We start from the raw sequence: 288,358 nt of genomic DNA on the forward strand, positions 1-288,358 counted from the left end.
TATGTTGCTTAATGCAAATGTTCAATAAGGCCAAATGAAGGTCGATTCTGTGAGACAGTTTACGTTAGAAGTCAAATTATAGTAAGAATCATATTGATGGTAGCTGACGCCTTTTTCTGTGTCGGCACTAAAAAGGAAAACGGCGAGGACATAGAATTAGCTTTTAAGAAGCTTAACTTCTACGGCTATTATTGAATTAAAGCCGGCTGATATCCGTTTTTTATACATGGTTTAAGAAGGGAACTGTTAAATCTGATAATACTTGTCAAAATGTCAACATGATAAGATCGTTCAAATATATATGCTTTATGGACATTGAACCTGTTTTTTTAAGAATGAAATTTACTTTACCTAAGCTGTTCAAATAAATTTAATTAATTCATCGTGTATTTTCAGTAATATAGAGTTAAAATGTATCCATACTATTTTCACCACTTTTAGGCGATCCTAACCCAGCCACCCCCTCTATCTACTCACCATGATCAACCAAGGCTGGTGGTTTATCTGGAAATGTTCTGTGGATCACTTCTTTTTTCTGCGAGTAAATCTCTATTTTTTAAGCAAGCAGATCTACCAACTCCTATGATAGATTTTTTTTTCTCTAGGCAAAAATCTTCTTCGTTATAGTAGATAAACACAATCATAGGAGAGAGCTAAACAGAAGCTGCTAGTCTCGCCTTGTAACACCCTGATCGCTTCCGGTCATTCATTACAGGGTAGGAATGACGCCAGCTCCTCTGAGAATTTCACGCCTCTCCTGGAACAGTCAAGAAGGAAAGTCTGCGTGATCCCCATGTAAACTGTAAGCAACCCGCTGCAGACAGTCGGTTGTTTTGAAAGGTAACATGAAAATTACGTAACAAGGGCAATTTTGAAAGCAAGTCCTATCATAGATTTCATGTTAAAACATCCAATTCCAGACGTATAGTAGGCTGCCTTTCAGCAGAAAGATCAACTCGTTTGGACAAGGTCATTTTATCCACAGTTTTAAATTTTAGCCAGGCAAAAATATCAGTACCTTTAGAAGTGCAATCAGTTTTATCTTTATATTTGAATGCTGTGTGTGGTATCAACGTGATTTAATGTTGTCTTGATTTGGGTTTCTGATTTCGTTTTTTCTTGTTAAATATGCCCTATACAGTACCTCTTTTTAAGTATGCACCTGAAATATCGAAGTAAGTTAATTACTGGACTTTGATGTACAGTACAAGTTTATCTTATTATTATTTTTGGAGCATTTACAGACAGCTGTGACCTACTATACAAGCAACAGTCGGTATATATTTCACAAATATTCTCATTTAACAATACATTATAAACAGTAGACATGACTAGATAGGTTGGAAAATGTTCCCTTCTTGTATTTTGTACTTTAACAATATCAGGGTTGGAGCATTACAGAGTTGGAGCAGTAGAAGAGTGTTTTGAACTCTGTAGTTAAAATGTGTAAAGAAAGACCTCTGAAACGAATTGTCCTACAATTGGGTTACTCTGTAGGTTATTATTGTAAATGCAAATTTGTTTTCAATTGTTTTATCTGGTTAAATGAATGGTTATTTTTAAAATATGAAACAGATGTATTGCTCACAATAAAAACAAAAACAGACAATATAGAGTAAGTATGATCTCAACAACAGTCCAAGAGTTTGCTTTTCAGGTTTATGTCTGTGGGTTCTTTGTCAGAATCAATGAATTTTTGAACATAATATAAATGTACACTACAACACTTTTCCAGACCAACCCCAACTTTTAATAGTTTTTTAATATGTAAAGCTTTCTTATAATTTTCAGTACTACGAAACAAAAGAGTACAACCTTAAGACTAAGGGAAAAATAGCATTTAAAATTCGTAGCAGCAAATTTTTCTTAATGTGTTTTATAAATAGTTATTACTTCAGGACTTTTTCCTTTTGATTTTCAGAATTGTATGAGTTATACAGTACCATGTAAGTGTTATACAGTACCATGTATCTAAAATATAAATAAAAGTGACACAACATTTTCTTTCATTTCACAGCGTCTTTCTAGTATAAAGGAATGCACACAAATGCAAACAAAGTTAATGTTTAAGGACAAATAATTTCAAAATAATACCTAAATGTATATAAATTATGGAAAAGACTTGTATGTTTTTACAAAAAGATTATTTTAAATTTAAGTTTTTAGAAAGTGTGTGGCAGTATTGTACCCTTGTAGCGGAGGATCTCTGGGACAAATTCCTGGGGTGCTATATGCGTGGTGTTTATGAGTTCTCTCTGTGTTTGTGTGGATTATCTCCTGGTGCTCCAGTTTCATTCCACAGTCCAAAGACATACAGGTACTGGTAGATTAGTTGGTTTCTGGTAAGATTGGCCCTGGTGTGAGTGTGTGTGTTAGTGTCTGCTTGTGCCCTGGGATGGACTGGTATCCCATCCAGGGTGTGTCCTGCCTTGTAGACGCTGCTAGTTCCCCCACAGCCCTGTATTGGATAAAGTGGTTAGAAAATGGATGGGTGGTTTTAAAAAGGCAGGGAATAAGGTGGGATGAGAAAGGGAGAATGAAGAGAACTAAAGGGACATTAAAACATTAGTGAACAGATGCCATCTAGTGACAGCTATTCAAATTACAATGTGTTTCTTTGTCTTATTTGAAGCTATTGGAATACTGCAGAACACATAAACTCTTTGCCAGATACTGTATAACTGTCTTTTATATCTTAAAATAATAACAAAAATGTTGTATATACAGTATTTCAATGTTTTCTTTTTTGTGGTTTTGATTATAAGAGATATTCTCCTGTTGATCTTTGAAGTTTGCGTTACAAGAGGTGATACAGTTAAGAATATACAGTACAGTACTGGTTTTGCTTCAAGTTCAAGTTCAAGTTTATTGTCATTATACTCATATACAGATATATGGTATAACGAAATGCTATTTAGCTAGCTCTCGGACATAAGTAGTACAAAGAAAAAAAACAACAACAACAATACAATTGTGTAACAAAAGAAAGACAGAGACAACAGGCAGTGTGCAAAGAACAACAACAGACGATGTGCAAAAACAGCAACAGGCAATGTGCAAAAAAACAACAACAGGCAATGTGCAAAAAACAACAACAGGCAATGTGCAAAACAACAAAAAGGTAACAGGTTATGTGCAAAAATATGCATCAACAGAATGAAATAAAGGGATAGAAATTATGGGGAGTGAGCCTTTGACATGTATGGTAGAGGTAGATTTTCAATGTGTGTTTGGGTTTTTGGTAAGAAAGAAAGAAAGAAGGCACTGTGAGGTTCAGATCATAGGTGAGAGGTGAGGTGAGAGTGAGAGAGGCTGGGAGTTTAACAGTTTGATAGTGCGGGGGTAAAAACTGTCTCTGAGTCTGGTAGTCCGGGCCCGAATGCTCCGGTACCATTTTCCAGATGGTAGCAGATCATAAAGTCTGTAGCTGGGGTGTGTGGGGTCTTTGATGATGCTTAGAGCTTTCCTCAAGCACTGTCTGTCATAAATGTCCTGGATAGATGGGAGGGTAACCCCAGTGATGGACTGGGCAGTTTTCACCACCCGCTGTAGGGCTTTGCGGTCAGCAGCACTGCAGTTGCCATACCACACTGTGATGCAGCCTGTCAGTGTGCTTTCTGTAGTGCATCTGTAAAAGTTAGTGAGGATCTGGGGACATATCTTAGCCTTCTTCAAACGTCTTAGGAAGTACAGGTGCTGTTGCGCTTTCTTGATCAGGCAGGTGGCATTGAGAGACCATGTGAGGTCCTCGGTGATATGGACGCCAAGGAATTTAAAGTTACTGACCCTTTCCACTTCAGTCCCATTGATGTGGATAGGGGCATGTCCGGTTTGCAGTTTCCTGAAATCAACGATCAGCTCCTTGGTTTTGCTGACATTGAGGGTGATGTTGTTGTCATCACACCACGTTGTAAGGAGATTGACCTCCTCCCTGTAGGCCCTCTCATCGTTGTTTGTGATCAGACCTACAACTGTGGTCTCATCGGCAAACTTGATGATGGTTGTGTACGATTAACCAAACAAGGAGACTGTTTTTTTTTAAAAAAAACTGCTGTTACCAGCCAGTAGGATTCTATTACAGGTATACTGTAATATATTATAGTACGAATAGTACAGCAGTGTAGCAAATGGTGCACATTGCCAAAAAGAGTAAACAGTAAGCATTACTGCTTTTCTCATCTCTAGATTTCAGGAAACAGCTGTTGTTTAAATAATGATAATATATTATTTCATTACAGATAGCACAACAAATAATTTAGGTCATTTTTGTTTCAAAATTAAATGAGATATGTCAGTTAGTGGAAGGCTACATGCTGTGTCTGTGTTAGTATAAGGTCTTGGATTTTAAAAAATGTACAATGTGTATCTTGAGTGGTATACTGTAATATATTATAGTAAGAATCAAAATATCGTATTGCAATACAAGAAATATAGCTGTATATTAAAGAAAACTGTATATTTTTTATTACAAACTGTTCTGTTATGTTGATTGGAATTCTGGACAATCTGTACACAGTATGTAACCAAGGATTTTTTGTATCTATTACTGACATCCTATGTTGCATTGTAAGATTTGCTTATCAGATTACACTCATTTCCGCACAACACAAAACAGAAGCCAAAATGAGCTCAATATTTCTTTCATTTATTCTGATTGCTTAACCTGCCATTTTAAAATTATTGTGTACAAACAATAACAGAATCCTACTGGCTGGTAACAGCAGTTTTTTTTAAAAAAAAAACAGTCTTCTTGTTTGGTTAATCGTGATTTTTGTAGGCACAATACTTTTGCTATAGAATGTGTGATGAAATACACAAGCGTGAATTTACTACGTTTTGTGCATTCACTTCGTAAGAGTTGAGGTTTTCTGTGGGACAGTTCAAAGAACACCATTGTGTTTCATGGTTAACAAAGTGAAGAACAACTTGATTTGCACTCTCAAGTTCTAGATACAAGTAAATATTAGCATTATATACAGTATTTAAATACAGCTCCTACTGGTACTGATAGTAATTCTTCTATATTAAGCATTCGTGTACTGTATAGACACAGAAAATGTGCATTGTAAATGTAAATGTACTGTAATACTAAATAAATTCTGATAAATGCCACTACTATCAGCACCCCACTAAATTCAGGCAGTACTTTTGTATACCAGACTATTAATGAGCACAATTCCAAGATCCTGAATCTAAACTTTTGTAGAATCCTTTTTAAAATATCATCTGAAGAAGCTCTAGTGCTCAGATGAGTTACATTAGTTACTGCATGTGTTCAATGAGTCAGAATTCAGAAATCTCCACGGAAACTTTTCCAGAGGGTATCCTAATATCAGAAGGCTGTTGCTTAGCAGCAAGTCTAGATTTGTGATGCCACTATGGAGGCTCATTATTTCCATTAAGCTTTTGTGGAGAAAGTAGTTGTTCTGTACACTGCCAAGAGCACACATGGATAGGTCAACAGCCATGATATTTAAAAGACTTTATTTTAATCGTGTGGTATGCCTAGAACTATGTAAGAGGTTCACCATGACAGATAGACTTTCTGTCATACATTTTGTGATGAAATATCCAGAATCTTCAGTTACAAAGGTCTGGCCTCTATAAAACCTCAAAATGGGCAGACTTCATGTATCTCCAGAACTAAATCAGTAGGTCTTAATTGAAAATATGCTGTATAAAATGCCATATGATGGCATTGGATGACTCATCTGAATTAAGAAGCTCAGGACATTTGTCAGAGAAATAAGGTGCTAATTCTGGTTTTAGTATCCAGTGCTGATTAGTAATGCAATTCTAAATATATCAATAAAAGAAATTAAAGCTAGTTAGTTGCCTGTGATCCATTTTCTTTAACATATGGTCTGCTCAAATGTGTATTGTGCTGGTGTACAGTAGCTGTTGCCTTAACATCCCATGGGCATCTCCCCTAGAAGTGCCTCAAAGGACGATTATTGTGAAGAGCTTACCATCATGGACAGTAATTGACATGTATTTTCTTACCTTTTTTACACTTTTATGAGAATGTATCCAATTAATTAAGTTAAAATCTATTTAATAAACAGAACGTTTATGGGTTTCAGATGAAACACCCTCATTATACTGTATATGTTACATCTATATTATGAGTCACACAAGCAGACTATAATACAGTATGTGGGATACACAGATGCTGGAGAAGGATCAATTGTATACAGTAGGTACCGCCATGTACACCAATGACATGGCAGAAACAGGTGTTTGCTATAGTGCACATCTGTTCAAATTATTTTGTACTATTTGTGTTCTTTCTTTTCAGCTTGATTCCTCATGCATATGCAGGCAAGAAGGCACTGCTGACCACCTAAATAATACCGAAAACCCTACTGAAACTGAAATGTTCAACACAATGTTATAGGATGCTCTTTTGGCAATCTATGGTCTGATATAATTTTATTGTTACAGTTTTTCCAAGAGAATACATTTTATTCCTGAAGGTCTTAGACTGGCACATCGTATACCAGTTATTGCCTGACATTTACAGAGCTTCTCATTAAAGACTTTCCCTACAGCTTTATTTATTTTCAGTTGAATTAGCCATTTGGCCAGTGTACAGGTTTCTTCACTGACCCAATTCTTTTATTCATTGCCCTATTCATTGCCATGCAAAGACATTTCCTTTAATTTTTAGGACAGGTCTTGACTATGTATTTCTGGACCAAGCTGACAGAAGTGTAAGCATGTTTATTAAGCCTTCTGATATGATCATGAAGTATATTGTGTAAAGTATGAGCTAAATGTTATATTTAATTTATGTCTTACAAGATTCCATAAATTTCACAGTTCAGAGAATTTGAATGTTTTTGGAAGGCATTCATGATCATGTAAAAGTCTTAATTTCGGGTATTTCTTTCACTGTTCTATTTTATTAAACTGAATATTTCTCATACTTGGAATATTGAGGAAATATATTCAAGCTGAATCCTGCTCAGCTGATACATAGTTCCTTGAATTTTAAGAAATGCAAAACAGAGGAGCTTTCATTTAAATTGGTATTCAATTACGTAACAGGGGCACGAGTGAACTTATTTTTATTTGATGTCTAAACAATGTTTTCATTTATAGGAGTTTAGTTTGTCTAGCTTCTAGGCTCAGGCTACTGTTTTACAATATTTTTAACATAAAGAACTAAACTGTTCTGGGATGATTCTATCTTATTATAAAAAACAGTATGATAATACATGGTAAATTTAGCAAAACAATGAGATTATCAAAAGCAGTGCCACTCGATTCTGATTTCTGTATATATTATTTTTAGAGAAAAATACTAAATGTAATTACTTCAAATACTTTAATGACTAAAAAATATTAACCCCACTATTTCCATCGACTTTTAACATCAAGTATAAATGAACAATCATGACCTGTACAGTATGTTAATAGAAAGAAGGAAATTCAACTGTTGCTTCCATTTATTATGGGAATATTAGAATCAGAAGACAGGGAAATCTTTATCTTGGAAATGTGCATCATGATTGAGTTAAAGAAAGTAAACATTTAAATAACATAATTTAGTCAGCGCTGACATTAGACAAAATATACAATTGTTTTTTTTTCAGGATGGAAATACAAGAAGCATAATCCTGAAGGATATAATGATAAATAAGAGTATGGAACAAAATACCCAGTAATAATGTTGAACCTGATATCCTCACTTTTTTCAGTAATTAGCTGGATTAATTGCTAACTACCAAGTGGGCGATAAATAGGAAATCTGTGAATTGCGTCTTCTCATTTGTAATCATACTGATGTTTTTATGTAATGTATATACTATGTTTTACTAGTTTTAACCTCACTTTATTTTTATTTATGTCCTTTTACACCTTCATCTAAGCTAATGTGGTCAGTTTTAAAAATAAGTTAGCTCTGATAGTTAACCTATAGCTGGTTTCACCGGTCTTCAACACAGCAGTGGTGTCACAGTTAATGAATAATGTTTCCTGAGATTATTAAAATGAGAGATTTTTAGCCCACTACTAGAAAGTAGGAATGTCTTGCCACTTTGCCCTGATAAAATGTATTTAGAAAGGGAACCATTAAAAGGAAGCTTTTTAATGGCAATTGGTTCCTGATTTGTTTTAGTTTTTTTCCTTTGTCCTTCCTGCTGAATAATACTCATAGCTAATTCCCTGAACAGTTCTCCCTGGGGACATTCAGTGCTCATCCACATCAACTGACTGGTCATACAGAAACAAATGTCAGTTTTCTATCATATGGTATAATTGACTGTATACAAGCTAACTTTTGTTGAATATACAATTCTGTCATTTAAAGAATTTTTCGAGCTGGTCATTTTAATTGATTGTTATTTAAATATGCATTGACTGGAATATTTAGTTCAAAACTGATTTTTCTGCATACACAGAGCTTTTATTAATTTAATCTGTGGTTTGGCTAGTTTCTTTCAATTATCAGGCAGCCCAATAATGACTCACAAGCTGGTGCAGTAATTTGTAAACTCCTAAATAATTTCCTAAAAGTGGCAATTCTGTGGGACTTGCTGTGCCACACAGGTTAAAGTGCACTTTTAAAACAATCAATCACTCAGTCTGCAAGTAATTCCTCCTGAGTGCAAAATTATCTTGTTGTTTGTCAATATACAGTACATCCACATTATACAGTATATTACGGCAAACATAATATATGAAAGTGCATTAATATTTTTATGATTACTTTGTTCAAATATCTGATATACCCTTTCCTTCATGGACATTTTCATTAAAGTTGTTTGTTGTACTGTACAAACAATGTCCCTCGTCTGTAAAATGATCTCCATCAGAAGCATAGCACCTGTATGATATTCCAGGAAAAGGAATAATAGCATAATGTACTGCCGGTGAGCATTATTTTTGAGGACTTCTATAGCTGGCATGAATGGACCATAATACATTATCCCTTTCCGTGAAGGATACTAATCCAAATTTATATTACAATAGGACTCTACAACGTAGCCCTAGAGAGCTTTAGTCCTACAGGTTTTGCTGGCTGATTTAGGTGAAAATGAATAGAGAACTGGAGAACCTGTTAACTACATTGTGAATAAGAAAATATTTATCCTTTCTGGTCATGCAGAGCTTCGCTGAATATAAATGCTGAAGGGTCTATGGCTTTTAAGGACAGGAATTGCCGATCTTTCCAACATGTCACATTTCTCCGCATTACTAATAGCAATGTACTGTAATAATAGCAATGGCCTGTTCTGTGTTTCAGACTCTCCCGTCTTCCTTTACCCCCCACTACATTCATACAGAAAACCCACAAATCAGTGCAATAATATTTCATGACTTCATAATATCATTAAGTCAGATTTCTGATTAAATGAATGGTTTTCTGACTATTTCAGATTTCAGATTTCTGACTAAATGAATGGATGGATTGATGAATGAATTGCACTCATTTTCTATCAAAGTGGGAAGGTCATCACACGTGGAAAACCAGCCCGGCAATATCTTGAGAAAAATAGGCGGGTTTGAGAAGGATTGTACTGTTCAACCCTACTACAATACGCTGTTGTAGCTGCCTCATTCAGTTCAAAGGCAGGAATGTACTGTAAGCCAAAGAACTTTCCAAAGCGTCTGCGTCTTGTAGTTTTGTAACTTTCTGAAAGTCAAAATGAATGAGAAAATGGACACAAATCAACTTTTACAGGACAGGCTTCAACCAGTAAGGCAACCTAACTTATTTTTTCTCACCTACTGTATATGCACCTGACATTTCTTCTTTTAGTTTTTAATAATACCTATACCTCATTATTATCATCACTTTTTTACTTTATTCTGTGTCAACAATTTTTATAATTTTTTTTGTCATGACTAAGTTTTGCTTTGTTTTATTACTTTCAGGTAGAAACCGACGATGGGAAAGCTTTGATTCCTTCTAAAAAACGTCAAGGGGAAGGTGGAACAAGCAGTTTTTCTTCAGCCAGCTTTAACTTTATAAATTCGATCATTGGATCTGGAATAATAGGTACTAATGTTTATGCGGGTGGTGACTAAGGATTAGAAATGTGTTTTTTTTAAGCTTTTTCTTTTCTGTACTGCTAGAGTTTCCCCTAGCAGATATCATGAGATTTGCTTAACCATGCATAAAAAAATTAAAATCATGCTACTGTTAACTGGTTGTTGTAAATTGGAATATTACTAAAATCAGCTTGTTTGATCTTTGATGTAACATCATGTTGCAAACTACTCCTGGTTGGCATACTGTATATTATGATGTATTTAACAATGCTTCCATATACAGTACATCATTTTTAGTTGACGTTTACTTCTGGTTGATTTTTGATGGATCTTATGAACTTAAAAAAGAACGAGATGTTGTAGACTAAGCCTTGAGCTAATTTAGAGGAGGAAAACTAAAAGTCTAAGAACAACAAGAACAATAGAGACTTGTTAATTTCTCAGAATGAGTGGAACTTTAAAAGGAACTGCCACTTAAGATCATCTGTAAGGTCTCTTTAGAAATTCCTTTAAATGTTGAAAAAAAAGTTATGTGGTATTTTATATAGTGTGTTGTTCTTCTCCAGGTCTGCCTTATTCCATGAAACAAGCTGGTTTTCCTCTGGGAATTCTGCTCCTCTTTGGAGTTGCATTTATAACTGGTAGGAGAAAAACAAATTAATAATATCTGCAATATGCATATACTGAAACATTTGAATCTGCTGATGTGAATTAAAAATCATATTCAACAAGCTTTACTGAAAATAACAAAAGTGCAATTGTAGTTTCTTAAAATATGACTTTATCTGCAGTGATCCTATTTACTCGGACTCTTTAAAAAAACAGGATGGTATTTAAAAATTGCTCTAATGGAAATCTGTTAACTTTGAAATTAGGCATCATACAGTACCTTTGCTTAACTGAATCTTGTTGCTGAATTGCCTTGCAGAGAAATACTAATGACAAAATCTCCATTAGGTACATTATTATTGTAAATTTTCATTATTATTCCTACTGCTGTTCGGTTATTAATTTGAAGTACCCATATAGCATTTGTTTATTGTATATAACACCCTCCCAAACAAAACACTGACATTAATAAGCTCTTCACTAGTTGATAGCAGTAGTAATGGAACACATGATCAGTATTATGAGTTTCCTGTGCATTTTAATTAGTCACTAATATTTGTCTGAGCAAAAGGGTAATACTTCATATCTTTTAGACTTACAGTAAATTCCAAATTGCCTCACAGTGTCCTAGTAAACATGGATTACTATGGAGTACTGAGTAGCTGAGTGATGAACATTACTGATTTGTTCAAAATAGTTATTACTTTGTAATGAATTTGAGGTGCATCTGCATTTATTTTTAACCTGTAAATACTTATCTTTTCTACAGATTATTCAATCATCTTGCTCATAAAAGGAGGAAATATATCAGGAACCTGGACATACCAGTCATTAGTTAATAGAGCATTTGGCTTGAATGGATATGTTATTTTATCTGTCCTGCAGTTTTTATATCCTTTTATTGGTAAGTATCTAAGAGTAAGTTAGAAGAGTTTACAGAATGGTAATATATGCCTCCCTGGAAGAAAGAAGATCCAAGACATAATGTTTTCTAACAAGCAAATTGAAGTGTGCTGTTGTAAATTGTATTTAATTTACAAATAGTTAGAAATTCTATTCATAAACTATTTACCAAGCGTTCAACATAAAATGGGACTGAGGTTCAAGGGAATCCAGCTGGAGACTGTAAGTCATGTGAGTACAAAAGAAATTGATGTACCTTTTATTTAGCTGCATCTCACAAAGATTAAGCATCCACTTCCAAGCCCATAGTCAAAATACTATGTGACCTCATTAAAGTCTGTCATAAAGAACACATTAAGCTTATTAAATGAAAAATGATACTTTCCCCTTTTTCCTAAAGAATAGCAAGTAAATTGTTAAGTATTATAATATTCAAATTATTATAATACTGATATTAAAACCAAGTCTTATTGTGTAACACTGAATACCAAAAGTTTTAGGACTAGTTGCAAACTGAAATATTTCTTTCTGTTTACAGTGAACATTGAATTTCCATTGCTATATCTGCATTACATGGGGTAGTTTAGTGATTGAATTAATATAGGCTTCTGTGGTGAGCATGCTACTGTACATCTTACATGTCAATCAATTCACTAGCATCTTTTCTAACTGCTTGGTTTCCGTTTTTTAATTGTTGTTTATTATTAGTGGGACTGTAAATGTCTCTACGTCAATTCATATGAAATATACTTTGAAAAAAATACAATAAACAAATACTGTAACAATTTACAATATTTTGTCCTCTAGGACCTACCTGTACTGTACATGGTGACATTGAAATATAACCAAGCCTCTGCTTATCAGAACAGATGTTTTTTCATTGAGCTAAGTTTGCTTATAGCTAGTTTTGCTGTGAAAATATTGTGGTATAATTTTATTTAGGTTTCTCATATGTAGACAGTTGGGTGGCATGGTGGTGCAGTGGTTAGCATTGCTGCCTTGCAGTGCTGGGGCCCTGGGTTTAATTCCTGGGGTGCTGTCTATGAGGAGTTTGGATGTTCTCCTCGTGTTTGCATAGGTTTCCTCTGGCTATTCCAGTTTCCTCCCAAAGTTAAAAACCATAGTGGATTATTTGGCTTCTTGGAAAAGTGTGTACGGTATGTGTCTATGCATGTGTGTGTGTGTCTGCCATGTGATGGACTGGTGTCCTGTCCCGTCCTGCCCTGTTCCTGTTGCTGATTCTCATGCAACCCTTAATTGGAAGAAGTGGTAAGGAAATGAATGAATGGATTTATGGGTGGATAGATATGAATACAATAGTCACTATAGAAATTACCAGTACTAGGTCAACTACTGGGGTTATTGGTTTATTTTTTGTTCAGGTCATTGCCTTTGATCTAATATAAATTTAGCCCTCAAGACTGTGTGCTTCTGGGAAAGTATGTGAGGGCAAGATGTGATGATCCTTGATGTGTGAATTTTCTTTCATGCCTGAAAAATAACAGCTTGTTTCTTTTGGCAAGGGACATTCAGCTTCTGAAAAGATTTAGATAAAAGAAACTACTTCTGTTGTTACATCTTGTAATAATCGTGAGTCTTGTTAAAAACTGTTAACGGTTCTGTAAAATCACAGATGGTTTCATGCAAGCGAATTATTTTTACCTACAATAATTTATTTGGCTGAATATTCTTAAAGGGAACAACAGTATCTAAAGAATTTATGTGGTTTGTGCTTGCCATATATTTGTTAATAAAATTAAATGTTATCTGTTGTGCTGACCGTTTTTTTCCCTGTTATTTCTTGTTTGTGATTTTTTTACATCCAAATAGGTCTTGCAGATGATTGGAGGAGGATAAATTTAATATTTATAGAACAATTAATTTTTGGATAATTAGAGTCAGAGAGAATTTATATATGCAGCATTTTAATAATCAGTATTTGATTAAATCAACAATATATTTGGTATCTTTCCTGTGAAACCATATCTTACACTCATTTGTCATGCAGAAACTTGGTTTATCTTATTCAACACAGAAGTTTCTGCAGCACGGTATTCTTTCTTATTGTCATGTACATTTTTTTAGAAAAGTATGGAAAGCAGAGAAGCATATGCCTGTTCCATTAAAAGTTGAGATCTATTTTAAATAGATTATGTATTAGTTCATGACAGACAGTTTTGATCCTGTAAACATGTTTAGTAAACATGGATTAAAAACAAGACAAGTAATAGGTTTATTCCATGCTGAAAAGAGAAGAGAGGAAAAAACAACGTTTCGGCTGTGAAGCCTTCTTCAGGTGTTTTAAAAACAAGACTATGAACATAGTGGATATAGGTGGATATAGGGTTATATATATAAAAAATAAAAGACAAGAGATAACTGTAAAGGTGCATTATGAAGGATCTGTGACATTTTTGTCCCAGTCTGTTACTTGTTTCAAGATCCATTAAAATTTTGGTGGAGCTTTCTGGAGCCTGTCTCATGCCAGTTTGCTGTACTGGGTAATGTGGTGCTCAAAAGGTCTTATATATTTCATTGTCAATTATTCATGTGATCTCCCTAAGCAAGACCGGTGCCGTGAATCACATTTTACTCTTGCTTACCCATGTTTTAGATATTGTCAGTGATTTGTTTTTGCTCATACATTGTATCTGGTAGACAGGTAGAAGGATTTCAAGTGCAAAGGTTAGTTGTGGGTATGAGTAAGACTTCTGGTAATTATTTGGTTAAGAAATCGATTTAAAAACAAACATGAGAAAAGAGACAATGAAAAATGCAGAAACATGCTTGCAACATGATTATACAGACAGAAGAATTTCAATTGCAAAGGTTAGTTGTGGGTATGAGTCAGATTGTTTGTTACTAATGGGTTAAGAAATCAATTTAAAAACTAAAATGAGAAGGGAGACAAAACATTTAAAAAATGCTTGCAACATGATTATATAGCTGTTATGCATTTTTACATTTCTGGTCACAGTCCTTTCTATTTTTTCTACTAAACTGATACAATCTCCCCTCTACTCTTTAGTGTCAATACCTTATTTAAATATCAAATTGTTTTGATGTACAGTGTAAACACTATTCCTTGCAATGAAATTAACAGATTTATATGAAAGCACTTTTGTTTCAATTTTTTGTATTCCACTCAGCTTAAAAGCAGATGCAGTACAATAATGCCTGTCCTACACAGCACTGATTGCTTGTGATAATGATGTTGTGAGTGCTGCTTATATTCAGCTTACCATTTCTCTCTTCAGCTATGATTAGTTACAACATCGTCGCCGGTGATACCCTTACAAAAGTGTTTTTGAGAATACCTGGAGGTAAGTTGTTGGACAAATTTATATTCGTACAGAACCTGTGAAATGACTTTAATCTGTTTTTCCAATTATTATTTATTTACATTTTTGTAGAGAAAAAATATATTTTCTTTGGAGTGTGAAATGTTGTGACCTTGATTTTTTAAAATGATCACAGCACCCTCTACTGCTTAATAGGGGATCATGCATTTGGAGTGTTCTGGAAATGGTCAGTAGTATTCCTCGCAGAGAAAGTAAGACAGAAGAACACTATTGTTATAAATGGTCTTCATTAATTTGAGTCTAGCTCCCGCTAGAGTGTAGTGTGGGGAATTGCAGCTTGTCTCCATATACCGAACCTTCCTCCTTTGTTCAACTTTATGTCCTTGTGTGTAAGTTTTCCTCAGTGCCTGGGAGTTTCAATCTGATTCATTTTAAGGGGATTAGACAGTTATATTAAATAATATAATTCTGTGATTTTGATTAGCATTTGCATTATATGCAAATTAGTGTAAATTCTGCACATACGGTATAGTACCAAGGTGTGCTATGTTATGTGGAACACAAGTATATTATCTGGTCCTAACAAGGCACTGCCAGTTTTATGTAATGGAAACAGAAAACTTATAATTAATCTAAGCACACAGACATCTACAATTCTTTAAAACTGAAAATCTCCAAAAATGCTCCGGTACATGCAAAGAGAAACTCCTTAAAAATGAAGTCATTTGCAGTCCAATGTTAGTTAGGAACAGTAAGGTTCTTGATCATGGGTAACATTTAATTTCTGTTAAATTGATTTTAAAATACTTGTATAATTGTGTTAACCAAGTCGTGAATAGTTTCCTGACTCACATTAGAATAAAGTCCCGTAAAGTTAATTATCCTGTCTTTTTTAGTCAAAATAGGCAATATGAGCTGTTTATGTAATGTTTTTTTCTGTCAAATGCTTGTCTTTTCTAGAAGTCATTCTTTGTCAATTTTACTTTTCTCATTACAAAACGTGTGTTATGAGTCACTCTAAATATGGCTTAGAATATTGAGAATATAATAAAACGATATTACAATATTTAAATAAATATAATTATGATACTAGAATAATATACTTGTAAAATGTTTACAAAACTTTAATATTTTTTGTAGTTGGTCCAGACAGCCTATTAGCAGAACGTCACTTTGTCATCCTACTAACAAGTATTCTGTTCACTCTACCTCTGTCTCTATATCGTGACATATCCAAACTGGGAAAGGTAATTATTTACTATTTGTTTAATCAATTTCTCACTTTGACATCTTTTGACCGCTTACAGTTGACCATTATTCTAAGTGAAATAAACATCTTTTTTTAAAGGTTTCATTACTCTCTCTGGTGTTAACTCTTGTAATTCTTGTGATTGTTATTATAAGAACAGCAACACTTGGGCCACAAATGTAAGTATGTTTTATAATCCTTCCCCTTGACAAAAATAAGATGCCTAAATTTTAGAGTAGCAAAAAGGGCATTAAAAAGGAAAATACAAAACCTGTTTTGAATATAGTTCACAGACCATGATAAACATCTTTATGGAATAAACTGTAAATTGACAGAAGCTGTTTGGTTGAATATTAACTCTCAGAAAACAACAAAGCTGTGATCATGTGCCGCACTGGATAGTATGTAGATAGAAATCAGATATTGCAAAATATTGCATGTTGTACAGCATGTCTATACATTCTAATGCCTTTCTTTACTTATTTTTTTTATTTGAGCACATATTATATTATTCGCTCTTGTATTTCCAATCTTAAAACATGAAACAGCTATCAAAAAGGAAATGGTTCAAACCTTAGGTTCAAATTGTTGCCAAGCTAAATATTTTCTGGAAGGATTTTTTTTTGCTCTGCTTTAATAGTCAAAGGATTCTACACATCTAGTTTTTTGCGCCTTTTTGGCTGTACTTTCTTTTTAGCATGAATGAAGTTTTGTAATTCATTGAAGACTTGGGCTAAGTCTTGGCAAGTCTAACATTTTTACAAGGAATTTATTGTGTTTGGCATTGGTTCAGACTCTCACCATACCTCAGTATGATAACTACCTCAGTTCTCCAGTAATCCAGAGCAGTAATTTGTTACTTGGTTTATTGTGCTGTAACCTTTAATTAAATTATAGATTTTATTTCCTCTTCTACAGCCCTGCAACAGAAGATGCATGGACATTTGCTCAGCCTAATGCAATTCAGGCTATTGGGGTCATGTCATTTGGTGAGTATTGGTGTCAGCTTAACGCACCATAAGTGCTATTTAATATTGAAGAAAACTGATCCTTTGCTGCATGTCTTCAGGATTTTGTTTTCCATACTGTATAAACAGAGTTTAGAATAGAAGTTGCAGAGGTAGGCTAGATCCTAATCTTGTAGTTCAAGTCAGCATACGTAGACTGCAAAGGAACAAGTAAAGGTTTATTCCATGCTGAAAAGAAACACAACATTTCTTGTCTTCACACCTGAAGAAGGCTCCACAGCCGAGACATTGTGTTTCTTTTCTTCTCTTTTCAGCATGCAATAAACCTTTACTTGTTCCTTTAGAACCTAATCTTGCCCAAGTCCACTCTCTTATGGATAAACAGTATCCATACCAGGGCTTCCCTTCGCACATCTCTTTGGCACCCCTCCCACCACCCCATCTGCATCCTTGCAGCAGCTCCCTAGCTCAGTCCTTGTAATAGTGAGGGGGAGTCAGGCAGCCTCATCCTTGCGGCTAGGCAGCCATTCCCTCATTTACTGTAGGTGAGCCTCGCCAAGCACCCTCCATATTGTACATTCCATCTGCCTTTTGAGTTCATTAAGATCTAACTGAACTACTGAAATGTGTATTGGGACATTTGTGAGTTTTTTTTTTAAATTGATGGCTATTTAAGAAAAATTCTGTGTGTTTCAGCATTTGTGTGCCATCACAATACCTTTATGATTTATGGCTCTCTTGAAAATCGCACGCTTGGTAACTGGTCCTGCGTCACTCACACGTCAGTCCTCTCTGCAGTAGTTGTCAGCTTGCTTTTTGCAGTATCCGGATATTCAACATTTACGGGATACACACAAGGTAAGCATTAGTACAGGACACAACACCTGAAAAAGTATTTAGTGTTGTACCATATGAATGTTACTTATACACTGTACATCACGGATATTCTTCCTGCATGAATGCTCTCCACAGGAACAGTTTGCTGTTGCTTAACAACAGCTTTGCTTTTGTATTTTAGTACTACAGCTATTCATTTATGTTTCAGGTGACATTTTTGAAAACTACTGTAAAAATGATAACCTGGCAACGGCGGGGCGATTTTGCTATGGGATCAGTATATTTCTCACATTCCCTATTGAATGTTTTGTGACACGGGAGGTATGCTTTTCCCTTTTTCCTTTGAAAGCATAATTAAGAATAACATTAGATCAATGAAGGGCTTTAAACTGGAGTTTACATTTTAGATTTTAGTATTAGTATCAATGGATTGCTTTGTATACAAAATATTTTCTATCCTTTCATGTACATTGCCATCAAGAATTATTCATTCCCTTAATAAAATGGACAAAAAAAACATTGTCTAGCAGAAATATTTATATCACTTGGTAGAAAGTTATGTGATATTATCGAAGGACAAAATACTATGTGTTTTACGGGGCACTGAGGTATTAATTTTCATCTATCTCTACAGCATGAAGTGTTAAGAGACTGAATGTTATCAGATTAAATAAAAATATGTGTACCAACTGTGTTTCCATCTTTATTATATTGACCAAGCTGTACAATTAGCTAGGGTGCTAAATAATGTTATTTGATAAAATATGATTTTGTTTTGGACATGAAAGTATTTGATTCACACAGGTGATATCCAATATGTTTTTTAATGGGACCCTTACAACAGTTGCCCATGTTCTCCTGACCGTGGCTATAATGGCAGTTTCTACAGTCATATCCTTGGCTTTTGACTGTCTTGGGGTTGTTTTAGAGCTAAATGTAAGTTTTGATTTCACTTTTTATTCCAGTACTTTCACTTTACCATGACTTCATTTGTTTGTACTTTTTATGATCTTAACTTGGAAAATCCCTCAGGAATAATTAAAAATAATTTCCAGGCATACTGTATACTGTACAACCGAGGAAACAAAAAAGAAAGTCCAGTAAACTTATGGCTGATGAGAAGCCTTCAACTTACAGAACACCTGGAGTTTTCAATAATTTACAATGCATGAATTTAGCTTGGCAGACTCGCTGATAATTGTAATGGAGAAACTATTAAATCTATTAAAATAATAGCAGAGTAAAGAAAGTGAAAGAGGATAGGGATAGGGTGAGGAACGATTAGGGAAAGCTGTATTTGTAGAGTCGCAAAAAACTGCTGTGAATTTCCTGATAGATTCAAGGACAGTGTCTCATTGGGCTTTTTACAATATATTTTTTTTTAGTTTTTAATAATATATCAATTTTAATGTACCATATAATGATGCATAAATTATTATGGACATGCTTTGCAGAAATTAATTAATTAATCTGGCATTTTTCTCTCCCCAGGGAGTTCTGAGTGCCACCCCCCTTGTTTTTATCATCCCAACAGCATGCTATCTTAAGCTGTCTGATGAGCGCTGGTATCGTGGAGATAGTCTGATCTCATGTTTGATTCTCATTGCTGGTGTATTTGTTATGATAGCTGGTCTAGTCATGACTATCTTGTATCCCCAAGAATGCTCACATGGAAAAGAAATGTTTTACTGCATGTCCTCCAATTCCTCTGCCACCAATATCACAGTTCCCTCTAATTTGATAGAAACCCCAAACTGGAATGCTAGCATTGTTTAGAAAAAAATAAATCAAGAAATGCTTTTGTGTTTTCCTCAAAAAATCTTTTGCTGTTCTGTTCTTTGGGCTGTCTGAGTTGAGTTTCAATGGGAATCCCTTTTCATTACTGGCCTTTAAAAGTTGTTAAAGTGTACCACTTAGTACATTTTATTACAATGATCAATTTATAATTTCCTGCTAAAAATGTAAAATGCTGCTTATGATGTGAACACTATTTCTACTGAATCTTCTAATGAGAAATATTCAGTTTAAGATCTTCCCATAATTTATAATATGCTAATGAACACTGTATACAAATACTCCAATACTGCCTTGTTTGATACTCCATTGTCATACAAAGCATTTAAAAGGAAAAAATTATACAGTAGTGTCACATTTCATGACAAATCAGAAGAGCCTTGCATTCTTAATTGATCACCTTTATTATTATTATTGAATGACAATGCACAACATCTTGTTATGAGAAAACTGGAAATGAGTCTTTAAAATGAATTTCAGGTTTTGTATTTCTATGTTTGTCATTTTTATCATCCATGTATTATCAGAAAGCTGCTTGTCCTAGGGAGCTGTGTGTCAGCCTGGAGCCTTGTAGGCAAGGATGCAAACAGGACGCAAGGCAGGAGGAAGAATAAGAACACACAACTACTTAGCTTGTCTTTGGAAGAGCATCTCGAGAGTCAAACCCAGGACCCAAGAACTCTAAGGCAGTGGTACTAACTGCCACACCACCATGCCTCCTATTTTGGAATAACGTTTTTATGTTCCTACTACCATGTTTTATACAAATTCAAACTGTACTCATACATAATGACAGAATGAATAAGTAGATACAGAATCTCCTAGAAAATGACACAACTTTTACTATTTGTTTTATGTTACTAGTTCTGTATTTGCAGGGAATTAATGAGTTGAAAAGAGGAAGTAGTTTACCTCTTATGCTTAAAAAAGAATATTTACATGTTCTCCAACAAGGTATTTAATTTGACCTTTGGTCTTGTTTTATTGAACTATCTATTAAACCAATTATTAAACCATATAATTATTGTAAGTTAATTGTTAAATGACTTTTATGAAGCTCTTTAATGCCTTTTAATGCACTTATTTTATTTTGAGGTTGTCAAATATCCCTTTTATTTTATCATTTGTGGCTTGGTCCTTTCTAGCATATTCTGTAACTTTAAAGGCATCATATTTTAATATTGATATTGTGCTATTTCATTCCTATGGTAAGTTTGTATGTGGTTTGTAATACAACCTTTGTCAATAGCTAAGCAACAACAAGCCCTGCTGATGATACTTGTCATTAGATTCTTTACTCATGAGCTACATATGACCATTTTGGGATTTGGAATGACTTAAACTACTCCAAATGCTATTAAACTTGGCTGGCTATGGCAACAGCATACAGATTTGTCGCATTTTTTCATAAGTGAAATTTGGAACATATTGTTTGATCTTTCTATTTTAAACGTCCCTGTGGTATTTTTGTGCTGACACTACATTTATGTTTGAAGGTGTGGTATTATGTATTTGACCTACTGTACACCAATTGCATATTCTATAATCTGCCACATTTGAGCTATTTTGGGTTTACTAAAGGAATATTGATCATTTAACATTGTCTTTAACACTGTTAACATGAAACAAAGTTTCTCAGGTGGTGTTTTATACAGTATGTCTAGTGTATTTTTGTAAACGTGGCAAAAAAAGTATCAGACTTTGTTTTATTTTAGACTAAAATAAATTTCCAGTTTATATCATTAAAATGTCTTCACATCATTCTGTTAATAGAATCATGATGCCTGCATTTTGGAAAACTTGTACAACACAGTCTTTCCTAACCTTTTTTTTGAAAGATGCCATTTTTGTACTGCATGTTACAGTATACCACATCCCTGACACACCCTATTACTGGCATATACCAGTGTGGTTAAGCTTACCTCATTCATCATTTTATTTCACAAGAAAAAGCTTTTTAAGTTTCTGCAGTTTACATACATAAACATTAATTTCTTTGGAAATATGCTTAGAATTGTCATCAGAATCAAAATTGGTCACACATTCAAACAATTACACAGAGGAAATAAAAGACTAAAGTCATGCACTAAATGGAACACAATCACTATTTTTGGGAGGCCTTTTATGTTACGTGTAAACATAATAAGATGGGAACTGTATGCAGAAGTTATTTTCATCTTAGCCTTAGCCCTTTAAATTAAGCTTAAGTCCCACCTCATTAGTGCACAATACAGTATATTATAGCCTTGGATAACTTTGAGACCTCATATGCCCCTAGATTTTTTCTTTTGTTTTTGCATTTTACATTTTTATCCGACTTATTGGTGTGTTTTTAATTTCAAATTTAATCTGCATTTGTTGATTTTGTGTTCGGTAATCGCTATGGGCATCCAATAACCATTCTTTACTACTGCATGGGTTTACAATAAGTCAATGCAAACATTTTAAGGATTTGCTGTTCATAATGAATTAGTCTGATCTTGTTTATTCTGCCATTTTATTGTGATATTGCGTGTGCCAGGATGTTATTAATAGCCTTGCACCTTTGCCTAGAGCTGCTACTGTATATTTCCTTTTTTTGTCATGACTAATGTAATAGAATACATTTTCTCATGGTGAATATCTTCCTCTCTTTGTACAGTAGTGTGGACATTGACTGAAATGACTTGAAGATTATCAGATACAGATAAAGAAAGTATTAAACACAAAGAGGGCCATCTGAAGAAGACTTAGCACTGCAGACAAGCATTTTGAGAAGCCATCATGCTATTGAAGATGGTGTTACTTTGGTTCACTGTAATAGAAGATTTGTTTTTTAAAGATGTAAGGACAAAGGCTTCAAATAGTTTGTGCATACAGATCACTGACTGATTCTCACTGTGAATAAAGATAAAAACAGGATTTCAGGGGTGTCATGAGTATTATATAATTCAAATCTTAATATAAAACAGTTTAAGAATAGTGAGCTATTTAAAAGATTTGAAACTAGTGTCAAAAGAGGCGCTGCAGTAAATTTTCTCCACATTAAAAGACCCTTTTACATATCTCTGCCACATGAGGGCGTGTAAAGATCAAAGCCAAAGTACGACTGCAAATCACTCTTATTTGGTCTGTATTTATGACTAATAACTGCAAGATACCACTGTTTTCTTTTCTCACTCGATTTAAGGCTTTATACTGTACAATTAGACCATCACTGGAAAGAAATTTCACTCGTAGATATTGCTGCGTTGCTGAAAAAAAGGAAATTACATTTTAGTAGTGAATTATATTATGTAAGTAAATTTTAGCATTTTCATTTAGTAACCTTTTCTGTAACCCCCGTGTGCTTAGTTTATTTTAATGCTTACATCTACTACTGAGAATATTTTGTTACTGTGGAACGAGCAACTCCTTTTAAATATCCTTACCTGTCTTGAAAGGCGTTTTTGATAGACGTGTAAGCTATTGCGTCCCTAGTGGTGAGAAAGAAAAGGCGTCTCGTGAAACTTTAAAAGGACAAAGTCAGATTTTACTTGTTCAAAGTTCTGTATAACTCTACAGCTTACGCTGCTTATGCTGTCTTCGCGTAAGGCGTAAGGGGGTTGTGAATTTAATTAGGTAGTTCGCACTGTGTGCCAAAGTGCTTGAAATGCCTGACTTGTTGTGCCAGTGCTGAACCCAGAATGCGTTGGAAAATTAACTGCTTGCTGTGAAATGGAAAAAGCTTTTTGGCTTTGCCACGCATCATCATGTCATGACTTGAAAATGTAGTAGGCTCTGCTGGTTTAGTGAAAACAGACCGAGTTAGACTGGTGGCGGCTTGAAACAAGGAAGCGACTGGAAGCAAAGCGTCGTCAAGAAAGGTGGGATTTTTCATTGTATTGTAATAGTTGGCACGGAAGTTGGAGACAGATTTAAGATCTCGAACTGTCAAGAAAGCAAATTTGCCACGTACTGTAAGTCAGTTCATTAAGGCTTACATTTTTCGCTACGTAAACTTGGGTTCTGTGCACAGAAAACACACTTTCATTTTCATAATATACGTTTTATAGAAAAGCGGTCATCCAGGATTTTGTTTGACAGTAATTACAGAGGTCCGAGTTAAGTAATGTATTATACCACACCTAAGGAAGGTTCCACAGCCGAAACGTTGTGTCTCTTTTCTTTTCAGCATAAAATAAACCTTTACTTTTTCCTAATTTTGTATTTTTCGAGACTAGACTCAAGCAGTGATCAGTTATATGAATACCACCATTGTTGTACCAAAGGACCTCTTAGTTGCTGAAGAAAATGTTGTTTCAATGTCAGTTTGCTTATGGACTTTAAAATCTAATTCAGAGTGTACTGTATGAATGTAATAAAACACAGATTCATTATTCTTCAATGGCTACAGTACAAAGCGCTCACGGACAAACTCTGAAGACTAGATCGTGTAGAGACGGGTACCTGTTTCGACATTTTATGTGTAATTTTGTTATTGTTTGCTTCTCTGTTCCTAGCTTGAAAAAATAATAGAATTAGTTACAAGAATGGATAAACTGCCATCTCAGGACAACCCATTTTTTCTACCTCCTGTCAGGTAGGCTGTCAGTTTTTGAACTTTTCACACAAGCACAATGATACATTTCTCAACTGAACAATCACAGACTAACTTAATCCAATTACTTTTTACCACGAACAATACTGTACCGTACTGCGATGATGTAAAAAACAGCTTTGTTAAATTTACTTTAATACAGCCTTTTTATTTCAATGTCAGTTTTCACATTGAAAGTCAGTACATTGTAAAATAGTGTACATGGAACCTGTAGCCGTTCTCAGCTTAAACACTTGTACTGAAGTCATAAGGTTGCAGTTGCTATGTTGTGGATGCATCGTGTTGATCTTTCTTGATAAATAGATTTGTATCAACTGTCATATTAACAGTACAGAAGAGTGTCACTGATGATTTGTACAGTATTATGACACATGTTTAATTTTTAAGACACCTAAAATGGCACAGCACTGTATGCAGTATGGATGGAACAGGTCTTGTTCAGATATGTGGTGATAGCAGTGATTGCTGTGGCCAGGTGACAATTATTGAAAAACTACTGTCAGAATTTTGAAATAGAGATTTTTTCTTCTATGTTCAAATCAAGAGGTAAACCCAAAAATCCAACTAGAAAATCCAGAGGGGAATGAAGTTTCAGAAGAGGATTAGTATGGTAAAATATTGGCTGACTTCATTCACTATGAGCTAAAACACAAAAATATGTTTGAAGAAGTATGGGCAGATACATACAAATGTGGTATTAATACAAAATATTGAACTATAAATAGTTTTAATGATGCTTTTAGGAACAAAAAAAAATTATGCTTAACAGGATTTGAAAATTTTGACAACTGGCTGCATCCTGCATTGTGACTTTGATCACATTTTGTTTTTTTTGCCCAAAAAGTGTGTTTTGGTGTCTATGTTTTCGAACTTTCTTCTAGAAATTTTAAGACTTCACATCTGTTGTAAGGAAATAACAATGTGATGACATAACCTCTGGTCTACAAAAAAGGGTGTAACTGATTGAGAAGAATTCACAGCAACAGGATACTGTATTTAAATGTATTAAATTATTCAATGTTAAGGTGCCGTTGTTTAGTTAATGCATAAAAGACAAAATGTGTTTCAGAGTAAAATATGTACAGTACTGTAAATTTAGCTGAAGATATGTTCATACTGTATACTGTATATTACGATATATAAGTACATCCTATTTATGTTTAAATTGTATTGATTTTTTAAGACTTCATTGCTTTACTGTTTAGCACCGTCAATCTCAGCAAATCTACTAAAGTAAATCTTAACTACAGTATACTTGCATTTACCGGTTTTGTTAAATTATCATCATGTGTCTCATAAAAAGTTCATATTTCAAATTTTAATCTGACAAGATAATGTATCCGCTTGAACCCTTAAACTAGAGTAAGTATTCAATCAATATGACCAATTTATTTGTCTTGTAAGTAAGGGTAACTGATCCAAGGACCTATCCATCTCTTGAAAGAAACCAAGGTATTGGCTTCAACACCATAGCTTGGTACAGTAGCTTGTTCCATGCTCCCATAGTCCTTTGGGTGAAGAATTGCCTTCTGTTCTTGATTTCAGTTGCACTTCCATGTAGTTTCCAGTTCTGTCGTCTGGTTTGTGTTTCACTGTTCATTCTGAAGATGTCTGCTTGGTTTACATTGTCAGTGCCTTTGAGGATTTTGAATACTTGTATCAGGTCCTCTCATTGTGTTCACTGTTCAAGACTAAAAGTTTCAATTCCTTCAGCTTGTCATTGTAGGGCAGTCTCTTAAGGCCAGGAATGTACTGTATCTAGTTGCTCTTCTTTGGACCGATTCCAAAATATAAATATCTTTTCTATAATGTGGTGACCTAAATTGTACACAAAATTCTAAATGATGCCTTACTAGTGCATTGTATAATCTTAAATATTGCCTGATTTAAATTGTACGCTTTTAATTGTATAGTATTTCCTGACATTGTTAAGCCTTTTAATGTGTCAATGTTAACACCCAAGTCTTTTACATAAATACATTCTTTTCAATCTCAGCATTTCCACTTTTGATTTTATATTTATAGTTATATAGAATTTAGAGTAGTGTATTTACCTGCAAGTCTTGAATTTTTCTAAATCATTTACATTTGTTGCAGTTTTTACTAGTCCTTCTTTTGTATCATCTGCAAACTTGACTAGTTTACGAACTACACCAGAATCTACATTATTGATTTAAATTAACAAGAGCTGTGTCCTAGGACAGATCCCCCTGATACTTCACTAATTACATCACTCCAGTTTGAATCTACTCTCCTTATCAGTACTCTGTGATTAAGCAATTCTCATCATAAATCATTCAGCATTTCACTGAATGCACACTGCTTGCAATTTTCTATTTAATCTTTTATGAGGAGCTTTATCAAAAGCCTTCTGAAAATCTAAATACTCTGTATCAAAAGCTCTGTGTGTATCTATTATCATTGTTGCAACTCTAACAAGTCGGTTAGGCAAGACCTACCTTTTTAAAAATTCATTTGACTATATCCTTGGACCTGTATTTCCATGTAGATTATCCTCTGGTTTAGTTATTTTTTCTGTTACCTTAACTGTAGTGGAAGTCATACTTAATGTATTGGTCCATGGAGTAATTACTTGATTTCTTTTTTCCAGTCTTTCAGATGGAGACTACATTAGTAATTCTGCAGTTCCTGGGTACTACAGTACATGTACTGTACTTTCTGAATAACATTTCTTTTTTCTTGAGTACAGCTGGAACAATTCGATCAAACCCTAATCAGGTTGTATTAATCTTGAGTCATTCTGCAGCCCCAAACTTGTCTCCCTCTTTTATGCTGATATTTATACACTATTTATACAAACTTTTGTCTTTCCTGTCCCAGAAGCTTGTTGTTGACTTCTTCTTAGTGAATACCTGAGTGAAATAATCTTTCTTTTAGTAAATCAACCATTTACTTCTCTTAGACATTCCTTAAAATCTGCTTTCCTTTCTTGGAAGTTGTAAATGTTTGCTTTGAACTCAACCCATACAGTTTCAAAATATACTTCAAAGCATACCATATTATGAACAGAGTTCCCTAATGGTTTTCTCACCTACAGTATGTTTGTCTCACTGTGTATTGATTGAGAAGACAAGATCTGTACAGTACAAGCATGTATTCTCCAGGTGTTCTGACAAACTAGGTAACAAAGCAGTCATTAATCATGACTACCATTTCAGTGTCTGCTGCTGACTTTTTAGAGGTCTTTTCCAATCTACTGTATATGGGGAAAGTTGAAGTCTCCTGTAAAAACTGCTTCTTATTTTGCACAGTAATTCTCAATTTAATTATACATTGTTGTTTTATCATCAACATCTGCCTTTAGTGGTCTGTAGCATACTCCTAACAATATAGCTCTGAAATGTTTTATTCTGACTGACTCATACAGATTCAGAGGCTCTTGATTACTCTAGCTTTATTAAATATATTTTCTGGTATAGAGTGCTACACGTCACTATCTTCTGTCTTTCCTGTCAGAAATTAATAGTATATATCCACTAATATGACACACATCTCCAGTATTTTCAGTTAGCCACGATTTTGTGATAGCGATAACATCTTAATTGCTGGTTAATGTAGTATAGTTCTATCTAATTTAATTTATTTCTAATACTCCTAACATTTAGGTATAAACATTTAGTTACCTCATCATTTGTTTTGGTTTTTTCCCTTGGTCTTTGTTCCCCATCGAATCTCCTTTTAGATTTTCTTGGGATCCTCCTTCCTTCCTTTCTAGTTCCTGGATTTATTTGTTAATTCTTGTACCAAGACTATACTGTAAGTGCCCATCTCACTAATGTGTAATCTGTGACATCTGTACAGACGGCCTTTACCAAGGAGAGGTTTCCCATTGCCAAGAAAATTGAAGTAATCTTCTACACCCTGTGTTGTATCATCCTGTCCATGTGTTGTGGTGACAGATTAAATGAGAACTGCAGTCCCAATTTCTCAGACCAGTTATTAAATCTCAGTAACATGGCAAATTAATTAACGTTAAAGAGCATTTTTACAATTTACACATTAAATACAAAATCGGGAACTTTGTAAAAATACTCTAAGTCTCCATGTTGTTGCAAACTCATATTTGAGTTCCCATGATTTGTGAGGTCCCAGGTTTTTGCTCCTAGGTTATAGAATAGCATTCCCCTGTTGATATGAAATTTTTGAGCTGGGGATGCCTTCTCATCTAGCACTTCATACCTTATTGTGAAATTAATTAGAAAAGAGGTGGAGAATTCCAAGAAGTGATCATTATTTAACTGTTACAACTGTTTGATGTTCAAGGACAGTCCTGTCAATGTGTTATCTTCATTAAATTTACTGTATGTACAGCCTTCTTTTGGGTCACACACCTGAAGAAGGCCTCACAGCTGAAACGTTGTTTCTTTTTTTCTCTTTTCAGGATGGAATAAGCTTTTACTTGTTCCAGTATGTACAGTATGCCTGTTTGCTATTCCTCATGACATGTGGTCCAATTATGTGCAGGATACTAAAAGCTGGCATTAAACTGTTTGCTGTTCAATTGCATTGTGTTGTTTACTGCATTAAGTTATATCTTTTTGCATGGAAATAAAAGCAATATTCAGCCTCATGTGAAGAAAGGAAATTCTGCTATGCAGAAGTGGAATCAATCACCCATTGCATGATTTACAGTGCATCACACAACCAAATCCCTTTGTGGTTTAACGGCAACATTTTAAAAATAAATTACCTCCATGGATTGTTGTATTACAGTATAGTGAAGGCACAAGACAAGAGTTTCTCATTAGTAGAAGTGTCTGAGACTCTAAAGGGGAGTGGGGGATGTGAAGACTGAAAAGCTGCCTCGTCCCTGAGTGATATGATACTAGGAGATTCATTGTTCTGTGCTCCTTTTCTAATTGCAGACAAGACTAATTAATTTAATTGATCACCCTCAAATACTGTAATTAAATTGTGCCCACTCAGTGATTCATACTTGTAACAGTCTAAACAGCTGGATGAGATCCTTGGATCAATTAGCTACTAGCAACCAAATGAGCTAGAAAGGCCAAGTGGCCTCTCAGTTTTATGCTTTATTATGCTCTTTTGTTGTTAATGTAAATCAAGATTGAATAAAAATAATTTCACATTTTAAGAATAAAAAAATCAAGAAGTAATAGTGTTACATTTTTGCCAATTGTGCATAAAGTGTAGCCAGACTGTGTATAGTAGTTCTTCTGAAAGCAAAACAAAACCCAGAGCAGTTAAAGAAAATGTCAAAAGAAACACCCTTAAGAATGCAACAGCTCTGAAGGACATAAAACAACAAGTGCAGTTGTAAAATTAGAGCTAATTCAACAAGACTTGGCCTTCTTTTTTCATTGTGAAGTTGTTTTTTAGAAATTTACCCTACTGCTGTCCTGTAGAAAAACTTCATCTTGTCTCCTTCTAAATAGCATTCCATGCTTATTCTTGTGTAACTCTGTGCTGTTAAATGAATGAATGTTAAACAGCTTTATTTGTCATGTTTTGCTGCTCTACAGGAGGCTTTACTTGATGAGGTAAGCAAGGTAAACCAATCCCATTCAGGCTTTAATGACAATTCCATGACAGACTAGAGAGAGATGTGTGTGAAAGCTTTAACCACCGCCCAGTTGATTACAGTATATGACTCATCTTTTTGTTAAGCAGCAGGTCCACCTAGGGTAATGAGGTAGAATTCAGATAATGATACTGTGTTCTGCTTCTGTGCATAGGCAGGCATGGAATCCCAAAATAACAGCTCACTGAAAAAGTCCTTAGTTTACCTTTATTACTGTAAGACTGTGAAGAAACAAAAATAATAAAGTGTATGAACCAAAAATATACTGTACGTGACAAAATGTTGGAAATCCTGTAGTACTTTGAATGGGAATTTTAGTATGGTTTTACAAAAAATGTTAAAGGGAAGTTCCAGTCTTATACCCATTGAGTATAGTGAAGTAAGATTCTCTCATAGGTAACAGAAAACTAGTGTGCCTATGTTCATTTAGCTGGATCTAATAATTCTAAAAGTAAAAGAGGCACTCTGTTCTTTGAGAGAAAAAAATGATTTAAGCCAGAGGTGGGCTAAATAACCTGGAATCGTGCATTTAAATAGCTGTTTTATTCAGTGGTGTCACTGGGGAAATGATATATTTGTAGCTCTTTCACAGGTTAGAGGGAGAGAGAAATTTTCAGCTGTGTGGGCTGGCTGTTTTTAAAGCCTTTTAAGAACTTTTTCAAACAGTATCACTTTCTCTTTAATCATTTTTACATAATATATAATGGATGAATAAAAAAAAATGTTATTATATTTTAACATTAATTTCACATTACTACAGAACATGCGTTACTACAGAAAGACCTACAGTGTCAGAAGGCAGGAAGATGAGTATGACAGAATGCTTTGTAACAAAATCTGGATTTTAGGTCAATGTATAGTTTCAGTGAGTTATAGTGAGTTTTCTAGCGACCTAGGAGCAGTTGTAGGCTTCATACTGCAGTCCCGGTACTGGAAGAACCCTCTTCTAACGATACCTTTTAGTGCAGAGGCAACTCCAGTCCCCAAGACGGCATTTGTTTCTGGTTTTCATTCTACTAGTGAAATTAATTAAGTTAATTAATCTAATTAAGTGGATAAGACGTTAAATCAGGTGCTAATTGAAAGGCTCCTCTAAAACCTGCAATAACACAGCACTGGGCCCAGCTCTGAAGCTGACTGCCTACAGTATGCTCAAGTGCTCTTCTCCTCTTGGATAGCATAGATGTACAGTATCTCCAGTCCCTCCCAGCAGAGGCCACTGTAACAGCATCGCCAGCACCTGTGGTCTGTGTCCCTCTGTCCCATACTGTTTAAATTTTTATTATGTGGATTCATTTCTGTTGGTGCACTGGCTATGTGTACAGATCACTAACACTAAAAGAACATAATGAAAATACTTTATTGATCTCGGCCTTACACTGCTATAAGTCAACCATACTGATTACTTCAAGATAAAGAAAATAAGAAATATTTTGAGATCTGTGTTTTAATTTACAAAAACAAAATCTTGAACAACAGTTAATTAAAACTTCAGAAAAAAGCCTTATCAATTTCCATTCCTGGTCCGCATACAGACCGTTTTTAGGTTTGATGTACTGTACCAGCATAGCTAATTGAAATGGCTATTTATAGGATGTTTTTGTTCACAAGGTCTGCTTTTGTTAACCTGTTTGGAAAATTATTTTTTTTGCCTTGAGGTTACTGTGGACGTGCAATAGCCACATTATTTTCCATGAACACACCGATGTGTAAATCTTCAAACAACATTGTGGCACAATGTGTACATTAATTATGCATAGAGATATAATGTTTAAATCTCAATACACATCTTAAGCACATTTCATTTTCTTTGTTTTTCTGTGGTACAAGATATCTTCTAATATAGAAAGTAAATATTTTCTATGTCCCACTTTAAGGAAGTGAATCCAAACTTTACAGTGTTGTCATTTAGGCAGAACATATTACTTTAATATAATATAAGACAAACTTAAAAGGTGCTGGAATGAACTACAATTTGATGCACTGTGTAAGAGATTCTTCTGTTCTCAAAATGTCATTCACATTTTGTTTTCTCCCCATGTTACATTTTACTGTTTTGACATATGTAGTACAAGGTTTCAACTGATCTCTATTGAGTTGCGTTCTGTAAATGATCTAAAGTGTCAAAGCTTGTAAAGGAAGATTAATAAATGAGGTCGAGAACAAAACCGGGTCATTAGAACAAAAATATCTTTCAAATGCAGTATGTATTTATGTTTGTAAAGCTGTCTTGTCTAGGGAATACTAGGCCTTTTATGTTTTGTGGAAAATATGCTTTATGTCCCAGAAGGGAAAAACAGACGTTGTGGACATCCTCCAGAAAAATCTGAATAATGGTTCGTCTTTGTTATGATGTAAAACACAGTACAATGACCTTAAATGCCAGAAGATGCTAATTACTGCAGTAGTTCCAACCTTAGAAACAAACACGCCTAGTACAATTTGGTAGGCAGATCTAAAAAAGCAGGACAATTCCTTCAACAGTTTTATTTTCTAGGAGCAGTTTTGTAAGTTATTCTTTTGGCACATTTACTTGACAAAAAGGTCAAACATTTTGTACAATTATTTCATATTTCTGAGTGTTATAGTAAGTGATTTTGACAGTTTTAAAAGATAGATCCAGATTAGTGAAATGCGCTGACCAGATTATTTACTTCATCGTTCTGTGTGTCATTGTTAACACTGCTTGTAAAACATAATGTGTTTCATATTAATGCTTTTTGAACTTAGAAGTGATTCTATACTGTACATAATAAAAACGCATTTGAACTGCTTGGGAAATTGTCTCCTCAGTGTAGGATACAAAACTAACCAAGGATTCAAATGTCTTCAGTTTTTCCAGGGAATAGATTAATGTGATGAAAGTTGGTTTTTGAATATTATTAAACTTCTTAGGAGAGACTTGCAAACTAGTGAGACATACAGTATTGTTATCTACAATATAGAATTGGACCTGAACTAAGAGTGCCCCCATTACAAGCATTGATATTGTCATTATTTAGTGTACACCCAGAACCTGTCCTGTATTTAGGTATGTACTGTATGTAGACATACGGTATCATTTCAAAACTGGTGTTACAGGTATTGCCTGCTCCATGTTAATCTTCTAAACATTACAATGGACAGTGGGTAAAAAACAATAAACATATTTGGGAGTGTCCTTGGAGAAATGATTGTCATTTCTGTCCTAGTCTCTATAGTGAATTTCTGCTCAGAGGCTTCTGGAGTTCTCCTATTCTTTTCCGTGTGTTGAACGTGTAGAATTTTCTTACTGTGCTGCTCTGAAATTCTGCATGTTGGTCCACCAGACATTTTCCTTTAGTCTAAACTGAGATTTTCACAATGAACTGTTCATAATGATGATAATAGTCACTTTTCTTGACACACCATGACGTCTCCTAAGTATTTTATTTTTAATAATGGAAATTCAGTTTTTGCCATCTTGGTAATGAAACAAATTGCAAGTTGTAAACCTTTCATCAGCACTGCATATTCTCTAAAGAGCACCACCTTATATATGAAGCAGAATGGAGGTCATTTCATGCCCTTTGCACTTTTGTATTGATAATATAACTATATGCTCCTACTGATTGTAGTATGAGTTGAGTCTGAAGAATGGGTTTTGCAGTTTACAGAATGATTTTGTCTGCTTTTGTAGAAGAAAATGCTTTCATACTTATAAAATGGTACCCCAACATGGATCATGATAATGTCCCAAAACATGTGGGCATTCAACCAGGGAGTAGACAAATTTCAACCCAATTAAGCATACGTTTCACATGCTCAAGAAAAAAACATCCCGAGAATAGGTGATAAGTTGAAGTGACTTGAGAAAAGGCTTGTCAAAGAATCTCAAATGATCACACAAAGAGTTTGGTGAGCTCACTGGGTCACAGACATCATGCAACTATTAATTCACAGGGTTATGCAACTAAATACTTTGAAAATTAGTCATTGTGTGATCACTTGAAATCACTAAATTGAACACAAAGTATGTTTATGTTTTAGTATAATCAAATGTATGCATGGAATTACTTGAAAGTAAAATGCATTTTGGTAACTACAAACTATTAACTATTATTTTTTGTATTGTTCATATTTATCTCATGGTGACAATTACACATTGCTTGAATATAAAGCAAAAGTAACAGTTTTGGCTTCAATGTTTCAGTATTTTAATGTAAGTTAAAATAAGAAAGATTACTCTGCATATTGTTAATTTAATAAATACATTAGAATTCACTATTGTGTTGAAAAGAGGGTTTCAGAAGTCTTTGTAACAGTCATGAAGCCAAGTGTGTGATATTGTTGTCAGGCAAATTATGTTGATTACTTTTTAAATTAAAACTTAATTTTAAAAAAAGTTTTGATGCCCACTTTATAGGAAGATATATTTATCATGGTTTAAAGAAAGCTTGTTCTTCTAAAAAATAAAATACTATTTGGTTGACAGTGTATAAGGATACTGGATGGAATATCAAGAATTTAGTTTTATAATATGATACTTTTTTCAGCTTTATTTGAAGTAATTAGTATTGATACTTGCATTAAAGCTATTTATTATACTTTCTTTAAAATTCTTCTGTGTTTCTACGTGCTTACAAACAGTATTTGTTAAAACAGCTGTGGGGAATGCATTATGCTGTTTGTATAAAGATATACTCTATACTATCTGCTCTGACAAAAGGCTTTTTCGGCCTTGTCATTTGTTTTACCTGAATTCTGATTTGGTTATGGAAAGCTGCCTGGATTAGGTATGTACCAGGTGACACACAGTACTATACAGTGCAAGAACCCAAAATGAATTTGTAACAGGATCCTGAGAACCACTTGTCTTTTAAGAGACAGGCCAATACTCCTGCTGAGTTAAACCCAAACACCACCTGTCCTCTAAATTACAGAAGCCTTCCTTCCTAGTATTAGCAGTACTTAAGGACCAGTCTGCCCATGAAAGGAGCACCTGCAAATCTGTTCAACATTCTCCCTGTCAGACTGACTGTTACATGAAGATGCTTATATATACCATGCAGTCTGAGAAAGCACAGTGAAAGCTCATGGGTCAATTTTCCTGAAGCAATTTTTTTTTAAATTTAAAGCATGTTTTATAGAAACAAGAAACATATTCGTTTTATGAATCTTAAGTCTCAACTATAAATGTAAACCTTTTGAGTCTTACTGTGAATGTCTGTGAAGACAAAGATGAGTTATACAGTATTGAGAATTACCTGAAAAACATTTCTTTATTATGCGTCTTGAAATGTTCAGGTACTTTGCATTTGGTGAGCGGGGCAGTTTAACACAGATGGCAGTGATTTTTCTGAAGGGATTTACATGTAATGCTGGGTGGCAGGCCCAAGTCGTCTGTAATTCCAACTGCATATGCACAAAGAGAAACACAACCCAAACAAAGCATTATATGCCAAGATCTACCAGCGTCCTGCAAGGTAAAATACATTCTATCTTATTGATCAGATTGATAGAATTGCTATTGTAATTTCTTATGAAATATATGTTGAACATGTCGTACAGTACTTGTGTAAGCATTAGTTATCAGCTCAGCTAAGAGCAGAACTAGTGTAGGACTTAGATTTGTAATGGACTGAGATTTATAATCTTTTTGTTTGTGTCTGAATAGTAGGGTATTACTGATATCAAAAATAAAACAGAGATGGGTTTTCATCCAGTTAGAGAATGTAGAGACTGAGAGTTAATGGAAATTCTTGCTATAAGCTCTCTATTTGTATTTTGTTCTTTATATTAACTGTGTTGTCCTGTTAAGAATAAATAAAATCTGTTACTGGAAACTAGCATTGTTTTGGATCTAATCAGTAGTAGGTATTGCCTTCTACATAACATTTAATTTCATTTGGTTGCATGAAATGAGTTACATTACTCACTGCCAAAAGTGTAATGTACAGTAAAGGCTGCCTTATGTTCAAATTGCATTACAAAAGACTTTAAGTTCATTCACCTCAAATTACGGATCTAGGAAGGCATTGGAATTAATAAAAATATTAAACTGAAACAAGAAATAAGTGGTGAATAAGAATAAGTACAGTACTGTAAAATCTGTTTACTATAGAGGCACTGATATTTCCACAAGAGCAAGGAAATAAACTGTAAAACTTCTGAGCTTCTGAGCTGCTTTGTTTAGAACTCCATCTCTGTACAGCTCAAGTCACTCTTAAACAGAAGTAGAAGAATAAAGTCGTATGTTACTCTAATCACCTTGATATAATACACATTCCTGTCATTTCACGCAGCTTTCCTAAAAATCCCATTTTTTTTACTGAGATACAGTATACAAACACAAATTAAATGAGTAATAGCTGTTCTACTGCATGTGAAGTAATCTTGTATTTAAAATGCTAAGTAAAAACAAAAAAATCTGTAGAATTCTAATCACATTCCATTGTTAATGCCCAGATCAGCTGATAAAATCTGACATTTTGGAAGCTGTATCGCATGTGATGACTGTATAACTCAGGAAACTATATCCCGATTTTATTTTGGCAAAAATTCTGTGTACAATGTGGCTTTGTCTGAAAATAATGAGCTCAGTGTTATAAATGTAGATATGACTGGAGCAAACAGTCTGTTTAGCTCAGTTATTTGAAGTAAATGTTTGTTTCACCAGTTAAAAGATGTACAATCATCTACATACATGGCAAATTCCAATGAGCTGCAAACTGTTGTTTCGTTTTTTAACCAGCTGTCTCATTTAAAATTTGCATACAGTACAGAATTTGACATTTTTTAGACATTTCTTTGTATATTGAAAGCATAAAAAAATTACTCTCTCTCTCTCTCTCAAAGACTCTCTCTCTCTAAAAAATCATAATACAACATCAGGGCATAGTAATATCACAACACTGTAGCTGACTTATGATAATAAAAGCCAGCATTTTGGAAGTACAGCAGTATATTTTGTTATTCTTAAATGTACTAATTTGCTGACATACAGTACTGTATTGTACAGTATGTACTGTACATCATGCAATGCTAATAACTCACACGTATAATGTTCAGGTTGGTATATAGAATTTTAAGTGATTTTTTTTCTAGTGTGGAATTTGCTTGACATAAGTCCCAAGAGCCCAAAGACCTACAGTAGATATGGCGTGTGTGATCCAATGGATAAATGAGAGAGAAATGCCAAGGGTTAACCTAAGATGTCCACTGGGTGTTAGTACTCGTACAGTATTTTAATAAATGTGCGATGGATGCACTTAAATATTTATTAGAAGATTAAATTGTTTGAAAATGCATGATAGCATAAACTTAGCAGATTGGTTATTTCTATTTTGTTTCTGTTGTTGATTGCCACAGATTTTATTTAATTATTGTTAGAGGTTCATGTGTTTCTGAATTTATGCTCTGCTTCTGTTTCTGGGCATCAATTTGATGTTTACTGGATGGTGATTATTACTAAAAAGCTAAACCACCTTTCTATATATTATGTGCTTTTTTTGTAGTATGAGATAAAAAATGTATGTAATGGTAAATTGTGGGAACAAATATTATGTGTTAATGAAAGTATTTTTTTTTCCAAATAATACAATCAGGATGTTCTCAGGAAGAGAGAAGTAAAAAATATTTTTTTCAGAAATTTTTCCCATACCACATTGTTCAACAAGTAATAGCATTTCCAGACCCTTTCCAAACAAACGTTTGTTTATTGTTAGTGACCCTTTTCTCAAATTCCCAGCTGTGTCTATGACTTTCTGTTTTGTCTTCCCCCATGGGACTGAACCGCCCCCTCCACACTTTGGTAAGAACATACAGTAGCCAGCTATATTATGTTTAACTATGGTAAATGGCAACCAAGAGAAATATACAATTATTTATTAGTATTGATGTGAGCAGCATTTGGGTTTCTGAGGAAATATTCTCATAGATGTATCCAAACATAAAGTAAGGTGTTTGTGTTCATTAGAAATTACAGCTGACTGAAATGCTTAACACACTGAGCGTTGCACTGATATTGCACAGCGCTTGACACCACTCTCTCCCCCTCCCTGCTTTCATGTAGGCAACAATGCAGAAATGTGTGCAGAGAGAAGCCGCAACTGCAGAGCCCTAAAATAACTGTAGTGTGCAAATAAATAGATTGTACAGTATATAAAAACCTTCATCACACAACCAAACATAAAAAGCACTTGTCACAGCACTCATTGTATAGTATATTTTTGCTATCATAAAAAAACAGTTTCTGTTCCTTGTCATATCTCTTGCATACCATCGTGTCATTCAACTAAAAAACACAGTGGCTTCTGACATTCTATTATTCATGGTGGCACATTGACATTTCAGACACATATGGCCATACTGTATGTAAAAATATTTAACCTCCAGTTAGCTTAATCAAGTGGAACTGGACTTTTTAAAAATAAAAATAGGTGCTGTATACCTGTTCACATATGAGGAAAATGAGGTTTTTCTTATGCACACACTAGGATATTGTCACGTCCTGTACAGTACGTCTAGAGGGCGCTCCTACTCTGTCCTGTTCCTAGTTTCCCTGTGCTTTGCTTGTCCTTCTGGTGTGTCTTTGTATGGGGCTACTGTATATATTTCTGGGTCACCCTTTCCTCCTCGCTCAGCATTGAGGGTTCGGATGTCTTGAGACCTGCTTAGCACCAGGTCATCTCCTCCGCGGCCTGAGGGCATAGGTTACTACCCGACATTGTCTGGCCTCCTGAGCCCGGGCTAACCTCAGTGTTGCCCCTTTTACCGCTACGCATAGGGTCTCTACTGCTCTCCTGGCCATTCCACGGCATGCCCTTTCCGACATCCATGACAGATATTTGGTATGTTGTTCAAACATAGTCTGAACACTAAAAAAGGGTTTACAAAAGACTATCCCCAAGAATCTGATTGAGGATTCCAAGGACACTGTGATAAAAATGAAGACCATTATTGGAAACATTTTTATTCCACAGTTACTATAGTAGGGCTACAGGGTGGTGCAGTGGTCAACATTGTTGTCTTGCAACAGTGGGCCCTGGGTTCAGTTTTGGACAAGGGGGAACAACTACAGTACATGCATTTTCCTGTGTTCTCATGGGTTGACTCCAGTTGCTCTGGTTTCTTTCACAGTCAAAAGACATACTGGTAAGTTAAATGACTTTTGGAAAAATTGGACCTGGTGTGTGTGTGTGTGTGTGTGTGTGTGTGTGTGTGTGTCTTTGTCTGTGTGTGCCATCCAGGGTGAGACAGACTCCGGCTCCCCTTGCAACCCTGAATTAGAAGAAGCAGTTAGAAAATGGATGGATGGATTTATTGTAGTATTACATAAGTACTTCATAAAATAGATGCCTGTATCTATAATAATTCAGTGTACATTCCAGATATACAATATTTATAGTTTTACATTTTTTTTCAATTAGTGATTAAGAAAGAAGTGCACATATGTTGACAAAGTCATTTTTGCTAGAACCACTTGCTCATACCCTTTTTTTTTAACGTGCATTTCAGGACAGTTTCTGCTCTGGTGGTCAACCCCACTGTTGATGATATAAAAAAGACACAACTTCTCATTTTCTGCTAAAAATAAAATGGTCAAGCCTTTATCAGTTAAGCCACTCAGGAGACCCAAATTGTTCTTATTTTGTGCTTTGGTGAGCAATCCTCTGCAATAATGTAAAAGGGGTGCATAAGGCATGCCACTATAAAAACACAATTTTAGAGGTACTGAATGAATTTCAGAAAACTGAATGGATTTCTTCGAATAATAGTGACATCGTTTTCAACCCTTTTCTAATCAGTCCTGAATTTCTCCTGTTTTATTCAAAATGTAATAGCTCTGACATTTCACATGATAGTGATAAATGTAATCCTTTTTGGTTTTTATAAGGCCTTCAGAGACTGTGTCTCTGGAAGGTTTTATTTTTGTTAAAATAGGTACTTCGTACCTGTCACATCACCTGGGTTTGATGACTGGATTCAGCTGGGATCTTATCCACTTGAGATGATGGAAACAGTTATGGGGAGGGCAGTATTCTTTTATTATTACTTATAAAAGGCCCATTCTATATGTGCTGGCTGTAGATCCTTGTACAGTACAAAATTAATTACAGCATCTAAACTATATACCGGAGTTGCCTCACATAAAGTAAAGACTTGCACCTAGTGACATAATTTTTGTTGCCTCCTTCATGTTTTGCATTCTACCATTGATTTCAGTACTCCTAAATGCTGAACAGGCCTCTGATCCTGGAATGGGACAATCTCTGAATAATGTATTATGGCGACTGAGGTCACTTAACAGAGGTATCTTCTCTTCTTGCTGATGTTGGCCTTTTTTTTCCAGGTATTTTAACATTCTGATACAAAACTGTGATATATATAAAGTTAACTGTTTAAGTCCAGCCTGCTGCCTTTGAATACTTCACCATGGAATATGATTTTATCTTGAATTGTACCAATTTTCAAGCCTTTTAAATGCTTAAGATAAACTCTACCTGTCGATAAAAAAAACCTGTAAGAATAATTTACTTTATTCAATACATAAAAATAAATTAATTAAATACATCTTAAACTAATGTATTTAGATTTTTTAAATCTTAAACAAAACAATATACTCTGAAGCATCATTTTTTTATTTCACTGATTCCATTTCCTTCTTCTCCTACAGTATGTACTGGACTAAATTGCACTCAGTTATCTACAGAATAAATTTGTGTGGAAGGGGAAATGTCTGGGTGAAAGATCTCTACCAAGATCCAGATTTCTATCTCCAGTCTGACTAGACATTTGTAACTGTTCTTTTTTTGGTTATTTGTGTTGTTGTTGGACACAATCTGGTTGGATGCTGGGGTTCTTGTTTTGTGATGAAAGGTTGAAAAAAAGTGAATAGACTTTCTTTCAGATTACAATATAGATTATTTACTACTGATTTTCCCTTAAACAATATGAACTAGGATCTACTCCTGTTTTTTTTTTTCTTATCTGATTACAGTATTGTGCTTGGAGGAAAAGCACAGTTCAATTTTTTTTTCCAGCCCATTCAATTTGTCATGCTGCCCTTTCATCTGGCAGTTGTTGCTCCACTTTTCCCCAGTGGCCTGATCTGGGAATTGACATCCTGGCAGATACCACACAAGACAACTGGCTTTGCACATTCCAGCATCACCAATTGCACTATAATTTACCAAGGACTTTTTTTTTTAATTCTAATTATATCTTCATTCTGCAATGTGTGTTTTTTTTTTTTTATTCCTGACAAACAGTAAAATGGGCAGAAGATTGGGACTGATTTCCTTGTGGTATTAATCCCCTGTTGATTTATAGAGACCCTCATATAAACTAAAGGAGATCAGCACTATAGATTGAATTGGATACTGTAGTTCAGGTGGGTAGCTGCGTCAACATGCGTAGGCTGCAAAGGCTTTACACCTGAAGAAGGCTCCACAGTCGAAACGTTGTGTTTTCTTTCTTCTCTTTTCAGCATGGAATAAACCTATTACTTGTTCCTTAATTGGAGACTGTCTGGAATGATTTAAAATATACATCTGACCTTCAGCCAAGCCATTGCAATTTTACCATAGAACTTATTTGAGTACTTGGACACATTTCGTCATGGGACTCAATGACACCAAGGAGAGACCGGCACCTTTTTTCATATGAAGTGTGGGAGTGTTCAGATGTGGCTGAGGTCTGGTGGTGGATCTCTTCATAGTTTATCTTCTATTCTGTGGAAAGGATTCCTTGTTCTCTTGTGGGTTTTTTTCATTGAAAGACTGCTTGATTTGTATGTGAAGCAGAGGCAGACTTGGCTGCCTGGCATTGTTGCTACTCAGGCGTGTTGGAAGCCCCCAGTACCCTGGCAAATCCATGACGACAAAGGTGCATTTGCAAAGAAGAGATAAAAACCTAAAGAAACATAAGCTCATTAAGCCTAATTTATTAATGACAATATGCAGACAATATTTTTTTTCAACCCAAAAAGTCTTGTTTTACACTTCTCCACGATGTCATCCTGACTGCATGGATTCAGTCATTACAAAAGGGTTATCAATTAGGTAGAAGTTTTAGGGCTAAAAATATCTGGACGATGTACGCAGTTTCAGAAGCACTGCCCTGCAGTAGCTTTCAAAAGAATGAGTCCTCAAACAGTGATTGAAATCCTCATGTCTGAAAAGTGAGTTTTTGTCCTGCATGCTTTCTTCAAGTCACCAGTAGTGCAAACCCTGTTTTATCTTCCCTGGAGCCAGTGAGGCCTTTACGTCTCTGAATGTTGTGCATGGAGCACAGATGGAGCTGTAGGACCAGCAAGGGGACTTCTTAAGGTTCTGGAGCAGTGGTGGCCACCATTAAACATTCTAGAGCCTGCACGCTCTGTGGGTTGGGGATGGAGTGGGTTCCTTGGCAGGGAGGGGGTACACAAGGGGGTTATGGGGGTGTGGAGGGTTGGGCATGGTAGAACATGAGTTTGCTTTTTTCATAGGAACAAAAATAGGTTAATTCCAGGTTGAAAAGTAGAAAGAAAATCTAAAACAACAAGGTGGTGTAGCCTTTGTGAGCTATTTTTTTTTCTTAATTATGTGATGATAGCATGTTGTGAGTTTCCCACAAAAAATAGAAAAATTTCATCACCAAAAACGTCATCACCCTCAGTAGTTTATTTTAAACCCCTTATTTGACGAGATGCTTGTGCTATTCCTTGCTTGGAAAATAACACAGTTTAATACAAAGCAGGCAGGGGAGGGAACAAAAGTGATCTGATCTCTTTATCTGGTGCATGTTTTCTGTAATAATAAAAGCTGCATAGGAAGCTCGTGTGAGTCATTGTGCTATGACAAGTCAAGGTCAGGGCTTCCTGTATTTAAGTCACCTCAATACAGTGGATCTATTTTATAAACATTGTGGTGTAAGTGAAGCAATTCAGGAGATTTATTTTATAAACATGGTGGTGTAAATGGAGCAGAAAAAGTTTAAAAAAAACAACAACAAATGCCTAAATATGGTACAAGCTACAAATTGGTTCTCATAAAAGTGCATATTGTACAAGTGTCAGTATAATATGTATTATGGTACAGTACAGTGTGTAATACGGGACACTATAATACAGTATAGTATAATAATACTGGGCAGAGTGGTGGCACTGTGGCTAAGGATCTGCGCCTGTGGCTGGATGTTGCCGGTTCATTTATACGGCTACTCCATTGGACCCCTGAGCAAGGCCCTTAACCCCAGCTGCTCCAGGGGTGCTGTATAAATGGCTGACCCTGCGCTCTGACCCTTAGCTTCTCTCTCCCTGTCTGTGTGTCTCATGGAGAGCAAGCTGGGATATTTGAAAAGACAAATTCCTCATGCAAGAAATTGTATATGGCTAATAAAGTGATCTTACCTGATCTTATCATATTACACACAATAAGTAAATAAGTCTTGTGCCCCATTTTGGTGAATAATAATTATAAAATAATCACAACAAATCTGTATGAATATGAAATACTCCACTGGGCAGCTGCATCAGCATGCGTAGGCTGCAAAGGAACGAGTAACAGGTTTATTCTATGCTGAAAAGATAGATAAAGCTGAAAATCGTGTTGTGTTTTCTTTCTTCTCTTTTCAGCATTGTTAATATATGGCAATCCAGATTGATTTTGCTTTGTTTTGGAAATATCTCTGTTGGAATATTCATGTTAACAGGAGCCTGTTAAACCTGATCTACAGTACAAAACAAGCTGTTTGCATTTGACTATAATTCAACATCACCCTTTCGATAAAACTGACGTATTTCAAGTTGATGTTCATTGCACCAGTTGAATAGAAATTAGATGACTAAGCAAATCAAGATAATTTCAAAATGGGCAATGTTACGTACCTTGTTTTTAAAGCATTCAGAAGCAAAAACAACCCTGAACAAGAGAATATGAGTTCACTTTCAGTATATCATCTTGCACTGGGACTAACTTACTCAAACAGATGTATAATACTGTATGTGTTAGAAATCAGCAAGCAATTATCTGCTAAATGTGTTAAAGTGGAAATTTACAGGAAAAATCTATGTTCTTTGATTTGTTAAAGCTTTGAAATCAGTGGTGAATCAGCTATAGTCTACAGAGAACAAAATTGTTGAATTCAGTCTCTGTAAACAGCTTTGAAAATGGTAAGTTATTAGTTTTGGTAACTGGAGTTTGAAAATGATCTTTAGTGAAGCTCCATGTTAAAAGCATATCCAGCAATGTTTAATGTAACCCAACTCTTTCAGAGGAGCAAATTAAATTAGTTTTAAGTGTATAATTGACTCAACTGGTAAGAATCAATTGACTGCTTTTTACAATGCTATACCATCAAGTGCCTTATGTATTGTAAAACTCATTTAATTTGCCCCTCTGTAACACAATGGCAGAGTTGGTTTACATCAAACTTTGCTGGAACTTCTAACCCTAACCCTTGCTGCAGCATATTATTGTTGTTAAGTCCACCAATCTATATGCTGTTAACATGGAACTTCACTAAAGATCATTTTCAAATTCCACTTACTAAACCTAATAACTTACCATTTCCTAAGCTGTTAAAGAGCACTCTTTTCCATTTTAAGACTGAATTCAACATTTTTTTTCTCAGTCCCATGCATATAGACTGTAGCAGATTCACCACTGATTTCAAAGCTTTAAAATGTATGGAACTAGGGTTAGGGTTAAAGAATCATACAAAGGAGATGTTCATAAACATTATGGATGTGATTTAGGTACTACTAGAAATACAAATTTGATGGTATTTCCCTGCTTCAAGACATTTTTATTTCTGAGGTTTTTTACGGTTTATTATATAGTACATAAGGCGTTTGACAGTATACCACTGTAAAAAGCGGTCAATCAAAACTTACCAGTTGCGTCAATTCTACACTTAAAACTCATTTAATTTGCCCCTCTCTAACACAATGGCAGAGTTGGTTTACTGTACATCAAACTTTGCTAGAACTTCTAACCCTAACCCTTGCTGCAGCATATTTTTATTGTTCAGTCCACCAGTCCATATGCTGTTAACATGGAGCTACATTAAAGATCATTTTCAAACTCCAGTTACCAAAACTAATAACTTACCATTTATTAAGCTTTTTAAAAAGCACTCATTTCCATTTTAAGACTGAATTCAACAATTTCTTTCTCAGTCCCATGCAGTCATATAGTCATATAGATTTCAAAGCTTCAAAATGTATGGAGCTAGGGTTAGGGTTAAAGAATCATACAAAGATTACGGATGTGATTTAAAAACTACTAGAAATACAATTTTTTTAATACATTTTTATTCCTGAGGTTTTTTTTAACATTTATTATACTTAAATAAATAAAAATTAGGGTTATAAGCTCCAGGAAAGTATGATTGAAGCAGTTCTGCCATTGTGTTTCAGAGGGGCAAATCATATGAGTTTTAAGTATAGAATTGACTCATCTGATATGTTTTGACCGCTTTTTATAGTGGCATAACGTAAAACGCCTTATGTAAAGTATAATAAATGCTGAAAAACAACAATGAAAATATCATAAAGCAGATAAATACCATTAAATATGTATTTCTAGTTGTGCCTAATTCACATCCATAATATTTCCTTTAAAAGCAATGATACTACTTTATTTTAATTTTAAAACTTTGTTACGTGTACAGTACTTCACAACATCATTCTTATTACATCTAAATCATCTCAAAGTTATACATTTGAGCATCTTTAGAATTGCTGCCTTTTTTCAGAGTTTTAAATGAATAGTAATTAATCAAGCAGGTGTGAGCCTGGTCAGTACCTGGATGGGAGACCTCCTGGGAAAAACTAAGGTTGCTGCTGGAAGAGGTGTTAGTGGGGCCAGCAGGGGGCGCTCACCCTGCGGTCCATGTGGGTCCTAATGCCCCAGTATAGTGACGGGGACACTATACTGTAAACAGGCGCCGTCCTTCGAATGAGACGTAAAACCGAGGTCCTGACTCTCTGTGGTCATTAAAAATCCCAGGGTGTTTCTCGAAAAGAGTAGGGGTATAACCCTGGCGTCCTGGCCAAATTTCCCATTGGCCCTTACCAATCATGGCCTCCTAATAATCCCCATCAATGAATTGGCTACATTACTCTGCTCTCCTCCTCACTGATAGCTGATGTGTGGTGAGCGTTCTGGCGCACTATGGCTGCCGTTGCATCATCCAGGTGGATGCTGCACATTGGTGGTGGTGGAGGGGAGTCCCCATTACCTGTAAAGCGCTTTGAGTGGAGTGTCTATATAAGTGCTATATAAGTGTAAGCAATTATTATTATTATTATTATTAACTAGCTTTTCAGACACTTTTTACATGGCTCTCTTTTCACACTTTGTTCTTGGAGGTCCTAGAAACTATTTGCAGAATATTCAGAATGTGAGACCATTCAGATTCTCAAGCTGGATAAGACATCCACTGCCTTTTTCCTTTTTCAAAGGGTAATCATTTTATGGGTATCATTTAAAGGTATCCCGCATTATGCAGTAGATGTTTTTAAAATGGATGATTATAAGCCAGAAGTTTTTGTTCCTTCGTGGGATGTGATTCTCTAGATTTTCAAAATATGTCAGACATGACATACTGACTATTCTGATACTGTATCTATTTCAAATCTAAGGAAGACAATCATATTTGAAGGCAAAGGCTATGACTTACCCATTGAGCTGACCCCTGGAATGAAAAGGAATTTATTCTTTGATTATAGCCCCAACAGAAGCTTCAACCAGTTCACTGTTGTACTCAGAGTAATCCACTAGACTGAGTAATACAAATGGGTTTTAAAGGAGTAAATATGGAAATTTGATGGATCTACTGTTTTTTTCTAGGATATGGTAAGAAATTATAAATTGGAGTATTCTGGAATATTGTCTTTATTTGCATTTTGTTTTGGAAAAGTGCAGTTGTACATTGACTCACTCTCCAATGCATAACAATAATAATAAGGAAATGATTGCTAATATTTTTGTTTCACAACTAAAGAGAAGGTACAGTATGTTACAAAATGTTTTAAAGCTGTTTAAACAGTAGAAAAATTACTGGTACATTTGATGCTTACTAATAGAAACGGATGAAATGGTTTATATTCCATTTATATATCGTATACTGTGTATTCAATTCATTAAAAAACTCTTAGTACAGTACATACTGTACTATACTGAGAACGTTTTATACTGCATTTACCAAATATAGCCAGTAGTTCATTTGAATCATACAATACTATATCATTTACTTAATTCAAGTACTATTTAAAATCCCTAAATATAGACCTAGATAAACAAGCTCCATGTGAAATAGACAACCATCAAACCAACACAGAAATAAGTATTGTTGTCTCAATGAAAATAATCTGCAAAAGGCTTTACCCAGTTAAATATGAAAGGTTCTGTCAAACATGGCATCACATATTGTTATGATTTTTTTCCCCTGCAATTCAGAAGTATTTCAAAGGTTTGTTGAAAAGTGTGTCTTTTGTTGTCACTGCTGCACAAAGTATTGACGGGGAGTTTGCCATACGATTTACTCTTTACGATCTGTGATAACCAAAATACTGTAAGTCGGATGTAAGGTATCAGCTAAATATTATTAATAATAATATTGCTGTACGTACACACTACAGTCCTGCAACGCTCGTAAAACAATTATAAACACAATGCCACATTTCAGTTTGTTGTGTCTGTTACATTTTGTCTACATAGGTGAGCTAAATGGTATTTCCATTATAGTGGTATATTTCCATTATTACTGTTTAATAAGAAGAAGCAAATACAGCATATTGTAAAGGCACCTACAATTTTCTGCTGTGCTTATGACCATTTGCCTAGAATGTATGGTACTGTTTAGTACTAAATGACAATTTCGAAAGTTGGGATTTCATCACCCCATTCCCAGGACCTAATGAAAAACAGATTGCCTGGCAAACCAAAATTTAAAGTAAATCAAAAGCCACACAGCCAACAGCACCAGATTCTCTGGGTAACTGATGGAATTTTGTACCTACAGGTTGCAATGCATAGTATTGTATGCGATGTGTTCTACTGTAGCTAATTAAGTTGGGGACATAACTGGTAAGGACAAAAAACATAACATTTAAAATCCTGTTTGTTTGCCTGACAATTAGGTTTACTTATTATCTTACCCTCTAAAATAATCACATACAGTATTGAATTCTTGCACAAAGACCTAAAATTCTTTAAATGGTTTTTGTTGGAAACATCTGTTTCATAATACGTATTTTACTTTTAACTGCTTCAAACTTTGCTTGAAATCAATCAGACATGCCAAGATGTAATGTTAATTGCTCTTTGAGTGAAATAATATTTCTCAGAAAGTTTTCAGAAACAGTTGTGCACCATTTGCTTAATAAATGTAAAGCCATTGGGTTTCTCCAAACTACTGCACATGTAAATTATTAAACCCTTTAGCATTGTGCTGCTGTTTTCAGTTTGAAAGAGTCACTTTGATATATACAGTAACTTGAAAATGATTATTTTATCTCTAATATCTGGCCTTTGATTGAGATTTTATCTAGTTTTACCTATTGGACTTGAAAGGAGTGATGAGATTACAATCCTTAGCAACTCTGGGGGGTTTTGTCTTTTTTAAAAAAATGTTTAAGCTAAATAAACAGCCACTCTGTGCTTCTGAAAAGCCTCGGTTTCAGTTTTACCAGAGAGGTTTTGTGCTGTCAGAGCCATCTAGAATACAGTAAGTCTGTCTTAAATTCCATTTTAAAGATGTCATGTGGCATATGCACAAACCAAGTTAACCATTCAGCATTAAACTGCCCTCTCTAAATGCAGGTTAATTAAAAATCTTTGTTGTATCATTTAAGACCTTCAGCCCAAAGGGCAATTTGAGAAATGAACAGAGTAAATAGCAGTGAGCTGCTGCTCCCTAGCCATATTTTTAAAGCCATACCTGAACAGTTTTCTTACAGGGATTAAAAGGTAGTGTTGAGTCTTGTCTCATTTCATTAAAAACAACCTCACAAAAGTGTTCATACTACCATGTTCTAACAAGCCAAAACAAAATAAGGTGGGATTACTAAAAGAACACATGTACCTGTATCTGTTGATGAATCACTGTTCTGAATTATGTAGGTGTGTTTATCATCTGAGGTCAAATACCTTAACTTTTGATAGGTTGAATGAAAAATATGAAATGCCACAGTGTACAGTATCGCAAAACAAACTGTGGACACAGATTCTAAAATAAGGAAAAGCTGCAAACAGGAATGAAACAGTATTAAAGCTAACTGTTCAATTGTCTGGTAATCTACAATACGAGCTTTGAAGAACAAAGCTGATTACTAGACTTTCCACAATTGGCTGTAAAAGGTAATATCTGCAGTGATAGTAACACAACACTAAAGAGCTTTTTCAAGTAAGGCCATGGGGCCAGTTTACAGGGATATAAATACGGGAGACAGATTTACTGATGTCACAGGCTAGGTGGAGCACACGAGGCATACAGTATATTGCTAGTTCTTTCTTTGAATTAAAGGGAAAAGTCAGATACTTAAAAGGTAATATTGCTTAAAGGTGGAGAAAGGTAAGGTAAGTGCACTTCTTCACTTGTCTGTGATAAGTGTAGAATGTATTGATGTCTTATTTTTATTCTCTAGAATATCTAGAGAATCAAGCCCTCATTGGCAGTAATAATAACATTTCTCAGTTTAAAATGTTGTATATGATTTTTTTAACTTGAATGTAAAAGGCTTACTGATATAGTACATAATCAGTACAGTACATTATGTCATTCTGTCCTTTGCAAATGTACAAGAAAGAGACTCCCCAATATCTTCTTTACTTCAGGCTACAGTATTTGTGATCGGTTCAGAAACTAGCCTTCTGAGACATACCGAAACTTAATTCAAAAATGAAAATCTAATTTGTGTAGCTTTGTGAGAAAAATGAAGTACATTTTCAGAATAAGTATGACATTATTGATTTGTATTAGGTTTTTGATGGACTTAAGCAGTACGTGAACAGTTTTCTATCAGAAGGAAGTTATCACACCACTTGAGTACTATCAAAACATTAAAGGAGATCTTCAGGCAAACCTTGCAGAGTTTCTCAATTACAAGATTTGCACACTAGTCCACTCAATCATCCCAAGACAGAAACTAGTTTGAATGGAACTATCAGGAACACCGAGTGTTACAGTATATTTTTATTAAGCTGATTAATCTAAATGTTGTGCAGGGATTACGAAAGTGTCAGTTATTTAAAAAAAATCCATGCAGTTTTTTTGCATGTACAGTATGAAACAGGTGTTCGCTAATGCCAAAAGCCTAAATGTGCATTAATAAAGACCCGTCGAACATGTACAGTATTTCTATCATCCTCTATAGCCACTCAAACGGAAATGTGCAGCTGTTATTGCTGCATGTATTGTTGATCTCAATTCTTAAAATACTCTGGGTGTTGTCCAGTTGTGTGCAGGAAGGTGCTTTGCATATTGTTGCCTTTTGTATTATGAACCCACCTTTTCCCAGAGGACTTGTCCCCGCGAACAGCTAAGCCTCTTTAGACCGGACTGGTATATTTAGAACTATTTGTACAAAAAGTACTTTCAGGAATTTATCATTGGACGCCGTTCGTCAATCAGGGCTGCATGAGGAGAGCAAGCAAGTCGGGTTTTACCTTTGAATACAGTAGTTCTATTTCACGCTATCTTGTTTTTGCTGCGTAGGACTACAGTACCTGGCAGGTTTGGACACTAGTGAATTACTGTGCATGTAAGTACCTGTGCCATAATAGTATACAGGGTAGATGGTTTCTCCAAAGATACGTTAAAATGTAACAAAGAGTTTGGTTATTAAAAATGAATTAATTACTTCGTTAATGCTTTGCAATTATCTTCATATACTAAGAATTACGAGTGTCTTGCTTCGCCGTTATAAACTGCCTCCCTTTTGTGTCGTGTGCTTCCGTGAACATGTGATATAAATGTCTTGAGTGAAAAGAAAACAAGTACAGTAGCTGTGGTCTCAGAGTAAAATCCTGCATAGGAATGTGTGAATTTTCATGGCTCCTTAATTAAATTCTGTGGGTTTTGCTTATGTCAAATGTTTGGCGTTTTCTTAGAATAGTTCATCTTTAAATACACGCCTGATTAAGTTGCTACAGTGAGAGTGCTTAGAGGGGGGTTTATTTTGCATTTACTACATTTTGTTTTGAAGTGAGCTTCCTGGAATTTTAAGCAGATGTTGGGTGAAAAATAACGTTTTTAGTTTGAAATGTTAATTACTTGCTTGCTTAACACGACCAGATATTTTTTTTTAAAATATGAATTCGCTCACTGCTCCAGATCTGAACTAATCTGTGGGGCACCTTGTACCTTGACGAGAGCCTGTGATACGGAAAAATAAAAAGGGCGTTGCGTTGATTATATCCTCTTGATTGGTACGAGTTCACACAGGAATTCCCGGGACCGTGTCAAAGCATGCTCAGTTTTAAGTTAAGGAAGTAAACTGTAAAGGTAAGGGGATCCTTTATTTTTTATTTTTTAGACACGATTACAGAATTGTAATTGGATTGTAAACCTGAAGTAGCGTTTCTTTTAGGACAGGAAAAGCTGGTCTAGGTTGAGAAACAGAAGTATCATACAGCAATTCGAATGCTCTGTCGGACTTTAAATTTACCTCTTATCTCAACATAGACCTTACGAAATTTGTGAATCCGTTACAAATGTTAAAAAGGTTATAATATTTTTACAATAAGGATAAATAAATTAGGCATACTGTAGCTTTTGGTGATGTCATAACATCCCGGAGGAACAATTCCAGAGATTTGTAATGTCGCCGGAAATTAGTTATATTATTAGTTACAAAAGTATTATTATAGGAGCACAAAGCTTTGAATGTGATGAAAGTATGGTGTTTTAACTATCAAAATGGAAAATGGGGTTAAGAACTCGGAAGAACACGTTAAACCCGTCTTGTAAAAAAAACATATGGCATCCAAGAACATACTAAATTCCCAAGTACAGGAACCGTGCTTCGGTGAGCAGTTCAGTAACGTACAGTATTACCTTTGCAGAGTAATTCGTAGTGCTGAGAAAAAGTAAAGGGGCTTCTGTGACAGACGTTTAGAGAAATAGTCACTCTTGTATTGGGTGCAGTCTGAAAGGTGTGTACTCACATTGAAAACTGCCCTGCTGTATCATTTTCATTTTCACCTGGAGGTTGTAGTACTGTAGATGGCACTAAGTGTGAAGTCTGGTATTCTGTACACCCCTGGTTTGGTTTTCACTATTGATTTAAAATTTGCCTGAGGCAAAACCTTGAAATGTTTATTTTTTTTCTGCTAAACATCCTCCAGCTCTGTTTGTCTTATCTTCTGATAGTCCACTGCAGGGAGTGGCATTTTTCTGAGCATGAATCTAAACCTTTTTTCAAAGCTAGTGTTAATATATTTTAAATTGTATCACTGACAACAGAAACATTTTTAACCTCTGGTAATACAAGATAGATCTTTTCTTGACTTATTAAAATAATGTTTTAAAACACATTTACAGAAAAAATATCCTCATTTTTTACTTTTTTCCTCAACATAATTTTTACTTTCAGAAAGTGCTGCAAAACGGAGATTGTTGATTAGATGGCTGAGTTAAGTGTCAGAAGGCTTTTGTTAAAGAAACAAAAGGGGTGGAAATGTGTCCATTTGCAGTGAATGGTGTTTTTTCCTGTGTGGCTTTTCTTAGTTGAAATGTTTTCAGTTTCAGTGACTCAGCTTCAACTAAATAAAACGCAGTACTTACTGTACTCTTCTTTAGCAAGTACAATATTTTTAAAGAGTTCATCTTACAAATCAGAAACTTCAGACTGTGAAAAAGCCTACAGTATGTTGAAATATAGCTGCACAGTGTAATAAGAAATGTACTGTATGTGCCTGTCCTGTCTTGCTGTTCTTGGTCTTTTTGAGACACTGAAGACAAACTCAGAATAGTAAAGGTGGCAGTAATGAAAACGGTGCTGTATTTCACAATGTCAGTTGTTAAGAATATTTGTTGGATTGCTTGGGACCTCTAAAAACAAACATTTCCTCAACATATTGAGTTTTCTAATCTGCATTTTATACTTTTAAACTTTTCTCAGGGCTGCTCGTAGCATCAGTGGCAGGGGTGGATATGAACTATAGTGTGTTGGATTTGCCTAAGCTGTTTTGTAATGGGGCACATTAAGTTAAGAGTCATGAGAATTCAAGAGAATTTAATTCTTGTCAGATGGTGTTTACAGTGGGACTTGTCTGTGTTATGTTTGTTTCAAAACTAGTACAAACTGCTTTCATTTTTACATTGGTCGAAAGTAGTGTAGGCTATATGAATTTGTTTTCCAAAGGCAATGAAGGAAGCAAAGTGGGCTGTTCATAGATTACAGGCCTCCTGTCGCAACAATGATCCCTTGTTCTGTCCTGTAGGCTTTTGAGCTGAAACTTGTTGTCTCTGGATAAGGCTCCAGCTCAAATTCATGCTCTTGACACCTTGGAAAATCACACAGCAGTTTGGAAAGATGCATTTGAAGGCTTTTTCTCTGTCATGTGCATGCAGCTCTGCGGTGATCTTCTGCAATAGCTATAAAAACATTTCTTTACAAAACATAATGGGTTACATCATTTAAAAAAAAACGATCATATTGCACATCTGCAGTGCTTGATTCCTCTGTGCCTTGAAGCATACTAGAAAGGCAAATGATAGAAAGATTTGGGGCCTCCACCTACAGGTTGCAAATATTTGTGCCTCACACAGAAGAGCTACAGTATAGCTATCTCTGCTCGTCTGATCATCATGAAGTAATGAGAATTAAAATACTGTTACAAAATATGAAAACAGTATTGTTTGTAGTTTTCTCTTTTACCAAATAGATGATGCGGGGTCAAAACAACAGATATTTTCAAAGTAAATATTTACCCATCTATTGTCAGAATGCCGCTCAAATAGAATATTATAAATGTAATATTCAGTACCTTTAAAGGTATATGTTCTATAATTTAAACACAGAGGTAAAAGTTTTTAAAATCCTGGGTAATGCCTTACGAAACTGCTTGGATAAGATCATTCTAAATAAAAGCCAATATTTGGCTGACCATTATTTAAACTACAATCAGTTTTAAAGACCTTGAAAACTGGACTTTATACAGTACCAGCGCTCCAGTGTGTCCACAGCATGTTTCTTCTGTTTCTGTTCTGGATAGTTTCCAGATTAAGCTGTTCCAGTATTCAAGTATTTCTAGCTGCAGACCAGTTTAAGTGGCTTGAATGCAATTGTTTATGTAACTGACTTGTAAGTACTACTGGGTCTGTTTCAAAGTCAAGTGTTATATCCTGCTATTAATGTGGTAGGAGGATGTTTTCAGTGTGAATGCTGTAAAAGGGAACAAGAAAACTTTTTTAGTCTCGTTCTTCACTTATTTTGAATTTCTGTTAAGGAGTCGGGTGAGTTTTCAGAAAATTCCTACCATATTAGTAGAAGATGTCATTTATTTCTCAGTAGGCCTAATTCTGCACAGAGTGTCATCTGGATTCATATTTCAATTGATATTTTTTTTCAAAGGGTTCGAGGGAACTGTTCCATTTTGCTTTCAGTGTTGTGTTTACATACAATACAATGCTCAAATGAGAAGATGACTTCTTGAAAACGGCTTCCTGATATATACATATACTTATTGTAGTCAAACAGTCAAATCAACAATGTGTGTTTTGTAAGGACTGCATCCAGTATCAGCTGATATGCCAGAAAGAAACTGCCTTACATTTTATGGTCTAAATGGTATAGTCATGTGAATTTATCACACTTTAGGGTTTTTCTTGTGAACTCCAGTCAACTGTGTCTGAGTTTCAACAGCTGCTGCTGTTGAGCAGTATGCTGTATAATTACAACAGTATTCTGTAACGAGATACATTCTAATTTCAGCAAATCAATACATGCTCATGACTAGATGTGACGTATGTGTCTTACTTGGATTATTTTACATTGGTTTGGCTAAAACTAAAATTGAATGACAGTTTATTTGGAACTAGGAAACCTTTAAATTATTGAACCACTTGTACTGTACTTGTAAAGTGTATGGAAGTAGTTGGAACATTTCTGAAATTCCAACTAGATGAAATGCTATCAGTGAGTGCACAACAAATTTCACACTGGAATTCCACAAGCAGTGGGTCATATATGCCTTGTATTTAGGATTTTTGTCTGTTTGTTCCACTGTATTTTAGAAATGTGACTTTATATGCAGTTTTAACAAAAAAAACAGACACACTTTATAATACTTTCTACAAGGTCAAAGTATGTTCTCTTGTGAAATTATGCATCTCAATAATAAACATGCAGGTGTTTACTTTGGCTGAAAAAATCAATGTTATTTCCCGGTCAGGTTAAAAACAATGTGAGACGCAGGGCTAGCAGTGTATAATGTATGATGAAGTCTGATGCAGTGACATCGTTCCCCATATGTCTATATACTGTATGCATGATTCTGCTTATATGGGTGATGTTTTTTTACCACAAGAGGAAATCTTAAAGTTTATATGGAGAGTATTAAAGTGGATAACGAAGATACAGAGGTCAGGACTGAACAAAACAGTGATCACCAAACAAAGGCATAGTAAAATTTATAGTTTGGTAGAGCTACAGTAGGTCCCCAACAAATCTCTGGCCCTGGAATAGATTTTTTTAGTTTGCACTTGCTTCTCATCGCACCTAAAATTGCAAATATGGGTGTGTAGTCAATAATTTTATAATAATCATTTCTAATACCCGAAAGACCTAGAAAGGAGAACCATAGAACTGAAACAGTTGAAATATGAAGGTATGTTAGTTTTTTTATGGAGATGTGAACTCGAAGAGATTTGGGAAAATGAATCAGTGACTTCAAGTCAGTTTCTGCCTTTGTGAAAAAGTATTCAAGTATTTTATACTATATTTATAGTGATGTTAGATAAGGAAGACAAAGTATCTTTATCAAAGTATTTAAAGTGTTTGAACAGCAGCAGTTTAATATAGAAATAAATAGTTTAAGTAATTTTAGAGTCACATTAGAACTTTAATTTTGAATTCAAGCTGCCAACCAACTCCTAATATACTGTAAGGTATCCTATCCTTTTGGTGTTGCTGTGAGGTTTATATATATATTTCTATTTTGGTAACCATAATTATTCCCATGTTTTAAAAATGCAGGGCAGAATTCTTGGGAAAAGCTTGCAAAACAATAGTCTGTTTAGCCTCTTACACAAATTTGTTTTAAGATGCAAATTAACTCCTTCAAGTCATAGCAAACATTGTTATGTGAAATCTGGAACTGCTGATCGTTGAGAGATTGGTCACAACATCCAATTCTGAAATGTCCTGTCCATGAGCTATATATACATATTCATCTGCAAGTTTTAGTGCTATTTAAACTTTGTTTCCCCTTGAGTGTTATGGACTACTTTCCTTCCATGTTAGGCAGACATAATCTCCTTATTAAAGTCTGTTTTTCTGACCCTTTTGTGTTTGAATGAGTGCACAGAATGGATATTTGTTTGGAGTAAAAAACTTTTTGCTGTGTAATCAGTGGAACAGAATACAAAAGATTTTTTTTATTCTGTGAAAAGCTACACCAGCCAACCAAGTTAAAAAAACTTAACCAGAGCAAAGGCAAAGAGAAATAAGAAGAAAAGAGCTAGGCAAAAAGGAAATAGTAGGTTAATGGCAAATATTACAGTAACCAAAAAGTGAGGAGCAAGGGGCAGTTACTGTAATATTTTACAGAATAGAATAATCAAGTTAGGTAAAGTAGTGTGGACAGAATAGAATGTATGTTACCTTCAAGGACAATAGCAAATGATAAAACTCAAGTTAACTTTATCTGTAGTGTTTGTATTGTGCTTTTGCAGATAACCACTTCACCAAAATTCGAGTTTTGATATAGTAGAATTTGTTATGTAACTGTGTACTGTGATACCTTTCCTGTCATGCATCAATGGTAAACATGATGGTTTAGACAATACAGTTTTGGAATTTCCAGTTTTGGAGATTGCTGCTTTCAGTTGCCTTTATGTTTTAAGATTCCTCATGCCAGTGTTACATATTGCATTAACTTGTCCCCACTGGCAGCTCTGTCTCTCCTGTGTTACTTCACTGCACTTCTAAACTGCTGCTGACAAAGCTGGTTCTATACTTATGTGATTAGGATGATCTGTATTAAATCTATAACATAGCAGTCAAGGTGAGGGTAACTTTCTCAAATATCAGTTATTTTTTAAGTAGTAAAAACTGACCTCCTTATCTACCTCCTCGAACTTTATAAATGCTTTTACCAGCATTGCTCATCACATTACACTTTATCAATCACTTCATTGTTATACACAAGCTCCTCTTTGAGAGGGAGTCCAGTTTCAATTTTTTTTTTACTAAAGAGAGCTTTAGTTATTGCAAGCACAAAGAATTTGAATGCCATTCTTATCTTAAATGTGTACAGTGACACTGTAAATATGTGTAAAAACTGGCTGCACTGCAGTCTTCCTTAACAGGAAACAAAGCAGTCCTGAAGGTTTTAATTAAAAAAAATATTGCAGCATGTTACTGGCAGACTTTCTTAAGGTGTTGTTTTTCCTTTGACAGAAAATCAACCAAAGGGAAAGCTCCACCTCCGCCTCCCCTAGCAAAGGGCTTTGATGGTGCAAACTTTACACAGAACATGGAAAATCCAAATGCAGCCATGGATCAGAAAGAAAATTTGATGGACAAGGATATCACTCTGACAGTGGTGCTTCCAGGAGGTACAGAGAAGACAGCTACTGTGCATGGAAGGTAAGAGCACATCACATGAGGTGCATAGGGGAAGGGATTCATACAGTAGACATGTGTTGACACCTTTGTAATTGAAGCAGCACACTGTGGGACAGAAACAGCCCTGCTCAAGAGGGACAGACTCAAGGTCATTACAAGAGTTGTGCATAATGTGCTGTACTTCCGTCAGCTGTGCATTGCATGGAACTTGTTAGGCTAATTGTTTTCAACACATGTGCTAAGGTCATTGTGGGGGCAGGTCTATAACTGCTGGCTTCTTGTATTTGCTGTTTCCTTGCAAAGCATACAAGTTGGTATCATTCACAGCACAAAAGTATTATTACAGTAGTGCAGCTGTGTTCCATATTAAAGGCATGCAAAGCAGTCATATGGTTTGTACAGTATAAAACATATGCTTAAGGAAGACCCCAATTTTCCATGATTTATGTAATAGAAATTAAATTCATGGTTGATACACTGGGCCACAAGATAAGTTGAAACCTGCTTAACCTATAAATTACAGTCTGTTGCTTTGGAGACAGGAGGCTAATTGAGGCTTTTTGCAAAAGTGCTTTTAGTCATGATGAGATATGTCTAGAATTCCGTCTTATCTGTCCTGTGAGTTTTTTTTTCTATACTTGTTTCGAAATGTCTACATTTAAGATGCAGATAAAATTCTGAGTACAAGGAAACAGCTGTGTAAGTCGGCCTAGTGATGTTAAAGTTTTCCATTGGAGACTTCACCTGTTTTATGATTACCGTGATTTAATGGATAGACCTGTTTCTTAAATTTTGCGTTTTGTCTGGCCTCCACATGTTTTGTCAACCCAACACTTCAGTGTTGAACCTGAAGCTTCATGAACTTCCAAGTACTGTATTTGTTTCCTAATCTGTATACTGTATTTTTTAAATTTGTGTGCCAGCACATATTTGCAGGAGTCATGAAAAGTGAAATATTTTTTGGGGTGTGTCACAATAAAGCATTTTTTATATTTTACTGTAGGTGATGCTTTACATTGAGCTTTTTATGTAAATTATATTTTATTAATCATCATTTTATATAGATAATGTGGTTCTGTAAAATGTTTAAAAATCCATAGAATATGGATGCTTTAGTACTATTTTACAAAGCCTCAGCTTTCCGTAATTTGATAATGAACAAAATATAAATTTCCTTCTTTTGTATAAATACTATACATCTTAATATGTTACAACAGTGCATTCACTAGTGGACTGGATCATTATGGAAAAAATATAATTAATCACTTGTGTTTATTCTTTGATGTGAATAGTTATGCCATAAGTGGGTACAGTATGTGAACTTTTGTCACTTTATGTAATCCAAATCTTGTACCCTGTATATTTGTATTGTTCAGAGAGCAGGCTGATTTTACCAGAAATTCTAAAATGGATAATCTTTATTGTACACCAAGGCTTGAAGTCTGACCATTGTTATGACTGAGAAATTAGAAAAGGAACCTTATCTTTAAAATCAGTCAGTGAGTGTACTGAGGCAGATTGTGATCATTGATGCCCTTGATTTATAGCTATGATGAAATGCAGACTTTGTTGTTCTGTCATTAGAGTTTATTGCAGTGGCAATAGTAATTCTATGTCCCATATCTTTGGTAAACAGTTTGGTTGTCCCAGTATATTAAGTGCCCTGGCCTGAAAGTACGTTTAATAAGGACTCAACTTCAGTCCTTCAAATTCTTTAGCCTCTGTATTAATTCCAAGTGTGTCCTGAGCATTACAGGAGTACAGTGTGTTCATTATGTTAAGGATTAAGTTGCTGGGATTAAATTTATAAAGGTTTTCTTAATTCCAGAAATAAGGAGACTCCGTTGAGTAACATTGTGCACATGCTATTTCTAATAGGTTTTCTACAATTTGGAAATGTTAGATCTTACAGGCATGTAAGAGGTTTTGTTTAATATGAACTAAGTATTAATGATTTGTGCAAAAAAGGAGATGGGATTCTACTTTGTTCCTCTTCTTATGCCATAGAAACATTGCATTTTACTGATATATCTAAAAGAGGTGACTGACAATGTATCATTATAATTCATAATACACCTTTATCCGTCTCCTTATTACTATTCTTGTGAGTCAAATTGAGGAAGGCAGCTGAGTAACTTGGATGTCATTGCAGTGTAATCTGTTGAATAAGCTTTTCTGAACCAAGATGATCATAGTTTACTTTAGACAGCCACAGAAGGGCCTCTTTCTCACGTTAAACTTATTCAAATCCTGCAAGTAATAAAAGGATTATTACTGCTAGTCTACAAATTATCAGTGCATCATAAAAAAATTACCCTGGGGAAACCTGTTTGAACATGCAGCACTGATGTCACAGGAAATGTTTCAGTTCAGCATAGTTATCCCCCAAATTAAAAGAACATAAGAGAAGTTACAAGGGGGGACCACTCAGCACATCAATCCTGTTTGGTTGCTACTATCTAAATCCAAGGATTTCATCCAGCTGTTTGTTGGGGAAAAAAAAGCCTGGGTATCACCTTTATTTGTTCAGTAGCATGCCTGGATAGCTTGGTCAATTTTGCAACAACCCTTTGAGTAAAAAATGTCCTCTTGGTTTAAATGCATTTTCACATAGTTTCCACTCATATATTCTGGTGTATGTTCAGGCTAAAAGGTTCACTTCTTTTAGCCTCTCACTGGAGGACAATCATTAGAGGCCAGGAATGTATCTGGTTGCTCGTCTCTGGATTGATTCCAGAGTTGCAATATCTCTTTGCAGAGTGGTGATCAGTGTTGTACACGGTATTCTAGATAAGGCCTTAATAGTGCATTGTTACAGTTTTAGCATAACATGCTTTGTTTTATATTCTGTTTTATGTATCTTAGCATTGTCTTCTTATTGTTTCCATGGACTGTTCAAAAATATATATTCGTGATCCGTATGGTTGTCTTTTTATACATTAAAGTATAAAAGAACAACTTCTACAAGTTTAATAAGGAGCTTAAGGAGCTCCTGGAGCCTTCTACATTCCAGGAAAGATAATCCTTACGGGTCAGTAATTGAGGAATCTGCTGTTAACTTTCCTGAACCCCATGTTTTGCACAATGCATTTAGTTGGTTCCTTTTTAAATCCAGAACACGTATCCAGTTCATGACCATTTGTTTTGTCTAATGAGCTGTGTGCTGTAACTTTCCAAAATCTATCCATAAGCAAAGGATGAGACTAAATTATCTGTAATTCCGCATCCTGGGTCATACATCCTATACACGATATGTATACAGTAACACTTTAACACAAACATATATAAAATATGCAATTTAGCTTGGGGCTTAAAGTTCAATAGACTATTTTCTAGGGAATTCACCACAATGTATTTTAAAATCCAGGCTTTTAGTGTTTAATTTAGATTTTTCCAGATTAAATAACCATTAAAATGTCAATTAAGGAGCTACAGGACAGTGTAGGATTTCAAGTGGTCTTTCCATTATGATAATGTAATAGCATTCAGTATGAACTTGAAAGATTTTAATATCGGGCAACTATCCCTTTTATCTTTCTTTTTCTACAATGTAGTTTACATTCTGTAAATACATTTTAAAGACTAACCTCTAGTATTTTAAAGGCTAGTTCATTAATAAGGAATGTACAACTCGCAAGTGAACCTTTATAGACCTTATTGGGCCATTTCCTCTTTCATCTGTAAGTAAATTTGCTTTTCGTTGTAGTTTATTCAGTCTCTATTAATTCATGCTGAAATTAAAATGCAAATTAGAAACACTGGCAGTGCATGTAAAAATATTTTGTCATAATCTTATTCCCTGACATGTTAAAGTTGCTCTTTTTGTGTATTTCTTCATATTGCCTATAACAGAAGAGGGGAAGATCACATAGCATTTTGGTGCTATTATTGCATGAGTAATATCTACTCATGGGTGTTTTTGACCTACAGTACTACACCCTTGAATATAAACTTAAACTCAGCAGGTCCTTGCTAATTTGACTTGGCACATGGCCACTGGTGCTTCCTTTAGATTGAAGAAACAAAGAAATGCACCCCACTTTGTGTCCCCTCCGAACTAGTAGAAGAACAAGTACTAGCAAATACAGTACCTATGATCAGTGAGTTGATGTCATGATAATCTGCATTAGACAGATTCCAATTCATTTGCAAATCAAATGGACGGCTTTGGCTTTTCTGAAGGTAGTGCTTTTTATCTGGGGCCAGGAAGATGACTGTGACTCTGGAGCACATGTATCCTGTAGACTTTTTTTTTTTGCAGACCCATACCTGAGGTTAAGTGCCAAATCTCTGTGTTTTCTAAGAGAGTCCTGCCTGACTATTCACTATTCCACATTACCCTCGGCAGTGTTCACTATTTGTGTTCACTAATCTTAGCCGAAACAGGCTGTAATGCGACGCAGGCTCAGACCGATGATGCCTGGATCATATTGCTCAAACAAGCTCCTTTTCCAGTTAAGCCGCTTGGAGAGCCCCAGGAACAGCCTGTTTTGCATGTTAAATGACAAGGAATAAAATTTGTGAAGCAAACATGCTGAATTATATTGAAAGTGCCGACATAAGTAATTTTTTGACTTCTTAAAAATGAAAACCCTGCTGGGCAGTAGATTAAGAATTGGCCAACACCGCTTGATATATCCATTGTGCAAGTGTCGGGACAGAATGGAAGTTCAAATTGTAATATATTTCACTGCTGTGCAAGATTTACACCATAGTGTGAGCGTAACCTTCTATGTATAGCTGAAGTTTTACTACAAAGTGCATAGATAATTTAAGAAACTCCTTGTGCAGGTGAACTTAAAATTTTTAAATAGTGTAAAAATTAAAATTTCATTGCTGCAGCAGAAATCTATTTGTATCTAAGTAGTACCTCACACAGCTACACATACTTGATATTATTTGTCAGCATTGCCATTTTGAAAATGAGTTAAGTACTTTTGGCATGGGTGTGTCTGGGTGTAATTTGCTTCATTTAATTAAAAAAAAAACCTTATGTATTCTGTTCTTCTGTGATTCTCTGTCTTATTCTGAAATAATTGTATCTTAATTCATTTTTCTTTCACTTTTACAGCAAACCGATGATGGACTTTTTGGTTGCTCTTTGCAGTAAATATCATCTGAACCCATCAAGCCACACTATTGAGCTCATCTCAACCAACAGAAACCAAATCAAGTTTAAGCCAAACGCTTTAATAGGGACACTAAATGCAGAAAGGATTATTCTAAAACCTAAAGGCACTGATGAAAAGAACAAAAAAGCTGCTCCTCAAATGCCTGAGGTAAAGACAAATCTGAATATATAACCAGCAAAATTGACAAATCCATTGTTTAACAAATGCTGCGATGCAGTGGTGTCCTGTCCAGGGTGTATCCAGCCCTGAGCCTGTTGCTTGTCCGGTTAGGCTCCAGCTTCCTCGTGACCCTATTTAGAAAATGGATGGATGATTTAAAAAAATAGGACTGAGATTTGTAGTATATTTATGGACTTAAATTTAAGTAATAGTTATTTAATTTACAAGGACAAGTAAGTGCGATAGTTGCAGGAACAACGATGAGCAACTGAGGAAGAAGAGCTGTGCTATAAATTCCTTATTTGCCATTTGTTGTTTTTCTACTAACATATTGAACTTATTAAACTTGTTACTGTTTAGGAGAAGAAAAATTTTACTAGCACCTGAAGTCCTTGGTTCTGAAGTCCTCACAAAGAAAATGTATTTAAAAAAAATATTTGGAAAAACCCAAAGTTTAAATTTTTTTTTCAATTAAAAACATGTATTTTGCCTTGCCTTTTAGACAAACATATCTAATTTTCAGAGTTTAAAAAGCTGTGGCCTTAAAGTAGATCTGTAGTTCAGAACTAACAAGGACCAACTGTAAAGAAGCTTCATTGCTTATTTGGTAGAATGTACGAGACTGTCAGGCAGAATTTCTAGCATGCAATTAAACACCACTAGTAATGTAATAAAAGTAGAAGAAATGAACCCCACTGCCTGGTAATTTTGATCAGTAGTAATAGTGGAAGGAAATATTGGTGATAGATGCATTTTGATACTTTTGAAAGATGATAACCGTGAGCACAGCATGGACAGCACATACTGTTTTGTGTTCAAGAACAGCCCTATTGTTTTAGATATGTCACTTGCTGTGTAAGATGCCAATTAAAATAACATATAGTTAATGTTGAATCACAGTATAGCATCTTATATGCCAGTTCAATAGGGAGGTTAACAGCTAAAGATTCTAAATTTAGAATATACTGGGGAAAACAGTGTATTTTGAAGACAATAGGAGCTGTATGATTTATTGTCTTCTGTTTATTCTGCTGTGCAATGAATATATACAAGAAAAACCCCAGCAAAATTAATGTTACAAAGCTTGTGCATCTGTTTTATTGTTTATCTGCAGGCTACTGTTCGTCTTGTAATAAACTATAAAAAGACTCAGAAAACTGTTTTGAGAGTTAACCCAAAAGTACCTCTTGAAGAGTTGATTTCTGCAGTTAGTGAAAAATGTGAATTTGATCCAAAGAGTACGGTATTACTGAAAGATGTCCACTCACAAGAGCCCCTGGACTTGTCAAAATCCCTCAATGATCTTGGTATAAGAGAAGTTTATGCAAAGGATGGTAAAGGTAAGAGATGGTACAAGTATGAGATATTTTTGCTGTGTTTTATCAGGGAAGAACAATTTTATTGCTTTTTGATCATCATTTTATTTTTTTTTTCTGTTGCTTTGACTTTGATCAGTTATTTTATTTTTTGGAGAATGAACCCATGTTATTATGTCCCACCTGTCCTCCACTATTCTTGACCAAATGACAGTTGTCTTTGACCTTTCATCACATGTTGAGATTGGTACAGTATTTTAAAAGTTAAGTGACTACGAACCTTTCAGAAAAAAGGGAAGCTGAAAATAATTATTTTAATTTTAAAAATTCAGTGTTGGCAGGCTTTTTAAACTGGACATTGTGAAAAATATTGTGGCATTAAGCAGTCTGAATAGGTTGCTGTAATGTATTAGTTTTTATCATTCTGAGTAAACAATTGAATTACACATTTGAGGGTGCTGTTCTGAATTGATTTATAACTTTATAAACAGAGAAATAAAATGGCAGTAAGGGAAGAAATAAGTACAATTTACCTCTTTACCTTGTCCTGCCCCTGTCGTCTCTGTTATTGGTAATTCAGTTTAAAATACAAAATATTGTAGACTAAAATTGCACTTTGCAACCCTGTTATTAACAGCTGTACCTTTTTGAAGGTAATCATGTTAAGATTTAACCCTATAAAAAATTTAATAAGTCACTGATAAAGGTTTTTCATGAAAAGTACAGACCAAAACAGAATGTTGACTACATTCATTATACTGTAATGACTTGATCTTTCCTTAACAGGTGTTGGTTCAACAGATTTACAGGTCTCTTCAGTACATCAAGGTAACATCTACATTTTTATTATTTAATGAAAAATATGTAAAGTGCAAATTATATGACACTATAGAAATAATAACCGTCCAATTCTTAACTTGTGTTTGAAAAACTGATACTCTAGCACTGATGAATTGTTAATTCTAACGTTTTACTCAGATCTATCACCTTGCATAACATATCTGCAGTTGTTAACAGTATCCTACAATGAAAACAGTTACTGAAAATTTTCATTTGCATTTTTAGAGAACATAAGCCAACCAAACAAGGACAAAATTTTGAAGGAGAAAGAAAAAGGATTTTTCAGTATATTTAGAAAAAGTAAGAAGAAACCTGATCAGGTATGTTTTTTTTCCCTTTCCTTTCAAAGAGCCTTGCCTCTTAGTAAAGATGATGTGCTTAAAAGAGATGGAATGTGAATACTGTATTTTTGTCATTGTTGTGTTGAAGTCTGCCACTGCAAGTGCTCCAGCATCACCAACTTTAAACCAGCAGAGGCCTGGCAGCATGAGCTCACTGAGCACCCATGCCTCTACGTACAATTCCAATACACTGCCATCTGAAATGCCAAAGAAACGACGGGCCCCATTGCCGCCCATGATGGTTTCGCAGAGCTTCCCAACAAACCTGAGTGAATGTCAAACTAACGCACAGCCTGAGGCTTCTCCTACAAGTGATCAGGTGAGTAAGTAAATTGAGATTCTTGAATAAGGTTTCTTGAACTGCGTTTGTGAAAGGGAATCTTTTTTTGCCACTGATAATGGAATTTGCAAACCATCCATTACTAGGAAGCTGTTTCTTCCCAGTATTCCTAGTAAGAGTTGTGGATACTCGGAATTTTATTTATACTGGGAGCATAGAGGACAAGGTGGGACAGTACCGTCTATAGAAATCCAGTCTATCGCAGCTTCCACAGGGATGGATATTTTACTTCTCTTCTGAATAATTATTTTATTTTGTCCCTGGTAGTTGTGAAAAGACTCATATCTGTAAAAAAAACATTGCTTCTGAATCTCTTGTCACTTCTAATCTGGATTTTAATAGTTTTTGAGCTGTGTGCTCTTAGCTTCTTTCCTAGTGCTGGCAGATGCAGATTATCAAAAAATCTAAAAAGTTCACAATATACCGCCTATATTTGTATGTAGGTTTTACAAATATGTACAATCTATAGACAAATATAGGCAGTATTACATCTGGACATTTTTTCTCTCCTAAGACATTTTTTTCTGATTTCAGACATTTGGCTCCCTTTGTTCTCAATAGACGTATGATATCATTATCTGGTATAGTTCTTAAACTTCATTGTGAGAAGAATAGAAGACTGCCCCATTTTCCGAGCGTTCTCAATCTGATTTATTTACAGAGTCATTTTAAGGCTTAATGCTGCACCAGTGTAGAATTTATTTATTTACTTTTTAAAAGATTATCTAGAGACCTTAAGAGACAATATTTTAGTCTATCCAAGTCCAGTAAGTCTGAGAGAATTAGGTATTTGCTGGCAAAAGTCCCAGATCAGTGCAGTTCTTTTTAGAAGAGGTTGTTTGGTTCACTTGTGCAATGATACACCTTTCTTTCTGCAGGCATTTTTTTCTTTGAGGAAATCTTATGGTACATTGTTTTCTAACCACAATCTAGAATTTCAGCATCTGAAATGCATCTAAAAACTCCACACATGATTTGATTATATTTTTACCCAGTAAAATGATAACATACTGTATGAAAGTACATCTTTATGCATTTAAGATAAACTGTAGATTCCTTACTACAGAGCCAGTAAATTCCATTTTAACTCTCGATTTCACAGTTGTTAATCATTGAAACGCAGCAAAAGTCTCATTGATCATAAGCAATCTAAGCTTATTTGGGGAAAACTGTAGAAAACTTAGGAGTATTTTGCTATGTGATTTTTTTATATCTCTATATAGACACATTTGCAACACAGGTATGGTTGTATTTCTGATGATGCCGTACAAAAAGGTGGAATATTTTAAATACTTTTGTTGTGGTTTTAGACTTGTAGTGTATCTGGTGCACCAGAAGAGGGCTCCTTGTGATTGTATGCAACCAAAATGAACATTTACTGATATATTAAATATTAAAGACAGAATTGTTACCAAAACTGAATTTAATCTGACAGAACGTTGAATTTTTAAGCAGTCATCCCAGAACTGGAAACATTGCAAAATGACAATACACATAGGCTGTTGTCAAACACTATCCACTTCATAGTAAATAAAAAATCCTATCAGGTATGTGTTGATGGGGGGGGGGGAAAGGTCAGCATTGCTTAAGCCAGATACTTTGTGTCATGGATTGAATAGTCCAATGCATGACAGGAGTCTTTACATTGATTTCTGCTCTTTGTTTTCCCTGGATTTTCAGCAGTGTTTTTTTGTAAACTGTAAATAAAAGAAAGATTTCAACACAAGTTTGAGAGCTGCTATCTTAAAGCTCATCTTGACATATTTGAAACAGTGCCAGGTTCCTGTTAATCAGCATTTGTGTGGAGTGTTTTTTTTCTGTGAAAATTCATTGGAAAAGGTTCAGATTAAATTGCATGTACTGTATTAGATTTGTTAAAACAAAAACGAAATTGTGGCAGAGCTTCTCCACAAGACAAATCTCCGCAAAATATATCTTGGAAAAAAAACATTATGTTCACAGTGCATCAAATGCACAAGTAAGCAGGAAGGTTCTGAAACAGTACACAATAATTATCTCCGTCTATTACTTTTAAAGTAATGTTTTATTTACTGTTTAGTTTCAATGCTCTTTTAATTTCAGGTAGGTTTAGCCTGCTGTATATACAGTAGTTTGCTTACAAACTAGAGTAGAACAGTTACAGCTTATATTATTTTCTCCTAAACATACATGTAATTGTGAATTTTACAGTCATACAACCGTTTTTAATTTAACAGCTCTATATACTCCTTCGTCTCTGAATCGCATGTGCTTTTCCCTCCCCAGTTCTATCACTGTGAGTAATGAAGTGGTTGTTGTTATTTTAACATGTTTTTTTTGGCTCTCTTCAGGATTTGCCAGGACTTAGCAGAGGCTCATCTTCAGAGTCATCTTTGAAGAGAACCAAGAGAAAAGCACCCCCACCTCCATCACCTCCAAGCAAAATTGCACAAGATGAAGATCTGCAGGACAGGAATATTAAAGGTATTTCTGGACCCCTTGATTTATTTTTACATATGTCAATGCTAATTAAAACATATTGTCCGTGTTGAATAATCAGTATGTGCGATATTCCCAAAACTGTTTTTTTTTCCTCTTTTCCATAGTTTTACATGTAGATGTGTACAGTCACACGACTTGGCCAGATTGTATAAAAGGAAATTATTTTTGACTGCAGTTTAAATCTGTATCACAAACCTTTAATGCATTTTGAAAGCAGGATGGTCACTATAGCTATTGAATAAAACTCATTATCAAGTTGTGGATTTATATTTTATGTATAATTGTTCATTATACTGTATGTGGTGTGGTTCAAACCATCTGTGACATACAAAATGCAAATAGGTGCTAGTCACCCAGATATGACATGTGGAAGCTGCACCTGGACACCTTATGCCATATATTTACTTTTTTAATTTTCAGTACTGTAAATGTTTAAATGCTTCCTTTTTGCTCAAACAATTGTTTTTTCCAAGCGCAATATCTACTGTATTCCTGCAAAATCAGGTTCTAAACAGACTTGATTGATGTAACAAGCTTTGCAAAAAGCACACCAAAGGCCTTAAAATGTTTGTTGAATCATTTCAAACCTTTCCTCTCAATCTTTAAAAAGCTGTACTTCGTGAAATGCCAAGTAATAATCTGAACTGAACCAACCAGACAATCTTCCTGCTATAGAATATTTTAAGAGCAGTGCTTCTACTGTAACTTGTAGCCTGAACTCATGAAATCTTAGAAGCTACTATAAGCAAGGCTAAGGCTGGTCAGTAGACTTCCCCTAGCCTTGCTTAGATGGGATACATGTACTCTTAAGTGAAACCAAATTCTACAAATGTTTGCTGTTGTAAGTGCAGTAGGTCAGTAGGGCATTCTTCTCTCCATGCCAAAATTTTCAAAATGAGTGCCTCAGTAGGGTAACCATGCTGTGGTGTAGGAGACGCCTTTCTTTAGATGAGACGCTATCCTGAGGTCTTGATTATTTGATTTTGATAAATCCTTTGGTACTGTTCATAACGGCAAGGGAGTTAAACCCAGCTTCCTGGCTAAATCCCAGGACTTACTCTGTCTGGGTTACCTAAATTTCTCACTTAGTTCAACTGGTGAAGCAATTTCTGACTTTTCCACCTGAGTTTCTGTGTAATGAAGCTGCTGGTGCACAAGGGCTGTAGTGTTGGTTGTATTGGGTATCCTCCTGTATGTGAATACTGTGAGATCCTTTGGGATGGAAAATGCTAAGTAAAAGGCAATTATAATAATTGTGTACATCAAAGCAGGTGAAAACAAGCTGACTGTATTTTTACTTTTCAAAGTCAATAAATGAAATTAACTGATATTGTAAGTAGTTCTCCTTTTGAATTTCTCTTACCATTCAGCAATAGCTTCCATGTTTTACCACTTTCTGTATTCTTGAAACGCAAGAGTAGAGAGGCTGTATTAAGAATTTAGTTTGATAAAAAAATCCTTACAATTTCATGTTTCTATAAGAGCTTTCATACTATTGCTCTTATTTTCTGTTTGTCCTGATTGTGATGTTAGTAATAAAAAATGAAGAATCCAATCGCTAGTAACATTTATCACCTAGAACTGAAACTAACATTCAACATTTCAGAACTGATATTTTGATAAATAGCTGGCTTTCAGCCCATAAACTGGTTGTACTTGCTCACAGCAAATGATGGAATTTAGTTCCAAATATATTTTAAGGTAACAGGTATTTTCAAACCATAGAAAACAATCAGAAAACATGTTAGAAACTAAGTGGAAGGATGAGCAGAAATACATCTCATTAAAAGTGCATTATCCAGTGTCAACATTTAGTAAGAATTGCAAATAATGCGAAAAAGACTAAATGCTAGCAAACTTAATTAACTGTATCAGCTATACTACTGTATACTATGATACTTTTGCTTAGGTAAACCGATGTGGGTGAAACTTAATGTGTTAGACATTCCTTTGTGCATATACAGTATTTGTACTGCAGCCTAATGCTGATAACTTTTTTGTTGACTATTCCACATAATGGTTACAGTTGCTATCGAATCAGCAGTTAAAAAAATTGGTTTTTATTCACTTTCTTAAACTGTGAAGGTTCCTGTCATAAATAGGCCTTTTGGCCTTTTAGCTGTTTAAACTTGAAAGTTAGTGATGGACATTAGCAAAAGCAGAAGGTGTTGTAGTACCGCTGATCTTTGTTGTCTAGAGAACAGAGAAATCCAGTACATTTTGGAATTAGAAACATACAGTACAGTACATGTTTAAAGTTCTTCCTGTATTGTGAATACTGAGGCAGTGCTGGTATTCTGTCTTCGTATACTTCAGTAGCCCTCTGGTGGCTGAACATTGCCTTACAGTGTCAATTTCAGTGGCTTTGTTCCTTTGCAAATTATCCTCCACATTTGTACTCTTAGAAGTTAATGTGAAGCAGAACCACCCTGTGCATATACAAAACTGGACCTTGCAATTGTTCAATAGGGATGCCAGTTTTTAGCAGCACATTAGAATTTATGCTCTTTCTTTCCCTTGTTGTAAATGGCAATGTGTGGCTTATTTGGGTAAAAATCATCATATTTTTCTTCCAATCTGCAGAGCCGTGAGTTGCAAGAAGGAGGTGCATGTCTGAACTGTCCCAAGCTTCCTCTCCTCTGTACCTGCTCCAAGCTTCTGCTTTCAGCTCTGCAGTCATCTTTTCCCTTATGTGGTGGCTCCTTATTTCTCACATACTTGTTGTCTTTTCAGAGACTTTTGTCCTTATTTTTTCTGTTTTTTTCTAAATGTATTTTCTCCCTTTATCTTGTGCTACCTAATATTTACTTAAGTGACATTTTGTCTGTGTAGTCCATTAAAGTGTTCTTGATGTACATAAGATTTAGTTGAATAGAACAGTTTACTCCTATTAATCATATCAATCTTTGTTCCATTGATTGCATTATCCATTGTTATTTGTAAACCATTTATGAGATTAATTCAATTCAACCTTAAAAACTCTTGATGATTACAAAGCTAATATTTATACACTAAAAAAATCAATGTCTTCCATATGTCAGCCACAACCTATGAGTGACGGTATATTAAAGTGCTTTTTCTTTTTTTAAACTCCTAGGAATTATCTAGACATACTTGTAGAATGCAATGTTTTTTACGTGCATCTTTGCATGAGAACAGAAGGTGTAAAAAAGATATTTAATTGTAAATATTTAAAGTTTAATAAAAACCCACATAAATTCTAAGAATTAGGTTTTGAAGAGCAAAGGGTCTTTCCTACTTCACTCCATTTTACACTTCAAAAATGTTTTTTTAATGAGTTAAAAAAATACTTTTATCTTGACACAGAAGGTGCATGTTTGTATTTAGAATTTCACAAAAGTGTTGAAGTCAGCATAAAAAAACTGAATGGAAGAAACAACATAAGCAAAGCACCTATTGGCACAATTAGATGTTTTACATAGCAGGCATGATAGCAATTGGACAGGATATTGTGAGGGAGATAAAACTGTTTGCTCTTTCACTGTAAGGCATGTGCTTTACTTGTAATTTCTAATCGTGCCTTACCCCAAGAAAAAGGTGTACAATATCCCATGACTGACTGTAGTAATTATCAAAGGCAGTCTCGTACCTTTTTAAGATTTTGTGATGATTTCAAGAATATGTTCATCACTTTCACACAGTCATTTAGCCAACAGTATATTGCAACACAGACATCTGAGGCAAGGCATGCCAGTTACATGACTACAGTAGTCTCCCATCTTCAGAAAATGTGTTCGGCAGCAGTTTCAGTAGAAATGTAGTATTTCTTTTTCTTGTAGGGTCTCCGCATTATATACAGAATATACACACTCTTTTTATAAGTAACAGGTCTTTATTTGTAAATATATGAAAATGACTTTGTAATTTCAGTGTTGTGGCCCATAGCAATTTTACTGTGATTATTGTAACACAGAAGTGTTGAAATTATTTTTCGTCATTTGATTTTAAATGGATTGTGTCTTAAATGAGCATGGCAAAGTGCTGTATTTCTCATGCTTTATGTCTTGTGTTGTTTGTTGGTCTTTTATACATGTTGACTTGCTCATTCCACCCTCAGTGGTTATTTCATCCTGGTAACAAAGGAAAAATCCTGGAAAGATAATTTTTTTTAATGTCAGTTTTGCTGTGTGTTTTCATTTACCATCTAACTTAAACATGTTGAGTACTAGCTTTTTTAATTTCATGTTAATGTATTTTAGCTTGAATATTTCTATACTGTAGATTTAAATAAACAGTCCTGACCTAAGTACTTTTTTTGTGATTCAATTATACTGTAGTTCCTGTTTTTCACGGAATCTTCCTACTGTAATTGCATTTATGTTTACATAGAAATGTTATTTCTTTATTTTTTTCTTCATTTGTAATCCTGTAACTATATTTATGATAGCCCCACCTAAATATTTTGGTTTTTAGCTTGCTTTATCGTATACTTATTTATAAAAAATGAAACACCATGCAATACAGTAAATGCAAGTCAGACAAGACACCACAGTTGGCTGACCTAAATCCCTATATCATTCTTTTGTGATATGCCTTGAAGTTAAGAATAAATACCTCAGCAGGATAGCTGCAAAATTAAAGTATGCGTTTAGAAACACCATAATTAACTGTGGTTCACTTGGGGTTGAGCATTCCTAGTGTTAAAACTGCTTATCTTCAGGTTTACTATAATATCCTATTCATGAGGTCAACTTTTAGCTAGCTTTTTTTTTTGTTCGTGTAATGTGTACTCTGGGGGGGAAAACAAATCTGTGTAGTGAAGGATTATACATTTACAGTAGTTTTAGAAGGTCAGTTTATTGAAAGAGAAATTCGATTCTACTACTGTACACACAGTTTTTAAGACCTTAAATATTTTGTCTTTCCCCTTTGTTTCTACATTAATGTTATCTTAAATGCGGTTCTTATAGTATGCATTGATTCTTTTATAATTGCTCATTTTAAAAGCATCAAAAGCTTTCTGGAAAATTAATTTTCTTTTCTTTTAAATGTGGAGCAGCTGGGGTAACCTCACCGTGTATTCTCGAAGAAATTAATGAGAAAGAAGAAATGGTTTGCACAGCTGCTCAGGATGCAGGTACTACTGCTGTCACTCAAGCTGGAGAGCACAGACCCCACACTTCTGCTGATGCACCGTCAGACACTGGGAAAATTAAGCTCACTTCACTGCCCGCCGATGTTGAGATGCAGAGCTCCTCAACATCTAAAAGCGAGGAGGAAGATAAAATGAATGACGTATCCACAGATGGCAAGTACGAACTCTCATAAAGGATACTTAATGGTCAACCACCTGATAGTATGCTTTCATAAATTTACAAATGTAAAAAAAAGCCAAGTTCTTTGCATCTCACTTTCAGACATACAGTAATCTTGCCGTATTAACAAAATGCAGCATGCTCAGACACCTTCTTGTTGTGAAGAGCAAACGCCTTTAAAACTTAATTTGAAAGTGAAGTTAAACATTGTACACATACAATAGAACCATTTTCTATTAGCTTATTCGATTGTAGGTTTCTTGGTGTTCAAATCAACATTCAGATTGCAGTTGTCATAGATTTGGCACAATCTTGTTTGTTTCAGATCTGTGAAAATGTATTTACAGGGGAAATGGAAGATTATAGAAATTGTGTTTCAATGTAGCTAATGAAAGACAGTGTGACATTTAGAACTATTACATTTCTTACCCGAGTCATATCGTTTTTATATGTTGTAATGTCTAGTGGGACTGTGTGGCTCTGGTGAGGTGATCAATAATTGAGCAATGCGCATTGTTGTAAGTGAACCAGAGTGAAAGTGTTTAACGGAGTATTTAATACAACATCGGTTTGTGTTACATGGCAAATTGTTTGCCACGTATCCTGAAGACAAGCAACTTTCTAAAATAGCCTCACAATGCTGAAGAAGACGCATATCAGTTATACCTTTTGGCACAGCATGATGTTTGCTTATTGCCCATGCACATTGTGATCTTTAATCATGGCTTTTATCTTAAAGAAGCCTTCTTAAAGGCTATTTTTTAAGAATAACTAGCTCTCATCACAAAGATCAGAGTGAAAAATAAAACACAGTATGTATATATCCCAGTATCTTATAGTGGAAACTTCCCTTTAAATGTCAAATTCACTACTTTTAAAAATGTTTTGTTGTTTCCTTAACTTTGCTTCTTTCTGTTGTAACATTTTTGTGCAAATTAAACTTCTGTTTTGACAGACAATCTATTGACCATGTAAGCAACAGGGAGTGTGACCAGCAGATATTAAAAGTCAGCGAGAATTCTGTTACTTCTGGTTTGAACCATGGAGGTGAGTTTCTATTTCAGATTACATTGGATTCAGTTCAAGCAATTTAGATTTATTTGCAGCCTGTAATCTTATTTCACTTTAACTTAAACAATTTCTCTGAAACAGATTTCTCTGCTTCTGTTGTTGGCTACACAATTTATCGATAAAACTGGAAGTTGTTTGCTGTGCCTTTTCGGGATATTGCTATCATATTGTTAGTTGAAATGTAACAATCCTGAGAATCAGCATTTTAAACAAATATAGGTGTATTTTAGTCATGGTAAAACCTCTTTGGTGTAAAACTCACATTTTGTGATGGGGTAAATAATGGAATATCTAATTTTAGTATTTGATTTTTTTATGTGAGTTTCCCTCAAAATGCACTCTTTTTGATTACTTTCAGAAGACAGTGAGTCAAGTCCCACTGCAAAAACAGAAGACCAGCAAAGTACGAACGATGAAAGCAAGATTGATAATAACACAGAAGTGTGTGTATCTCTTCAAAGTACACCTGCTGACTCCTCCAATTCTCAGAATAAAAACACAAAGCCTGTAATGCATGATGTAGCCATACAATCATCAGATTTCAGCAGCAATGGGAGACTTGTCAAAGAGCAGTCAGATAAAGACGAAACCGAAGGGATCTGCAACACAAGGTCTTCACAAGATAAAGATATTGAGGGCCAAAATGCAATTAAATCATATGCTACGTCTTCTGCTGGAGTTCAAGATAGTTCTACTTTAACTGAACTCTGTTCAGCTGAACAAGGGGGATTAAAAAAGGATATGGCAACCTCCACCGAGGAATTAAGCCCAAGAGAAAGTGTAACAACATTACCTCAGGTGACAGAAGGGACATCTGAATGCCAAATAGTGGCAGCACAAAGTCCTCCAATTTATAAAAAGGATTCAGAACCTAAGCCAAAGCCTTCTAATGAGGTCACAAGAGAATATATACCAAAGGTTGGATTGACTACTTACAAAATTGTGCCACAAAAATCATTGGAAAAACTAAAATTCTTTGAGGTCCAGTTGACTTTGGAGGTCCCAGATGAGACTAAGGATCAGGGGCTATCTGTTAATTTTCCAGAGCATTCAGACATTCACTTACCGACCAAAGTGCCACAGGATTCAGTGGATTACAAAGCCACTGACTCAAATGGAATCCACAATTTCAAACCCAGTAGTGTATCTGAAGTAAACAGTAACCACACAGCTAATAATAACATAGCTCCTTTCTCACCTTCTCATGCAGCTCATGTAATTTGCAAAGGTACTTCAAAAGACAGCAAACCTTTATCTCCCTCAGAAATGGGCAACCTGCTGCCTTCCACATCGGCAGTAAAAGAAAAGAAAATTCCACCTGCAACTAAACCAAAACCTGGCTCTTTCCGCTTATCACAACACAAAAGAACACCTGGGGATTATGTAACTTCAGCAGCTATTAAAAATGTGAGTGCATGTTCTGGCTCTGGTCATAATGAGACTCTGAGGAGCCCTGGAAAAGAGAAGGATACATTGCCTGAAAAGCCGCTTGAAGTAGAAGATGAAAACTATTTTCCTCCACCCCCTCCTCCAGTACAGTTTGAAGAAGTATCAAGAGAAAGCTTTCAGGAAGAGGCTAAGCCTGCTAATAAGACTGTAGACATTCCAGCTTCTAAGTTCACAAGGCAGTTCAGTCTTCCCTCTAAAGAGCCAGCAGAGTTAAGTTTAGAGAAACTTAGGAGTTTTGCTGCTCCAAAACCTTATACTCCTAGCACCCCATCGCCCTTCGCTCTTGCTGTGTCTTCAGCAGTCAGGCGGACACAGTCCCTAAGCCGAAGGCCTGTTCCTACTGTTCATACCTTTCGAGGTTTACCAAGCTCAGCCTATCTTGGGATGTCAGCAGCTAAAGAACCTGGAAAAGCTTTACTGGATTCTTCTCTGGTGAGTTTTAAATGTGTTGTGTGTCTTGATAAGTTGAGAAAGTAGAGAATAATCTTCTGAATTTCAATACCACATTCTGTGTGAATAAAACAAAATCATGACTTTGGACTGTTAATTTGTCTCCAGATTTGTTCCTTTTCTCACAGTAGGTGATATTTAACTATTCTGTGTTAGATTGACTGTTTGAGTTACCCTCCCTTCCCTTTTCTGTTTGCTTGCTGTAAAACAGCCTGGGAGCAGCAATTGACTCCTTTTCTTCTGACCCTTTATTGTTAATTTTTCACATCATCTATGTTGCACTCCTGAATCTTATTTCTATTGCATGGAATGGACGTTATCACTGAACCAATTAAAATAATTGCACCTGTAATGTTTCATGGTCCCCAATCTGTGGACTCCCATTCCTTATTGTTTCAGCCTCAAGCTACATACAATAAATAGTTTTTTTGGGAAACTAATCTGATTATTTAGTAACAAATCTTACTAACCAATGTTCGGAAAACCTATCCAACCCAAAGAAACAGTTTGATTGTTGGAAGGGCTCTAGTGAAAATGACCAAGGGGATAGTGGAGAATTTTTACTTGAATTTAAGCTAAAGTTATTGAATAGCTAAGCTAAAGCTATTTACTATTTTTCATTTGATGTCCTGCTGTCAGGTTTTTAAAACGTATTTGAAAAGAGATTTACAATCTGTTATGTAAAAAACATTCTTTGAATTTTTTGTGATCGCAATTTTGTTATGAGGAATTTTAGATGCCTGGAAACGTGTATAGAATGACCTTGAGAAGGTCAACATTTTTTATGATAATAGTCATTTGATTCTGTGGGGAGCAGAATGTCGGTTAGAATAGCTGCCTACCAGTGCTGGAGCCCTGGGTTCAAATTCCGGACCTGGGGTGCTATCTGCTTGGTGTTTGTGTGTTCTGCACGTTTTCCTGTGGGTTTCCTGCTGGTGCTCTGGATTTCTTCCCAATCCAAAGTCATTCTAGAAGCTTAATTGAAACTGTCCCTGGTGTGAGTGTGTGTGTGTCTGTGTCTGCCCTGTGATGGACTGGTATCCTCTCCAGAGTAGATTTTTCCTCACCTCCTTTAGGCTAAGCTCCAACTCACCCACAACCCCTTATTTGATAAAGCAGTTAGAAAATGGATAGATGATTCTGTGGGTGGATTGACGGTTGGTTCTGTACTGATGCTTTCTGCATATTTATTTGAGGCAGCAACTGTGGCTTCTCACTTGAGGGAGAAGGTGAAATGTGGCATACTGAAAGCAAAATATGCATTTTGTGTAGCTAGGCACTGGGACCACATATTTTACTAGGGTCTGGTATCTCTAGAAGAAAGATAGAAAAAGTCAAAACAGCAATAAATTGGACTTCTAGTTTAATAAATATGTCCTTGTGGTGCAAGTATCACTTTCCATTTTAAGTCGTATCCTGTTATAAATTATTGGTTGCCCTATATGGCCATGCTTTTATTTGTGAGAGTTGTACTGAGTTGTACTGTGTACTCCAGTGGTAATGGATCAGTACAGTTCATTAATATAAAGATCAGCTAGAACACTGGAGTACATTAGGCTTTCTCTTATCTTAAGAATGTTGTTTTGGTGTTTTATGTTCAGCAAGTGTGTTTTCAATTTTTGTCTGCTCTTGCATAGCAAGAATGATTGATTTTCTTTTTTGGGGTATGAAGGAACGTGACCACCAGGACCGTAAAGAAGGAAAAATGAAATTGCCCGTGGAAGAGCACATCTGTAGGAGCGAAGACAATGGCATTCCTGTTTTAGCTTCACACCCAAGTGGCCAAGGCATGATCCACAAGACTTCACTGGAAGCTGTGCAGTCTGGAGATGTAGCCGCCAAACAGAAAAATGTAAGTGCGCATACTTCAGCAGGGGGAAAGAGGTTGTTGCAAATGTAAAACTGTAGCTTATATGTCCAAAATACATATAAGTTTTTGGTCGTGGTGCCATCTGCATACTGGTAGTGGTCCTAAAAGTTTTTTAACGGCACAGTGGTGGCAGTATAATCATATTCTAGTATGATTAGATTATACTATAGAATTAGTATAATCTAATCTGTTCTTATCTATTCACATTCTAGCACTTGACATGCTGACACCTCACTGCAGCTTCTGAATGTATGTCAAAGCATCCTGTGAGCAGAAAAACAAATCTGTCATTTTATAACATCTTCTTCTGTGGTCAACCTTGTGCATTCTGTGGCAGGGAGCCCTGTGACAAAGGCTGTAGTGTCAGTGGGATTGCTACTACTGTAGAGGCCGTTTGGAAGCGTTAAATAACATGTATAAAAGGTTGAGTAACGGCAGTCAGCAGCAGAACAGTTGAGGGAGAGAAAGAAGAGACACAGGGAGGTAACCTCAGCACTTGAGCGATGTGAGTTTACAGATTCCATGTGAGAGTTAATTAATTTTGTGAAACAATTATTATGACTAAAGCTGTGAATGCTCTGAAACTCTTAACAGTCCAAAAGTACATCTGTGTTTGGAATGGGTCATGTGTGAAAGCCCTATTAGCCGCAGACAGGGAGTTTCCACACCTTGCATACATACAAAAAAGTACACATACAGTTCGCAGATGTCACGGGCTGATAGTCAAAACTGACAGGTGGAAAATGGATCTATTGCCAGAATTGCTTTTTCCAGATGGCTGAGAACACCATTATATTCTGAACTGCCAGTTGCTGTACCTTTTGAGCTAATATTGAATGCATGTGAAAAACCAGTTGTGCATAATTGAAGTTGGTCTATATGCAATGCATAACATACCTGTTTCATGTTTTTTTTTCTTTAGGTTCCCAGTGTTTCAGATGCAGTGGCTGTTAATGGAGGCACAACAGCAGGTCACCCTGCTACACAAGTAGAGTAACTGTGTGTAGAACTATTCAGCCATCTTAGTGACGCAGCATGCAGAGTGATCAGAAGACACTACGTAATAGTCGACAGTATGAAAGAAAATGAAAGGTTGGATATGAGGTCCTAGTGGTGTAACTGCTGATTTTTTTAGCCATTTCTTTCTACGATGAAAATGTTTGGTGATAAAAATTATTACTAATTAAGTCTAATATTTTGCAAGAGTGCTTATTCTTTAAATTTTAAGAATTTGGTTCATGGAGAATTTATGCTCCATTGGGTTTTCTGGTTTTATAAATATATATGTAAAATTCAAATTTCAGGTCTTGTCTTAATATGACTGAAAATGTCCCTCTGTTATGTTGCCTTAATGTATTTTTGTTTCATTTAAATTATTAGGGTTAAATGTAAGTTGTAATTTTCTTCCACAAAAATATGTAGATTTTGAGATGGTCTGTTGGAGTGACATGAAGATATGGTACTGATTTATTCAAGTTCTTCAATAAATTTATATCCTTGAATTTTATTATTTTTGTATTTGATTATAATAAACCTGAAACTGCATATCTCTGAATGTACTTCCCAATCAATAACTGGTTTGTGTTTATATAGAAATAACCTCCTCAAAACACAGTTGTAAATTTCGTAATCTCAGCATTGTCATATTTGCATTATTAATCTTTGTACACAGTCACTGCCATTGATTATTACTTGAATTTTAGGCATTAAGAGAAACAGAGCTGCTGTCTAACTACAAACAAACATAACTACTATTCATGTTACTGCTTTGGTAATGTTCTGCTTTCCTCCTGAAGTTCTCTCAGCACTGACTTTAATTACACAATTAATCCTTTTTTGGATCAAGGCTGTGTGTTACCCTACTGACTATGTGAATATCATTTGGCTGTCCCAAATCGTGAGCCAGTAGCGACCCTTGATGTTCCCTGGGTGACTATGAAGCAGCATTGTGTGCGTGCGTCCTCCAGTTTCTCCAATTTGCAAATTAGGTTCAAATTCTAATGGAAAAAATGAACCAATAAATACTGTAAAAAAGGATACTTAAGGCTTTGGCTTTAACTCACCTGGTTGAGGAAATGACAGTACCAGATAGAGATCAATGGTGTCACGTCCCTCCTCACTTATTAGGAATGAGCCAGAGAGAAAGCTCTGCAGTGGCAAAGCTGAGATGCAGAGAGGGGTGCTAGAAGAGATCCATACACTGCTGTGTGCAGCAATGGAGCTTCTATGCATTGGAAAGTGAGAGGTTAGAATTTGACCTAATTCCAAACTACTGTTTAACTAAACACAGTGGAGAAAACCAACAGATTACGTTCCACCTATGATTTGAGTGTAAGTGTGTAATCTCTTAGGTCAGTATATAGGTGCAACAGTTTGGTTAACTAGCAAGTTTAGATTCTAAGTTGGTGAGTAAAAAAAATGGCATTTTAAAGTGAAAATTCAAGGTGGACATACTGTATAAAAGGAAATTCGCAATTAAAATGAAATTTGCAAAGCAGCGCAGTGATGAATCATTAGAGACTGCAGGTTGAGTCCTGTAATTCTGACGTCGCTGGTTTACTGCAAGTCTGATTCATGTCACTGTCCACGTCACTTGTGCATAAAGGCCAGGGTTGGCTTTCTGTGCAGGTCATTGAGAGATGTGCCAATCCTCCAATCAGTGCTAATTTTTCTGTGAGTCACTATGGAGCATATTAAGCATATTGAAACATGTCTGAGGACTATGACTGGGTAACATTTTTCTACCAGTGCAGTAACCAAATTTAAACTTTAACAATTAGTCTGAATAGTTATTGGTTTCAAACAGGGTTGGTATGATAAAAAAAGTAACTCGATATTCCAAAACAACAACAAAATTTGGGTTTCATTGATCTTTTAAAAGAGATGAACAATAGTGGACAGTATCCATTAGTACAATCCTTATGTGAATAAATGTCTTCTATTTCCTGGGAGGTGCATTCAAACATGTATGTATTCATATATAGGTATATAAGAAAATCTGTGTAGTGGGCTACATTACATTAATTAAGTAAGGATAAATTGTTGAAATCATGGTTCATGAACAGAATGAAATGGTGATTTTGAGGTGCTATCAAAACATTGTCAGCAATACTATACATCTTATTTGCCATGTTTATGGCTTTTCTAAATATAATCAATTGTTATATTTCCAGGGTTTTGTTCCTTTTGTGATGCCCTTTCAATTTTACAAATTGTAATGTACTATCATACAATATGAAGGTGAATATGTATTTTTATGCTTTTAACAATTTTTAATTTTTACAGTGCACTAAACTGTAAAATATGAAAAATAATAGTAACCAAATTTTGATGCATGTGTGTTTCTTTGTTTGCATGTTTGTATGTACTGTATTTTTTCCAAACTTTTTAAATTCAGTTTAGAAAAGGTCACTGTCATCAAGACAGTTTCATTAAAACGATTTAAACATAATCAGATATTAAGTGCTAGTGTTTAGGATTCTTGTTGTTTAGACTTCATATAATACTTAGAAATTGTTCTCCGTTTTCTTAAGAGGTCATATAAAAATCAATTTGTGCATATTTTTCACAAATGTCTTGGAAATTACAGTATATTCTGTATTATGGTATACATAAGAAAAACGTGGTTTGCTTTAGAATGTGCTCAAATTAGCATGGGTTGTTCAGCATCTCTCTACAATCAATGAGTGCTATTGTTCAGTGAAATATAATTGAGACAGCTCAAGGGTCTTTTCTCTGTTCATGTTTTCAGAAATGGTAGAAACGTAATTAGTGTTTTACCATGATTCAGCTTAGTATTCAAAGCTTAGATTGTGTGGTTGCTTTGGCTACCACTGGTTTCAAGAAGATGATGGTTTTCAGTATTTCATGTGGTTCCCTTCCTTTCTATTGTTTTAGCAGATAATAGTGTTGCAGTAGAATACTGTGTGCATAATTTAAGAAAACAGCCAGAGAACTGCTGAAGTACTGTTTTATGACATACATACAGTAAGAATAAAACAGATCTTTTTTTTTGCTTAAGCATTTTTTTCTGGTGGTTTATAAGCAATTAAAAGAAAACTAAAATTATCTGATTTAAAATTTTGCTCTGATCCATCTTAACACAGGGATAACAGACACATCTAAAAGTTAAGAAGCACTACAACATCCAGTGTATGTCAGTCCGCTGTTATGTTACAATGTAAAATGCATAAGGACAGTTTTTCAAACAACGTTTTCTATCCAAATACAAATCATCATGTTCTAGGTTTTTGATATATTTCTGAAGTTTCCAGTAAACACAACAATTCCTTTAATATTGAGAACAAAAGGTATTTCTTCACACAAAGGGTTGTGGGAGTATAGAAAAACCTACCAAGCCATGTTGTTGATGCTGATAACCCTGGCTTCCTTCAAGTAACACCTGGATGAGATTCTTGGATCAATTAACTACTAACAAACTGGTTAAATGGACTCCTTGCATCTGTGACAAAACTTATTTTATTTTAAGCAGATTGTTTTAACATAACAAAAGATACATTTTAAAGATACTGTATTATACTGTCGTGACATTAACTTTGCTTCTGGAAAGGATCAAACAAAAGATGTTAGGTTACAAACCAGAGGGGGCTTTTAACCCATCTAGCTCATTGAGTTTCTAGTAGATAAATAGGTCAGAAGGATCTCATCCAGCTGTTTCATGAAGAAAGCCAGGGTGACAGTTGTATTTGTATCCTCTGGTTGGGGTTTCACTATTCATTCAATGTTTGTCTGGGTAGACTTTGTAATTGCCTTTTAGGATATTCATTACCTGAATCAGGTGCCCTTATTATCTTTAATTTTAAAAACGAATAGATTCGGTTCCTGTAGTGTCATTGCGGGATATTAATTTAAGCACCGATTGCTTTTGTGTTTTCCAGAGCAGCAATGTGTTTTTTAATGCTATATATACATGTATAGTATAATTATATACACTACAAATTAAGTAGAGCAGTGGTCCTAAGACCACTAAAGATTCCTGTGGTACCAAATACATGCATTACCTTGAACTTTATCAAATACAATACTTGATCATTTGTAAATGTACTGTGCCATGTATTCATAAAAAAGTTAAACAAGGCCTGTTTTCTAAATCCATGTTGAATATTCCAAAGAATCCTATTATATGTGGATGATCCTCTATTTTAGTTCCATCTATTTTTCCTTACCTTACCAGAAGTAAGATTTAGTGCATTATAATTACTTGGGTCAGTTGTGTTGCCTTTTTTAAGGATGGCTATCATATTAGCAGTTTTTCTGCTAATAGGTGTTACCACTGTCCTGAGCTGGAAGAGTTTTGTAAATGGGCTATGAGTAACATCTCTTGTTTCCATACATTAAAAGGATAGAATATTATCAGGCTATGTAGATTTGTTCATTCTGATTTCTTCAGCATTAGTCAGTGTAGATATACAATATTCTGTCCTGCTTGCAGGTCACAATTATCTATGAAAGGATTTAAGGGACAAACTAACTTGATACTGAAGAGTGAAGGAATAAGCCTTATTATCTGTGTTTGATCTGCTGTATTTTAAGTTATTTCAAAAGGCATCAAGGAAATTACAGGGCATTTGCTAATACTGAAAAGTAACACAGAGTATGCACAATTAAGAACAGAGGTTTCTATAAAAAATTAATTGTACGTTGACATACCAACCACTTTCTAACAGCATTCTTCTTGTTGTACAAGTGGTTATAAGGACTGTAGGACCTTGTGGTTAACAAACACTTGCCTAGGAAAAATACAAAGATTTGTATTATTACTGTACTTGGGTATCCTTTGATCTTTGAAATGTAGAGTACTGAGAACATAGGACAGTGTATTTCCATTTTAATTGCTTGTACTTTTCCTCTCTTTACTGACCATAAAGAGGCCTCTTGGTAATGAAGCAGAATTGTAGAAACTATGGCAAGGTGCTGCATTGGTTTGCACTGATGTCTTGCTGGGGTTCAAATCCAGGCCTGGGGTGCTATCTGTGTAGAGTTTGTGTATTTTCCCTGTGTTCATGTGGGTTTCCTCCAGGTGTTCTAGTTTCCCACATGTCCAAAAACATACTGGAGGGTTAATTGGCTCTGGTGTGATTGAGTGCATGTTTGTGTCTGTGTGTGCCCTGTGATGGACTGGTGTCCCATCGGGGATGTGTCCTGGCTTGCCGGGATAGGATCCAGCTCCCTATACTGGAGAGAAGAATTTAGAAGATGGATTGAACATATGTATACAGTACAGTAGGTGCTCATAGTTAATTGTACAGTAACTATCTTAATTTCCTATCAGATCTTTCAAAAATTAAACATATACACAATACTCTAAAAAGTGTTGAGGTACTGTAATGTTGCAAAACCAAATACAACACACAAATCTCTGCAAGTTTATTTTGCTAAACTATAGGAACGTTATTCCCGGCTTCTTTGTAAAACAAATTGGCTGGTCTGTTATTAGCATTAAGAGTGACTGTGCAGCAGAATCACTTAATGCATGAATCCATCTGAACTTGATAGATCTGGTGCCATTTATTTGGGAAATGTGTGCCCAGCTCCTATGGGGGGTCAAAGCTACACATGGCAGATGGCACTGAATATTTCAGTGGTAGAGACAAGTACAGGACATTGCTGACGAAGGTGGACTGGTGATACCCACTCATCTGAGAACAATTCACGTGAGCACTGGAGCACAAGCCATCGTCCACACGTGTGGCTGTGATTGTGAGATTTCTGGCATCAGATTCTCAGGGTTTGTGTCATGCGACTAGTCCTGATGGTGGTTAGGGTATTCTGGATGTTAACCATACTGTAGGTTTTAATCAGTGGCAATTCCAAGTTGCTGTAATAGGACCCATAAGCAGCCGATAGCTCTCGCACAGCTGTGAGGCTGTAGAATATCCCAACGAATCTCCCTTTTTCATGCTTGCTTTGTTCTGTGGTCTTGTTGAGTGACGTGACTGCTACCATTAAAAAGGGCAAATAATGAGATTCCATTCCAAAGAGTCACAATCCAGTCTGTCCTTTTCAAAACAGATTTGGAAACCACATATGAAGATTTCCTACATTCTATGTGTAGAATATATTAAAAATATAATGCAATTGGAATTGTCAGTGTGGAGTTTATTTGCACAAAGCACTTTCATTGGATGAGTATGAATACATTGTTATGAAATATGGTAAATATATTAAAATTGCATGCAATATTCAGTGCTTAATTGTAATTTTTGTTTTTACTAGTGTGATAATATGACTTTCTGGAGAATTAATACAATGTACAGTATTTAAAACGAAAACCATAATTAAATCTTCGAGATAATTAACCTGTCAGGGACTTGAACTAATGGCTCCCTTTCCCAGCCATGCTTTTATTTTAAATCCCAGGAAGGTTGCGCATGACGTCATAAATGTCTAGCCACAAACACCTGTTAATACGAGCTGTATGGGTGAATCGGTTACTCAAAAAGATCTACCGGGAGAGACGTCAGGAACGCTACTGTGAAGCACAACCTATTCCAAGGAATTGCAGGTAGTGTTTTCAGATGAGCACTGTACTACTCGTTGTATAACTGTAGACTTTTTACAGCTGAGATAATCGAAAGAAACGCGAAAGTGTGACGATTGTAGAATGATGGAAAAAAGTTACTGTTTTCTAAACGTAAAAATATTAGCAGCTACTGTAAATCTCTGGTCCCGAGTTGTTACACAAGTATCGCTTACTTGCTATAACAGGGTGAAGAATGTTTCAGATTACTTGATGTAACACAAAGGATGCCATTTAAGGAGGTTCTTTAGTTGGTTAGTTTTAGTCAAAACGAACCAGAGGAATGCTCTCCGTTTCTGTGAAGGTTTGTATTTTAGACCTTAGGCTGTAGGTCGTATCACACTAGCGTTAGCAAAGCCACTCTGATTCGAATTCACATACGATTTGTCAGTTTATTGATACTCCGAAACAGTTTTGGGGCATTAAGTGGATGCAGCGTAAGCTTAGATCGATTTGAAAGCTTTAAAACCATATGGAGTAATAAATATTGAATGTTCTATTAATCTATATCTTTGAAAAGTAAATATGTATACTGTGCAGATATTAATTTATATAAATGTATATTTATGTAATAATGTAAAAGTATGCCTGAATTTAAGTTAAACTGTTGTGCAGTTCCTTTACTCTTTAAATTATTTTACGATTACATAGTGTAACAGAAAACAAATCTTTTAGTCTATGTTTCGTCTTGTGTCCTTGTTACCCTTATTTCAAATGTCGTGGAATTGTACCGTATGTGCTGTTTTAGTTATTTGCGGCTTTTATCGCATCATCAAATTCATAATACTCAATTTTGAATAATACATATACTGTACAGTATATCACTGGTTATAACCATAGTCTATAACAATGAGAAGCAAAACCAAAATTATTATATTAATTATTTTACCAAAATTATAAAACGGGTTACTTGAATTAAAGCAGTGTAAAAACGAAGTTATAAAGAGAGGTTATACTGTATACTTGAAACAGACACTGTACCTATAGAGGTCATTAGTTGAATTTTATTTGCTTTAATACATATTGTATTAAATATTTTTACTGTCATTTAAAATATATATTTATATCATTCAGCGGGGATTGCGGAAAGAGCTATACGTTAATAATTAAGAGCCGAATGATTCAAACATTTTAAAGTTCCTATCTGAAATACTTGAACAAAGATTACCAATGAATTGATTTCCTTTTGTGAAAAATAGTAAATAGTTCTGTCATAATTATAAAAATATATATTCTATTTAAAGTATATATATTCTTTTAAATAGTTATGCTTTCGAGATTATAAAGTACATTAACGTACAGTACAGTATTTGAAGATATCTCCTGCAGTTGGATAGGTCACGTACAGTAAAATGTACTGTATAGCATTATGGTGCTCCTTAGTATAGAATAAAATCATGAAATATAATCTTTTTAAAATTGACAGTAATGAAAACGTATAGTATAAAAATCTACTTGTCTTTCATATGTGACATACGTTGTCAGACTTTAATCCCTACCTTTGTGCTGAAAACTGAATCCTATTGTTGCCATCTCTTTGCGTACCAGATTAACATTTACTTTAAGCATGTGTGCCTACTGAGTAGTTTGCAAAACTTAAGTAACATGAGAATGTGTGAAAGGTCATCCAGCCCAACTTGTTCAGTTGTTTTCAGCTTGTTGCTTCAAAGAGCTCAACCAGACATTGCTTGAAAAATCCCATGGACTATATATCACAAACAGGGCAAAGTTTTACAGACACTCACTACCCTTTGAGTAAAGCAGAACTTTACCTCTTAATTTTTTGCTTGTCACCCTGTGTCTTGTTTCAGTATTGATTCTGGATTCATCATTGCTTTATCTTTGTCAATATTTTTTATTTGTACCAGATTTATAAGCATCTTGTATTCAACAACTTACTTAATACGTTAAAACACAGACCTGCCAATTTCATTTAAAAAAAATATTTCCACTTTGGCTTAGGGATTTGATCCTTTCACCCCATAGTTCTCTGATAAAGAAACCTTTAGCACGTTTTTAGAAGGTCATTCATTCTGTTGCCATTATAAATGTAGTTATGCCTCACTGAAAAGATAAATAATTCTGAGGTTTATTAGTACAGTAAGTTAATAAATTGGAATGCAGGTACTGTACATATAACGCTTAGTTTTTGCATTATTGATGTTGTGGTAGGTTAATAAGGTCTGTTCTGTGTTTTGGGCCCTTTATTGAAAAGCGTAAATATTATGGGTGCTTTCATGTTTGCAGTAGGTTGATATTAAATCTAGTCAGTTGAAATATTAGACTTCATTAGACATGGGGCTGGCTTATAGCCAGTCCTATTATTATAGTATTGCCAGGGGAATGCTGGTGTCAGTTTTGGAATTATTGTGGGTGGTTGTTCTCAACCTTAATAGTTCAAATATTAACTGCAGAGGCAGCACTGAAAAATATTAGTAGGTTTTGGAATGAAGCCAGGATGCAGGCAGTTTCTTTGAGTAATCAAAATAGCTTTGCTGAAACAATGTATTAAGATGCATTGGGAAACAGGGTTTGAAACTGCAAATATATATGCATTGATATACATGTCTGTTTCATTCAGATGAACATAAATGATGTAAACTGTTCAGAGGAGTGTATAATCTAGAAATGACTTATTATTCCATCTTTATAAATTGGGTTTGTGGTAATCCTGCTGACTTAGATAAGCACACCTAGTTTACTTTTTAAACAAAAAATGCCTTCCATTTAACATTTTAGAAAGTATGAATGAAACATTTTAGATGAATGAATTAAGAATCTCTGGTATTTGGTAAAGGCCAGCTTTGTAGTTAACTCTGTATTGACCTTTGTTCCATTTAAATCTACAGAGCAGACTTGTAGACCTTCAGCCTTATTTATTTTTTTCTTGATTATGAGGTAAGATGTGTATTGCAGCAAGACAATTTTAGCCCCATTTCTTGTAATAAAGAAAAACTCTTTATTGTTTGTGCCAACCTCTTCTCAATCTTTGTTCCATAACAGACGATTATAATAGGTCTTGAAAGATGTTGATTTCACAATGCAGCCCAGAGAAAGAAAACTGAGTGAAAATTAGAGCTGTGTTCTCAAAAGTTGGTATTCCAGTAAAATATTTAGAAAAAACAACTACTAGAAAAAATACATAATTGGAATCTTATGTTAGCCCTGGCAATATGCCTGTTTCAGAACATACCTGAATTTGTAATGTGGGAAAATGGTTTACACTCTACTTTATATAAGCCTAATAATTTTAACAGCACTTTGTTTTCCAATTATGGCGACCGACTTATCACAGCATGAAGAGGATTAAACATTTAAATTGATTAAAATTAAATTAACAGCAAAATAAATCTAAATTGTGTCTGTAAGAACATTTACAAAGGAGACTAACTTGGCAGTCAGTAGCTAATTGATCTAAGGATCTTATCCAGTGATGGCTAGTTTGCTCTTAATTTCTTCCTTAGCTATGATTAAAACCAGTATATTAGTCAGAAAGGAAAAGAACTTGTTAAGGAAAGTTCAGAAGGTGAACAGACCCTAATCTTTCCCACTTTTGCATACCTACAGTACAGTACAGTGTGTATAAATATGACTCTAGCTTGTCCACGTCTGCATTTCCTTTCGGATGATACCAGTCTGGCTTACCTGTGCAAGGGGCTGACTTTATCATGCAACTTACATCATACACCTGCCTGTGTTCTGTTTTACACATTGTATTAAATACAGTTCAACACCAATTATTTGGGGGGAGGGATTCAAACAGCCTTGTCCTCCTGGACAGGCGAGTTAAGTCAAAAAAGCAAGCTAATTTACGTGGTGCCATTGCTTCTTCTTAATTAGGGTTTAACTCTAATTTACACAATAATCAAAAAGATCAAAAGTAGGAACATCATATCATATAGTTCTAAAACCCATTTTCTCTCATCTCTGCCTGAGCTGCTGTGTATGTGGGTCTGATGGCGCAGAATGGCTGCTGTGAGTACTGCTCTTCGGTGGTGGATGAAGTGGCTCCTCTTTTTGTAAATTTCTCTAATAATGCAAATAATTATTAACTGTTAAAGAACAGAAAAGGTATTATGAGATTTAAAAAATAACCATTGAAACTGGTGTATAATGTTTTGATGTCCTGTTTTATAAAATAATTTTAAAGGTATATTTTAAAGTATTAACTTTTTTCTTCTATGTTAGATCTACATTTTGGAAAGTCTGTAGCTCTAGACACTCAAATTGTATGATGGCTACATAAAAGCTACTTAATTGTATAAGTAGTGGATTTTATGTTTAAAATTCTGTTGATTGCAAAAACCAGGAGACAAATCTTTGAATACATTTCTATGCAATTTCTTTGTCATGTTCTTTTATTTAAGGTATAGTGTTGTACAATACATGCAGGATCTTTGAAATTCAAATTCAATTGCTTTTGCAGTAATAGTAAATCTGTGCATTTTAAGTTCTCTACACTTCAGTGAAACACTAGTTGTCTACTAGTTGCATTCTTTTATACAGAACCTTTGTGGTAAATTGTATACATTCCTTGACTAAAACATGCTAACAGTGCTGGCAAGTGTTTTCAAGAGCCAAGACAATAGTCACATGTATAATACAAATACTGTACAGTAGGGTCTAAATATACTACATTAGTTATCATAATACAACATAATATTCTGTTTTGTGAACACAAGACAAACGCCCTTAAAGTCTTAATGCAGTAAGCCTTTATTGGATGAGTACATTGACAGTAGTGTACTACAGGTAATGGATCCCCATTACCTGTAAAGTGCTTTGAGTGGAGTGTCCAGAAAAGCTCTATATAAGTGTAAGCAATTATTAATTATTATTATTATATACAATAAATATATACATTTATTAGAGGTTTGGGCATTTTTAGTATCATTAATGGTAGATTTGCTTAATGTAGCATTGGCAATTAAAGCTGTGCTTTCACCTTTTTAAGTCCTTGTTTCATGAAGAATTGTTAGCTGCCTAAACCTCTTAGACCTGATTAATTACTGCGAGACGCCCAGATTCCCACTTACTCCTAGCATTTGGTTTAACATTGTGTGGATTTTTCACAGTTTAACTTGGTGAATTACCTGCCCTTGGATAGTGCCTTTCACCCCAAAGGGTCACTAAAGCCCTTCACAACCTGTGAGCCTGTGTGGCAAGTCACTGCCCCACTTCACTGCAGGTCAGGTGGAGAAGTCAGAAATGACCTCTCCCTTAACATAAGGGGGAATTTCATGTAGGCCAGACTGTGCAGGCCCCAAAGTGAAATGTCTCCAGGTCACCATGGTTGGGGCCCTTACACTTTACTGTGAACAGTGCAATCCCATCTTTAGTGACAAAGTAGTAGAGACCTACAGTAAGTTCAGCATCTAAAAGACTACAGCACAGCATCCTCAGTCACAATATTTGGAAATGTGTTTGGAAATTCTGATCCAAAGGGAACAGTGCCATCTGCTGCTCCACCACAGCCGCTTAGAATCCTGCTTTTCATTAGAGGTCTCCCTGTCAAGATCAGGCTATAATATGATACAGTAGCTGTGTGGTCAGATTCAAATGCATTTAAGCATAAATGTAATGGTTGTTCGATGTTTACATTCCACTTTAATTGTCTGGTGTCCAGTATCCAGTGTTGCATTTTGTCTAGTCATACTGATGCGTTTGTTTACTCTGCATGTAAATATTTGCATCGTTAGTTTGGCTGTCAACATCAATTACTTGTGTACTGTACATGTGCAGAGTGAATATAACTATTAAGCCTTTCACATGCTGCTTTCTATTTATGGTTTTTCTTGACCAGTTTAAAAGATTATGTAAGACACCCAATATGCATTGCCAGTGCTTTTTTTTTCACTTATACTGTTTGTATTTTATACTGTATATTTTTCCCTTTAAGAGAGCAAGTTATAAATGACAAATGAGAATTTATTGTACAAACTGAGTTTGAGACATTTCATAGGTGTGCTTGGCATGATCGTCAATGACTAACTTCTGTTGATGTCCGCGAGAAAACATTATGTTTATACAGTGGTGAAGTGTGTAAATAAGCCAATGAAATATAGTACATATTACAGTTTCACTCATGTGTTTGTCGCAGATAATCATTTGGGATGTTCTTCACAATCAACTCCCATGTTTTTATAATCTTTCGTGAACAGAGTTAAAAATTAATTATCGTAGTTGTTTGTTATGCATTAAATATGTCTGCACAACGTCTATACAAAATAGCTTGTATGGTTTTGCTCTCTTCTCTAGAGATAATATTGTAACACTTTGGGGTTCACGTGGGTGCCCTCTCCGCTGGTGCATCAGGTCGGCCCCCCACCGTCGGGGACTCGAACCCGGGTCTCCGGCGTCACTCAACAGGGACCCAGCCTCTTGAGCCAAAGGGAAATCTGAGTTCTCAAATTCTCTTCTTAATGTTAATGCAGTGTTAACAAGCAGATGTCAAATGTAGACTCTAGTTTGATAGCGTGTCTTCAGTGTTTGGGGTAAGGTTTCTGATATTATTGTTGTGCAAAAAACATATTTCTACTCCAGAGAAACTGCATACTGTATGTAGATGTACAGTATATAAGTCATACTGTATATTCCACATGACCACTTTTCTTAGGCTGGCTCCTATGAGCTTATGTTACTGTATGTTGAACACAGAAAGTGGAGAAATATATTTTTACTTCCCGGTGAAAACTAAAGATTTGGATGATTTGGTAATTGGTATGACCCCAGTTTTACTGTAACAGGATTTTGTTCTCCAGTAAATGAGGCTTTAGAACAGTTGAGTCCAGACCTGGTCCTAGAGAGCTGTGTCTGCGAAAATCAAGGTGTCTTCAAAGAGCTGGGGGCTGTTAAATTGCTCCACATTAATCAGTTACCAGCTGGTTTAGCTCTTTAAGCTCTGAGCTGGAATGTGCAGATACAGTACGTTGGCACTTCATGTCCAGGACTGGACACCACTGGCTTATAAGAAAAGATCCCCAAACAACATACTCATGAATTTATTATTTGATTCTCTGAACTCTCAACTTTTTTTTTTAAATCAGTGATTGCAAGGATGAAGTTGGTCTCAATAGTATCCCAGCCCAAATCAAATTACTGTAAAACCTTGTAAGGCCGTGTAATACCTAATTAAGCACACAGATGGTTCACAGATCTCTATTAAGCTGTGGTATTAGAAACATTTACGAATATTGAATAAAGTGAATCAGTTAACTTAGGGAGATGGTAAACATTTAATAGGAGTTTAAACAAGACATTTATTGAATATACAGTAAGTCCCAAATATTCACTGATGCTCTACAGCCCATTCATTTTGACTGCACTTGCACAGCTTGCACAGAACATGTTGCATTTCTGATATATTTTGGGCATATTTAGGACTATGCAGACAAAACGGGACAAAGCTTGCTTTATTTGTGTAGTCAGGTCAAGAAATCTGCATTCAATGTTTTTTTTTTTCTGCTGCACGCCTCTCGTTTGCCAAAATGTGAGGAGCTGTGACTACGGCCCCCTCAGTATCAGCAGGGGCACGGACCCTATTGCAGAAATCTCCAACTTTAGAAAATTAATCTTATTCTACACCAGAATTGCACTCGTTGCAATGATTCCTGAAAGAAAGATGATAATAAAATGATGTAAATATGCGGTGTTATTGCCATGTCCTTAACCTCCACCAGCACAAGTGAAATGAAACAAATTGCAACACATGACATGTGCCGCATTACAATTAAGTCAACTAACGAAATAAGAACATGACAAAACGCTGAAGTGTGTCTGATTTTGTACCCTCAGAATGTAATAGAATGACTAATCTTTTTTTTTAATTACAACTATTGAATAAGTCTCCCAGTCTCATGGGAGAAATATTGTGTGCTTGTGTCCTGGAAGGCCACGAAAATAAATGCAAAAAATATGTGTTATGTTCTTTTTTTTCCGTAAGTCGCTGAGGACTGCAGGGAACATGAGATGGATGGAAACTGGAAGGCAGCAGATGAAAGAGGAGAGGTATGGTGGAATGAAAGGATTTTAAAGCCTGTAGCGATTTTTATAACCTCTTTATCCCAAGTTTTTTTTTCCCACATTGTCACATTCAACTGATACTGTCCATTATGGCTAAAAATGTTTATGGATTAATTTACTTGGCATTTGGTGCAGAAATCCATAGTAATCTAAGGTAGGATGACTAAAGCAAATGTAAGATCAAGCAACAATCTTATTACATTTTAATCTTGTGCTGTACTTGAGAAAAACTTAACCAATAGTACTTCCTTATGATGTTAGTTTCTAGATACACCTGTTGATTTCATACAGTATATTCTATCCGCAGAATATAAAATCTTGGACAGAGCATATGACTGAGAAAATGAAATGAGGGTCATTTCTATTATTGTCATTTTGGACCCATTATTGAATTAGTCAATGAAAACATTACTTTGAATAATATTACCAAATTTTAAAAACTAATGAATCCATGAATGAACACGGATGAAAAGTAGCAGAATTGAGAGTGTATAGTGCATACTGTAGATGTGAATCCAAAATTAAGCCTTTTTGTTAGACACAGGAACCTCCAGTATAAATATTCACTGTAGGAAAAGAAAGCTTGCAAGTGTACCAAAATTTCAGTATGCTCCACAGTTAAGTCTTTTAACCTATCTCACCAAATCATTCATCCCATGGCATATGGATATTAGAAGCTCCTGAGATCCCTGGTACTTGTTTAATACACAGAACTATAGGTCCTGTTAGACAAGCCAGCCACTCTCTGTAGCACCGTTGATTCTCACCATCTAAACTGTAGCATCATTAGTATTAATTTCCTTGTTCAGAGTCAAAGCACAACTGCAGCATATGCAATCAGACCCAAGACTAATGCTAATGCCAAATGTGTGCTCACCACAATGAACATCAAACTTACAGTGCCAAAAGTCTGGTCCCCTGGTGCATTCTTAGTTTTCTGAATAACCTACAGTAGTAGAGTAATGCAGGTTACAATATTAAAATAGCAGGTTATGCCAACATTTGTCACCACATATGCCATAAAGCATTGCCCAAAGTTATTTTTTTTCCTCCTATACACAGTATACACTAACAGATCTTTCAGTAATTGTCTGCTGAGACACCTAAGATCCATTCTAATGCTGCACTGTAGAAATGCCTAACGCTACATCCTGCCATACCAAAATCTGCAAACTCTTCAGGTGATGTTTAATCTGTTTTGCACGCTTAATCTGGCAACATACTGTGTACTGTGAATTGAGAGTTGCAAACAAAGCAGTGTATCTATTGAGCTTATAGTTATTGTTTATAACATGTAATCATGTAAACATAATTATACAGGGCATAGTATTCATAAATGTTCTTAGTGCCCCTCTAAGTGAAGCAATTTCCTTTAGTTCATTAACATTTCTAAGTGTTCCATGTAACTTAGTGGAGAACTTAGAAGCCCACTTTGTCTGTCGCTGTTTTACAGCAATGTTTGTGCCATAATTTGATGTGTTGCTAGGATACCAGGGAAGCTGGTGTCTCCTTGGGGAATGATACTTTCTTTGTTTGAAAGTGGAGCCTGAAAGAAACCCACATTTTCCCAGAAAAAAAAGCTAAATAAAATTGAGTATTCTGTTTAGACAAGCATTTTTTTTTAATTACTTTTGGTAAAACTGGAAGTTTAAAAGCTATGAATTTCAATGCGAGTTAAAAATGAAGAGACTCAGACATGGCCCTATCAACTGGGCCATCAGCTAGCCTTACAAAAAGTAATTTTGGGCTAAATACACTTTGCAAAAATAAAATGATACTATTTAACTGAAGTACCTGGATGTTTTTGTGTTTTGCAGTAAATAGTTTCACAGAAGCAATGAAATGAAACATGCTGCTTAATTATACATTATGCAGTATATCACCCAAAAGATGCTGGTCTAATTTACTGCAATAAGTTTAGAAAAGGGCAATATGGTAGTGCAGCGCTTAGCATTTCTGCCTCACAGCACCGGGGCCCTGGATTCAGTTCTGGACCTGGGATGTTATCTGCGTGGAGTTTGCATGTTCTTCCCCTGTGTCATAGGTTTCTTTCCAGAAGCCGGAAACATTACTAGTAGGTTAATTGGCTTCTTGGTAAATTAACCCTCGTGTGAGTGTGTGTGTATTGGTGTTTGTGTCTGTGTCTGTCCCGCAGTAGACTGGCATGTACCCTGCCTTGCACATGTTGCTCGCTGTTAAGCGATTAGAAAATAGATGGAGGGAGTTCAGAATAATAAAACATTATTATTACTTGCGTCTTACTGTATGCTGCTGTTGATTAATTTCTTAGCAGATAAGGCAAGGAAACCTTTGACCAATTATTGAAGAGAATATGCTATTTTGTACAGGAAATACAAATTAAAAACTACTATTGTTTTTGTGCGGTTACAGTAAGTCAGAGCCTATCCCCAATCATAAAGTTGCAGTATTTAACTATATTTAAGAGAAGTCTTGACATTAAGGTGAGAATTAACTAAGATTAAGATGTTATATGAATATACAATTAAGTGCCCCATTTAAGTGACAATTTTAAATAGAGACTCCATTTAATCACATAAGTACTTACAGTATATGAATACAGCCCCAGGACTGTGTTGGCAATGAGTACTTAACAGTTATATTCTCACTGGGAGGAGACCTGCTTTAGTAATAAGAAATACACGGGATACAAGCTCAATGGTAAGTAGCTGTCATAAAATGTAGTCATAAAATACTGTTATGAATTGACATAAACCTAGTACTTAATAAAATTGCCTTTGAAGTGTTCTTAGTCATTTATGAACTAAATCTGAATCCCTTTCACAAGACATGGACCAATCAATGATTGCTTTGTTGGACTGTCATGCGCTATAATGTCCTGTGTTGATGAAAGTTGTGGTATATTTGATTAACCATTTTGATTTAATTGAATATTGCATAAAACTGTGAATACTATGTTTTTGTTCTTTCTTTAGTTTCTAAAATACTAAATTCAAGTGGCACTATTATGCTTTTCATTTAACTTGGTTCCCAGTACATATTGTAGATTGTTCAATCACCTCTGGATCCATAAGGTTTTCTGTCTGTGCAATTTCAAAAGTAATTACTGTGCCACTGTGCCACAGTCTGTCCCACTTGAGCAAAATGTGTCTTTCAAACACACCTCAATGAAAATTCCAAAAGCCCAGGTGGGCACAGTGTCAAAAATTGTATACATGCGGTACATCTTATGTTTACTTTTCTTATGGAAGGAAGAGACATTGTAGCCCTTACAAGTGTTTTCATTGGTTTTGAGAAACAATTAAGTGAAATTCACTCAAAATCTTTTTATTGAAAAAGGATCTGCATTAGCACAGTAGATCCACCTTGTGGCTGTACACATAGATCAAGAAACACCCCACACTCTCAGGACAGTGTGTTGCAGGTCCCTCCTGAAGTCTGTAACACCCAAACAGGTCCAGGTTGAGGAGATAAATCTATGTCTATGGAAACAGAACAGGATAAGCATCAGGCTTGTATGCCAGGGGTGTCAAACATACTGTATAGACTTCAGACCAGGTCAGGTCCCCAAAGTCCTTTTATGCAGCCCATGTGGCAATAACTGTCCTAACCATTGGCCTAAATTCAGTTTTCTTCTTGTCTTTGCATATCCCACATACCAACCAGGCACACATAGCCCATCACAATGTCCCTGTATGATGATGTCATACATCTGGATCTAATATACATTCAAATAAATCTGCAGCTCAGGCTATAGTACGGCCACTTGTCTCAAGAAGCAGGTGATGATTTCATTGCCTCCACAAGACATTCAAATGTCCTTGTTGGACACCAGTGCTCATCCATGGTACTCCCCAAATGGCAGTGTGGACCAGTGTCCACTGCCCTTAGCACAGCACAGCCCATGCCTGTCCCTGGGTTATAGCCTTCTTTCTCTGATAGGAAAGCCACAGTACATTACGCTGTGGTAAAAGCAGCTATAGGGAGCCCTGTTTCCACCCCTGAGGCAAAAATGTTTCGGGAAACTCTGAACATGCTGAAGAATTTCCAGTTCTTAAACCTTCTGTGGGTCTCTAACATTGGGTTTGACTTTTCAGTGGGTAGCTCACCCAGCCCAGGTTCTTGCTCTTAACGCCCAGGTTCTGAGTGTATTTAAATCTGGACTCAAAACCTTTCTGTTCAGAAGAATTTAGTCTTTTATTTGATTAGTGCCAGTGTCTGCTCCATTTTCTAATATCCATGTATTATCTGCTGCACCTTTAACTGCTTGTTTACCCTTTATGCTTAGTTTGTAATTTGTTATACTTATAACTGTTTTGTTTTACACCTACTATACTGTAGAGTACTTGAGATGCTACTTCGAAAGGTGCTATATTGATAAAAAAAGGCGTATCTTTGACAGTTTAGTCCTACAAATAATACCTCATAATTAATCATACTTACATATTTTTGTAACCATCTCAGATTTAATAAAGAATAAAAGCATCTTAGTTTCTAGTTAGTAAATATCCACCGGTTTATTATTTGTGTTTCAGTTTTAACGGCACAAGTATTTTATCATCGGAGTTAACAACAATTATTGTATTACGTTAATTTTTTTTTTGCTTTGAGAATCACTAGAGCAGAAATACAGAGCAATAACACTACACATGTCCTCACACATGGTTCTTTTTGACATATAGCAATGTAACCCTTGTTGATTAATGGGTCATGTTCAGGGAAATTACCTTGCATTACAATTCTAATTTAAAGCTTTTTGTTGAATCGCAACATGTTCTCATGGGGGAGCTTATAAAAGTAAGAAACCTGTTTTTCACTTAAAATGAAAATTTTGTTCAGGTTCATGTTGACAGATTCTCTGCTACAGAACATGCATGTTTGTGCAGTCTACATACTGTAGTCTCACAAGATACCATGTAAAGTGGTGTGTATTTCTTTCTCATAGTATTAAAAAGGGAATTGGTCAACTATATTGTATAAACCTTAGCAAAGCAGTGTAGCAATCTTATTTGAGGATCTTTCTGACATTTTGTACAATTTAGGGGAAAAGAAAATTATGCAATTATATTGTTTAGCACAAGTGCTAATTAAAGTTGACGTAATGTCGGGGCAGTACCATAAATTGATTTAAATTGCAAGCATAAAGCATGACATACAGTAGATATTCAATGTATACGGTATGTGTAGTTGAGGAAATCCATGAGAAATCTGCAGTTTTGTACATACTGTATGATGATCTTGTCAAGTTAATTAAAGATGCATTAAGTGAATGATTGTTTGGTCTACAGATTATAATGTATTTGTAGCTCCTATAATTTACAAGGTGCGTAGGAAAAAGTGGTAATTGGCAAAATAGCAACAGGAAAAATGGAAACCACAAAATTACATACTGTACTGTAACTGAGAGATCTTTAAAGCATAGTGTCTTAATTACGAACTGTGATGAACTGTGCATGGACTCTTGAACTTGTTTTGGTTACACAAGACTTTTCACCTTTGAATGTATTTGAAGAGTACATCATGACATTTGAACAGTTAATACAGTGTATACATACAGCAGATCTTGCTGTGTTGCTGTTTGTAGAAATCCAAATCTAGATGCGTAGGGTTGAGGTGTTTGTATGTTTAATTTTATTACCAGTTTGCAGCATCAATTTCAATTAAAAGAAAGCATTAAAATCATTAAATACATGTTTAATACTAGTGTTAGAAATCATTTGCAGTTCTTATTGTTCATTTTAGTTTGCGTTTTATTGTTATGGATTTTGCTCATTTACCTTTGTATGATGTAAAAATAAAATCTGTGATCTCAATCTTTGCATGTACAGTACTAAGATACTTAGCAATTAAATAACCAGGAAATCTATTAAATCTCCAAATTGAAGATCCATTTTGTCCTATAGGCTCTGGGATAGACTCTGGGTAGTTGCGACTAGGAATATCAGGAATAAGAGGATTTCTGATAATAAAAGGAAGGATAATGAAGTATCAAGTGACTGTTATGCCTGCGTGGACTTAGATCTCATTTACAACTCAGACACTTTGCCTTTTTTTTAATCTCCCCTTATTTTTTTTGATGTTTGCGAAATTGTGGGGAAATTGAAAATAAACGATTCTAAAATAACTGAAATAGCTCTCTGCTGCAGCTCTCAATGGAACAGCAAGTAAAGCTTGTTAAAGCGGAGATGACAGTTCTGACCTCATGGACTGCAATGATATGTGTGGACTTAAATGCCCAGATGTCAAACATTCAGCAGTTGAATTTGAAACTGTACTCTTGGAAAAGAAAACAAAACAATGATGAATACTCACACTGCAAAACGTTTTCCTATTTTGAATTGTTTGTTGTTGTAATGCTTGTTACATTGAATGTGATCTGCAGGTGTTTGCCATTATTTAAATCTTTTTATATTAGAGTTTTGGGTTGTTAAGGATTCATTTTCATTTCAATTTAATTTCTGCTGTTACGTTGTTTTCATTATTGTTTAGCAGCTGCTGTGTATCCTTTATTCATTCAAGGATATTATTTATTCCTCTTTGACACTGTATTTACTTCTGTTACCAATGACCATGTTTCTATCAAGTCCTAGAATACTTGGTATGAAGGAAAAAATAGATGTTGCCATGCTACAGGAGTTTCATTTGATGTCAGACTTTTGTAAACTTGCTTATAATTAATGCTATATTTTACCATCCGTTTCTGCAGAGAACAAAACAACGTGTGCCTTAAATGTATTAATTGAGTGAGTTTTTGAATCATTATATTGGGGACAGTGTTTGAGATTTCATTTGTTTCTGGATACACCTGTATGATATTTGTTTTAATCTCCAGGCCAGATACCTTTTCGAACTCTCCGATTTAGATTTTTTTATCGGCACATTCTGGAAAAATGACGTAGAATTAATCAAATACTTCAAAAATCCCAAAAAGGTAAAAAAAAAAGACAATTGGCCAGTCTCTAATATCTAAAGCTTTGAAAAAGTATGCATCTAATCTGGGTCTGGTAGATAAAAGGAATTTATTTTCAGCTACAGTACTGTAGATACAGTATATATCGTACTGCTTAATTTATGCCAATACTGATAAATTCCTGTGTGAATTCTGTTATGTATGCAATTTCAAATAAAGAGAAGCTTCCTTATTTTAACTATGGTTCTGACTATGGTCTGAGCTAGAGGAGGTGGTTCAAGACATGACATACAGCACAGAAGGGTAAATCTCTTGGCATTGATGGCACTCCTCTGAAATTGTATCTGACCTTTTGACCACAGCTAAGCCCCTTTTGGCCTGAAATGCTGCATGCTGCCATTCACAGAGGTTCATTTCAGAGGGATGTTAATACTGCTATTATATCCCTATAATTGAAATGTGTATACAATGTAAACATTTCCACTCTTGTTGTTAGTTTATGTTCTGTTTGGAGATCTGTGTGACCAGATTAGTGCACTGCAATCAGACTGATTTAAGGTTTCAGGCCATACTGTATTGCATCTGTTAATATTCTCAGACTCCTCCACATTTAACACATGGCTACAGGTATTGCCAGCCCCTGTGCCATTCTTTTGCTAGACATTTTCGATGGTTAGTTACAATTGTTATTTGCCAACCCTTTAACTATGTTAACTATGTTTATATACATTCATTACAGCCTTTACATTTTGTATGGATACATGGAAAATAGTTTACCTCTGATAGTGCCACTAATGAAGCATTGCAGAAACATTAATTGACTCTTCTTTGCATGCCATTATAATTAACAACTTTAATAACATTTTAAACAGCTAGTCTGTGGTTTGAACATACAGAATAAATGCATTTTACTCATTCTCTGTAGCTTTGCTTCTATGTAATATAAGTGATTCTTGGCTAGAATTTCTTTAGTTCTGTTATCTTCACCTGTTCCAGGACTTGAACAATCTCAGCGCCAGCTCCCTGGTTTTTAGTTTTTACTTACATCCCTGTTCTGCTATGCATGCCTGTGGCATTGCCTGGAGGATGAGGTTGTCTACTTACCCAATGCATAATCTGCTGGATTTCAGGGGCCAGAAAGTCTTCCTCTGTTGTTTTCCCTTTTAGAGGCTTCATGCAAACCTTTTTCAGCTGTCACTATCAAAATAGCGGTATGAATGTTAGGGATGAGGAAAGTTTCCACATTGTGTTCCAGGACAATGTGAACATGGCTTTCAAAATCCTGTTGGTCGAATGAACCTCTTAATTTTTCTTATAAAGTCAGAAGACATTGATGCCACCTTCTAAGTTTTGAAGCTTGTTCCTAGTCCTGTATTTACTCTGTGTCTAAAGGGTAGGCCATGTTTTATCTATTTTGGGAGTGTCCAAATGTGTCCAAATTCGGGAAATTGGTTAGTTGTACATTCCTTGCTGTCACTCATTGTCTTTGTTAAATAATGATGCAGATATTGTCCTCTTGCAGCTATAGGAATATATCTGGTTGGCTGGTATCAGTAAAAAGATGTTGATGCTGCACTGAGAGCCTCTGCAGTCCCTTCTCTTGTACTGCTGGATCCTGTCCTGTCTTGTTATTGGTTACATGGAGCTCTCAACTGCTCTGATCCAAGATGCCAGAGTGGACAGTGAGGCTTGGAGCGGTAATACTTATGGCTCAGATCTTTATTGCACAGTACTTCAGCCACCCCTCATCCTTTAGTCCTACATTTTAGGGCTTTTAGGTTCTTTAGTGGAAAGCATGAAAGAAGATACCATTGAAGGTGTGTATGGGCAGGCGGAGAAGAAGTGTGCTGAGATGAGCTGTTTTGTTTTTATTTGTTTGGCTCTGGAAAAATTAAGAATAAAAATTGGTTCGGAAAAAAAAATTGATCAATGTAATGTCGTAGACCATAGTATGAGCTAGTCACTTCTGTCAAAGTTCACCTACTGACCACTGTATTTTTTATTTAAAACCCAGCAAATGCAATTGATAACTGACATTGTTTATCACTTCAAATGTTTTTGTCTTCTAATCTTGAGGAACAAATTTTTATATGCCTAGGAAAAAAGTACTGTTTGTATGATAAAAAAAGAAATTGGATATTCAGAACAGAAAAATAAAATATTTTAAAGTTTAGATAACGGTTGTATCTGCATTCCTGTATTAAGATGATTTCCTTTAAGAATAAATGTTTTTCAGTGTTAGTGGGTTCCCTAAGTAGTGTGTGACTACCCATGAAAATTTAGCATAGAAGAAATACTGAACCCATGTAAAGCAACAGATACTGCATTCTTTCTTAGTAAAATATGCACGTAAATGCAGATGTCATAATATGCTTTCCATAGTCTAACCAAAGAACCCTAAGTATTACAGATAACGAGAAGAGTCTTGGATATTCTTGTTGAGTTTCTTGATAAGGAGTCAATGCGGTGCAAGATTTTCATCACCTTTGGAATGATCATCCGTAGACAGTCTTACAAGGTGAGCATAGCTAGGAAAGGGAGAATTTGCAGTCACCTCCCCGAGAATAAAAACACAATGTGTCTTAAGGAGGGTGGTGACAGCTTTGAGAGGAGCGACCTCTTATGGTGAGGCATGATTAGTGCAGACGTGGTGGGCACTTGATCAGATTTATTTTCAGGTTGATAGTCTAAAAGAGGGGCGTGCATCTTCTGTATGCCATTTCTTTAGTTCAAAATATAATTTCAAAGTGTATATGCTAAAGCTTGAATTATTTCTTTTCTTCTGTACTTTAGCCAAAAATCCTGAAAAAAATATTTAATTAGTTCCAGAGGTCCAGAAAAACAAACTACCTGTCCTTCTGCTTTGTTGAAAGACCTAAAAACCTCAGGACCAAATGTGTAGAATCCTTCTTTTTGGATAGTTTGAGTGTTTAAAAATTGCACATTGTGTGTGACAGAATTATTTGTCTAAGTCATAAATATTTAGACTGAATGCCTGCATACTATATTAAATATCTAATTTTCAGTATTTTGATCTCACAAAATGATTTACAGAATTATCACCTTTATAACTATTTTAGGAATGTGTAGGATAACACATCAAAAAGGTGATTGAATTTACTGTGCACGATTGTGTACACTGAACTCCACTCATAATCTGACCTCCCTTTCTATAAAACCACTCCTGCATACCCATTCAGCTTTACACAGAATGTGCTGGTGGAGAACTGTGGTTTATTGTTCTATTGTCATTCCATATTGCTTGTCATAGTGGCTAAATGAGATGAGGTAGTACTGACACAGCTGTTACAAAAATAGCTTTGGCTCTCATCTTATACTAATGTAATTAGAAAGCATTTACTTTGACTGATACCAGAAGAATGCATTTCAGGCCAATCTATTTTTGGACAAGTCATGCTGTTCTAGCAGAATGTCCTTGTCCATCGTTTTAGTATGGTGGTTAGATTGAACAAAATGGTAGATTTGTTTTAAAAAAATAAATAAAACATTGCTTTTTAAAATAGGCTCATACATGACAATTTTACTCCCTCAAACAATTTTGGATGAATAATTTCTAACCACTTCCATTTTTTCTGTCCTAACACTTTTCTATTAGTAGTCTTGGCCAACTGCTAACAGTGTCTTTCATATAATGTTGTCCAAATGAATGGGTAATGTGAACTTCCTAGAATGGCATTATCTGGACTGTCTTCCTCTGCAAGCGCATGAATGGGGCAGACACCAACAGATAACACTGACGAGGCTGATTTCCATTCAATTATCAAGTGTAACTTTAAAAAAAGCTGTTTCATTGTTACAGTGAATCTGCGCACTGGGAATGATTTAGCTGCAGAGTTCTCCAGAAGGTCAAGTATTTTCTCATGGCTCATAGAAGCTGGTTACAACTTCTTCTCTCTTTGCTTGCTTCCCAACTATCATTCCTTTGACTTTGATTCTGTCAAACAATTAACTTCCTGCAAGAATGTCCCATAGCAGACATTGAGATATCTCATAGCTTCCATGCAGTCCAAGTCTATGGGCATATACTACATTTTTGCAGAAGAAGGGAATCAAATATACCTTCTAAAAGAATTCTGTGAAGCATAAGTATTAGAATGAAATGCTGTATGAAGTAGGTGTAGAATTGTCTGAATGGGGCTGGATATTTGCTTGATAATCATCTCTTGTAAATTCAACCAATAAAGTCAATTTTATTAGAAACCTGAAAAAGCCTTAGGGTATATTTCATTACTATTAGCACATGTTTGTTAGGAATTATGCAAATATCAACAATTATTGTTGTTATAAATCCACAGGGATGATTTATGAATATTCAGTGTACATGTATATGTTTTATGGGATGCCATTTCATCCCTAATAAATGAGTCCTGTGGAATAGTGCAACACGGAACACAATAAAGTGAAGGAAAGCACCATAAAACCGTGGTAATATCATTGTGAAGTCCTGTGTACAGGGAATGGTCATGCAACATTATATAAACTGTGATAAAGCTTGGCATAACATAGTAAAAGCACATCTTGGCAAAGCAAATGCAAAAATATTGGGCTGAGTGACAATGTCACAAATTTCAACATGGCTATTAGAGAGGTTCATTTCGCCTTCCTCTTTTCTTGTTCACTAATGATATCACATTGTGGTTGTAGGATCACTTCAGTCCCCATGTTCTATAAATCCAACACACTGATTTTAAATCCGATGTCCTATGCAGAATGCTCCAATTGGAGATATGTAATTAACAGAGTACCGCACTGTACTAGGACCACTGCTCTTCCTAGTTTATATGGATGATATACAGTAGATTCTTAGTAACTTAGTCAAATGTGCAGACAATACCAAATTATGAGGATTGGGAAACACTGTAGAAACAACAAAACACATTTCAAAAAGACTTGACAAACATGCAGCAGGTGACATTTAATATACTGTAGGCAAGTGCGGGCTTTTACATGTAGGTATCAAAAATATAAACATCAATCCAAAAGAAAAAACATAAATACAGAATAGGAAGTGCTAACACAAAAGAGGTTAATTTTGAAAATGACTTGGCTGTTAATATTGAGACATCATTTGCTTACAATTGCAGTGATTAAAAAGAAAAATCTTAAGATATATACCTAAAATAGCAGAATTTAAATGGATGTTAAAAGTGTATAAAACACTTGTAAGGATTTGTTTAGAACATTGTGTACAATTTCGGTCACCATGTTCTAGAAAATATATTGCCAATAGGGACTAAATCATTTCTTCTTGCATCTCACTGGCATTTCAAAATCCCCAGGGGCATTGATTAAGTCAATCCTGCAGCCTTCCTCAGCATGAACAGTGGAGCATGAATCATGAGGCACAAGTGGAAACTATGTGGAAGTGAATTTAAACCTGAGAACAGGAGGCACTTCTTTACTTGGAGGGCTGTGAGATTATGGAATACTTTACCCAGCTGTATTGTTGAAACCAATACCCAGGCTTCTCTCAAGAAATGGTTGGATGAGGTACTTGGATCAAATGGCCTTTCATTGTTTTAACTCTTCTTATGTTCTAATCTGATTTTGTCCTGAGAAATTAGAGCAATGTGTAGAAAAGACACATTTTGAAGTGATCAAGTTGAATGACAAGAGGGGATGTTTTTTTTTATTTAAAACACTGAGTCTATTTTTTTTGTAATTTTGGTATACCTGTATCAATAAGAGATAAATGAATATTCATAACTTAGGAATTCTAGAAAAACAGTTGCCTTCTGACACCACCAAAGTGCAACACTCTAAAATTTAATTCAAATTTCATATTCAGTACCTCTTTATAGTACAGATGTATGTATACATTTGATTAAAGTAAAGTGTGGATGAAATTAGGAAGAACATTTTGGTTATATTAATAGCACAACAGCTTTTTCTGAACAGGAAGAGTAAAGTCAAATTAGTTCATTTTTTATGTGATTAAGAAATCTATAATATACTCTTGTAATAAACTGGAATATAGTGTGTATATTTCATATTCTTTAAAAAAGAGTGGTCAAACCATGTTGTAAAATAAGGTGGATCATAACCTCACTGGACTGTTTAAACAACTGTAGTGAAAACGGCTTCAAGGAGCAGTGTAATTTCAAATACTGTACACCAAATGGGGAGAGCTTTCCTATGGTCCATGACAGTACACAGATGACACTATAGTGGCAAGTGTGCTAGCAATATTGTTCACCAGGAGCACACTGCACAACGCCTGAAGGATTTCAGTGATCTCACTGACCTGTGTTATGTATTGCTATTGTCCATGCATATCTCTGCGTATTTACATTTGTATGTAAAAAATCCACAAGTTTACATGGAGATCGATATAAAATAGCTTTGGAAGAATTACATTATCTTCAGAGTAATTTAGTAAATTATACCTAAATTATGATTTGTGTTTATTAACTAACATTGAAGACAGAGTTATCCATTATTGCACTGTTGCCAGAAGAACTTCAAGGCTTATTGAAATTTCTGCAGAACAGATAAATGTTTTAAAACCAGAAATTGAAAATCTCATCTGTATGCAATTTATGACAGTCTTTGACTTAATAGTCAAAAACTGGTTCAGTTCAGCCCTACTTGAAAAAAGCTGACTTCATCAGAATGCTTACTTTAATGTAAAAGCACATTTTCAAATACTGTATATATGCACACGTATGAAAAATAGCTGCATTTTAAACTCTGTGCTTGAATATAGTTTCGGAATAGTCCTGAGTTCAAAGTACAATTAGGAACTCAGTGCAAAGTCCATAACAAAGAAACAGTTGGTTTACAGTCTGGACGTGTGCCAGATCTCATTACAGGACTAAGTTGCATACCGGCAATGAAGAACCTTTTGTATAAGTTGCTTTGTGCAGCATTTACTTCCAGGTAGTGTTTGAAGAAGAAAAAAAAAAAAGAAGTCAGCCAAGACTGCATTGACAAAACAAATTTTTGGAATTTAATGAGCTACTGTGTAAATGCAACGAAGACCGACTTAGGAGTCATCACTTTAAAAATAACTTTATTGTGGTGGATCATGTTTTGGTAGGAGGGATCATTTATCGTGCTGTTGCAGGCTAGCAGCATATGAAGCGCTGAGGTTAAGCTGCATGCAGAGGGCAGAGGAGCCCAATGTGTTAACAGAGTGCTCTGTAGATACTTTGCGTCAATAGGAATTCTCCTCTTTCTCGTTTAAACGATGCCTTGGATATAGCCATCTCCATGAGTGATATGAGTAATACAGTAGAAGACTTACAAACTTCTGGAAACCTGGGAGAAAAAACAGCTATTTTTCAACATGACAGGAGTAATGCAAGTCGTTTTTCCAGCCCATCGTTGATACCTCTGCGTGCACCCTTACCACCATCAAATGCTCTACAAAATAAGGCAGCTCTTTTCAAGGGGATTAGGTATGACTGGTTTAATATGAATATATAATCATAGATATTTCTTTCTATATCGCTTGCATTGGTTTTGAATTGTGCTCTTGCGAATAAGATACATTTATACAGTTTTCAGTATGCAACCTTTTAAAAGGCAAGCTAATTTTTAACTTCTGTGATCAGTGAGTGCTTTTAATGTGCACTCTAATAGCAGGATACTAACTTCATTGTGTTCTCAGTAGAATAGGCAATAGAATTTGTACTTGTAAATACAAGTGGCAAATAATGTAGATTAAAGAATAAAGAGGTCAGTAAGTCCGTTTTGTACATTTTGACAGCATGAACAAAGAATCTTATTGAATTCTACCACCTGTTACTTTCCTGAATATAATTAGTTACTTAGTAACATTTGTATTTACGGAGCAGTGAAGTTATCTCATTGTGGCACTACTTTAGGCATGCTTAAAATATTGATAAACTTTAAAATATACAAGTTATGTTCAGCTTTTATGCATTTCTTTTCTTGCCAAAAATATCAAGTAGCTTTTATTAGGGCAGGTGTAACTTTCCCACATACAATGCTATTAAAAACATTCTTACTGTATTCTGTCAGTAATGCAGTTGTGCTCTGTCAATCCCAACTTCATTCTCATGGACACAGCTGTGTTCTCGTTGCTAACTGTAAATAAGGTGGTGTTTAAAACTACAATCCTCTCTAAAATGAAACTAATACAGGACTGATTAGCTAGACAGAATCTTATCAAGTTTTATTATCATTTTGTAATAAAAGCCTTATTATATGATCATATTATTTGTTCATGTCTGATTCTGCATCATTAATTACTCTGGGTAGAAGACAGGAAGGTCTGTTAACATACTGATGTGGCAGCAGAAATTAACCCTTTATTCTTTCAGATCCGCTGTTCTTAGACAGAGTACAGTACTTGCAGCTAACATGGATGACACTAAATATCCCATCATATAGAAGTTGTGCAAATCTTTGTATACATTAAGCAGTATCAACAACCCAACAGGCTTATACCATTTATCTAGGTAGCTTGAATTATTTCTAGCTTTGTCTGTTTGGTCTTTTTTTATTCATGTTTTATTTGAAAACTAAAGAAAGATACCACAAAGATTGCTTTTCAAAAGCTATTTGATTTAGGAGATTTTTTGTAAAAAGCATAGTGTGTTTTATTCAGTCAACTTTATCTAGTACAATGATTTATGAGTCAATTTCCAAAGGAAAGGTTCTTGAGATCTACTTTACGTTCTTACATTTGATTTTACAGTCAATATTTTCAGGAAAGGTTGATGGTGTTCCAAGGTAGAGTAATTATTGTTTTTTTTATTATATTATATTTATATTTTATTTTCTTTATATTTCAATTTATGAGGCAAAAAAGCCTCAGAACATATGTGTACAAGATAATGTACATCAGAAAAAATTCCAACTATAAACAAAAGGAATCAGAAAAGATAATTATACAATGGAACCTATGCATCATAAATTCTATAAGAATGCCACTTTGAACAAGAAAATCTTAAGACAGATTCAGAATTCCTGATTTCACAGAAAAGAGTATTCCACAGACTAGGTGTTTAGCAGGAGAAGGCACTATCACCTTTCTCTAATGGTACCAATATGAAACTAAGGGTTTATTTCTCAGGTCAGAAATATGAATGATTTTAAAGTACTTTTACTTTACTAAAATATTTTACCAGTAGTTGTAATATAAATGTGGGTTAACATTATTACATTACTGTATATACAGTACAGTGTGTCTAAAATTACAGAGATAACATTTTCCATCATATAACTTACTTACTAGTCATATGTTAGAAAGTGGGTTAAATCTTTTCTGAATATGCATTCTCCCTAAAGGATATAATGACATGTTAAGAAACAGTACCTTATCTTAAAACCACAGTGTGTAGAATATGAATTACATCTTAAATTTAATGTCTATGATAGATTTGCGGAAAAAGAGAGACATGCCCGACATGCCGTAAGGCTTTGGGAACTCAGCCAAACAGTTGTCAGTTGCGTTAAAAATGACAACGCTGACTTTTCTATCCTCTTTTTTCAACTTTTCTAAAATTAACAATGTACTGCTCGACTATTTATTAGTACTGCAAAACAAATTCAATGACATGATTTATGATACAGTTGTTTTCTTGAAACAGGAAAAGTAAGGAGGGTGAGGAAATGCTGGCTGCTTCAATTCCAAATCCTTTTCCAGAATTGTTTTCTTCTACAGTGTCATCTCTAGTCTCAGATTGCTTATTACCTTGGACCAAAAGGAATAAAACTCAGGTTGGTAACATTCTTTTATGTGTTGTTTTTTGTTTTCGATAAGTGTATTTTCATGTGCAAGGTGAAGTGTCAGGAGATACAGTACAGTATATTTCTCCTGACAATGTAAAAATCAGTATCAGTTTATGTATTATAGGCCTTTCTTTTCAAGCCACCTTCACACATCTTAGAATGCGTAATTCAAGCTGTACAGCTTGAGTATTAAATAATTGTTTACATATACATACTGTATTATTGTAGAACTGTCTTTGTCGATCAATGAGTAAGAGTAATTTAATGTCACAGGTTGGCATTTTGCTGTTGCTGTGTATTAATTTTCAATGAAACTGGCATTGATAATATCAGATGTGTTTGTCTATGGGAAAATGTGAAAAAAACGGTTGGAAATGTAGCCAATGCATCATGGGGCCAAACCATATGCTGGAAAAGTAACAGATGTATCTTAAGTTTCCTTCTGCATGAGGTAGCCTTTTTCCTGAAAGAAGATTTTAATCTTTCAGTCAATGATTGTTCATTCCTGGTTACATAAGAACAGAGATTGCTGACTAAGACACTTCATAGACCAACATTTTTAGTAATCATTGTCTTTGGTTCATGACATAAAATCAGCATAAAGATTAACATAAAAGATCACCATTTTCCATGTTATGCTTTCAACAGCTAAGTCAGCACATTGAACCAATACAATGTACTGTAATGTTTGTTCACTCTAAATCTTAGTCTACAAAGACTTTGTAGCTTGTATCAGAGTCCATTTGCAGTATGTTCAATTATTTGTACACTAGCTGAAGAAATTCGTATTGGAGTTATTTTATGTGTAATTAATACACTTCATTTCAAATTCAAAACACTATAGTGTCATTATCCTGTGTTTTCTATTTCTAAAATGTTATTTGAATATTCATGTAAATCCATTCTTCTCCTTACATTCTCTTAAGGGCCCTTTTTGTGCAGCTTGTTTACAATATACATGTATGTACCTGATCAGCAAATGTAAATTGAAGCTGTTGGCATTATATTCAGATAGACTGCTTCCCACTTTGTGATAAAATGTGATTGAACTTTCTTCCTGGGTATTTGTTGTCGTTGTTGCTTGTATACAACAGCATATTATAGAAGTGATAAGTAGATACAGAAAAATAAATTTCATTTGTGTACAGTGACTACAAATATATACAGTATAGCATATATAAATACATGTCATTAATAAACTTGGATAAGCCTGTCAGATATTTGTTGAGCTGGATTTATTATACTGTACAAACGTCCACTGAAGCTGAATATTTGTCAAATTGTCTTGATGGTTTAAATTGCTGGTTTCAGACAGTACATGAGGTTTGTCTAAAAAACCTATTTTTGTGGAATATGCCTTTTTCCAGTAGTATACTATCATTCATTTTATTTTAATACTTTCAGTATTGAAAACATTGTACTGTATCTGTGTACACAGGTTTGATTACAAAAAATTACAATATATACTGTATAAAATATATTGTAATTTTTATATATACTGTATATAAAATATTATATAAATATGAATATGAATGCCTTGAAGGGAAATAGATAGACATTATCATTGTCTCATTCTGTATAGTATTGCTAAATATCATGTGATCTAAGTAACAAAAGTAAATTTATTTTGTTCATTTATTCATTTATTTTGTCTTTCACCACAGGCACTGAATATCATATTCATGGTGTTTTTTTTACAATAAATGGGACAGTGAATACTAGGTTAAGCATTCCTATTAAAACAGTTCTTGCTACTAGACAGTTAGCATGCCTTATCACTTTTCCATTCATCAATCCATCATCAGAAATCTGTTTGTCCTGGTGAGGGTAACCTATCCCCAGAGCGTATCCCAGAACCATTAGCTACAAGGTGAGACTAAGGACATGACTGGGGTGCCAGATCATTGTAGGGCCATAGAGAAACTGACAATTTCTTTTTCTTAAACAGAATTGCCAATTATTTTTCTTATACCCTATAATTTAGAATCCCCAATTATGTGTTCTTCATGTCCTGGCTCATGGTTATGATCCCAGTGACTGTGCACAGGAGAATGAGGAAGTGTAGGCAGATGCATCAGAGGGTACACAGCCTTGTACCAGAGGTGCTGTGCCAGAGGCACAAGCTTGCAAGCACTAAGGAGGCTGCAGGTGTTGCTACTGTATGTTGCTATTAGCCAAGAGTCCTGGCTGACTAATGTTACACATGTCTCTGCAAAAGTCAGTTATACTGTACGTCATCATTTGAGAAAACCTGCAAACAGCCGATTAGTGACTTGACCCAGGCTCAAATACGTGACACCTGGTTCATAGAGATCAGTCTGTACTTGTGTGAGTGCCTTTTCTGGTTGTTCTTAGAGAAATTACACACTGAATACAAGACTGTGTTTTTTGTGTTTGACTTGTAACATTACCTCATATTACTGGCGGTTGGGTTAATATGTTGATTTAATCTGGGTAATGGTGTCTCAAAATGTTTTAAAATTGTCAGTTTATTAAATCATTTGTTAAATTTGTGCAGTCTCTGTCTCAACTCTTCTTATATATAATTTGAAGAAAACAACTTATTCTGATCATGCTTTAAAAATAAAGCAGCATTTATCGTACTAGGCATGATTGAAACTATTATTAAACTTAATAATTTTCCAGTTTGTCCCTGAAGTAATTATCAGAAACTAAAATAAAATGAGTAAAACAGCCTTGTTTAATATTTATCAGAAACGAATATTATGTGAAACATTCATTAAGAAAATGAAAAAAACATTTGGAAATAACGCTTGTTGTCTCAGAAATGTTGGTCTTGTTTTCCTCTGATCAGCAAGAGGGCAGTGTTTTACAGATTTTTAGAAAAGCTGAACATGTGGTTCTGTTTGAAAAAGCCCTGACCACTGCTTTTTATATGCGTAATGTACCTGGACATGTAACCTGACATATTTAGTGTTCCATCATTTATATAATAACAAATCATAATAACCAATTTCCATTTACTTTCCAATAACTTTCACCATTACTTTTTTTAAACTGTCTTTCGTAACCAAAGTGTCAGTTACAATTATTTGGATCTAAGTCAATCTGGTCTTTGTAGTCCTGTAGTAATTTACTAATGTACAGTAGTTTTGCATGAGCAAGAGCACACCTTTCAAAGTTAAAGGGATTATATTAATGATTTGGAAAGCAGCTGTTAATATCTGTTTTAAAGGTTTGCCAGAACAAACACATTGCTTACACATACTGTTCATTGTATAATATTCCCAAAATATCTCATTTGAGTAAAATTACATTTGTTGCCCAATATTAATTTACATATCATGGAACACAAAAAGGTGAGTAGGACAAAAGTGATTTCTATGTACAGTACGTAGAGTACATGTGCCTTCCGCTGTAACTCTAGTATAGCAAACCCACAGGATCTGGTTTTAGATTAAATACAAAATATCCTCTTACTACAGTATACAGTATAAGTGTTGAAGATTTTCTGTCCATCATACAGTATCTGTTTAGCACACATAGGGGAACATTTTGATAGCAAAGGCTATACATAGTGAAAAAGAATCTGCTTATGTTCATCATTTATTTCTTTACTAAAATCATTTTTGGTTTTATGTGAGTAAGACAGCAATTCTAACTTTTCCCAGCAAAGTCAGAATAATTCTTTACAAATATGACAACTATTAAAGTAAAGTACTTCTCCTAATTGCTTATTTCCGCTCACAGATTCCTACAGAATAATATAGTCCTTCTCAGTTACACATGATGTAGTTTATAAAACTATTATGGTTTTGTGTCTAAGTAAAAAATAGCCGAGTGCACTTTTCTACATTTTTTATGTGTGTGCAAGAATTTTCCTTTAAATATTTTTAGATGTTTTTTAATCTTACAGCTGCTGCCCTTGACTACTTTCCGTTTTACTTCCACATATCCCTAATTCTCAGAACATGGAATATCACAAGAGAAATAAAATTAGAACAATAAAGAAGCATTATTTTCAACATTTATAGCATATATTAAGCAGAACTGATCTATACAGAAAAATGCTAGATTCAAAACATTAAGGACAACAGTAAATATAAGGAAAGAGTAAAAGCTAACACAAAATCAGCACTTTCTGTTCTGTATTTCAAATATTACATAGGATTCCCATTATGTTTAATATATTGTATATATTAAATATATGTATATTATATATGTGCAATGGTTTTCTGTACATTTAATAATTATAACAAAACAGAGTGTAGAAGCTTGGCGACTACTTTGAATGCTATCCAGATAAAGTGGTAAATATAGAATTAATGGCTTGTTTATAATCATTTACAAATGAGGCAGAGAACAAAACAAGTTATGAGCCTAAATAAGCTCAACAGTGGCTATAAATTTATTTTTGGTGTTCTACAAATCAACTACATCACGTAGTTGAATAATATGTAATTGGTATATTTTTCTGTGGATCAGATGTTTCTTTAACATGGGAAGAAGCTTAAAACACTGTAAAATTGTTAACGTAATCAGGGGTAAATAAGAGCAAAATAAGCATAATTAAACCAGAAAGAGAGCCTAGAGTTGAATTCACATATTTGTCACTCAATATGTAATGTTAACCCTGCCAGGAGAATAGCTGACAACAAAATCTTTCAGAATGTTTGTAATTCAGTGAAAACCTAAAACAAGTATGTTTTATAGTATGAAACATGTTTTATGTATATAATATGTTTTCTTTTTAATTTCAGCCAACAAAAGGAGAATGTTGTTGTAAACATTTCCTTAAATTCCTTAAATGTAAACATTTCCTTAAATTAGGGATATCTGCTTTTTAATACAATGTTTTTAATACTGTACAATTTGGAATACACAGTTACTTGTAAAATTCTTAATACCAACACACAGGCTTCCCCACAGTTTAAGCACTGTCATGAGCTGCCCCAGCTGTCAGACTTTGAGGTCCGCAGTGACCACAGTATTGCCCACAGCAATTAAATTAGAATCGATTGGAAGAGAAAAGTGGTTTTACGATCTAATACTATAGGTAGTCCGTATGGTGCAGTGGTCACTGCTACATGGCAATCTATGAATATCATGGGCTACTCAAGTTTACCAGTGAATCGTGTCACTTGGAGAATCACAGTCAGTTAACGGTTAATGACACAGCCCAGATTCAGTCCTGTGATGTCTGTTCTGCAGGGCTCAAACTGCAGTTTGAACAGGCACTATTATAAGTTTAACTACTCAAGAGCCAAGTAGAGATGTTTTAATTAAAATGTTTTCAGATTACAGTAAGCGGCACTATACACAAGTTTTGCAATTGAAGAAAAAACATAATAGACAATAGCATTAAAGTGGCAGAGCATTAAAAGAGATAAGTTTTATACCCACATCTCTGTAAGAAAGTGACTGGGCTTTATTCTATGTTTTACAGACTATGTTGCAGTGTTCTAAGTTATATTTAGCTAACATTTTCATTGCACTATCCAATCATTTTCAGTGTACCAATGTACATTTTAAAACAGATGACTATTTGATCAGTTTATTTCACAGAATGTAATCGTTAAGGGTTTGTTTCAGTGTTTGAAATGTGTGCTTGTTGCTCTTTCTTGACAATGACAAACATATTTTGAGGAAAATAACTCATCTGTCTTGCAGCATTATAACTATTGTGGCAAGACATTTGTTCCTAAATTAAAAATTGTTTTTGTCTGGCAATAACAGGAATTCAAGTATTCTATTCAAGTATAACACGTATTCTGGAGCTTGTTGAAACACACGCAGTGATCATCTTACAGTACTTAAAGCTATAATGCCTTTGCATATTTCCATATTACAAGTGTACTGCTAATATTTGGATAATGCAGCTAAGACCAATAATTACAGGTCTGAAGGCATTTGTGGTTTAATATTTTTTTATTTTATGAGCAATTACTGGTATAAAAGTAAATGTATTGTTCAATGTTCATGTGGATATCGTGTGTAAAAGTTAATGTTGCATAAACTGAGATTCCTTTAACAGTTTTAATGTTGTCATAGTTCAAAAAAGAACACAGAGTTATAAATATTTCTGTGTTTCTCCAAGATAGTTCAAGGAAATGTCCTTTTTCCCTTGCTATGCACTTTGGCAAAACAAATGTTTCAAGGTAACAAATATGGTATTATTAGAGAAAATGTTATCTGGTTCTCCAGAGCTATTTGTCCTTCTTTTATTTGTTGAGTTTGCTATTTTTGCCCACTTAGACAAAATGTTGCTTAAGAAATACTAAAACACCACTAAGATTGCTTAGCACAGACCTTTTTTTTTACAGTTTCTGATCTGTGTACCCATCTTTTAGCATGCAGTTAATGGAAAATATCAGTCTTTCTTTGATTATTTGAACATTTTCTTGTAAAATTGTTTTTGTTTTAAATTATTTTGACAGAGTTGTAAATAACATGGTGATAGAGCCTGCTCTTTCAGAAGTATTAAGGCACTTATGTGTTCACCTTGTGAAACAGAATACAAGTGCACTTTGGAGCTTGACCTCAGTCATGTCTCTCTTGTGATGGTTTGCAAATGCTGCCAAGGAAGAAGTTACTCCAGTATGTTTTCAGCACTTCAAGCTTTAAAGTTTCCAATATGATTTTTTAGCTGTGATTTGTGTTACTAAGAGAACCTAATTTTTTTCAATCTAAAAAACAGGTCGTTGTTTTCAAAGATAAAACTTTCAGAAAAGGCCTTTTGTGTGGTATAGTTCTTTAGATCTGCCTTTGTGAGAAGAATATGGCTTTCATGGGTTCTTTGTTTATTTGTATAAGCTTTTAGTAGGGCCAAATCCTATAACGTATGTAGGGCAATGACTTCATAAAGACTATGTGACTTACAGAGTATTCCATTTTAATCTTTCTGATTTTGGTAGATAAAATTCTTTGTAGCCGGAAGAATCTGGATCCCCACACATGTGTTTGTACTCTATGTACACACAGAAACAGGATGGCAAATAGATGCCTACAATTTGCCGTAAAGGAGCATCTGTTTATTTAAAAGACTTTGCATTACCGCTGGAAATGACCAATAGCTCGTAGTGCATCCCTTTTGGCAGCAATATCCATTATGTGGACAAGATCAGGAATCCTGCAGTTTGTGATTACTGCCTATTCCTGTAACTGAATCCATGGTTCATCTCCAGTAATTTGCCAGTCCTTGGCTGGAGTGTGATGCCCTAGGTCTTGTTTGGTCACAGATGTTGGTCTCCAAAGAAACGGAAACAGCCATGTGTTCTATCAAGATCCTTCAAAAGAGACACCTGAGATAACTGTTTTTACCAGAGATTTGCAGGCTTTAGAGGAGTCATACTTTAATGTACAGTAAGATGGTGAAAATGGAAAGATACTGAGGGCATCACAGCTCTGCCATACATGGCGAATCACTAGACACAAACCCTATACAGTATGTGTGGGCCGTCTCTCAACAATGCCCGTGAAGTGTCTCAGAAAACTGATTTCCAAGATTGTCTCGTCCATATTTATGTTCTTTGGCCCGTTGTGGAAGTCATGGATGGCGACAAATACTGTACAACTGGAAACTAAAATGATCTAAAATCAGCTTCAGTGCACATGGGATAAATACAGTACGTCTGAGAAACTTGGATGTAACAAGAACAGGGGCCTTTGGCAATGTTGGATTCCACATGTTAGCTGTGATGATTAGAGAGACTGTACTGAAGAATGTTTAAATCATAAATAAATAGTCTGTAACATCCATCTGTGGGACCACATATACTGTATATTTGGCTTCAGATGAGACTGAAAAATTGCTTCCAGATAAACTGGCATAAGACTTGTGCTCATGACTCAGAGAATTGTTTGATGAGTCAAGCACTACCTGTACCTTATCTTTCAGACTATATAATGTGTACAAGCTTCTGTAAAGACTACATGTAAGGCAATAAACATGGTCTTCATGTTAAGGTCTGTTGTATATTAACTACTCAAAATTTGTCTTGCAGTTTATTTTCAAAGTTTTAAAGAAAGGTGGCACTGTACCTAATTGTAAAAATGATCACATCAGTAATTTATCATTTTTGAACAAACATTTTTTATGGCAAATGGAACAACAAACTCACTCAAATAAATTGAAGGTATTGTACTCATAATTATGTTTATTAATCATTTTATATGAATAATTATGTATATGTACTGTCACATTGAAAGTCTGTATAACATGAAAACCCTAGTTTAGACAACATGGCCAAACATCCATTTTGAATATTTCTAAAACTAGATGTGTAAAGGACTTTAAAACAAATTTAAAAAGGTAAGTAGTACTGGATGGATTGAATAACTGAAACGGATTTAAACAAAGCATTCAGGCAATTTGATTCGGCATTAAAATACTCCTGAATTGAGTATTATATGTTTTACTTTCATTTTACATTGAAGTTCCTAAACAGAGCCTCTCCGTTTCCGAGAATGTTATACAAAGGAATGTAAGCAACTTCAAAATCTGCTGTTGAAATCTTGACTTCAATTTTTTCCCTGTCTTGCAGGCTATACACCATGTAATTCTTACACTGATAGTGTTGTTTCTAATATGTGCAGTCATGTGATTTCTTTGAATATGGGACTCCCAGGATCCTTGCTATAAATAGGAGTGTATATGTGTTCTGTTTGGATCAAACTTTTTTTTTTCAAGGACTGATTGACTGTTTTGTTGTGAGAGTTAAGGAGACTTCTTTATCAATCTGACTCCATTAATTCAAATTAATTTTATTACAGTCTGATAATTTTCAGCGTCTAGTTGTCTGTGCTTTTCCATGAAGATGAGCTCTGAATGGAGATAAACTTAGTAGGTATAGTCTTAGACATCCCTTTTTCGCTAAATCATTTTTATGTAGTGCTTATTGTAGTTCTTACTGTATCTAATTTTTGACAATGATTCCTGATGTACAGTATTCACTATCCACATAGTAGATTTATATAATTTATATATATAATAAGATTTATATAATTTATACAGTACCTAATCAAAAATCTAAATTTTCTGTTTGAGTTGAACAATTCAATTACTTGGAAAGAATAATTTGTTGATTTTTTTTCTTTTGATGAGTCTGACAGAGAGGTACATCATGGAGTATTCAGAGCCATAGAAGCCAGTATATAGTGTCATGATCAATAGCATTGCAGGCAGGTGATAGTGATCAGTTGACAGTGACAGAGATAAGAATGAGGCTGATTAAAAGGAAAGAAGAACCTCAAAAGATATTATCAAGTGTTGATTTATGATCTTTGAATAACACAAAGGCATTCTTTTTTTATCTAAATAAATGAACAAATCTAAATGTATTGTCTGCTTAATAACTTTGTATTAGTTTTTTTAATGGTTTGCTTTCATTTTTTCCCCTCTCACTTTTCAGAATCATAGATTCTAAGGTTTCTTCAGCATTTTCAGTAAAGTTCAATTCCTCTATTAATTCTAAAAGTTGATTTCATTTTTTACGTCTTTACATCACATATAAACCTCATTACATATACTTATTTTTCATCTATGTCATTTTACAGTGGGATGAATTTTGGGTCAACCATACATTAAAACTGCTTTGGCGAGATTATTGTACTGTAGCATTAGTGAAGAAACACTGAATGCAGGGCTACCTATTGTGGAAAAAGTGTGTGTGGTCTGTATTAAGTTGTAAATTTCTGGGTCTATTTCAACTGTGACCTATTGTTGCCTTTAAATGCATCGTTGGGTTTTATGAAAGGAGATCTATCACACAGAAATTTTTCTAATCTCTATTATGCAGCAGCTTATTTTGTGTATGAGAATTGTCGCAGCTGTTTCTGAATAGGTTTTAAAGTGAAAACAGCTGGTTGCATGCAACAATAAAAAACTAAAATAATAAAACGCCATTTTCACATACATTTTTATCAGTGCCTTGGAATTTCCTATTTTGAAAAGTTTATGAAACAGCAGGATAAAGAGTTTTATCTATATGACTCCTCGTCACTTATCGTGTATCCTCATCATTTAGGTGGCTTTCCTGTCCTTGCCTTTAAAAAGAAAAGAAAAACTTTAGCAAGTAGAAGTTCATATAAGGGGTTAAAAGAATGAAAACAAGGCCAGATGCCTTTCTTCCCAGATGGATGATAATCACTTCCTTATTCAAGGAACTGCAGCTTAAAGATGAAGTGCTTCATAATACTTTAAAAATAGTTTATACATAACCCAGAAGGTCAGTACAGTGTGAGCTTAGCAATGATAGTGCAAGACATTCTCGTGGTAAAAGGCTGCTCCTGTTAAAGATAGGGATTGTGGAAAGGAAAAAAAATCCTCTGAGTACTATTATGGTCATTATTATTGTGTTATTATTGAGGAATAAGTGACAAAAATAAAGACAGTTACAGTACATACACTATCATTACAGAATCCCAAAGTCTGTTATGTAGCCATATTTTTATACCTACGATGTCTTAAACTTAATATTATTTTACACTTCTTTTTATCTTCATATAAAGACTTCTGTAAAATACTGAATAAGTAAATATAAATAATCACAAATGCTGCTTTACTTACCTATACTCCCAACTAGAACTATTATACTATAATATTACTTACAGTGCACTAAAAACATAAATAATGCTTTTAATATTAATATTAAAATATATTGTAACATTTTGGAAACTATGTACTATTAATTTCCAAATTTACTTTGTCATTAGTGTTTTGTAATTTAAAGAGATTTTTTGCTATTGTCTCTGTATCGGTAAATGAAGACAAATTAATATATGTACTTACAGTTTGTCATTTGAATATATAGATGTAAGGCCCAATATGCAAACCACATGGAAGAAATAACACACAAACATAGGAAGCAAAGGGGATTTAATTACTTAGATGTTTTGAATGGAGAGTCTTTTGACTTTACTTCCACTGTTTATTACACACTAACACAATTACACAATTAGTGATCTCTGTCTTTGCAAGTACAAGGCAATAAAGGTCCATTCCAGTGCTCAGCAGGCCAGAGCTCATCCTGCTTACTGTAGCGCTAACCAAACTGAAGAGCACATGACTTCTCCCCTGGAAAGCATGCCTATCCATCACAGGAATAACACCCCTTCAGTCATGCTGGTCCCCGCTTATGCAGGGGGATGAACTGGAGCAACTCAGTTAAAGTGCAGGTACCTCACTTGGGGGTACAACAGCAGTGTCTGCAGCAGGGACTTCCCCTGCCACAGTACATGGGGTAGCTCTCAGAAGACCCACGAACTGTGTGATATCAGCTATTGGCAGTGCAGACAATGTACTGCTGCCTGTCAGACCAAACATCAGTTTCTGAGAAGCATGTCCAAGTTCCTTCTGATAGCTTGCAGTCATGCGATCCTGTCAGGTCTACCTAGGCAAGCACAGTGGTACTCTATGTCACATTTACTGTGGCCACAGTAGGCAAAAAAAGAGCATCTGTTGTGCTTTTGGAAGAAATGTGGGTCTCGATAACACCGGAACAAAGGCTAGAAAAAATTTGACACATTCTCAAAACCCAGTGAAAGGCGTTCTGACAGTACAAAAAATAAAAGCTGACTTGCTTTAAGGTGGTAATATCAACAAATTTGTGACATTCTCTTCACGTTTAATAATAATAATAATAATACATACATTCATATAACGCATTTCATTACAGTGAATCTCAATGCACTTCGTGTAAAAAAGCTATAAGAGTAGTCAGGAAACTAACAGTTATTAGGAAAGAAAAAAGGAAATCAGACAATTTATAGCACTGGAAGTTGGCAAACATGCTGGTACTGTAGTTTTAAGAAGATTTATCATGTCACAATACAGTTGTAAGTTAATATACAAACATCTTTATAAACATCTTTATAAAAAGCCACTGCATGTACTGTACATGTATGTATAAACAGATCCACTCTTTTTTGCATTTGGAAGAGTTTTTTAATATATTTTTTCATTTTAATTTCCATTAGCAGAATAAACCATCAAAATGCACACGTACAATTAATTGGGGAAAAGGGTGGCAAAGTAACCATATTTGAATAATGAGGCAACATATCTGTTCATGCTGTCACAGTTCTTGCATTAGAAAATGTAATGTAGCTGTACTTCTTAAGAAATTAACCTTTGGTCTAAAATATCACACCAAAATAATTTTTGAATTTTTCTTATAAGCCTCTATAAGGTCATAAAAGCTCACAGTAAGTGGAGCAAACAATGCAAAAAGAAAAGTTGCCAAGTGTGAAAATACAACAGAAGTACAAATCTTACTGGTTTTATACGGTACTTCAATTTTCAATCAATTTTCATTCATTTTTTATGTTTTATGTGATTTTGATAACCATGTGGTATCTGAAATGTATCCTCTAGCCACTATGGAAAGTTTTAATTGCATTAAAGAGCTCACGATGTAATACTTAGAAATTAGTTTATTATCCTACTTCCTTTACACATTTGTGATAAATCCAATAGGTGTTGTATGAGATATCTGAAGAACATTAGAGCATTAGTGAACATCTGGAATTGCTGTCCTTACTGCAAGAACTAGTTTAGAGTTTTGCAGGATTGATTCCTCAGCATGAAACACTTGTACAGTCTTACAGTAGTTTAGTTATGGCAAGCATTTAATGCAAATCCAAAAGCTATGGTAGGATAACATGCAAAGCACTTCTGAAGGTCACCAGCGCACTCAAATTAGAAGCCAGAATACTGGCTTAGTGAGCTTGTGAAAGGCAGCATGAATAATATTCTCCAGTTGAATAATAATAAATATAATTATAATTATAATATAAATATTAATAAATTGAATAAGGGACGGGGTTGAGGGGAAACAGTTTGTGTTTTAGTAGTACCGAAGAGTGAGAGAAAAAAAGAAAGGCTTGTCTGTCTTCCTGAGTAAAAAGCCATGTACTACATTCACTGGTATTGTTATGATCGTGTTCTTACTATGAATTACACCAATTGATTTACCAAACTGATGTGCCAAACTGTTAAAAAAGGAATAAAGTGTAGCTTCTGACACTGAAACATACAGTAGCAAGGCAAAATGTTTACTTTTCATTTTAATTCCTAATGAATTATTCTTTTGTGTACTACAAAAGAATGTGCAGTGAAACGCACAAAACATACAATACTTCAGTTTGGGAACAAATCCATGAAAAACTTTCAACTTTATTTTTTAGTTGCAAAAACTTATCGCAAAATACTATTTAAACACAATGTGAATATTTCTAACTTTCCCCTATACAAAACGTATTTAAACACAAAACCAGTTAGCAGTGGAATTTACAGGTCACAAGTACTGTACGTTGGTTTCCAGGGTTCCCTGAGGCAAGAGTAGTGCTGATCAGCTTTTAATAGAATTGTTTTTAACTAGTGAACTGTTCCATCTTACTTTTGTAAAAAAAATGAGCAGGAATGTTTAAAATTGCAAGAATAATTTATATAGCATTTTGTCTGCAACAAAGGATTTCCTGAACTTCTTAAAAATCCATATTTATTATTGTCATCCCTATGGCTTAATTTCATTTGTCTTCATCAGCTTCATCTTTTTTACTGCCTGTACTGTAAAACATTTGGTCAATTCAAAGAGGGTGGACATGACCCTTTAGCACAGTTAAGTAAAGCAAAGTTTAGCAAAGGGGGCCGGAAAGCAATAATTAAAGTTTCTGCCTAAAATATTGAGAATCAGTGTCGTTTACTTGTTATTATTGGGCATCATTCTAAATAGCAGAACCTCTATATGTCACCCCTGAAATCTAGGAGAGCTTCTTTATCATAGTTCTTTGATTAAAATGAAGATATATATTTAATGAAAGTATTTTGAGTCTCCAAGGACAAAGGAGGAGTTTCTTTGCATCGTAATTGGCTGTTCTGTTTCCGTGCCCCACAGTTCCATCCTTTTGCTGTTTGCAGTTCTGCTGGAGATATATATGAGAACAAAAAGCACTTAGTGAGTTTAGTAAGTATGCTCATTGCGAAGAGGTTGGTGTGTTCAAAATTAAGAGGCCCTAATACGAACTCTATACTGTTCTTCCATTTATTTTTCATCAACTTACATGGATATTCTTTCACTTAGTCTGATGTTTTGAAGAGACAAATTATGAACTTCTGTGCAAGAAGAGTCACCTTGCCTGCGATTACTCCACTGTTTCTTCAAAAGCGGGTAGGATCTTTATATTTGCTATTTATACAATTTATCCTCACAGCAGCCCTCAATTCTACTACACACTCAAGTATTCAAAATAGGATTAAATATAATATACCAGTAACATAGAAAAAACAAAAACAAAATGTGCAGGAATAAATAAAAAATTAAAATAATAAATGTGAGTACATTGTGTTGGTACAGTACTTGTACTTGTTTTAAAAGATTAACAAATTAGTCTCTTCCTCAGCGTTATTTGTGTTTAAAATTCAGGCATGCATAAAAACCAGATGCTGTTTTTTTCCTACATTGAATATCGACGCAGAGTGAATATATTATATAACCTTAAAGAACACATTTAGAGCAGGGTACCAAGACACAACTGTATTACACTGCTTCAGTTTACTGTACATTGCTGAATAGTTATTTTGGTTTCTTTAGCAGGTTGAATAATTTTAAACTGAGTGTTGTAAACCTTGTAACATTCTATTGCAATTTACAGCCTTTTCCATATATTGTTTTAAGTCACCTTGGATATAGATGTCCTCTAAATAATATACTTGAAAGTATTTAAAATATTTTCACAGTTTAACAAGTAACAAGTAACAACAAAGTTGGTTTATTTAATTACACTGCAGTATAATGTTTTGGATACTTTTACCATTTAGGGTTTTTTTTGCCTTTGCTTGAAACTGTTATGTTTTTTAGCATGAAAGCCCACACATTTTGGTTGAAGTATACTGTATTTATTACTGAAGCTGGAATGTGACAGGCATTTTAACTGCTTTTAAAATATCTGAACTGAGTAATATAACATTAGGGCAGAATGGCGTTCTAGTGGTTAGCTTTGCTGCCTTGTACCTGTTCTAGACCTGGGGTGCTATCTGTGTGGAGTTTGTATATTCTCTAGGTGCTCTGTCCAAAGATATACTGGTAGCTTACAGTAATTGGTTTCTGAAAAATTGGCCCTGGTGCTAGTGTGTGCGCCCTTTGATAGACTGGTCCGGGTTGTATAGTCTCTGGCTCCTCCACGACCCTGAATTGGATGAAGTGGTTAGAAAAGTGACGGATGGAATATATGGTTAATTTCTGGACACAATAAGATGCATAGCTCTTGTGGTGCCGCTGGCAGAAAAAAAAGTAGGATATTTCATATTACCCACAAATCCCAGACAGAAATTTGCGAACAAATTTCTAGAGTTTTAAAATTCACTTTCTGTATTTCATTTACGTTTCATTGTTTTATGTCTGAATTTTATTTTTCATCGGAATATGTGGAAACAAATGTGCTTTTGAAAATGATTTATGTTTTGTTCCAAGTAATTTAACTTCATCTGTTGACTGTAAAATATAGAGTGGAACACACTGGCCTTCAAAAATTGTTATTATTCTTTTAAGGAAATGTGATCGCTTCATCTGCTGCAACAGTTCAGAGGATGGACTGTGAGTAGGTACTGTAGGTAAATAAAGGCCTGCTGAAGCATGTCACCTCATACCTCATTTGGTTCTCATTAAACATGGGAAAATAAACAACAGGCCAGAGAGATCAAATAATAAAGAAATTGGAATAGGTTCTCAAAATGTGACTCTCTGGATCTAAAGGCAGATTTAACTGATACTTTGTCACTCTGCAGAACATATTGATCTATCTATACTCTGCCTGCTACCAGACAAGACTGGACTGCCTGGCCAAATCCTATTGATTTTCCTTGGTTAGCCAAATGAGAGCAAACAAAGAAAGATATCATGCTCCAATAGCTTGAGGAACTATAACACCATTGCCAGGAGACTTTACAGTTGTTAAGACCTGTGTCAATTGTGCTGAAAGTTGAAAGAACAGCAATGAACCATAAAGATTTTTTCATATCGGTGGAATCTGTTTTAATTGCTTTTACTGTTGTTGTTTTAGTATGGCATTTTGTGCCAAGTTTACTAATTTACTACATAGCTAGTATAGAAGAATAAGTTTCCCAGATAAACACTTACTGTAAATACTTAAACCCTTAGTTCTGTTGCAATGAAAACAATATCCTGTACTGTGTATTCAGTAGAAATGTCTTGCCATTTTGACAGACTCAAAGAGGAAAGTCAGTAATTCACAACAGAAAACAGTCTAGCTGGTTTTCAATAAGTGTGTGCGTTTTTTCAAATACATTTTTATTTTATAATTTAATGAATTTTATGAAGGAGGTAACCATATATTTCTAAAAAAAATAAACAATCAGCTTGATGAATTCATGATTTGTGTTTTTCCAACTGAATTTCATGCAAGGGAAACACTCTCACATTATGTGTTAAGAGATACAGTATCTAAACAATGCAAATGCATTGTGAGAAAAGCATACTAGCCTGGAGGAAAGGAATGAAAATAGATCAGAGCCCAATTGCCCTTTATTCACAAATATGTACAAAGATGAGAAACTTTGAAAACTGAGTTTCTTTCTAGTTTTTGCCTCACTTCAAAGCTGTTATGTTCACAGGCTTTTAAAAAGTCTTTTTTAAAAGGATTGAAAAGTGGCGAGCCTGTGGGTTCTGTAGTGGAAAACAGATGTGTATGAAGTTTTTAATTCCTTTTTGAGTCTAAGCAGATTAGTTTTGCTTTTATTGAATTACACTAAGTACTAGAGGTGGGCTACATTAATGACTGGATCAGAAGGTAGTGACAAAGATGAGATTTGATTGCAATTTAGTCATAATGTGAAAATGAAGAAACAGCTTTAATGAACTGATGAGAAAATACTAAAATAAACTTTTCATTGGATAATAAATTGATTAGAAAATAAAAATATAGTAATTGTGTGAAACAATGCAATTTTTGGTAATTCATAATGTGAATGTGGGTACCAGCTTAATCTAAATAATTAAAATTTAAACAATATATAATCATTTTCATAGACTTTTATTTAAGACTGCTGTAATAACCACTTGTTACTACTGGTGTTTCAAATCTTAGAAAAACCTTCCTTCTGTGTTGATATATTATGATTAAATATATTTTTGTCATTTGCCTTGACTTTTATCTACAGTAAGTTACAGGACTATAAGGCAATTGTAACTATTTCTTCAAAGCTCTAACATTTTAGTTGTCAGCAGATTTGAATTTGTAATCTTTCTCCAACAGATGCCAAAACACACAATTTGAACTTAGAATAGGATACTGTAATGACATACAATTATAAGCCTTACAATAAATCAGCTGCAAAGCGTGGTTATTTATGTCCACTTTTCACAGTGCGAACAGTTTGACAAGAGGCAGTCAAAAATACAGACAATATGTGAGCCATAATGTAAGCCACTGTGAAAAAGAAGGTTTACTGGTGAGAATAAAAGTAAATCTTGTCTATAAATGGATGGTAAGCAAAACACGTAATTGTCACATTTAAAAAGAAAGTCTATGAAATGCACAGTTGACATCAGTGTTTTGTACATTGTCAGAATGGGTAAATAGAACCAGAACTTGTCTTTCATCATTTGAAGTTTTGGATATGTTTTTGCTAAGGTTCACATATTTCTTTTACCTCAGCTGAGAAAAGAATAATTAAAATGATTTTAACTAAGTGCAGGGGCAGTGTAGCGTGGTGGGTAAGTCTCTGGACTTTGGTGGGTACGTTACCCCAAATGCTCCAGTGCACCCAGCTGTATGAATGGGAACCAGCAATGCTGTGTGTAGGCCCCGTGTTGGAATGGTGCCCCATATCTGGGAAGCGGGGGGGGGGGGGTATTGGCTATTTGCTCTATGATCGCTTCATGTCTACAAACCTGGGTAAGCTCTGGTACGATGAGACTGGAATGGAATTACTTTCTTAAGGGCATAGAATAAGCCTACAACAGAGGTGCAGTTTGGAAACTGCAAAGCAAATCTCTAGCGACAAATTCTTTCAGCAAAATAGCTTTTCTGATTAACATTTTGATATACAATAAAAGAGAGTTTGAAATTCTTGTGAATCAAAGTATACACTAGTGGAAAAAAAATGTAACAAGCACAGATAAATTGTGTGCTCTGCAGCTGTGGGAGTGGAGTTCAAGGCAATACCAGCCCTGTGCTATTAGAAACTCTTATCCATTAGTTTGTCCTTCAGATACAGGGGCTTAAAGAATATAGTATTGTTAATGAGCTATGTGCATTTCTGTATAGACTAGAGTTTCAAAGCTACAGTAACTAAAATAGGTATATTGTTTTGTTCATGTTGTCTTGTAAATTTCCTTTCTTTCATGCCCTTTGTTTATAGGGCTTCGCTGACAGTCAACTTTGTGTATTGCTGGAATATTGTTGTGATAAGTATCATCATATGTTTCTGTCCAGCCATATTTAAAAAAAAATAATTGCAGAGATTTAAATAATAATTATATTATATTAATAAATTAATACATTTCTATACCCTCATTGGGAATCTTTTTGTGTCTGGAATGTTGTAGTGCCATCAACATGAACATCAAACATTTTATTGTGAATAAAATCCACATATCCACTCCTATATCCTGTTATCCAACAGTCCAGCATGTGGCCTTTTCCATGTAAAGTGTTCTGTATTTTACAAACTGTACTTTGTAATTACTTTATATTTTATATTACATTATATATATTATAACAATCATAATATAATTAATAAGTATATAATTATTACTAAACTATTTGTAATCTCTATCTAATCTCTCATAACATGAGTTTGCATTGCCAAACTAATTTGCATTGCATTGTCTAGGGAAACCATTCTTATTAAAAATAAGTATCCAGATTCATTAAAATACCTTGTCGAGAGTCCGGTTCAATAACTATACAGAGTTTTGTAAGGACATAAGATTACTTAATTACTAAATCAAGTAAAATCAAGGCACAGCTCATCTAACTGGATGATTGGCCCTTTGAGGGAGTGAAATTCCACAGGAGGGAGAAGACCTATTATGATAGTCTCTGACTGGAGCTTGCAACTGTATAAGAACAGCCAGAAAGACATACACACGTATTCTTTGTCCAGGGTCTAGAGAGTAAGGAAGAAGAGTGTGAGCTCTGAAGTGAGGACAGTGAGTTTAAATACTGTGGGTGGAGTCTTGTGTTCTCTGCTACAAACTCAGTAGATGGGTGTGCGGTCTCAGTGTGAGTGATGTGGGATATTGTCAAACCTGCTGCTGCTGCTGTGTCACAGCTGCAAATGGTTTTTAATGAAGTCAGAAAACTTTGTCACTGGTTAAACAGGATTGGTCAATATAGATATGAAAGATTAGTGAAGGATGTTTTTTGTATGGAACGTACTGAGTTACCATACAGAGTCTATCAAGCAGGATGCTTATAGCAAAGACTTAAAACCAGTCAGTCTTTCTATGTATAAAAGTGATAGTTAAGGGAATATTGTATGTAGGGGACTTGGAGTAATGGAGCTGAATGCACCCATGCCTATCAACTTAAGAATGATAAATATGTGAAGAGGTAAAGAGAAGCTACTGTGATTTTATGACTGGGAATCGTGAGTGAAGAATTACTTAACCATGGACCATTCTTCCCCAGAAGGGAGTCATTTGAACATCTGGGAGCCCAGATGGGTTCTGTCTGCAAAACATAAATGACAGTCTACTAAAACATGAAAATTAAGGTGACACGCTGACTAGGTCTGCAAATTTCCTTGATCCTGGAATGATGTCGTCACAAACCTACTAGGAAAATTTACTTGTGTTGTGACCTACCTACAATAAAAGCATAAACTTTTTAAATGTTTTGGTCCTTAGTATAATGGTGTAGCTGATAACCAAGATAATGCACGGATTTGTAGCAGCATTCAGAATTTGTAAAAGAATGTCAGTAGTGGCAAACTAGCCCTATGTGAATAAAGATCTTTGTATTCACTTCAGAACACTTTTCTCTCTTCCTTAGAAGACAAAATTAAAAAAGATAAAAAATATAAGTTTTTTTAGTTCATGTCTTAAGACTGTCATTATTTACTGGTATACAGTTATACCATTTTTAAGCAGTGCTCTATATTATCTTTTCACTTATCATGTTATGGTCGTCAAAATGTTCAGAAAGTTGTTTTAAAAAGGAAAAATTAATCTTTAAAGTGTTCGGACTATGTAAAATCACTTTCTAACTAAACCAGAAATCTGTTAAAGTGTCTTGGAGCAAAGTAAGAAATAGAGTCCACTCATAGGTAACCTTTGATTTAAATAAGATATAAATTGTTCACAAAAAATAACAGAAGATGTACTGTATACTCTTATTTGCATCCTGGATACTTATCATAGTATATCAATCTTCTTTTCACTGGGTAAACAAAACTAAGATTATTTATTATTGCCAAAAACACTTGGTTCTTGATTTAATAACTGGCAATCATGAGAAGAGAATAGAATTGCTCTTTGTTAATCTATGCTTTCCTGGTTACTTATTTCCAGGGGAATCAATAAAGTCTGAATGCCACTGCCACCTGAATTAATAATGTGTACATAACATCAAAGATTAGGTAACTATAATGATACTTCGTATATTCATAAGGTGTTCAAAGGAGGCCTGAGAAGTCCATGTCATGCATAAAAAGTTTGATTCCTGGATGTTTGTGGTAAAAACAACTGCATGAGTCCTGCCATATAGTGCAGCATATATATTAAACTCTATAGACAACAATTTAGCAAGGATTATGTCATTTACTTCTGTGCGCTTTATACTGTAGCAAAATATATTTATCAGAGTGCCAAAAGCCATTGCTTTTTAGATATTCATATGCCCTGTAAATGGTTCAGGGAAGAGAGAGATTGTAATACAGAGACACTGTAAACTTCATTGATAACCACGAAATATTGTTGCGAATAATCCCAAATGTTTATTTACTACACTATTTGCTAACATAAACATTGTTGGAATAAGGTAATTGCTTGTATGTTCATTTTAGACCTATGTTCAAAACAAAAAATATTAACAATGTTTAAATGCTGAAATACAATGTTTATATTTTTTTTAAATGACATGTAACAAATACTCAGACTCTAAAAAAATAATTCTCTCAAAACTGGCTGGAACTTTGCAATATGTTTGTTTTACTGCCCACTCCCTAAATATAAATTTTGGATATACAGTTGCAAAAAAGTGTCTGAGAAAAAAAAAACCTGTTCAAAACCACAAAGTGGTTGCACTAAATTCCATTTGTGCTATTGGAAGACAAAAAGTAAGGAATTAAGATTTATTGCAAAGCAAAACATTGCATAATGTATGTGAAATGAAAAAGAAATTTAAAAATAAAAAAGAAATTTTAAGTATTTGGCCAATTAAGTTTTTTTGTGTAAATTATTAATTGCTAATTATTAACAGAAATAATTTAAAACCATCACTTGAAGAATATTATGGTATAATAAATACATAATCATAAATTTATCAAGTATAAATTGAATAAAATCTGCAAAAAAATAATTGATTAGCACAGAAAGAATTTCAAAGTTGGAGTAATATAATTAAGTGAAGATGGCAGGACTACCAGAAAAAAACAGCAGAACACAGTATGGACTATTACCAAGAAACAATTGCATATACAGTAATTGTAAAGTAACATATGATCCCACATGGCACAATCCTAGGTTTACTTGAAAAATTATTAATATTGAAATTGCATTAATGAACTGTTGTTCTTCCAAAGGTATAACAAAATGCTTTACACATACTGTACAAGGCAATTCAATTCATCCTCCATTTAGGTGCAAAAGCCCATCTACACAGCACATTAGATGGAGAATTAAAGAGTTGCTTCAACAGTTCAATTAAGGGGGATGTTTAGGTCAGTCAGACTGGGAAGCTCAGAGTGGAATTTAGTCAGGACATGGGGGTTAACTCTTCTCTACTCTTTTAGACTGAACTATGGGAACTTTAATAACTTCAGTTTTATCTGAAAGACAGTGCTTCCTACACCACAGTGTCTCTGGTCACCATGTTGGGGGATGGAATTGGTAATACTGGTTCACCAACACCACCTACGTAATGCACACATTTGAGACACATTTATAATTCAAGTGGTACCTCAGGAATTAATGACCAAAAACCTTGAAGCAAACCATTGTTAAAACCAATACGCAGAAGAAAGTAATTGGGAGTTTCCTAATGAATGCTTGAAAAATCCTTAGGATTTTTACAACCAAGGTTATGGAAATGATCAGTTCAAATTAAGGCTTTCTTTTCCTAGATTCCATCCTAATTTGCAGCACGAGAGGCGAGGAATTTAAAGTTCTTCATGCCCATTAAGCCCGATGTTAAACATAAAAAGGTTTTTGTGATTGTGTAGTCTTTTTATTTCTTCTTTGGGAACTGGGGACCTTTGTATTGCTGAAGGATCAATGAACGATGTAAAATATCAAGAACTTTTGCACTCTCATATGTTTTCAAGAGCAAAAAGGCTTAATAGATGGAAGCTTGCATTCCCGTTGGATAATGACCTTATGCATTCTGCAAATTCTACAGGGAACGGAATTTCAGGAAGGAAGATTAGAGTTGTGGATTGGCTATTTCAGTTTCCCGGACATGAATCCAGTTGAGATACTGTATCAAAACCGAAAGCTGAAAATGTGTTGACAAATGAGAAAACGAAAACACATCTTTAGAAAGAGGAGAATTGTTTCAAATACCAAAAAAAAGGACTGAGAATTCCAAAGGATACAAAGTGTGGGCACATGAAAACCTGAAGTAAATGTTTCTCAAAGTGGGCAGACAAACATTAAATTAAAGTTCTGGCAAGGTACAGTATGACTTTTTTAGATTTGTCATTTTTTATGCATGTTATATAATATTTAATGTACAGTAATAATTTATTATTAACCTAAATCTCAGCTTTATATTTGTCAGTAGCACTGCTGAGATTTATAAAAATCACCATCTTTGTGGTTACTCTGATTTTTTTGTGAAAAAGCCTCAGTGCTTTTGTCTGACTGTGTGATTGTGAAATATTACTTTTAACATCATTATCCTATGGATTGTATTTATATATTTAATTTAAAAACGTACAGTAAGTGTTAGACATTAAGTATAACCACAGTAAGTTTGCTATAGACCATATACAGTACTACTGCTGTATGCCAAATTACAGCCATTAAGTAAATCGAGCCTGTGGTAGCACTGCATTCACAAGGCATTGTAAGAATCTTATTTTCAAGCCCTTGATTTTTTCTTAAATAATTGATAGCACTAATGCATATTCATAACTTAATATTAAAGGCCTATTAGCTGTGCAAAAAGGCTAAAATCAAAGAAGATACCTTAAGGGCAAAACAAAACATTTTTCCCCGTAGGATATATTCCACTTTGCGGCTTCAAATAACATGACACTCACAAGATCTGCAATAGAGGCAGTCCTGAAAAAAGTTTAAAAGCACAGAAATTTTACACACAAACCTCTTAGTGGTTGAGAAGAGGGATATCAACAATCTGTGAAGAAAGAGATTTATCGTCTGCATGACCGATTGGGTAAAAATATCTTAAGAGCTCTCTGGTGATTTGTTATGAAGCAAATGGAACCATTTTCTCAGCTCAAACAGAAGATGACTTCTAAATAGAATTAAGGAGGATTCAAAAGATTGGATGAAAGAAAGAAAGCATGGCTTTATGGAAACTGCAAAATAAGTCTGTGTAAGCAAAAGAGCTTTAATTCTTGGACCACTAAGGATTGTGCAAATGTGCTTTGGTCAGTATAAATACACCCATGCAGATGAGGAATAATGACATTACTATACCATAACAGATTTAAAATACTATTATACCAAGGAAAGTTGGGGTGGAGTTTAATGCTAACTTTATGGTTGTGCCTGTCAAATTAGGTGGGTGAAGCTTTGTGGCCTAGAGTTGTACAGTATATCATCAGCTTCAGTTTTGCAAAGAGGTCTTAATATAAGAGTGAAACTCTATTGGAAATATTTTGAAGGCTGCTATATATATTTTGTTTCTAATTCTGCACCTACTAAAGTTATAGTCTAGCCTCGTACTGTAGTATACAGTGCCATAAATCACACATACTGTAGCAGGGGATAATTTTCAAGAAACAGGGTTAGCATATTAAACTGGCACCCCCAGTCTCCAGACGTAAATATAATTGAATATCTGTGGGCAGTTTGAACTAAAGTAATACTTTGAAAATATTACTTCCAAAGACAGAGCTACAAACAACATTGATGGATAATTGAATGAGGAAGAAAGTGCCACCATCACACATTTTATGCCTAGAGGGTATTGAGTATTATTTTAAACTTTTATCTCAGTTTTAGGTCTGAAGCAGGTTTTCCTCTAAGATTTCCCATCTAGTTTCTCATAAGTCTAGAGAAAACTTCCATTCCCTGCTGAAGAGAAGCAGAACTATAACTTAATACTGGCACCACCATGCATGGTGTTGACTGAGTGATACACTACATTACATTTATCGCAGATGTAACACTTTTGCACTTAGACCAGAAAGTTATAACTTTATCTTGTCTGATCATAAAACCTTTTATCGCATGCAGTATATGTAGTATAAATGTTTTGTTGCAAACTTCATGCTGGACTTGGGATGGGTTATGTACTGTGCCATACAGGCTAACTTTGTGAAATTAATGGGATATGGATTGTTGACTCATGTACATTTTCTACCATCCCAGAGATTGAACTCTGTCGCTCTTGCAAAGTCACTGTTGATCTCACATCTGCATCCCCACCAGTTTCTTCAGCACCCAGCTGCTCAGTTATGATGGACAGCCAGATCTAGGCATGATCAGGGTGGTAAGACACCCATTACACTTCTTAAACATCAATTTCACAGTGGTCAAAAGGATATTAGGTTTCTTTACACTTTTCTCTAGCACTGTGTTTTTCTACAACATCTCAATCAGGACAATTACAATCTATATATTTTTTCCCTTCTTTTTCAATTTGAATGTGTGGAGTAGGTTGTGTTCATAACAAATATTAATTGGTTTTTCAGAGTTTCGTGATTGTAAAGCTTTAAAGCTGCAAAATCTGAAAAGTGTGGAAGGGTTTGAATGCTTTTTCAAGGCACTCTGCATGTGTTGCAAGGGACCTCTTTTAGAGTTATAGTGTTTAGAGAGCCTCACAGGAGAATGGGACCATGATCTTTTTCTGTTAGGACACTAGAATTTAATTAGTTGCCATATTATATTTATTAGAAAGAATAAGAAACATCTGCCTATCCCAGACATCTGAGTAGGTTTGTTATTGATCTATGAAACTGTAGCTAATAGGATATTTGGAATGTTTCTTTGTTAAACAATGCAGTAAAGATGGGCATTCTTTGTTGTCCTGTCCAGGAAATTTCAAGCAACATCTACTCAAAAGCTTTTTTTATGTGCTGGCAGTCTTTGTGAGTTAAGGAAATGTTAATGAAAACAACTCTCACCATGTCATAATACTGAAAACAGGACCTGTCTAAATAAATTTGAAATGTACCATATATGAACCAAAGGGTACAGGTAAAGGGAGAATGCTGAAATTGGTGTGATTTAATTAGTGGAGTACCTCAGGTATCTGTATTAGAACCAGTAATATCCCTATAATTTATATCGGTGATCTGTATTCAGTTAGTAAACTTGCAAAGGTACACATTTTTCCAAATTAGGAGAACTGGTTAATGCTGTATAAACTGCAAAAAGAAAATTCAAAAAGAGACTGAATTCAAAACTGCATAAACACCTTAAAGATTATATTTAAGTAGGCAAGTGCTGGGTGTTGTAAGCTGGTTGCAAAAATATAAATTATACATATAAACAGGGAAACACTGAGCTTAAAGATATTACGAATGAGAAAGACTTAGCTGTTCAATTTGATTTAACAGAGCTTAGTGGCACTGATTCTTTTAAGGAAGGTGATATTACTCTCTTGTAACAGTGTAGAATTCACTGAAAGCAGAGGTCTTTTGGTGTTTTCCATTGTCTAGGGAGTGGTACTTTTGATATGCTGTGAGTCTCTAAGCAACCATGATCAAATTCTTACAGGGGAAGAGCAGGGCTGCTCCCATTAATGGACACATTAGTAAAGCAATCGAAAATGCAGCCAATTTTCCGTTATTTACTGTATTTAATGTTCATGGAATACCATTCAAAACTGTACAATGCACTAGTAAAATCTCAGAATATTGTGTATAATTGTGGTATTTATGGTATGAAAAAGATATTGCTACTCTCGCAAACAGTCCACAGAATAGTGGGCATCTAAAAACCAAACAAGATGGGTAGACTAAATGGGCCCGTCTTGTTTGTTCTTATGTTCTTAATTCCACATATAAATTCCAAAACAGAAGTTATAGACAGCTGTTTCACCCTTATAAGTGATCAACAGTGGCAGATGACTATCTTTGACCATTGCAACAGCCACATATGTGTATCTTTGAAGGAACACCTTTCAGAGTTAGTGTATTATAAAGAAGGCAGTTGCTATTAATCATAGGGTACAAAGTATAACTCAGTATATATACAGTATAAAGGAGCCAATGGTGTCCATGTCCATGTCCCGGCAGACAATACTGAGCCATCTGCAAATATTTGATCTTTTAGGCAAAATGCTGGTATAGGCCACGTCTGTAAATCCTAACAAAACAGTGGTTTCAGCTGCAATTCACATTTTTGGGCATTGACTTGTTTTACTGATAAAATTGAACATTCATATGGAGGCGGCATGGGAAAGTATATACAGTACTAGCAACAATGTCCTGGAAAAGGAGAGGCACAGTGATGACTGTGTAATTACATGAAAGGTTTTCTGTGACCTTAATGCATCATATTGACATACAAGTCACAGTGTGGGACCAGTATTACCAGTACACATTGTAATAATACCTGACACCCGTCCATTCATCCATTGTCACTGGGAAGCTGGAGGCAGAGTACACCCTGGAAGGGACGCCAGTCCACTGCAGGGGAGACTAACTAATTAACTTACTCGTTCTGTTTATCTTTGGATTGTGGGAGGAAACCGGACCACCTTTAGGAAACCCTCGCAAATATGGGAAGACCATATAAACTCCACGCAGACAGCAACCTAGGTCCAGAATTGAAACCAGGTCCCCAGCTCTGTGAGGCAGCAAGGCTAACCACAGCACCACAGTGCCATCCTTGGACAGATACCCTCATCTGAATTTCCTCTTTATAGCCGATAGTGTGAGATCTCGTTGGACAAACTCTCTTGGATTGATTCAAAGCTGCAAGAGTACTTGGCTTTTCTTGTTAGTTTTTCGAGTTAAACTCCTAACCATAGTCAGATGGGGAGAAACTTCCCACAACTTACCAGCACACCATGTGATCTAGTAAGTCTCTCACAGAAGCAAAAAATACAATGACCCATGTTTGGGCACATACTATATGCTTGTGAATAGCATGGTCACACACAATTCTGGCTGAAGCATTTAAGGATCTGTTTTTGGGGGAGGGGGGTTTCATTATCTGTGGTCTGTATTTTTAAAATCACAGTTGAGATAAGGGACCTCTGAATAAGGGATACCGTTGATAAGATGTTAATTTTATATGATCGTGTACTCATGGTTTCATCTGTTTTTCAAAATACTTTGAGGAGTTTACAGTGTGTGTGTAGCCTGCCAGAGTGTGCACATCACATAAACACCAGGAAAACGTGGATATTAAAAAAAATTAGCTTTCTTAAATGAAAAGACAAGAGGATATGATTTGCTGACATTTTATTGCATAGTTTTCTGTCAAAATATTCTTCATTGCTAGCAGTTGCACAGCAACATACTCTTGGCATCCTATCACAAACATTTACCAGCATGCAGATGCCTATTTTTACTATTGACTCCTAATCCTCTCCCACAGCATATTTAAGTTGGTTGTTTTCTTACTTTTCACACCTCTGGCAAGGTGATCCTACAATATTTCAGATGGGTTGAAGTTGGCTACTGAGAAGGCCAATGCACTGATTTCAAAACCTTTCTTTCTCCTAGTTCCTTTATTTGTATACAAGCAAAATAACTGCAACCACTGTGTTACCATCTCCTTGTTTAATATAGACCCTACACAACATTGTTTTATTTATTACAGTTTTCTCTTGTACAGTATCTGATACATCCCCTTGTCCATGACACTCTTCTTGACTTGTGGTTTATCAATGGTTTACCAAAGGTTTTGAGCTCTAACTATTCATTATACTAGCTGCCCAAAAAAATCTATGTAATGTTTCATTTCATACAGTAGGGTGAGATTTGATGAAGAACTGGAGGGTCAAGTAATTTAAGGTGGCTAGTTGAAAATTAACCATGATTTCAGTATGTGTTTCTGCCAATCCCACTGCTTACTGTACATTTCTACCCTTGCACACGTCTGTTTAAAGTGCACAAACTACTGAAAGCTTTCTTGTCTCAATTGAAATACCAAAGGATATTTGTATTCTAGTAGCTTCCTAATGAGAAAAGAATGTACTAAATTTACTAGCTTCAAGGTGCTCATTAGTAAAATGACTGTGATGAGTAACTACTGTCATAATTACTTTGGATGTCATATTTCTTTCTCATATTAAGTTGGTCTGTGTGTAGTTTCGGTAATATTTGTAGGTTTCCCCAAATTTGATTAAACATATCCCTTATACATGTGATATTTTATTTATTTATTATTTCTTTTAACTGCTTTCCTTCCATTAATAGTTTTCTTCAGGAATAAACAATTAAATAATAAGTACACACATATCAGAATGAAGCTTAGGTCCTAGATTTAGATTTCTGCAGATTTTTGCAGCTGTACAAGTTCCTTGTATAACTTTTCTTAATCAGCAAACACAGAGCTTATTTGTAATTTTTCAGTTTGAAGGCTTTTGTAATTTCTTTAAACCACAAGTAAGTAAAATTATATAGTTGACGTTACGAGCAAAAATGCAGTGCACAAAACATGGAATTTAAACAAGGAACAAAGATTGTATACAGCTCAGTGCGGAATATATCAATTTATTTCGTATCCCTTAATCAAATGTTTGTCAGAACTCACAGAGTACTCAGAAGACATATGCAGAATGTTTCCATTATTTTGGTGGGTATCACGGCACAAATTCGCAAAAAACCATTGGGTTTAATTCCCAGTAGTATTAACTTCTGTACCTGTCAACCTCCTTAAGTTCAAGAAAAGTTTCTTTTTCATTTTCAGATGAAGGCAGCCTGCAAGGAAGCAATAGCTTAGCAACAGCCCTTAGTAACAGTCATTCATCCTAATGTTTTCTGACTGTTCTGACAAACCTTGTATAATGTGGTAAAATTATGTTTTATTGAGGAAAAGGTTTAAATGAGGAGAGAATTTTAACATTACTGTGCAGCACATTTTCTAGCCTTCTGCGAGGTTTGCTGAATATCTTTTCAGGCTTAATATTAGCTAGTTAACCATTGCACCATTACCAATGATTATTTTCTATTTTTTAGAGTTGTGGAAACATCCAGCACCACATATTTGTATCCCACATTTAAAAAATGATCAACTGACATCCAATTAATTGTTGTAGAGGAAAAAAATAATGACAAAAAATAGCTACAAATGGTTTGTGAGCTGTATATTTGATAAAATGCAATAGCAAACTCTAATAAAATATATTTCAAATGATATGAGTAGTATACATGTTCTTGTTAAATTAACAGTAATGCTTTTCTGAAATATCATTGAGTTATGACAATCTGCTACTTTTAATAGCCTTTTAGGCACAGAAGAAGCTCCTTTGAATATTAGTTATACATACACATTTTCTCTGTTTCAACAAATAAAAAATCAATAATTGTTAACCATTTTTAATTAATGAAAAATCAACCTAAGACAGCCTAGTGGTGCATTATAAGTTCTACACCTTGTTACAAACACGGCACTGTTCTTCATGAAATATGATAGCTCTGAGATTTGATTTGGCAATGTCTCAGGAAATGAAATGCACACAGGGACAAATTTGGAATTACGCCTAGATGCAATTCCCACATCTATCTTTTGTGGGAGTTCTTTTTTAAATAAACTAACATCTAACTGAAAATATGTTGACGGTATCGCAGAATTTTATATCAGGGATTGTTTTAGTCCTGACATCTTGCAGTCGTGTTATATCTTTCACTGTTGGAGTCCTTTGTAACAGCAATTAAGACATTATTACTCTCTTCCATTTTTTTTCTAGTAAGAACTGATAGATCATGCAAGCAAAACTGCCTGTGAAAGAGGTTTCAGTAAATCAGCCCTTGGCTTTTGTTAGGTGCCTGCAAATGGAGATCCTTAAGTTTTTTTGTCTTGTAAATCTCCACACTGACTGATTAAATAGCAGATCGTTTACCTCATTTAGGGATGATGTCATAGCTGAAGGTTTTCATTCGCTGGTAGCTCTTGAAGGGTACTAACCCTGCCCCAGCTGGAACACAGTGACCTCTTTTCTTGTACAAAAGCAGGCTGGCTTGTCCTGCCCTGCCGATCCGCCTTAAACCAAGAGTGAAGCACAAAGACCGTGGCAGCAAGTTGATCTATACTGAGACTCTTTCCCTCCCCCTTTCCCATCAACTTTGGACAGAGTTGACCCAACTAGCATTAGATTTAACTATTACCTTTGTAATTGCTTGAGGACTCATGCAGTGCTTTATGCGAAGAACTATACTTGTCAAGGGTATGCGAATAAGGAGGTGGAGCGAGCCTTGTGACTTTTTTCTGGTGTTGAGCAGGCTCATCCTGTGCTTTTTTTACTTGAAAAGGTAGCAGGTGATTGGGCAGAGACTCTGTGACATGTATCTGTGGAGTCAGGAAACCGTTCTGCTAAGAGGCAGCTTTTTATAATCACCTCATTTCAGCTTGCTGCAGTAAAGAGTAGGTTGCTTCACAGCTGACATAGTGGTGTCTGATGTATGTTTCTATGTTTAATGCACAAAGCCTTTTTTATAATGCTGTGCACTCAGACTTACATCAGCTGCAGAGCTAGCCAAAATTCACACGTCTTCTTGTCTCCAAATACACTGGTAAGTAAAATATATAGTTTTTACAAATATAGCCTCTAGTACTGTATACTGTATGAATCATTCAGTTGTGAATCTTTGAATGTTTATTTATTCCTGCATTTTAAATCATGATGTTACTGTAGATACAGACCTTTGGAAGGATGTTTGATTAACCACTAAGGAGAATGAAATATTTTATGTTGGTGCGGCATTTTTATTTTATTTTAGGTTGGTGCAGCACAGCTAGTGAAAATTCAGGTTTTACTATGCGATCGTGATACGCTGTTTTAATTTAAACTCTAAATGTGAAGTTTTTATTGCATTGGCAGGCTTGTGATGAACTGATAATACTAAAACTAAGTTGATATAGGCCTGAAAATCACATCAGGTAAGAAGGGGATAGAAAGTAAGCACATTCCCTTTGTAAGGAAGTGTATGTGTGTTCATGATATGAGGGGTTGCTCCTGTTCTCTTGTATGAGGTATTGATGTACTGTGTGCAAAGGTTACTAAAGATAAAACCTTCTAAGTATTAACTTTTAATATTTTTTTTTATATTTGTTTAGGATTTTATATAAGATGGCAAGAAACTTTAATTCCCAACATGTGGGTGAAGCTGATTATATGGACACGCACATATATAAATATAAATTAATGTTTTCATTTCAGGTAATCAAAGTGTATAATGAGGATAACACGAGTCGAGCATTAGAAGTACCCAGTGATTTTACTGCTCGGGACATATGCCAGTTGTTCATTCTAAAGAACCATTGCATCGATGACCATAGTTGGACACTCTTTGAGCACATCTCCCACTTAGGCATAGGTAAGACTTTGTTAATTAATTGCATTCTGGGTCTCTTTGTCTAATTATTAACAATGCTTCTTTGTATGCAAAAATGATTGTCGTCATAAGGTTTTATCACATTCGAATGTCCACAAGTTAGACATCAAAGCAGCAGTCATGTCTACAGTAACTTGCCATCTTAGGCCCAATTAAAAAAAGTCTTCATTTTCACAAAAAGACATTTGACATACTGGTAAATACACTTCCCTTATAATTTTACTGTTTTTACCCAAGTGTAACTTGTAATTAAAACTAGTCAAATCCATATTATTCCTTTGTGTTATAATAAAGCAGTTCTTCTAAAAAGTTACCTTTATGTGTGCAAAACTGTGGTTTGCAAAGTCTGAATTGTTTTAAAGTTTTATTAAAAATGTTAATGACTCAAATTGAAATGATGGATTACCTTTGTACTCTCTGGTCAGCACAGATTCTGTCAATCATATACGTTTACCAGCAGTTAGTTTTTCTAATATAAAATCTCCCGTAACATTAACATTATTCAAGCAGTATAAGAATTTACTCTAACACCAAAAGAAGCAACAGGCTTCAATCTTGTGCAGAAGAACACAAGGATATTCAGTCATGTTCCTGGATCCCAAGGATGTTTTTCTGATATAACATCTCCTTTTAACATTATTCAAGCATTATATAAATTAACTCTGATACCAAAAGATGCAACAGTCTTAAATCTTGTTCAGAAGAACATAAGGATGTTTACTCATATCCTTTTCTTACAATGAAAGGGGTTTTGCTTGTCCACAAGATCATTGTGAAAATAGGTCAATATGCAAATTGCAAAAATGAAATGAATCGCACATAAAAGAAAATTTTATTTCCAAGGGAATTTTAAGAAATAAAACTGAACAAAGTTTACAGCTATCAATCATTACAATATTTGCTAATACAGACTGCAGCCAAATTGCCTATAATCCAGATATGCATTTCGACTGCTATCATGTATCACTGAACTGTGTATAATTGATGTATGTTTTGCATATTGGTGCAATGGTGTTACAATTTTAATTATACTGTAAGTAACCCTTTCTAAGTAAAAGCAGAAAAATATTTTATTTTGCTGATGTTGCATTACTGTATGGTTTACATTTTAAAAAAATGCAAATGTTTGTGGTGGCGTTTTCCACATGATCAACGAGAGAAACATTTAGGTCTGTTGATCATATACTGTATTATATATGAACATACTTGTATATTGTATTGACATTTCTGTTCAGTCAACAGTCAATAGTAGTGCCATCACTACCTATTTTCTTGGAATTAGTATAGAAGACGTGGAACAGGGCATTAACTGTAACATACATGATGCACGGAAGAAACGATGAAAGAAGAAATTTCATAACTATCAAAAGTATTAAATTGTTCAGACTTTTCTGTTGGCAGCACTCTTTCTCCTGTAACCTTGTATGGGAAAAGGAATTTGATTATTTTTTTAACTTAAAACAATAATATATTCCTAAGCATGGAAAACATGCCTTATGTATAGGTTTTGTAATGGTACTTAGATCTTAAGCATCTAAAATAAATGTTTTTGCATACATGTGGGCAGTCACCAGTGGAGTATGGAAGTGCTACAATGCATTGGATGATGAGGCTAATAATGAAGGAACTCATTTTCTGGAGTGCAGCTTTACTGCATTGTAGCCTGATGTTGTCAGATCTCAGAAGCTTAGCAAGACCCGGTCAATACTGAGACAGGAGGCCTCTGAAGAAAACCAAAACCATGTTGCATAAGTGGTAGACCAGTAAGGTAGCATTTGTCCCTCTACACACAATTTTCAAAACCAGTGCTCCAGTATGGTGGCTGGGTGAACTGTGTTGTAGTGCCTTCCTTTAGATGAAACCTTATACTGAGGTCTTAACTACCTGGTCATTATACTGTATATTCAAGAGCACCCTTTGTAAGTACAGGGGTGTTAACCCCTGTTTCCAGGCTAAATTCTACTCTTGGTTTATTCAATGTGTCCTGGCTAATATTTTCTCTTATTTCAATTGGCAAAATACCATCTCACTTCTCCACCTGATCTTCTTTGTAGCAGTTCAGCTGGCATATAGTGTACTTCAGTAGTGAATGAAATGGGTCCTGTCCTAGTTGTAAAACACTTTTGCCATACAGTACCATGTGAGGTTAAGCACTATGCTGTATGATTGTAATTATTAGATTATTATTACTTGAATTGGATGATATGTACAGTACAACGCAAAGTAGCAAAGCAGATGGTTTTTAGACCATCACTTAAGTTTTATGAGGCCTAGTATTTAAACTGTTGGCCTGAAAGATGAACTCTTCTCTATAAGTGCCTTTGATTTAAAAGTCAAGTAAATTAAATCACTTTTTCAGTGACAAGCCAATCTTGAAAATCAGCTTGCTTGGCTTTTCCTATATTCAGTGGTTTTTACTGAAAAAAATATGAATTCTTTGTTGTTTGTGTTGTCCTTCATTTCTTTTGACAATAAGATCATTTTTGGCAAATTAAAATTGTTGGGCTTCTCACTGTGCCTTCAATACAGAGCCAAGCTTGGAACAATAAATATTACTTATGGTTTGAGTTATTTTATGCTTTATTTAAGTAGATGTGCTTCCAGTTTTCTCATTTTAAGTTATTATTTTTTGTAACAGGACTCCTCAGCTATGATTTTCAAGGCCCCTGGATATTATTCAGATGAGTTCACAATTGCTGAAACTTATAATTGAACTAATTACTTAATTAGACTTTTTGTGTTCTCTTAAATCATTGTCAAACAATTATGACAATGTGTAAATCACTGAATGTTTTTCTACAATGTATGATTTAATTAAACCAAGAATTTAATATAACCATAATTAAGCCATAATTAAATTATGAGCTCTGTTAATGGTTTAATTATGTACAGTATTGGAGAATGCAGCTAAATGTAAAAAAAGACCCATGATTGGAAAGCCTAAAGGTACCAACAGTGTTTCTTAATGTTTATTGAGAGATTGTTTTTAAAGGTACCCTTATTTAACGTAATAGGAAATTATAAATGAACTGTCTCTGGTGCTTTTACATACAGTATACAATGCATATACTGTATATTGTATGTTAAATGCATGCTATGTATGTACAACCAGCCTTTGTATCGCAGATTCGGGTATACTGTATCTACAGTAGGCAAGGGAAGTGAATGCATAGTTTGTTAGCTAATTCTCTATGTGTCTCCTTACCTTATTTTGATCAACGAGAGATTGAAGCTGCGTACAGTATATGGTGTTTAACTGGAACTATTGGGTGATTACATATTGCTCTATCAACATGTAAAAAATAAAGTATCACTAGAAAAAGAAACCTGGATGCTATTATCTACAGGCTAAACAGGAAGATGCTTCGTGATTTTATAAGTTGGCAAGTAAACCGGGGACGAAAACAAATCAGAGTACAGTACAGTATGTGTTCTTTAAAGCTGACAGTAAATACATTTTTCCATTTACGAAATCCAATACAAAATTACTGTCCTGTGACATTTTTGCGCTGCCTGTGACAAAATAAACTTTGAACAGTTTTTTTGTACATTGGAAAGCAACTCCTGGCACACCAAGCTATTTTAAATATGTCCACAGCAAAAAGGACAGTGTCACTCCGAAAAACTGTATCCGTGACGAAAAAATGCTCATCCTTTGATGAGTACGACAGCAACCAATAAATTGGTGATGGTAAAATATTTCGATATCCAAAGTTTTCAATAAGCTTGGAGAAAGTAGTATGGTTTCGTTTTGGTTTTAAAACTCTACGTTTTACATATTTTGTGTCATTGTACGTCTTGTACACGATTTCCGTCTTAGCGCAGTTCTCATATTTATACGTATTGTTTTAAAATGTTCAGTACAGTAACTAAGTTTTCCACTTCTACGCATGTGCTGTGAAGGTAGCGCTAACTGGAAAAGTATTATTGGTAGAAAATAAACTATGCGCTGCTCGCATTTACCCCCACTTATCAGTGACTGCCACGCGAAAAAACCTTGATACTTTTTGTCATTTATAAGAACTGTGAAAGTGACGCTGTCGGCCCTGATGTACAGTCCTGTAACTGGTAAAGCACATGCATTGCACTGTAGTACCCAGTGGATAATTGTGCCTTTAGCTGTACATTCACAATGAATGAAGTTGAAGTTGCTCTGCAACTGAAGGCAATAACCGACACACGTGTTAAAACTGAAAATCGCAACGACGCATCTTGCTAACAATCACTAAAAACCAAAACAAGCAATCATAATCAGCATCACTATTAATACTTGTTTTCCATTGATCTTTTCATCCCATGCTTTTTACATTTCTTATTCTTTAATAACATCGCCCGAGAATGATCGGATCTGTAACAGCTGATCAGTTAGAATTTGATCCGTTGGGTGAGTGCAGATTAGGGCTATGAATTAGTATTCAGCAGATAAAAAAGGAACATTTAAATGTTTGCGAATGTAACATAAAATACCCGGTTTAGTAATTTAATTTTGTCAAATTGAAAATGGCATGATTACACTTTATTAAAAGATAAACATTTCCAAATCTCAGTGTACTTGATTACTTTCCACTCTTTGCCAACTTGTTCTGACACAAGGTGTCCGGTTTTTCTGGAGCCTGACCATCGCCCAGAACACGACATACAGGATAGTAGTTTTCTTTATTTTACAAAAAACGATTGAAATGTATTTAAATGATTATTATTATTATTATTATTTTAGGCTTTTGGAAGTGAGAATCGGATTGCTTTTGTTTCGTTGTGTTGGTTATATTTATGATTTGTTTGCTGCCCAAGGACAGTATGTACAGTAGCTTGATCGGGGGGAAAAAAGTTTATACTTTAAAATATAAAAAGAAATACTCTGCCTAGTTATTAGTAATATAATTCTTAGTCTCCTTAGGTACTGTATATTTCATCCTTGGCAACTACTGTATGTACTGTAGCAGATTTAGTTTTGGATCTAGACAGAGGTGACTGCCTGGTACTACTACTGTACCATGTCACGATCCTCGATATACAGTACAGTATATAAGGACTGGACTCCAATATCCGCGATATAGGGGTGGTATGTCTGTGTACATGCGTAAACTGTACATCCCATAAACAACATCTCTTAGGTATATGGAATGTTTAAGAGCTTGCAGTAGTTATAAATTATGGAAATTACTTTTTGATCATGAAGAATATTTGAGTTAATTGTTGTTTCATAATTTCTAATGACTTCTTTTGTATGTCCATACAGTAGGCTGTGTGTATACAGTGTATAAAACATATGCTTGTGGACAGCAAAGACACTGGTTGGAATGGGAATCTGGTGCGATTCATGGAAGGTCTCTTCATCATTTAAACTGTAAAAGAAAAATCAGAGAATTGTGACTGGTCATGTTCTTGGATATACTGCAATCTATGGAGGACATCTGTTATGCACTGCCCTGCTCTAAGTCCCTGTTATCAGAAGTGACCATTTGCTTTTTTTCAAAATGCTTAAATAAACCTAGAGGAATTTGTTAAGATGACCAACTACCCTTAACTATGAACATATATTGGGAACTAATTACTTTAACTTCAAGAAACTGCAGAGTTCCACATGATAGGTTTCCATAAAATCATAAAATATTAATTTTTAGTTCTAAGAACAGAATAAACTTTAATAATGATGTGAAGGAAAGCCAGCATAACTAGCCGTCATTCCAATTATAAAATCAAATTTATTGTTTTTAAGGTTATTCATTTACTAAGAATAATTAAAAACAATGTTAATAATTAATCAGTGCAGCATAATGTGCTGTAGGGCACCAGTGCTGTTATGCTTGAAACACAACCAGGCATAAAATCATATACTAAATGGCTTGTGCAATAAAAATGGGCCATTTATTTGTAACATTCAAATATCATTGCTCAGTCTGTAAGTTTGTCAAGATCACCTGCTTTTTCATTTATTGTGAAATATTGGTCTTACAGTCTTAATATTTTCTGTCTCTGCAGCTTACAGACTTTTGACTCAGTTCATTTACAGCTGGATTAAGCCAACATTTGCACACTCTTCAATGTCCTTAATGCAAATTGTTTTAGTTATTGCAATTATTACCACTCTGGAAATGTACGTTTGTAGACTTTATATAATGCATCTATTAGCTCTTTCTGTCTTTTTACTTGTTTTCCTCATAGCATTTGTTTTTCTGTATGTTTTATATACTGTATAGGTAATCTTGTGTAGTGTCTTGCCCTACAGCACTCTGCTTTTAAAACCCAGTATTTTCTATGTGCTGTGTTCCATAATGTGGACGACAGTATGTTTCAGCTTAGGAGTGTGAGCTCTAGAAGCCCCACTTTCATCTGAAACTAGACCTGGTCACTTAAACCCACATTAATCAAAATTGCTTGACCATAATGCCATCAGCAGGATTTGAAAAAATCTCTCAATGTGAAAGAAGTGAAAAATCATTGAAGAAAACCTTGACTGAATGTGCTGAGATAGTAATTCCGCTGACGTTTTAAGAAACTGTTGCTTATGTAGATCATTATAGCCCCATACAGGAAAATTGTAGGTTATGTTTCTAAAAAGATTTTAAAGTGAATTCAAAATGCATAAACAGTCTCTAAATGAAACTGCAAAGCTCAGATTTTAAAGACTACACAAACACGGCAATAATGTGTTAGTGGCCTTTGCAATATTATTTCAAATGTTTATTGTAAGTAAAAATCTTTAATTACACATATCTAAATCTAAGTTTATTTTTGTATTGCACTTGCATGCCTCTACAAACGTTTATACTGTATGTGCAGATATACAGTATAGATAGGTATGCATACACAGCCATGCAACCAAATTTGACTTAAACATTGGATTGTAGATTCAAAAAAAATATTAGATTAAATATCATCAGCTAAGTACATTTTTTGTTATCAGGTTATCCTGTTTGTTATTTTTACTTTGTTGTACAGAAAGAACCATAGAAGACCATGAATCAGTTATTGAAGTGCAATCAAGCTGGGGAATGGAAGGAGACAGCCGTCTGTACTTCAGGAAAAATTATGCCAAATACGAATTCTTCAAAAAACCATTGGTAAGTGTTGCATGTCTGCTTTAAAGATAAACCGAGTAAAATATAATAACAGATTTGTCAATTTGTTATTGGTGCATAACTTGGGAAATACACTACAGTTTAAGAATCCAGCTTAGAATACATTAAAGTAAGGATGTAATGTACATTATATTAGCAAATATCAACAAGTGTATTTTTTATAATAATAAAAACACATTTTTGTAACTTGAGTTCCTTTCTGCTTCAGGCTTCTGGTTATTAAATAACATATATATAGTTGCATGAACAGTTACAATATCTTTTCATGTCAAAACTGCACGTTTACTTCACTTGACTCAAAGATATTGTATGCAGGTTTTTCATTTATACTGTGATCCTGTACACACAGAAAGTATTTGAGTTAATTTTAAATACAGTGTGAAAATTGGACTGATATTTACTTATTTACTTACTTAGAAAAGTGTGGAATGAATGAAACAAAACATCTGTTGCTTTGCTGTGTTTATGTCAGAGTTAACAAAAACAATGCATTGACATGTTTATGATTTTAACACCTTTGACTGAAATCTATGAATAAGGTGTATGTGAAATACTATACAAATCAATTTAATCAGAAAGTAACTTTATACAAAATTATGAAAGGAACAGTGAGCTGATTCTCAACCTTCATTAACCAACATTTATCTTCATTCAGGTGTGTAGAAATACTGTAAATAGGTAAGCTTTATAACCCAATAAGTGCAAAACCCTGGATGCAAGAATGCATATCTGAGATACAGTATCTGCAAAATCCCATATTAAAAAGTTGACATAAATTTAAACCACAACATGGAATGTTGTATGTTCCAGAATGTCTCAGGCAGTTCTTAAAAAAACAGCTATAGTTTTTCTCAATCAGAGGTTTTTCTTTGCTGTTGCCAAGTACAGTTCTGTGATTTGGGATAATGTTTTTTATACAGTATTTGTCAGTTGCAGTTAAGCACATAAAAATCAGTATGTAGCTAAGAAAGCTCAACACAACATTTAGCATATTATTCCTAAAATAATATTATTAATTAACTTTTCTGGTTAATTTCAGGATTTTTTTCCAGAACATATGGTGTCTATTTCAGGTGAAACAAATGGGATTATGAACCATTCACAGCTTTTACAGGTAATAAAAGTACATTTTGACAGCATTTACCTTCTGAGAAATCGAACATTTAACAGTACAGAGAGGAGTGATGATTTAGTTAACTATTTGAAAACTTCCCTAGCATAATTAAGTGTACTCTTCATTCATTCCATTAATAAAGCTACAGTAGCATACTCCTCACACAGGGAGAGGAGGATGTTTTCTTAAGATTTAGCTGTCTAGTACAAGATTCTGACTGCAGATGGCTGCAGAATGTAAGCTAGTTGTCAAAATTTAAAGAGCATACTGCAAGCTACTGTCTTTTTCAAGAGAAGTAATTGGTAAATTCCTGGTTGCTGGGAGACAAGTTGGCTCAGTGTTTTTCTGTGCTGTGCTGTTACCAAATAATTTTTCTGTTACTTACATTCATATATAAATTAGATTAGTTTACACAATAATGTGTGTTTTCATTCGAATTTGTAATGCTTTGTATTGAATTGATTTTATTTTTCATTGAATAATTAGTAATAATGTAACATTGTTGTTTCTTCTTATATAATCTGTCCATCATATCAGTATAATGTTTGATTGATACTGTAAATGCCATGTTTTATAAAGTGAATTGCAATAATTGCATATTTTTAAGATATGTGTATTTGGTAAATTGTGTCATATTTGGGTATGTTATTGTCTTCCACAGACATTTCTCAGCTCAAGTACTTGTCCTGAGATTCATGGCTATCTGCACGCTAAGGAGCAGGGAAAAAAGTCGTGGAAAAAGTTTTACTTTGTTTTGAGAAGGTCTGGACTGTACTTTTCAAACAAGGGAACATCAAAGGTCTGTAAATATTTTTTTATATCTGGTGATTCTATAAACAGTATAGGACCTATAAACGAGTTAATGAGCCATTTGTAGTTTCACTGTACGGGCCATATGTATGGCCTACGGAGCTTGTGTGATGCATATCTTAATCTTTGAGACTAGCATATTCTTCTGACAGGATCAACATAAACATACTGTATATGCATCAGAAATACTGAAACCCTTTGTCATAAATTGACTTCACTGTATTAGGTGGGGAGTGCACAGTGCCTTGCAAAAGTATTCAGACCCTTCCTATGGTGTTCCATTATATGAATTTACAAAACTGAGGCATACACATTTTTACACATAATATTTTATTTAAAACCTGAGTGCTCAAACTGAGCACATCTACAGTAGGATAAGTTACAGTAAGTGTTAGCAAAACCTTAAGAGAAAGAAACAGAAAAATGTGGATTGCATAAGTATTGAGACCCTTAAACTCAATATTTTGTTGGAAATACTTTTGGCAGTAATTACAGCTGCAAGGCCTTTTGGGTCACTTTCTACCAGCTAACATACTGGCTTGGTACAGTTCTTGCTCATTGTTCTTGGCAGCTTTGCTCAAGCTCTCTCAAGTTGCTTGAGTTACTTTTGCACAGCAGTTTTCAGGTCTTTCCATAGATGGTCAGTAGGAGTCAAGTCTGGGTCACTACAGGGCATTCATTTTAAAAAAAAATCTTAAGCCACTCCAATGTAACCTTGACTTTGCGCTTTGGATCTTTGTCCTGCTGAAAGATGAATTTTTCTAGGTCTGTAGCAGGTTCGCTTCTAAGATTTACCAGTACTTTGCTCTTTCAGTGTTCCCACCAGACTTCACAAGTATCTTAATCCATGCTGAAGAGAAACAGAACTACTATAAAACATAATTCAGCCACCACCATCCTTGAGAGTAAGGATGGTTTTGACTGAGTATTACACTATGTTGAGTCTGCATCACATGTAACCAAACCCCAAAAGATTCAATTTTGTCTTGTCTGACCACAAAGCCTTCCTCCACATGTTTGCAGTATGACTTAAATGCTTTGTTGAAAGCCCAAGCGGGATTTGATTTTTCTTTTCAAATTCTATTCAAGCTCCCTTTGTGGAGTGACTGAATGTCGCTGACTCATGGACATTTTCTCCCATCTCAGCCACTGAAATCTGTAACTCATTTCAAAGTTGCTGTTGGCCTCATGGTGGCCTCCATAACCAGTTCTCTCCTTGCCTGGCGGATTAGTCGAATGTAGGTATATTAAGAATGTCTTCCACCTTCCACTTCTTAATTTAATCAACTGCACCATGCTCACAGACATAGCTAAGAGTCTACAAAATGTTCACGACTACAATAATTCACTACCTGATTGAGGGATCTTACAGAGATACTGTAGATGTGTTTATTCTGATGTCATACTGTATTACCAGTATTGTATACAGGCCCCTAACCTAATTGAGAGATTTGTTAAGGTAATTATGTGTGCCAGTTAGGTTTACCAAAGCAAAGGGTTTGAACACTTGTGCAATAATGACTTTTTCAGCTTTCTTTCATAGTAATTATTTATTCCTTTTTGTTTGATGCTTTGAATGTGTGGTGTAGGTGGTGTGTATAACATATTAATTGCTACTTCAAAGTGTCATGGTGGCACGCATTAAAGCAACAAAATATGAATATGTGAATAATAATAGTACATGTGAATAAATATGCGTATTTTTGTAAGGCATTTTACAAGGATTAATGACTATTGAATACATCTTTAAGGAAAAATATGTCTCATACAGTAGTTCAACTAAGATCACCAGTGCTTTAATGTTGTTCTCATAAATCAGGTTTTGTGTTTTTGATATTCTGGGGGTTGTGGTGCTTCCCCTTTTATAATGAGGTCAGCAACAAAGAGATATACTCTATACTGAGCATCAAAAGAAAATTATCACCCATGACTTGCTGCAAATTCACAAAGTTATTTGGATAATGACAGTCTTTTTGAAGGTGTACTGACGACTCATTGAACAGACATGATATGTAAATTCAACACAGTTGACACAATAGAGAATCCACTGTTTAAGTCAAAGACTTGTAGGTTGTGTGGGCACTTTTGAAAACAATGGAAGTTGTGTATCTGTGACACCTGCTTTACGCCAGTTCACAAATGCTCACTGGTTGGATTCATTCCATATAAGGTAAAGCTTGGACAAGCATGTACTTGTTCACTGATGTCTGAGCCAGAGATGCCACACATCATTGCAACTCATCCCACAAATGTGCAATTAGGCTCAGTTCTGGCATGATGGAAATCCACAGCATACCTGTCAGATTGTCAGCTTGCAATAAAGTCATTTTTACATGATTAGCATAAGGATGTGTACCGATGGTGTAGCCAGGATTTTATATTTGGCATGGCAGAGGGGTGGCTGGGACATCTACTTTATGGGGGTGGCATTTTTAAAATATATTATTTGGACTATAAATAGGATGTACTGTACTACAAAAGGTGTATTACTATTCTCTGCACCAATGACAATGGTAACCTCTGTTTTAGACCATGGAACTAGCATGCAAGTAGAGTGAATTTGTGCAGAAAACCAGCTATTTCCTGTTAAATCAGACTAAAACATTACAACTACAATGATCGAAATTAAGTGCCTTAATATCAGTTTATATTTACCAATATCTGTTCATTCCTGAATTTAATCACCTTCTTCCTGTCTCTTACCAACTGAGCTGATATGCGCAGCCTTGGCTCGATCTGAGATGTCATCACATCCCCCAAAATCTCACCTTATCTTTCACTTATCTACATGCGAACGATCGACAGTGATCTGATCAAGATACTTTACTTGCTGACACCGATCATTTCCAATATAGGCTACATTTGTACTCTTAAAGACATTTAAAACACATTGTACTGTAATTGTTTCTTATGATTATATATATTTTTTGTTGATAAATTAATGACAATATGGGATTTTAGGTAATGCCTTAAATGGGTTGGCAGCTGGGGTGGCAAAGGCGTATTTAAGGATGGTAAGAGCCACTCCGTGCCACCCCTCTGGCTATGCCTGTAACGTTTGCTATCCAGCTAGAATGTGGTCAGGATAAGCCTGCAGAAAGAGTAGCAAGTGAGGTCCCAGGACATGATCAATGTAATGCAGTGTAATCAGGTTGTCATCAATCACTAAGAGCAGAGTTGTGTATTGATAGATGCTCTTGTCCAGACCATTACAAATGCCCTCCTCATTGATTGCTGTGTTAGCATATCATTATCCACTCCTGTATCACACTTACTGACATCCATCATAGTAGTCAACACTAAACCTGGATTCATTGCTAAAAACGACTTGGTTGTGGTGCCGGCATGTTCATCTCAGGTGTTTCTCCACTGTGACAATGGCACAAAGGTGTTATTTTGTTGATAGGTGGGTCATTTCTGTATTTCGTTTTTGTGTTTTTCCATCTTGATTTTCACCACGTTTAATATTCAAAAGGTTTAGTTGCATCATTACCTCTGCTCTGTCAACTCTCTCATTACTGAGGTTATTTAGTGCTTTTGTAACAGTCAAAGCCATTCAAGAGTCATGACCAGGCACAAATTATCAATTAATCTAAATGATTCCAAAGCATTTAATCAATATCCAAAATCTGTATGCTTCAATTGTTTCTTAAAACATACAGTATGTGCATAAATAGAGCACATACCTTACAAAATGGTTGTGAAAAACATGGTTTATATTTTTAAAAATATCCTTTAATTGAAAGCTAATGTTAATTTGATTAAAACTAAAAATAAGTTTTAAATGCTGTAGCCTTGTTTCCCTTCTTTTGTTTTAACTGTCTTTACCAGCAAGGATCCATCAATGTGTAGTTAACATGCTAAGCTTAATAAGAAAATGATGAGAATAATGTGTTTAATATGGTAAAGCTTAATAAATACATGGATGTGTAGTGTAATGTGTTTTTTCAGCAACAAAAATGACAGGTGAATCTCCAAACTGGCAGTCTTTGGTTGCAAGAGGTAGCATTCACTTTGCGTCACTTTGTGTTTTTATGTGTTCTGATAGTATCAAGGTATACTGTTCATTGATAGAGGCACATGAATAATACCAATAAAAAAGATAGTAAAAGTTAACTCAGTAATTAGCTATTTCTTGCTAATTATTATTATAAAATACAGTACAAATAAATACAGTATAAGGACAGCTCTGAAAACCCCTTTTGCAGCGCGCCTACGAGGTGTATACAGTGTTGCTGGAAAGTATGTACAGTAACTACTGTACTTGGTGCCCATTATTAACTTGTAAATGTTTAATCTTGTAAAGACTTGTCAAGCTTGTTTACTCTTCTGGGTCATTGATACGGTTTAGAAGATATTTTATTCTTTTGTTATTCTTCAAATGCCAATTCTGTCACAGAGCTTCAGTCACTCTAAAGGTTAAGACCAACATTGTGAACGTTAGAAGAAGCCCCTGTATGCTATACAGTAGAAGCAATTTTATAGCTCTTTTTTTTCTGACGAGTGCATTCAGTTCTCTAGGAACTATAAAACGCTACAGTACATGAACTTTGTTTTTCCAGTGGTATCAGCTCTAGCCTGAAAGTTATTTTTTTATTTCTGTATTTTAGTATGATCAACATGAGATTTTATCAGTGCAACACAGTACAGTAGAGTAAGGTATTTCCTTTTTGACTGCCTTTTTTAGTCAGACTCGTTTTGTTCTATTTGTGAAATGATTGTGCTCAGATTTATGTGGTACAGAAGGCAGGTTTGTACAGTATATATGCTATCACCTTCTCTAATTTTATGTTTTATTAATTTCAAGTTCAATAATAAATATGTTTTTAATGTGAAAGGAGGGTCTAGATTGGCGGAGCTGTGGCTCTGTGGCTAAGGATCTGCGCCTGTGACTGGAAAGTTGCCGGTTCAAATCCTGCGGCCAGCAGAGGAATCCTACTCTGTTGGGCCCCTGAGCAAGGCCCTTAACCCCGACTGCTCCAGGAGCGCTGTACAATGGCTGACCCTTTGCTCTGACCCCAAGCTTCTCTCCCTGTCTGTGTCTCATGGAGAGCAAGCTGGGGTATGCAAAAAGAAGATTTCCTAATGCAAGAAATCGTATAGGGCTAATAAAGTGATGTTATGTTATGTTATGCTTTTGTCTTTATATACAGTACAGCACTGTATAACTCTGTAAAGTTCTATCATATTCATTTTAAGTTTCTGCTGTTGAATATTCAGTAACCTCCTACTCAATTACCACACTACCTAATTTTTGTCACATTTCTCACCAATCATGGTACAGATGTGCACCTGTGCATAAAGTATACATTTGAGAAAAGAGTATACTCTGCTTTGGTTAGTAATGTATGGGGTGAAATCAAAGGTCTGACCTTGAAGTGCACTGTAATGGAGTTGTTTGTCTTCTTAATTTGGTGTTAATAATAATCTTATAATAAATGTAATACTGAATATACAGTAGTATATCATATTATTACATGTGTCAGTATAGCATTTTAATAATTTGTATAACCAAACATAGATACTGTACAGATATGTAGGGTTGTGGGAGACAACATTGGAAAAAAATACTTTTGTTATTGTTTCTGAATGAACTATAACCACTATGTAGAGCCCTGTTCTAAATTGATGTGAAATGATGGAAGTCATTTTGCTTAGTCAACACAATTCTTCCTTCTTACTAGGCAATAAAGACCCTTTCTGTTCAGCTACTTTTAAATCCCAATCTACTTTTGCGATTTTCACTAACATCAATGAGTCCTTTCATATCCTCCAGTTTATGGCTCAACTGATCCCAAGCACTTATAACCAATAAAGGCATTATGCCATATGTTAACATTCCTACAAAAGCTCAGTGTATAGTTTAGTGTCTATTAACAGGTGTTCACCTAGAGGTTTCTTTCAGGACAAGATGTGGTCATGATGTGGTCCATGCATGGAAAAGGAAGATGTAATAACCTAAGGTGGACAATATTAAGACTTTCTATCAAATCTCTTTACTGAAGTTTTACATGGGGAACAATAAGTCAGGATAAACAACTGAACCAACTTTCCAAGTTATTAATCCCCTAAGAAATATAAAAAAGATAATAAAAGTACAAGTAATCAACCAAAAACAAGGATAAAGCGGTAACAGAGATAAAAACTGAAGGATAGTTACAAACTAAAATTAAATAAGAACAGAAAAGTATAATGAAAAATAAAAAAGGCAACAGCAAAGCACTCGTTTGCTTATTGCTGTGAGGGTACATCCTCAGAGGCTCCATGACAACATTATGGAAAACAAGCTATGAAATTATCAATTGAAACCAACAAACACAAAATTGCTATTTTCATTTTCTAGGAGCCAAGGCATCTTCAATTCATTGCTGAATTCAGCGATAATGATGTGTATTCATTGTTGTCAGCCAGAAAGATGTATGGAGCTCCAACAGACTATGGATTCTGTATTAAGGTATTTTTATAATAGTTTATTTCCTATCGAGAAAGATAGATACAGAATATGAGTATGAGCATGCACTGTACATTATGAGTATGCTACTGTACATAGTTTGACATAATTTTATATTTAGCTACACTTAATACAGTATATGTGGGAGACACAAACTTTTTCTGGGCATTTTCCAGTTATTTGTTATACTGTACATGTATGTTTAATGTACTGTAGATCATAGATTGCTGAGAACAAAGCAATCTGTCTGGTACTTGCTTTACTCAGCTCTGTTGTTTTGAAGTTAAAAGTAGATTTGTCTTGTAAAAGAGAAGAGAAACCCAAATCGCTAACACTTTCAGGTAATTAATGAGGAGTTAAATACATTAAGTGGTGGCATGGTGGTGCAGTGATTAGCATCACTCCAGGGTGTATCCTGCCTTGTGCCTGTTGCTCACAAGGGTTAGGCTCTGGCTCCCCCTTGATCCAGTATTGGATAAAGCAGGTAGAAAATGCATAGAAGCAAACTGTATTCATAATTTTAATTTAAGGACCACAACTTCTATTTTATTTCCTGCAGAAATACTACATGATAATCATTCTACAAATATTTGCATCTTTTGCCTTGATAATAAGAGCAAAAACAAATATTTATATAAAAAGGAATGCGACATAAAACCTATCTAGTAGTTACGAGTCATTTAAAGTAAGACAATGTTAGAGGCTTTTATTCCTACAGATTTTGTCTTCAAGAAAACCTTAAATACGAATCCTAAACAATATGCTGTGGCTTTCTAGCCTACCAAATCTGGAGCAGCCAGAGACCTGAAACTGCTGTGTGCAGATGAGGAGCAGATTAAGACATGCTGGGTGACGGCCATTCGTCTCTTCAAAGTAAGTTCTTCAAATTTCAGGCTCCTTGTAATTTTAGAGTGATTAGTATTATAGATTTGGATTATAGGAGCTCTTGAAATGAAAAGTCTGTTTTCGTTTTGTATTAGTACAACAAATTAAATTCATATGCAGTTTTGTTCAACACAAAAGACTGAAGATGAATGAAGATGTTTTGCCTTTTATTTTTCTCTGATGTCTTTTTTTCTTCTTTTTACTATTTTGCTGAAATGTATGTTGATGAATTATACTGTTGTTTTGTATTTTTAGTATGGGATGCAGCTGTACCAAAATTTCATTCAGCCACATCAAAAGCAGAAAGCATCACCAATGGTATGTGCCTTATTTGCATTCAAGAATAAAAAAAACATTAAAAGGAAAAACTGACTTTTGGGCTATTCCCAAATTTAACGCAACTACTTACTCAGCATTTGTTATTATATTGCAAAGTAAGCTTTAGAAATAGGGTTTCGAGTAAGAGGAGGCCATCTTACACACTTTGTAATTCTTGCTCTTGAATCACTGAGAAAATGGTGGTATTATTTAGAAAATGTTAACAATGCTACTGCTTTGCTGATGATCTCTTACCCAGAAAAAGAAGAAAAACCAAACCATACTCCCCCTCTAACACTTTTAACATTTAGCACTCTTATCTTTTCCATCTTTTATAAATACCTCATTCTCTGCAGAAACATCTAACATCTAAAATCTAACATTTTTGTAGGACATTAAAGACTACCACGTTATTGTAAGCTATCACCTAATTTTAGTAGCCATTATTATAATATTAGGGAAAACAGTACATGAATCATTAAGAATGACCTTTTAGCAAATAACATAATGTACGCATTGATAACATAGTCGTGGGACAATAAACACATTTACTATTGTTTTGGTAATCTAGTGTGAATAATTTGCTCCAAGTGCTTGGTTCTGTCCCTGAAAACATGAAACCAGACAATTAGAATTCTAAATACGTGAACTGCTGTTCCATTCCAGTAACTATAACTGGGTAGAGGAGTGCTGTAGTCTCCCAAAAATAGATTCTTGATCAGCTGCTCTTAGATTAAGCAACTCATCACCTCTACTTCTGTATGAGAAAAATGCACAGTGTTTCCAGTGTGTCGTTTGGTTAGCTGTTCTAATGCTTTAGATATAGTCTTGTTGAGGAAGTAGGGGAAAGCTTTAAAACTATCCTTGTCTCAATCTCATTGTCATCGCTGTGCCATTAACCTTGTAATAAAAACTGGTGCTTTGTTAGAGGGGTATAAGATACTACTAATAATTTGTAGAAAAATTATTCATTAAAATGAAACAGTCCTAGTTTTTATTATTGGTGTAATAAGAGCGTACTGAAAATAGTTAGCAGACAAAACACACATTACTGAGCTGATGAGCTTGCTCATTAATTCTAATAAATGAGAAGTGTCTAAGCACATGTGGGGGAGCCTTGGGGAAGTTAGAAACTGTGACAACTTAATTCAAAGCTTCACACTTGCCTTTTCTGCGTTTGACAAATAGCTTTAAACCACTGCATTTTATTTGCAAAATGCTGTGTTTTTGCAGTTCTTCCAAGGTATGTAAAATTTAAGAGAAAAAAGAAAAGTGTAATTAGGGTGAAGCTGTTGGCTTTTGAGGGCTGCATTTTTCTGAGCGTCATTTAATTGTGTCCGCCACTAGATGGCATTAAAGTATCGCGATACAAAGGCTTTCTTGTATTCGTTTTTGCAGTGTGTCCAGCTTGTGTTAATAGAGGTAGCTGGGCCTCTGAGATGTTTCAACATGTTATTTTCACATTTCTCTCCAGAGAAGCATTTCTGAAAACTCCCTTGTGGCAATGGATTTCTCAGGGCACAAGAGCAGGGTGATAGAGAACCCTACAGAAGCACTGTCTGTTGCAGTTGAGGAAGGACTGTCTTGGCGGGTATGTCTTCTCTTGCTGTTGGCAGTGTTTTTTTCAAATTAGTGCTTTTTGGATCTTCCCATTGTTTTTTATTGATTGTGCTCCTTTTCTTTTCTTCCCAAAAAATCACTCTGTTTAAGGATCTACAGTATATGCTATTTCCCAGAGAATATTTTAAACTTATTAATAATGTTTCACTACCACTACCTTGCTCGATTTTATATTCTATGTCTGTGCGTGCTTTTTCCATTCTAAAACTCTGAAAAGTTGTGCATTTATAAATTTGTAGATGTGCTTCTTTATTTAATACTTCCTTGCTGCTTACAATACTGTCCACGCTGTAACTCCAGCATGTTTGCTAATTTAGCAGGTAATTGAAAGCTATACATAACTCTTCTTTTTTGAAAACTGCATCAACTATAAAAATCAGTTGCTGAGTTTGGGGTATTCTTATTTCTATAAACAAGATACTGTCCCTGAATGTATGCTTGGATAAATGACTTGAAGATGATGGGTTTCAGTCCAGACAAACATATGTTTTCAATAAATAAAACAATAAAAAACAACAGTACACAGAGTAGTGTATTCATCATTGTATACAATATTGTATTGTAATGAAGAACAGTGTTATCTATTATCTATAACAAGCCTTCAGCATGCATAAAGTATACAAAATAGAATCTTAAACATTATGTACTTTAAAGATACTTAAATGTTTCATGGAGTGGTAGTGTAGTATTGAGTCATGTAAGCACATCAAGAAAACAAGTCTCTTAGATTCAGTTTTTTCCTTTCGTGGCATAAAGGCTGTTTTCTCATTTTTCACTCAAATTAGACAAATTTCTAATTCACTTGACACAAGTAGCCCTTCTTCGCAGTAGATCCAACAGAGGTCTAGTGAGAATTAGACTCAGGTCTCATTTGAGAGTACGTTCTGGACTGCATGTCTTGTGATTTCTCACGTAGAGAAAAAGCTGCCATCGTTTGAGCTCACATGGAAGCCCATCTACTTCTCAGAGCCCAACTTCAAACTTAGGTGAGTGGGGAGAGTCCCTACTTTGTAACTCCTTATCTTAGAACCTCAAAATCTAGACTAGTTTTTATTTACCAAAAACTGAAAGAAGATATCAAGGAATTCATTTTCTCTTAACTCTATGACCATTATGTTTTTTATATTATCTGCACATAGACCTACTTGTTATAGTTAATGAAAAATTGTTGACATTTTTAAATTAATAATAATAAGATCTGCATTCAGAATCTTGAATGTGTTTTAACATACAGTATTTACTTGTTGTCTATCCAAATTTGGCACTTCTATTTTGAAATAGCATGGTACCTTTTTACTAGACAATACATTTCTCACTGTAACATCACAGAAGCATTTAATAGAAATCAGGTTCTTTCCATATCAGTATATTTTTTCAACCTTTAATGCAGACTCTTCCTTTTAGTGAAAAATTGAATTATTCAATATTTGATAGTTGTACAAGTTCCTCTTTCTTACATTTATTAATTTATTTATTCTTAATAGCTATCCACAAGTGTCAGCCTTGGTTTCACTGCAAAATATCACGAGATGAAGCTCAGCGCTTAATTACACAGCAAGGTCTTATTGATGGGTAAGAACACATTGGCATTATTATTAAATGGGTACATGTGCATCATTATCAGTTGAATTACTGGCATGGTAAGAAACAGTTTTATTTTGAAAATCGTGATCCTTATGTTTATTACAAGTTCCGACAATGGAGGAGGAGTATTCTAATGAATGTCATTCTTTTTCATTTTTAATGTAGGATTTTAGATATTAAAAATAATGGCAAAACTGAATCTACACCAATATGTTTTAACTGCAGGGTTTTTCTGTTACGGGACAGCCAAAGCAATCCCAAGACATATGTCTTGTCATTGTGTCACGCCCAGAAAATAAAACACTTTCAGATTGTACCAGTAAGTATACATTTAAGTTTTGAACATTTTCATAAAATAATTTCCATCTGTTCCTTGTTTTTCTTGTGTGTTTGTTGTGTGATGCCCCGTGTTTCAGTATTGTTTTATTTTGGTATTTACAGTATAATGGCTTCAGTAAGTGCTTGTAAACCTGGTTTACAAATGATTTCAGTTTCCATTGGATTGCAGGACAGCACTAGGGAGGCTGGAAGCCATTGAAAGAGCTGTTGCTAGGCAAATATCCGTGAGGATCTATGTTTCCCATGTCTTCTTTCTCTGTATATTCTCCTACTTCATATTATACCTTTAGTGCATGTTTCAGGAAAATGTACTTAAAGTCAATCAGATATTTAAACAAGAGCACTGAAAAAAGGTTTGAAGTAATTCACAATTTATGGTGTTTCACAGCATCAGTGAACATTTTCTTATCTATACAGTGTTATACATGTAAAAATATGCAAGGTACAACTGCAGACATATACTGTAGTAAGCATTATTACTTTACATCCTAAAATAGCGAAGGTAATGTGTATTTAGTGAATGTACTGTAGAAGACAATTACGAAACTATATATATTACTCTCAAGAAATCAGTGAACCAGTTTCAGATACAGGACACAAATGTGCTTGTCTGCAGTACGTGGGGTTTGTATAAGTTACAGCTAATCTCTACTTAACTCTTTAAGGAGAAATGTGAGGTGTAATCTATCTTAATAGCTTAAATTTTCTGTTGATGGTTGATTTATTTATACATTGAAAGAAAATGACAATGTGTCCTTATTGTGGTTCCTCTTTGTGACTTACACAGCTTGAGGAAGAGGGGGAGCTGTTTTTTAGCCTGGATGATGGTCACACAAGATTCACTGATCTGATCCAGCTTGTGGAGTTCTACCAGCTTAATAAGGGAGTGTTGCCCTGCAAGCTAAAACATCACTGTGCTCGAATTGCTCTTTAATCGGGGCATGCCATTTCTTACATTCATCAGATGTTCTGAAAGGAAGAGTCACAAAAAGCAAAAGGCATTGCGTGCTGAGTGCAGAACGCACCTTAATTGGATGGCTTTGAAGATAATTTCAAGCTACACGTGTGAATGCATATCGTGCCTTGGACAAGAAAAGCACTAATATTAATGTAGCCAAATTAGCCTGAAGCTATCGATTCAGCCAACCTGATTCATTTTCATGGAAACTTTGTGATTTATTTTTAATCTTTCTGGTAAGACAGTTAAAACAAAAACAGTAAATCATAATTTAAATGAATAAAATGCTTCTAAAACACAAAGTAGAATATTTAGTATCCCAGTGCAGGTTAAGAGCATGTACTAGGGTTTTGCCTTCTAATCTTGCGTATTTTTATGGTGAACTGGGTTGGCCTGGTTTGTAGGAAATAGAATGAATTGCAAAACCATGAGCATGGATTTGATTCATGAGGTGGTACTGATAAAGATGAGCTTTTGAGAATTTACTGTATATAATGTACAGTGTAAGCTATATACTTGTACAGTATATCAGCTCATGTGTGACAAAATAATCTTCATGTGCTTTTCAATGAAGAAATTATTATGGAGGGCAATTATCATCCGTCATTTTAGTAACTTTCATTTTTGTTCTTGTTGCGCTTACTCATAGAATCTTAAACTGAAGCTGTTGTTATTCTGGTTATCATCTAAGTACAGGGCTGATACACTAAATACTACTGTAGGACCTGATCACACTTCATGGCCCAGATAAGTGTAGTTAAGGCAAACTCTTTTCTTCAGAGGCTCACCAGATTTACAGCGTTAATTGATTAATTTCATGGGAAGGTATCTTAGTTTGAACAATGTAACTTATGTCTCCTTGCTTTGCAGAACTGTTAAATTTGGATATTTCAATATTTTGCACACACTTCAGAGTAAATATAGAGCTCCAGGACTAATTGTGAAAGTAAGGCTTGGCTTATTATTTTGTGTTCCTTTTCTTGTATTCAGGTATTTTCTACAAGTAATTGTTTTCAGTATAAATGATACCAGAATTTGGAACAAAATGGAAAAATGGAAGAAGGTGATCATGAATTCAAATTAACTACCAATACTGTGTATGATCATGATGAAGAATGTAGTGAAAAAGATAACTTAAATTAAATAAAAACCAAACCAAATACTTTCTTTTTCTTTTGGATAATGTGTTATTTTTATTCATTTGTTATTCTTTCAAAATGAAAAATCCTGGAATAGTAATGCACATCAAAGTGAGTGTAATATCTTTATTTTCCCTGAATTATTGTTAATGTTACAATTGTGTGATTTGTAGGCCTTGACCAATATTCAGCTAACGCCTTGTGCAACACTTGATGCTATTGAGTAATGTCAGCAAGTAAATTGAGAGGATTTCAAATGAATAAAAACTAAATTGAAACCATTTTTTGGGAAGTAAGTTACTTTTGAATAGGTTGGTTTGTGGGTTTTGTTGAATCATACTGCCTAATCTGATTCTGGATAGTGTAAAAAAATAATACTTCAGGACAGGCCAACCCAAATAAAGGAAAACCAAATCTTTTAAAACCTTGTCTTTTAAAAGAAATTAACTGACTTGCACTTCTAAAAAAATCTTGAAAGTGAAATGCACTTTTTAAAAAAAAAAATCAGGATGGTTATATGTTTTAGTTAACAAAGACCAGTGCATTAAAAACATTAAATATCAAGGACTGCAATGTATTTTGTATAAATCAATGTCAATTTCCACTGTGTGGGTTCGGTTTAGTAATTTGTGTGTATTCAGAATTGAGCAGTCACACAGGTTTATAAGATGTTTTACATTCATTGAAAGGGTTGCTTTTAAATCTTTCTAGATGACAATATTAATTGCACTGTAGTTGGAACACTGGCAACAATTATTTCTAATGCTAACTATTAATATTGACTATAAGGACTGTTGAAATACGTTAAGATGTTAAATGCTTGCATTTTTCATTCTTGTATGTGTGGTCAGTTATGCTTTTGCTTAATTTTTATATGGACCTAAATAGTCTAAAGTGTATGTAAATGACCATCTAGTATGTGAAATGTATATATAATTTAATGTCTTCATAAAAGCTTTTTACTCACATTTTTATTTCTGTCTGCATCCATCATTATCATGTTTACTGCCTTCTGTTATTTCAAAGTAAGTACAGTTTTTAGGCGTGCTGTTTTCTTCTAGATATTAATCCATCCATGTTGATTGGTCAAGATCACAAGTGGCCCAGATTGAAATATTTGATCACTTTAGCTACAGTGACCATTTTCTAGCAGCATGTTTTTACCGCTGCACATGAAATGTTTACAGGATTGTGAAGAATTCCCAGAAAAAAATAATAATTCTAATGAAAATGTTTACTTTTTGAAGTAAAAAAATTAGCAATATTGTGTTATAATATTCTTAAGTACTTTTCATCCTGTGTGTACCAAAATACTTAGGAATGTGCTGAATAGCCACTTGTATTAGGCATTTCATTATTCCAGTTTTCTTTAGAGGCTATTATTATACTGATATTAGTATTATGTGAAGTAAACTTGAAATAAAAAGAGAGAATATCCAATAAACTATTTTTTCCATCAATCAATGTTTCTTTCTCCTTTAAAAAAAAATAACTTAATGTCGCTATTTACAGAAAGGTAATGCACTGTACCAGGTACATTATTACTTTCCTTTTTAAAATAGCATGTAAAGCCAGGCAAAAGGAAAACTGATACATTAACAAACTATGGTGACACGACTTTAAAGCATTGTAATATCTATGTTCTTTTGTTTTTTCTACAACTCATAAGATCACAGAAATGATTATTTCCTTAAAATATGTTTATTTTGTCTCAGGTTCATTCTGGTAACAGTTTAGATACTTTAGTCCATTTGATCCACTGTTTACAACCATAAATGGGGGTCACTTCTCTCAAATGTGTGAGAGTTGGAAGAACTCGGAGAGGAATTTGGATTAGGTTTATTGTCTGTTAATTCTCAATGCAGAATTCCAATGCATTTTCCCTTCACAAAGCAGGTGGATGAGACAGTAAATCAAGACTGTACTGTATATTTAGTATGTCTGCAAAAGGAATTGTTGATTCTTAGTTCACCCTTTGGACTTAAATAAGAGGAAATAATCATTTTTATTTTTGAATTAACTTGAATAATGAAAATTGTGCACACTGAATATGAATGTCTAACAGGAAAATGGTGTCACATTTGTTTCTCTCTTACTGTATACTGTGTATGTGCTTGATGCAGCCACTACGCAGCTAGTCAAGCTGTTCTCAAAAGATTTTATCTCAAAATTCAGTAAATAAAAGGCATTCCAAAAGTGTCTCAGCAAAACCACTAGGCTTGTAAAAAAAAAAATGCCAAAAACCGGAAACCTTTTTGATTGCATTAAACAATTAAATTATAATAATCTTCTGTGTTTAGTTCTTTCAAGGCAATCCAATGCTTGCTTTGCAATTTTAAGAAGTCTCATTTCATCGGTTAATCAAATACGGGTTTGCGTCAGGAAGTTTCTTAAACCCATGAAATACAGGTCAAGAACACTTCAAATGATATTCTAGATGTATTTGGGTTCAGCTTACTGTAAGCATTACTACATTGTCAGCTGAGTAAGCAGAGAAGTAAGGGAGGCAGGATTCCTAAGCTACTGTGTGGAATGGGTTGTCCTCCTCTTCACCAGCTTACTCCTAATGTCTTCTTTGGAAGTACGAGTGTCATTTACAGAGTAATGTCTTCTCTTTGACTCTCTCTTTTTTCTCAGACATCAGCAGGGTATTTCCAAGGCATTATATTTGTTTTGCGTTAGCGAATAACTGTATAATGCTCGGTGCAACAATAACGTAATTGAAATTTAAGAATTGTGATTATATCCAAACAAATTTGAGGGGGCCTTTACAATTTAAATTATTCTTAACAATTTAAAACCTAACTTCATCTGCCAAAGTCAGACATTCTTCTTAGCATTGCAGAAAAAAACATTCTGAGCAACCCTTAAAATAAATTTGGATACCAAACTGACTACCTCTTGCATAGTGAAAATATTTTACATTTTAAAAAGTAATTGGAATAAAAGGACAATGATCATTTGGAGTGGGTTGTTTGTGCAGGTAAATTAGGCAATTCAGATGCAAATGTTTCACATTTACTGTCCTAGAGATAATTTGAGACCTGGACAATTGTGTCTATGCTTTACACAGTAGTGTGCATTAAAATTACAGTTATTAACAATCCTTTTCTAATGAAGGTTAAACCATTAATTCTATGTATACAGTATAATGTCCTTCTATTATTTACTGTAGTTCTTATTTGAACTAATGTATTTTTCAGAAGTCATTACCAGAACATATATTCTCATTTTTATACGATATTTATTCCTAACTTTAGTTGGTTACTAACAGGTTGCTTACTGTATCTCACTTAGTTAATTCTCACAGTCTTAGTCTTGGAGAATATCAACATGTATGGATGTTATCACATGAAAACCTATAACTACTGAATGTTGTCTTATTTTTTCAAGTTAAATATATATATATACTATTGTCACAATGGAGATGGCTTTGAGAAGATACTGTAAGTAGGATTTCTAACTAGTTTTTGATCAAAAGTTACAGTATCCTTAAAAGTCTATAGAAACATAAACTCCAAAATCATATCAAGTGTTTAAAATACAGATTACATGGATTTTGATCTTTACATCATTTTTGCTTGAAAACCTCACAGTGATCGCATTTTTGCTAGGTTTTCCCTTTAAAACCCCTTGATTTGGACTGTTTAGGTCTTCTACTGCCAGTGTCAAAATATTTTTAGATTTTTCAGTTCTACATTCATGTGAGACTCGCCTCACAATGCCTTTAAAATTACGTGCCATTCAACGCTTGCCTACAGCATCCTCAGTTTAAATGAACTATAAAAAGTTTAATTTCACTTAATACTATACATTGACAACTCATTTTAATAGGTACCTGGGTATATTCTTAATCTTCCTTTTATTGGGAAGCTTTTGAATTTAATTTGAATCTACCATTTAGAGTACAGTCCATATTGGAGCTCATTGAGGTGGCATGAAGGATATGAAGGCATTAAACAAATTTGCATTAGTTAAGAAATAAATATTGGAGCTGCAGTTTTAGTTTAAAGCACTGTGTGGCAGTGTTTGGTTATTAACCAAAAACCTATGTGCTATATAACCTGTGTGCTTATCTTCTTTTTTAGACATCTTCCAACTGTAATATGTGTTGACTTTTAGTCTCTCTACACATTCTGAACAAGCACCACTGTTTTCACATGCATAAATAATTCAAAGGTACTGTACCAATTAGTTGTGTGAATTGCTGGGTTTGTTATTATTAAGCAGCAAGAAAAGACCCTGAACTTGATAAGTGATTAAAATTTTATCAGCATAAATCATTAAGAATGTAAATCAATATTTTAAACTTGAAATATAAAAGTTCTCGCTTGTTAAATACTATTATAGTTTAGAATTTCCCCCAAAAAATCAAGTTCAGAAGGTATGAGCTCTAAAGGGAGGAAGAATTGCAAGAAAAAATAAGACCTCTTTGGAATATATGTATTTGATTATAATTTATATTATAGTTCAAGGAAGAATCAAATTTTCAGATTCAATTTAGTTCATTTGATACTTAAATATAAAATTATATTTATTCATTTTCCATTCATAAAGAAGGGTGTCTCTTTGATTTATTATGCTACATTTTCAATGTAAAATACATTTTCTTCCAATAAAACATTCAATTCAACAGATACATATATTCTTGTGTAAGCTATATTATGTAATATTTTGAAAGTTGTAAGTAATAGCTGGAATTTTTCATATATACTGTAAAGTATGTGTAAAATGTCCATGTTAGAATCTGGGGTTCTAAATATATGTTTGTATAATACATTTATGACCCCTTTAAAGAATCTTTAGAGAAAATAGTCCACACATAATACAGAAGCATAACAAAACAGAAGCAAAATGAAAAACACACTAAACTGTCAGTAAAACCAAGAGTAAAACAGATGAAGAATTCAGGTATACTCATGCAATAAGTCCTTAAGATAATGTGGATAATACCTTACGTGAGCAACAGAAACCTAATGTCCACTCTGAATATCACAGGGACTCAGATTAATTTACAAAGGTTGGAAATTACAGTCTGTACTGATAGGGAATATTTTTTGTTAGCACATTATAATTCTTGACATTCTGAAGTATATTTAATAAACTGGAAGATGCACTGCTAAATAGGCAATTACTTTACTGTTATCCTAAATAACATGTATTTAGGATATTTAGGCAAATGATAGGCAGAGCTTTAGTGATTTACACAAATCCTTCAATAATGTTTTCTAGTACTACAAAATGTCTAGTGGTTATTATATTAGGTAAGTTAGGGTGAGAATAATCCAAGCTTGTCATTTAGCAATCTTTAATTCACATTGTACTCTTGTCATGAATATTTTTTGTTCCTCTGTACATGTTCATAACGCTAAAATACTTCATATCATATATAACTATATCATACTACAAATCACAGGTCTATCAAAATTAACTTGTAACATAAAACAGCAGAAATTTCAGTTAAAAAGATCACTGTAAAATTATTTCTGTATTAAAAAGAAAAAACATTGAAAGGAATAGAACAATGCAAAATGCTAAGATGTTTTTACATACAGTAAGTACAGTACATGTATATAGTATGCTATTAATTATTGTTATATCAATAGTAGAATGAGGAAAAAAATGAGTTGAGCTGGATTTTGTACTTTGCTAATTTTTCAGCATCTGACATCTGTAGTACTAGGGCATTTTACTACCTGCCAGGCAATGAAACCTGAAGTGTTCACTTCTAATCTCTATAAAGATCAGACAAATTCAGCTCGCAGTCTGGGGAAATGTATAGAATGAAATATCTAAATGTGTTTATGGTTTGAGGTTATGTTGTTAAATACTCTCTCCGTTGTATTTTAGCCATTGATCCACCTTTGGCTGGAGGGAGGATGACTGCCGTGTGAGAGCTCCGTTAATTAATTCATTCAGCCAGACGGTGCTAAACAGCCTGTGGATACTCTTCCATTCCTCCTTGTTAGTCTGAGATGGTAGTTGTCTGGTCCTCCGCTGGCTTTCTCACAGCCAATGGTGGTTGAATAAAGCTCAGTTTGGGGCTTCAGAGAGGACAGTGGTCACTGATTATTTGCAAGCGTCTCATAGTGTGGGGTATATTCAGAAGCTGGCAGAAGGGACTGTGTAATGTTATTTCATTCGCTAGTAAGGTCCAAGTGACCCTTGTGTATTCCTGCAGGGACTCTTCCTGAGAGTTCAGGTTGGGTTGTGGGGTAAGATGGCAGATGTCACTGTCACATTAAATGTCACTATAGCCCCAAAGGTAAATGAATTGGAAAGAGGAACACAGTGCGGAAAAAAAAACAATACACACAAAAGAAAGGGCTCGTACCTGTTTTAAGCGGTGAAGTGAATTAAGATTGACAACTGATGGCCCATCGCTCCACCTCTTCAAGAACGCCTTAAGGATGTGGTTGTTGTGCTAAAGTAGGAAAAACAGATAATGAAGAGTTGGGTGGAATTATGCCAAGAAAATGAATGTGAAGTATAGCTCTTTGCTACCATCTAAAATCATGCCATTTACACTAAAGAAAGGAGAGTCATTTTGTACTATTTCATTTTCATTTTTCAACAATACCTAGGTCCTGAAGTTCGATGTAAGAACTTTCTTATATAATCTTTTATATAAAAAATACCAGAACAAATGAAGAGGCCATTCAACCTGTCTAGCTTGTTTTGGAGTATGGTAGCTAACTGATCCAAGAATCTCAAGCAGCCATTTCTTGACAGAAGCCGAAGTACTGTATCAGCTTCCACAACGGGGCAGCTTGTAACGGACTCCCACAACCCCTATGGGTGAAGAAGTGTTCTTGTTTTTAAAAGCTCTTCCACAAGGATCTAGAGGGGGACATCAAAATGCAAACTGTCAAAGGAACCAGCAGAGAAAAGTGAAAAAAAAGAAGAAAAACAAGATTTAGGCAATGGAGTCTTCTTCAGATGTGACACATTCAAAACGTAATGTTAGGTTATATACAGTATACTGTATATGTCATTGTATGAAAGCAACATTGGATATTAATAAAAGTATTGTACTAGTTGTTTGAATACAATAGTTGGGATAAAACACTTAAATGCAAACATTTACCTATAGATTTTCAATCTAGGGAAATTCAGGCCTACAACAATTACATAAAAATGTTTAAGAAGCAAGAATAATATTTCTCAACAGCCTGTTTAAAATGTAACAAAGTTCTATTTTTTGTCAAAGTATATATTGCAAAGAAAAACTTCACACATTAAGTGAAGGTTTTATGGGTATAATCAGTTGTGATGATAAGTAGAAGCACAGAACACAAACAGCATGAACTATAGCAGTTGTAATCTATTAAAAGGCAAAGCTTTGTAGGAGGGCTCATTAAAGCAGAAAGTTATTATAAAGTAATATATGCTTTTGGACATCCATACACATTAATTCTAACATTTAAGCTGCATAAAACACTAAAGGCATTTTAGTTCATACAGGGGTGTATAGAATTAGCTTTAAAAGCAATAATCCACATGATTGATGTGAGCTGTGAAGTATTGTAAAACAAATCTGGTTTGTCTACAAGAAATGGGGACATTTTTGGATTGAAAAATTTACGGTAACTAAAATAGATGAGATTCTGCAGTATTCCTCATTTACATTTATTTTTTTTTCTGTTTTATTTTTACCAGTATAAAACCTTGATACTGTACAAGTACACTATATTACATTTGTTTATCCATTTTCACATTTTCAGTGATCTACAATAATTCTGAAGTACAGTCTGAAATAGTATAGTTTACAATACAAAGAAAAACATTGGGATTAATTATTAAAGTTCAAAAGACCAGATTACGTTTTCTCTTTTATGTTTCAGGGCATGACAAAAATAAAGCATGACAAAAATCAATATTGTAACAATTCTGTTGTAAATAAGCAGTTGGATTTTAAATGCTTATAATAAATAGCAAAGAAGAAATCTAGGAGCAAAAAACATTAACTGTAGTACATTATTACATCATGTATCAAGATGATCACAAGTTCATTTTCTCTGCAGTCGCATCATACAAACTGTTTTAACTACAGTAAGTACAGCAGAATACAAATCTTAGGCTGATCTTGCAGACTTGTGGAACATTATGTATTGTATGTTAACCTCCTGAAAATTGCTAACTGCTAATGCAATGTAAAGATTCCAAAATATTTCTCTTTATGCAGTGGTTACAAATCTGATATCTTAATCAGAGGTGTTAGTTGATAATTGTCCTAAAACTGCTACTATAATCTGAAATGATTCTTGCTCCTCTCTGTTAGCTCAGAGAAGTCTGTGTATGGTCATGTCTTTGAGGCCTCTTCTTCGACAATTTTAAATTAATTAATTAATTTTTTTTAACATTTCTTATAATACTTGGACAGGCTTACACTGTATTACTGCTGCAATTCCCCCCCCACTTCACTGTTTTACTCTTTTATGTTCAATTAAATTTTATAATGTTTATAATATTATTAAATAGTATTCAATAACATTTTATAAATTTATAAAAGACATTATGTGCTGATGTACTGTGCTACTGTATATTACCGCATTTTTAAATTGTAATGTTTTGTTCTTATGAACTGAATTAAGCTGTCTTCAAAAAGTTATTTCCTATGAAAGAACCTTATTACATACAGTAGAAGTATATGTCTGCACTGTTTAGCCCTTTACAAATGTCAGTCTGAATATAATACATTTAATTTCTGATTAACTTTGCTTATGCAGAATAGTAAATAGCAGAAATCATTGTAATATAGTAGGTGTCATATAAAACTTTCATTTTAAAAAGTTTGTTAATGGAGATTATGATAACAAGTATTCTTCCTGAATTTTAAGTGCTTTGTTATATGTTTTATATGTACTATAAATATTTATATACTGTATGTTATACATTGTTAGATATCTTTATATTGATATTCCATTATTTATATTTATGTTTTTTTTGTCTGGTCTTCTTAACATGACTTTTACTGTTTCAAATGATCTACTTCATCTTGTCAGAAATCCTCAAAGACTGAAGAATGAATATATCTGTATGTCCTTAAAACATACTTTTAAATTGTTATGGTTTGTACATAACATATTGACCTATTGCTAGTAAATTTGAGATGGATTTCTTTTCAAATTGTTCTTTATATATTGTATTTAATCCTACTGCCCTGTTTCATCATAACATTTTTCATCTGCTCACTAAACGATTTGCTAAATGTGGCTTTAAGGTTTCTAGTCATTACAAATACTAGAGGACAGCAAGTCCCTAGCTTTGTTAATTACAAGGATAACATATTCACTCATCTAATAATGGATATGGTTTGCAATTTCAAGTTTTAATAATCAATTACTGGAAGTAATTCTCCATTAAATCACAAGAGAGTCATTAAGTCTCAAAAGACGAAACATGCGAAATGCAAAAGTGTCAAAAGCTCTATTTTTAACAACCATGAGGGAACTGATTCTGTTTCATTTCTATGCATTTTTTGCCACTTTATTCTTATGCAAACTATCTCATTTAGACCAGGAATATTAAAAGTGAGATTATTAAAAAAAAGACCTACAGCTTCTTTAATGAATGTGGCAAGGCCTCAACTGTCACATAACCACGTGACCATATATCATTACAAAGGTGAGAACTAAGACATTTAATTTCTTTTGAAACAGCTAAACTGGAGTATAACAGCCACCCTTACACTGTATATATATTTTTTACCTCTGTGAGTGACCCTTGCCACATAGTGATGCCATATTGCACTAAAGAACATTTCTAAAGGGAATACATTTTATTTTGTTAACTAACTGTGACTGGAATTCCCCAAGTGGGGATGCCCTGTCATGTGCTGGGTGGACTTGAGTTATCCAAAGTACCCTCAGTCTGCTGCGCAACAGTGCCTCCAACAGTGCCAACAGTATCTTGCCAGTTTGCGCTACAGCACGGGAGCCGGTTCTGACTCTCATGAAATGCGTAGTTAAAGACCTTATGTGAGACGATATAATCCGGAAGACATCAGGGAAGACACGGCAGGATCAGGTTGGCCAGAAACACAGGGGGTGGTGATGGCAGTGATCTGGTGCATGGGGGGAGCACAGGCGAACGAGTCCAAAAAGAAGTCCATTAGAGGAAATCAGAGCGCAGTCCAAGGTCCATGTGCCGGGAGATCCGTCCAAGACGAACACAGGGAATAGGGAACTAGGAATACGGATAGTTAAAACCTTGACTGCACAAGGCACTCCGAGCCCAGGACTCAGTAGGTCAGGACACTGTGATAATGCCTGTGTCCTCAGGCCACTCCTTTGCCCAGTGGTAGGTGGGTTTCCGGGCATCCGTCTTCCAGAACTACAGAGACGCTGGTCTTAAATGGGGAAAAGGGCTGGGACAAATAAAACTAGGAACACCAAGAAAAAGGTAGGAGCGCCCTCCAGAGGAGGGATGACGACCGTGAAACACCACTTCTTTAGTTATGCTAATAACTATTTGAACAGGCACTGTAGAACATCCAGTGTGAAAAACAGCAGCCGACTCTAACAAGAGTGTGGTCAGAGGAAAGTGGCCACTGTCTTCAACTCTTATGAGCACACCCATGAGCTAAGCCAAGTAGCAGTTGAGCAGGTAGTTCCTGCTTGAGGCGGGTATTACTGTAAATTAAAATGACAAGCTTTTCCATTCTTCTTATTTATTGAGGTTAAATGCCAATTTAGTTTTATGTATGTTAAAACAATTATGATAACCATATGTGTTCTTATGTTTGAAGGTGAAGATTAAAGACTAAAGAGTACAATCAATTGCCTGTAGTCAAAGCAAACCTGTCAGGTGAATACCATAATTCCCCATCTGAAATATTCACATGTTAGACAAGCCACACTAATGAAATTGATCTAAACAACATATTAATACATCATACAAATTATTATTTAATATTATGGGACAATTTTGACCGTTTTACAATTATGTCTAAATTGTGCATTACAAAGCGTTTTTTAAAAAACATCATTTTGTTTTTAATTGACAGCAAGAATGCTTCCATAATCTTTTCAGTGCAGCTTCAAAACACTTTGCAAGCTTTGTGGAAAAATGAAGATGGCTTAATAGATTTCTGCCTCAGTATTGGGGATACTGTACGTGATGGGGATCAAATTCAACTGTCACTTCCTGTTTGAAGATACAGAATTCTTTCTATTAATTGCTTAACAGCATTAGAAATAAGAAATACCTATATACTGTAAATAATTACAATTATTAGAAATTATTTATTGCATTTGCCCAAAGAGCTTGATATTATTTGCACAGATAAATATGAAGGCTAAATATATGTTATTATCTTGTTCTTCATTAATTTTCCTAATGGACTATTTTGTTTATTTCAATAGGGGATAATAAATCCCAAGCATCTTTACAGAACTTATTACACTATATAACTCATACACCTGTGAAATAATGATGCATTATTGCCTTATATTTTTAGAAAAACCACTTAATAAAGCAATAATGAAAAGCCACCTGCAAATTAACCTACAGTAAGTACAGATTGTCCTGACTCTGTCCCTGTCCCTGTTTCTACTGTATTGTGTAATTCATTCATCACAGATTACCTTAAGAGCAACAGTAGACAATGGAAAGTGAAGTTGTCGCATTATGTACATTGACGTTGAAATGAATATGTGCTCTTTTAAATTGAGGGGACAATTCCTTCAGATTAGCCCCATAAAAGTGACTTTAAGTACAGCTAGACTTTCTGTTCACCCTCCCTCAGGAGATGGACTGTTTATTGATCCTAGCCCTTCCTACAAATCATGCACAGGTTTTTGTTGAGTAAATGGTAACAGTAACTATGTGTTATATTTACCAGACAGTCTTAACTTTCCAAATGAAGTAAGCCATCCCAAACTCACTTAGACTCACTTAGAGTTAAGAAATGAACAAATAACTGCAGAATACTTTTGTGGGGTTTAGTACAAGGTAATGTATGGAGTTTATCAGCTACAGCTGCAGAAACAATCTCTTTTCCATTAATACAATAAAAGAGACACTTAGGTTTCTGAGTCAGGAGAATTATGTTTTATTGATTGCCCGTGTCTGTAAAATTCAAAGATAACCAGAATAGAAATCTTAAAATGATCTGCAATACACATCATGTGTATCAGCTGTAAAACCAAGGGACCAGCTTCAAGAACACTGAGCACTTGTCCTCATACCTGCCTGCCTCTGAGGAGTGAGGATTTGGAAGAGTAGAAACCCCCAGATTAAACAAAACAGACTCTAATTAACAGTTTCAGACTAAGATGTCTATATTACTGCTCTGTTTAATATGGTTAACTGGGACATTCAGATATTGTTTCTTTCAATTGGAAACGAGGTTATTTTGAAAGGGGCTTATCCATAGTCATTAGAATATTGCTCTGAATATATTTTTTTAATGGGACTGCCAATAAACAGCAAAAAAAATGTGAGGTGAAAGTTAGCATTATTTAAAGTTATGACGTCAACATGATCTATATCTTTTTGGCATGGGGAGAAACAACAAATATACTATATCTGATGCTTCTTGTGGAATGTGTTAATAAAAAAGATGATTGTAATCTTAATTCTGCATTTTTTGAAAGCAAATATTTCTTTCAAATGAGCCAACAAACCTGAATTGTCTGTTTCTAATTTAGTATGTGCAATTTATGCAAATCAAAGGAATTTCTAATTCCTTAGGATGAATGTATATCAATTAATGTGTTGCAAAAGGATTTTCACCTACTATACATTTACACTCTCAGAGATTGAACTCTTAATCACTTTATCATAATTTTCATACCTACAGCTGTTTCATACCAACAACTACTAACTATGCTGCAATGAATGAGCAGGGATATTTTTTAAAAAGTAAATATAACATTTTATGCAATTTAATGAAAATGTCCAAATAAAAATTCCCAATAACAATAACTTAGAGCTGCAAATATCATGCTTTATACAGTAATTAGATGATATCTAAGAATCTAATATTTTGTAAATGATATTTTACCCAAATGAATATAAACGTGAAATGCAACCTGACCTTTTTTTATGATTATTTCTTGCAAACTGTACTGTATTGTAAGCAGAACTCTGTTTAATTTGTAAATGTGAAAAAGAGAATCTAATGTGAGTGGCAAAAACTTTTTTTAAAATAAAGTAGCATTGTCATCTATCTATCACAGGGCAGTTCAAGTTCAGATACAGTATGTTAAACAAGGTAGCAGTGAGCACTGCTTGTAAATCCAATGGAGGGCAGACACTTGGATACAGTACACAGAGATCATGGTTTGAATTAATTGATGCAAGTAAGGCAAATACATAAATAAACACAGTAAATTGCAGCTGTTCTTAAGGCCTGCAGCCCCTTTCGTTTGACCTACAGTAGCACCTTTGTTAACTTCATGTGATAAACATGAATGCATGAATTCAAAAATTTTTACTTCATACCCTAATACAGAATATATCTTTTTCTCGAGGAATGCGTGAGACACTGGCACATGAAGTAGGAAGAAAATTTCTCGGAAAAGGTAAAGAAGTGGAACAATCCTATAACCAGAACTCAGAAGAACTGGTGCACCGCATGTTCCCATTTAAATACTCAATCGATGAATAACCTAGAGCTGTATTTCTCTGGACTCGATATCAGAATATTGTGGTGCACAGGGATGATGAGACATACCCACAGTGAGAAGCAGTGGTCAAAAATATTTGCAATGCCAGAAGGTATTGTGAAAATAGTCGAGAAATCCGATACAGCTTTGACCTTTCGCTGGGCAGACAATACCATTCACATTTGGTGTCTTACGCTTCCTTACAGCATGGAGAATCATAAAATCTTCCCCAGTTAACTGTTAGTGTGGTCGAAATCCGTACATTTTAAAATTTGGAGCCTTCCATTAATTAACTAAATTGTCAAGTTTGTCAGCTAGCCTTATCCGTTACTTAAAAGTTACAGTACAGCTTTCAATATTTTATATACACAGTACAACGTATATATCTAATATATACAGAAAGTAATAAATACTTGTTATATAATACATAAAGAGCTTGATTTAATAGATTTAAATATTATGAAGTTTTTAATTAGTTTAAAAGTTTGGTAAGAACAAATAACATGTCTGAGGTAACTGTAATATAGATCAAATATTTTGTGATCGCATATCTTGCTAAATAAACCTTTCCAGTTTTAGGAATTATTGTGAATACGCATTAATTCATTATTAAATGATCAATGAGAAGTTTAAGACAGTAATCACACTGCATTATCATGCATTTTGGAAGAAAATTGAAATTGTACTGTGGATTCTGCACAAAATGTGGCTTGTGTGATTTCCATTTTACAGCATTCAGTGTTTATACTGTAACTTGAAAAATCAATCAATTTTCAATACATACAGTATCAATACCAATCTAGATGTAACAGAGGGATTTGTGTGAATTGAGCTATGGCATAGATTTTGCTTTCTTGAGTATTGAATTGAGAGCAATATTTGGCCAGATCTTTCCTATATTCATTTATAAATAGATATTTTTATTCTAAGCCGAAGTGGATCATATTGATGACCTTTGTCCTGTTCCTTATGAAATGCTCCATAAATGTGACATTATTTCAGAACCAGACATTTCACACGTGCATATGCTGTGTCCATAGGTTATTTTTCATGGCATTTGAAGGTATGTATATGGAACATGCATGGCCTAATTCTGAAGAATATATTTTCCCTTTACACTGCTGCTTCATGAATTTAATAAAAAAAGATCACATGAAACCATACATATGTTCCAGTTTTATAAAAGTCATTTTAAACAGGAGTTGGCACAGAACAGTCTCACTGGGAAAGTTATATATTTGTAATGGTGGTAATATGCTTACTGCCATAAATGTTCCTTTAGAAATAAACATATATTTTGATTGGTGACCAAATCTGTCACTGCGGAACAGAGTATTCGGATAACCAGTTTTCTTTCCTCATTTTTCATCATTCTGGTATTTCAGTCTCTGAAACTGCATTTGTAACAAGCAGCATACATCAGTGTTATGCACTGTACTTGATATTTGTATGCACACAATTTATTCTATTGCACAAATACTTGCCATTTAAGTATTTAATGTCAAATGCATTTAGCTTTTCAGTATTAGATTACCAGCAAAATCTTATTTTTATGCTAAAATATGTAAAAATAAAACATTTTTCCATAAGAACATGTAACATTGCAATATCATATTATGTTTTTCTGTACCTAGAAGAAAGGTCAAAATATTTGTTTATAATTAATGAATAATTCTTTGAAGATCTGAAAATCAAATACTTAATGTTTCCTAAATCAGTCCTATAACCACTAGAGGGCACTACAAGCACTGCAACAGAGGTATTCCAATAAGGGTGGAAAACAATTTTATCTGGATTTAATAATTCGATATTAATAAATAATAAAAACCTTGACATTGTTAACACAACAAATAATTTTCTGTATTCACAGGTTAAGATATAAAATTAGAACATGATCGTTATTGGGAATGCATGGTGGTTATAAATCTTGAAATCTCATCAGTCTGAATTTGATTCCAGCTTTGAGATCTGTCTGTGTGGAGCTTGCATGTCTTCTCCATGTGAACATGCTTGGAGTCTCTAAATTGTGCTTCTTGTGTGTGTGTGTGTCTTGTAGTGGATTAGCATCCGTATCCAGAGTGTTGATCTACCTTGTGCCCCCTGATTCCTGAATAGACACTTAACAGAAATAACCAGCTTATTCTTGCTCAACACTACAACGAGTGTTTATTTAACATTAAAGTAATTAACCTAATTATTAGTTCAATGCTTTAAAAAAAAGTTTAGTAATATGGGAAGATTATGCACTATCTGCAAACACATCACATTATCCCAGAGTCTGTAAATTTAACAGTTTAAAGTTTGAATCTACTTCTCACAATAAACATTTTAGCTCAACATACCAGAGAACATAGAACATTACTAATTAAGGATGTTGTAATACCATTAAAAGTACAGTTGTTTCAATTTGTGTCTCGGCTGTACAGTATGCTTGCCATTATCAGTTTATATGGAAAACCAGGGGAATTCCAGAAGAAATTGCATCAGTTGTGAAGTCTCATGAGTTTGAGGAAGAAAGTTGATGTGTGCATCAAACAGTTGTGATATCATCTGCTGGATAATACTGATCAATCTAAAGGTGACAGGGGACGATATGTTGTAGGCGGTGCTATCCTTTGGATAAGAAGCACAACTGAGTTATAGCTACGTGATCACTGTTTTATGTTCTGGTCTTGCACAATCAGGTTTTCCTAAACTTCACCATTGATTCAACAGGTGAGTTACTGTAGTTGCTTACTTTTCTACCTCATCTGCGTTATACTGTATTGGGGCTCCTGGACATTATAATGGTTGCACATCTCCTAGGTGGAAGCTGCACTTCAGTGGTGGATGAAGTCAGTCCCCTCCTAAATGTAAAGCCATGTTCTGGAAGGTAAGTACAAGGAATTATTTTAATATGCATGGGGGCCAAATGCCTGATCTGTACTGCCCACCTTGTACTGTAAGTCCTTCCCAAGACTCTAAGAGAAATAAACTTTTCCTAACCAGAACAGAAGTCTTAAATTCCAGAATACGATTCAATATTTCTCCTGTGGGTCATGCCAGCAGGAGTACAATGTTTTTTAATAATTTGTTAAATTATAAAATCTACAAATGTACACAACCCTCTGGTTATGCTAGGAAAAAGAACAGTGCAGCCTTCAGTGTTGGTGTTATAAAGGAAACTTTAAAGAAAATATATTGTATGTAAAGCGAACATGACAGTCACCTCCTTTAAATAAGGTGGAACCAGGGAGCTGAAAACATAACCGCCCTCAAGGGAACAGTTCATGAAGCATAATTTTAGAGATCTTGCCAGTTATCCAACGTACAGTACAGTAATACTCCACCACAACCTCCTCGTGACTGGTATCAAATATCAGCCATCACTAACACTGTGAAATACTTCAATATACCCAAGTATTCCACTAAATAACCCCATGTAAGAATGCTGAATTAACTCCCACCAATAATCTAATTAAAAGCAATCATCCAGTATACTGTAACTATTTACGAATATAAAGGCCATTGCGTAGACTCCAGTGGCAGGTTAACTGGTATTACAATTCCCTTCAAAGACCAACCTGCCACAGTCAGAAAACCAGCAACTTGCCTTTTTTTCCTAAGAAAATCAGGGTGAGGGCACAGTAAATGCTATGAAATGAGTATGCTGAGTTCCACTCACCAAGGCTTCTTATAGGATCATTTGAGGTCTTGTTGTAATAGACCAGTTCCAATTGGAATTCAGGTAATCGAAAACCTGACCATATTGTTTTGATTTTGGATTATAGAAATCACTGCTGTGCTATATAAGCTTTTACCATCTCTCTGAAAATAGCAGTTACAGTAGTTCACAGTGTTATTCACAAATATTTATCCTTAAAGAATGTTCAGGGTATATTGGAGGTATCAGACATCAGCCCTTATGTTCACTGTTTACACAGGGAATGGAGAACATGTGGAACACCTACTGTGTATATTTGTAACTTTATCACTGAGTTAACCACAGGATTCAGAGTGGGAGAGACACCTGAGATTAGCAGAATACCTATATGAAAATTGGCGGGAAATTATAAACATGAGATTAAGAAGAAATATACCTGGGTACCTCCCAAAGGAGGAAAAAAAAACTAAATATGGCAGGGAACAGAGGCTGTTTTAACTTAATGCTGTGTTAGTCTGATCCCTCAGCATGCTTAACCCCAACAGGAAACTAAGCTACATGGCTATAGTTCCCAGGATCCCAAGGTCACACAGACCTTTCTACCATGATAATGTCGAAATTCATAGTGAAGTACTGAAGTAGTTAAACAGGAGAATAGTTGCACTTAAGACAATTGCAAACAGAAGTTACACAAGTAAGAACAACACATTATAACTGAATATAACTGAATTGTTGCACAGTGATAACATTAGTACAATAGCTACACAGAAAGGAACACTGAACACAGATGAAAACATGAGGTGTTTTGTGAGTATTAAAACAATAACACATACTGTACCTTATATGACATATGAATTCTGAAACTTCAAAAGCAAAACTGTAAATAGGTGAAGGAAGTTTGAAATTAACTGTTACAGTAAAGGAAAATTAGATGCTTCCAAATAAAAAAATATGTAAAAAAGTACAAAAAATTATTGTCTGTACAAAACTGTTGACTAGATCAAAGCTCAAAGTTTGGAAATACATGCAAAGCAATATCCATTTCAATGCCGCCTCTGGTGTCCTGATATTTAATTTATATTTCTTCTTCTCTGCAGATAACACCACCTTGTTTCAAGTTCTCCGTGATGATTGTATCCCCCATTAAAGCTAACACTACAGTTTGTTCTCGAAAGGCACGGCTGACAGTGCTCAGCCTGCGCTGAATGATCACTCTCAATAGCAATCGATTTCATGAGTAGTGAATACAAACCCCCAGGCAATTGAGGAAAATGGGATGATGAAGGGCTGCAAACTAATACATTACACTTCTTCATTGATTAACTATTATTTTTCTTAAATGACGAAAAGCTTGTGCAACAGTAACTGAGGCCTATGATTTATTTACTTACCACTGAGATATAAGATTGTTGCAGGTGACTTGATTCTGGATGAAAAGTAAACTGAAGAACACTAAATAAAATTTTGTACATTTGTCAGTTTAATAAAAAATGGCTATTACATGCTGCACAGAAAGCTTTAAATATTTTATTGGTTTGTATTATGCTCTGCATTGTAGCTTAACCACAGCAAACTCACTTCCCTTATTTCACACATATAATCTAGATCTTGTTTAGACTGTACACAAATTGTCCAGGATTGACAATTGACCACAATGAATTACTGTAAATATTTCCTGATCAAACTGTAATATGTATTCTTTAAATCAGTTTAAGAATTTATATCTTCATTTAGGCAAAAGTCATAGTCAAAGTCTAATCAAGATTTGATTCAAATTTGTGGCTCAAGAAAGGCCCTTGTTCATTGTAAAGATTGAACACTCTAGTCTGCTGTTACGTACAGTTGGTTTATTTACTCCCCTCCCGTGCAGGGTCCATTTTTGGACGTGGTTGTGTCCCTAAATTGGCTCTCTCTGTGGATTGGTTGAAGAGAGCAGTCTGGTTTAAAAATGCCGATACGAGATGTCCGGAGAGAGAGGTATTGTAGAAGAGAGGTGTGGAATAAACCACGGCAAATTTTTGTGAGACTGATGTTGGTTTGTGTTTTTGGTAAACGCGAGATCTACAGGGTTTGTTTATTTGGCTGTGGTGGGGATTGGGATTGTTGTGGCTCTTGTGTTTTTTTGTTTTCCGTTACAGCTTAGTTTCGTGCAATAAGTTAGCTTGCGGAAGACTTTTCTTTGGCTTTGCCACCCCCTTTTCTCGGGAGACAGGTTTAGAGGGCATTGGGTTGTAAGAAAGTGTAGTGTTTTTTTTGTTTGTTTGTATATTTCCGTCCGTTTAATCCCTGGCTCATATGTTAGTCCCTATTCGCCCCTGGACTGAGCATAATTGGGGACGTAACATCTGGCTAGTTGGATCCTAGCCAGATGGGGATTCTCCCGCTTTATCTGACGGGGATTACAAAAGCACACAATTGGCCAAATGTTACCTTGGGTGAAATGAGTTTGAGTTGGCAACTCAACAGTGACTCCTAGGTCCTGCTGGGAATCTGAGGGCTTGAAGCGCTTTCACTAAGAACTTCTGTTGTTCTTGCAATCAGCGGAAACTCACCTATAATTCACATTTGTGGGTCGCAACGTATTAAATGAAAAACTGGCTCAGGCAGTGGGCAGGTTGGAGAAGCATGTGCCCTCATTTTGCAATGTGGAGGTAGCGACAGTAAGAAAAGTTAATTGGTGATTTCAACAGCTAATTAACAGTGATTTCAAGTTTTTTGGGAAAACAATACTGTAAATAGAATCTACCATTTGTCACTGGTGATTCTGTCAGTATCGTTGTTAAAACATGCAAAATGGAACATACTGTATTCAAGAACTTAGAAAGGAAGAGAACTAAAGCAAAATCAGGAGAGATATAGACAATGGATAGTAAGAAGAGAGTGGTTATGTTCAGCAATGGCTAAACTTTAAAGTTTGAGTTTTATTTTCACAATAATTTTTCTAAAAAAATATTTTCTAAAAAATAATAATACATGGAATTTAATATTAATACATTGAATTTCAACATTGAACAGAGAATTCCAATGTGTTCCACATAAAAGAAAAAGCTAATAGAGGAGTCAATGAACAATTAGGATGGAAATTAGACAATTTATAGTACTGGAAGTTGATAGGCTTTCTGGTAGAAAAGGGCTTTAAGAGCTCCTTTAATGGTCTTATTTGAAACTGCTTGTCTGAGATAATCAGGGAGGCTATTCCAGAAGCGAGAAACTTAGATGGAGAAGTTACAGTCACCCATAGTATGTACAGTAGCTTGGTTCTGGAGACCTGAAACACATTAAATTAACCAGATCTGGGTAAAGTTTGGAAAAGAAGGATGTCAGTGAGGTAGACTGGACCTTTGCTATTTAGAGCTTTAACAAAACAGGAGCAATACTTTAGAATCCACTCTCTGGTTTACAGGAAGCCAGTGGAGCATTGCTAGAATAGGGGTAGTATGTACTGACTTCCTGGCTATGGTGAGTACCCCGGAAGAAACCTTTGGCAAAAATCCTGACAGTTTCAAGGATAGATGTCAATGCAGACATTCTCCAACATTAGAATAAATGTGATTCTAGAACTTTTCTGAGGTAGTCACTAAAACAAGAAACAAGTCACCTGCCATCATAGTCAGTAATCCCACTTCTTTGTTTAGAACATTTTTCTCATTTCCAGTACTAATTAGTTTTCCATTCATATCCATCTGTCAAGAGCTTTCATATTTATATTTACATAACAAATACAATTGTCATTAAAAACAAAACAAAAAATCAAACATTATATAAACACTGTGACTAAATTATCCAAGTATTAAAATCACTAAATTAAACAACAAAACATTCTCTAAAATGTGAAAAAATACCTTAATTATTTTCTTCCTGGATTAAAAAAACTCCGTTATGCAGTAATGCAGAATACTAAATTAACCTGAGTGGTAAAGAAGAGGAAGTCTTTATAATATTCAGAGCCCATACACTGCCAGAGTTTATATGAACAAGTCACTTTTGTTTCACAATATTCTGCTTGTCATTTTTAGAAAATGTGTTGATATGGAATTCTGTTTAAGGAGATCCGTGACAAAGCAAATTATTCAATTAATATTAATATGCCTGAGGGGATAGTTAAAAATATCTGTGACTGATATTAAGAATGACATTTTAAATTGTGAGTAGTGTTGTGATGAAAAATTAGTCATTTTCCACTTGTATTCCTAGTACAATTTTGTTTCTAGTTACACAGCACTTTTAGTGTAACACACATACAATATACCATATAGTTAAATGACAATTTAAGATTTTTTAATTGAGTGTATTCCCCCAGACCTCCTGTCATCCGTGCTAGGCTATTTATAAAAAAACAACTTCTACATACAATTCAATATATACTAAGTATCAAAAGAAATGTGGTATGAGGGGGTGAGAGCTGACTTTGTGAGAGTCATCTGTTAATGGAATAAACCTGTGGAATGAGGCACACCTGGTCTGACCGAGCAATTAGCATTCAGAGGGAGTGAAATTCCACATGAGGGAAAAGAGGTGATAGGAAAACCCCTGCTTGGAAAAAGCCTTTGGGATAATTAAGGGGCTTATAAGAACAGCTAGGAGAAAAGGCGCTTTATACTGTGTTCTGCTCACAAGCTATAAGAAGATGGGGAATGAGTGTTCCTCTGTTGTGGTGTGTCACAGTAGTAAGGACTCGAGCTGGCCAGTGAGGAAGAAGGGTGGGTTAGATGAACCAGGGCTAATGGGAATCATTAAAACCTGATGGTGTTGGGTATTACTTGTCAGCACAATAGATGTGAGTCTAGATGACCTAGATTATTCAGAATTCAACCTGCTGTGTCAGGGGCACAAGTTCTGTTTATAAAGCAGTGTCCCTGGCCAGACAGGATCAGCTGGATATGTTAGTAGTTGCTAGTGAAGATATGGTGCTTGGTGAATAAGACTTCATGGTGTGTTGAATGTTAAAACTGGGAAAACTAGGTCCCTGTGATCCTGACATGGAAGAAAAGGTGAGAAAGTGGGTGGGGGGAACTGAGCCTAAATAATTGAGTTGAATGTCTCCTGTTAAAGTGAAGATTTAAAACGTAAGGGTTTAATGTCAGCCTGTGCCTGTGTCTCCTTGAGTTAAAGGTTTTTAGGGAATGTTAAAGACATGGGTGACATGGAATTGATTAAATAACACAAAAAAGCATTAGATGGTGTAAGCAACACTTTAGGTGAACTTGATGGTAGTAAAGCAAAGTCCTCTTTAGCAATGAATCAAAGCTTTGTGTAGACTAAACAATTAATTGTAGTATTATACTGTCCAGTTGATAAAGAGGTCCAAGCATGGGCATCTGGATAGGAGTCTAGGTGCTACAGACTGCAAGGCACTGCTTTAATAAAGACCTGGTACCTCAGTTGCAGCTCTCCTGGCAGATTCATTCTGACTTTGTCCTGTTGGAATGTTACCAAGCACGTCTTTTTGCTAATTGTGCAACAGTGGCTTTCTGATGTGATGTGGATGTGAAGCACATGCTTATCCAGGTTTTGTGTGAGAATCCTGCAAGACAGTATCTGCAACTGGATACAAAACATGCATCACAGATGGAGCTTTTAGTTCCTTTAGCAAAGGTACATACTACTAGCTTGTGTCATTCAATCTTGACCCTCTCTTGATCAATCTGAAAATTAATCAGCTTAATTGCCATTTGTCATGTTTGTCAAATACAATTTCAGTACACTTCTACAAAAAGACTAATTTTTCTGATATCTTTGTGAATTAGCTCCTTGTTCAGTTTCAGTCTTAAGGCCAAGATGGGTCACTGAACGTTACAACAATTAAAATGCATTTGAATTTGAGAGGATTACTACAGCCTGTAATATTCTTGCAGTTCTCCACTTGATCTCCATTCCTCTGCCAGAGTACTCAGTACTGGATCTGAATTTTGTAAATGCTAATCAATTTCCTCCTGAGGAAAACTTTGTATTTTCAGGTAAAATAAGAGTTTATATTGTAAGGAATAGAGAAGGCCAATAAATTACTCAATATATTTGCTTTCACCTGGATTTACTTTATTTATGTTGTGATAAAGACTTTAGAACAAGCTACATGGCCATTCTTTGTTTAAAAACAGCAACATTTCCAAAAGCATTTTAACAAGGGGTTAAGATGAATCATTGATGCACATACTTTGACAGCATTTCATGTAATAGCAGAGCCACACCAAAATTTAATGTGGACAAGTGCAAAGTAGCAAAAGCATAAACTATAAATATAGAATGTAAAGTGCTGAGCTTGAAGAAGACTTAGGTGTTTACTGTATGTGGACACAGCATTTTCTTGTGGATGTTGTGGGGGAAGTAATAAAAAGACAGAAATGTTGGGACACAAAACAGAATTTTAATCATGGGATGTTAAAATCATACAGTGTATTAGTTTTGCCTTGTTTAGGACATTGTATACAATTTTGGTCAGTAAGAAAAAATATTACTATTCTAGAATCAATCCAGAGAAGAGCAGTCAGGTACAGTACATTCCTGGACTTGATTGACTGTTACTGCTCTAACTGAAAAGTAGAAATTGCAAATGGAAACAGGAGGCACTACTTTATGCAAGGTGGTATGGGAATCTAGAACAAGCCACCCAGCTACTGTATGTTGCCAAAGCCGATACTATAGATTCTTTCAAGAATGGCTGGATGAAATTGCCAGATCATTAAGGGACCTAAAAACCAAATGAATATTGTGGTCTGGATCACTTCCTCCTGATTACAAGCTGTCTTATGTTCTTAAATATTAAACACTTGGAGAAGCGCCCAATTACACAGAAAAGACTGGAGTGCAATAGGAATTCAAAACATCAATCAAAGTGAAGAATGACAGGTCCCAGATTGTATCTGACACTGTTTTATTTTGTAACAAGCAAATGGAAATTGATTTAAGCTGCTATAATCTATTCAAAAAACACAAAAGCATGTTGATTAATGTACAGGTAGAATAAGTCCAGAACAGAAGCAGAGAATGCTAAAAGTGATGTCTCCTTAAATGATGTTTTGTAGTGCCTTATAAATGAGAAAAGAACCAAGGCTGTGTGCGTATCTATATAACCAAATCCATTATATTTCACTGTTGGCTATTGACACTGCTCCTTTAGCCTTTATCCTCTCCATCTTTTAATAATTCTTTCCTTTTAGATTTTCTTCTGTATCAAGCCCACTGATTCCACGTGGAGGTTTGGCCTTCATACAGAAGATTTACTGCATAATGCACTGACTTATTCAATTCATGACAGAAGCACAAAACATGTCCATCTTTGTAGTGATCTGACAGTTTGTTGCTTCTTTGAAAGACGTAATTAATCACACTTGTTCTAGGGAAAAGTGGCACATAATGGATGCTTGTAAAGGAGTTTCCCTTTCCTTTCTTTCTAATTATATGCATCCTTTGTTCTTAAAAACATTATTTCCTGAAGAGAGTAAATGTCATTTTGTGGTTTTTCTGATACCTTTGACTGAATTAACGCTAAAGCTGTACACGACGGTTTCCAAATTTCATCCTGTATAGCCTATGTCTTCACAGCTCCCTTGTTATAAGATGAGTGAATTGAAATGGTGTTCATTCTGTCTTATGAGATGCTTTATGGGAAGGAAGTATAAAGGAATGGTACAAGTGTTACAGTAAAAAATGTTTTATTTGTATTGCAGATTAAGCTTCCTCTGGTCAGGAGGTTAGAATATTGGCATATCCAGCTTTGTAAATACATTAATTTCACCTCTGGATAATGTTCCTATCATCTTCCTTTCAAAAGATCACACATTGACCTATTCATATATTAATCTATTGACACTACTGAGGAAAGTCTCCATCTAATCCATTATCAGATTTTTCTTTGGCTCCTGTAGCCTTGGTGGAGTGTGTTCTAAGAATGCTTGTCATTCTGTGGTGTGTGCTTTAGGTGAAATGTCCATGACCTTAAAGTGACAACACCTTTTAGGAAGAAGCTAAGCTTTTTTTTTCCTGCAAAGTGGAAACTTTTGTGTATAAAGAAAATTGAAAATGCTTACATCCTAAATAAAAAGACCACCTTTGTCTTCATTTTGAAATGCAATTTTTCATATAAAATGTTTGCAACTTTATTTCAAGAATGAAACATTTCTTTAATATACACATATATTAGATGTTACAGATGTTTGGGGATAGTAACTTTTAGCAAAAGAATAATCCTTTCAAAACTGTAGCCAAGAAGCAGTTTAGAAGTTACATGTATCTATCATGGTGCTTTTTGCTCTAGAGTATTATTTTCTTATAATGCAATCTTTTCTTCTTTTTCATTCAGTCAACTTTATAATACTTATTTTAGAAAGTGTATTAACTTTTTAAAAAAATTCTTAGGATTCATGAGTCTTTCAACTTGATTACTGTAAAAATATAATGTTATATGGTTCCTCTGTATATGTAGTTAATTTACGTACTTGTAAATTGTCTTTCCATTCTTAATGTCCTGACACCATTTTTATAGTAACATGTAACATTTGAATACTGTCTCTTGCTGTTCCCAAAATATATTCTATCAAGCATGTTTTGGCAGAATGGGTGAGCCCTGCTACTCTGATGTGCCCTTTTTAGCCCTTCAAGAACAATTTTAAAAAGTGCAAGTGCTTTGGCTTTCTTTTCCCTGTGACACTGCAAGACATTATTGCTTTGTCACCAGGTCAGGGATGCAGGCTTTTACAACAAAAGTACATGCATGGGCTTTTCTAACTATTTTTTTCTGGATGAGGTCCTGTGGCACACATCATGCCCCCTGTATCTAAATTGCAGAGTATGAGAAGAAATGTCCTGTAGAGGTAGAAATTAATCCAACTTTTAAATAAAAAGACCATGGTTGGTGTGTCAATTTGGATGAAGAAAAAGTACAATCAAATTGTCTGTAGCACCACATTAAAAAATCTTATTTATCAAATTTAACTGTTTTCTATTTGTAAATTGAGCACTGAGAAATGTTTAGGACTTTGTCATTGTGGAAGTTGTTGTTGTTGTTCGTAGGGAGTCATGTTATTGAATTTGTATTATAAATGTTGTCAGAAAGCACTCAAATGTATATACTTTCCTGTGTGAGGGGAGTTTATTTTCTCACATTCTAATTAAAACACAATCGTCTCCAGATAGGATAAGTCTCCTTATGGGAAATAAATAGTGGAAGATGAGACCTATATTGTATATGCTTTACATGCATTAAGTTGACAGCATTTTGTTGTGACACTGGTCAGAAGACTTTACTTTAGCTAAAATAGAAATGTCATTGGGATTGGTGTACGCTGACGACAAACTCAAAGTTCTGCTGCAAACCATAGGTTACTACTGCAAGGTACTTACCTCTCCTAGATTTCTTCAGACGTCTGAGGGTCAAGAGTTTGGCAGAAGGCATTAAGGATAACAAGATTGTCTCTAATAATATTGCCTTTTGCCTGCTCTGTTTTTGAAGATTTCTCTCTATGTCCCCCAGCAGTCAGATGTTAAGAATACTATCAGGACTGTATAAAGAACAAGCTAAATAGGAAGGGAGAGCCTGTAAACTTCTTTCTAGACCAGCATATTTGAAATCATGAATAATTATCATTTTCAGAATTTGCTAGTATTTTAACCAATAAGTGTTTTTTTAAGGAATTTTAAGAATGTTTTTAATTGTCAGTTCTAGTCTTATAGCAGTTTAATAGCAGCAGTGTTCATAGATACAATGACATAGCTAATCTTGCTTTGATTTTTAAAAATAACCAGTAAGCAAAACCAACCGGTTTATGTTAAGCTGGACATTGCTAGCAGATTGTAAATGGCAGCAATAGAATTATGACTGTTTTTCCCATCGCTTTTTTTTCCTTTTTAAGTAAATTACAATCTGCCCATTTCCTGTTTTCTGTGTGTAATGTTACCATATTATATTTATACTGTAAACACACAATACTCTTTTCTTTAAATTGCTTAATGTTAATAGTAAAGAAAAAAGATTCACAATGAATTATGAAGGCAAAGTTGAAAAAAGGTGTCATGAATCGGAATTTCCCTATTGTAAAATAGTGCAAATTAAACGCAAAGTAGTTATTCTATCTTTATCTGGATTTAATCAAAACAAGGATTCTGTCAGTTATAACCATTAGGCTGCTTTGTATATCTTCTTCACCATCATAAACTTTTTCACATTGAGACTCCTGTTTTTATGGGGGGGGTTTTCCTGAAAATTACCTTCATTGCACCAAAGTAATCTATGATGTGGTTTCTGGACAATGAATGATCCATAGCTTCTGAGGCAAAAGGTTATATATATATATTGCAAGTCTATTTAACATCTGGTCTGAATTAGACTTTTTTAAATGGTGTTACAATCACCATGACTGAATCAAAATTTACCTTCATCAATTCTGTCTTTTAACACAATTTTTTGTAGGTGCACATCAGATTTTGGGCAGAATTTTTCAATTTGAAATGAGAAGCTGGGTGTCTCTAGGCTCTGGAAAACCAACAAAATAGTGTTAACTATCAAAAGAAACAGTAATGTATGCAGAGCTATTCAAGAAATGCTCATGCGTTGCCACAGAAAAGTCTTTAAGAAATGTTTAAACTTGATATGTTTTAACTTAAATGTTAAAACTTAATATGGATTCTCAATCATCGGATCTCATCGTCAACTGCAAAAAGAAAAGCGTACGATTAGTTAGCACACATTTCTTTGAGCATTAAATATCTGTATATACAGTATCTGTATAATAGAAATGACTGAATTTAAGAACATTAAAACTCATTTAGCATCTAATTCAGGTAAGTAGGTCTTTTGATAAGAAACACCTCACTTTATAATTAACCCAGCTCATATAATTTTTAAACATAACTTGAAACCTATCCATGAACCTTCATATGAATTACCTAGGGCACGTTTCTGCTAATCTCATTTCAGTCTCTGGAGGCCCCCATTTCCAACAGACTGCTCTAGAAGATTTACCATAAATGCCATTTTTCAAAATCATCCTTTTTTCTGATGGTTCTGTATTAGCCATCTTGGCCTTAATTTTAAACTTCTAAACTTTAAACTAAAGAAACCAGATATTTAGTAACATAAGCTGGAAGCCTTCACACCAATGTCGTGAGGCAGCTATTAAAACTAACAGTACTACCAATTACACTGTATTTCAGCATAAGTCCTTATTTTTCCTGTGCAAGCTGCCCACTCCATAGCAGATTTGTTTTTGTAGAAAGACAAGTGATCACCAGGGAAAATCAGGCCTATTAAAACATAAAAATCAGGCTTCAGATTGTTCATGCTAATTTTCCCCCCAAAAAGTACACATTACTCAGAATCATTACTCAGAATCTCAGAATTCAAATATGAAGGAAATGTAAATTCTATACTATCTAAATCCATCTTTTTAAATATTTCAAAATATTACTTTAGTTCAAAAAGTGTTTTACATTAAATTGGCTTATTCCTAGAGACAGATGAGAAGTTTCATAATGAGTACTAAACTTAATGGATTTTCCGGCCTGCAAAAGCCAAGATGATTTTATTGACCAATCTTTGATCCAAGAGATTAAAGAAAGTACTGTGTTAGCTGTGGAATGGATAACGCTCTGGGGGTCAATAGGCTTACTGCTACTAGGGAATGAAAGTGAGTCATTCCACTGGGAGAAACACAGGCCTGACATTCTTATTGGGATCTCCATGTCTATAGTTTTATTCTGTTGTCGAAGGAAAAAGAAAATGGGCCAGCTTTACAGTGGTTTTATACTGCTTACCTTATTCCATCTCTAACAAGACCATCTGAAGCATACAGGATATAATTATTAAGAATGATAATTTATTATAAAAAGAACAAGACTAACACACTTTTATTAGCATTCCTAAGTGTGTCCTCATCTGAAAAACATGCACCGTTTTTGCATTTGATTGCTTTAAATCTTGTAGTCACTATGCTTTGAAGCAGCAATTAATATGAATTATACACACAACCTACTCTACCAGTCCATAGCAAAAAAAAACACAAAAAAAATCTTGGCAGCATTTAAACCCTTTGCTTTGTCAAACGTAAATTATGTGCGCAAAATAATAAGTCACAATTAGTTGAGTGGCCTTTGTCTGTGTGCAATAAAAATGGTTCACATAATTTCAGAATAAATATCTCTGTAACTTACCTCAGTTAAGAAGTGAATTTCAAGGAGCTTTAAAAAAAAAGATGAAGTTGTATGAAGGTTTAGATCGGGAGAAGGGTATATAAACATTTCAAAGACCCTTAATATCTCTTGGAATGTGGTAAAGTTAATTATTAAGACGTAGAAGGCACCCAGACACTTCCTAGATCAGGCTGTCCTTCCAAACAGAGTAACTGGGCAAAAAGGAGACTGGTTAGTAATTCCACTGTGAGACCAACAGTGACTTTAAAACAGTTACAAAGTTCAGTGAGTACTGAGTTGAGAAGGAAGAAAATGTTCATGGGTCAACGATATTTGGGCCACCCCACAAAGGGGGCTTGTATGTTACCCAAAAGAAACATGTCAAATCCCACATGGGGTTTCCAATTACACATTTAAGTGATACTACAAACATGCAGCAGAAGGTTTTGTGGTCAGACAAGACCAAATTAAATAGTTTTGGTCTCAATGCAAATCATTGCATCTGATCCAAACCCAAAACAGCATCTCTCGGTCAGCACTGTCTCTGCTGTTAATGATGGTGATGGCAGCATTATGTTGAAAAACAAAGGGGGTAAATGCACTCATGTAATATTACAGATTTCAGAAGGCCACACTTACAGTGTGACCAGTCATTGACTGACTGTGACCAGGATCTGCCAAAAGACCACGCACCACTGGCCAAGTGCAGCTGCTTTAGGCCATGCTCGAAGCAACCAGGTAATAGTTATGCTGGTTTACCAACCAGCACCACTCCCTGTAACTGTCATCTTGGAGCATTGTCATTAAAAGCTGTATCATTCCTTCATCCCATCTCCCATTGTAGACTCTGTAGGATACAGACAGTGAATTATCCCTGATATTTGAATGTTTCAGGTACAAGCATGGATGGATACCATCACTCCAAAGTAGTGCACCTTCGCTTATAGTTATCAAGATAAGTTGGTTCTTAATTTTAATTTGGAGTGTAGCAAGTGAAAATCCATTTTTTGATGAAATGCATGCATTTGCATTCATTAATTCTTTATAACTTTTAGTTAGCTTTAAGTTTTGCAACACATTTTCCTTTGTTTTTTTTTTCACTGAACATTCTTTTTGACCCATGTTTTTAAATACTGTGGAGAGCCTTATTATTAGGAATGAAATTATAAAACATTAATATCAGCTCTGCAGAATTTGCCACTCCTCTGAGATGTGAAGCACTACTCCAGATAAGGATAGCATTTCAATGTTATTGACAGAAAACCATTAACTCTCCAAGTACATATGCACACTTCATTTGTCAATGACATTCTATATTTAACTGGCAAATTGATTCATAGCACTTCAGTAGCTTTTTACTTTGCTGATTTGTTTAAAGATTATTCATCATTTTACAGTGTTTAGAGAGGCTGATAATATTAGACAAAGACAGTGTTCCAGTGCTCAAACATAATATAAAAACTCTAAAGAGGTATTCAAAGACAACCTCAAGATTGAACTTGAAATGCTATGAAATATAGATGTTTTGTGTTCATGACTAATATTTTCTTTATCTTCACTCATCCAACGTTTTTTCTCCCTTCAAATTTAATAATACTGTCTCTTATTACAGCTATTGCTTTGTACCTTGATGTTTGATAAAGCTGTTCAGAAAGGTGTCCTGTAAAGCAATTAATATATGGAGGTATTTTACTGTATGTGTGCATACTGTAGAACTGCATAAACCAAAACAGACATTTTAATTATTTTTTTCTGTATTGGCTAACCTAAACAAATTGAGTTTACAATGTTTACATCTTATACTTTGAAGACTACTTATTTTATTTTAAAAAACATTGAAATTATGTTTTGTATTTCCTGTTTGCATTCATTAGCAGTTAATTATTTTCACTTTTTCAGACAGATATTACATTTCACAGATGGAATGATATCATATTTCAAACCTGCTGTCCTTTTTGTGTCTTTTCCATCATTTGTTTTCTGAAAGAATTCCTGCTCTATACAGCTATCAATATTATTGTTCCTGTTCTGATTTGCAATGATTTACAGTTTGTCCACAGACCTTGCTGGCGTGATCTAAAGTAATTTGCTAGTTGTTAAAACTGATTGCTTTTTGATTTGAGAGAGATGGGTATTGCTGAATATGATCATGCAAGGACAGTTTCTTAGGTTTTTGAATATGCTAAATTGCAATTGATTAACCATATCTGAGACTAATGCTGTCAGTTTTAAACATCCAAAAATTCAGATTGTTACCTTATTTAGTTTATTTATATGAAATACGTTTTATAATTTCAAACTGAATTCTTATTGTTTTAAACTGAATTCTAGCCAGGTGATTCGGGAGAATTGTTGTAATTTACTCCAAAACCAAGGAGTTCTCTTGGGTTTGTTGTGTGCCTCTGAATAGATATTGGTTGTGATCTCATGTACTGTAAATATGCTAATTCGGGCCACAATTCTGGGACACATTACATGTTACAGTATACCTTGTAATGATCTGTGCCGCTGGACTGTGATTTAGGCTTCATAGATTATTTGCAATGCAGTTCTGTATAAGAAAAAAAGTGTTTTGTCATTCTAAATAATGTTTAATGTTTCCATCTTGGTAGCCTGTTTAAGAGAAGCCACATAGAAGAGGAATACAGCATACTCACAGAGCTTGTATTTGTACTTTGCATGCCCTAGTGACCCTCTTTCAGACAGATTCAATTCCATTTTAAAATTAACTGGTTAGGGAGTTCAGGAGTAGAGGCAAATAAAAAGCTAATTTGAGGTAATCCAGCATATCCACATAAACTTAAAAATACAGTCCAGATTGACTGAATCTGTAGAATACAGTATTTCCCTCGGCTACCAGATTTTTAAAATTTCATTTAGAGATAACTGTATAAGTCTCAGCAACCAATCTTGTACACCAGTGTTATATATGTCTGGTGTTTTGCAGTATGCGGAATTCTGAATTAAACTTGGAATTGTTATTACACTATACAACATATACCAGTACACTCATTGACTTTACAGGACCTAAAAACAAGGAAGGAAAACCTGAAGTGTGTGGACCAGATGATTTTAATTCAGTGCCACTTCTGTAAGTGAATACTAACAATACTACTACTACTACTACTAATATTTTTTTATATCTGGTAAAACTTGGAATTCTTCCTTCATTAATTTTAATGTTACTCCCTGGGACTAGATAATGTACTTTAATAGTCTGTGGGGTTTCAGTCTAATCTGTAAAGCTAACATTGTTATTTCAGCTTTTTCGTGAAAATCTGTTTAAGGATAAGAAAAAGGCTTTGAAAGTGTACTGTTTCTGCCAATAGGGACTCAAATTCCACAGCGTAGTGGTGTCTACAAGACCTCAATAAGCAACTGCTCTTACCGCTTTTCTAAATTAAAGACGTTCTGCATAATAAGCTCACACATTATCTCTTATGATAATGTGGAAGCTTATTATACAACAAAATACATAGAACTGTTTCTTCTACATGTCAGCCTTAACCACAGCAGAATTCATAAAGCCACTGAGACAGAGGCAGCGAGTTTCTTAGATCCGAATCCTGCTTGATTCTTATGTTTGTTCATGTAGTATTCCACAAAGAGTTTTTGTCATGTCTTCTAGTTTAAACTGATTCTGTCTCCAAGCTCATAAGAAACTTTTAAGACTTTAAAATCAGTGTTAGTTTACAGAGATTAAATTGATGATTTTGAAAACTGTTCTGAGCACTTGATTAAACATCACAAATACATTTCCCAATGCTGAGTTCCAGACACACCTGGGAATAAAAAGAAAATCCTCCAATACTTCATACTTCTTTCCTCAATCTTTTTACACTCTATTAAAATCTAAAACAAATCCACAGCAACAAAATGTGTTAGTTATATAATTCAACAGTTCCTATTATCATTTATTTTTATCAGACAGGTAACAAACTGATTTCCAGATTTGCCATGAATTTTCCAAATTTGGCAAATGTTACAGAAACTTTGGAACAAAACCAAGAAATTAATCTTGACATTCTTAGTGCTGCAGATACTCTACTGTATATATGTAAACAGTGCACATTTTTTCTTAAATATTTTGTTGTCTGTTGAGTTAAATTACCATCCTTATATAATTGTTTTTATGTTTCTTAAGTACTGTTTTGATCCAAAAGTATTTTAAATTAACCTGAGAAAAGGCAAAGTAATTTAATTTGGAAAAGAAAGGACATTTTAGTGCACACTGTTACTATTTGGTGTTTTTGTCTGATTAAGTACTTTAAAGAGAACAGTACAACTTAAATCTAATGCATATTGTATTTTTTCAGTACATTTTATATAGTGGCATTTTTATAAACTGTTAGTTTTTGCCTTTTTGTTAAAAATTAATGTAAAATAGTCTTTGCATAATTTTTGGACAACCATTTTGCTATTTAGAATTATTTAAGGGCACATAACATTATAACTATAGTAATCTCATAATCAATCAAATAGCAAAATAAACCTACATATCTATAGACACTTTACACCTTCTGCAAGACTACATTTTATACAAAATAAAAGTACTGATGTGACTTTTTTGTTTATGCTTTTGTCTATGATTTATTTTTTTGTTTGAGCAGATGAGTTATATTTCTTTAAAAAATAAATATCTTGGCTGATAAGAGTCTTACATAGGATAATAAATTTCTGCTTCATATTTAAGAAATACTGTCTTGATCTGCCTTGAAGAGGAATATAAACTGTAAAACAACAGCTGATACATTTTCCTTATCGGTTTTCTGTGGACAGTGCAGCTTATCCAAGCAATGCTGTATCTTAATAAAAGTGACTCTTCTGAATGGATAACAAACTTTAGGTATTGAAATAGAACCATATTTACAAAACATAGACCAGAAAGGAAACAAAGAAAAGATGTAGAAACCTGGTGGATATTTATATTGAATAACACATCATCTCTAATCCCAAAAATTCAATCACTTTTTTATTGATAACTGTAGTTGCAATAAATGGTGGTATACTTCGTATACTCAGAGGAGAAAACCTATTGGTTTTTCATGTCCTTTAGATAGTGGGCTGTTCTCCAGATGGCAAGTTCCTGACTGATCAACTGTACCACCCGCTACTAAAGCTTTCCAATATTATTCTGTGGAATGGTTTCATTCTCATCTCACACCTCAGAGCTCTTGAGCTCAACCTTGAGCATCCCTTGTGTGTTTAAATCAGCTTAGCAGCTCATAGAGTGTGCTGATTTCCTTGTAGGCCTCTGCTTTCTCAAAAAGTGATCACCTTTTGCCAATGCCCTCAGGATTAAACAGGGCAGCTTGGTTTTCCCTCTCTGCATTGCCTATACCTTTGTAGTCAATAAAAGACTAACTAGAAAAGAATCAGGCGATGAGAGAATCAATCTGCTGGAAGCCTCCCTACAGTTTTCTCATCATTTTTTTGTGTCGTGTGTCATCTCGGATTGTAAAATGAAAACCAAAACTCAGTATGTGGGCAGGTTTTTAGCACTCTATGTTAAGAAAAACAAGAAAGGGAAGGGGTTTTGATCCTGTAAGAGAATGGATAAATAGTAATTTAGAAGGTATGCACCCCAACTGAGTTTTTCTCGATTTCTCTATGTGTAGAAGTGTATCATTTTCCAAAAGTAGTCTGACTTAAATAATTTAAAAACTTTTTCTTGTTGTTGCTGCTATGATTTAGGCTTTTATATTCTTTCCAGAGTAGACTATATATTTTTTTTCCTAAATGAAGGAGTAAAGATGTTTTCAAAAAATTATATGGTATAAAGAAGAGCTACATTATTTGCACAGCTTGTATTTTTGTATTATTGTTGAGATTACCATAGAGGGGTGTTCAATAAATGTCAAGCCTGACAGAGAAGGTATGTCATTCAGGTTATTTTTGCCTCAGCTTTACTTAGTTATTATGTGTGTCTGTACTCAATATCAGTCAGTTGATGTTTGTTCTTATGTTCTAATATGATGCTCCTTTTTTGCTGCACAAAAGTTCTCTAAAACACTAAAGCATTGGAGATCGGAATTACAGATGTTTGTACTCTCTCAGCTTGGTACCTCTGGAGTTTGATTTTTTTGTCAGGAAAGCTGTGAAAGTATTGTAAATTGTCAGACATTGGCAAGTAAAACATCCTAATGGCTTTTTTTAATCTCATTTATAAAGCCAAAGTGAGTTGACAACCATTTCGTAGAATTCACCTAAATTTACCCGAAAGTATTAAGCAACCAATAGAATTCTGTATTCAAATGAAAGTCTATAGGATGGACTATAGAGGTGATGGTAAATTGAGCTACTGTATGGTGATGGGCTTATGGAATTCAAGCGAATATGACTGAAAGCCAATGAAAGCCAACATCCTTCAGTTAAGAAATAATTATTAAATATATAAGTAAAGAAAAGACATACTGTATTATGCCCAATATCTGTAAAGGATAAAAAACATGTTTAACATGATGAATGCTGATATATAGCGTAATGTAGTCACAGTCATTTTCATGTTTTAAAAAATGTAAGTGAAATTGGTTTTAATACAGAGGCTCAATAATTATGCTATTTTGCTGTAGAGGCATTTAAGAAATTATTTACACATTATGCTTATGGCATGCAAAAGTAAAAAAAAAAACACACCACACTTAGCAGCACATACTACCTAATCCTGTCAGTTTCATAATACGGAAGCAGAGATGCTTTTCAGCATTATCATTATGCTGAAAAAATAATTTTTTGACCCTCCAACTTAAATTTCTGTTGTTTCATGGAAAAAAAGAAGTAAATTATCTTTGAATATTCAATGTTTCAGAAGGCCATTCATCCCATGCATCTGGTTTGGTTCCTAGTAGGTAATTGATGTGGGAATCTCTTCTAGCAGTTTCTTTGGAAGAAGCTATATCAGCATCCATAGCCTGGCTGGGTAGGGAGTTCACCCAACCCATGATTTAAGAAAGCACAACAAAATGTCTGAATACAAATGGAGATTTAAATGCAAGACCATACTTTTTTTCAGTTCCATTAAGACGTTGGAAAGCTTTAACCAATAAGAGCAACACAAACTACAGTTGCAGCTGTTGTGTAGAGAAAGTCTAGGCAGGGTTATTCAATCAAGTTAGGGTTTACACATTCACCTTGGGGATCAGTTCTGCAACTGAAATGGAAGCAACAGTAAAAGCAGGGCACGGAAATGAGTAACAGATCATCAAAATAGCAGTATTCTCATGTTATAATATAGGTTATAGTACTAAACCAATCGATATCATGGAATGGGGGCAAATATATTGATCTCCAAATCTATAATACATGGATAGACTATTAAGGCAAATACTATCATTGATAAAAAAGGAGGTGTGTATTTAAGATAGATAGATAGATACTTTATTGATCCCGTGAGGGAAATTGCAGAAACATTAAACATTGACAGCAGACTTGACCCAGGACGTACATGCACACTTACTGCAATGATCCAACATTTGAAAATGTGGGGCTCACTCAGGTCAGGCTCTGCTCTCTGTTTCTCTGTCCATCTTCTCATGTCAAAGATTTAAAGTTGTTCTGTCTGTTGAGCTGAAACCTGTCTTGTGTTGTGATCAAAAACTAAGAAATGATCCATTTGTAGTTTAAAGTCTGTGTAGTTGAACGGTTTGATAAACGCCCTTTCCCCTGACAACTATCTTACTGTAGTTACTTTGACATGTACTATATTTATGTTAATGTTGGAAGTTAAAATTAGATTTCACTACAAAGTTTTGTTGACACAACAACATATACATGTGATTAAAAAATGTAAAGAACCAGCTCATTACTCACTCAAAAATGGAATTAAATAACATTAAAATGTTCCCATTGACGAGTTGATGTTTCAACTGCCAGTAATTAAACAGTTGGTATCTCCCATGCTGGTAAAAATCATTTACCATAATCGTTTTTGTAAATGATTCTCAGTACATGCAAATGAGAAAAAAAGAGCCTTTTGATGTTATTAATCTCAATCATAATAATGTAACGATAATGTCAGTAAGCCCAGTCTTTACCACCATGGTAAAATACTGTAGAAGGTTTAATGCCTTTATACAAAAAGATATACTGTAACACTTGGCAAAAAGCGTCAGCCTATTCTGGATTCATGAGCAATGGGAGAAGTCTGTTGAATAGCCTGTGAATACACAGAGACTTAAAAATGAGTTTGATATTAACTTCAAAAGAAATTATTACCTTATATACACTTTCATTGAAAACACAGATCCTTAATGTACCTTATAGTGTTATTGAAGGAGTTCATACTGGTTTATCAGTCTTACTAAAATCAAATTGGTTTTGTAATGTTTACAAATTGATTCTTTAATGTGTAACATTTTATAAACTTAAGTACAGTGTACATGGTTTATGATTGATTCTATTTTAGTCTTGTCTTTAACACTTTTTCCATACTTAGTACAGTACTCTGTTGGAAAGATAGGGAAATTATGCATAGCCTCCTTTATCTTTTCTGTCCATCTAGAAACAAACTAATATCACCTCATCCTGAGTGAAGAAGTCATCACTCAAACAAACACAGCCCTGATGTTATGTTTATATGTCTTCCTTTCATTTCTTTGCAAATAGTTTGGCCTAGTGAATATTATTTATTGTTTGCTCTATTACTATTACTAATGCTCTCCTGCTTTCAGTTCTGAACAAGTAACACCTTCTGAAGAAGAATAAATAACCCCTGACATGCAAAGATTGGGTCTTATATAAAAAACAATTTCTCAAGCTACAAAATACATATTGCGACAAGTAATGTTTTTTTGAAACAGCACCCAAATTAACAAGGCAAAATTCAAGGTTAAGCTATTTTCACTTACTAATAGGATTCACTTATTTTCAAGACGTTTGGAAAAAAATTAGCCCTTTTAAAAAATCTATGCCCTTTCTTAAAATTCAGAATGTATCACAGCAGGTGTACACATTTTTGTCTTAGATTTGCTTCATTTGGAATCTGCTGATGGCAACAGAGAACTGTAGGACCCGAATACTCAGCATTATTGTATTGTAATCAATAATTACATTTAGTGCTGACACACATCTAGTTTCTGTAGTGATCTTCAACAGTTACATTGTACAAAATTAATCCCTTTCAATTTGTCTCATAGGATATGGGGACAATACAAGAATACTGTTGAGAACCAAGTGCAACCCATTTATTTTTTTATAACACTTTGTTTGGGCTGTAAGATCTCAACAGTAAATGTACTGCATAAATAAACTAAAAAAAGACTTTCAATATAAGAATAATCATTAACAGTAAGAGAAAACAGGCATTTAATCTTATTATTGCTCACTTTTCTGTAAAACATCATTCATGTACAGTAGGTACTGTAGCAAGAAGTATGTATTGCTGCAGATAATGGTTAATGCTTGATCCTGTCAGATCTCAGAAGGTAAGCAAGGCTAGACCCGGCTGTAAATGTGTTCATGGACTTATAAGAGTCACTTTTCTCTTTAATCCACAATTTCCTAACCAATGCTCCTGGGTAGTGATAAAGGATTCTGTGCTATAAGGGATGCTATACTTTGGTTAAGACATAAAACCAAGAACCTGAATAATCGATTATTAAAGTTCTCTGCTCATGAGAATCCTAGTTAACTTCCACTTTGGATTTTTATAGTCCAACCTGCCTAAATATATCCCTATTTAATTGATGAAGTAATTTCTCACTTCCCTCTGCCTCCTACATTGCACAGTGTGTCTATGGACATACTGTATAGTGGCTACTGTGTGCCTTTTAAGTGGGTGATGTACAGTGTTTCAGAGATAGCTGTAGTAGGTCTTTTCCTACTGTATATGTAGTCTATACTGGGTTCCACCTGGGATGAAAGGTTCTATAAAAAATATTATTAAGGATTAATTAATTTAAATATGACACCTGTCCATGAATGTACAATATATGTTGTTTGTAAAGAACAAAATTATTGAACTACAGTAGGAAAGTTGTCATCCTTCTCCAGCTCTCCAACAGATTTGCTGTATGTTTCTATAATAAAATCCAGTTGTAATTCTTATTCATCTGATTCTAGTATTAAATACGAATGGCTCACCAGACTGGTGTCGTCAAATACAGAATTCTTCAGTTCTGTGAATCCAACTTATAATATCCCTTTTATTTTAAGACAAAATAAAAAAAAATTGGGTAATTTGGCAGTTGTAGCATTGAGATTTGGTTTGATTGGAGTGGAAATCCAATGGAAAGGGTTTTTTTAGGCTACACTATTTAGTCTTTGCTTGTACACACAATTTGTAAAATACACTTGGAAGATAGGCATGAGACACACTCTTTCTTTCTGAGTAACAAAGGTGGGAGAGAAAGGGTGTGTGTAATTTAGAAACCATAAAATCTGATAATGAGATGAAACTTCTTCACTACGGAAGGCAATATTCAAAAAGATGTCTAAATTCTAAACTAAACACCAATGTGACTGAAATACAATAGGTATAGTGTCATGAATAAATCAGATTTGTATTAGAAATCATTTCATAGTTGACCTGATTTTCTGCATTGTCAAAATATATAAAGAAAACAAACTTTAAGGGAATCACTATGTATGTTTTCCAAATTACATCTGTAAATATATTGCAAAAACGTACTACTCCGTTAGGGCAGCATATACCTGATATACTGTACCACATAAATTAAGATTTGGTTACCTTTTGTTCCTAAACAGCAAGCTGCTCATTTTCACAAATGAATGAGTGTGTTTGTTTTTAGTTTAAATAAAACACATAAAGGATGACAAAGCTACATTTTCACACACATCCCTCTTTCAATCAGCCATCAGACACTATGATCTAATAAAAAAGTTAGAACTCTTGCAGACATTCATACAATATTAACTTTTTAAAATAAAAATTGGAAAAATGTTAATAGATTACTGTATATAAATGAGCTGCTGAACACTCCACATATAATTATATCTACTGTATATGTTCACATTTTTAAATATCCCTAATTTTCTGTTATAATGAAGCATCAATATCTGAATTCTGTGAAGAAGTCTGCATTGTCCTTGGTGTTCCAGCTCTGCTTAAGAGCTCTCTTTTCATATCTCATCTACAAGTGTGTTTAATTATTCATACTCTTCTATATGTTTTCATAACACTTGCATACTGACAAGGTTTGGCTTTTCATATCTTCGTAATTTATTGTAAATATTGAAAGCCTGTCTAGACAAAAAAACTTTATATTCAGTGCAAATCTATCCTTTTGCTGTGTTCTCAAGCAAGGTCTTAAATTTGAAAGAACATGCCTAGAACTTTGATGTTTAGTTGATTTATCTCCTAAAAGTTCGATTATCTGAGAAAATACAGGGATGTATACTGTACATTCTATGTATGCATGACTAACTCACTGAATGGCTTTGATCTTTGAAAGCTAAGTGTATATCAGTGTGCAGAAGCCTTAATATTTGGGTTGAAATGTATACCGGCCTGTGAAGTAGTCAGATAGTACATACAGTATTTCATTTATCTGGATGAGAGAAGCAGAAGATATCAGGATGATTTCTTTGTAGCTTTTCATTAAAAATGTCAGCATCAACCAGACATGTATCAAAGAATAGCTCAAAACTTTTTTTCTAGATTTTTGCTCGCCCGGTGCTTTTCATTATGTTAATTCCATTAAACCATTAAATATGAACAAGAAAACTGTACTTAATTCCTTTATTGTCCCAGATGGAAAATCGAATTTGCAGACAGGTAAATGACAGAGCACACTACAAAGTACACAATACATTTAACACGACATGAATCCCTTAACAAGTAAGAAAGATAGGTGTATGATGAAAAAATAAATATATAAATAATAAATACAATTTAAGCTTAATTATTAACAAGATTCAAAATAAAATTAACTATTTTTTTTCTGTTTCTTTTCATTTGTGTTAATCATGTACTGTATGTACTCTATTTCCAGTCTTGTCCATCCATGTCCATAAATAATTATGACAACAGATAGTGGGATTAAGAATAAAGGATTCATTTAGATGTAATATTATATGTACTGACGTCAAGGTGTAAATGAAATGTTGGCACTTTTTATTGTGTATTTAAGTATGAACCTTTGTTTGCCAATAGAGGATAACATATTTAAATAATACTACTGGACTTTTAACAGAATGGATAAGGCTTGTACCTAACTATGGGTATAACATATGGGCATAATAAAAAATATTTTTTTTACATTTAAAAAACTAACCTATCACTATAGTATGAAACAATAACCACATATGAAAATAGTTTTATGGTGTTTTATATTTCACATTTTAGTTTCACAACTCATACTGTATCAGCCTTTAATAAATCGTGCAATGAACAGGAAATCAGTACATTCACACAATTGCTTGTAATTGTCATCTAATCTTTGAAACAAGAAAAGTAATACAGAAAATAGAGACAAAAAAAATTAATACAGAAAAGAGCCAATCGATGGATAAATATCCTGTAAGCTCCAGTGGATTTAAGTCCCTTATTTAACTCCCTTGGGCCTTGGAAAAGAAACAAGGAATAACAAAGTTTAAAATGAAATAACTGAAGCTGGCATTTTGCAGTGCGAAATGAAATCGCACTAATAGAATTTGTATGTTAAAAAAGATTCCTTTGAAGTATCTGTTCAAAATGTTTCAGCTAGCAAATGTATTTGTCAGGCAAATGTATTGCATGAAAAGATGAAAGTTTGCAGTCTGGCCATTCATCTAAAAAGGTTCCATACACTGAAAGAGATTTCTGCTCCTTGCACTGTATCATGCATTCAGTACTCAAGAACTTTAAATGGAAAAAAAATTAAATCACTGCCTTCAATTTTTTTTTTAATTTTACTCCTAATAACTTAATATGAAGACGAATGAATGAATAAAAAATTATTTGAGGCACTGGTAGAATTAAAGTACTTTTATTCTGTTTTGACTGCTTGAGCACTATTGTAATGAAGCTCTTCTAGTTGGTTTTTTTAATGTATAACTATTTTATATCAGGGGATGAAGCTGTCTGTTCTAGTGATTGACATGAGCCCACATTACGATGTGGTTTTGGAAATTAGTCCACTGAGACTTCTCTGAGGAGCAACTGAGAACGAGAGCTGGTCTCCAAGAGGAGCAGAGCCTTTTTAACCCCACTCATTGGTATTCCAATCTAGAAGTGTAGAGCAGCTTTTTAAATGGCTCAGGCATCCAGACTGGTACCCCCTCGACACATTACTTAGCAAAAGGATTCCATTGAGAATCTGAGAATATGCAGCACAGAATACAGAAATTAAAATAGGACCAATTAATAATCACATAGTTAGTTCATATTTTATACAGTATGCAGTATTGAACTTTGCATTACAAAGTTGCAGAAAAGATACTTTCTTTTCCTATTATGCTACTGCCTACCCTTAACATTTTGAACTTCGTTTTTGCATGTTTGAGTTCAGCTCACATTAATGATGTGCTAGGCCTTTTCTCTTTCTTAATCTAGACAGATTTTTAAAAAATACATAAAAAGTGCCCACCGAGGGAGAGCAGTCTTACATTCATAAGATTTTAATTATTCCTTTCTATTAAAATACAGCATAAACCATTGTCAAAGGAAAAGCTGAACATGAAAATTATTAATGTGTAAAAGAGTTTTTGTTCTTATTATGTGAAAGGCAGGAAACCGTGATTCAGGCATGTTTATTGTAGTGTATATACAGTATATATATATTTAAAAATGGATGACATTGAAGTAAACAAAAGGAAAGTCTCAGATTTACATTTTTACCAACCCTTTTAAAGCAGCGACATGTTTCAAAACATATTATGTTAAAACTTAATAACAAGAGTTATACAGCTTGTTATAACTACCTTGAAAGAAAAATAGTTTTGAAAATATACTTCTAGTTGCTATGAAATATATACTTCATGGTTATCACAAGGTTTTTCTGTTTTTCACAAATGTGTTTTTTCACCTAATATAGGGATGATATAAGCTGATATAAGCTGCCTTTTAAGTGAACATGATATCACATACAGTGTTTATACTTATAATTTCATCATTACAATATGTAGTTTGTGTGGGAAAATATAACAATTTTCAGAATGGGTATCTTGTCTATGTATACCTTACAGAAACTGGACTTAACAAACATTAATTTAAAAATTAAGGGATAGTGCGGTACAGCATTGTTAGTTCACTTTCCATCCACTACATGATGTCTTTCACAATTATTAAATTAATTATACATCTTTATTTTTTATATTATATAAATATTATTTTCAGTTCACTCTTGGCTGTAAAAAATCCATTTAAATACCCTTTCAAATTCCTTTGTTGTTTTGCACATTTAAAATATAGAAAATTACATGAGAATAGAGGCTAATCTATTTATATCTTGCAATCAGAAGTTGCATTAATAGTAAAGGAGAACAATAAAGTTCATACATGAACTGCTTATGTTACATACTGTATATAGTTGATTAATAGGCTTTTAATGTATTCAGTCTTCCTGCTTTGATATATTGTTTTTGCAAATTATTAACATCCTTAAAATTATAACAGTTTTTCTTGTTTAAATTGTACATTTAAATAATGCTGATTTTGACATGTTTATCTGAGGTTGTTAATCAGATGTAAATATGCGAAGCATGTTCTCATGGACTCTCTTTGAAATGCAAATAAGGGGCAGAAACAAAGGTTGGATGGATATATAATCTGATATAGATCCATCACTGAAGTGTTAAGCATTTCATACACTATATCTGAAGGAATCTGAAAAGACAGTTTTTTCCCCAGTTGTGACTGTAAAAAAAAAAAGTTGTTACATGACAGGTAGATGTTGATATTGCAAATATTGCGAAATCCCATTCTCTCATTATCTCGCAAACAAATCTCATTGTGGTTTACAGCAATATTCTATAAATATTCTAATTGTTTTTAGAATAAAAAACTAAGTCTTGTATAGTCCCAGGATGTTTTAAGACAAAAAAAATCAAAAACTGGTTTCTTAACATTATACATTGTAAACTTAGAATCTTATTTTTCTTATAATAAGAAAAATCCATTCCTTTGAGCAGGGTCCCGAGTGGATTTTAGAAAGTGTTACCTTAGGTGATATTACTTAAGCAGACAACAGATTTACATACGAGCAAAGAAGCTTTATTTTTCCTGAGGCCAAATGTCCCCTAAAGCAACACAAGCTCTGAAGCAACTTATAAGAGATAACATCAACTCAGGCATCTAGAAACTAAAATTCCATATTTATGTCAAAACTGCAATATTGAATCAGAGAACAGTGTCTTAAATCTATACAAGTGGAAGTTAGTAACTGAAGTTTGGGTGGAATAATGACAACAAGGCAATCTCACTCAGCTGCTCAAATAGATATTTAATCCAAACACCTCCTTTCACATTTGTCTAAAAAAATCCCTCATCCACCTTGCAGCTATGCTGGTTAACACCTCTTTCTGCAGTTTGAGCCTCCTCGTTCTATGGCCAGGGAGCTGTCCGTAAACTAAAGTGGGTTATACCAAACCCATCCTATCTGTAATACTCAGACATTCACAAAGCATCTGATTCCTGGAAACCATTGTTCCTTATGAATTGGTAGCAACAACACATATAACACCTTTAAATTAAAATGAGATTCCTGTCTACTGTTTTGTTCATCCTTTTGTGTATTCATGTGTTTTGGGCTCACATTACTAGTTTCTGATTATTATATCAACAGAAAGCACAGAAAATGTACATTTTAAAAATGTAAAAACGGCCCTCGCTCAGTCACCTTAAGTTAAGATAAGTTAGGATAGTTACTAATACAGTATTTAGGAGAACTGTTTTTCCCTTGGGAAAAAAATGGAACAAATTGTACATTAATGGGATGCTATAGAGAGAAATAACTCATTGTGACATATTAGATTTAGTGGAAAGTTCAAGGACACAAAAAAAATTCTGCTTCAAATTAAACAATTCTAACCATGTATAGCTATCAAGGCATCAAACTGAAATCGTCATGCTATTATACAGGCTTGCACTACATGTGTTTGTGTAACTTATCAGGGAAAGTCTGCATCTGTCATTTTTATATGTCCTGCTCTTATTATTTATAAGGGGAATTAGAAGAGTTTGAATGAGGAGCTCGTAAATTTAAGCACATAGTAAAAGCTTTTTAGATTAAATAAGCTTAAAAGGTCAATCACTTCAGATGACAAAAAGATGGAAAGAACATGAAGGAAATATGGTCAGAAACATAAAAATTGATATAAATCTAACAGGAGGTCTCATTTTGAAAGATCTCTTCTTCTTAATGATCTATAGCATTTTCTAAGCCCAGTGGTGAATGAAAATAAAGAAAATACGGTGCTGTTTTTTTCAGACCAGTTTTTCGGTTACTGTACTGTACATATGTAAAAACATCTGATTCCATACAAACTGAATATGCTAATGATGCACAAAAAATAATCAGAAAAAAATACTAATGATAATACAATATTGTTCTCTTATTTAAATAGATTTGGGTGTAAATTGGAAATTTTAATACATGATACATTTTCATTATTAAAACAAGCTATTAAACCTTATAACCGGATAATGTTGTACTTAATTAGTCACTTTTGTGTGAATTCAGAATAGGTCATTTTATTTTACTGTCCAAGTGGTAGATGGTGAATGTACAGCAAAGGATTCTATAACATCAGAACTATTCTAGAACAATAAAAACATACGGGCTTTTCAGGCAGTGACTTGTTAATAATTTCTGGTTAAAAAAAATGTTTTGACTTCAGTGTTTGCCAGTGTTCAATGTTCAGCTCTATGGGCTGGTCTTAATTATGACTTAATTTTAAATGGTCTTCCCTTCTATTATTAATTAAAAGAGGAGCGGAAGTGGACAAAATCAGAATGCAGACTTTTGTTATAAACTCCATTTTGTCCAGGAAATGATTCTTTAATGATACACGTAGTGTTGAGAACTTTGTTCACACTTTTTCTGCTGAAGCTCTAATATTTTATAAGGCGGACATACCAAACTGGTTTGAACTGGATTGGAAGAATGCTGGACACAAGGACTACTATGTACTGTAGTTCTATACTGTGTTATACAGGAATGTGTGCTATGAAACGAATAACCCATTGTGTTAAAAGACGTTATCTTTGGCAGAGAAGAGGATGATGTACATGATTTTGGAACAATCTAATAAGCACAGGGAAGAGTGATAGATAAAAGAAAAGTATTTAAAGACTGTTCTAGTTTAATTATTATTTTGAGAAAAACACACCGAGCATCTCTATGTGTTTCACTCCCATGTGCATGAAAAGAAAACTTCTTTTAACTTCTGAGACGGACGTCTGACTGTCTTTTAAGGGGAAGTGGGAAAAAGTTCTCCAACAACAGACAGTGCTTTGGGATATTGGCAGCAATGTAATATTCCAAGCTTAAACTTCTTGTATCCTGCTGTTCTTGTATCCGAATATCAAAACCATGATGCTGCTGTGGCCTCCTCCATAGTGAGCTTGCTACAGTACCTTCCCATGTACACACAACATGTCCCATTTAAGTCATAGAATAATTCTTGTGCATCACACGACACACTGCTCTCCCAGCCTATACCATGTAGCTTGCTGTGAGGCTCGAGTCTATGATGAGCATGCCTTGCTCCCATTGCTTGGGCAATTAGATCAGCTGACTGGGAGGAGCCTTTAGCTTCCATAAAAGCTTAAGAGAAAAGCTTGTGTATTAGTGCTTGGCGAGTGCTGATGTGATGCTGGAGAGTGCGTTGATGCTGTGTGGTATGTTGAACATTTGGCAAGTTCTGTGTTGTTTAGAACCACTGTTCTTTCATTTTCCAATCCTGAACCTTAAGAAACCAGAACAACTTTGATTGTTGTATTTAAAATATATATATATCTGGCTGTGAGCCCCTTCTTTCACCTCTGGGCCTGCACCCTCATCATATGGGAAAATAATACATGAGTCCCGACACACACATGTCCATGTCTGAGGTCTTTTTGTTTGCTACAGTGGCTAAAATCACTTGTGCAAAAAAACTCTTTAATTTAATAAGATGAATACGTTAATAAACGTTACTGAAATAACATTATACATACATTTTATATAACACTAGTTCTACATTTCTTTTCAACTTTCCAGTTCTTGTTAAAACTCAGGGTGTCCTTTCCCTACTTATTTTCAGAATAAAAATAGTGTGCCTATCATAAAAATATTACACAACTGAGAATTAGTTGGATTGTTAAAGCTCTTGTGTGTAGTCACAAACCTTTACAAGGATACAGTAATATTCATTGAAGCCTGCTATTCTTTTTACTGACTTCTGCATTCTTAGGACAGCATTTTAGCTGAAGGAGGCTCCAAGGGCTTCTGTAATGAGGTATTAAAATGTGTAAAATAATTATGTCCATTTGATGCACTCTTTTAATATGGCTATAGTAGACTGTTTTGGCTTGCACATAATTAAAAATATGGTTTCATGCAGACAGTTATAATTTAAACCTGAGATTAAGAAAGAAAACATTTATTCCTCCACAGTACATTGAGAAATAAAATTGTGCTGTTCTCCACTTCAATATTGTTTGTATTACATTTCTTTGATGTGGTGAATTGATTACTGCACTGTGATGGCTTTATACTTCTCAGTATGTGTCCTCTTATTGCATCTGTCAGTTTTTACAATTTAACCAACCTTGAAAGATTAATAACATTAATATATTCAAAATAGTATTATTGAAGACACTATAGATCTAAAATCATTAGCCCTTTATTAAAAGTTAAAGCCTTTCAAAAGGAATAATTTTCAGTACAGCAAAGTAAAAAAAAAAGTTCCAGATCAATTTTGATTTAGATTGGATTCACCAGTAATTAACAAATAGCATTTGTTTAAGAAATAGCAACTGTGTGGTAGTGCGTTGTTTTTAACACCAGAGCATGTTAATGATATCACACAAAAAACAACCACTCCAGTCCTCAACCTTTGCAGTAACATGATTAGGGGAGTCATGTTTGAGGTTGAGAACACTTAGGGAATTATATGTTAATCATTGCAACTGTTAATGAATAACCATTTTTTATATTCTCACTGTGATCATCTTTACACTTGTAGCGATTGTCCAAACCATGTTTTCTTTGTTGCCTTTCCTTTTCCTTTCAAACATAACTCCAGAAAATATAGGAAAGTGAGGTGAGTACACCCCTCAGATTAAAAAAAAAAATGACTGCAATGAACATATTATGAAAAAAAACAATATATTGGTGTTCCTGCATAGACCACAAACACCACTTGACTGCCCTTATTTTCATTAGATTCAAACTATCTTGGGAACCACTCCATCAATTGACTTGAACTATAACTGGTTTTACAGTTTCACACCGAGATCTTCTTCAGAATTATACCGTAACTCACAGGTTAAAACAATAATTAATATGCCCACACCGGGTCCTCACCTGCTTGGTGAAACACAGTCTGAAATTCCATCAGCTGTTTTTCAAAATCATTTTGGCCAATTAACTCCAAACCTGCTGGGTATCATTCCAATAACAATATGATTAGCAACTGTCAAAATGGAGCTTAAATCAGTCTAGCTGCCTGATACTCGTTTTTGATTACTGATTTGACATCTGATTACTGCTTTCTTAGGAGCCACTACACTGATTGACAAAACTTTTCAGGTGTTTCACATTAACATCAGTTAATTTGCCAAACAGTTTAAATGTGGGTTTCCAAGATGGACCACAATTCTTAAAAAGGCTTATGATCCATTGTGGATATAAAAACTATTGTTTTTAGCAACAAATCTGAAAAATTGGGGTTTTTGATTAAACTTGTCAAGTTTCAATTCAGATAGTGTTTAATATGAAGAAGATGTGAAATGGGTTTTTGAATATGTAAGTCAGGCTGTCAGCTTGGGAGCTAGATCCCAAATTTTGTCACAATTTTAATATTTTATCTATCCAAGTATACCTGCCTAGTATGAAGTTACTCTGTAGTCCTTAAACATGAGCAGTTTCATTAGGAATTAAAATAAAAGCTTAAGAAAACTATAGGCTTCTGCTTCTTGGAAGCCTAGATGCAATTAGCAATTAAGCAACAATGAGCTCTCCATTTACGTACACAGGAGCTGGGTTATGGAATGCAGTAGTTAAAACTGTGTGCAGTTTCAGCGGTCTTAAATCCCACTGGAGTAATGTTTCAGCTCTGTGTATGTACCTCCGCTTAACCAGATACAGGGACATGAGCCCTTTCTTGACTTTACTGTCAATCCACATGCGACATCCACTGTACTCCCTATTAAAATTTTACAGTTCAAAAATCTAAAAGCCAGTTAATAAAAAATGTTCTTTTTCATTGTAAGTGACAAAAGAGAATAGGTCAATCTATGGTATAATGGCACAGTAATTAGAACCTTTGTACTTGATAAAGTGTGACTGTTAATCAATGTTTGGCTAATTAATCAATATTTTAATCATTAGACCTTTTAATGAGCATTTCATTTAATTCCCTTAGATCCCACTGCTACTGTATGTCTGCTTCTACTATTACCATTAGCTAGTAAAGTTCGATTTTACCACAGTCATTCTATTGATGAAATCCAGTTGAGTCTAAAACTTGGTGTGACGTTTGTGCCAAAAATATTGAGGTGTATTCAGCAAGTCCTCTAATAATAAGCAGACTTTGGGTGTCTTTAATTAATAGGTTTTTATTATGATTAAAGTAAATAAACAACAGGTGAATTTTATTCAAAAACAAACATTTTTCTTTTATTCGCATCACTGAAATTGTTAGAAAGAGAGTTGAAGAACAGCAATGTGTGTGCACAATATTTGAAATTAAAAATATTCTGGTGCAAGTAAAAAGAAGTTAATTTGTTTTGAAATATTTGAGATTAATATCTTACCTATTTGAAAACATTGAAAAAGAACAATAAAGTTACAGCAAATTCACAGTAGCATTTATTTGGTAATGTGTTACCTACATGCAAAGTACCCCAGCTGTGCATTACTCCTACATAATTGCACACCTGGGTGTTATAAGACCCAGGGTTACTGGCCAAAGAACACTTTGCCTGTGGTGTCTAATTATATGTGTAGTGCACAACCTCCAAATTTTTAAATGTGTACATTTGAACACTACCGCTTATAAGGATGTACCAAAAATTTTAAAAACAAAAATCTTTTTTTTCTTTGAGTATTTCAATCACAGAATTAATTCTGAAGAAAAGCCATGCAGTATAACTAATAGAAATGTTTTCACAAGCATGTATTCAAGAGAATGCTATTGCTAATGAAAATGTGGAAAAAAAATCACAATAAACAAGGTGCAGATGTAAAGTATCTTTCTTCATGAAATCTTCCAAGCATCGATTAAATCAATGTATAGATCTGAAGAGTCAGTGTGAGTTGTGAGAACCAATATGGCTATCAGGTGGTTGTCTTCATTTCTGCAAAACTTGCATCAGGTTTTAATTGTATACTAATCACAGTGGTGCTGATGAAATCTAGATTTAATAAGCAAAATGCTTTTTTAATAGGAGGCCTTTGGGTTATGTACCATTGAATGACACGGGAAGAAAAGAAATAGTGGTCAGACAGATATTTTGGTTTATGCAAGAATCTGCTTTCATGGGTGGCCTGGTGGTGCAGTTGTTAGCGTTGTTCCTTCGCAGTCCTGGGTTTCTAGGTTCAATTCTGGATCCTAGGGTGCTCTTTTCGTGGGGTTTCTATGTTCTGCCCAAGATTTTTTCCTCTGTGTTCTCCGGTTGCCTTCCACAGTCCAAAGACTGTGGTAGGTTTATTTGGCTTCTGGAAATTTGCCTGTTGTGTCTAATTACTGTACTGTATATGTGTAGTGTACAACCTTTGTCCAAACAATACATTTGAACAGTACCATTTATAAGGATGGTCAATTTTTTTAAAAAAAACCTTTGTATCTTGTCACGTAAGTGATCCATATAAGAGAAGCATTTACAAAGTCACTAAAACACCACTTTAAGGAGGCGTTAGGTATTTTTTATACCCTGGCCAACACTGAAAACATTGTGGCACGGCTGCAATTTCTTTTGCTTAAACAGTTATTTTGTGGTTTTGCTTAAGAAATGTTTAGAAATAATGTTATAATAATTATAATTATTTTATAATAATTTTAATTGGCATCAGCACAATAAAGAGGGGTGCAATTTAAGCAATGTTTGAGTGTTGGCCTAAAGTTCAGAATTGAAAGTACAATACATTGATTCATCATTCCGTGCTAGTTATATATTTAACACCGTAAACTGAACATGGCATCTGTTACAGAAGCTTGAAAATATAAGGACTAGGAAGACAGTATTTTTAATAATATAGTTAAAAAATTCTCAATACTTTTTATCAGTGTGTAGAAAGATATTGTTGCCTTGGAATCCATTCAGAGAAGAGCAACCTGAGACATAAAGCTTAATAGAACCTCCTACACTATCAGGCTGAAGGAACAGAACCTTTTTAGTCTTGAACACGAGGGGACCTCATACAATTCTCAAAATCCTCAAAAGCACTGAGGCTTCAAAGGTCAACCGAGTTGATATCTTAGTTGATATCTTTGGAATCAACAGTGAAATTCAAATAGGAGGGCACCAATAAAAACTACCCGAAGGGTCATGGGAGTATAGAGCAAGCCACTCAGCCATGTTGTTGAAACCAATATTCTAATAAACCAGCAAACAGGCTAGAATGGTTGCCCCTCTTGTTTGTAACCATTCTTATGTTCTCAGTAGAATAATCCTAGTCCAGAAAACTTTGATACACAAGAAACTGCCCAAGGGAAAGAAGACCAACAGAGAAGGATTGGAGACTAGATTGATAACTTTGTAAAATTAAATGCTGAGGTGTCAGATAAAGGCAACTGCATACAGCTTTTGATAATGAGTTTGATAGATTGGGATTTTCAGATGGGAATTCAGTACCAGGAAAGTAGGGTTATATCCCTCCCTTCATAGACTGAAAATGTCATGTACAGATGCAGCCATTCAAAATGCGCGGGCGATACCGCATTATTTTCCGGTACGCTGTACGCAGTCTACCGCAAGCTACCGGTAAATACCGCGAGTTACCGGTAAATACCGCTAGCAAAATAATAGTATCCGGAATTTCCGCAAGGTGGAGCTAATAAAGCTCAACCTCTCATGTTTGAGCTGTAGCCATCAAAGTCTTTAACGAAGATATTAATAATAGTATTAATAATAAATGACCTTGGACAAGCTGTAAACTCAAAGTATTGCCCTGGTCCACATTCTTTTTTTCATTGACCGTCTTTGTAAAAGTAACGCCACAGCATTTCGCAATCACGCATTTTTTTCCAATCATGCAAAGTACAGTGATTCACCATGCCTTTCACATGCTCATAAAAGAGATTGATTTAGGGACATAAACATATTACCGTATGCAAACTGTACTGTATACAGTATGTATATGTATATTTAATGTCTTAACTGTGCCCGTTTAAGTATTGAATATTCATATCTAATTTTACCACTGAAGGGAAATCTTAGTAGCTGAGCATAAAAACAATAGGAGCATACTGCAACGCGTGTGAAGGCCATAAACGATATTAATTTTGGAACATAAACATACAGTATATGGCTGGTCTCGGTACTTTAAAGAAAACATACACGAAACATGGTTTCATTATGACCAGAATCTTGAGATATTTTTAACTTGATTTACAGTATTTGAGAGGTATGTCTTAACACCGATACTACAGTGCTTAAGTACTACTCACGTATATGTTTCTAGGTTTATATTATGCATTTCATACGGTCAAATTACTTTTGAGCAACTAATAAGAAGCGCGAAACGGTATGCGTTTTACTTTCGTTTCGTGCTGGGACCCGTGGATTGATTAGAGATATCAAGTACATACAAGTCATTTTTTAAATGTTGTAGTTCGTCTTGAAAAAATGTTACGAGTACATCATCTATCAACAATTACACAGGTTCTGTTTCCATATTGCGGATTTTGGTTACGTAATATTATTTTCTAGATTTCACGTTGTGAATATATGATTTGGGCAAACAGAGCCGCAAAGAAGTACATTATGGGTTGTTGTTTTTTTTTGCAGTTTTATCTAGAACAAGCGATGCTTAAACCTTTGTCTGATTCTTGTGAAACTATCCACACGACAGTTACAGTACCTAGGAGTTGACTTCAGTGATGTCACTGATGGGATGTTTCTAAAAATCCATCCTCTGTAAAACGTCTTCTCTAGTTATCCTCCATATGTATTCGCTAATGAAGCTGTGTGTTCTGAGCCTGGATCTCTACATTTCTGTATGAACCACCTTAGAGGGCTAAAGACAGCTTGTGTTTAAATTGAGTGTAAGGCAATTTATGCTTCTAAAGTCATGGTCAGCATTTTTGTACTGTGCTGTAAACTTGTTCTGTGCCTAGTCACATTATTTTATAGCGTTTTCATAGCGTTATCAAATCTGGTGGCGCTGTGTTAGTTTCCTGACTCCCATGTCACATGGTCTGTGATTGTAACCTGTAATACCGGTTTAATTCGTCACAGCCAGCACTCCGGTTGTAAAGTAGAAGCAGGCGAGATTTCCAGCGAAAAACACCTCCCCCTTCTTCAGGTGTGAGGGTCTTCTGCTCAGAATGAAACGCTAAAATGTAATGTAGGCTCTGAATGGGTTCTGACTTGCTTTAACAAAATATGTTTACAAATCCTTTCACCTGGCATTTTCGTAGTTAGAAATTATGGAACGCTCTGTTAAAAGCAAGGGAGTTTTTATGTCCGTTGCAGTTCTTTTGCAACATGAATATAATTATATCGTTATTAATTTCTTGAGATACGCGATTCCATATTATATTCCCTTTTAATCAAATTCTAAAAGTATGCTTGTTGACTCCGGTATCGCGTTAGTTAAAGACTTCGATGCTTAAAATGTTTAGGAGAAATGGAATACTGGTGTGTATGTTTTCTTTAAAGTACCGAGACCAGCCATATACTGTATGTTTAAGTTCCAAAATTAATATCGTTTATGGACTTCACACGCGTTGCAGTATGCTCCTATTCTTTTTATGCTCAGGCACTAAGTAAAAGGAGATGCTTCATATTGCTTGACTAATTTTAAAAACTAAGTTAGAAATGCAGACGCTCCCTCGGTGCGCTGCTCTGGTGCGCCGGCTCTTACACAGTGCCTGTCTGCCGTAAGCGTTACAATATACATACCCAACACTGCTTGTACCCATCTGTCATGCAAATAAAACACCTTGAATTGAATTGAATTGAGGGGAGAGGGGGGAATACTAAAGGCAATACTGGCTCAATACCCTCGATGGGCTTTGACGTGCTAATGCGTTGGTTTAACAGTCCGGGTGTGGCAGGCTTCCAATGTCAACTCGACTCGATTGGAAGACAATGAACGTATTTTGTGATATTTAGAAATATAAATTTGTTTGGTGCGAGTGAGGTTTTATTTAATCTCTGACCAAGGGAAACGTTTCATTTTTTCAAAGAAATGTTTGTTAAAAAATAAAGTCATAGTTCTATGGGATTCAATCACAGACCATGTGACAAGGGAGTCAGGAAACTACTCTAACACACAGCGCCACCGGATTTAATAACGCAATAAAAACGCTATAAAATAATGTGACTAGGCACAGAAAAAGTTTACAGCACAGTACAATAATAAATGCTGACCATGACTTTAGAAGCATAAATTACCTTACACTCAATTTAAACACAAGCTGTCTTTCTGTATGAACCTCTAAGCTGGTTCATACAGAAAATGTAGAAATGCATTAGCCTGATTATGATTAAAAAACACATAATTAAACACGCGTTTGCGATTTAAATCAGAACACGATTTAAATCAATATAAATGTTTATATTGTAACGCATACTGTCCAGCCTCCATTTCTCTATAAAAATTTACTCTGTTGCACACACACACACAATAGAAGGAGGAACCGCTGTCAGAAGGGAAGATATGTTCAAAATATCGCAAATATCGTTCATGTTGCGATATTTTGAAATATAAAAGTCAATTTATTGTCCATAATATCGCTATTCTATTTTTTCGAAGAAATGTTTGTTAAAAGAAAAGTCCGGCACCAGCTGGATTCGATCACACAACCTCCCAGTTGCTAGTCACGCACCTAGACCAGTCGGCTAGAAGACAGCTCGCATGAACAGGCAGGCGAAAAAGCCCTACACAGCCCTGTCGCAGCACACGAATACCGTTATTAAATTCTTTAGATACGCGATTCCATATTATATTCCCTTTTAATCAAATTCTAAAAGTATGCTTGTTGACTCCGGTATCATGTTAGTTAAAGACTTCAAAGCTTAAAATGTTTAGGGAGAAATGGAATACTGGTGTGTATTTTTTTCTTTAAAGTACCAAGACCAGCTACAGTATATACTGTATGTTTATGTTCCAAAATTAATATCGTTTATGGCCTTCACACGCGTTACAGTATGCTCCTATTCTTTTTATGCTCAGCTACTAAGATTTCCCTTCAGTGGTAAAATTCAATATCTACAACGGGCACAGCAAAGACGTTTTTACTGTAAGTCTTTCTACGACAGACCAACGGACCACGAGTGCCCCTGTCGGTCAACCAATCACGTACTGCGGTGCCACGCGTCATCTTGCGTCATACTGAGCGACGTCACCTGCGGTACGTGTCTGTGACGCGCACTTTGAATGGCTGCATCTGTAGCTATGATATGATGGTATGCATGAAACAAATCTAGTGCTTGTCTCTGTAGCTTATGCTGTTTGCGTGAGTTAAGCTTCATATGTCAAAACTTTCTTCATTCCTTTCTACATTCATATGATCTACAGGGAATGACTGACAAGGAAGGAGAGTTTTCTCTGCTGTGGGTCTAGGTGCTGGATGGTTTATTAGAAGGCGGTGTTACAGCAGGATAACTACTCATTACGTTGCACACTTGGCTTGCACATTCACTCAGAACTAATGTGCGTCACTTTCTCTCATTATGCGCATTCCGTTATTTAACAAACACAAAAGGCTTAAGATTTCAACTTGCTGTGCAGCTCTGTGCACACTTCAACTAGATTTTTTTTTTTGCACTAACGACACACAAAAATAATTAGTCTTTGACATTTTCTGACTTTCTCTGAATAGAATATGGTCATTTAACTTTCAGATTTGAGCATTTTTTTAAATATATGTACCAATGTTTTAAAATTATTAAGGCACAAACATTTGCCTGTTTATGTTGTTCAAAGACTGCAATCCAAAATCGAAATCTTTTAAAGGCATCAAACAATAGGAAAACAGACAGGGAACCTGAGGGATCAAATGTGATTTTGTCTGAAGGTCACCAATAGCTTTTAAGTTTTCTCAAGAATACATCAAACACTGGTACAAAAATTGCAATATCTTCTCATTAATATGAATGAGTCAAATATTATAGGCTATCAAACCTGTTTGTTCTAGGTTTTGTAGATGAATTCTGATGCTATATAATAATTGATTAGGCCTTATATTCAAGTGTTTAATATATGAACGTGTCAAAAATACAGATGAAAATCATTCTTTATGGAAAAGCAAAAACAATTCAGACAAAAGTGGATGCACTCATTAGCTATGATTGTCTGCTAAAATTATTTCAATGACACAAGACATTTTTATGGCAAACTCGTTTTCTTGGAGGTGGATTCAGAAGTAAAATCAAATATCGCAGAGGAAGTTAATATTGTTGAGCATCTGGTAAACTGTCATATCAGCTGTCAGCAGAAGACAAAATGAGAAATAGCTATAGGAACATGTGAACAGGTAGTTCCCGCTTTCTTTTTAAATTTCAGCTGCTCTTTTCATAAGGTTTAGAAATATACAGTATTTATACTGAAAACATCTGACAGGTGTAAATTTGTTTTCATTTAAAACAGAAACTGAAAAGCAAGCATATGAGTGTTATTAGATTTTTTTATATCATGGAATTTTCAAAGCATAAGCTCATTAAACAAAAATTTATATTATAAAACATCAACAAAGCAGAACTGAGGTCTCAATTACAGTAACTAGAAAAATAGCTGATCTACCGAGCATCTCATTTGTTAATAAACCGCTTTTTTGAGAAATTACATCTATTTTATTTGAAACCCAAAGTTTTTCTTTAAAACTATATGCAGGATGGTGGCCACATAAATCAAATGAAAGTGTCTTGAGAGATGTATATGACTTACATGATAGCTGAATTGAAGAACTTAGTAATACTCTTTGAAGAAAAAAAGGATGTCCCCTGTGAGACTTGGGCTCAGCTTTCAAAATGCTAATGGTTTTTACCGTCTCAGTAAAGCTGCCTTTTTGAACTGCATAAAAGCTCCGAAACACCAAAGATGCTTATTACTATCATACGAGAGTCTTAGAATCGCCATTCATTTACTTTGGTATAACACACCATCAGAACTCGGTCTTTTTTTCTGTGAATACAAAATGCAGAGGAACACCAGAAGCTCAAAATTTATGCATTTTCTAACTTTCTCTCGAGAATAAATAAACTTTGTAAAGCTGGAGGGAAAAAAAGGATTTTAGTCAATGGCTTTATATGGTTATGCTGACTGACTTAAATGAGAAAAGACAATCTGAAAGAGGTTAATTATAATGAAAGCACCCCAGTGTAGCAAAACTGTTACTATAGTAACAATCTGACGAGTTAATCAAATGCAAAGAAAGATCTGGAAATTTGCAAAGGATAAAACATTTTTGGCAGATGTGGACAATGACCAACTCTTCAGAAACCATACTTTTAAGAAGGTATTTAGAATAATGATGTGTTATTTGGAAACAAGGTATCTCAAAAATATCAAATGCGTAAAATGGAAGGAAATGAGCATATCAGATATAGTGTTCAAATAAAACTGCTTGTCAGATACTGTATGAAAAAATAAAAGCATTAAGAAAAAAGAAGCAATTAATATAAAAATATTTTAAATTATTTAAAATGCCTTAAAATATTTTACAATTGTTTCATAAAATATCTATAACAAATCATTCATTATACTGTATGTAGGTGAAATCATTAAAACTAAAAAACTTCTGTCAATATAATATAGTGTTGTCTCTGAGAACATGTGTAATTACTTAAACAAAATCAATGTGGGACTGTTTTATCCCAAAAAACGGAAAAAGAGACATTCTTGACCAGGAAAAATGTCAAATACAGTTCTTGCTTAAAAGAAACAATATCTAAAATTTCTGAAGCTCAAACATTGGCAAGATAATCTGACCAAATCAACAAAATAATTTATCAAAACCTTTTAGTACAGGTACTGGTTTTTAAATATTTAAATTGCTGAAAAATGAATTGACAAAAGAAAAAAAATGTTCTGAAATTGATCAAGAGAGAAAGAAACCCCTTTTCATTAAAAACATATTGTTTTCATTTTTATCAATTGTTCCATTGCTTGTAAATTATAATGTTCACACTACAGTAAATACTAGTGTAAAAAGCATGTATGCTCGTTGGGTTATGCAGAATGATTTTTAAATTGCCCCAATGGGAAGTAGCACTTAAACTGTGCAATACCACCTGCTGCATTTTTCCATTTCCAAGTTTACAGAGCTATCCACTGTGTCAGTTTGCCAACAGAGATCCAGGCAGACAGGTTTTCTCAAAGATTTACGGGTGAAGTTATTCCACAGCAATGAGTGAGGTCGGGCCCCCTAGCGGCATAATCTCTGAATTCTGAAAATGTTAATGCAAAAATCTAGCAATGCGTGTGTGCACTCTTCACTCTGCTAATACTATGCTGTGGTTTTGAGAATTCAGACCAAGAGGGTGTGTGAAATAACTTATTTTGAATAGCCAATAGGCTAGAAACATATTTTTGGCCAAATTCTCGATTTTCCAAATCTCCTGAAAGGAACTTTGGGGCTTTGTTTATTAATGAAGCACGGGAGAACAGGCAAGCTAAGTGAAAGATTAAGGTAATGTTCAGACAAAGTTCAGAGGGTTGGATGTCACAAAAGAGGTGAAGTACTGTCTTTTCATACCTGTTAGTGCTGTAGTTCTGAAATACAATGCACTTTTTAAAGGATTAAAAGAGTGAATGCAGTATAGCTAGTAGGAAGCCTTTGTTTTCTAAATAGGTGACAAATAGTACCTATTTAATATTTCTTCGCGAAGCCCTTAGTATGGGGATTGCTTGCGTAACAAAGAATTAAGGCCACTATAAAAAAAAAAGGAAAAATTACCTCCCAGCATTTGCTTAATATATTATGCCTCAATATAACAATATTGAGGCATAATGACAGAGGATTGTGTCAAGGTCTTTTTCGAAGGTGCAGGCAAATCATGTTTGACTGATGACATAAGTTTATTTTCATACTTTCATACTGTTAATTATTTTACAAACAGATTTCATTCATTAATGTGGCATAGATCTGCCTATACTACGGTATATGCAGTTTTAAAAAAAAACAACGTTATGCTTAACAGAATGTTACACGTCTCATTTGACATTAGTTTGATTATTTTTGATCGAAATTCCTAAAACACTGTTGTTTTCCATCTTGGCTTTCATGATGTGATTATAAACCACATCACAGGGCAGCTGGTATGTCAAACTGCATCTTAACCACGACTGACTAAACTGTTTGCAGCTCATCTCCACTGAAGCAGAACTAAAATCTGGAAGTAATCAGCTAGCAGGGAACATCAGAAATTCTCCAGAAAACACTTTAACGCTGCTGGAGCCCACTGGTTCTCAAGATCGGATTCAGGTACCTAATCCCACACGGCAGTCTCCCTTCCCCCTCTCTCTTCCTTTCATATAGCAGCAGAAAAGCCCCAGGGTGTCAGTGGTTGCAAAGGAACTGCAGCGTCTGACACCTGCTGGGAGGTATAAATATAAAACTGTAGCTGCCATTGTTAGTTTGTGCCTTTCACACAGACTGCTGTGTTTCATTCTTACTGTACCCAACAGTAAAATCACTAGTGTTATAATATTCAATAAAGAGTGCATTTAATGAAATTGTAAGCTTCTGGATCACACAAAAATGATGATGATGATATCTTGATTACAATTTTTAAAAAATTCCAGAAATTAAAATGGGATAAAAAAGTTGTCAGACGTGAAATTTGGAAGGTGGCCTTGACACCAGACCCTTCCTGCCTGTTGGCATTTGTATTTCTTTCATATGCAATTGCTATCAACACATTCACAGACAGTGTAGGGGCATTTCTGATGGACAAGGCAATTTTAAACATAATACTGATGTAAACATTCACGTTCATTAACACATATAAACAATTTTTATAATAATAGCTATAATATAATTATAGTTATTTATTGAAAGCAATAACATGCAGTATGTTAAGGGTATATGATGCCTTGTTTCTGAACGGACTATTTTCAGAGCTGCAAAAATGCTCACTAGTTAACTGCATAGCACATAAAGCATACCTGAATTTACAGTATGCATAACAATAAGTTTTGAACTGGCTCACTGTAAAAAAACAAAATAGACCGATCAGTTTTTAATCCACAGTTGCTTTTACTAATATTTATCATCTTTATAGATTTGAAATGTCAATTTGATAGTAAGAACTAAAATACCTAAAACATTTTGTTGTAATAATGTTTGTGAATGACTTTTGAAAGTAAGGGTTTTAGGAAAAGATATTGCTTTGTTAGAAAACTAAACTGGAATTCAGAAGAACTCATTGGAATTGGGTGGTGAGGTCGGTGTCCTGTCATTTTGGTGCAACAGTTTTTTCAAACAAATTCAGGGTGTTAATCTTTATTCCTTGGCAATCTGACCAGGTCACATTCCTTAAGGTAATTAGATTTTCCCCATATGTTCCAATAAATGAAAAGGGTATCCTGGAAAAACTCAATATCCCAGCAGGAGCTGCTAAATTCCCACGTTTCATCAGAGACTGTTAAAAAATGAAATACATATTTCAAGACTCTTATATATGTTCATAAATATAGAAAAAATAAAAATTCACATTGCAGGATCATGTGTCATAAAGATGACAAAAATAAAATTATCAAAAGATAAAATAAAATATACAAAGTAATGCTAATTATTTTTAGAATGTTGATTGTTATTTAAAGTAAAGCCTGTTTCTTGCACTTGAACTGAGGGACTGTGAAATAACACTATTATTTTCCAGACTTTTTACAATAAAAATGACTATTTATGGGTTTTTTCTACAGAACAGTTTGTTATAAAATAAATGTTTATAATCAAATCTGTGAAGATATATATGTCACTTTCCGTATGAAATTATATTTTCTTTGCTTCAGATTTTTTTTTCATTCTGGATAGTAGCATGGTCTGATTGTTTCACTGTTGGTGTACTTGTTCTTTACAGATGATCTGCTCTGTATTTCCAATTTGTGGAACTATGACTGTGGCAGGCTGTAACATTGCTCTACCAGGGCATCTGAGCTGAAATGCACCCTCCACACTCAACAGCGTGACACTTCCATTCCCCAATCATGTCATTCTGTAGTAGAAAAAGAGGATTACTGTCAGTCTGGGAAGGCTTCACAATGCATACTGCTTCAGAACCAAAGTGGTATTTCTTCTCTCTCTCTGCTTTCAAATCTGCAGAATCTCAAAGCAGGCTATTCTGATTTGATGTCTGTTCAGGGAGTCTTGCTAGACTGGAGTCTTGTACACTAGGAATCAAACTAGGACTTCCTAAGACGTTTCTTAATCGCATGTAACCGGCATTAGACATACTCTGTTGCTTCGTGTTTGTAGATTTGACATTTGTGGTGTTTCTTCTTCTCCCTCCTCTGAAATTTCCCCACTAGGTGCCCTGCTGCAAAAAGGACACTTGAGCAGGAGATATCTACGGCACTGACATTAGACTTCCTCTTACTCGTTTCTACAGAACAACACTTTCAATACAAAAGAAGTACGGAACATTTATTTTGCTATACATGAGCATAAGCGTGCTAAAATAAATTGTCACACTATTCAAAGGGAACTTGGCATGCGCCTCTTTTCACAAGACTAAAATGGTTAAATAATTTGACCTGAGTTTCCTGGTGGGCCAAGAATAAAGTACAATTTAATTTTGTCACTTAATAAAAATACGTTGACTAGGCAATGTCATGACAGCTGCAAGACCACTGTTCAACTTCAGTTTGACTAAAATCTTTTCTGTGACAATTCTAAAGAACGCTGACAAACAAGGAGTGAAATATATGAAGAAGAAAAGCTAAGCCTTCGATTTATAAATAGTTTCTGTGAAACTGTTGTAGTAAAAACACAGTGGAATATGATACATAAAAAAACACGGTAAAGCATAAAAATGTATAGAAACATGAAAACACATACAGTACAAGAAAAAAATGGCACAAACATAAAAGAAAATGTATAAAATATTGCGCATATTTACAATGCTGAAAATGAAGTCTTTCCTGGAAATGTTTGTACTTAACAGTGACATTTAAATTAAATATCTAGCATTTCCAGACTGGAGGCAGAGGTGATAGTTTTTATAGACAACAACAGCAAATATGCAAGATTAGAGTAACTTATGAGCATTTTCAGTTTACAATTGTAAAATTACATTAAAACAATTTTTATAACAATAATCTTGGCATGGAAATTGTCAGTTCACACTATTAAATAACTAATATTTTTTTGTTATAAAGGCAGATTTTTCGTAATTGTATTTGTATTTTTAGGACAATGAAACCTAAAAAAGCTTTATTGATCCAACAGAAAAATATTTAGTGTAGTTTTTACAATGTTTTTCACGTAAACACGTTTAAGTCTAATACAGCTCTGTACCCAGTCTTTGACTTACTGCAGTACAGGCTTGAAATGACTGCCTGATAGTAACAAGCATGAAGTGACATAAGGATTACTGAAATGTTCATTTCTAAAGAAAAATTAAAACATTAATAATGAATGTTAAACTTGTGCTGCATGTGTAAATTGTTCATTGAAATTCAGAGGAGGCTCTCCAACTTAAGTAATTAAGGCTTCACTGCAGTAGCTGATTTTTTCTAATTCAGATGAAAAAAGGAAGATGTATTTTACTCTAACCATGGCCTGCCTAATGTCAGTGGCAGTCAAAACACTCAAGTCATCATGTGTCTGCTCCTTTTTTAGTTTTAGCATATAAATTTCACACCACCTCCCTGAATGCAGGAAATGTGACATGATTTAATACTATAAAGATTGTGTATTTTGAATATAATACAATTGTGTATACTAAATGGCATCATTTCACTTAAAGCTTAATAGACTGTGCAATTAAATAATTGGTCAAATAAAAGGTAGTTTAAACCACATCGCATGAAATTTTACAGTATGAAAGGTATATGTACAGGAAGTGTAACATGGAAAATCATATATATTATATAATCAAATTACAAAGAGATTCTAGTATCTCAAGACAATGTTTTTTAAACCACAAAATGATCTAAATTCTTGAGCTGTTAATCCTTAGTGGAAATGATTTCTGGTATTTTGAAGTAGCCTGAAATACACACAATTTTGTGTGTGGTTAACCAGTATTTTGAAACGGAATTCCTTCATTGTGTGGTGTAATTGGCATCTTATGTGAAACTTCTCATGACTGACACTGGAAGCAGGCCAAGCCTCATTCAAAAACACGATGTCAAAGCTAAATTTATTATCCTTGGTTATTAGCGTAAGAAGGCAGGTTTTGTTTACTCAGCCTAATTTGTTTCTAATTGCAACCACTATAAAATAATTACAATCCATGGGATAACAACAGCAGCCAGGGTGACTTACAAAGGATCAGTAGGGGTTGGAAAATGGGGTATGTTTCTGTGTCATCCAAAACAGCTTGCCGTGCAGCCAACAACAAATTAAATATTTGAGCACTGAATTGCAATGAAGAGAAATTGTAGGAATGGAATAATTAAAGCAATATAAAATTGAGTTGTATTTCATTCTAGGCAGATGTACAGTACCTTAGAGTAAAATATTTGATCATATTGGACATTTTAACAAATACAGTATATATATATACCATTTCTGTGGATATAAAAATTGCCATTTAATGCCCTGGTCCACAGACAACAAGACTGGTGCTGAACTATGCCAATAAATACATATTAGGCTTTAAAACGTAGTTCTCCTGTGGGTCATATGTGCACTTGTTTTCAGACACTCTCCTTGACAGCTTACTACATAAGGCAGGACTATTTATAGTTGATACTGTAGCCCTAGCCAAATCAGTCACAGCTGTGTAAAGATCAGGATTAATCTGTCATTTATATGGCACCCATTCAATGAATGAAGTAGCTAGAAACAGCTGGGTTAAAGTAATATTTGTGCATTTGCATGACCAGGTTAAGTTCTGAGAAGCTGGAAGTTTTTAAGAAGGTTAATATCCTACAGACTCACAAGTTTTGATTGGGGATACTTTATAAGTAAAGTAAGTAGAAAAAAAATACTCAATGAAATTCTCTCTTTAAATGTCATATTCCTTATTCATGTGTCACTATATACTATACTGTATATATATATATGTTACAACTGTTTGTTTATTCAGTATGTCCATATACTGTATCCATATAACAGTGTAAGTAAAAATGTTATTTTACAATATTAATAGCAGTGCTACACATCGAATTACTCATCACGCTAAAATATTTCTATGTTGCTATTACATATAATGTTATTACTAGAAATAATAATGCTTTGTGAAATCAATTGTAAGTATAAAATTAATTAGAAAAATACAAATTGTGGGCAGAGAATGTAATTTATATCATGATAATTTTAGACTTTATATTTACATTTTAAAAGCAAATTCAGAGGCCTAAACATAAAATAGTAACTGCCACCAAAAAAAAATGACAGACATGATTGAGACAGGCACATCAATTTTGAGTTATTTAGAATTTATGCAACGTACATATATTTCCTAATTATATTAATCCAATAAGCTCTCATTGTTGTGCACATTACAATAATTACAATAGAAACCTTTGTATTGTTCTCAGAATAGTGGCATGAACATTAATAAAATAAAATATCCTCTACAGATGCCAAGTACTCTATTTCATATCTCTACCTAAACGGAGATCAGTATTCTAGAGTTCAGGTATATTTTAACACAGCATTGACAATTGCGGTTTGTAAATGTATGTGATTGGACTCCATCCCTCCCCCTCTCCTTACAAAGTGAAGTGCCCTCATTTTTCTGACACAGGGTCATGACATGCACCCTCTCACACTTCTCCTGGTCATTAATATGAGTAGGCTTTTCTATAAATAACATCTTTATAATGATAATAAATGTAAACTGAATTGCTCAGATACAATTAATTAGTTTTCCATGCGTATTGGATTTCATGGGCTCTTCATAGGTGGAGCATTGAAAAACACCAAGATCAAATACCCTCTGTAGATTCTGTCTGATTTTTATTATAATCAAGAATGGGGGGAAAAAAACAGTAAAGGAACTAGTTGTGACAGTTCAAGGGAGCGTTATCTGTTAACTTATTCGAAATCGTCCAAAGCAAGGACAATTTTCCAATCCTTCTTCACTTTCGTGAAGCACAGCAGATGAACAGAGTGCATAGTTAACCTGGGACTGGGAGGGAAGACAATACAATGGAATGAATTGTCTGGACACTCTAAGGCATTATTCCTTAGGAAAGTGGCAAAAGGGCTCCAGAAAAATAAATCTGAGGATAGGGACCATCTGAATCAAGCTAGACTCCTTATAAGCAGGCAGGCTAAAACTATGCTCATTTGCAGTTTAATACACATTCTTATATACATTGAAGGCTAATATTGGCTTTGCTATCTTGGAGACTATACATTGCTGATTGACCTGCACTCTTGAATCAGCCCCTTCGCTGTTACCACACCTGGGGCCTCGGCTGTGGTGTAGCTGTCACTACCAGTAGCTGTGGTGCGGGATTGATGACAGTCATTCACTGATGAAGCTGTATACATCATTTCTGTCCAGGCTGCACTGGCCAGATGGACCCTGACCATCCATCGCCTGTCAGGGACACATCTGTTCCTGTCGCTGCTTGGAGTACTAACAAGTCATTCGCTCTCCAAAAGGATGGTGTCAGCTGTACAGGGGACATCAATGCATGCTTTCTGTTAAAGACATAGTATCTTTTTATAGGCAATCTGGTTATTACATCCCTTCATAAACTCACAGAAATCTTTACAACGCATGATTGTGCCGTTTTATGTGGTAGATATTTAATGGTGGTGTTTATTTCTTTCCTTCAAGAACCAAGGTCTAGAGTCCGTTGTTTAGTCTGTTTTGGTTTTTTACTTGTTTTTAAGAATCATTTGGTCATTGTTGGGGTTTTGTCAGGAAATGTTTCTTTTGTATCCGACAACAAAAATACTGAGAGGTTAAAAAACATAAATGCCATTCCTGTCTGACAACTACCACACAAAGAGCCTGAAAAGGAAAATAAAGATTTATTAAAAGTAGTACATTCAGCGCTATTATTATTATTATAATAATAATAATGAAGAAGGCTTCATTATTCACACCTGAAGAAGGCTTCACACCTGAAGAAGGCTCCACGGCCGAAACGTTGTGTTCTCTTTCTTCTTTTTTTCAGCATGGAATAAACCTATTACTTGTTCCTTATTATTATTATTATTATTATTATTATTATTATTATTTGTTGTTGTTGCTGTTGTTATAGCCCTAGTGCCTTTTTTTAAATGAAGATGATGAAAAAAGGAAATTATTGAGTTATTTAAACAATCTGTTCATGTGTCTGTGTCCACCGAATGAAATATGTGGCTATTCGATCACATTGAGCAAAACAGATGAATATTTAGTCTTTCCCCATAAGAAGAAAAGGAGAACTCTATATTTTCTTCAGCTGGATAACATGATGAATACAAATTGTACCGTAGGCTGTAGTCTCACTTGAGATTTTAAGAGGATATGAGCAGGGTACCCACTGTAGGAAAATTACTGGTAGTTGAAACTGAAGTAGTCAGTTAAGTACAATTATTAAAAAAAATAAGATAAGTTGAATCTGTAAATTGCGAATTATTGATTCAATCTGAAGTGTAAAGCCATGGGAGTGGAATAAAATCCTCACCCTACAATGTGAGAATACTTAAAACTAATTATGATTTATACAATTGAACATATCTGTTTACCATTTCTTTTAATATGCAATAAAATATGGATAGAATAAAAGTTGGTGTTATTAACTTTTTATGTCAAGCTTTTCTTTTTGTGTTTTATTGATAATGATTTCATAAGACAACTCATTTAATAGTGTTTAATACAGTTTATACTAGGTTGACAGTGACATACAGCAGCTTTTGTGACAACACAATATTGCAATATGTTAGCACATTGTATACAGTTTTCAAAGAAGAAGAGATTGTGTAATACTATATCATGAAAGCATCAGCACTGTACGCAAAGAAAAAAGATTTGTGTTTAAAAAAAACGTCTATTCAATTGGCTTTTTAAATGTTGCTTCCTCTTAACATACCCTCATGGTAGAAAAAAAAAACCTTCTATTGAGTGGAAGCCTTGAGCCCCTGCTGTTAGTTATTAATCATCTTGTGTTGTATAATGAAAGGTTATACAACAGCAATTCTCAATTTCTGTGCAGGTGAAACACTAATGTTTAAAGCTACCATCGCAGCAAGACCGCAGTTTTTGTCCCCTTGTTTCAGAGGCAGTTAGTTGAGCTGAGTTCATTAGACTCCCTGCGAGGTGCAGAAGAGGGAAAGGAAGCTGTGTGAAGTTATTCATTGTCTTACGACTCAATTCTAATCACCTCACTCAGCATGACTGACAGAGAGGCGCTTTCCGCTGTGATTGAGAGTATTGATTTCTCAGCCCCTTTCTGGGCACGTTGAAGAGACACAATCAGAGCCTTCACTTTCAAAAAACCTCTTCATCTGCCTTAATCATCTGATCAATAATTAGCGTCAGGATAGTGGATCTTTGACAAAGCTATCTCCGACAGCTTTTTTTTCCCTTTTTTTTCCCTCCACTCCTCACTTCTCCTCTGGGTAGTGAATCTGCTGAGTCAAGGTGATCTATTAGACCAAAGGAGTTAGCAGTTCGCAGCAGAGGGTGGCAGCCCCTAAGCGGTGAATGCCAGCCGCAGTAGCTCCTCCTCATTGTTCTGACTCAACCCTTCTTTTACAGCTCCCTTCCCCCACTCTTTCATGCAAGAATGGTTCCCTAGCTATCGCCATCATAAACTGCCAAAAAATTCCACAAGCCCTTGGTATCAATTCTCACAATTCTCACAGCCTTTCATCTTCGAGTGCCTTTTATGAACAGCCCATAACTATGTCAATCAGTCATCAAATAAAAAGACATATAAAAATGTTTTTTCCCCACTGAGGGGGCATTTTAGCCTCAATGTAACAATAAAAATTGTAATTATAAGAAAAACATAAATGATTACTCTAGGATTATAATTATTGTCTTATGTTATGTATTGCATTGTAAATGATCATAGCACAGACTGCCCTGCCATGAAGAGTAACACTTTTGTCAATAATTGAAAACACATTTGGTAGTTTACTAGTGTACGTCTTTCACAAGCTAATCTTTTCCTTTCTCAAATAGAGTGGTAGTTAGAATTGGAGTCCCAGTGCTGTATAAATGCATTCTTATTCACGGTATTTGAAAAGAAGTGCTGCTTTATTCTCAAATCAAAGGTTACTTGGTCTAAAATACTGCATCATAGCCCTAGAGCAATAATATTGCAGTACACTTCAGTAAGGCTTGTTTTATGTTTTGCCACCTGCCCATGATGCCGTGGGCTCTCTGTGACGAGCACGGCAGGGGCCCAAGATAATAAAATTCTCCACAATTTCTGCTTCTGCTTGCAGCAGCTGGACACCTCTGGAATTGCCAGGGCTGTTAGCAAACTGTCCTCCCCTCACGCAACCATCAACACTACTTAAAATACATATAAAACTTAACAAACAATAGAGTGTGGCCACACAACACTCCAATTCATAATGTGAACATAGCGCTAGTTTCCCACAGCACCTCTTTATTTAAATTACAGAGCACATTTATCATGCCTCTGTTCCACTGACTGCGAAATACCACAGTACAGTAGCTTTGTTTTGACCCCATTCTCCAAAGCCTTCCCTGAAAGTGTGACTAATCTAGTGCTAGATGACAGCTAACTTCAGCATCAGCCGACAGAGAAATTGAAGTCACTTTTTATCTACTTGCCAGTCTGTGAGCCATCTGAATAAGCCTCGTCAACTTCATTACAAACTCATAATCTCTTGTGCAGATAATGATAGCCTAGGCTGGTGGGGAGCTCGGCTTCTTGTTGTTTTTACTGACTCTCACTGCCTTTAGGCCAAGCATCTGTGGGGATAATGAATAGAGTAATTCTTTTGGAGGAAAACAAAAGGCTCTTGGGGTGGAGGCGAGAAACACATGGCGTCAGTCTAGAACTTGCTCTCACAAGCTAAAATGGTTCATTATGAATAAAGTTCACAGAACAAAAACAGCAATAAAAGAAGGAAAAAAACAGTGGTACTTTGTCATTTGTTTTGGAAAAATGGTTCCACTATGAATGTGAAACTATTTCAAAACAGCTCTTCTGTTCCGCAGCAAGCTTTTGTGAAACTTTCCTTGCTTTGAGCAGAAAGCAATACAACAAAAAAAAGACAAAAAATTCAGCCATTGTTTAAATGACGGAAGTAATTTCTCTTCATTGTTGATTTTTTTAAAAGGGGATTTTATTTACCAGACCCTCTAGGTTTAAACCATTTAGAAAAAAAAACTCTCCATGAGCACTTAGAAGGACTACGATTTTATGATATTGAATTTTTTTATTCGACAGTACGTGAAATTATAGTGAGTCGTTTATTGTGTAATTACCCTTTTGAAGGTGTATTTCTCTCCTGTCTTTAGTACCTTCTCTCAATATACCATTTCCATTGAAACATCCTCCCCCACAGTGCAAACCTTAGATTCTATATCTCTTTCACATGATATAGCCAAGACACTTCTTGCTGTTCCGTGTCACCTAGTGTTTAAGATAAACTATTGGTCCTCTTCTCTGAAGCCACAAAGTATTTTCAATGATTACACCACTAAACATCTCTGCTCAACAACTAGTTGGCATTTGTACATATACAAGTCACAGCATTAGAACTGTGTCAAACAATTATTTGTATTGCTAACAGTGAATAGCATAGAAACCATGAGCTGCGAAGAAGGTTTCTACTCCAATAATAAGTAAACTGTGTGAGTGGAAGTATGGAGAGAGGATGTAAAATAAAAAAATAAACTTGAATGATGAAACACAAAGGTTGAAAAGACCGATACTGTTACAAAATGGGGCCCTTTGCAGTGCCTTGTGAAGCCTCCTTTAGCTCAACGAAAGCAGAGAAAAGCAGAAAAGTGAAGAAGTTGGAAACAAAACATGCAGAATTTTCCAGATCAAACTCAATTTCTGAACTGTATAATTCAGAAAAGAACGGACAAAATGTGGTGTTTTTCGGCGTGAGATCTGATAGTAATACCCCCTGTACCAAATTATTGGCAGGAATATCTGTAAAACGTCCATTGCTGTATAATATCAAAGACAACAAGTGTCTCTACTGAGAATGACTCTACTGCCATTAAAATAATAATTCTACCTAGAATGAGGTATGAAAAATGTCCCATAATGTCTAGGTGGTGAATTTAAATATGTGTTATTTAAGGTTTATTTACAATGAAGTAATTGAAAAAACAATTTGGTTTCCAATTCACCTTGCAAAGAGAACCCCACAATGGCCCCAAAATGAGGAACCAGTCTCCGTTCCACCCAATATGTCTCCTGCACTAGTAATCCAGGACTCTATATGCTATTAGGATTTGGCACCACTGTCACACCACTTTAATAAAAATAGTTTTGCATATATACAATAATCAAAGAAAAAAAGCCAGTTCAGATTTGCTGATATTTCACCTGGACAATTCAAGACCACACAGTTTCCAATAATTACAATGGTAGGCCATTATGTATGTCAAGATATGGCAGTGACCAGTTTTATCTCCTTAAATATTCCTGAGATCACTTTGCCAATGATTTCACCAGGTCTGTGCTTCTAGGTTGTCACAATTGTGTCCATGCCGTGAAAGGTTTTACCCAATATTTTTTAATGTTTTCATTTTGACAGTATGTCTTGTCTCATAATGAGACTTAATCACAATTCTTTGATCTATATTGTGTTCACATTTTCTACAATTGCATTTGATATCTTTGTTTAAAATATATCACACCTGAGTGTCAGTATATTAAGAAGAAAGATTTACAAGATTCATTTTTATTCCCACTCCGGTCGTTAGAAGTAAGTGCCAGTGTGGGGATACATCTGTATTTACTTATTATAAATCCCTTTTCTATACATATGGTTGTGGGAGGTAAAAAAAGATACAGAAAGCATGGGAATAATAAATCATTCAACCTTTAAAATAAAATAATAAAGGAAATTAACTTCATGAGCACAAGCACATTTTCCAGCTGCTACCTACTGTGTTCTTTATGTGAGACAAAATAACATTTTATTCATTTAGTAGTTTACAACATAGGTGCAAACAGGATTCTAAAATAAAATATAAAGTGTTTTTGTTCAGCAAATATCTCGTTTCCTTTTGGTACGGCTTAAATGCATTTGAAACAGAATGTGTTCAAGTAGTTTTGTTAAATGACATATTAAATCCTGTTACAAACAACAGGATTTAATTGAGTGTGATTTTGAAGTGTATGTAAAATACCTCAAAAACAGAAATGGAAAAACAAAATGCAAAGCTCTTAAAGTGATCTCCTACTGTTTTTCCCTAGAATCACAAACAGTTTTTGGTTACATTTTTATGGTTTTCCAGTTGAGAACACACACAAGAAACCACATACAGTATGCTTTATTTCATCAATCATATTTTGCTTACCTACCTATCTTATCCTACTTCAGCTCTCAAAGAACACTGACTACTGTATTTCTACAAACAACAGAATTCCCATATAAAGCAATGATTATACTACTGTACATATTTCCATGCCTTTCTAATATCCAGAAACGCTGGCAAATGTATAATTTATATTCAGCTTGTGGACTTTGGCATCAGCTCCATGGGTGCTGGGTGGGCTCAGGTACCTCCAATATTTTTTATCTTAATTTTATATATATTTAATCATGATTGAACAAACTTGATTTGTTTTAAATAAGTTATAGAAGAGTTTAGTTCACTTCAGAATACTGGTCACATACTATTGTCTCAGACTATTGACTTGTGAAAATGATAAGCAGTACAGGGTATTATTGTAAATGTAATTATAAAACTTCCAAAAAGTTATAGCAAGGTGACAGGAAAAGAACAGATGAATGCATATCTCAATCACCAATAAAAACTTAACTTGTTTGGTTATGAATTTATAAACTGAGATTACATGTATCTCTGTTACTGATGCAAAGTTTATAATTATTATAACTGATTAAGCCAACTTTATTTAAATGTATGTTTTTAAAAAATGTTCATATGGATATTTCCCCCTTGGGATGCCATATTCTTTTCTTCTTAAAGATATCTCTGATCAATTTGTTCTAGCCTCTTTTATCATTAAGGTGGATACACTCAATAAAAAATGGTGTCAGCCTTCACTCTCATTGTATTGTAAATTATTTTTTGGAAATAGTTTGTTAGTAACTGGGAAATCTTGGGTAAGCATACATCTTTGATTTTCTCAAACACATTTGTTAAATTATCAATATTCATTTTGCAACATTTTGGATCAAGTAAGGATTTTCTCTTAGTTACAGTATATTACTGAACTGATATATTTTCAGTATTCTGGATTAATGCTTGTATTGTGGGAGATAAAACCTGTAAACAAAGCATAGCCTCAGTTCTAAAAGTGATTGTTGGTTATTGTAAGTGATTATTTATTTCTTATATATATATTTCTTGTTTCTGGATTAACAATTCCATAGCAGTTAAAAAGGTATGGTAAGACACAACATTGTTATATATATCGTCATTCCCTTCTTTTGATCAAAATCCATTTACTGTAGAAGTGTTGAAATGAAATATAATGGTCCTAGTATTAACTGGATAAAACATTTTAATGACATTTCTAAAATTTGAACTAAAACCCCACAATTACAGTGTCTTATACACTAGTGCCTCATCAAAATCTAGACATAAACTAGCATAAACAAGGGCATCAGGTAAGAATTGAATATCTTAGGTAAGATAAGAATTTTCAGAAAGATCTACAATTAATTTGATGTTACTCTTAATGTCTGAGTGGACTCTTACAATGTATCAAAGAAGAGATTGGAAATATTTTGGACTTTTATTTTTTTTCTCTGAAAGCGCATAAAGAATATAAAGGGAAAAATGGACATTTTCCAATGAAGTCACTTGTTTTCTCATTTTCCATTAAGAGAAGACGAGCACATGATTGCAGACACTCTCCATATACATGGAGCCTACCAATGGAGGTTTAAAAGTGGCAATTTTCAAATACTTTAAATTAGAAATACTAATATCAACTCCTGCCTTAAAGAGTGATGAACTTGCAGCCCCCATATGTACTCAATACAACATCTCCATTCAGTAAGTGCCTGTTGGAGTAAAAAAAAAATCTACCATTGAAACAATTGATTATATAACACTAGAGTAAATCAAGTAGCCCTTCCTTTACTGTTTCCATCCACACTCTTTGTCTGTTTATAATTGTATTGGACCCGTTTCTGCTTTTTTTAAAAAAAAACTATTTTATTGTTGCCAATTTGTTTTTGAAAAACAAATTTGATAAAACTTTATATTTCCTGTTAAAGATATAATAGAATATTCCATAGCAAAGAAATGATATGTTTTTTATATATAAAAAGTAATTTAGAAAATAAAACAAAAAGTGATACAGTATGTTTATTAGTAACTAATTGCCCTGCGTATCTCATTGAGCCATTATTTTATAAAAGCCACAGTATTAGTTGAAATAACATGGTAGGTTGTTACATTCCTCAAACTCTACACTCTATAAAGTATTTCAGATTTTTATCTTCCCATAATGGTGTCAGTTCTGGATAGGAAGTTTGTTTGGAACTTTGGTACTTAAATTATAATTATTGAGTAACAACATCACTCAATAATGACATAGGAATGTGACTCGTGTATGAACAACTTTAGCTTAACCTGCTTAGCTGAGTGCCAGCTTCCTAGTTGTAAAATAAGAGAAATAGAACCCCTCATAGAGAAAGAGGAGTTAACAAAGGGGCTAAAAGAAGAAAGATGAATGCAAGCAAAAGAGAGGGGCTTATTATGGTATTTATAGTTTCTTTCTGGAAGTGACATGATAAAGAAATACAAGTTAGTGTTACAGAGGTGAGAGAGAAGCTGGTTGCTGTCATCTCTCTTGAATATTTGTTAAAAACTCTGTTTAGACTAATCCTTTTCCAAACAGTGTTTGTTTTAGCAATTACGGAATTTGTTTCATTCAGCAACATATTTTTTAAAGTATGCACCTTTCCTTCTAAAAAACAGTGAGCTGCATATTGAACAATTATGTCTTTATTTACAGTCTTTCACATTTTGTACCCAATAACAATAGTTACTTTCTGTGAAACAGGGCTATTTTTTCTTTCGATTGAGGACTCTCAAACGGGAGTTACATTTTCCTACATCACAATCAGCGACACAGTCACTAGATGTCACGGTGGCCATTTCAGCTCTAGAATAGATAGTGGATTCGGAATGAAGGTGTCAGGATCTATCATACACATTGGCTTGTTGATGAATTAGGCAACTCTTCCTGACTGGGAATGAAGACATCCCAACTGAAACTGGGCAAATAGTAATTTGTGTAATTTAGAGATATTCAGTGACAATTCTTGGTTTAATCTGGGTTCAATCCAGCACAACAACAAATAATGTACTACAGATGTTTCAGTGATGGAGGTGTGATGGTAGGGGCAATACACAATGGTCACCATTAGTTTTTAATGATGCCACATTGGCTGTGCAATGCCATAGACAATATTTTTGCTTCACACACTGCCTCAAAATATTTTCTTTGTGCAAAGTTATATAGTTCACAGAGATGGGGCGCTTTTTTCACCTGACATGAATCCAGTAAAGGACCTCAGGGAATCACTGGATTGGTGTGTGTGTAGGATCCATGGCCATGGACACCTGATGACTTGGATGCAGCACTTCTTGAGAAGTGGAATATGAATTCCTAGAGAAAATATAAGCACTCTGTTAATGCCAATGTCAAGTTGGCTGCGAGCATTGCTAGTAGCAAATGGAGGATACATGTCGTACTGAACTTGTTCACTGAAAAAAAGCCCCCCCTTGGTATTTAACCTCCTTTGATTTAATAATGGGTTTGAACATTAATGTGTCATAAGTGCCCCAGCTTTATCTGCAGTCCATTTTTTGCCTAAAGCATAATCTATCTGTATTTTGTTCTTGTTCAGTAAAAGTTGATGTTAAACTCATTTCATGCCTCTTAGTATATATCTATATAGATAAAATAAGCGCTTTCAGTTCTAGAGAATTTCTACCAAAGGACCCCAAAACACTTCTAGGAGGGTTCCCATTTCATTCACTACTGAAGTGCAGCACCCACTTCCTAGGTGCTGTGCAGTAGCCGTAGTGTGCAAGAAGCCCAACTACAACTAGAGCAGATGAAATGGAGAAGTGAGCAATTAATGCACCTGTTGGACTGAGGGAAATTTAAGTAAGTCATATTGCAAGCTCACAGTGGAATTCAGCAAGGACACTGGGATAAACACTCCTACTCTTCCAAATCTTGCCATGGGGTTTTTAATGACCAATCAGTCAGGACCTTGGTTTAATGTCTCTTCCAAAGGTTGGTAGTTGGTATCACAAGTGTGATACTGTACTGTAGCCTAGCTTGGAATTCTGTTCCAGAGAAAGAAAACAACCTACTGGTGTGCGAATACCAGTGATTTTTGCCTACATTCTTGGGACACCTCAATAGCCACTACAAAAAAACCTAAGCAATACATATTTCAGAAGATAAGACACACTGAGCTAGTCAATACTGCAATGGAAACAAAAACGTCCTAGGAATTTAGACAAAATAGTCAAACATCTAGCTAGTGTCAACATTTGTAGTTCTCAGGAGCTTCAAAGCAAGAAAGGAAGTGTACTGTTTACTTGAGTCTGAGACACTGATCAAAGGAATCATCCGATTTACCTTAGTTAATTAAGTTCTGGGTAAATGATTAAGAGTCTTCAACAATTGAGAAATAGAGGATAAACCAGGTACTGTAGGTATAGAGAGAGACGAGAAAAGAAGGAGCAGAGAGAGGGAAGAAGAACAGTGGAGGCAGAAAGTCCTTTAAGATCAGCCTTTAAGACTAGATTTGAGTTAATTATTTGAATGTTGTTAAGAGAGCTTGTCATTTGGTTGTTTTAAGGAACCTATATAGAGAACTCCTTGGTTAAAAATGTCCTGTCCTGGTTAGAGGATACATGTTTAGAATATGGAGATAGGTTCCCATTCACTTTGTATCATCTGGATTTATAGAGAAAGCGATTTAATTCTAGGTTTTATTTGTTTTTATTGTTTATTTGTTGTCTGTTTGGTGCGGAAGGCAATTTATTGTATTTCAGGGTGTGTTGGGTATTATATAGGATTCTTGGAAATACTTGGTAGCAGTCTGGGGTCTTCTGTTTCGTCAGGACATACTGTAGGCCTTCGAGATGCCTTGTTTGTAAATATAGTAACTTGTATATTGTACCCAGTGTGTCTGACATATTACTCTTTTCACCAATGCTAAGCCAGAGCAAAAAGAACTCAGGTGCCTCTAATTATACCAACTGCCCAGACATATTTTATGTTTTACTTTTGTGTGAATGTGTTTTACAATTAGGGTGTAATGATTATTTATTTTAATTGTTGATTATCCAGCTTGCTCTATTTCTTGTATGCTCTGTTTACGTAACCTCCTGTTTGTAACTTTATATATTATACATCTTTACCTCTCAGAACATCATGTATTTCAATAGCTGGGACTGGTGATAGCAGGACCAAACTGCACTGATTTTTGGGCAGCCAGGTAAGATAAGGAGCTGTCTCAAAGACTACTTCCGCATTCAGAATACTATCAGCATTCCACCATATAATACACTAGCCCTGTGAGCTGATGTCTGCAGTGAAGCTTGTTGACATACTGTAGTTCTGTGCTATCGACACCATACATTGGAAAACAACATATACCTGTATAACTTGTTACATTCATTACATATGCACACAAATATATAGATGATGTCTTGGTGAATAAAACGTTTATCATTCACTCACGCATGAACACAGAGTTCAACAGTATCCAACATAAGAAGGCTACACTGGCCTCTGCAAATAATACCTATAGGTTTACTTTAACATATTTCTATTTTTCCTTGTTGTTTGAAAGATACCTCTGATCAAATAATTAATGAAAAATGAAGAAATCGTAGATTAGTTAACTGACAAAGTGTTGTAGAGGACCTAAGCAGATTAATGTAATGTTTTTCTACCTTTAACCTCCCAGCCTTGAGTCCCTTGATTCTGTGTCACCAAACACAGCAGTGTAATGGAGCTGTGGACTAGCTAATAGTGTATGCTATTCTGACTGTCATGCTCTATCACTGTAACTTACTGCATGTGGTCTCCTTGCAAACACAGAAACCAGGGCAAAAGGGATTTAAATAGAGCATATAATAACCTATTCAGTATATCGCAATCATCCTTTATATGTAATTACACTATATGGGGTTACAATTAAATAGAGAGATCAACAATGGACAAGATAAAGATGTTGAGCAGAAAGTAGCATATACTGTACCTTTTATTTGTTTTGTTTATTTCTTTATTTTTGCTGATGCCTTTTTTTCCTCTTTGAAAACAGCTTACAAAAAAACCTCACAGCTACAATGGAAAAGGGCATTCAAGCCCTACAGGAGGAAATAGAATGTTTTGTGTGAGTTAACTTCTCTTTTTAAATTGCCTTTGGTAAAAGCACATATGAGGTTCAGCAAACTCTTAAACATTCAGTGTCAATGCTTCTTTTCCACATGGTCAGAACAACATGAATTATCCTGGTCTTTAATGCCAATGGGTGGCACAATGAAATATTCTTTAAAATAAGACACAGGGCTTCACACAAGGATATCTGTGACTTTCTGTCTGGTAATGTGATACCCGTCTAGTACACAGACAAAAAAGGCAGAAAAAGTATAGTGACAATACATTTTAAAAAAAGACATCTGTCAGTGGACATTGTCAATTTAAGTTAATGTTGACTTCTGTTTTTTGTTACTTAAGCAGGAAGAAAAGTAAAATATAAAGAAACATAACAACAATAAAAAATACATTTTACTTGTTCTGCAAGAAAGCAGGTGTGTTGAATTCCTGAAACCGGTGCCATGTGTTATGACCCCAAGTGTCTAGGGGTAAAGGTGTGTAACATTTAGGATAATTTTTGGATGCAGGTGGGTTCTGGTGAGGGACTAGGAAGCATGTCAACAAGGGTCTGTGCAAAAGTGATGATTTTAAGTTGAATAAGTGACTGGTATGAAATAAGACACAATAACACACAGGGTAAGGGAACTAGAGTGGTGCCAAAGAAAAGAAAATAACAAACAAAATGGAGCTGGCTAAGAAAGTGAGGGAAAGCTGACTTAACTGCAAAAGAAAACCCGAAACACACGGTCTTCGGCATCTTCAACACCCTAGCTAACCTCCACTGACTACCCAAAACCATACAAGACAAACGGCACTCACCCATACTAAACTAGTGTGAATAATACAAGAATCAACTACATGTACGTGTGTGCAAAATGTACCCAACAACCTGAACTAACTCTATACACAAAAGTTCACACAAATACACAAGTGAACTATGAATACAAACGAGAGTAGACAAGTAACAGGGTAGAAAAGAACACAAAGGTTGATACAATACAAGTTTGGGCAAGGTAATGGCAAAATAAGGATAACACAAACAAACGAAAGTACAAAGAAATGAACAGAAACCAACAAAACAATAAAGCCGAAGCAAAAGCGAAGCGAAGCCGAGCAGGACCAAAGTCAAATGAAAGGCCCCTTCCTCCTGAAAACCTCCATGTTTTATACTGAATAAGATGAGTTGTGATTGGTCGAGAAGCTAATTGAAGATGATGTCATATGGAAACAGTGTGTAATGGTGGGCCAATGGGGGAGGGAGAACAATCAAAGTCAGAAGTGTGGAACACAACAACAAAAACACACACAGACCACACACTGGGATGTAACACATGGGTTGCCCTTTACTATGATGTTTCAACTTCAGGTAAATGAATTCCAAGCTGTCAATAAGCATAGCTTACAATTTGTCACCTGTCAATATCCTCCAAATCCCAAACTAAAGAGAACCAACTAAAAAAAACAGCCAGTCTGCATTTATTTATTTTGTTCCATCATATGCATTCAAGTCCAATGAACCTCTACATGTGATGGAAGAGGTGAAACAACATGTCAGATCAGCATTTCAGGATATGTTTATTGTCATGAATGTTAATATTTTACCCCATACAGGTGTCATTGTCATTTATTTTGTAACAACAGGCTGTTGGATGCATCAGGACAAATATATATATCTTAAAAAAAACTTATAGTGTGTTATGGTCTTCTTTCCACCTCTGTTCCAAGTGAGACACATAAATAATGTCATTTTCCTCTTGGAACTGTTTAGCTGAGCATTTCTTTGTTTTTCAATGGCTTAATTATGGATCTTCAGACAGCAATGCTGTTTTCCCCCAGAGTAAAGCCCTACTGGAGAGATGCCAGATTTTCCTGACTTGATTTAATCTATAAATCATTTATAACTATTTTTTTTTCTTAACCTGCTAAAGAGGAAATAAGAAAACAGAATGTTGTAACTAGATCTTGCAATACAGTTATGACATGGGTGTTTTTCAAAATGGTAGTTCCATAATTAATTTAAAAAAGCTTCTTAAAAGTACAGATGTGGAAAATGTAGAAAATGACAAAAATGTTATTAGCTTAAAGTAACTGAAATAGTTGACTGCGGGCATAAATTACATTTAAATACAAAACTGAATGCATGTAGACAGTTGTTAAAAGTGTTACTCTTACAATGATTCATTGTTTACTCTATTTATTGTCTATTTATGTTTCTCCATTCCTCTTTTGTACTGTAATCTGCAATCTGTAATTTTGACCATTGACATCAGGCAGCAACAACCTTCTGCATCTTAAGTAAGATCTTTTCTTTCGGCAAATGTAAAATTTAGAAAATGCCTTTGTGTTCTACATTTGGTTGTTTTGTCCCAAAATAGTATTTTCTTTTTTTTATCTTAACACAACACTAATCATACTGAAATTCTGAATTTTCTTCATGCAGAAAACATTTCCTCCTTCGAAGCATAAATATTAACATTGATAATCATAATTATCAAGCTCTGTAGGACATGCTTAAAAACTTGACTAAAATCAAGAATTTTTAGCAAAGTGATTATTTTTTAATTGAAGTTTTAGTCAGTAACCCTTCTTAAACAATTTTTATTTCATGTGTTAACTAGAGCCTTTAAACATTCTCATAGGAATTGCACACAGAATAAAATTTAATGAAACATAATCTCCATCAAAGAAGTTTTGAACATTTAGCACCATAGAGGGACTATGGCATGTTGGCTTACAGTACATTGGACATATCAGCTCTCACTAGGCTTAGAAAAACTAGGCTTTTCATAGCTACTGTACCAAGGAAAACCCTTGGATAAGCAAATATATTGATTATCTAATGTCACCTTTGATTAGATTTGGTGTAAATCGATAGTCTTGCAACCAAAACTTTGAGCAGTTATTAATTGTACAATTAAGAATCTGAAAGGGCTACAGAGTTACAGTATACCATCTGAAATAAAGACCAGACATCCTGACAGGCAGAGGATTACTTCATTTGGAAAAGGTCAGGGGGATAAGAGTGTTGGTGAAGGACATGCATTACTACTTATGCTACTCTACTTATGCAGCTCTGAGCTCTCATATGGTGGGTTCTAAGTTTTAATCTTCTATGGGATGTACCCTTAAGCAAACTCCTTCACTTAAATTGCTGCAGTAAAGGCCCTGCTGTACTAATGGATATCTACATTGCCATTGTAAATTAAATTAAAAAAGGTTCCATATTAGGCTAACTAGAAAATGACATTTTCGAGTTCAAGTACAGAATTCTTTTTTGCTTTACAACAGCTCTTAACTACCAAGCTGAGAGCAATTCTTAGCTTGTGCAAAAAAAAAAATAAGTGCAAGTGCCTCAAAACTATGTTTGAAAATGCAATTCATTTAGTAACAGAGGGGGGTAGAGTTGGTAGGGAGGTTGAGTTGGGCAGGTCGTAGAGGGTTGACTTCATTTTCTAATTCTAGAGGAGCTAGGGTAGCATTTAAAAGCCGTTGAATGGCACAGTGCTGTTTGATGACTGAAATTAGAGTGTCAAGCCCACACCAGATCAGCTGCCAAAGAGATGAATCCATTGGACACATGGGCAAAGCCTACACATATGGAAATGGATACCTCTTGAACAGCAGAACAAGCAAAAGAAAAAAAAATTCTAATGATTGCTACAGTACAATAGAGAACGTGAAGAATGGGTAAATTCTGCAATTCTACACCAGAAAACAATTTTAGTCTTGTTTTATCTCAAGAAGTATTTTATATGCTCGATATGCACAAACTGCAATGGTTTCATTCTGTATTTATTTCCTTTTCATATGCACACTTGGATTTACCAGTTGCTGTGACAGTCCGTATAATGTCAGAGATTTAAGAGAATTGGAAACTGGCACGCTTGTAGGAGACACGTGGAAAGGTCTGTCTCTTTTTCTCAAATGTGCCACTTTGTGTCAATGTGCCATATCTTATGTTCACTGGTAAAACACTATTAGGAGTGATGGAAAAGCACAGAAGGTCCTAACTCATTCCTCCACCCACACCAAAATAATATTCTTTGGGAAGAATCTGCACCAGCACTAATTATCTTCTTAGAGAGATTGTCCAAGGGAAAAAGACAGCAAATAATATTTATGTCTTCATAGTGCTTGCTATTTCCCACATTTTCTAAGTATTTCCCCCATTTATTACCGACAAACGGGCCATCTCATTACTTTTACATTCAGCAAGAAACACAGTGTTTGAAAGTAATGCCTTTAGCCCTCCCGCAGGCTTAAGAATTTCAGAGCAGGTATGTGCGTGTTATTGCCTTATGGCAAGCAACTGCTGTCTTGCATCAGTTAGTCAGGATTCTCTTATTTCCAGCATGCTCAAGACAGCAGTTGACTATGACTCACACGTACATTTATGTTAGTAAGTGTTCTTTTTCTCATAACTAGGACTGGATTTGCTAATGGCATTAAATTATTTTCACTGTGTCTCAGGATGCTCATAAAAATGAAAGGAATCATAAGCAGGGTTCTAATATTTTGCTAAAATCAGAAGACTTATTTCATGAATGATTTTGGGCATTTAACACCACTGTGTTCTCTTCTAGCAAAGACTAAAGAGCCTATGGTATGCTCATTAAACTAATGAATGGCATTTCATAATTTTAGAAACACGATTTATTTTAGCTTGGACCATGATTATAATGCATATTATTTGTAAATTGGTTAATACTGAATATGTGCAGTTATAGCTATAAGGGAAATATCAAGAAAATTGTTTCACTGAATCCCCTAACTTTTTTCATAGCTTTTTGGTATCACTTTTTTTGGTGGTCCCACCACATTAGACCATAAACCTCCAAATCACTAATACCTACATAAAAAACATTCTATGCTTAAGAATATTTTCCTACACATCAAATTCTTTTGCCATAAGGGAAGTTCAGAATTATTTTACATGGAGGCATTCCAGAACTAGAACTTATACTAAAGGATATGTGGAAGCTAAGCTAATATTGCAACTATCACAGCTGTTTTGATCAAAGAAACTCAAAATTCAGACCACCGTTCATTGCTTTAAGAGTAACCATCAACTTATACTGAAATGTTCTTTCTCAGCTAACATGAATCCAACCGGTTTACCCAGAGAAGAAAAACTTTAATTGTTTATAGTGTGCTTATAGTGTTCAGCCTACTCATCAACAGACCCTATTGGGAACAGCTTGGTAGAGTTCAAGCTCTGACCCTTTCTTAGTGAGGGTAGCTGGTGCATGTATTGACTGAGTACTGCACTAATGTGCCTTAGTACAGCATACACTCAGATTAACAACAACAAACAAAATTGTGATGTCATGTTTTGTAGATGCAGACAGAATCCTCCCAAAGGTCTACAAAGATTTCTTTGGCTTCCTCTGTAATCAGTGTGCTTCTGGGTTCACAAACAAAGAAATATAGAGAACTCACTTCTCACTTCAGATTCCAGATTCCCTGATTTAATTTATTTTAAAAACAAATTCGTTTTTGTAGGTTTGCAGCCATGTGCTTATAAAATGGTGAAATGAACTGGGGCACATAAGCTTTATTGTTACGGTGCCTACACATAAATAAGCAATTTTTGACTCTCTGTACACCAGCTTAAAAAATAATTGAAAACCATTATTCTTCGCTGTGTTGTGATAGGTTGTGGAATATTACAAATCAATATTCCATGTTAATTCACATTAATTCACAAGAATTAGTGACACTGCTGTAGTAATGTATCTTTTACCAATGTGTTCATTGGGGCCCTTTAAAGTATAAGCATCCTTCAGCAATGATTTACCTTTGCATTTGTCCAACATTGAGTACAGACTGAAATACTGCTGAAAGTAATGCTGTTCAAAGAATGAGTTTATTACTCAATTCAGACATCAGCTGCACTTTTTGTACAATAATAAATGCTTCTGTCTCTTATTTGTAAGTCCTGTCTGTCAAGAAAGCACACCTCATGAAACCTAGACCTGGACATCTGGCTGACAGCTTTCTATTGGTAGTTATGGCATCACCGTCACTGCAGACTGCACTCATGCAGAAAGACATGGAAATAAGTTCATATTCAATCTTTTGCAGCCATACAAGAAAAAATCACCCTTACGGTCAAACGGTTTGCAATGTATTGAAAACATTAAATAGTATGCCCATACATTATAAGCATAAATATTGAAAAGACTGTACAGTATGATCCAACATAATTGTAACCTTATTTTATGCACAGAAAGACAATTTTGTTGTTTTCAATATTTTTATTACAAGTACCTGCATGAAAATTCTAATAGAATTAATTTTTACTGCCTTCAAAAGTGCTGTGCTGGAGGGGCTACATTATTGGTGCCTGATATTCTCTCTCATCCAAGTATTTTAGCTCATGTTCAATCATCCAAAAGCTAATAGAAGCACCCCACTACTGAGCAATAAACAAACACATGCTGGCAAATAGTACATAATAAAATGGAGTGGTATAGGTAGGACAATACATATTTAGTTCATTTACAGCACTTTCCCAAGGGCCTGTGACTCCTGCTCAATCCACACAAACACTATCTGTAAGCAGCTGAACCCTGGTTGGGAATTTGTAAAGTACACTGAAAAATAGCCTTGGAATCGAGCATCAGAGAATTCCATTTCTTGTCTAACGTCTTCTTGTGAGAGAGCGTTTGGTTTAGACTCAGTAAACAGCAGACTCCATCACTCACAATGAGGTATTTGTGAAGTTAGGATTACCTCAAATGAGGAGCTCCAGGAATAATTGCAAACTAAAATAAGGACAGGCAAATTTGGGGTGGTGCAGTAAAATCATCATGGAAAAAAAAAAATTCCTGGCTGTTTTTGGTCCAGCTAGGGCATGCTTTTTTTTGTGTTTATTTTTCAGCTGCCTGCATCCCCTTCAAATATTAATTAATAAATATGAAGTAATCACTGGATCTCACTGAAAAGAATTTATTACCTGCAGGATTTAGGAGGATTTGTCTAAATATCATAAGGTTTTAATCACAGCATCTGTAATTACTGTATACTCCATATGTATTGTAAAGATATTGTAATGCATCTATTGTAATAGATAATGTAGATGATGTCTCCATTGTAATACATATGGTCATATATATTTTAATATGAAAACATAACAAACAAAATCACACTAACAGCTTTACACAGAAACTAGTAATTAAATATGAATTCAACAGGTTCAAAGATGACAAATCAACATTAACTGTATAACTTGTTTGAAGTATAAATGGAACAAAACAATTAACATTTCAGTCAAGATATTAAGCAATGAACCATCATGCTTGGTATTAAACAGCTTTATGTTGTTTTTAATTTACAAACTTAATCTACGCTTAAGTTTAAAAAGTAGTAATATGGCCAAAAGTAAACCAGGTACAATTTGGTTCATTAAGATCATTCAGTAAACAGTAAGTAATTTTGGGCACATTAACTCAGGGTATGTTTTTTTTTTAATTACCCCACAATGGAATTTTATTTTCTTATTTGTAAGTCAGTGTACAGGCCCATATTTTTTTAAATGAAAGAATTAAAAAAATTAATGCAATTGCATTGATCATAACATGTTGTTGTATTAGCTCTGTGGAACAGTTTAATCTATAAATATCTGCCTCACAGCTAAGCAACCAAAAAATGCAGTATGTCAGCAACTGATCTTGCAGCTGAACTGAATTTTCCTATATATCCTCAGCACTTACCAACAGGGTTTTCCCCAAGAATTAAGTGATGTGCACTGCATATAACATAACATGCATATAACATACTCTCTACTCTGTCATTGCAGTATACATATTTACATAAACCTGATACAGTACATGAGGGTTCTACAAAATGCTATTAAATACTGCAAGAAACTACATATCATACTATACACTTCTATAGATTTCTGTTCTCAGTAAATTTAGAATACTGATTTCACTGCAATGTTAAACCATCATATTTTACTTTTTTCATTTCTGTGTATCAAGAAGATAATGAAAAAAATAAGGCATATAAATAATCAACAAAAGTGACTGCGCTTTAAGCTAAAAATATCTATACTTTAACAATAAACTAAGTTAATTAAAACTATTTTTTGAAATTCTGCATTGCTATGATTATTATTGGAAATAAAAGTGGTATGGTACTGCAATATGTAGATGATTGCATTATTTTTATTTGAAATGTCCCAATTATTGTGGAATCTCTGCTCTAATCCACTTTACCACTTAATGTTGCAATTTAAATGTTCTAGGAGAAGCAAAGCCTTCAAGTATGAAGCATGAATATTACCACGAGGGGTTGTAAAGTGGAGTCTATTAGAATATATCATCAATGTATCAAGGGACCATTTTGCACGTTGGTCTAAATACATCATTTAATTACAATAGAGACATTACTTCATGTTTCTAGTGATGTAAGTATTATTACAATTCAGGAAATTCTTAGACTATTGTGGGCCATTACTTTGGGGCATAAGCTATTTCACAAGATTTAGTACTGGAGAATTGCAAGGATATTTCAGCATTAATGGATTCCATGGAAACAGGCTTACCGGTACATCTAAGATCCCAAAGCAAGGACTTGTTGACTTATTATCTTCACGGAACATTCTTTAAATCTTATTAAATTCAAAAGGTTAAAGAATTGTAAATCTTTATTTTGGAAGCACCCACATGGAGCTGTAACAATAATAATACAACTCTCACACGACATTGTTATTTTTACCTAATCCAGATCTCTAAATTTTTTATTACAATAGCCCTTGGAGTTGTACTACATTGTTTACAGATAATCCCTGGATACATCAGCTCACATACAAGATAAGGCTGGTATATACATGAAGTGCAGGCTGTGGTTGCACAGGAAAACACAAAAACACAGTGGATTATGGTAGTGCTGCAAGTTGCTCGCGTTGAACTAATAATGACAGCAACATTAAAGAACAAACTGTCAGAATTCAATAGCTGGTGGTCAGTCTTTCTCCTTCACCGCTCCAGAAATCCACTTATCATAATTATCTGCTTCCAATGGCATTTTCTGTGCTTAACCTTTTATTTCTTGCCTGTGCCAGGATTTGTATTTGTAGGTAATTAAAAAAGAATAAAAAAACTCATCTCTTTGTATTGTAAGAGAACTTGAAATATCTCATGTATGAATGTCAGTAGCAATATTTCCAGGAGCAGGTATAGAGTGAATTTCACGAATTCTTTTGGCTTAGGTTTTCTCTGTAAAATGTAAAATTATTTTTAAAAAGTAAACTAGATAAATGTATCTATAATAATCTTACTTTTAAGATATCAGTGTTCTTTTTTAAATAGTTTGTTAAGAATGTTAACAATTATCTTACTGTTTTCTTTAAAATTATTTTTTTTGGCATATTACATCCATCCATTTGAAAATGACATTAATCCCTGCATAGTATATTGACAAATAGAAGTTTATTCTACAAGCATGGAGCTTTAGATGGGACTAAACACTGGTCAAAATGGGTCCCTATACACAGTTCAGAGACACTACTTAACCTAGAATGTTTTTGTAAGAAAATCAGATCACTAGGAGAAAACATATGTAGACGCAAAGAGAACATGCAGACTCTATACAGACTTAAATAGAACACGAGCTATTTACAAGCTATGGTTTGTAGTGGTACAAACCATTATGCCAGCTTGCCACCTCTGTGCGTAGATAGTGTCATAAAATACAGCCAGAAAAGTCTAAAAGCAAACATTGTTCTTGTAGGTTAGGCTCTTTGTATGAATATTGTGCTTAGATGGGATGGATAGGTTAGTGAATGACAAAGAGTACTGAACTTGAAAAGAGTTATAAAAATGAATGAATTGTATAACCTTAGCATCAACTGTTCAAATGAGGATAAGTTCCACTTAACTATCAAAAGGGATACAGTTGAAAAATATTTTAATATCTATAAAAAAACAACTTTGACAAGTCCCACTAAACAATGACCATTGCAGTACTGAATGGAATTAAATTGTTAGCTGTATTGACCTTCTAAATGATTCTATTGAGCTTAAAATAAGTATAGCTGTCTCAGTAGTTACAAACCAATTACAATGCATTCCACAAGGTGTGTCTGTAACATAAATTGCCTCATAATTAAGGCACTGTGAAATTCATGGGTGAATTTGAACAACTAGCCAACCTTGCTTTCAAATGTCAATCAAGCCACTCCAATGAAACTGATCTAAAGAATAATTAAGTAATCAACCCATCAGCTACTCACTAATTATAAAAATAACCCCTGGAAATGAGGGAAAGTATTGTCCATTCTGCAGTTGATGGGTTTAAAGGTAAAGCTTAACTGCATCAGAGCAATATTTAATCTCATAACAGCACAAAACAAAATGAAGTACTATTATATCATATTGTATTTGTCTGCAGTGACATTTTCCTGAAATAAAATGCAAATAATACAAAGCTGTATGAATTCTTCAGAGGTACAGTTCATTGAGTGAGCATCTGTGCTGTAAAAATCTTGTGCCATTGCTAGGAATGCATTTATTAATTCAGCAACCGTATAACTTTCTAATGAACTTTAACATTATGGCTCTGTCAGGTTTGCAACTCCCTTAGAGTGCATAGCATTACAATCAGGCAGAAGTGAGATTTTAACTATACATTCTTCATCAAACAGCAAGGGCTAATAAGTGGGGGGTGAAGAATTTACTTGGAAATCTAAAACATGTAGCTGATTTGAATTACCATACACATACTTCATGCAATTATTAAAATACGGCTCAAAATCGCTTCTTTTAATCTCCTATAATTTACTGAAGGTATAAAAGCCTATTATATAGGTGTTGCTTGTTTCTTTTGCAAAATAGAAGATATTTTCACATTCAAACGGACACAATCAAGCCTCCTTTCTTTCCTCATGCGTCATTGTTCATTTGCTTTTTCTAAGAAGCATATTTTTGTCATATGAGATGTTAGCACATTGCAGTTCATCTACTGTATATAAATGTATTGGCTGTAAAATAACATTCATTGTTTCTCATTAGTAGAGGATGTTTGCACTTATGAAATTTGCAGGGCCTTAGTCATTAGTCATAATGCTTGCAAAAAGCTTTCATTATAAGGAGAACATTTGCTGGCAGTTTGTCCATAGCACAGTTTTAATAGTTTTCTATTCTATCAAAGTACAGCCACTACCATTGAGCTCAGTTCCCATCTCTCAGCAGATTCTACAGGTGCATAAATAAATTTTGAATAAATTCAACGGTATCAGAACTGAATATTCTGTTTTATACAGCAAAATATTTCATAACTAAATCAAATAGATAATAAGCCATCATAAATAACTAACATGTTTCGGTCACATAGCCATAATTACCACAGGTTCCCCTTCAGAGCTTTTTACAGGTTAGTGTAAAATGAATTTCTTGATGATAATGTTTGCTCAAATAAATTAATGTGGATATCCGATTCTCAATGTACACGTACACATTTCATTGGTATTCAGTCATTGGTCAAAATGTGCACAAAATATTCCCAGACAACTTTTATTCTCCAAGGCCTTTAAATGAAAAGTGGAAGCTTTATTACAAATGAATGACTGTATCTCAATAAGTAAAAATACTTTCTTTCAGAGGAAAAATGCTTTCTAAGTCAAGGCCATTTTATTTTTCTCTCTCCATTTAAAACTTAGAAAATCAAGTACCCTCTTGGTTTTACTTCACACATCTGAGTACAAATCCTATTTGCTGGAGACGGAGGGATGATATTGTTTCAATTGGCTGAAATGAATAAATGTTCCTTTTATTGGTCTGAACAGGTTTGTATTGATATTGAATAAACACCACTTTGGCAAATTGGTTTCAGTATTTAAAGAAAAGGACCAATTGCTATCAAATCCCTTTGGGTAACTGGTCACTATTTCATTCGTTCTTAAATTGGTCAATTTGATTCTCTACCATTGTAAAAGAGACACAAATAGAACTATATTATTTATTCCTGTAAGGTGTTTTAGGCTAGATGAAAAGTGACTATTAACCTGAAGGGGAGACTAGATAAGGGACACTTTTTTTGCTAAAAAAATAAAATGTTTTAAAAAACAGAAAATGCTAGGAATCATAAACCCAAATATTTCTTTTTTGTTTATTCATGCCGTTGATTATATACATTTTCTATATTAAATATTAATTACATGTTAATTATTATTGATGTTGTCATCGTTGTTATCATTGAATAGAAACCTTTTGGTGCATTTTTTTCTTCATAAAGCATATAATAAATACTTTATAAAATATTATTGAAATAAGCATGATAACGAGTGAGGTAGAACAAATGTTTATCACCCAAAAATGAAATATATCTTTAAACATCTTTATTGATATGACAAGATTCAAAGGGTATATAATTCTCAGACATTTGAATGCAAAACAATTCAGTCTGTCCAATGAACCATATCTGTAGTCTTGTCAATTCTAAATTCATTTTTTTCTTGTTTTCTTTTTGCCATGCTGCTGTATACCTGAATAAATATAAATAAAAAATGAGTTCATGGCAAATCTATAAAACATTCTTCTATATAACTTGATACTTTGTAAGAGATGCAAAAATTAAAAATGAAACTGACAAAAACCAAGACAAACTGTATCATAAATGACTCAAATTATTATTACTATGAAATTCTGAAATGCAGAGCACACATTTCTTTATGCTAAATTTTTTTTTGACATTTTACACAGGAATATATTTGGAAGACAAACACAGGTAGAAAGAAAGAGTATTTGAATGACAGGAAGCACAACCTCACAAGCAGCAGAGATGCAGGTAGGTTATACATCATCTCTGTCTCCTCTGAATGTTTTTTCCCTGTCATATATTTTATCCCCTAAGAAAAGTTAATTCTGGTGCGATGTGAATTTGAATGTGCTGTTTTGAGGTTAATAAAATATTTGATGCCTATACTGTATATATATCATACATTTCTACATGTATTTAATGTACATGGAAATCTCAATTGAATGCATACAGTATATCCAGTTGTAGATACATGTGTACGAGCATAGTGAGACACATTTATTTGTAATTACGTCTAAAATACACCTATATCTGGACAAAAACATATTGATGTTATTTCAGTAATTTCTGGTGTTACATATGTAAGTCTCTTGATATGGTACTCATGATGGTTGACTAAATTAGAGGCCCTCAGTACCATTACACATTTAGATTTAACAGAAAGCTTGGTGAAGTGGCATGGTGGTGCAGTGCTTAACTTTGCTACCAGGGTGCTGGTGCCCTGAATCTAATTCCTGGGATGTTAACTGCATGGAATTTATATGTTCACCCTGTGTTCAAATGGGTTTCCTCCGGGTGCTCCAGTTTCCTCCCACAGTCCGAAGACATTCCTGTAAGTTAATTGGTTCGTGTAAAATTGAACCTGGTTTGAATTTGAGCGTGTGTGTTTGTGTCTGTGTCAGCCCTGTAATCGAATGGCATTCCACGCAGGGTATATAATGCCTTGTGCCAGTTGCAGTTATAGGCTCTGGCTCCCCTGTAACACTATACAGGATAAAGTGGTTAGAAAATGGCTGGATAGATAAAGCTTGGTTTGGTGTATTACTGATAATATCAATGCTGGTGGCAGTAGTAGCATAGGCCTTAGTAGATATAGTAGCAGCTGTTGTAGTCATAAGGACAAAAAATCTAGATTGTCATCATCAAATATATTTTAAAATATGAATGCAGATACGTAATGTAGAGCATGTGGTTGCTCTCAGTCTGTGACTATACAATGGCTATTTTTAAATATATGATTATGAACAAAGGACGTGTAGGAATAATTGCAAATTGCTCTGCCTGATTGATTGATGTCACTTAAGTATTAGCTGTCAGAACATGTGTTTAGTCACTGCTTGTACTCAAACAATGGAAAGCTATTCCAACTTGCTAATCTGATATTAGCAGCCCATTTTACAATTAATGAAACATTATTCAGTTCTATCTAATCAACCTGATCTTCACGTTTTTCGAAATTCTTTACATTTCAGGGGGGACTATGTTTTATCTAAGCAAATATCATAAAAGATTTCTTGTTTCAGCGTAGACATTTAGTGAGCATCAGTCCACACCAAATGTCCACTCAACAACAGGGCACAGTTTCACCTGCTGCTGACCCACAACTAAGAAGCAAGGAATTCAGAACAAGAGCTAAGATAAGCTTTAAGGGATATGAAAAGAACACTCTTGTCACAATTACTGGCACCATGCACAACTAAAGTCAGAGTAATTGTCCTTTGGCATATGCTCACATTTATTTTGAAATTGTAATATTCATAGACGGTTTTCTTTCTTTGGTGCTAGAAAAAAGACAGCCATTGTGGATGCTCTTGACAGAAGAAAATAAAAAAAGAAAGGGACTGTATTTCGTAATATTGAAAAAATAACCAAGAAAAATCACTGCCAGTGCATTAATGTATCTATTTTCTAATTATTTTAAAAAGTATCTTGAGAAACAATTCGTGGACATTTGTATGGTCAGATCCTGATGAGACTCAAATCAACTTCCAGCAATATGTTACAGAGGCAGTTTTATTTCTTTAACTCCTCACACTCTTGTTCATCTTTCAGCTTTCTTGATAACTTGTTAAAACCTACAGTGGAACTATTGCTTTTCATAGTTTTCCATCCACAAGTGTTTTGAAACTGCCAATATTCCCTAACCTAAACAGATGGAGCAAGTCTGGTACAGAAGCTATGCAAATCATCGGATACACTAGTGGGACTTACTTCCGATTCATTTGCCAAGAGGCAGTCTTACTTGATTATTAATTGAAACTTGAAATGTGACAAACCTAGTCATGGGAAATTTGTATCTTTATTACCATTCTTTTATTACTTGTCATCCTTTTAATGATGTACAGTGCATATGAAATGGACTCATGACTGCCTTGGTCAGTTTTGGGCAACTTGTAAAAAACAAAGATCCACAGAAACATGATTTTAATAAGAAATATTTTGTATTTATTTTCTGAAATAAGTATCTACAATCTAAGCTATGGGTACTCACAGCATTCTTATAAATACACAGAAATAAAAAAGACAGCACATAAATCTAGAATTCATAATATTTTCTATTAGTCTGCCTGCGATGAGCTGTACAATGACAGCAAGCGAAAAAATACAAACAACACAAATTTGTAAATAGATTTCATATTTCCAGTCTTTTTGGTTTTACAATAAGAAATAAGTTTCATTTTCTTCTATTCCACAATATTTGAGTTTGATGATTGTTTTCCCACATTTCTTAAGATCAATGTATAAAACAAATCAACAGACCATTTCTCATGTCAACAGTCAATAGTCAAACTCAGTTTTAATAGTGACATATGATTGGTCAATAGTCTCATGGAAGCAGGCAATAATCTCATATAAGTGGGCTACAGTCTCACATTAGTAGTCATTTGTCACACGTAGCCTGATGTTACAAGTTCAAACTGAAATTCGAAATGGCTGATTGCTCCTCAACAGGCAGCTCCTCTCATCTCTAAGGAGGATTTTTTTTTATCTTCAGCAGGGGTATTCAAGTAGAAATTGCTTTTAAGCCAAAATCTCCTGGTCATTTGTGCAACTACTCCAATTTCAGAAAGGTCTTTGTTATTTTTTCAACTTCTATTATTTCTTCAGCTCCAAAACAAGCATAGTATATGGATGGAGAAAGAACAAAATTTAAAATAATAACAAAAAATAAACCTTCATTATTGGGACGTCAGCAACTGAGAAACACAATATATGTTGTTCATATGTTTACATTCTGTAAAGTCTGCTTGAGGTAACATAAAAGCCTGCCTGTAAATAATACACTGGCAGAAGGCAGACTGGTAAATGATCAACTGCAAAATAGCCCACAATTTAACAGGGAACAAACCCCATATTCCCTATAGACAAATGGGTTAGAGCTACTTTATTAAAAGAGGTGCTTAAATGACAATATATTAGATTATTTTGTGGGGGGCATTTCACCTTGTGCTCCTTACTCTGGTAAACTATCATACTCTCAGTGTGTTTGCATACTTCCAATTCATTTGCCAAGTGTTAGTCTTGAGGTAAATGTAAAATCCTAATTACCTAGTAAAATATGCATCGTTACTATAATTCTTCTGTTACTTGTCACTTTTATCTGTCGCATGTGTGAAACACACAAATGAGTGGCTTGATATGTTTTTGGCAACCAACATATGTGTGTGACCTGTTTTCTTTAAAAAAAGCAAACACAAGTATCTGTGCTGATTATAGAATTTGCTGGAATAAAAGCATAAATGTGAGACGCGTTTTTTTGGTGGACAGATCACCAAAAATCTATCAGATCACAGATGATGGGTAGATATGAGGGGGTGTTCCAAAAGCTTTTCAACTAGACCACTAGACACATGAAGACTAGCAATTCTCAACTTTTTTTTCCCAATGTAAGAATCATCCCAGTCTCCATACTTAGCCAATTTCTCTATCATCACTGGTGGACTTCAAAGAATCATCATCTTGAAACCATATCTCACTCAACATAGACTTCAGATGTCAAAACAAATGTTTATCACTGTAACCTGTACTGTTAAGTCAGGACTGTAGGATGAATTATTCAACTGCGCAAACCCACACTAGTGAACATGGCCTACACAACTGTGGCCTTGTGAACTGCTACATTATCTTGCATCAGCAGAGCAAGACATCCACCATCATGTTCTTCTGATGGTTTTATTCTAGACTAGCACAGCATGTAATTAATTAACAGAAACAGTCACAGTAAGTCTTCTGAATGTTAAAGGATGCTACCTACAATCTTGCAAGCTGAGACAATGAGACTTTGAGGGTGAAAATGCCTGGTGTTTCCCCTGCATTGGCCCCTGTGGTGAGCACATGTTTCATCACCAGTAACCAGACAAGGACAATCCCCACTGCATCGATGTTGAAAAGCACCAGCAAACTAACTTTTTATTGGATTCTATTCCCAAATTGCAAATTTGGGAACTGTGATTTAAGACCCTGGCAGAAACTTGTGACATACTAGGATGTTCCTGAATAATAGTTTCAATGCTTTCAACAGAAAGGCCAAACTTGACAAATTCCTTATGCAAGAAATTGTATATGCAGAATAAGGTGATCTTAAGCAAGAATTTCAACCATGATTTGGCTATCAGATGCTGTTCATTGTTTCCACAGTAGAGATTCCTCAGCATTGCTCACATCACCAGCATCGGCTCATTCGTGATCAATTTTCTGTTGTGTTTAAGGTCATTCAGACATTACATTAGAGTATAATAATGAAGGGCAGCGTCACCTAACAGAGCAACTATGCATCCATGGATTTCCTTTGTGGTGAATCCCACCCTGCACAAGAATTGATGATCAAACATCACTCAAGTTTTGAAAAGTCTTTCACTCCACAACCCTGAACAGAACATAACATCATTCATCAAGGAATGGCAATATAAACATGAAATAGACAAGATTTATAAGCTTATATGCTGTTTTCAATAATGCATATGGACTCTTCATTGACATCCAAGAAATAAGTCCTGAAGGATGTCATTAATGCTACAGTGTATAGTTTCTTTTGGCCTTTTTCATACTAATCATTGCATTTATTTTAAGTATTAGGGCAGCACACCATCTATTTACAGTAAATGTACATGTATTTATGAGGCTTGTCCAGGTTACTTTAATCTGAATGATTGAACAACAGTTTATTGAGGTGGTCTGGACAGCTAAAACTTGTCTTTTTTCTTCTGGTTATTTCCAGCTTTTTATGATATGCATGAAAATAATGCCTGAGGGGAAATACCACAGAGAGAATAAGAGTGAACTGGAACTATGGAGACTGAATGAGAATGTTTAGTGCATGCATTCTGCTGAAAATGCAGTAAAATATAAAATTAATCTTACAGTATATGTGCGTTTTTTAAATAAATATACTAAACATAAATATTTGCATAAGCAACTTTGAACTAGATTTCACCATTATGGTATATCCTGGTTAAATACATTACTGTGATAAAAGTGATATTTTACAATGCTTTAAAATTATTTGTTGTCATCATATGGGTCCTTTAAATTATACTGTAGGTTTTATTTTTTCCTTCCTTTTTAGATTGTATGTTTTTTTACTTTTGCTTTCTAGGCTATTTTCAGTAAAAAAATAAATTGAACTGACAATCTACATGCCTTTTATGTAAATTGCTGATGTGCCTTTTGAATTTTTTGTAAAAACTATTTAAATTCTGTATGCTACATTGAATTTGAATTCAGAATGTTTATTTTTACGATTTAATTCAGTGTTTTCCTCCTTTACCATCTATTATCAGTTAGATTATTTAGTGCCATAATGTGTTTGTTTTACAGGATCTCTGTTTATGTTATGTGCTCTTCACTGGCTACATGAGTATTATACATGCTTTCGGGAAATGATAAAGAAAAAAATTATGCATTATAAACTGAGTGTTGAAATAAATTAATTCAGCAACTGAGAACAACAGTAATGGTGATCTACATAGTATCCTTCATTTTCCTCTGATTCTCTCTCTCCCCAACATGTTAAGTCACCTGTTTAAACCTGATACGAATACTACAGTTGTAAGCCTGTTAATCCAAAATTTGGCCTGAGTCAACAATCCACTCATATTCGTTGACTTATCGGCAGCTTTTCTGATTGTGGGTAAATTGGAGAGACAGGTTGTTCAGGTGTGTTTAGTCGGACATTCAGATCACTCAAAGCAAAAAGCTATATGAGTGTTTAAGATGAAGGTCCTTTTTTTTCTTTACGGACAGAACAGTGAACTTTGCGTCCACAAAATGACACATGGATGGCATGGTGACAGTGGTTAGCATTACTTTCTTGCAGTGTTGGGGTCCTCAGTTCAATTCCTGGGGTGCTATCTGCATGGAGATTGTAAATTCTTGTGTTCGCATGGGTTTTTTCTGGGTGCTTCAGTTTCCAGTCAAAAAACATACTGGTATAGGTTAACTGGCTTGTGGCAAAATTGGCCCCAGTGTGAGTGAGTGTGTGTGTTTCTGTCTTCTGACAATGGTGTATCCTGTCTCGTTATTTGCTGGGATAGTTTGCCTCCCCCACAACACTGTATTGGATAAAGCAATTAGAAAATGGGTGGATGAAAATCACATCCAGAATTGTAATGAACGAAGAAAAATCCCCAAATAAAAAAAAACAAATAGAGAATGGTTTTAACAGTTAAACAGAGAAGGCCTCTGTAAGAACTAATCAGAAAATTCAAAACTCACGCAGACAACTGTAGAATGTCCAGAACAGCAAAAGCCCTTGTCATTCATAAATTGATACGTTAATGTACTACAAGCTATTGGCTATTCTGGAACTTGTCTTTGATTCATTGCTATTCAGAGGAGCTGTTTTTGTCCTCCAACTTTCTGACTAAGCAAGCTAAACATTATAAAACAGATCTAATTAACTTAATGATTGCTGTGATTGCTACTGCTTTCCTTCCCAAAAAAGAAGTTGTTGATTTAGTTTGTAGTAACAACATTAAATATTTTTTACTCAGTGTCTCTGCTGATCACTGCAAATCTAATAAAAATGAACAATGCTTCAGACAAATGATGTTTCTAAACTTTGTTAGTTTTGTGATGCAGGTTGGAGAGATTGGGTAAAGTTGTGTTTTGCAGTTTGGAGATTTCTTCTAAGTTCCTGGTGACTTGAAAGAAATATGTTTATTTTAAAACAAACAAATATTCTTCTGTAGTGAGGTGTTGTTCCCATTGAATAGACCCTTCTGTGAATACCATATACATTTTTATGAATGGAAGTGCTTGGCTATATCCCAATATATATCATTGAGGAACTGAGGGTAGGCTCATATTCAGTGCTCACCTGTTGAGTCTGACAGAGCAGTTTTTGAGAAGAGTATAGATATTATCTCTACCCTTTGTATAACATTCATCTGGTATACCTGAACATCACTCATGAACAGAATGTTTATTTTATGCAACGATTCTTAGCATAACTGAAACTACAGATGTTGAGCACTTACATATACATGCAAATTTATTAAGAGTTTGTAAAATTCGGCAGCAACTGCAGAATCACAGCTGATGTCAAGAAAGGAATGAAAAGGGAATATTCTAAATAAATCAATAAAAAAGATTCAGGCTAAAAACTGTTAAATGTTTTTGAAAGGAAATCAATACTGTTTCTTCCACAAGTATTTTAAGTATCTATAATTATTATTATAGGTTTTCAAGATGTGCATTCCACCTTACAGCAAGAAAAAGCCCTATGTGTACAGTGTCCTGTGTTTTCCGTTGAACTGCATACTTCACTGAGCTTATACATTTGATTGAGCCCATCCAACTGGAGAGCTATTGAATCTAGAAACTAAACCACAGGGATTTTGTCTAGCCAAGTAATATTCCCCTCAGTCTTAAGATGGGTACCTAGCCAACTCCAGTATGGTTATTGTACATTTATAAGTGTACCAAGCCAACCATAGCTGAGGTCACACTTATAGCCCTCAGATCAAAAAGGCTCATGTTAGAATCTTTGGGTTACTGTTGAGATTTTTTTTTAAAAAAAAGATCATTCAAAGCATGTTAAGGTATGCACTGCTTAAATCTTTGCAGTAAGAGCAAAGGTGTTGTTCACCTTTGGGTTGAATATACTGTATATAGTGCTTTTAAGCAAATGACAAATTTTAGACACCTAAAATGACTGAGTTTTTTTGTCAGTTCATTCTGCATGAAATGACACACATGTGTATTTACAGGAATACAATGCCAAATGGTACTTTTTTAAATGGTAATCTTTAAATTATTCTCTTGGTGCTTTGACAAAGAAAATGACTTTCATTTGACATTAAATCTGGAAAATTAGCTTAAATAAAAAAATATTTAAGTAATTTTGTCAATAAACTAGGCACATTCATTGATTGGGAGTTACAAATCAATAACATCTTACCTAGTTTCTAACCGTGTTTTTCAATTCAATTTTTAATCCTTCTGATTACCTACATTTAAATTAAAAGTTACTGAAAAGCCTTGCTTCATTTTCACAAGGGATTTTTATTAAGTAAAATGCAGCATTAACCTTATTAACTATATCTTCATCTATAAGGCATGATTTATAAACATGATTTTGTCAGTATTAATCTAGATTTATAACTTGATATAATAAAATCTGAAAAACAAGGCAGTTTACCGGGCAATCTAAATATACTTCATACTGTATAAGAAAAATAGCTAAACACATACTGTATATACAGTAGGTAATATCTGAGACTTCCAGCTTTATTCCAATGTGTTAAATGTTCTTAGTCTATTGTGCATAACAGACTCTCTTGAAAAATGTAAATTAGTTAAAATATAGATCTGATTTGATCACATAATTCTCAAAAACACCTTAAATCAGCTTTAGGCTTCTGACTTGTCGAATACACTTACAAAAATGTGTATAATCTTTAGAAAAGGAATTTTCAGTCACCTTGCTCTTGTATTGATTCAAGTTCTTAATGCAAAAGGCCACTGCTAAAATAGTAGTGTGGTCAATGACACGGCCCGGTTTCCCATTTTCAATTACTAGGAACAAGTATGCATGTTTCAAGTAGTTAATTAGATGGATCCCACTGTTCAGTGAAATAGTTGTTGCAAACAAATGTGCTGTATTTAACATTCACGTACGATGCAGAATAAGTGACAATTGCTTATCTCCATGGAGATCAATAATGGGATTGAGATCATTGTGTAAAGTGTCTGCAGGTTTAATGCAGATAGGATGTCATTATTATTTTTCTCCTAATGATGGTCATTATGCACGAACACTGATTGAATTCCATTTGTTACCTGCATTTGAGCTGAGTGGAATAATTACCATTTAAGTGTCTCCATTAAAATTCATACAAGAATTTTAATGCCCAGACCTCTTGCTTAAAAATAACTAAAATATTCTTTGAATGTGAAATGAATTGCATTATTACAAAGCTTTGTTTTAAATACTTGATTAAAGAAGTGTCTACCTGTACAAAATCTGGGTTCAATGAGCAAAGCCTTTTCTGTGTATGCAGTGTTATTTTAACAGGTCCAAATCACAGGAACATCTTAAACCCATACCACTCTTTCTGTATTCTTCTGTTACATTTAATTAAAATGAATTCTCTGATGAATCATCATCAATATTTTACTCACTTTTAAAATTGCCTTTTGTGCCTTCTTTAGCACATTAAAAATAATTATTGGTAGCACTTTATGGGTATGCATGATTTAGATAATTCTATGTTAATAGTCAATATATTATTTATACATTTATTTTTGGTGTTTAAGTCTATTTAAACAAATTCTCATATAGATTACTTGAACATATCCTGTAGGTTTGTAATGTATTAATTATTTATCTGTATGATTCATGAAAATTAAATGAAGTGTTGCATCTGAACACATTTATGATATCAAATATAATCTACAAACAGTGCTTAGAAAATCTTAAATGACCTGGGAATGACAGTATGGATTAAAGGGTGGATTTATTTTTTCTTTGTATAAAAGAGATTTGCCTCCAAAAGATACAGTTTTTTTTAATGAACTAATTTAAAATCCTTCATTTAGTCCTTCAAAATGGTCCAGCATGAGTAGGACCTGAAAGAAGGAAGATTATATTATAAACATACAGTATTCCTAATTGACTGGCACATATTTATCATGCCAATAGACGGACAGGCTTTATACAAATAAATCCCAGTTATGACATGGTGAATATACTGTACATCTCTTTTGTTTCCTTCAGGTCTGTCAGTACTTAGACATGTCAATTCTTTCTCTTTTCTTTTATTACAGGCAATACTTGCACCCATGCACCCAAGTGGAATTAACAGCGTTTATGTTTCAGGTAAATACAGCATACACTAATATAGCTATTCTGTTGTAAATTCACAGCTGTGCAGAGCAGAGAGCTGAAAACGGAGCAGACTAGGGATTTGGTAAGGCCTAATCAATCACTGACAGATTACTGCTAAAGCCACTTCCATACCCATTAAAGCAGGACAAATGCAGAATTGCAACTGAACAACTTCTAGTTTTAAGCCAACAGTGGGACTTCCTAGTTATTTATCAAAGTCATTGCTGGTAAGCAGCATGCTTCAGCGCGCGATTGTAGTTCACAGCAGATAGAGCTGAGTGAAGGCCAGGCATTGAAAGAAGTGTTTATGCCCTCAGCTGTGGTGCTGTCAGCCCTCTGGAATTTACTGTAAATCACATTGCTTTTATTGCAAGATTTAGTAGCTTATCCTCTGTGGGCTCTATTCACTTCAAGCTTGTCCCCATTAGGATGTTAGCCTCAGTCCATAAAGGGACTTGGCTACACATCATCAAACAATGCAGAAAACCCAAACGTTTCATTTTTCAATTTTTGAAAACCCCATACTTCTCAACAGTCATTGAGTTTCATTGTAGGAGCAGAAATATACTTTATTTTATTATACTCTTCAGTTTTCCCAGTGGAGTTATACACTTATAATGTTACTTTTATTTCCATTCGGGGTCCTGGTAATTTGTTCAGATTTTATTTGTGTATAACATTCAGAAGGTTACATTACAGGTGAGTATCTATATTATTGCAAAATAGACTTTGGCATCTCTTACACAAAGCAGCACACCTTTAAGAGTTCAGACATCAGTTATAGTAATAATTAATATTTTCAACAAATGTTACAATATTTAATACAAATAAACAAATAAACTGCACAAAGTATGGAATTAAGACAAAACCATTTTTCTATGATTCTCAACAGTAAATAATTAGCTTTGTCTGTATTCAATTTGACTCTGTTCTTAAATATCAAGTCACATTATATAGGCCTTTTAAAACTACATCTGTATTCCCTATATTTAACGTAATTAACATAGTGTAACAGTTTCTTTTCATACATATATATGATGCTTTAGAAATGGCTATTATGTTACTGCCAAAATCCTTGTGTCTTGCAGAAAACTAATGTCATAGCATCCCACACTTGAACTGATTCGAGGTGACATCACAGGCTACAGGCAAAAGGTTAAAATGCAGCCAGTCACATGACTCAATAAACCCCTAACCTCAATCCTAAAGGGATAAACAATTTCGCCGCTGGGAAAGCCTCTCAAACAAACATTATCACAGCAACAAATTTCTATTAAATTAGGAGCTAATGCTCGTTACATTTAGGCCCAGATCATTACTTCTGAAATGGTTAGTGAGTTAAAATCTATTTAGATTAATGTAGCAGTTAAATCAAGGCAACACTCGCTAAAATGGTGAACAAAACGCACTCCCACCACAGAATTTCAACAAAGTACCCATCAACACAAATCAAATTGTGCATGGCTAAAAATTAAAAATGACAATGGATCAAAATAATTGAATAATTTGTGGTCTAAAACAAAATTAAGAATGAAATCAGTGTGATACAATTGAAGTGAACATGGCTACACTAAGTAAGTAATTTAGTAACTTCTTACTTCCAAAAGTTTGCTTAAAGAAATGGTTTGATTGAGTTGCCTTTGATTTGGAATCAATAACCAATCAACAACTCAGGTCTTTGCTACTACACTTGAGTCAGGACATGTGCAACTATTGTAAGCCATGAATTTCTTATTCATACAATGTGATGTGATACATCACACAAACAGAGTGATGCACCCCTTGCTAACAACACTGTCACCTCACAAGTGCTTGGCAAGTGAGAGGGGTCACTATTGTCTGGCAATGTGGGGATAACATGGCTGATTCAGATTACCCATTCTCCAGCCACACTGGTACCCAGTCTCTCGTGGAACTGTGGTCATAGTCTGCTGATAACATAGCCCAGAGCTTAACTATCAATGCTGAGACTGTGCACTCTGCACATGCACTGGTTAAACCAATGGGAAAGTTCATGAAACTAGTCTATGGAGGTATTAGGTTTTCTTGAAATGTAGAAATTAATTTAATACATAAATATTTTAAAATCACAGTAACTATTGAAACGTATTTTAATTGGCTGCTTCATATACATGCATGGTCAGTTACTCTTTAATTTACATCTGTTCAGTGTGTTATTAATTAATTAAATCAGAAATTACGTAAACCAAGTTCAGATCAAGACACAAGCCCTGGGGGAAAAAGAGTTCTATGTAAATAAATTTTGTTCACATCCCATAACTCATTTTGTCACCAATGCCATTACATTTTATTGTTTAAAAGAGGTCTGATATTTTTTCAAAATTAATATTTGTAGTTTTGAGAAGTATATATTTTGTAAACCAGTGAGACAGAATAAAAACAATAACCTAAGGCATTCTATCCATAGCAACAATGCGCATCCCTTCACTCTGCCACACTCAATCAAAGCAGACAAAACCATAAAATATTTATAGCTAAAAATGAATTGTAGGCATAACTCGTTATGAAGTTATGCAACCATAATAAGATGCTGCCTGAAATATAAAGCTATGTAAGTTCCAAAAATCATATGCTCCATGTGTCTGAGGTATAGCTGTAGATCTCTGTTTTCTTTTTATAGTTTTGGCATTGTGATAATATCAAAATAGTGCAATAGAGGAAAACGCACTTGAAATGGATCAGCTACTAGTTTCAATGAATGAAGGCACCATCATTAACACATTACGTGATTCACTTAATATTTTTCACATCTTTTGATTCTGAACAATACTTACAATTTTGATTTGGGGTATCTTTGAAAGGCACTCCTTTTAAAATGAGATGAAAAAGCACAACACAAGAAGTGCACCCCAGAGGTATTGCTTCGGTAAAGAATCAAAGGACATGTTAGAATCAGAAAACTCAAAGAACAAGATAATTCATTATTAATAATCTCAAACCTATATAAAGTATTATCATTATTTGCTGAACTTGACAAACTCTTTAAGAAAATGTTATTCTAGTATGTTGTCCAAAATGCCTTCAATGAGAAAAGTACAAACTGGAACAAGACTCCTAGCATTTTTTTTCTACTCTGCATTATTTTCAATACACAGAAAGTAATATGAAGACATTTATGAGTTATTCATTTGTTTCCTTTGAGATGATGCATACAGTACAATAGTAATTTCACCAGCTGATATTTGTGATAGAATATGTGTACTATTTTTATTACCTTGGACTGTACAACCTTGGATTTCTTTTCATTCAGAAAATAATTTCTTGGATTATCAGAATAGTAACTCTTTGGTTGGATTTTGGTTAAGAATTCTCCAAAGAATGGCAGTGTTGCAGCAAACGGTGCTATTGTGTCTTTAGGGAGCAGTCTGGGCAGTATCAATACATCATACCAAGGTCCTAACACATGCATTCAACAAGTCATTCTGAGACCAAGGCTGCCAACTTTCAGATCACACATCAAATTGAGGTCCTGTCTGCTGTCCCTGTGGACATTAAAGATGTCATGGCATGAGCAAACAGAGAATAGAAGAGGTTTGTTTTCCATATCTAAATGATCACCTTTTCATTTTTTTAAAACATAATTTTAGGGATCTCTGGGGAAATAACAGAAATGGTTTCATTACAACATATTCTAAATATGTATATAAAAAAGGGAAAGACTGGTTGAGTGGTTCAAGGTAAAAAAAAGATTGCTTTATAAAATAAAATTATATAAAAGTTATCACACAGCTTACGTGTAAAACACATGACTTTTATTTAAAACATTGAACCCCATTTGATAGTCTTATCAACCTTGATGTTTTCAACTCATCTTCCACACTGATCCTCTAACAATGTGGTATCTAGGACATTCAGGCACTAATTAGAAATGAAATTAGTAATTCCATGCCTGTTCTATAATTATCATTGGGGAAATACGGAGCAGGATGAGCTGGTGTGTGGGTGTGTAAATGATGAATGTATACAGTGTACTGTATGTGTACACAGATAGAGATACGTGTACAATACTGTATATACTCACAAATATGTGTAGACAGTATACAGTATACTTTTATAATATTTTGTTGGAAGATACTATATTTTATTGAATGTTTGTTTTTTCACTTTTTGGAATGTGATATTTATTCATGTGATATTTATATATGGCCAGTTCTGGACATAAAGTGCCAAACAATGATTCCTATGGATGTATATGTGGCGGCAATATTTTGCTTGTGATTAATTACTTTCTATTATTCAGTAATTTTGAAATCCAAACTCCAAAATCATTTCTTTCTTTTTTACTTTGTATTGTTAAGTCCATTTTGATCTTTGCTCTTTTTTTCCTCCATGCTAGGATGAACTTAACATTTGTTTTGGAATCCATTGAAACAACAAAGCCAATATTATTAAAATTTAAATATTGTACCACTTCAATACTAGGAAAAGCATGTTATTTTACACCCAGTGCACGCAAATGTAGGTTTGCTACTGTATATACATCATGCTTTTAAAAATGAAGACTGAAGCATTTGCTGCAATAGGCGTCAAGCAATGAAAAGCACAAAATATTGTCAAATGCAAAAACTATTGTCTGTTCAAGTACATTTCTTAACAGTGCCTAATTTTTGGTGATGTTTTCCTGAGAGATTAATGTGATACAACAGTACACACTATACAGTATGTGAACTTTGGTAATTTCCTTTCTTTTTACAATTGTATGCATATATACTTCCAAGCTGAACACAACGAGGATAGTTTCAGACTATGTACCAAGCTGATTTGTCAAATAATGTTATTCAACAATGTTATTCAAAGCTCTAGCCCAAAGTACATACAAATAAAACAACAAAAAAGAAATCCAGCATTAACCTACCGAGGGATTATAATAACCATTTTTTACCAATTGATATAAAGTGCTGCAATTCTCCCTGGTGCAGTTTTTCAGCACATTAGAAGTCAGATTGCTATCAGTATGTTCTGGTAGTTACCAACCGGAGTGTTTTCATTGGAAAGCAGCCTTGTTCACCAACACAACAAAAGCCATGAGCAGAAATGTCAGTAGAAGAGGCAGTATTTGAAGTCTACTTTAACATGAAGTAGAATCTTAAGGGCTCATCTTTCTTTTTGGCTTCATGGTATCACATCTTAGTAGTGTAGTGTAGTGTAGTGTACTTTTGTGTGATGTGGACTGCAATACATACAAGGAATGACTGAACTACCTGACAAGCTCTGACATGTGTACAGAGAATATTTATCTTCAGGGACCGAATGATTGTCAACACTGGCTTCCTTCTTGACTACTTCATGCTGCAGCAGAAAGACGGCAGCCAGAAATTCTTTTTCTGTCATTTGTTCTATTATAAATTTGCTCATCATCATTTGCATCATCATTTATGAAATATACAGTACAATTTACTCACCGTATACACATAGTACACTATTTCTGCAGGTGCCTGAGATAAAAAAAAATGTTTGAAGAGGAACACTTGAGCTACAAATATTTTGCTTATTTGCTTTAATGGGTTAGCTTGCTGTAATATCTTACTAGCCGGAGTTCCTAGCTAACTCTGCCCAGGCTACTTCAAAACACACATAACTAGACATTTTATTATTGGACCCACCTCCTACCACATTACAAATTAAACTAACAAAACATTCCTGCATGACACTCATTTCTCAATTCATATATCCTATAATTTTTGCACTCTGTGCCTGGGATGACATAGAAAGACACAATGATATGTGAAGCTACACCTGATAAAACATGTATGTCCCCAAAACCATCTTCAGTTTTTGTCTCTACAGAGGAGATAGCTTGTGACTGCACATACAGTATATATAAAGAGAGAGGAAGCTTATAAACATACAGTAGTTGGTCTATTCAAGGTTCTGTATCTTTAAAACTGTACATGGCACAGCATTGAACTTCGGTGCCCAAGGAAATGGAATTGTTCAGACAATGATGGCACATGCCTATAAGCTCATATATTGAGTGTATAGAGCAATCTTGTCTTGATGTGATCACCAGTTTTGTCCATAGCTTGCATATGTGTAAGGATGGTACAGTATCTAGATGTACTGTATAAGGCTGTTCAGTGGCTTTAGTCATTGTCAATGGAAATATGTTTATTCCATTGTTAGGTTATCATTTATTTGTGCACAAAATTACATTGCTCCCTTATGCAATTTTAATCTAGCTTTATCATTTGATGAGTACTCAGCTTTAAAACAACATTATTTGTCTTAATTTCACTTGGATAGCAGAAGAATCTACATCAGTAAATGAACTGTCACACTGTGTAAGACAGAAGAAGTACAGAGCAGTGCAGTGCTGAATACTTGTATAGCAACTGCACAGTTTAGGATCTACTATATGTGGTCTGAACAGTTGAGTTTTGTTGAGGTGTTTGAAAGCATTGAGTGACAGTGCAGTCCCGATGTTCACTAATAGCTTATTCCAATAAAGAAGAGAAAGGAAGACAAGGAGAAGACATTCGTTTGGAAACCAAAGGGAAGGAATGAACAGTCAGGCAGCAGAGGATATATATATATCTTTATATCTATTGGTGAAATATGACACAAATACAAGGTATTTGTGAAGGGAAAAAACACCATTCCATTCTTCAATGTCATCTAATAACCTCAGAAAAGTGACTTCTGGTTGAAGGCTTTTCTTTTATTATGACCCTAAACGCACAGCTAGACTGAACCTGAATTACTACAATCCGAAAGAACAGGTTTCAAAATGCATGGGCTGGTCATGCCAGTTCCAAAGCCTGAAATCCATTTCAATGTTGAGATGAGCTTTATGAAGGACTAGAAAGGAATAATGTAACTAGAATAAATATGGTCTGGGATATATTAATGCCAATAGCATAGAAATAAAAAAAATATTACACTAAAGTCATGCAATTTCCCTCACGGGATCAATAAAGTATCTATCATGTCAACAATGCCTGGATAATTGTTTAATTATAACAGTTTACAAGGGGGATAAAAGTCAAAGAAATGAATTCAGTTCTATCTTGACTTTGTATCTGTTGCATTTTTGTTTGAAAAAGCTAATACGCTGTAATCTTCTGTGTGATTCTTAGTTGTACTTCAGTATGCTTGCCCCAGTACAGTATATTCATAATATCTCCAGGCAAATCACTCCATTTTCATTGACAGGTATACAACACACACTAGTACACTGCAGTGTGCATACAGTATGAACATATAAGATACTTATTACTCATCATCATTATGCCACTGCTACTCAGTTTTGTTGTCCAACATGTTGGAAATGTCAGTGCCAAACATACTGTGCCAAACCATGACTGTCAAATTGAACAATAAGCACAGTATGACTTTACATCTAACTGGGACACTACTTTGGTATAGTATAGAATAAAGCATATAAAAACAGGTAATGTATAGTACCATACAGTCAGAAATGGTGCATGACTGGTCAAATATATCAGAGTATGGCATTTTTGGCACAGAATTGCTGACATGAGGAAATAAATTATTAATAAATTAAATTGGGTTCTGGGAAAATACTGGACACATTCTAGAAATGTTGTGATTTTTTCTTACTTGAATTGTTTATATTTGGAAATTGACAAAAAAAATTACCATATAATAAATCAGAACCTTTTACACAGGAACATAAGAATAGCTACAAAGTCTAGCCATCTCTAGCTTATTTAGTTTCTGGCAGCTAATTGATCTAATGATCTCATGATTTCCAGCAATTTTTTTATAAGAAGCCATAGCACCAGCATCAATAACATGGATGAATATCTTGTTACACACTCACACAATCCTTTGTGTAAAAATGTGGCATGTGTCTTCAGTTTTAAATGCACTTTGTCATAGTTTGCACGTGTGTACTGTACTGGCTTTTACTGTCCATTTACAATTGCTGATGTAATATTTTTATATGTATCTTCTTCAAGTGTTTCCCATTCCATATTTGCTATTTGCTGACTTATATCTGCTTTGGTACTTCTTCTGTTGTTTAGCCCTCCTTCTTCGGTAGAATCCACAAACATGACTAATGTCTTATTATTCCAGTAACTATATAATTGACACACATTCTGAAGAGATCCTAATACTGATCTCTGTGGTGCTCCACTTATTACAATACACCACAGGAACATTCAGTCCTTATCTGAGGTCTACTCTATGATTTGTATCCATTAACCCATTCTTAATCTAAGTACACGGATTATTTTGAGGGCCTAATTTGACAAATTAATATTTATTAGGAATTTCATCAAAGTTCAAAGAATTCTAACAAGTTACTTAAACCAAACATTTTTTTTTAATGAAGGCATAATACATTAACAATTTTACAGCCAATGATTATTACCCTTGTCTTACACGATTGCTGGTAGAGCTTTACAGGTCCAGAAATAACATCTTGTTTCCATAATCACAACTGAAAGATGCAAAACACCTACATAATACATACTAATATTATAAAATATGGAACTTTATCTTTCCTTAGTCTGTAGACATGCTCTTGATTCCTTGCATGATAAACATCTGAGTGAAACAAGCATTTAATACATCTGCCATTTCTATTTTATTGCCTAGAGTTTCCCATTATTATCTCAGAGACACTTTCTTTCAAAGTCTTCTACTATTGTCAGAACAGTTCTTACCTAAAACATCAAGCATTGCCAAAGTAGGTACACTCCTAATGTTGCGTATTATTTTAAAAAAAAACTTAGTTTAATGAGGCAGTGGTTTTCTCTATTGCAGAAATATAGCTGCTTTTTTCATCCTTCTACTTTTCACTCCAAAGGAACTGAATCGAACAGAACGGAGTTTTATGCTGCTGTTTGTCTGTTTGCTTGTTTTTGGGAAGAGGCAAAAACGAAACCAGAAATGTAACGGGAGCTGTCTGCTAATTTTTCCGTGCTTAAAACTACGACATGAGGTTAGGTTCGGTCTATGCATCGAGCACAGCGAATTAATCCCTGGTTGAGAGCGAAAGCATTTGAATTTGGCTCCTCAACCTAGACGCATGCGTACTGAAGTCGCATGCTGGCTTCTCCAGAGCAGCTGTTTTGGGTTTGAAATTCCAACATGGCAGAGGCTGTAGTCCGTCTTCCCTTCAGAAACTTGGAATGATTTCAAATCGCAGGCATCCTCGCTTAACCCTAGCACCCATTCATCAGCAAACATATCGGATCGATGTTACTCTAACCTCCGAGGCTGCTCTGCCACACATACAGGTAAGAGTTTATATGGGTATCTTTGAGATCTGTGCAATTTTTTAATAAAAAAAATACGGGAGCTATGCCACGGAAGAGCGATTGCTTTATGTTTTAAAACACCCCTTAAATGTTCATCTGCATCTCCCAGAATTTCTGCTCTTTTAATTCAAACGGAGCAAAGTGAAATTGAACTAAAAAGCTGCGATTCCACTTGGCTTATGATTGCAAAGTATTTTAAAGCGTTTAGACTCTGCTGTGGTTAAAATAAGGTCCACACACGTATTTCCTTTAGGTTTCCAGTGTTTGCTATTTAATAAGAAAGTGAGAGTGGGGTGGGGTTTGGATTGTTTCAAACTAACTTTTACGGCGATGGGAAGTTGATGTAACTATCATTGAAAAAAAAGTTGCGGCGATCACTGCAGACTTATAGCTGTAAATAAATACAATGTCACTAGTCTCTCGTTGTGGGGGCAACTGCAGGCGCATAATCTATTTTTAAAGTAGAGGGGGACAGCGTGGTGGGTGTAACGTTTCCTCAGAAAGCCAGAGAAAATGTGTATTTTTAATGGCATCTCTAGTCCTCTGATCCTGTTCCTGCCCTCCCCGAAGCTCTTGGTAGTTTCAACGGGAGCGAGTGAAATTGACATGGACTTGCATTCTTGGTCATGTGCTCGCTTTTTCCCCCTTCTTCTTTCTTTCTTCACTTGTTATCCAAGAGAGCTTTTGTTGATGTTGCTTTCCCCTTAATTATATGCATGTAGGTTAAATGAATACCTGACGAAAAGGGCCCACGTTTCAAGGCAGTGAAATCTGATAGCTGAGAGGAAAAGTGGCTTTAATGAAAAGCAACCTTTGGAATTCCTGCTTGTGAAAATTCCGATTCAGCTTTTTTTTTTTGTTATTGCAGCAAGAAATGATCAGTAGCACCAGTGTTTATGGTATGTCAGTTTTGGGATCTACTTTATTTATACCGAATTTGAAAAAATACACATCTTAATATGTCATTAGGATTGCTATTGATTTGCATGCTTTTAAAGCACGACGTACTGTATATATGTGTATGTGTTTTGTGTGATTTTATTTTAGGCGCTTTAAATTCCTGTTTAACGTTAAGTTTATTTTCTTCTTAATTTAGAGGTAGAATTTGTAAGCAAACTTACGGAAACCATTAACTGTAAATTATACATGTATGTAGATGTGTATCTATACTTTAAGAACTTATTGCATATTTTAAAATGTTAATTTCAAGATGTTCTATGCAAAGCTCGTATTTGCATATGACAAAGCTCAAGTTTTTTAAGTTCTGAAGGGTTCGTATTGCTCTGTTTGTATTTTTATTAGGCGAATTTATCCGTAGGTGCTTTTTCGTTGCAGTGTGATTTTGGCTTGGTGTCGTTGATGCGCATTAAAGCACGATAGTGTTTTTTTTTTGTTTGCATCTAAAATAGTTGTAGGTTATAAGAAAACAATCATGTTGCGGTAGTATTTTCTAATATAGCTGCAGAACCACTTTTCCATCTTGCATAACAAATAATAAATACCTGATTTGATGGAATTTTTGCATTTGAATCCGCTGGAGTCAAAAGGACCTCTGGTGTAGATGTTTGTTTTAGATGCACATAATTTGAGGGAAGAAAATGTTTTAGGAATGAGAGCAGAGCCCTTCTCCCCGAGCTGTTCTGCGGAATGTGATTACCAGATGGGAGATTTCTCCGTTCTCGTGTTAAAGCTCTAATATATATTCAGAGCAGATTGGGCTGCTTGCTTCTGATGAGCAGGATATCGCATTTATAAATTTTAAATCGGGGGCAGGAAGGAGTGTTAAGATCTAGACATTTGATGGAGAAAATGTTTTTCTCTGATTGATGCTCATTAATAGTGTGATTTGAGGAAATGAAGATGATGTGATTAAATCAACGTCTATAGTTCGATAGTAAAATGTATGTGGGTGTGTATATAATGTATGTATGTGTTCACGAATGTGATTTCATGCTCATGAATGTGTTTATTCGTATTTATTCGATGTTCTTACATTGAGTGCGAATTTACACAAACCGTCCACGAAAACAACGCAGCAAAATAATATTTGTATGCACATTTAAATAAATGTTGTTATTTTGGGGATTGGAGTAGTTCCAGTAGTTAGATTTTTTTCCACAGGTTTATAAAAAAAGTGAATAGCATTATCTTGTCAATATTGAAGTGTGTATTAATTGGCGTCCGTTATTAAGTGCGAGGTACCGGTATAATCCATGTGCATTGTTTTTTTTCTTCCGTTTAACTTGCCTGTTTTGATGTTCTAGTAACATAACTAACCATACGCGCTTAATTTTGAGATGCTCTGGTATAATTCATAGTCTTGCTCCCTAAAATAGTCTCACTAATCACTGTTTTCCTACTGTTTTAGAATTAGTTGTTCGTCTGTTTTTAAATTTGTGTTGCAATATTAAGCCCTTAAAGTGTTTTTCATTGTTTTTACACATATTCATCAATGTTGGCCACGTTGCTCGTGTAAAATGTAGAATATGTCGCGAAACACTGTTAATGCCCTTTAATAGCCTTCTATGCAAAGTTTTAATGTTATGTTGAATTGGATAAATCCGTAAAAGTGCTGGTTTATTTTTATTTATCTATGGTCAAACTGATGTTGACAGTTCATTTCGGCAGACGTCTGATTTCCACACTATATTCCTATACCTAAAAAAGTACTAAAAGGATTACATTTTAAGCCGCGGTTTTGAACTGGAATCACACTTGATTATAACGATCTATAAACTACATTTACTAAAAAATATTTTAATTTCTCTATGGAAAAAAATCATAAAAATGAGAAAAGTAAAACGCTTCGTGGCTGCCAAATGACAGCGTTTGTATAGCTTTTGTTTACTCTCACACCCACAACTACTGTACCTTCCAATCTGGCTAACAAAACCTAAGTACAATGTAAACTGCCAAAGTCATAAGTATTCAATTGGTACACAACATAGATGGCTCAGAACATGAGCCAGCACAATGTTACATAACATGCTGTTAATTCATATGATAAGATTTATAGTTTTATTTTAAGTCTAGTGGGATGTTATTCGCTATATGTGAAGTACTACAGAGATTAAACATAATATTGTCTTTTTTCTTAAACGGGTTCATTTTGATTCCAGTAATCCAGTCTTCTCTTAAAACCTTTTGTTCTTCAAAACACTCTTGTGTTCTAACTGTATTTTCCTGTTATTTAGCAAAAACATAAACAGTTCTAGCTCAAGTATGTTTACGTAGCTCTTCAGCAAATGATCAAACTCAAGATGCATTATCCAGTGTAAACCAGTCCTGTACATTGTGAAAAGCCAATGTTAAACATTTAATTTTTATCCTTGCTTTTGATTACTATGCTGGTCATTTGTATATGACAAGGCAATCAGTGTCTTCTGATTTCATTGGCAGTATTGTGGGTAAATAATACAAGCAACAATTGGTAGTTTGCATAAAATATAACAAAGTTTACTAGAAATTATACAACTCTGACTGTTTTTCCAAAACAAGCATATTGGGGACAAAAATCACTGTTAAAGTATGGGTGTTATATACTAAGTGAATTTTGTTTTTGTGGTTGATTCTGATCTGTGGTCCAAAGTTCATGATGCTTGTTATTTAACATCTATACAACATGAACAATATAATGTGATGCACACACTGTCCTGTGATGTGAAAAACAAGCTGTCACAATATCCTACGGGGAATATAAGTGCTAAGTGTTTCAACCGACTATAACATTACTCAATATTTAATGTTTTATAAATAGTTGCATAATAATCTTTCCTCTGACAACCTGGTGACATGGGTAACCTCTTCATAAAGATGAAGTCTGCCAAGTTTCCTAAATTTTCCTTGTTTTTGTATCTCTGATAATTGAGGTCATGAACAGTTTTATCATTTAAAAAAGGTTGTTAGAATAAATGTGATATGGGGAATACTAATGATTAGTGTAATTTTCAAGAACTAGTTTGCTTTAGATATAAATTTACATTCCAGCTACCTAAAGAAGATTTTTTAAAACATACTCTTGAAATTTCCCATGTACAGAGATTATCAAGGATTTGAAAAAAACAAATATTAAGTTAAAGTATTTTTTACTACAGAGATTATCCAGAGACTATTACTCACCTTTCAGATAAAAGCCTTCTTTTAGAGTAATAACAAATATTTTATTTGGTTTATGCCACATATATATGCGGTGAAATAATAACCTCCTAACAGTCTAGCACTGCAATACAAGTTATAAAACTGTAAATTTATATATAAGGAACAAATGGTACATTTTCCATTCTGCACAAGGAAAAACAAATCTAGGTTTAGAAGTTTAATAGGAAGCAATTGCCGTATCTGCATGAAAAAGCCTGCAACCTAAAGTTAAGAGTTCCCACATTATGAGGAGAAATTCTGAGTTAGTCCTGGTTTAACCTAGTGCTCTCCCAATAAGCATGCAAAATGACATGACAGCTCCGTTTATTCGTGATTGTGTGGTACTTATGATAGCAATCTGAGCTTGAAGGTTGACATAAAGCCTTAGAGTTGAGTTTTTGTGGTATGTGTGATGACAGTTGCTGACCCCACCCCCTTTCAGCACTCTCTTTCCTTGATGTCTCGGATGTTGACATGTGGAGTGAAACATTTACTTAGATAGCTAGATAAACAGAGCTTCAGAGTTGAAGTTATGTTCTATGTTGGAGCCATAGGAAGGTCCTGAAGGTTGTAATGCAAGGGGAAGAGTGTGTAAATTAAGTTACCTTTGCGCTTTGAATTTGCGCATGTATTTTGCAGTTGAATTCTGAACCTTTGCTTCTGTTAATTATGATTTTTTTTTGTCCCGTACTGAGAATATCAAGGAAATCCTCAGGTCATTTGGTGTAAAATGTGCACTTGATCTTTTGATTGGAACGTAACAGATTGTGAGCGTGTAATTTTGTGTATAGCATAAATAAGGCTATTTTAATGTTGTGTTTCAGGACGACAACTTATTCGGTGCCATTACAAAACATTGCTTTGATGTTTTTTTGAGTGCGGTAGCTGCATCTTATGAGCTTAAAGTAAAATTGAATGTGTAACGAAATATGTAACGATATGTTTTGATAATTTATTAGGAAATGCACTTTATTTAAAACAATTTTTGAACTTCCTTTAATACCTGTACCCAGTTTCTAAAAATAACGTCACATTAACAAAAAGATCATCACTGAAATCCTGACAATCTTCTAAATAATTTCTGAAGCTGGAGGGGGGTATGATTAATGTTTTATATACATGTAGTTTTATTATGTTTTTGTAGAGACAAACCAACAAGATGAACAATTCTTCTTCCAGTCGTATTTTGTACCTATACGTGGATAACACTCGAAATAAAAAAGAACGGATCCGTGGAGAAGCCCCAGTAGGCTATGAATCAGTTTTGATTTCTGAGAAATATTGTGACATTTTTTTTTGTTTAAAAGGTAGCTGCGAGTGTGATACGGTTAAATAATGAATAAGATGGTAATCAGCCAAACAGTATGTATGTTTTGGAATGGTTTACTTGTCATCTTTATGTGATATATTTTCTTAACTGTCAATCTGTTCTCCGTTTCCATTTTATGTTGCTCTGCCTTAACTCTTTTAGTTTTCTGCCAGATATTTTCATATATTGACAAGTGTCAGTGATGAATAATTTAGCATTCAAACCATTGCAATTTTATTCCTGAATGTCTCTTTCTTGTGAGTTTTTCACCACCTAAGTGTAAATGAATGTTCTAGTTTAGTGTTTTAAGCCAGAAGTTGTTATTGCTGTGTTTTTTTAGATGTGGTTTTGAGCTGAATATTAGTCTGTGATAAGCAAGACTGCAGTTTGATTGAGTAGTAGTGCTACTTTACAGTAGTAAGGAAGAGGAAAATATCTTCAAAACTGTTTATTTTACTCAAGGCATTTTCAGTATACTACTGTATAGTGAATTGTTCTGTAAAATTTAAAGCAAAAAAAAGCAGATATGTGTTGTGTAGGTTCTAGTAAGACTTGGCTATATACTGCACATTTTCTTTAAACTTTCTTTATGGAAGACCAATGTAATGTACATTCATCCAGATTTATGATTTAAGTCATGATAAAATTCAGATGTCTTTCTGATGTCAAAATAATACTCTGACTGCAAGAATAGCCAGTTCTTTATATAGTGTGTCATGTATGTTGACTTCCAAGACACTGACATAAAAGTGAGTGGTGAAGCGATTTGGTGGCCTCCAGTATGATGGAATTATAATTATGTAGTAAGATCTTATCACTGTCTGTGCTATATCTTCAACTTCTGAGAATTTTGTTTCCCTAATTGGCATTCCTGGTGATGTTATGCGTAATGTACATAATGTGTCATTTTTTTAATCCAGCTTCATGTTTTAATAGCTTCTGACAAAGGGATAATGAAGAGGATAATTATAATCATTGAAAACATTCTACATTATGGTTTTGGGTTGTGACACGTGTTTTGACAAACAGACACAGTAATTTGGTACTGCTTCTCCTATACTTATTTATTTATACCTCGTTTCCTCAGTGACACTAAAATGAATCTATATTCCAGGTTTGTGTAAAAGGGAGAACAACACAAATCCTGAGAGAATTATATAAATAAATTAAACTGACAGTATTTATCACATTTTAATGTTGTGCATTAAAGAAACCTTCCAACTAACTAAAGTTACTTATTGGATAACACCCCTGGGACAGTGGTGGAGCTGTTTAAGTAGATGAATCATTCAACTGTACAGATGGATACATTTGTCAGTCTCTGTTACAGATATTATTCATTCTCATATCTCCAGTCTTGACAAAGCTGGGCTCAAATGAAATCAACACAAGGTTGTCATCTTTAAGCAAATATGTTAAGTGTTGTCTTTTGTGCTTTCCATTTGAAAGCAAGGGAGACCCAGGGGAGCCAGACTCATGCAAATAGAACAAATCCCATTTCTTCTGTGAGTGCTGTTTTCCCCTCTCTCTCTTCCCTTATGGCAGCTGGCTATGTTATCTTTGTGTGTTTCTCTGTGCGTTGACAATTCTTTCAGTGATCTAAGTTAGGGCGCATTAGAAAGTGGAAGCAGCTGTCTGTTGCTATACTGAGAGACGTGTTTGCTCTACTGCAAAGATGAAGGACCATGAATCCTTGACATACTCCCCCCCCCCCCCCCCACCTCCCCCCTTCCACCATCTCATTTAGACGCAGAGACTGTCTGCTTAGACAGTTTTTTTGTTCTGACTGACAGCATATGGCATAGACATTTTTTTTAAATGCATATATGTCCATTATCCATGCCTGTATAAGGCTCCTGTATACCCTTCATGTGTCTCTTTGCTTACTGTCCTGCTCTGTGATGTATGGCTTCAGTTTGAAGAAATCGGCCAGCATTTTTGTTTTCTGATACACTTAATGCAGAGAATTTATACCAGCGCTTAAAACCCATTGCATGGTAAATAAAAAATTACCTATATTATGATACATTTACACTCGGATCTATGTAAGCAATATAGACAATAAAAATAGATTTTACACAGTGTGTATATTACAACATTTACTATATATAGGTTTCTCTGTGGTGTATGTTTGTGTGGACATTTGTCTGTCAGAATACAATTTTGTGTTTGTGTGGACATTTGTATATATTGCTAAATCTTTGGGACATACCATTGCTATCTCAGAACAGGAGAAAGTTACATTAGAAAAGACAAGAGTGACATATGTTGATATTTATTTCTTCGTGCATCAATTTAAAAAGTGAGGAAGAGTATAAACAGACACTATGCTACCTGTACTTTTTGAGTCTTTAAGTTTCAGAATTCATGTTGTCTGTATCGGAGTGTTGGCAGTACAGAGTCCCATGAAACATAACACCAAATGGCAGCATGGCACAGATTCGAATAGGCACCATGGCATAAACAGTGTTCAACACATCGTTTTGGTTTATTTTCATGTTTGTCAATCGGCATGATTACTAAACTGCTCCGTAGTGCTCTGGCTTTTTTCTCATTGCATAAAAAACAGTATTAGTGTCTTTGTTCCCATTTCAGTATAATTTTAAGACTATTTATTAGAGACGCTGAACAATGACTATTTGACTTTCAGCCTAAATTTAAGAGGGGCAATTGTTCAAGTGAGGGGCATTGACTCTGCAGATTCTGGTTCATGAATTTAGAATGTGTTTAGATGTAATGTCCTAAATGTCCTTAGTGGGAAGATGTGCCTAGGCATAGGCTTCTGACATTGCCTGTGCTTAGTTACTTTTATCAGTGTTATTGCAGCGCAGGTGTGAACAGACTTCTTTATGTTACTAATAATTAAACTCCTATCCAAGACATTTACATCAAAGATAATTCTATTCTCATGTACTTTACAAGGGTTGTTATTGTTTGCTATGGTATTTTCAGTTTGTTTTCTAAATTAGATGATTGTTGTTAAAATATTATTGGCTAGGTGCTTTATTCTTGTGTGGCTTGTGGGATACAGTATTGTAGATTTAGCATGCATTTAAGAATTCCCCTTACAGAGGGAGGAGCAAAGTGGTTATGGCTTACGTGGTACTGTTGTGAACTGTATCCATATTGCTAATTAGCAGTGATTGAAACCCTGCACCTCTGTGTCTTCAAACCATTTTTTACTAGACGGAAAAGTAGTAAAACAAAATAGCCAAAAGGTTCCTGTAATAACACTGAAACCAAAGACAATATTAGGAAACACACGAATACATTATTAGTGTGTGGAAAGTAGCTGTTTTAGGTAATGTTCACAATGTCAATACAGGGTTTAAAAATGCAGGAAAATAATAATTTTATAGCTGTTCTGTGATTCATAATCTAGTTAAAAAAAAGCTTCATATGTGATTTGAAAAAAATTGCTTGTTTTTTGTACTTAATGCCATCAATTTCTTAATTAGTTGCAAATCCCCCCCAAAAACATGGAAGCAGTGTTATTTTAAATGACTTTTTTTTAACTACTAGCCTTTTAAAAAAATAACAGATCAGCTGATAGCAGCAGTGGATTAGGGTTCCAATAATTATATATGACTGAATGTAACTGTTAGGGCTGTTAGACACTGATTATTTTGTACCTGTGTTCCACCATGATAGAACGATTAAGATTAAGCATAATGATGAAAATATAAAATCCTTATCATAATTGTGTACTTAAAAACGTCCAACCATATTATTTACCACAACAGGCTAATTTTAGATCAACAGAGAAAGTTTAAATGGCACACTTCAGTTCTTGAAAAGAGACATCATTATGAACTCTCTGCAATATTTATGAATTATTTTCATACAAATTCTAAAATGCCAAGATTTCTAGTTACTAAAAATAAAGCTTGTGTGCATGGTCTGGGTAGGAGATTTCTCTGTATAGCACAACTATTACATATTTTCAGTGCCAAGATATGGCACTTTCCCAAGTATAAATTAAAGATATAGTTGAATACTTCTTATTTATAAAACACCGTACATTAGTGTTTAGTCAGAATTCTATAAAAATGCACAATTTCTGTTTTGCAGGTTCTGTAACCTGCACTCATATTTTTGCTTTTAAATTACATATATACGGTTTGTATGTGACACTTTTAATTTCAGCCATGTACATGCAGTTGATTGAAATACATAGCTTCTGCTCCCAACCCTTTTTTTCCAGTTTCAAATAATATTTTTATGTCCTCTTGCCGTCTTCTTACTATTAAAAAGGAGAAACAGCTATAGGCCTACTGGGGATTGGTTAGAATAGACAATCCCCTTGTGTACAAAACTAGGTTTAGCAGTAATGCTTTTAATCTGGACTTGTAGAGGATTCATGAGCATTCATAGATTTGCTTCAGTAATTATCATACCCCAAGTGGCAATGAGAGAGACGTTTGCCTAAAAAACTGATGTCTTCATTACACTGTTTACATTTTAATTAGACGCTCTAAACTTTTGATTCTTAATGGCCATTATAATAGGATCTTTTCGCTTTAGTTCAAAGCAGACAAAGGGTAAATACTGTGTGTATAGTGAAACCCGGTCAGGCATAATATTTTATTTTTCTGACAACTGTGCCTTACATTGAAGGACTCTTTTTTTTGTTTTGTTTTTGTGTAAATTGTATGGAGATGATTATTCTTTTGGATGTTACCTGGAGACTCTTCATACAAAACTACCTGCTTCAAATCTTCCCTCAGGAGTGCTGTAATATATACGATTTCTACCTTAAGTCATTATTCCCTGCAAAAGTCTGTGAACGGGCAGCACAATGATGTGGCTGTTAGCACTGTTGCCTCAATAGCATTTAGGTCTTGGGTTTATAAGGTGGGGCACCTTCTATGTGGAGTTTGTAAGGTCCCCCCTTGTTTGCATATGTTTTCTTCAGATACTCAAATATCCTTCGACCTCCCAGTATTGTTAAGGCTTGACTGGCTATTCAAAATTGTTACTCTCTGCAAATTTTCTGTATATACAGTACATCTGCTGGGGATAAACGCTCAGTTCGGAAAAGAAAAACTGGAGGTGCTTCACGCAGCCAACAAAACCTTTTCATTAAAATCGGACAATTGCACAGGTTGGAATTATTTAAGCGTTAGATGCATCTTTCAATAACCTGTGGTCAGCATTTGTAAATATAGATGATTTATTACAATTTATGCATTCAAGAAGCCTTATTGAGGAATAGTTTATACAACCACACAATGAAACCTCAACAGCCTAAGTTTTTCATCACTAGCTCATTAGGAACATGCCTATTTTTTTCCATTTTTTAAATTAGGAGTTGACAGGTTTGTTAATTGAGTAATAGTACTCCATGGGATAACAAGATACTGAACACTATGATACTAAGATAGTAAGCCCTATGACTGCTGAGGTGTTAGCAGAGACAGTGGTGGCGAATTCTATTCATTGATGAATGTCATTTTGCCCTAGACCGATCTGACGGAAGACAATGTGTGGAGATGTCATGGTGAGTGTTATGCTCTCTGTTGCATTCAAGCCAACCGGTGGGGAGGTGGAGGTGTGATGATGTGAGGAGGATCTTCTGTAACACAAGAACAGCTTTGGTACAGTCTGAAAGCAGACTTACTGCTGGGTGGTATGTTGTCAAAGTCTTTGAGCCAATAGTTTCTCTATTTCTACAAGCCGATCTCAAATTTGCTGATTTTCCAGCTGGGCAATGCAAGAACACACCGTTGACATGATTACAATGGCATGTTTACAGCCAAACAGTGTCCAGAAATAGCCAACTTGCAGCCAGCTTTTGCTCGGAGAACAGTCCAGTTGACTATCTAGGGGACCAACATGCCAGTCCCTCACTAGGAGATGGTGTAGATTGGACAGTCTTTGCCAGCTGGCTGCGGCTGTCGAGGAACAGTGGCACAGCATCCCAGCAGTCTGTCCAGAGGGACACCAAGTCTATGCATCAGTGCTGCCAAAGCAACATGTTTTGTTGGTGTTATATTTTGAATGAGTATATTGTATATACTGTATGTTGTATCTTGCTGACTTTAGTAGACCTTCAGTTGCTACCTTATAAATAAAAAGAAAAATGGCTTCAAGCTTTAGCATAATGAGTTTTCACATGCACTGTCAATAGCTGATATTGTATTATTCTAAGACAGCTTGGGAAGCTGGTGGTCTTTGTAGCATTAGGTCTACCCTTGGATCAAGCTGGTTATTGATCAGAAGCCATACAGTACTGAAGAATACTTTTTCTGCTCTTAATTACAGGAGGCTTTTACCACACCCTTTTGGGGGGACCCTTTCCACTTTCCCCCTAAACACTGACTCTAGTCTTGCATAATCTTTTTAATTACTTTTGGAACACTAATCTTCCTTTCAAGGACTTTGAAACTTAAAAGTGTTTGAAGTTTTTTTTAAGTACAGGTTCAGCTTTTTTAGTCAAATAAAAACTTCAATCGTTTTTTTTTCTTTCTTAATGATAATTTTTGAATTTTAAAATGGGAGCACACATGCAACGAAAGCAGCTTTTTTTCTTCAGCTCCTCCTGAAATGATCTCATGATTTTTTTAGCTGCTGTATTATAAGATTTCCATAGCTGATGAGAGGGAACAGGTTAAATACACAGAAGACCTATTAAGATACACTTGTGCTGAGAATTTACCATCTCTTAAGATCACAGAAGATGTTAATATGGCTTAACTTGTACATTATATTGGCAAGTAAGTCTTTACAATTTAGAATATTGAAATTACCGTCTTAGTAAAATTGTGTTGATATGTGACACATCTCTCATTTGCTTAATTGCCTTGAAAACAAAAGCTAAAATCCTTTGGATGCGTTTCTTGAAATCCCTCCTGGAGCAAAGTAGAAATTGTTGCAATACATTCAACTGCAAATTGTGTTGAATTGATATTGTTTTGATGTACTACCAAGATCACATAAAAGAAGTTGGTTCTTAATTAGGACAATCATGAAAGATGTTTCAAATCTGTAAGTCCTTGCTAAATTCCAAACGTTTCATTCATCCTAGCCCGAGACAGTTGGTTAGAAAGATTGGCTGCCTGCCAGGGATTGACTCAAAGATCCTTGGCTACCTGAGAGCTTATCAGTCTGCGGTCTGTTAAAAAAAGGAAGAAAATGTGACGGAAAAATGTTGGTAAACTGCCATGGAGGTTTAAGGCTGCTAGAATAAGGGACTGTGTAATCAGATTGTAAGCTGGAGCTTGTGCAGTTCTGTATGGGAAACATCCGCCTGTTGGAGACACAGTGGGATGTGACTGTGTTGACGGCTGCATTAGCAATCAGCTGTTTTTTTTATTATAGGAACTGAGGTGGCTGTGAATAGCCAGGGCTAATGATGGTATGTAAAAATTATCGCATTTTACGTTTGAGCAGAGCAGGTTTTAACATTTGTTTTTTTTCTGCTAACTTCGTTAGGCACTCTGTAGCAAGTTTTTAGGTAGCATTTCCATTTAAATGTATGCAGTTGCTTGGATTAATCATGTTGTGAATCGGACACAGAAATACCCTTTAAAGGGAGTGTTTGTGGTGTTTTTTTTCTCATGATGAAATAACTGAAACCCAGTCACATAATGAGATTTAAAGTCTCTTGTGAGGAAAAAGGTGTTTTTCTAGGTAGAGAAGTGCTATTACAATTGTGGAAATGCAAATTACACAAATATCATCCTTCTTTCTGTGTTATTGAACCATATGGTGATACTAAATGTCTTTCATAGGTATCTTAATGAAATTTACTTTAACTCTTCATTTAAGCTTTTGGGCATTGATGCTTGAAGTCATTTGAGATATTACATGTTTGATGATATGCCTTTGAAGCAGATGTAAGATTTCTTGTTCTTTTAGTTATATATGGAGAGTAGGTTTACATGTCTA

At 34.7% G+C, this 288,358-nt stretch overlaps 4 protein-coding genes across 12 annotated transcripts in view; 3 read left to right on the forward strand and 1 right to left on the reverse strand.

Annotated features, from left to right (window-relative positions):
- The window catches only part of scn1laa (sodium channel, voltage-gated, type I-like, alpha), a 62,219-nt gene extending 61,417 nt beyond the window's left edge, over positions 1-802 (reverse strand). Inside the window, exon 1 of the mRNA XM_088930162.1 lies at positions 478-802. The gene's annotated coding sequence lies outside the window, so the exon portion shown is untranslated. The remainder of the gene's footprint in view (positions 1-477) is intronic.
- An 8,850-nt stretch (positions 803-9,652) lies between these two features.
- slc38a11 (solute carrier family 38 member 11) lies at positions 9,653-19,643 on the forward strand. The gene is made up of 12 exons (XM_088931178.1): positions 9,653-9,703; positions 9,883-10,006; positions 10,566-10,640; positions 11,378-11,512; positions 14,769-14,834; positions 15,954-16,060; positions 16,162-16,241; positions 16,981-17,051; positions 17,727-17,888; positions 18,076-18,188; positions 18,672-18,803; positions 19,359-19,643. Exons 1-12 carry the CDS (start codon positions 9,653-9,655, stop codon positions 19,641-19,643), a joined length of 1,401 nt encoding a protein of 466 aa, XP_088787304.1.
- A 3,790-nt stretch (positions 19,644-23,433) lies between these two features.
- Positions 23,434-79,812, forward strand: cobll1b (cordon-bleu WH2 repeat protein like 1b). 5 transcript variants are annotated; one of them, XM_088931456.1, is made up of 14 exons: positions 23,434-23,506; positions 24,143-24,222; positions 57,378-57,566; positions 62,617-62,824; positions 63,951-64,176; positions 64,939-64,980; positions 65,218-65,312; positions 65,422-65,652; positions 68,004-68,136; positions 73,175-73,427; positions 74,386-74,477; positions 74,860-76,382; positions 78,073-78,252; positions 79,193-79,812. In XM_088931456.1, exons 2-14 carry the CDS (start codon positions 24,173-24,175, stop codon positions 79,265-79,267), a joined length of 3,297 nt encoding a protein of 1,098 aa, XP_088787582.1. In that variant the 5' UTR covers positions 23,434-23,506; positions 24,143-24,172; the 3' UTR covers positions 79,268-79,812. The 5 variants fall into 5 exon arrangements, with proteins under 5 accessions (XP_088787582.1, XP_088787583.1, XP_088787586.1 ...); XM_088931457.1 differs by having other exon boundaries at positions 74,863-76,382; XM_088931460.1 differs by lacking the exons at positions 23,434-23,506; positions 24,143-24,222 and adding an exon at positions 49,216-49,329.
- A 5,907-nt stretch (positions 79,813-85,719) lies between these two features.
- On the forward strand, positions 85,720-166,050 carry grb14 (growth factor receptor-bound protein 14). Of its 5 annotated transcripts, none has more exons than XM_088931465.1 (15): positions 85,720-85,795; positions 93,753-93,817; positions 110,303-110,432; positions 142,116-142,272; positions 149,233-149,354; positions 150,412-150,486; positions 151,148-151,285; positions 157,640-157,750; positions 158,525-158,620; positions 158,888-158,950; positions 160,425-160,541; positions 161,487-161,556; positions 162,055-162,142; positions 162,380-162,473; positions 163,281-166,050. In XM_088931465.1, the coding sequence occupies exons 2-15, from the start codon at positions 93,774-93,776 to the stop codon at positions 163,425-163,427; spliced, it is 1,452 nt and encodes a 483-aa protein (XP_088787591.1). In that variant the 5' UTR covers positions 85,720-85,795; positions 93,753-93,773; the 3' UTR covers positions 163,428-166,050. The 5 variants fall into 5 exon arrangements, with proteins under 5 accessions (XP_088787591.1, XP_088787589.1, XP_088787588.1 ...); XM_088931466.1 differs by lacking the exons at positions 85,720-85,795; positions 93,753-93,817 and adding exons at positions 107,858-108,142; positions 124,487-124,573; XM_088931463.1 differs by lacking the exon at positions 163,281-166,050 and having other exon boundaries at positions 162,380-162,748.
- The last annotated feature ends 122,308 nt before the right edge of the window (positions 166,051-288,358 follow it).

The sequence above is a fragment of the Atractosteus spatula genome, chromosome 13 (genome assembly GCF_055471065.1).
Source record: "Atractosteus spatula isolate fAtrSpa1 chromosome 13, fAtrSpa1.hap1, whole genome shotgun sequence".
Taxonomy (NCBI): Eukaryota; Metazoa; Chordata; class Actinopteri; order Semionotiformes; family Lepisosteidae; genus Atractosteus; species Atractosteus spatula.

Bases quoted from the DNA above. Each gene is read 5' to 3' on its own strand.
- slc38a11 (XM_088931178.1), top strand. From the start codon at position 9,653: ATGAATGAGAAAATGGACACAAATCAACTTTTACAGGACAGGCTTCAA. The intron at 10,007-10,565 runs GTACTAATGTTT...GTTCTTCTCCAG, and splicing joins CATTGGATCTGGAATAATAG to GTCTGCCTTATTCCATGAAA. The intron at 16,061-16,161 runs GTAATTATTTAC...CTTTTTTTAAAG, and splicing joins ACATATCCAAACTGGGAAAG to GTTTCATTACTCTCTCTGGT.
- cobll1b (XM_088931456.1), top strand. From the start codon at position 24,173: ATGGATAAACTGCCATCTCAGGACAACCCATTTTTTCTACCTCCTGTC. The intron at 24,223-57,377 runs GTAGGCTGTCAG...TTCCTTTGACAG, and splicing joins TTTTTTCTACCTCCTGTCAG to AAAATCAACCAAAGGGAAAG. The intron at 57,567-62,616 runs GTAAGAGCACAT...TCACTTTTACAG, and splicing joins ACAGCTACTGTGCATGGAAG to CAAACCGATGATGGACTTTT.
- grb14 (XM_088931466.1), top strand. From the start codon at position 107,955: ATGAGTGATATGAGTAATACAGTAGAAGACTTACAAACTTCTGGAAAC. The intron at 157,751-158,524 runs GTATTTTTATAA...GTGGCTTTCTAG, and splicing joins ACTATGGATTCTGTATTAAG to CCTACCAAATCTGGAGCAGC. The intron at 158,621-158,887 runs GTAAGTTCTTCA...TTGTATTTTTAG, and splicing joins CGGCCATTCGTCTCTTCAAA to TATGGGATGCAGCTGTACCA.